Below are 288,358 nucleotides of genomic sequence, written 5' to 3' on the forward strand. Positions count from 1 at the left end.
ATGTAAATACATCTAGTAATAGCAGATAGACTTAAACTGCTTTTTAAATTCTTTCATGAGACCTAGTCGCTGTCACAGGGCTTAGATCAGTGCTGTCTTCTGTAGAAGCTTGATATACTGCATATATATTGTATAGATATATATATGCACGCGTATACACTTCATGTCCCCATGCTCCTTTTGCCTTTACCTAAGAGAATTTGGAACACAGAGTCCAGATCTTTGGTGAGTTTTGGCTTAGACGCTCTGATAATTGGTAGATCAGTGGGACCACGCGCTCTCTAGTGTCTCATGTATGTTTATTATAATCTTAATGTTGTGTTGTTGTTGCTTTTTTTTCCTTTTTGTTTTTTTGCGCTCATTTTTTGTTGTCAGTTTTATTTCTCTGGCATCTGCACAATTCAGGAATGTTTCAAAGGATGTATCTCAATATCATACTGCAAAGCTTATATCTAACTGATATAGATAGGATAGATATTGTTTGAATGTAACTGAACATAATATTTTGTCAATATTTTGGTCCGATCTCTCCTGGTTTGTTTCCCATCTTATACGGACATTTGCATGTGCCAAACCTGGAAAACACCGGAATTTGAAAATTGCAGCGTCGCACTAGCTGCGGTCACCAAAACAACTTTGTTTGGCAGCTTCTAAAGGCATACGCTGCTTGCTATACAGTCAGTTGGCCACATTACAGTAGCATGCTAACACGAGTATACCAGTGCACATTGTGTCAGTACACTTGACAATGCCAGTCGGTTTGATAATCAACTTATCCTGCACGTTGTTCCCTTTGGGCAGAACATTTCATTTGGTAGAGCGTTTGATATTCACAGTGAATTACAGAGAAATGAGAGAAAATATTCCTTGTACATACTCAGAGTTTGCTCAGCAGCAGTCTTGCCCTTGTCTAAACCTAACTTGCACCTCTGTATGTGACAAGTGCTGACTTAATAGCCTAGCTTCATCCCTTTAATAGAATCTCTGTTGACTTGCTGTGTTTTCAAAATGTCAAGTCACAGTCGGTGTGGGCATAAAGATTATTCCTCCCTTGTGTGCCTTTCCCAGCTTGTACACCTATACTGTACATATTCTTTTTACTCTTTGTCTACCACGCCCTAACCTGAAGTCTCTTTTCCATTTTTACTTCATATCACAACTCAGCGTCTCAGATCTTAATGTTAAATGTGTTTTCAAACTAGGTAATTAATAAAAATAATAATAATAATTCACATGAATGTAATTTTAAAGTTTTTTTGTCACTGTCACAATAACCTTTAAAACTGGATTCATCCTTGCGTGTCTCCTACATTTACCTCCCTGTGCCTATTTATGACTGTACAACATGGCGAATTAATTAATATTCTGTATCAAAAATATCAAAAGATGACTCTTGTTGATGGATGAGTGAAGAAAGAATGAACAGGTGATGAATTGGGTTAAGCGAAATGAATGACAGGAGAGATGATAATTGCTCGTTTTGAAGAACAACTCCCGTGCCTCATCATATTGAACCATCCCTCCTTTGTCCTCTCTTTGAATCAATCTGTAGTTCCTTCCTCAGTGCCTGGGCCATGTAAATCCATTTCCTCATTGATAGTATCCCCCACCTTTTAAATCCTAGGGTAGTGGTTATTGTATCACTTTGTGAGTCTGCGTGTGTCATCAAGACTAAATGTGGTCCTGGAGACACCTACTGTAGTGGGAACTACCACAACAGCAGGTCAACACAGTAACATCACAACTTTACAGGTGTGTAGTTGGGATCAAACGCAGTTGTGGTCTAAACCATGAGTTCTCAAAAAAAGATTGGGAGTAGGGGTGCAAGAGGCCCATGGACCCCGTCTGTTATCACGGCCCTATCAAACAGTCTTTTGTATTGTATATGTATTTGTTAATCACCATATGAAGCGTCATATTTGGTGTATAAACACAATATTTTCCTCTATGGGGCTAATCCTACAACTCCTTGGTGCTGCAGCTGGTTTGATCCCATCACAAGTTGGTCTCTAGTTTCTAGTTCACGCAATTGACTCAACAGAGACGGCATCAGCCCAAGACCTTTCAGGTTTCTCTGGGTTTGACTAATGCACCACAGGAAAGAAATTAGCCAAAATTATTTGTTCTTTTACATTTTTTACATGTCCTCAACTTTTTGAATTTAGTTAGGGTTAGGTTTAAAGATATGGTCATACAGCTGTGGTTTCAAGATTTTATTTAAATTTATAGATTTTAATTAGTCCTTCTGTCTGTCCTTTTCTGTGGATGAATCTGGTATGACGTCTTCTTTGTAGTTAGTCATCACTCTGCTGTTTCCTGCTCGCTGTGAATTAAGAGAGTTTAAAGTAAACTGTCCTCTTGGCCAAACAGAGCATAAGATCAGTGATGTGCAAGAATGCCTTATATCTTAATCCACAGTGTAACCAGTTCTCCCACTTTCCTCTGTTCAGTTATAAACTCTGAACCCCCCTGTCCTGTACATAAATGACTTAAATTAGATATCTACATAGACTGTAAAAGAAAGAACATATTGTATTTTGCAAATGGTGTATGTTTGTTATTTTTTCCCTTGTCAGCCTGAAACCTTTAAAATGAGTCTGAGCTACTTACCTTGTAATTGATTGTGTCATTTGTACCTAATGTATGATAATGCAAATAAAAAAAGCAAAATGAGGTCCATACTTACACAAGTGAATGTTTTTGTTACTGGCTTCTTTCAAACTTTGCATGAACTGTGTATTATTTCAAAATACAATGTATTGCTGGGGTTTAGTTTATGTTTCTCCTCAGCTGGAACACAAGCATGTTAGTCTATTTTGAGCAATGTGTCATTGGTGTCACATGACGTGTCACACACACATGCACACACACACACACATAAAATTGATACTGACCAATTGATACTGAGTGTTGGTGGTGAGTCTGTGGTTTAATTTTACTTTTAGATTTGTATCTTCTTTGTGTGTGTGTGTGTGTGTGTGTGTGTGTGTGTCCTGCAATGAAAGGCTGTGATTAATTTAATTATTTCTATGTGTTTTATTTGGCCATTAAGTTGGCAAAAAATTAATATAATAAGTCCGACATCTAATGTGCTGCAATACATATTTCTGAATTTTTACCTGCATTCATCCATTTAGCTTGAAATGTATTAGGATGATTATATTCTGCACAGATGGAGGACATGTGACTTTATTGAGCTGAAGTCCGGATGAAGGAAGAGGGTTGTTATTGATGGAAGACATAGTGTGGTAGTCACTGCTGTCATGGGTAATCAGGAGTGACTTAGACTGAAGAGCATTACAGGCATGTGCCACAGCTGAGGGACACCGCACGATCTTTAGATGTGGTGCAGATTAGGTTTTTGTTGCACCTGGGGCTTTACTTTTCAACCAGAAAGGGATTTATGTAGAGTCCATTAGCATGTTTGAGGACTACCCTGACATTTCAGAAGCATAGCATGATTGCCACCTAATCAAATACCTGTCAGAATATCAGATTTTTGTTTTCATGAAACACGCCAGCATCCATAGTGCTTACTGTTATAGAGTGTGATGTCATATTTGTTGTTTCTCACACACTAGCATATTTTCTCTAGTTTGACGTGACAAAGTAAGCTTGACATGCCTCTTTAGTGTAGTCTAAACAAAATGTAACATTTGACATGCACCTTGTGCCAATTTAAAGAAAGCAGCAAAACAAAAGAGAGTAACCATCTCAGTGGTCATTGTGAGCTAATCTAATTAGTCTTAGAAAGAAACAAAGACAAGTGAAAACAGGTTGCAAGCATTTCTTACTGCTGCCTCCATTATAGTATTGATCCCTGAACAGTTTTCCACTAATTTCTTTCAACCTTGACCAAGACAGAGGAGAATCCTTTGTCTTGTTAGTCGCAAAACTTGAGCTCATATTATTCTCAACCCACTTGATAGCTTTCATCCATCTTACTGAAATTTTTCTTAATCAGAGCCCATAATTACTATAGCTCGTTGCTGGCAGGCAGCCAGTGTCCTAAGTGGTGGCTTAGAGTAATAAGAAGAGGCTTGCCAGGATTTTACAACAAACTGAGGCTGGTTTTATTCAGTTTTCAATCCTTGCTCTACAGCTCTTGAATCTCATTGTTGAGCCCATCACACTGCAAATTTGACCTAAATATGACAACGTAAGTCTGAAAGGGAATCATTTCATTTTCTTTTCTTTAATATGACTTAAAGTCTATTAAATGAATCAAAATTGTATTTATTTATTCTGTCCTGGGTTGTAATAGAGAAAAGGACAATATTGTTTGGGCATGCAGGGTTTTGAGACAATGCCTAGCTGCCATCTGATTAGAAAAAGTCCTGCAGTATGTTTAGCGTTGGACCCAGCTGGTGTGTGAACTTTTGTTATGTTTCAGTCTATTGGTTTCTCTCATTCTCTATTTTACACACACACACACACACACACACACACACACACACATCAGAATAACTTAACCTGTTATGAAAGTTCTAGAGCTACTGTAAATGATATACTGTCATAGTTTTTATGAGAATTGCTCTAGCCTTAAGTAAAGCAGATACATTACTATTACTGCCTGATTAATGACTAAGAAAGAGTGCATTACAGAAGCTGGCTGATTTATGTTTGCTTTACATACATAAAAAATGAAGAATGAATGAAAAAGGGCGATGCTGAGCATTTCTGAATTCGGATTCTGTTTAAAAGCAGAAGAAAAAAAAAGAAATTATGCACTGTAATGATGAGACAAGTGAGATAGCCTTATTGAACAAGAAGAAATGGAAAATAGAAAGAGAAGGGGCCTGTCTGGCTTCCGGTAGAGCCAGAGAGTGGTTATGTACAAGGCCGAGTCAGAGCGCAGCTGATGACAGCTCATTGTTCACTCCTGTGATCAGTTGTGGTTGTTAGTCATCTGGCAGTGATTAGCATGCTTGTATATGACTGTATGCATATCCATGTATAGAGGCATTTTAGTGCTAAATTCAGTCTTAAAAGAACCCAACAGATTAGTGCTTCGCTACACTATCACATTAAAAATTATTACTGAATAAGCTTCATGAGTACATTGAATAAGTTTCATACTTTTTGAATTATTTTTAATCGATTGAAGCAATCACACAAAGCTCCTAATCTCATGTGGAAACACGTGCACAGACTATACAGTGCATCTGTTTTCAAGTACAAGTAGAAACAGATGTTACATAGATGAATGGAAATGAAAAAGAATTAAAGCCTGTTGAAGGCTCTTTTTTAAGACGCAACATGCAAAATTTTAAAAAATGTTTGCGTCTTAATGGAAATGTTAAGGTCAGATATGGGAAAACAACGAGGACACACAAATGTTCCCACTCACTCTCACTCAGTCATTTAGTTCTGAGTACAGCTATTAAAAGCTGGTAGCAAGCTATGCTGAAGGAATATAATTTTGAATTTTGCCTGGTGGTTTGATGAACATGATGGCCATTACAAGCATTGGATATAAACTCAGTTACCCATATGGATGATGTTGTACAGATGTTTTAGTATTCTTCATCAAAATCAAACAAACAAATAAACCGAAATGTAAATTCCAGTAATATCTTTTGGAAGAATGATGCTAACTCAGCTTATACATTCAATATACATACATTCAGCTTATACTTATAACTTATACATTTAATAAAAAAGGCTGATGGTGTTGTTCTGGCAGCATCTGCAAGCCCAACCTCTAACTGGAATATGTTTGGAAGGGTTGCTCATTTAATTAATTTAATTCAACTCAGTTTTATTAGTTGGTAAGTTAATATTGCATTGTAAAGACCCTACAGAGAAGTCCCAACAATCCTATGAGACCCCCTATGAGCAAGCACTTTGGCGACAGTGGGAAGGAAAAACTCCTGTTTAACAGAAAAACCTCGAGTGGGACCAGGCTCATCTGCCGGCGCTGGTTTGGGTTGGCAGGAGGACAAAAGAGGTGCTGTGGATGAGGGTCAGAGATTAATAATAACTCATAATTTAATAATTAAATACAGAGTGGTGGCACCCTTGATCTTTGGCCCTTCCCTGAGCCTGGTTCTGTCGGAGGTTTCTTCCCATTAAAAGGGAGTTTTTCCTTCCCACTGACGCCAAAATGCTTGCTCATAGGGGATTATATGATTGTTGGGTTTTTCTCTGTATGTATTATTGTAGGGTCTACCTTTTGTGATTTGGCGCTGTATATAAATAAAATTGAATTGAACTGAACTAAATTGAACTGAACCCTTAACATTGTTGTAAGTGACTTGCTGGCCTATAATCTGTCAAGATACCTTAAACATATCTCTCATGAAAGTCATTGTGATCCAGAGAGAGCATTCTTTACACAAGGTACAAGCTGTTTTGGGCGTATCCAGGTAAACAAAATGTCATATTAAACATGTATTTTTCAAGAAATGGCAAAGACGGCAGCAGAATTTGCAACAAATATAACTCAACAGGCTTATAAAGATATTTTCAGTGTGCAAAAAGGATTAGATTGATCATACGGTAGACCACAGAGTCACAAAGATACTTGCAAAACAGGTCGTTTCTTTATTTTATGCATAACATTGTGGTAAATCCTACAGCAGTGTTTGATTTTTGTGCTGCTGCTTCATATTAAAACAATATCCGCTGAAATTTTATCGCTGCATCTAGTTTGAACTACAAATTCACTGATCCATATCACGTCACCTCACCTCCCTCCCTCCCTTTCACCTGAAGAGAGGTGGAGTGAGGAGTTGGGGTGCCACGTGCCTCGCTCCACGCGGGCAGAAGGTATTGCTGTTTTGGATAGTAGTGGTGCGCGAGCTACGCAGCTGCGGGTCAGGTTCAGTTAACGGGCTTATTTCCAGCCAAAGCCGAGATAACGCGGAGCGACTGAACAGGAAGAAAAGAGAGACGATAACAGAACACCGGGAGAAAGGCGTTTCATCGACGAGTCTTCTTCGCGAAGGTAAATTGTTTTTAGCCAACTTTTCCTTGAGTGTCCACTGTAAGCAAGACGTTACAGAGAATATTTCGAGGAGGAGAAAGCAAAAAACCAAAAAACCAAAAAAACCAAAAAAAAACCACGGAGTACTTTTCCTGTTGTTGTTTTCTTCCCCCATGCTACTAATGTTTTTGATTAGCTCCAATTAGACTGAGACTTGTTTGAAATATTAACATGTAAAACACATATTTTCTCTTTGCCTCCATAATTACTGTTGAAGCCTTTACTAAGCTTTGTATGTGACTATCCTTTACTCACATCTGCATGTGAAGAGTGGAGTTGCTTTTCTCTGACACGTTAGCGATATTCAAACCCGATAAGGATTTGTTGCACGTTGATTAAAACAAAAACTTAGAAGATAAATGTACGCCTTAAGTGGCTTTTGAAGAGAAGCCGATACCTCCCTTATGCCGAGTCAAAGTCTATTCGGTTATTACACCGTTTAATTGTGTCACAATGCCGCTAATCGACACGTGAAGTGCTGTAACTTGCAGAAAAACTAAAGTATCACATGTGTGACAAAGAATATCACTCTTAGATTTTTTAGGATAGAGGGATGGAAACGAATTAAAAATAGAGTCGTTGAGACTTTTAAGCAAAACCCACGGCTTTAAAACGGAAAACAAGACACATGCCAATAACACAGAAGATGCAGTATTAACTGTGCGCATTCCTAGGGCGTGTATTAAAAGGACAGATGAGGTATTCTTGTTTAGCATCAGGTTTGGTTAAGTTTATCACTGATTCAATACGAGAACGTGTGTGAGTGGTTCAGTACCGCGGACAGCGGTTTAAGCCGGCGCCAAAGATTAACTGGTATCAGTAGCCTAACAAACAGCTGGCTGATTGCACTATAAACAACAGAGATTCTCTGGCTAAATGATATAATGATTTGTTGAAAACTCCGATAGAGATTTAATATAAGCCTAATGTATTTGTTTTATGTCATCTGACATCTAATAATTACTTCTTTTGTTGCTTCTATTAATGTGATGGTGGCCAGAATGATTCTGAGGATTAAAATAGTTGATAGTTTTGTGGTGTTGTGATGGAAAATACTTCTGATTCTGTAAGATCTGATACATGTGTACAATATAATCTGACCAAATACAAATCATCATTTTTCTATAGTAAAGTAATACTAAAATAATCCTTGGCATTAGTACAATTTAAGATTTAAATAGGCAGCTCATGCCATTGGGTCAGTGTGTCAACCAAACAAACATTGTTAAAACACACGTTCAGTATTGGGATTATTTCTCAACAGTTTCAGACGCATACAGGCTGCATTTTGTGCACTCGCCAGGTGAGAAACTACTTGTTGCATTGAGGTACATGTAGGTAGTTTACAGTCTATTATTATCTGGACATAATGGTTCAGGCTGTGACTCAAAGACAGAAAATGTGACTTCATGCACTTTAAATTGAATCTGTTAGATTTGCACAATTAGCCCCTCACATTTTGTAGAGCTTTTAATTTTTCTCCGCTGTAAAAGCCTCTTTAGCCACATAGCTCTTAAAGAAGCTCAAAGATGTATCTAGAGGTTTGGTATTTAATTGAAAGTCAGTCGACCTAAATCATGTGGTTTTTGTTATGCACTGATTTTTACTGATTAAACATTAAACTTCTGCAGGCACTGTTTTCTTTCTCTGTCCATGTTCTCAAATGCCATAAATGCCATAAATTAAATACATGTTTAAACTCTGGCTGGCAGTTTTTATGTTTATCAAGGCAGCCTTGTAAAAACATTATTATAGGCCACGTTTCAAACATGATAGGATCAGAGACTGTGACACATGGTTATACAGCCCTGTCTCTGTGTCTTGCCATTAAAATAATCAATTATTTTCTTTTCCCCATCCTTATTTCTTTGTTGTCTACACATAACCAATGCTCACAGTTGTCACTCATGACAAAAGCAAAATGTAGCTCCTTTTTGAGAAATATGAACAATTTCCATGTTCCTCTGTTATCTCTGTGGCAGAAAACATTGCAATCACCTAACAGTGACAAAAAATATAAATAACATATCATTAGTAAATAGATCGGTGTAGGTTTAATACATGATTTAATGAGCATATCTATTCATAAAGAAACCCACGTACAATATGTCTTTTGTCAGAATTGCAGGATTTATTAAATTAATTCTCTATTCCCAGTGTGGGCACAAAGCACGAGCAATTAAACAAAGTGCATTAAATAAGTGTTCCCCATTGCATCAGTTACTGTCCTGGTAGCAAATCACTTGGTTCAGCGATCAGCCACCCTGTAAAAAGCACCCCAATGGGAATATTCCCAAAATGTAAACACAGTGCTCTCTGCTGATCACAGCTGCCATGTGCCCAGTTTTTAAACACCTATGCTGAGTAAGACTCTCAAAGTTGCTGTTAAAGTTTTACTGGAGTTTTAAGCATTTATTTCTGGGTCTGTGGAAAAATAAAGTAAATGTATTGTAGAGTGTAGACAGGATGTAGCTTTAGGATGCCTGTTCTAGCTATATTTTATCTCCAGTGAAATTTTGAGATCATTCTGTGCCTATGTGGCTACATGTAATATGTCTTTTTAATGTTTCCCTCTGTAAACCTTTAAAATGTATTTGCCTCCCCGTGTCTTTCTCCTGTTTCCTTTGTATCCCCTCCCCAGCATGTAAAAGTGCACAGCCAAATAGGAAGCCTTGTTTTGGGACTCACTCATCAGCTCATTCATGCTTAACTAATTTGTGGGCCTCTCTGTATAGCGTTGCCTGGCAACGAGGCCAAGTCAGGCACTTATAAATAAATGGGAGACTTGTTCTTACAACAAACATGAGAAAATGGATGTTAGTGGTATTGCTGTGGGTCACTATTTTATTTTATGCCAGAGTCAATGAAGTGTCTACCCTTTTAGAGATCACAAAAGTGCCATTCACTCGTTTTATTAAATTAAGTGAACCTGTCTGCAGTCTTTGTTATGAATATGTCTAAATGAAAAAACGCAGTTCAGATAATTGTCCCTGCTTTACACAAGTCATGGCAAAGGAAATGGGGTCTTTAAATGGTCTTATATATTTAAGGGTGTAAGCTATAGCCTTTGTTCAGCCTTTTGCTACTATTTTATATTCTGTTTGTTTATGATTCTTAGAAGATATAGAGATCAAGTGGAGAGACAAGAAATCATGATATTATATGATGGCATGCTCAAGGGTTGATAGTTCAAAGCCAAAATGCTTTGCTAAAAGTCATAAGGGAAGCACATTTGGAACAGAATTAAAGGCTTGAGCTATATCCAGCTCTGTATCCAGAGCTGCCCTGTCAAATTAAGATGATCTGACATTACAGAAGAGAGATGGACTGCATTTTGATACAGACTGCTTTAGAGTCCCGAGAGTGGGAGGGAGACACATTAGGTCAGCTGGTTAAACTGCCATAGCAACATAGTAGCACAAATTGGCGTATTTTTTTCACCAAACTTTTTGATTTTAAAAATACTAAAACTATCTTCTGTCTTGACAACTTGAACTTGCACCACCATCACCACCTTTCTCTGCTTCGTGCCAGATGAGGCATTGTAAGCTGTCTGGCCTACAGCAGAGATTTGGCTCGGACTACAGTATGAATTTTGTCATTTTAAGTAGGCATGCCTTCAAGCAAGAGTGGAGGCATGTCCAAAATTAGACCACTGAGAAATTATTCCTGCTTGTTAGCTATGTGCTTGAGGCTGGCTTGGATCAAAAATGCTCGTTTATACACAGGAGTATATGTAAAGAAATTGTTACAACCTTAACTGTTGTTTATGGTACCTTGCTTGGGTAACATAACAGCCAAGACTATATGCTGATTTGATGTAGTCTTTAAAATAAGGAAACTAAACTCAGTGACTTATCTAAATGAATCAATTTAATCGAGATAGTAAAGGTAAAATAATTGTGTCATTTATTTGGGTTTGTGTTATTCTATTGTATTTGTATTTCTTAACTCCAACACTCAATTCAGATTGAGGAAACATAGAAAAATAGCACTGCTTGAAACCCCTTTATGGTCCATGACATGTTCCCTCTGTAAGATTTATTATGTGTGAAGTGAGGCTAACAGAAACTGGCTGTAGACAACTGGCTCTGCAATGATGTGTTCATTCACAAGTATAATTTGTGAGATATACCGTATGACCCACTTCATGGATATTTGTGGATCTGATGCGTGGATGAGCTTGTGGATATATACTGTTGACATGTGTTTCCCCTTTAGTATGCCTGCTGAAAATATATAAGCAGTTCCCAGCCACACAGTGATGGGCCTGCCAGTTTCACCCAGCTGTGACTGTGGCTTGATGACATGGCATATCTCCTCTCTGTTGCTTTGGACTGCTATTGTCCTCAGGCTCCCCCAGCCAGCCCTGGCAACATCAGCCAACAGGAACTAACTCACACAGTATTAGTTGCCTGTCTACATCAGAAGCAACAGAGGGACATGCACTCAGCCACGCTCTTACAGCCACAGTAACTGGGTCAATAAGCATGCCAAAAGAGATCCGTGCTACGACACTGACGAACCCTTGACGCAGAAGAACAAATACACAAATTCAAATGAGGGTGTTCATTGTGAGATTTCATAGGTTTCACCACCATTTTGAGGCATTTTGAATTAAATTCCAAATACAACTTCAAACTCAGTTCTGGTGGACACCATCTATTCTTCATGTTAACATTGTAACTATTTTAATTTCTGACTGCATATTTTATTTAACAAAGATATCGGTCAAAAATCGTGATTTTTTTTATAGCAATGCTATTTCATGCACCACAAAAGAACTACTGATGTGTCATAATTATACAGAGATATGTTGTTATAAATCATATTGATTTAATTTGTTAACTTACTACAATTTGTCTTCAAGATACAATGTATTTTTTATTTATTACCAAAAAAATATAGATCAAAATGTATTTTCTTGCTTTGCCATCTTTTGATGAAAAGCCTCTGGATTTTCAGTTTAGGAAAAATGCTGTATTTCTGGCAGTGAGCCATTTAGATTAGGGTTGACAGGAGGGTCGGTGCATATTAAGGAAGTAGGCAGAAAAGGAATTGCCCTACTTTTGGTGATGATGTGCCCTTTACTCTAGCAGTTGTGTACATTTCCCTTACTTCGCCTCTGGGCCCCTAGTGGCCTTGTATCGCATTAGTGGCAGAAAATGTGAACATTATTTACTTTCATTCAAATTAATTAGCAAATGTTTTTGCATTTTGAGCATTCTGACTTCCATTAACTACATAAACATCCCCAATAAAACTCATTACTGACATTTTAACTTGCTTAATTTTTTTAATGCTATTCCTATGTTTTTGCACAAGCGCACAACTTCTGAGAAGACGGCAACAATTACAAACCTCGCATTTATTGATGGATGGTTTCTAGTCACAGGTTCAGACATTTTCCTCCAAAGGCAGCTCTGATAAGTATGCAGGAGAAGAGTGTTTTGTGTACTCCTTTGATCCCACAACAAGAGCCAAAGCTTTGGTCCCTGTAGCTTTGAACATTTAAAGAGAAAGCTTTCAAAATGAAAACACATTTTCTCATCTAAGATCAGTCACCACTTACTGTCCTTTCAAGAACAGAACAATGAACACAATTATTAGTATTCATGAATGACTGGTTATGGTAATTGTGTGTGTGTTGACAAGTGTGTTGGATCTCACTGATTATGATGGACTAAGAACGTTTTTTTTGGTCCCTGCTTTTCATAATAGTAAGAAACACAAGCTGGGACAAACCTACATGTAGTTTATTTTAACAGATTATAGATGATAGATGAAATTGAGTGTTTAAGTCTAAAGATCACATCTAAAACTAGAAGACTTGTTATTTAGGTTTTTTTTTTGGTTTTTTTTAAAGGAAGAATGTAAAAGAAAAGAAACAAACATGAAAAATAATACCAGGTCTGTTAGTATAGGACCCCTGAATGAGGGAATTATTATTATTGGTTGCACATTCTATTAACTGGTATATGTTTGCAAATAATTTTGTAAAATACTCTTTGGGAGTAAAATGTAACACATTTTACAAACTCTAAACTCCAAACGTTTTTAACACTTGATTGAAAACAGGAATAAAAATTCACAAACATTTCTCAAAATAGTGAAGCATAATTCAGCCAGACACTACAGGGACAGTGATGCAAAAGTTCCCCCATTTGCCAGTGCAACAGTTTCCTCATAATAACCATAAACTGTGACAATAGAGACCGGATCATATTATACTTTTATGCAATGCAATTTTCACTTCTTGCCTAGTGTAGGGAGAACTGGTTAAAACTGTTTGGAGAGCAGTGGTATTAATTTATGAACTCATCCATAAAAACACTGTTAGATTAATACTTAAAACTAGTCTTGTATTCAGTCCCTATGGCGTGCTAAAATGCATGCTTAAGCAGCTTCTAAAAATCCCAATTTGTAATTTATGCATCTGTGACGTCACTTAATGTAAACTGACAACAAATGACTTGTGATTTCCCCTTTCACAAATGCACAAATGAAGGCTTTGTTGAGGTTAATTAAGTCAGGTAAAACATTATTGAGTATTTGGTGGACTAGACCAAACATGGAAATCAGCAGTGCTCATTGGTTTTCATTGTTTTTACTTTGTCAGGTAACACAAAGTCAACCATGGTTATTTCTAGTCCGAGACACTGATTTTAATTGAAAACAGCTTGTGATTTTATATTTATTTTTTCCAGTAAAAAGGCCCCAGAGCTGTGCCTGGTGAGGGAAATGGCTGGCTGATGGAAGTTTAATGGACAGAGCTAGAAGTGAGACAGGTATACTTTACGAAGGCAGAGTGAAGGTGGTGAACAGGGCAAGGCAATTGGCACAGTGGAAATTGGAGAAACTGATCCTGAGGGACAGGAGATAAAGATTACCAGGACTTAAAGCACACACACACACACACACACGCACGCACACACACACACACACACACACACACACGCATGTGTGTGTGTGCACACAAAAATAGATCCAACTTGTAGTGTTAGCACCACGCAGAGGTGACTAAAGGTCTTGCAGCAATTGATGTAAAGACCAGAACCTTAAATACTGCTGGAATTTGATGACTGGCTGATTATCAGGTGTGCAGCTTGAGTCACCAGAGAGATGGTAAACACACAGAAAGGCAAGACAAGTTTTGGACATCGATGCAATTGTATTTAGTCAGATATTAGCTGAACTATTTTGTTTGAAGCAGCTTTAGCTGTTTATTAATAGAGACTTTTTCTACCAAACACTATTAAAATTTGATGCCATGCACACCGTGCTGAAAAGTTGACTGCCATATTGGATGTGATACAAGCACGAATTTCTACGGACAAATATCTATACCCACACCATGTGCACACCATGTTTGTCTTGAAATGCTCACTAATTATTAGCCAAACAGTAGTAAAACTTGGAAAAAGTACAATGCAAACTAGTTTTCTTATTACATCTTGGAGTGTAGCTGGGCAGTTGTTGCAGACAAGTCCATCATTTCCAATTTAAACCATGACTGTAACAATATGCTACTGACCAAAGCAATGAGTCTTTTGCCAACCAGTTGTGGAATACACATTTTTCTCTAACGATAGGTGGTTTTCAGGGGGTCACTGACTTGCCTATGGGCCAGCATAACTGGGACTTTAACAGTCATTTCCCAACAACTACCATCAGCCTCCAGCATCCAGTCACATTGCGACTGGTTACCAGATGGTCACAAACTATTCTCTTGGCCTGTGTGACTGGGGTCTTAGTTATTTGATTCTACAGTGTCACCATGACTGTCACACCCTTATATACTGATGGACGGGGGGTAGGGGTGGCTCCAGAATTTTTTCATAGGGGCAATATTGGGGGCCACTAAAAATATTGGGGTGGCACACCAAAAACAGATTTTCCTATTTTGTTATGCTGTTGTCAAATATAGGTTACTTGAAAAATATGGCGAAAAAGAGAGAAAGAAAAAATAATTTGCCTAGCTAATTTCCTGCTATTAGAGTTGATATCTCTGATAATAGGTACATATGAAAACCAAATAAGATTTTAAAATCCATAATAATCTGTTTTAACTGATTGACTGATTGATTGACTGGAAATTCTGGGTGGTGGCCAGTGCTCCCCCTGGCAGCCAATGTCCCAAGAAAAGGTTTGAAAGATCATCAGAAAGCCTGGAGAACTGTTGATAAAAAAAATATTTTAAAAAATGAAGGGTTGCTCAAGACTGTATATTTAAGCACAGTCACTACTCCAGTGTGTGGGTTTTGTGCTGTACAGCTAAAACAGCCCTTCTGGGTAAGTGAAGTATACAAAAAGGGTTACTGAGTGGAATGCATCCATCTACTTACAGCTCAGTAGCAATTGCCTGAATATACAGCCTTTATGGTCATTGTAAATGAATAGCTACTGATTGCAACAGAGCCAAGAATAGCTTAGGTTTAGTAATAGTCCTTTCCCATTAATGCTGCTCCTGTGCTTGGTGAATTCTGATTACTTACAGTATGTGCATCTCAATTGCTTACAACTGGCGTCACTGTATGAGCTGTGTGGTTTTGATCTAAAGTTACTATTCCCATCAGACTCTGTTTTTTCTCTCACTGTTCGCTTTAACTGGTTGAGATGCCCACCCTCAGATGACTGATACTTCAAAGGTTAACTTCTGTTAAAAGGGAGATTTTCCTTCACATTGTTACCAAAAGCTTGCTTAAAGGGAAATGATTGGCTTTCTCTCTACTATATTACATGGACTTTGCCTCACTATGCAAACTTGCGCCTCACTACATGCTGACAGTCGCATGGAGATCTCACTCTTTTCTTCTAACTGGGGCTTTGTATCAAGTCTTCATATAAGAAATTGTTGGAGGAAAGCGATTTCCAAATGCGATGAATTTTCTGAAAAGTTCAAAATCCTTTCACAAATTCTCTCTCCGTCTTCCCAAGCTCACAGTGGGTGCTCAAATAGCAGCATGCTGAGATCTCATTATGTGAAATCAATTCCTTTCAACATGTATCTCAGCCTCCCAGCGCTTTAGCTTCCGGCAAAAGTGGGCTTCAGCTAAGAACAGAGCCATCGTTTTGTTTGGCAAGCATTCACATTCATATGCCGTGACATACTGTATGCCAGCTGTAGTATGTCACTAAATTTAACATAAAGTAGTAGATACATAACAGACAGTAGGAATAGTCTATGATTATTAAAGCAGAAACAAATCAAAACAAACTCAGTTTTGTAATTCTCCTTTGGGTGCAATCAGTGCTGTTAGGCACATTGCAGGAGTGTTCTTTCTGCCTGGAAGCAGTCAAGGGTAGTCAAATGAAAAACTTTCCTCAAACATGCTCTACTAAATCTTCCGTCCTACACAGTGTGGTTATTTAAAGATTAATGAGAGATTTGAAAGAAAGAGAGACTCATTCCCAGATTTAAACTTCAGCAGAGAGGTAAAACTGTCCTATCTGCAGACGCGTTTGTTACTTTCTGTTCCTACCTGATCTCCATTTTCAGTCATTGGCCTTAATTCGAGTGAAATTAAATATTGCAGAACTCCAGAGTGTCACACATGACAACACCCAAAGGCACAACCACCACCTCTGAGCACCGAATAAAGTGGATTTTACAAAAAAAAAGGAAAAAATAAAAGTAAAAATCTTTATCTCTCTCTCCCTGTCATAGCTCCCTTTTCTGCCACCGGTGCCCCTCTGCTCTTGAGGCTGTGGTATGAGCCTATGTGGCAGGAAGGCGCTGACGTTGCTGAGCAGCGTGTTCGCCGTCTGCGGCCTCGGCCTGTTGGGGATCGCCGTGAGCACCGACTACTGGCTCTACCTGGAGGAGGGCGTCATCCTTCCTCTCAACCAGAGCACCGAGATGCGCATGTCGCTCCACTCTGGTCTGTGGAGGGTTTGCTTTTTGGCTGGTGAGTTAGTCTAAAGTCAGAACACGGTGTTACGTTTGAACACAGTAGAGCAGCTTTCCCGTTACTCTCAAAAACAGTAACAAAGTCGAATGGATATGAAATCTTAATGCCATCTTTCAGAATTATGTTTATTATACACAGCTAGGTTTGAAGCACAGATTCACCAAAATTTTGTGCATTGTCTCGTTTGCAGTATTTTGTACGTTGCATTTTCCCCCCTCATTTCTTTCCTTTTTTTTTTTACTTCTCTTTAACCACTAGACTGCTGCAAGTATAGAAGATGTCTTTTTGTTTTTGCTTTGCACTTGAATATTTGAGCATGAACTTTGAAACTTTGCCTTCACCTCTGCATAGCTTTATGATCCATCACCTTACCTGTATACTATCTCCAAACTGTTTTCCAGTCCTATGCTGTATCCTTCAAAATCACTTTTCCTGTTGATAGAGAGCTATCCAAGACTGCTTCTCTCATGATTTAACCGATTGCTGATTTACATTCAGTGGCACCAGATGAAGCTTTGATTGGTGCAGATAGTCCTCTCTGCTCCTTAACTGGACTTTCCTTTTCCTTCTTTTTGACCTGCATTTTTTCACTTTACCATTCCACATTAAAAGCAACTGCAGAAGCACAGCACATTGCATGGATAAACACCTTCTTAACGTGTTCCTCCACAGTTCTTGATTGGAAAATACTGGAAATACTAACCGTTTTAAATCTTTTCTTTAGAGAAGCAACCGTCCAGACAAGTGTTGTCCCAGAGTAAACCAGGTATCCATTCTTGCTCTTACCCTCTCGATTTCTCCAGTAATCACAACAATTTACTGTACTTGCAGTACTATGCTCTGTTATTTTGTTGGATATCTAGATACCAAAGAAAAAAATAAGCTCCTTTATGTTTTGTATTGCATCCAATGATATTTGTGCTTAGGTCTTTAAAAGTTCTCAGCTACATGTACCTGCACTATAGATGCTTTTATTATTTATGCTACAGAAGCCAGATGTATATTAACCAATTAAAATTACATGTTTTTTTCCTCTTTTACTTGGTCATTAAATTGATTTTGTCTGATTTTACTCACAAGTACAGATCAACACAATGTATTTAACCCACCGTAGTAGACATACCAACAGTTATAATCATATTGACTCTTCTTTTTTATTATTGATTTAACTTTCTTTGATCAACTGTTTATGCATCAGTCAAGACAAGAAGGACATGCGTCTTTCATGAGTGTTTGAGCTTAGTCATACTCTAAGTCAGACGAGCTGTCTTTGGATTGTTTCAGAGTTCACTTTACTTGGTTAAGTTCTGGGCACTGCCTGGGACAACCTTAAAGCAAGTTTTTCCCAGTATTTCTGTAGATCCAGTCTGTTCCGGTTTGCCAGCTGCTGGAGTGTTGAAACAGCTGGAGAACACCAGCTTCTTCCTGTCTAGAGTATGAGATAATGCTCACCACCAACCAGTATTTCTTGTTTTTAGTTGAGTGTCCACATCTAGGGAGATTAGCCACAGTTCCATTTTTCTTTGTCTAGCTTTGCATTAAATTATAGTTATTTCCAAAATACAAATACTAATTTGTAAGCCTTTCCAGTTTCTTTTTTAAGAACACCAAGCATTTCAGTGTTTCAGCAAACCTGATTGTATTGATTAAATTCCATCTTTACAAACGTGTACTGTTTAGCCTAACATTTCACTTTAGCCAGCCCACAATCTAAATGTTTCAATTATTTTGATCAGTATGGACAAGAAGAATATTTGTGTTTTTCTTAAATGGTAACATAACCTTCAACATCAGTCCACTTACTGTTGATTTAATCTATACGACAATTGAGCTGCTTCATCCTTTTTCAGGGTTAATGGTTAAGTCTTGGTAAATATGTTGGGATTCCAGTTGTGATTATGTAAGAGGTGTTCTGCTGCCATGAAGCAGGCCTTTGGTTTAAATGAACTAATGGTTTAGTGTGTCTTTTAGGGGCCATTGAGTGGCCTTATTGCCCACTTAATTTGACCCAGAAACAACCAATGCTCACCATCACAGTGTGTAGTTACACCAGTGAATGTGAATGAGGTTGCACGGTGTTATGACAGGTGAAGTATATCACGTTTTACAGTTAGTATTTTATTCCAGGATCAGTTAATATAGAGCATAATAAAAAATATGAGAAAAATAGAAATAATAAAATAAGTCTTCATTATGAAAGTTCCGTAATAATTTCATATGCTGAACCCCTGAATATCACCTAATCTAACACCTCATAGTGTGTGGAGTTAATGAAGTGATGAAAAAAATCAGTTGGTGTGTTTTGCTGCCACATTTTGTACTGTATGTGTCAGCGCGATAAGGAGAAAGGTGTTAAAGTCTAATGTTGGGTGTTCCTCAAACAAATACTGACAGCAGAAACTGTGCGTTACATGGAGGAAGCTGTAAACTCCCCATTCTCTTTCTAAGTTGACTGATTTTAAGTGACATTTAAATTTAAGCACCTCAGAGAAAAAATAAACTGAGCTTGGTCCTCAGATACCACTTGCAACTCGTCGTTCCAACAACTTGTCTGAAAACATGACATTTGTGACATTTATTCATTTTTGCCATTATAGGTATTCATCATGTCAAGACATCCATGTATTCTGCATGTACTGTATGACCTTCAGGGTTGGATTTAATTAATCACTTGTGTAAAACACTAAACATGTAATGAAATTTCACTTAATATCATTTTTCCCTGTGTTTTATTCCAGGAGAAGAGAATGGACGGTGTTTTACCATTGAGTATGTGATGCCCACTAATGTGCAGATGACATCTGAGTCTACTGTTAGTGTACTCAGTAAGTAACTGTTCACATGTCATGAGTATTTTTCAGTATTTCTCGGTCTGTTGAAACTGAAAAGATGCCCTTTAGTTTGAAATGCTTCACCATAATAGCATCTAGGGGCACAGCGGTCTGAATAAAATGAGTTTTAGTCATAGAAAAATGTACCATACCAAAGCTACTGCACAGAAATGCAGAAACAAGATGATAAAAACATAAAAGTTTTATATAGAAGTGTGTGAAAGAGCTGTGTTAACTGAAGCCACATACATTTGTCAGCAGTCTTTTTTTTTTTTACCAGACAATGATAAGATTATTCTTAACAAACACTCAATTCATATGTAAATCCTTTTTTTGATATTGTAAAGTCTTACCTGTTTTGAAAGTTTTACCTGAGTACAACTCACGTGAATTAGGTCCACACCTCTTCGCTGTCCTGTCATCTCGTACAGTATGTGTATCTTTTTAGGATGGAGTGATATTGCAATTTGTGGAATAATCCCTAAGGCAAATGCATGCAAGACAAATACTGAGTGTTAATGAAAAATTCAGTGATGCTATTTAAATTTTTAAAAACTCCCTACAGGGTGAAAATGCATGGGCATACATATACACGTTAGCATTTGGCACTTCAGGTTTAAAGCTGTGGAGTCTCACCAAGTCAAGCAAGCAAATTGTATGAAAATAACATTGCCAAGCTATATAAAAGTCAGTTTTTCCAGAGCCTGCAATTATATAGTTATGCTGAGTAGGTGCAGTAACTCAAAGATTAGCACACTCTTTTATAATGTTATGTGGGGGTTGAAAAAATTGACACAAATGCAGAAAAGTTGAAAAATAAAATGTAAGGGTTTGCATTTTCTGGAAGTAGCAAATAATTAAATGAGAAGCAGAGGATGAGTTAAACAAAATTCCAACAAAGTACAAACTAACAACAATAATACCTAAAGACATGAGGAGGCAAGCAGGAAGCTGTGAAGAGGGACAAATGGCCAAAAGACAAGGGAAACAACAGGACAGCATACACTGACCAGCCATTTAATTAATTAGGACTAGAACTAGGTTGGACCTCCTCTTGTTTACACAACTGGCTGAATTCTTTGTGCCATAAATTCATCAAGATGCTGTGAACAGTCCTCAATGATTTGGGTCCAGATCTGGTGACAGTGGATGTTTAAAAAAGCAGTTTAAGATGAACCACTGTCCAATGTATCTGCTAGCCAAATGTTTATGTTTTCATTCTGAAAAGGTTTTTGAATATTTCTTATAGATTTCAACTGGCAAGACTGCCACTGAATCCAAAGTTTTACCAACTAATGAACGTTAAAGCCGAATTCCATTAAGGTTATGGCCTTAGACATCTGGCCCACTTAGTTAGCAGGCTATGTTTTGGGGTAATGAAGAACCCAATGGGGGTTCGGGAAAAAGTAACAGAGACTCTAAGAGGTCTTTTTCCATTTTCTCACAGCAAGCAGGCCCTGCTCCATCTTAACATAAAAGAATCAAAAGTTAGTCAAGGTAATGAAATACTAAATCCATGAGAGTGAGGCATAAGATAGACCGACTGAATATTTCATGCTGCTTCTACAGCAAATTTTAATAAGAAAAATAAATAAATACAGATAATGAAAATTTATATTAGATAAGATAAGGACCCATAAAGCACACTCAAACTCATCAGTTCCTTTTCTTTTTGCTTCTCTTCTCTCCTTTTAGAGATGATTCGCTCTTCTACACCCTTTCCTCTGGTCAGCCTCTTCTTCATGTTCATTGGTTTTGTACTCAGTAATATTGGCCACATTCGACCACATCGCACCATCTTGGCCTTTGTTTCTGGAATCTTCTTCATCTTGTCAGGTACTTGATTTATACTTACTGTATCTGCACTAGATGGACAAAGTGGCGCTGTGTGTGCATGCACGTGTGCTTGCTTGATGGGAGGTTGGGGGGCAAGGTTCAACTGTGCTACCATCTGGTGCACGTCATTCATCTTGTCACATTATAATCTGTAAAATGAATTACAGTATGCCAGTTTTGCAACTACCAGACCCCTGCTGCACACAGCAGAAAGTAAACAAAACTTAGCTGAACATGACTGAGAAAAGAATTTAATGGATTACGCACCATATTTTGACACATTCATTAAAACTTTTGTGCTGTCCAGTTTTTTCACAAAATTTGCAAACCGTGGTGTTTGATTTCATACATCTGTGGCAATGGACTGAAAACACGTGAATTCACAGATTAAGAGAGACTGTGGCCACATATTTTTGTGCATGTCCATCACTGTCATATGAAAGAATTATTGTTTTCATTAACTTTGTCTTTGGAAAATATGATGCAAAATGATGCAGCTATCAGTGATGTGTACCTTTGCTATATAAAATGAGTTTTAATCATTTCATCTCTCTGCCTTCCACAGGTCTGTCTCTGGTTGTTGGTCTGGTGTTGTACATCTCCAATATTAATGATGAAATGTTGAACAGGACCAAAACTAATGAGGCTTACTTCAGCTACAAGTATGGATGGTCATTTGCATTTGCTGCCATCTCCTTCTTGCTCACTGAGGTAACTTCAGAAAGTCAAATAGTGTCTTTCACAAGAATGTTTCGAAGCCACAGTAATATGTATTTTTTCTGTCTAACTAATGCTTTTATGCACCTAACTTAGCACTGGTCTCAATTTTGTTTGTATAGATTTAATCTCATCATTTGCCTTGTTCTTTAGGCATTTAGCAAATCTAGTCCTTAAATTGTCAGCTGAAGATGTACTGTGTCCCAGCCTTAATCCGTTTATTCGCTCCCCAGACGGCAGGTGTGATGTCAGTGTACCTGTTCATGAAGCGTTACACAGCAGAGGAAATGTACAGGCCCCATCAGGGCTTCTACAGACCTCGTCTCAGCAACTGCTCAGATTACTCCGGACAGTTTCTCCATCCAGACGCTTGGGCCGGACGTGGTCGCAGTCCTTCCTCCATCTCCTCCGAGGCCTCACTGCAGATGAACTCCTCTAACTACCCCGCCCTTCTCAAGTGTCCAGAGTATGAACAAATGTCCTCCTCACCCTGCTGAGGCAGATGAGGCGCGGTTGTTTAACTGATGGGGTCTTTTTGAGCTGCCTGAATTTTGGCATAAAATTATTGAATAATTTAATATTATCCAGCTTGATCTTTCTGCTTCAGCTGTTTGAACTATCTTTACCCTCTCTACTGTTATTTTTTTTAAGCAGTTTTTGATTTTGTAGAGAGCAACAGTAAACTGAAGGTCGCAGGTTCACTTTGTTCCCAGGCTGTACAACAAGTGACAGAGGAAATAGTTTTACCTGGTTTTACTTTTATTAGCCTTTTCTCAAGTGTTTTTGTGAAAGCTGGCTGCCACCCTGCTAGCTTTAGACTTTAGGTAAGAACTGGATCAGTAGGCTCACTGTATGTAATTATTGTAGAATCTGCAGGTTTTTCCTCAAATGCACATTTTACATCGACGTAGTTTCACGTAGAAACCAGCAGCTAATCAGAGGAATCACATAGCGTAGCTGGATGTGCATCGAACATCCCGGGTTCTTGTTCTGAGAAAATGTTTCCTCACTCTGATACAAATAGCGCACACTTGCCATTCATAAGGGTTAACAGGGTTCAGAAAATCGGCTAATTTATTCTATAAATGGTGCATGTGCAACAGCGGTGTTAGTGTACACAAGCATTACATGCTCACATGCTCAGTTGTTTCTAATTAAAGCAGCCTCAACTGCAAAGCATTGCACATTTTGTTGCCATGTACGTGTTTGCATGCGCATCACAGTTGTTTCAGACGTGTTCACGTGAAGGATCTAAAATTCAGCTTTGAACATTTTCATGTTCAAGTGCAGGTTATGAAACATCTGTGAATCACAACTGCTCAGATAATTTTACTGATGTTCCATTTTATAAATAAACAGCTAAAAGATGTATTTGTTGGGTCCAATACAGCTGGTATGTGACATTTTTATATGACTTTTCGTTGACTTTCTCCATGTCTGTACACCGAATAAGAACCGTTTGTTGTTGTGAAGCCATGAGAGTTTTGTAAACTTTTTAAGCACTATCAGGAACATGTCATTATTTTGTATTCACACATAATATTACTCATTTTCAAGCTTGTTCGCATTGGTCCATCCAAGAAATTTAAATGTTGACACCAAAGGAAGGGTTTGCATTATAAGTTACTTGTTCACACATATGAGATATTTAAAGGCCTAAATATGAAAACGCTAATGACTATAGAAACTGAGTGTTTTATTGTACATAGGAAACAAACTAATGCTTTATATGCACTCATATCTCGTCATGAATTACAACACAGGACTGCGTCACACCGGCGAACTGAACTATCCATATATAAACAACCCTTTTACTCAAAGAGGAACTATAATTAATTTGTGCACTTATTAGTTTTAAAACAAATAAAACAAAATATCAGAAAGGCAACAGTGTTTGAGTGTTGCTGCCAACTTAGAGTTATAAACTATTAGTTTATAAGAGAATGCCAAAGGGGAGACGTTGAAGTTTGAAGTTTCTACTTGGATGTAGAACGAGTCAGTCAGGTTGAATGAAATACCATTTTCTGATGGGTTTATTGTGAATGTAAGATGTGCAAAGGAGATGCTGCTAAGTGGGATGTTTCTGCATGTAGTGAAATACCTCTCCTATAGAGACACTTCAACCAAGTTCTGTAAACATATTTTTATTTCTCCCTCAAAAAGAAAGAATATTCTTATATTCTAACAAATGCACCGCAGTCCTGAGTGTGCCAAGGAACACACTGTATCCAGGTTAAGCACCAGTGTATTGAATATACACATTTCATGCAGTATAAGTGTAAAAAAAAAACATATTGCATAGCTGCATTTTGTCTTGTGTGATAATTTTATGTTAGTTTGACATATAAATAAAATTTTACTTATTGTCAGTATATGGTGTGAGCTCCACGTGATATTAATGCATGCAACATTTCATCACTGGATCACATTGTTCCACCTGCACAAGTACATAAAACTAACAAACACAAACTGTGCCAAGTTAAACTTTCACTCTTTGAAACTACAGTATACACACCCATTCTATTTGGTTTATTTTAAACACTGTAAGTATAAAATCATCTGTGTGTGTATAGATTTTTTTTGTATAGACATCTATTCATGTAAAAACTGGTTGTTTTATTGTTGGGTAGACTTACTTGCAGTATATTTGACAGCTGCTTTGCCTCCTGCTTCACATTGACAGTGTGAGCTTTTGCATATTGTTAAGCTTACATTAATGTAAAGTATCCCAAATGGTGTCATGAAATGTTAATATGTGTATTTTTACAATCGGTCATATTCATGATGTTAGATGTGCAATTGACGGTGTGTTCTCTCAAATAAAATTATTATTTGATAAATACTCACTGCATGTTTCTACAAAAGTCTGAGTTTATTGTGCATGCATATCACTAAAAGGTCCTTGAAAATTCAAAAACTCTGAACCTGAAATCTCTAAAATCCATGAGTATTACAGCTAAAAATGAAAATAAATCTTAAAAACAGCAAGGCATCCTTAAATTCAATCATGAGTACCATATTCAAGAGGAAACTGTTATTTACATCTGTAATAGCTAATATAATATTTAGCTGTGGATCTGTTCTAGGATCGCATCAGAGTCTTGTTGCTAAGTATCAGTAGCAACAGACATAATGCTGATTAGGTTCAGTGGGCTGGATGTGGGTCACAAAGCAGCTTGCAGATGCTCAGCAGCTGTGGGCAGGCTATATGAGATTTGCCAGCTGGATGTGGAAAATCCATAAGCTGATGTAGGCTGGCACTGAGAACAGCTGCAGCGGGGCTGTGGAGCTTGCCTAAACTAATACTCAGTTAACTGCACAAAAATGAGTCAGGGAAGGAGACTGTGGCTCGATCAATAACACAAAACAACAAACTAATACAAGGAGATTAACACTTGTTACTCTCAGGCAGGTAAAGCCATTTGCTGTGGATGTTTGTTGTCGTTAAAGAAAATGATCTGCTGGTAAACTAAAAGTAGAGTAAATGTGTAGTCAAATACCACCTTCTGTTGGCACAGAGTGGAAATGCATAACAAATAGAAACTGGTTACACACCCGCTGGCCACTTTATTAGCCACACCTGTCCAGCCGCTAATGCAAATATTTAATCAGCCAATTGCCTGGCAGCATTTCTTTAGGCACGTTCGAGATGACCTGCTGAAGTTCAAACTGAGCAACAGAATAGAGAAGAAAAGTGATTTCACTGATGCTGAACGTGGAATGATTGTTGGTGCCAGACGAGAGTATTTCAGAGGCTGCATTTCTGCTGGGAGTTTCCTGCACAACAATCTCTAAGGTTTACAGAGAACGAGAAAATATTCAATGAGCTATCAGGGTGAAAATGCTTTGTTGATCCCAGAGGTCAGAGGAGAATGGCTTCAACCTGATAGGAAGGCAAGAGTAACCCAAATAATCATTCGTTGCAATAAACTTATTGATAAGAGCATCTCTGAATGTACAAAAGTGAACTTTGAAGCGGCAGAAGGACACACTGGGTACCCCTCCTATCAGCAACGACCTCCATAATCACCAGATCTCTTCCAATTAGAGCTCCTTTGTGATTTGGTGGAAAAGGACATTCACATCATGGATGTGAACAGCTAAGAAAGGAACTGTGTGATGCTGTCATGTCAACAAGAACTAAAACCTCTGAGTAATGTCTGCAGTAGCTTGTTGAATCTATGCTAGGGAGAATTAAGGAAGTTCTGAGGACCAAAGATGGATAAGCAGCTACATGTACCTAATAAACAGAAGAATATCAACCACTGATCGTTCAATGTCAAATTTGTTTCCCACTATGTGGCATCTAAATAAATCTGTAAATCAGCAGCTAAACCAAGAGAAAATACATTGCAATCAGTAATGTCTTTTATGAACTATTCGACCACAGTGAGTCACTCTCTGTGAACCAGCTCTCCCTGTGCGAGCTGGCTCTCATCCATCTAGGTGGATGAGATTTAATGGGGTTATCAGCAGGATGGAAACAGGCTAATCTGCACCGTGCACTGATGTGGCCACAAACTGAATGAACCGTTTTATATATTGACCTGATGAGATGGCACATTCCCAGACTGATTGCCTCTATAACAATGAAACCATTCGTTGCAAATTTAATTACTGTAATAAGTAATTAACACACATTTTGGGACACACGCTCATTTGAACTCGTCAAAGTTCCCTTCCTAGTTTCTGTATAATTAAAGAAAAACATTTCCAGATGAATCAAGTGACCACGTGTCTGCACTTCTTCAAAATTCTTCTGTCTTGGCTAGAAGGGGACCCAGTGCCTTTTGACAACACCTCCATCTAGTGTTACTTTTGTGAAGATACAACACTACCAGATCTTTTCTTTTCTTTCTCATTCACTTGCAACCACATAATGTACACTGACCATGCAAAGATCTTAAGATTAATAAAAAATGTTACAAACAGAACAGCTTTTTGTTTCATTCCCAACAACACTGGAATCTGGTTTGTTCATTATGCAATGACATTTGTAAGTAACCCAAAACCTGTTCTCTCAATTTTTATCTGTGTGAAAATTTACACAAAACAAACAAACAAACAAGCAAACAAAACAACATAGAGGTGGGAAACAACACAGTTTTTTGTTTCAGGTAAGAAATGCATTTGCAGCTTCACACTGAATCACTAATTCAAGGTGTAAATAGGATGACTAAAGTGCAAGCTGCATATGTGTCTCAAGGAACTGGAGCAAACTGAGATTATGGTTCATCATTGGTTCATGAAGAGGAAATAGCTAAAACACCAAAACTACCACAAGGGAAAAAACAAAAACAAAAAACTTTAAAATTCTCTTTAATCTAATGATAATGAAATTTTTTAAGTTGAAGTTAAATACGCTCTTATCTTGTTTACTGTAGGAATAGTAATCTGTATAATTTAAGTAGATAGTCTAAGGTAGATTACTGTGCTTGAGCAACTGATCTTTTCTGTATATTGTCCATAAAATAGTATCGTTGCACCAGTATTGTGATTCCCTTAAAGAGCTATTAGTTTGGCATAACTTGCCATATCTTGGCATGGTGTGGTGTGTGTTTGAAAACTTTGAGGAAACTAAGCAAGGTGGGGACAAATGAAGAAGCACATAAACAGGTCTCTGAAAGGCATGTCCTTAAAAACTAGGGGGAAATGCAGCAAAGATCTGATGCAGAACCAAAGAGATGCATCTGACCTTTCAGCTGATCCCTGCTGTTCCCTGAAGCCCCATCAGAAATGGTCTCAGTGGAAGGGTGGCTGTCAAGAAGGAAGGGAAACAAGGAGAAAGGAAGAAACGCCTCAGGCATGCCAAATCACACAAGAAATAGACATAAAGTTTCTGGAGTGATGACTCCAGATTTAAAATTCTGTGGTTCAAATCATCATCAATATCTACAGAAGTGGTCACCAGAGATGTGCAACAGTGAGTGCATACAGTGAGGTTCTGCCATGGGCTGCATTTCAGCCAGGGGGTTTGGGGATCCAAAATTGATGCAGTTATGAACACAAAAATGGGCCATCAGATTTTGATCCACCATTATATACCATCTGGAAAGCAGTTGAATGGCAGCAGCAGTAAAAGTATAGCTGGACGGAAAAACACACAATATTTTGGGAGTAACGAAATCACATTCATATTGAAATCATATCAGTGAAATTAAAATCACATATTATTCTAAAGGGATGGGAAACTAGACTCAATACGTTTTTTAGAAGAAGAATAGAGAACAATCGAGTCTCACAGTTTGAGTCTTGTACTTTAATGTGTACAATATCTATATTACATCTGTGTTTGGCAGATGTAATGTAGACCTGAATCAGGCAAAACATAAATAAATAAAAATAATGGGGCATTGCCCTGCATTTTAATATCTGAAATGTTTTACTAAACATGTAGGGTACTCAGGACAATTTGGTGTAGCATTGACATCTATGCAAATCAATGCATGCATCATCTGTTTCCATTAATGTCATGCAATTATTTTATTTTTTTTAAATTTTGAACATCAGGATCTGGGTGTAGGAAATAATGCTGAACCCCATGTTAATGCTAATGCACAAACTATTAAGGAAACCTGAAGTACTGAAGAAAGTCAAATCAAAATCAACCTGAGACTTTCATAGGCTCTTCCTTTAGCCACATGCCACCAGATGGATTTTAAAAAAAAGCTGCACAGATAATATATCCAACCAACTTTTTAAATGAATTACACCATACGCTTCTCAATATTTTCTTTTCAAGTCATTTTTCAAACTACTAAAGTAGATAAAATATGAAAGCATGAGAAGGAAAACCTGATTTAAAGGTTAGAGTTAGTTGTTAAAGGTCACGGGCAGGCGTGGTTGGGCTAAATGTTGAGGAAAAGAATGTAAGTCGATGTAATGTCCTCTGACTTGATGAAAACACGGCTGTGACTGTGTGTGTTTTGCATAAAACTAAAGGAACTGATTAGCTCTTTTTCACTCAGTGGTCGTACAATTAGTTTCACTCCAACTGTGAACCCCCTGCTCTTTAAAAAAAATAGAGTGAAGTTCTTCTCAGATCTAGCAAAGACAAAAAAGAAAGAGAGTAAGAAAGTTGTTGTATAAAAGAATAAAACAAACTATTAAGCAAGATTTTTCTTTGAGCTGAAACAACAGCAGATCCAACAGAGATTAATTCCTCGAGGGATGTCGCTAACAAGCACCAAACACTTGGACCTCTGCACTGCTTCCATTTTTTCAAAAGCTGATTGGAAGTTAAAACACTGGTCCTGAGAATAGGTCAGAATGTGCACGCTGTGGGATAAATCACTGAGGTATGTTTACTCATTAAAACTGGAGACAGAAAAAAAGAGAAAAAATAAAAAAGAGAGGCCTCAGAAACTTCAAATAGAATCACAAAGCTGTTTCTTCTGTGGCTGTGATGAAGGTGTTAGACGATGAGGTGGGGTTTCTTTGCATATTACCATACTTTTGTCTATGTGTAGGCCTGTGTGTACTGTGGGTGCATGTAAAAATAGTTTGCAAGCAAATGATAACAATTATGCTGCGTTACTGGTTTAAATATTTAGGGTGATGGATTCAAAACTAGAGAATCTCAATCAAAACATTTTCTTTTTATAGATTTTGATCTATTTATTTTAAACTGCTGGAAACAAAAACAAGATATATGAAATGCAACTAAGGTCGCCAGTCAGTATCAATCAGTGGATGTTGTGGTTCATGGTCGCAGATGTGTCTCACTGTTGCGCTTTAGGCGGTCTAGCCACACAGAAGTGTGTAAAACAGACTGCTAATAGGAGAGGTAAACCCTTCTGGGTGTTCTTTTTAACAAACAAAACAAAAATACAACAAAAATAAACTCTGACTCATCACTTATTAATTAAATGACTCCTTTTAGTCGCTCGTTTTAATACCAAATAACTGTCAAATCAATTAAAGACAAAGCAACTGTTTTTGAAGATGCAACAGCTTTGGCTTCCTGAAATATTCAGAGAGAATCTCATGCCTTTAATCACATGTGTCGAAGCCAGATTCAAAGTCTTATTGGAGTCAAGGGAACTGAAAATTAGTCTTTGAAGATCAGACCTCCAGTATGCACCCTCTTCAAAATCCCTAGACCACCCACTGCTTGCAGTCTCCAGCCTAAAACATGTAGAGTTTTGAAAAGTCAGCAAGCACAGCGAACACATGTCCACACTGAGGGCCCTTAAACCTTGGTGCATTGGTGCTGATACAGCAGTTTACTGAGTGGCTAGCAAAAATAGAGAATGGGGGAAACAATGTCCATTTATAGCTTGTTTTATTTGATGTGACAGTTGAATTCATATCCATCTATTATATGAAAAAGTCCCCACTGAAGCACAATTCTCTCTAATTTTGTGTGATTCTAAAAAAATTGCTTTAATTAGATCTGGGTCTTATTTTCATCCTAACATATATTATAATAAAAATTTCCAACTGGTCAATTCAGAGGATGAGATTGGGTGGAGGTGTGGTTGGAATACAAAGTAAGAACAGTACAACTTGGACAAGCTCACAGTCAGCACAGGACTTGATTTTTGCCATAAATGGCTTAGCTGTAGCATGCCTTACATACATAGCAAATGTGTCTAAAACCATTAAGATACAACTTATGGTGAAATAATCTGTTTTCCTCTTAAGCAAAAGGTAAAAATAGGAAAAAGAGAAAAAAATTCCTGGTGTAAAGTACAGCTTGTCAGGGCGCAGCTAGCCTCTGGCAGCCTGACGGATAAGTCTGTGTTTGCTTTCTTTTAGCCCAATCTCATATGCTCTTTATCTCTCTCTTCTGCTTCAGGCGCTGTCTGCACACACACACAGCTCCTCGTGTGACTGCAGCAGGCAGACTCTATGTGTTTGCTTTGCTTAATGCTAACCCTGAACCTAAAGACACAGAGCAGGATCATAGCTGGGCACACTGGTCAGTATCTTTTAACCCTTTTTTTGGTGCAGGCTGTTTCAGGATAACAGATACTCAGGTCCTTCATTTAAGTCACTAGAAATTATAATGTACAGAGATTCATATATTTAAGACTGTTGGTGTCCTTTGGCAGTTTTTGACAACTATCAACAACTTGTTATATTTACTGCTGCCTTTTGGAGATTAACATTAACATAATGTAGCTATTTATTAAGCACACTTCTCCACTGGTTTAAAGTAGTTATAGTCTACAATAAATGGGCTTGACAAAATAATAGAAAAAATTGATTTAATTTTGATAACAATTTCTGTTAGCTTTCTGATAGAAGAGAATATACGACCAAATTTATGTGGAGGTCATCCCTGTGCTGTGCTGATTGCTACAGTCTCAGTCTGAGATATAAAATAACTCACTTTAAAACACACAGGCTGCTCTGTTTGGTCCCAGACGCCTAAGAAAATGTTTCTTTGGATTAAAGCTGATCTTTTACCACATTTCACAGCTGGTACATTTCTTCTTTGCATATATAATTTTCTTTTCTTGCCTCTGACCTTTTTCCTATCTTACTCGGGCCAACTTTCTCTCATGTGCTTCTAAAAATTAAAAAAAAATAAATAAATCTGAAGGCTTCTGCCTTCGCACTACAGTTTAGCAGAAATCAGTCTAACATAATTTCTAAGAAAATAACAATTGACTTCCTTGATAAGCCTCCACACTCTCTAATTCTGTCCATCAGGCAGCTTCACTGGATCCTCTAATGAAAAGGCCAGCTACTCAACACTACTTGAAAAACAGTCCAATAAAAGCAGTTTAAACACATGCTACCCATACTTCAAAACCTAAATATAGAAGGCAATCTCAGAAAGGTCATAGATAGGTCATAGATGGCAAAGGCCACAATCTGGATTGAAAAATATGAAAAGAAAAAAAGAAAATGAAGGAAGCTGGAAAATAAAACATCAGTAAACTGAATAAAATGAAGAGCTGTCCCAGCATCCTCTCAACTAAAGAAAGGAACAAACTGTCGAATGGAGAGAGGAAAAAGTGAAAGAGAAAAAAAGCTCGAGACAGATTTAATAAAATGGTTAAATTCATTGTCACTTGCCTTCATCTACTCTTTACTTTAGCCAGGCTAGGCTGAAAAGCTCAAATGTCACTTGTACTCAGACATCTCTTGTCAGGATGCAAAAATAGCCTGAGGACAATACACTTGGAATCCAAACCACAACAAGCATATGCAGGGAAGACTCACACACACACCTTCTACAGTACATTGAAACAGTCTGGCTAGGAAACCAGTCTGCCCACTCCCCCATGTCAAAGTGAAGAAGGTCGCTTCACTGAAAAAGATCTCCGCTGGAAACTGCCGAGGGTTTGATCATAAACACTCCTAGTTACAGGAAATTTGAGTTGTTTGGTTGTGACAAAGATTTATGTCTTACTTTTTTATTTTTATGATCTGGGTAATCTTGCAAGCACTCTACTCCAACTTGTACAAGACCTCTAATATAAATTTGACTCATTACACGACTATTTTAAGAGACATGCAGTATTTTACCAGCCTCGTCTCAGCTTACGGTTAATTGGACCAATTTCTCTGACTTGCTTTGAAAGCCACGGCAGACAAGGAAGCATTTGAAACAGTCCAAAATAGATGAAAGGATAGATAGTTGATGATTTTCTATTACATGACAGTACAGAAGATTTCAGAGTCTAAGTTTTCTGTTTAATGATGCAATGTGAAGCATCACATCTCATCTTCTGAACACTCACCTGCTGTGATCTTCTCGTGTTCACCTTTCAGTTCAGTTTCATTTATATAGTTCCAAATCACAACGTAAGTCTTTGCCAGGCTACTTTACATGGTGAGGTCAAGACCTTACAATATTATACAATATTACATTCATAATTTTGCATTCTGCTGTTATTTACACAGCAACCTGTGTTTTTGGAAACGAGGCTGTGGGGAGATAGCCAGTCACTGAGCATGCACTTAGGAACTTGGGAAAGGAAAAGCTCCCCTTTAACAAGAAAAAGCCTCAGGCAGAACCAGACTCACGGAGGAAGGCCATCTGCCCTGACCGGTGAAAGTAACGGCAGATTGGAGAGAAAAAATGTGCATTCAAAACCAACTGAAAAAACCCCACTAATCAGTTTGCTTAGCCCAGAAATGTGCAAGTCATGAGCCAGAGATACTTGCCAAAGGTACATCCAAAGTGAAGACACAATAGTATCTTGCAATAGTAGCATAAATGAATTGAAGGTTAAGGAAATGTAAGTATTTCAGAGGTGCTTTGTACATCTCAGGACCTTCCATCTTGGACGTAAGGTCATGGTCACCCAAGTCCACATAAACTTTATTAAAAAGAAACATTTTAAGGATAAAGCCTGACTGAGTAAAGACCAGTGGATGCACTCTAGTCCTATCAACCATCTGAGTGAGAGCTTAGCCTGTGCTGTGGCATAACACCCCAAAATGTGGAACAAATACTTCTAACTTGCTTCCCAGTAAATGTATTTATGCAAAATTGTCTTCACATTCTCCGTGTGCTCATTTTTTTGTCCACCCTCTTTGTTCTCATTTTGCTCCATCTTTCATTCCTGTGTTCATGCTTTTATCTTTTGTCCTCTAATCCTCGTTTTTCTGTCCTACTTCATATTTCCAGGCTTTCCTACACACACACACACACACACACACACACACACACACACACACACACACACAGAGAGAGAGAGAGAGAGAGAGAGCGAGCGAGCAAGAGAGAGAAACTATGAATCCTTTTTACTCACTCTGCAGGGACCAGGAAGTGACTCGGAGTCCGGGATCTTAGAGCTGAATCTATACTAAAGGATGGACCCCTCTCTCTTGTTTAGTGTGAAAAAGACCACGACAGGGGGGCATGGACCACGCTGACCTTTATTTTAATACATTTATCGGATCCTTTTTATTAATTGATTTAAATACATAAAATAACTGGCTTAATAAACCAATTGTTAACTGTCAATATGCAGAATACACTGGATGTATTTGTATCGTTTATGTTTTGATGAAAATGTGCATCACACTGTATCGCATTATGTGTGATGGGAGGGGTCCAGTGGCATTTTTCTAGATAAAATACGAGAGAAAAAAAAGTCTAAAACTGGCAGAATTCTATGGATGATTTTATACGATTTTTATCAGTTAGCAGAAATCTGAATTTGTCGTTGTGAAAAGATCTGCGTCTTACTTTTCTACTTTTACGAGCTCAGCGATGTTGCACGCTGACTGCTCCGACTTCAAAGTTGTTTTGATGGATGTTTTCAGAAATATTTCATCACTTGTGATCCTTTCAACTCTAAAGTTACTGCACAGCCACAAAGCAAATCTCTCTCATCTCCACTCTCTCTCCTAGCAGTGGCGGTGTGTTTTTTAAGACTTTTCCTTGTTTTTAAATATGCATTTAAACACTTGAAGCCCAGTTTTCAGTGCGTGTTTACACTGCGTGTGATCGTTATTACCGTATTTCGTTTCTGTACACTTGTTGATCATTTCTTCATTTTATGTGCACTCGGTAAAAGCTAGAACCTTTTTCCACCCGCACACGACGACCGCCAGTAGAGTGATGTTTTCTTCATTTAACAGCTGTTATCATCACCGTTTCCAATTGGCTAGATCCGTTATAGGTGTGGTCTGGATGAGCGATGCTCCGTCCATTGTTAAACCGAGCAGTTTTATTTTGAACACTGAGCTGTAAAGAAGCTTGAGCCGTGTGTGATCCGTATGTATGCTGCGGTTATAAACGTCATTTACAAAATGTTGGGGTAAAAAAAAAGTGCACTTGTTCGAGGAATTTTTCTCTTCTTCTTTTGTGTGTGTTTTGTGTTAAATTTCCACCTGTGGCAGGATTGAAGACATCACCAGCTCACTGTAAGGAATTAAACGAAAGCTGTGGTCGATCAATCTCTGCAACTTGGTTTGAAGTCCGATTGAAGTTTGGGAGAAAGTGGAGCATTAATTAAGCAAAACGAGGATCGACACGCGAGTCCTTTCCCCCCCAAGCCATGATCACTGGTACCGTGCGCTCCTCGCGGTGTGCGTAAGCTGCTGTGGAGAATCTTCACATTATGAGACGCCATGGCATGGTGTGACCGAGGGGTTCAGACTTTGCTGGCTATTGTGGGGGCCTTCGCCGCCTTTAGCCTCATGACCATCGCCATCGGCACCGACTACTGGCTTTATTCCCGAGCCTATATTTGCAATGCAACTAATGCCACAACCGACGAAACCCAGATGCAAACCAAGAAAGTCAAAGGGGACCTGACGCACTCCGGGCTGTGGAGGATTTGCTGCATCGAAGGTAAACAAAGTCTGGTACCTTACGCAGTGACTGTGTAAGTTTCTAAACTTTTTTTGTTATATTTCGACTGCTTATGAATGATTTTCGCATTGTTGCGCCACCTGATGTTTCCGAATGTTTGCTTTAACGTGGGGGAGGTGACAGTGCGCACATAGAGGTTAATTAAATAGTCATCGAGTCTGAACACCTGAGCAAAAGACCAGAAACGTCGCTAACTTCTAAAAAAGTTCCCATTTGTTTGGAACCTGCGACAGTTTGTGTGATATTATAACAAAGCATTTAACATAATTTCCTTACGGATTAATAAAGTATGCTGATTCTGAACTTTATTATCAGAGTTAATTCTCCCTTCTTTGACAGAATGACATAAAACATAATTTAATAATTTACACAAGTATGATATTTTCTGCGGGAATCTGAGTGAAAGAGCTTCGTGTTGCGCGCAAAGGTGGAGTTGGGTGTGCGTAGCGAATCTAAAGGGAAACAGTGGAGAGATGATGGCCTGAATACGAATACGATTTAATGCTGTGAGTTTGCTTCTATGTCAGAGCAAGGAAGAATGATCCCAGTTTTCTCATTCAGAGGGGGTGCAGCGCTTTCAGGTGTATCAGACTTTGTTTTAGTCTGTTCCGAGGAGCGTCTGACTTGTTGTTTCGGGGAATTTTGTTGTTTCCCTCAGCTGCTCTGCATCTTGCTCATGATCCCCCCGGGGGAAAAAACGCCTTTCCATGTTGTGAGACGTTGTGAGAACAGGTCGCTAATGTTTAGACACAGCTATCCACCGTCCATCGGACCGCTTCCTTGAAAAGACTTATAATAAACGCAAACAATCAGCTGATCCGCGGAAGTAGTCACCAATGACGTCTTCGATTGTGGCGCTGTCCATTACCATTGGTTCTGAAATTCTCAGTCTTAATGATTTTTTTTTTCTTTTAGCTGAAGAACAACTAAATTAGAAGTATAAAATCGCTTCACAACAATAGAAGAATGCTCCGTCAAACAAAGCGCCAATTTTATCGCCAATGACGAAGTGCGTCATAATTCATATGTATTTACAAAGCTGCAAAGCAGCTACCACCAGTAACTTGGGGAACAAATTGGGGTACAGTGCCTTTTCCAAAGAGTTGGGGTGAGGGATCTAAGTGACAAGGCACTTTCCCAGAACCCAGAAGTCTGTCTTGTGTGGAGATGAATACAGCCATTATTGAACTCACACTCCAAGCACCAACCATATACCATTACTACTTTTACTGGAATTTCATGTTTAAAAAAAGCCTGGCTATTTATGGATTTCTTGTAATCCTGTTACTCAAAAGACATGTTCCCTCTCTCGTTCTTCCTAAGAGATTCAAGCAGACGTGCACGCTGTTTTCAGACATCTCCTCTCTGCACCATCCTCTCATTTCCTGCTTAAAATGTTAGAACGGTGTTACAATCTGCATGGAGCTGGAACTGAAAGTAACACAACCTCTCTTGCTCTTTTCCTTGTTCTCTCTCATGCATAGAGAACATCAGCACTTTTGCTGCAACATTGTGTAAGTCTATCTAGTGGCACACCTTTGCATACAAACCCAGGCTAAGTCAACATGTCCAGTCAGTTGGGATACAGGTTCTTGAAAACGTTAGTACTAAATACATTCCTGATATGTTAAAAAAATGTCTCTCAGTTTCTACAACTTAGTATATAATTCTAAGGAATCTGTCCTGTTTTATTAAGTAAATTCAACAGCATAGATGCTGGGTGAGCCTCAGGAGATGTTGGCTAATGTTGCAAAAAGTAGCAAACAGACATCTATGAGTGCCTTGTCTTGTAGAACAAGCTGGCAGTAAGATGAAGGTGAGCACTGGTGGATGATGAACTTTAAATGAATACAAGTGGAGTCTTGGTGAAATAAGTAAAAAACTCACACTTGGGGACTCACCGCTAGATTCAAGCAAACACTTGGTCTGACTTTTAATTTTTAGTTCCTGCAGGTCATGAAAGGTTAGTTAACTGTTATGTGGCTTTGTATGTGGTGATGAGGGTGTTTTTCTTGTTTTGTGTGTGTGTGTGTGTGTGTGTGTGTGTGTGTGTGTTGGCTGATGAATGCATTAGTAAGATGTCAAAGGCGTCCTCTGAGAAGAGCTAGAAATGTGATTCTGGGTTGCTGGGGGGAGGTTGCTATGGTGAAGCTATGCTGAGCAATAAAAGATGGGCCCTGCTCTCTCAGACACAGATACCTCCCCCAGTGAGCTTCCTTTTTTTTTTTTTTTCTTTTTTTTCTTTTCTCCTGACATTCCCTTGATCATTTTGTTACTGCTGTTGCATGAAATATTGATATGGTTATTTCACATATGGTATGGCATAGTTGATTGTGTATGCACACAATCAACTATGCCATACCAGTGAATGTACAGTTCTGAACTTGTTAAATGATTTAAGGTTATATCACTTCTTAATATTTTTTTAAGTTGACAAGAAGAGTGCTTCCACCTATGAATAGCCAAAAACATACTTTAGAAATAATGCACTAAAATAACAACATAAACCAAATACAGCAAAACTGAATCCACCTGTGACTGCTGACAAGTTAAATTCTGTAATCACTGGGGAAAAAAGAGTACACTTGTGATTTACTATTAGCCTGTGAAAGTGTATGAACATACATAAAATGGACAAAGAATGGACCAGAGAAAGCAAAAAGTCAGACTGAGACAGAAGGAAAGGACAGCACAAGATCTTTAACCAGCTAATAATTTGTTGATTCACAGTGTCAGCAGTAATCTGGACCCACGTAAAAATGCCAAAAATCACACCCACAGCAGCTGTCCTCCTAACATGACATCAAAGACAGCGTGATACTTGCACAGTCTCGCTGTGAAAGACAAATGGGCAAATGTGTCAATGTCAAGAAAAAAAACCTTAATTGGTGTTCAGCGCAAACTGCAAGATTAATGATTTAACTTTGCTAAAGAACATAGAAAGAAGCTGCTGGGAGCACTTTGAAACCAAGATAAATTTACTCTGTTGCGATGGGGTCTAGCATATTTGGAGTAAATCTAACCTAACTGCCACAGTGAATGCATTGTCCCCACAGTGAACATAGAGGGTGGAGCTCAGGTTGGATATTGGTAAGATTTTATTGAAGAAAATGTCATTATTGATTGTGTCTGTAGGTCCATTTCCCTTATTGATTCCAGATCAATGTTCTGTCTGGGGAAAAAAGTTAGCGTACACATTTTTGTCAGCTTTAATGCAAGTGTTTTATATCTGACTCTGAACAGCTTAAAAAACAGGCAGAAATTTATGCTATCGATTTGGAACTCACAACTCTCCTAAAAACATGCCAGGATTGATCACAGGATGGATCAAAGCTCTGAATAAGCTTGGATGCATAACGTGCAAAAACTGGACACCTTGGAATTAGCTCTAAACTGCACCTGATTCTTGATTTTTGATTTTATTAATGATGCCATGACTGTCTGTGGATAAACCAAAATATCAGGTGAATAGATGACTTTCAGTCTCCCAGATGTTTGAGTGAGGAAAAATATGATCAAATATGAATATTACACAAAGCACACTGACAAAATAAATAAACCATTTCTAATGAAGTTAAAACTATGGCCTGAGGCACACAGCCCCTGTGGCTGGACAAAAAAATCCCAAAGTGGCTGAACATTTAATAATAATAATGTATACTTTATTGATCCCCGTGGGGAAATTCCTCTCTGCATTTAACCCATTCACTCTGTGAAGCAGTGGGCAGCCATTGGGCGCCCGGGTAGCAGTGTATAGGGACGGTACCTTGCTCAGGGGTACCTCAGGGCAGTCGTTCACCCCCGACTTTCCGATCATGGGGGTCATCACGCTACCTACTGAGTTATCCCTACCCCATTTCTCCAGAAATGTGTGTTACACAGATATTCCTAGGGTATTTAAAAGTAGAATGGGAGGCAGAGCCTTTGGTTGAGACCCATTTTCTGTGGAACCAGCTCCCAGTTTGGATTCGGGAGACACACATCTCAACTTTTAAGAATAGGCTTAAAACTTTCCTTTTTGATAAAGCATATAGTTAGGGTTGGATTAGGTGACCCTGAATCCTCTCTGCAATAGGTCTAGGCTTTTTTTTCCTGTCTCCCTCCCCTCACCCCCAACTGCTCATGGCAAATGACCACCCCTCTCTGAGCTTGGTTCTTCTTGTTAAAAATGAGTTTTTCCTTCCCACTGTTGCCAAAGCACTTGCTCAAAGGTGGTCATCTGACTGTTGCAGTCTTGACCTTACAGTGTAAAGTGCCTTGAGGAAACTGTTTTGGGGCTATATAAATAAAATAGAATGGAAAATTCCCCATGCAATGGAGGATAGGGTAAGTAATCAATTCTTAATGATTCCTAATGGATTAAGCAACACAGTGGGGTAGATTATTTTATTTTTATTATAATAAATTTAAACTGTCAGCTGTTTTATTCGTTTTTTTTACTCTTATGTTCAATCTAGAAGCCATGTAATTACAGTAATGTTATTGATTTTTGAACTTTCTGCCACTGATATAACATTCCCAGGCTATACATCCAACTGTAACCCTACATATGTGTACTTTATATAAGAAATTTTAATATTCTACACCTGTTGCTCCTTAGACCTTTTGGATTACACACTCAAAAACTGCTCCAGTTTCCCTAAAATAGTATGTTTACAAATATAATAAATATACATTGGACTACACAATAACCTTATTCAACAAGTTTTCTTGGTGCTAAAAAACTGAAAAGGAAAACAGAGTAGTTAAAGAGGATTTTAGAAAATGGAAGTGAAGTGGCTCATTCAGACATGATTGTGGCGAGAGAGAAAAAGACAGAATGGGTGTTCAAAGAGACTGAAAGAGTGAATTTAAGAGTGCGGAGCCGACAGACTGAATCTGGGCTGTTAGGGATGTTTCATCACTTTATCTCAGCCTGTCTTTAATTTTCTTTCCCAGCTGTCTCAGAAATTAACTGTAAGAATCATAAATTTTGCAGACAAGTGGCACATCAAAACCGTGCACTGGTGGCAACACTGGCATAAGCACTAAATGTGAAACGTAGAAGCTTTGTTTGCACTCATTGTGTCACGTTGTGTAAGTGCATGTCCTGCCTCATACAACATTTCCACCCCAAAAATGTATAAACCATCTGAATGAGCTGTCGGTCACAGGAACATGATCTAGCTTGAGGATGCGTAAAGCCACTCGAGCATAGAAGAAGCAGCCAGTGATTGCAGCTAATCAGCCAGTGTTCGTGCTGATTTTGATTTTTAACCCTCAACTCACTGCTGACCACACTAATAACAAATGCTCAAACATCAGTGGAAATCCTGTTCCCAGTATTTGCAACAGTGCATTTGAATGCACTGAATAACAGATTGTAGATGCAGAAAACCGGCTTCAAAGCTACCTGGTGGAGATTTCCATTTGCTGGTCTATGATGTTGTAAGGTTCAGTAACAATTAATGAGTGCCTGCAAATCGAAAGCACCTCATTCCAGATTCAAGATTCAAGATTTTTTATTGTCATCATGCAAGCGTAATGAAATTGAGACAATACTCCCTCATATGGTGCAAGAAAAAAGACTTAAATAATCTAAATCCAATACAATATAATGACAGGATATGAATACAAAGTACAATATTTAAACACAATTACCTGATGTTTTTACATGTATTATAGTAAATTATAGTGAGTTTGGCACTTAATAGTGCATTTATTTACAGGCTATGTGTATGTCTATGTAATGTAAAGAAAAGTGCACCTCACATGAGATATTTGACATATTATAAAATGTACATAAGGATTGCACACAAGGTTGAACTGTTACAGTTAGAGGTGGATGCAACTTTCTATGATTATTAGTTATTTAGTTGTTAGTGGCGATACAAATACAAAAACAGATGAGGAAATTCATAAGTATTTGAAGAGGTTTAAAGAGTTAAGACTAATTTAAAAAAGCACCTGAAATGCAAAGAGTTGTCAAAGACATTGATGCTCACCAATGAGGAAAAAAAAAAACAGTGATGAAGCTGATGAAAACTAATGACAAGCTCACAGCGAATTACTTCCTGGTGATTCTAGTCTGTCAGTGGATGTCACTGGGTGTATTCTTGAAAGCTTGTTGTCCCTTTCACCTGATGTGATCAACAGATCTGGCTCCTGAAGCCATGCCAACTTCTTTGCCTTCAGTATTTTGACTCGAACTTGGCCATTGTTCAAGGCAGAAAAGAGTTCGTTGCTGAATTCTTAACTACACTCCACGGGCCCAGTGGAAGCCCCTATGCCTACTTTCAGTGACTACAGTTCACATTGAATTGTTGTCAAAAGATGAGACATTCTTGCCTGTAAAACTGAAAAACATCTCATTAAACAATTCTGCCATGGATGCTGGAATAAGACTGTCATAACAAATTTGCAACTTGAAGGGAAGAAAGACAATCCTCCATCCTTTACAGAGCTCTTGGGGATGACGCCATTGCGATCAGATTCATTGGCTATGACAGCAGGCAACTGGCATGGCTGAAGTTTGGAAAAGTCAATAAGATGTGAGTTAACTATCTCCCCGCCAGGCAAAGCGAAGGAGGATTGATGTTGAATAGTGACAGACTTTTTGGATTATAAATAGTGATTAGAAACATCTCCCTCTAAAACAGCTGCTCTTCCTTATGGACTGTTTACATGCACATGTTCTGCCAAGATAGATGTCACTTGATTGCTTATGCCTGAGTTCAAGAACCTACTGCATGTGGACTTGGATAAAATATCAGTACTTCATCTCTTCCCCTTAATTGTAGTGTAATATTGGCATGTTGGACGACTCTTCCACATTTATTCACATTAGCAATTTGAAATCTGCAGAATTAAACGGGACAGGGCTGACAATCGACAGGCATGGTTTGATTTCTTGGATTAAGATACTGTGTGTATTTGATTTAAATTCTAATAAATTCTAATATATAAGTTCAGGCAGGAAATTCAAGAGCCAGACTTTAAATTCAAAGTCTAACCTTTCAATATTCATAATGCTCCAATGTTTTATTCTCTTAAAAGTGGAGGGAAGATTTTCTCAGTGAAGAGCTTGGGTGAATAGAAGGTGCCCGAGGGCTTGAGAACTTCAGAATCTCAGATCCACAGCGGTCTGCCCTCAAATGGTTTTTGACATGGTTATGGGTGAAAACAGGACATGTCTGCTCCCGGTTAGAGATACTTTGCCGAGAATAGACTTTAGCTTTCTGCAACATATTTGTCTCAGGTTCATAAAAGTTGCATGCTGATTGAGTGAATGGTCGATGTGTGGTTGCTTTTATCTCTCAGCTTCTCGTGTTAACTTTCGACATGAAGACCCAAATTGCTGTTTTAATTTTTGTAGTTTTGAACCTGCGCAGACTCTTTCTGCCGCAAGTCACATTCACACTCAGTGTGTTATTGGCTTTTGCACAGGTATCAACAAAGGAAGCTGTTTTCGGATCAATCATTTTCCAGAGGATAACGACTACGATACAGACAGCTCAGAGTACATCTTACGTAAGTCACTGCAACCTCTTCATCTTCAAACACTCCAACACTTAATCCCTCTCTCCCTGCTCTTTCCTTCTTCTTTTTTTCTTGAATGTGATAGAATTATTACAAGGCTACTTAATGTGTTATGGCATGGCTATGCTTTTCCCATGAAAAGCCTGATGTCATGACAGCAATTGGAGCAATGGAGATAATGAAGTGTGTTATGTGCTGAGTAATAAGGCCCGTCTAAAACAGGCCAGACTTTGGCCACATGAGAGCAGATTTCATATTTGGCCTTGGCCTTTTGCTTAATACCCTTGTTAAAGATAAATAAATAAATAGATGCACTGAAAATTACAGAGCATTTAATCATTTTACTGAATATTTATTTATGTTTCAGGTTTCAGATCAGCTCTGTGCCTCAAGGCAACTGTTACCATTTCGTGTGTTGTCCACAATATGAATTTCAATAAGCTCAAGAAAAATTTATTCTGGAATCACTTGGTTATGTTTTTTTTAAAGGGAGCTGAATATGCTAGCTGGACCTGTGTATCTGTAAAAACCTTTGTGCGCTGAACCACCGGACATTATTTCACTTCATTTGGTTCACTCGTGGAAAAGTAATGATGCTTGTTTGGCAGGGCGTGTCACGTACTGATGTTTCTTCAGCTTTTAGGCTGCTCACAAATTCCCTCTAGTGGAATTTAAGTGTTGGAGATCAATTCAAGTATTAAACAGTTTTTTATTATAAACATACCCGTCACAACTTTTGCCTATATGCTAACTGAAACCATTTAGAAAGAGAAATGACTATATTTCTATATTTTGCAGGAAAAAGATAAATTGTATCTGTTTAAATTCTGACAAGGCGAATAAATGAATCCAGTTATTTTACTAATGTGTGGTGCTGTACTGCAACAACTGTAAAAATAAAAACTTAAAGTATAGCTGCCTAGCCTGTGGGTTAGACTTGGATTTGTAGTTTTGGACTAGAAACTGTGTTAAAGGCTTGGGCTTGGGTTGGCAAGTGGGACTGGGGTCAACCAGAGGAATGCTGAAGCACAGACGATGTTCTGGTGTTAAGCAGTGAGCATTTAAAGGTAACTTCAGCAGCTACAGTCAGTGGGGCTTTGTTCAGACTCTAGGGCACCTGTAAGTAATCTTGCACTCACTCAAAGCAGAGGGAGAGAGAGAGAGCCTGCAGACTGAAGAAGACAAGGCAAAACAGAGGCCTTGGCAACAACCACTGTTACTGTTAGCAGTTCCGCTAAGTCCTCATGTGATGCTCACTAAAGCAATAATGAAATGGTGAAATGTAAAAAATTAAAAAATGATTATAACTGATGAGATGGTGATGGATTAGCTGAACTGTTTTAGTAAGGACCTTGGAAATATCATTCAGTGAGTTATTTTTCAGTGGAAAACTAAACTTGTCAGCACTCCTTGGTAGCTGCACACTGTAGATTTTAGCCATGACTCCACATAAGGTCATTGTCAGTCAGTCATTCTTTCCATCACTTTTAGCCTACACATAAGTTGTATGGCCCCTAGAAGATTATTGAACATTTGTTGGAAAGCGGAGTTTATTTTCACTAGCCATCGCAGGTGTTTAATCAAAAAATCCCTTTCTCAGTTGGAACCTGTCTGACAAAGTGAGGGACACTAAAAGTTAAAGAAGTTCAACGAAGGATGAGAAACATAGTGACTGACATCTGTTAAACAGGAAGTTGTACAATAGGAGGCAGAACCTTTGGCCTGCAGACCCATGTTCTGTGCAGCCAGCTTCCTGTTTGGATTCGGGAGACGGATACTCTCTCTACTTTCAAGATTAGGCTTAAAACTTTCCTTTTTCACGAAGTTTATAGTGAGCGCTGGATAAAGTGACCCTTAGTTATGCTGCAATAGGTCTGGGCTGCTGGTGGCTTCCCATGATGCACTGTTTCTTTTCCACTCACCTTTTTACTCCCTATGTCTTTATGCAACACTCGGCATTTAATCCTTAGTTATTATTCATCTCTGACACTCTTCCACAAAGTGTTTTTTGTCCTGTCTCCCTCCCCCCACTCCTGACTGATCTTTACAAATGGCCGCCCCTCCCTGAGCCTGGTTCTGCCAGAGGTTTCTTCCTGTTAAAAGGGAGTTTTTCTTTACCACTGTCGCCAAAGCATTTACTCAAAGGGGGTCATCTGATTGTTTGGGTTTTCTCTGTTTTCTCTGTATTATTGTTGGGTCTGTGGTATCTGTAGTATGGGATCAAACACCTGTAAAGCTGATGGTATTTCTTTCAGTAGTAGTTGTCCTTTTTTAGTTAGTTCTCTTACCCATTAGACATAATGTCTGTGTGACAGTATGTAATATAATCTAATATTGAGGGGTATATATTTTTCACCTGTGCTCCACTTTACAGTGGTTATCTTCTCTTTTTAATAATAATGGATTGCATTTATATAGCGCTTTTCAAGACCCTCAAAGCACTTTACAATTCCACTATTCATTCACTCTCACATTCACACACAGGTGGAGGCAAGCTATAGTTGTAGCCACAGCTGCCCTGGGGCAGACTGACAGAAGCGAGGCTGCCATATCGCGCCATCGGCCCCTCTGGCCATCGCCAGTAGGTGAAGTGTCTTGCCCAAGGACACAACGACCGAGACTGTCTGAGCCGGGGCTCGAACCGGCAACCTTACAATTACAAGACGAACTGCCAACTCTTGAGCCACGATCGCCAATTTTTAAGTAGTTTACATTATATTCTCAATTGTGCTGACAAGACATTTTCACACTCTCTGTCTCTCTCGTCTAAACAGGTATAGTTCGTGCATCAAGCCTGTTTCCAATTCTCAGCACCATCCTTCTGATGTTGGGTGGCCTGTGTGTTGGAATTGGACGCATCTACAGCAGCAAGAACAACATCCTGCTCAGTGCAGGCATCCTGTTTGTAGCTGCAGGTAGGACGAGTCAGACAGCGCACCACAGATAAAGAATCAAAACCAGGGTGACAACAAATAGATTGTGTGTAGTGCAAGAGAGTGAAAGAAGGAAAAGGTCAGGTTTTATTCAGAGATACAGTGCACTTCAAAAATGTCTGAAGTCATTAGAGTGCACCTTTCTCACACTCACAAAAGGACAATGGCAAAAACACTGCTTTTCTTTACATGTAGAGTCTCAGTTTTGACCTTTCCCACAACAACATTCCTTCTCTCATTTATCCTCTCTTCAGGCCTGAGCAACATCATTGGCATCATCGTCTACATCTCCAGCAATGCCGGCGACCCGAGCGACAAGAAAGATGAGGACAAGAAGAACCAGTACAGCTATGGTTGGTCTTTCTACTTCGGTGCCCTCTCCTTCATTGTAGCAGAGTCAGTGGGCGTTCTTGCAGTCAACATTTATATTGAGAAAAACAAAGAGACGCGCTTCCGATCCAAACGTGACTTCATCAAAACCACCTCATCCTCTTCGCCGTACTCTCGCATACCAAGTTACCGCTACAGGCGGAGGCGATCGCGTTCCAGTTCCAGGTCAAGTGACCCATCTCGTGAGCCCTCCCCAGTGGGAATGAAGATTGGCGGAGGAATTGGAGGGGGACCAGGGCTGGGGCTGAATTTGCCAGTAGGCGGTATATCCCTTTATTCCCTGAGCAGGGACCCTTTGAAGGGTGGAAGTGGTACTGCAGGGCCCTACAGCCCAGAGCGGGATTCCAGGTTTTTACAAGTTCACAACTGCTTCCAGAAAGATGTGAAGGATGGAGGAAACAGGAGAACCACTCCAGTATGAGGTCAGGAGTGTATCCAACATTAAACTTGATGGTACACATTAGATGTTTACAGTTGATGAGAAAGGGTATTTTCTCCCCAGGACTGTTTTTGGCAGCGGCAGCAATGAAAGGTCCAAGTTTAGAGTTGCTTTTCTCACATCCCTCTGTGACAGAAAAACACCAGTATTTCATTTGGTGAGAGAGAAAAATGACTTTTAATGATTGTGGTTGCCACAATTTTGTAGCAATATTTGAAGAGTTTGGTTTTTGAAAAATATAATGCTTAAAATCTGGAAGGAATATTCTGCTCTTACAGAAAGAAATGTGCCCGTCCTAGTATTCTGTAAAGGTAGTCATTTATGACAACGCCTTGAACCTTTAGTCATGTTTTTCTTCTAGGAACTCAGAAAAGGAATTCCTTTGATTAAGATGAAAATAACCCGCCAAACTTGTTTGCTAAAGTGATCTATGTAACCGTTTGCTATCAGAATATAATCGTATTGTATTTGTTTGTACCTTAACACAAATGGTGCTAACTCAATCTGTACACTTTTTATAGTTTTAAGCCTTTCAAAGCCCATTTGAATACTTTTACTGTATCTTAATAACCTTTATCATGTACATGAGTCATGTCATAAATATGTGTTGCCGTATGTGTGTGTGTGTGTGTGTGTGTGTGTGTGTGTGTGTTATGGATCTCAAACACTACCACACCACGGCATAATTGTGCTATGAATATGGATCTCTGTATATATACTGTATATTAAAAGTGACAAAGCACATATTAATGTCAGTACATTCCAGTATGCTGCGTAATGTGTCAGTGTTTATAGGTACAGACTGCCTGTGTAGTTTGTTCTCCATTCGCTCAGGGACGATGTACAGAACAAATGAGTTCCTTACCTAAGCCAGACAGACTGTTACAGCTGGCGTGTTTAAAGGCATAGGTTAGATCATGCTCTTTGTGTTGCTGTTCTCTAACAGGACTCCTGCTTCTGCCTTTACTTTCTTTGTGTTGGGGAAGGTTTTATGGGAGGGCTGTCTGGTACAGAGTTTTGATCATGCTCCAGAAAATACACTTGTAGACACCTGTAATCTCATATTTAAGTATTTCTGTATTATTACTGATCCATATCAAAATCAGCTGTTGGGGAAGTTATGATTTTCAAAAAAAAAAAAAAAAAACAATAAAGATTTTTGTGTGAGGATGTAGTAATGTGACTTTTTTTGTATAGTCTAACTGTATAGATTTGGCATTATTATAGCAATATATCCATTCATGCTCTTAAATGTTTTGGATTAAAGTTATTAATTATGCTCAAAGCAATTTCCCAAAAAAGATTTCTCTTCAAACTAATACCACAATAGAAGTTGGAGCTAGTGGACTAGCTAGCTAGCTTCTCTCAGCGACTTCCTTATAGTTACATGCATTGTGTCACTGCATGTCTGATTTGGCAGATTTTTATACCTGATGCAACCAATCCCAGTCTCAATCTGGTGATCTTTCATGTGTTAGGTGAGTGTCTAAACCACTAACAGATAGAGTGAATTACTTTAAAACCCACCAGGACCCTAAAGTTTGGGTGTTCTTTGAACCTCTTTCATTGATAGCTGTTCCTACAAAAGCAGCTACAACAATTGTTGTCTGCTAGATTTCACTAGAGTCATTAAAATGTCTGTTTCCACCCAGTTTTTGCTGCTTTGTTGGGTGAAATTCTTTTTTTTATTAGCCATTTAATTACCACTAATAAGCAAGAATTTGACTACTATATATGAGCACATTTTGTGTGTGCGTGTGTGTCAACGGGATATAATTAACTTAGTAAGCATGGCCACCCCCATGCAAAATTGTCAGGCTCATCCACCATGGAGACAAATTCCAAAACTCAACTTTCAGCTGTCTTCACATTTGGTTTAATGCAAAATATGAGCTGCGACTCAGTCCGAGAGACAGCATGCTGTTATTTTTCACAGCCTTTGCTTTTCCTCGTAGAAGTATTTAGGTAATGACGCAGGGCTGATAGGCCTGTTATGTTCTACTATGAAGCTGCATGAAAGACAGGCGGGCAACCACAGGGTGTTAAAGGAAATCGGCATCAGCCAACTTAATGCTTGACTGAACTAACAGGCTCATAAATGCTCATCCAGACTTTGAAAAGCTTGTCTCCCTGTCTCCAAACAAGAGCTGGAGTAAAGTGGGTGTTTTGCATGTGTGTGTGTGTGTGTGTGCGTGAAGGGCTAGTATAAGTTCAAATTACTCATTCTCGGTATAGTACATCATGCTTGTCTGGCTTCCATGTCATGGTTTGGTTCCCTGTTGGGTATTTTTAGCAGAAGCTGGAATCGGTTTAATTTGGTTGTTGGTTTTCGTAAATCGGTGTCACAGTGGTTGCACTGTGTGTTTAAGGCTACCGATCCATGAGAGGAGAGCCTGTAAAGTCCCTGCTCTCCCCGCTATCGTTGTCATTCAAGTCACTGAAGTGGACAAGGGTATGCCTTGAATTACAATAGACTTATTTTTCCATCCTGCTTGTGTGTGATGTATCTTTATTATGCTGAACTGGTCTGATGACCCGGTTTCCATCCCAGCCCTGAATTTGAGCAATTCATCTTTCACCCCTCTCTCCAACCATCACCCAAGCTGTTAAGCCCTATGAATGCCATGGGCCCTCACTGATATATTCATCCATAAAAAAGCCATGCCCCCCACTCCCTACCCCACTCCTTCCTGTTGGCTCCATCAAATTCTTCTCCAGTAATTGAGAGGAAAATGGCAGGGTCACCTCTCCGTGCAGTCACAGGACTAGCCAACATGCTTGTTAGCAGTAGTACCTTGCTGTTCAGGGTGGATAGAATAAGATTTCAGGATTTAAAGTCTGGTCCTTTCTTTGGACAGCAGGGGACAACAGCTCATACTTTATCTATCTTTATATGAAAAAACACACACACAAATGCCATAGCAAAGGTTTTACCACAGCAACACTTTATTTTACCAGGTAAACCAGTGTGTGAGCTATAATTGTCCTAATTCCAAATCTAAACTGGATATATAAAGTTAATCAACCAACAATATTTATTGCTTTGACTTAAGGGACTGCACAAAGAAAAAATCATTTTTGTGTGATGTAAAATGGTACTGCTACAAGGTCAACCTCATACACCATGTTGTTGGCTTGAAGATATAAATAGAAATCCAGGATCAGGCAGGTTGGGCAAACAAAATTTAATGGCAATAAAATTAAAAAGTCCATAGCTACAAGGAGCACAGGGAACGTTCATCCATTTGGAGAATAGCCCAGCTGTCATCGGACAAGAGATGTGCTAACTCTCTGCGGGTTGCCAGTCTTCCACAGGGGGAACAAACACAGAAACAGATGATCTGACAGAGCAAAGGGAAACACAAGGCTACACTGAGGGCTGATTGGAAATGAGGCACAGGTGGAAACAGTTAGGAAAGTGGAGAGGCAGACTTACAGGAACTCAAATTCAGAGGTGGCCTCCACAAGGAAAACACATTGAAAAAGCATAGAATGTGACTAGTTTTGTAATATGCCATCTTCCTACTGTTCTGTAGCCTCACAACACATTCTGTTGTGAGGCTACAGAACGAATGTGAAACTCAGATGTGATTTCCTCTGCTTGTTCCCATCTCTCCGGTCCCTCCCAAGTTCTTTTTGAAAATGTAAAATGGCTGATATTACTCCTAGCAGGGTGCATGATTCCTCACTCCCTGTGCCACACTGTCAATCCAGGAGCCACAGGCAGCCATTAGGACGACATCTGTCACTGCACTAAGACTGGATTTAGCTAGCAGCAGTTGGAGTTTAACCCCTTTAAGCAGCTATGACACATCAAAAACCAGATCATAATGGTGTAGCGTAACATATCCAATTATATTACAGTCTGCAGAAAAGCAGCTGACAATAAGCAAGCATTAATGCAACGCTGTTGCTAATACCAAAGTAACCTTTATGATTAAGTCAGACTCTGTGGGAAAGCTATTCACAGGGGAACTGGTATTCAGGCACCAGTTTTAGCGCTGAGTTTAAAGTTAGAGCACCAAGGGACCATCAGTCATCACAGAGGTGAGACTGAAGCAGGCTGAGGTGGCAACTATTTTCTTTTACATTATTGTCACAGTTAAGTATCTGTTGTCTAGATACAACTTTTATGTGGTTCCATTTGATGCCTTTGAATTTCACTAAAATAAAAATAATGATCTATAACGTATGCTACTGCAAAGCATACACATAAAGAGTCTGTTTTATTAAACCCATGGCAGAAGAGAAAATAAAGTAAAATGCATATAATATTTGCGTCTTTGCTTTACATCATTTTCTCAGCTGGATCAAGTTCATTACTGATGACAAAGCCTTTCAGTGTGCTTACCCTTTCTTGATTCCATATCAAGTCGAGCGGGTCTTGGTTGTTTCGGATGCCTTATATCACATGCAACAAGGTAGTCCAGCTCAAGACTGGTGCAGAAGCCGGCAGTGATGGAGCTTCAGGCCTGATTTCATTAACAAAAGAAGATGAGGTTTGATGCATGCAGAGAGGAAAATAAATGGTTTATTGATCCAACAGTCGCCATAGCGGTAAACCACAAAACAGACAGCCCTAACTGCTCCCTAACTGTGTCCCTTCCAGTAAAGCGCCTATCTCAGCCTCCACCATCAGTGGGAGTTCAGATAGATGATCAGTTATTCCCCAGCAGTTTCCCTCTAAATTGCAAGATCACTTTGTCAAAGTTTATCAGAAGATTTCAAACACAGGACAACATCAAAAAGTTCAGATTTAATGAACAGTCCTTCAAATGACAACAAGCAAATAACTGCAGGTAAGTATTGCAGCAGTGGTTTGGATCAGGTAGTCTTTCAGGCAAGTCAGCTAACAGCATTGCAGGAATTTTCCTCTCTTTCCTCAGTGCTGTTTCCAGCACACTTCTAGAGTTTCTGGAGCAGGCGCATAATTCAGTAAGCGGGGTGAGAGTGGGTCAGGCAGGTTTGCAGGTAAAATGATGCAGGCTTTCCGAAGGTTTCCTTGAGAGGAAGAAGGAGACAGGAGGAGGTAAGCACAAGGTTTAGAAAGTAACAAGAGACCAGACGGGTGAACTAAGAAGTGAGATTAATAACTGAGCAAGCTGTGTCAGGCTTAAAGTCAGAATCTTTACACAGCTGAAATCGCAGCTCTAGAACACATAACAGATCTGTTCAATCACTAAGATTAATTTTGCTCAGATCTGCCAACAAATTAAAGTGATTTCCACCTCCTCTATTAGTTCAAATCCATCAGTTTTTAAGTTTCAGAACTCTAATTTGGAGCCATCACCTTAAAAATAAACAACAGCACTGGAATGATTTTAACCATTGTCTGCAGAGTTAATTTCAAGTCTTATTTGCAACCGCTCTGTGTTTTAGAGTGATATTTTTAGATATTGTTATAATTATTTTATCATTATCACTTAATAATGTATCTGATTGGTGTAGGCAGTAGTCCTGAGGATCATTTTCTGTGGAAAAAGAGTCACACGATGAGTGAAATATCCGTTTTTATGTGATTCTGAAAGCAGCGATCCAGGCTTAACACAAAAAATTAATAACTGCTATCGTTATCTTCCACTGGGGTTTTAGGTTTTGTTGAGCCAGCTAAAGCAAAGAAAGTCTGGTTTTGCTGAATTTTCTTTGGTGTATACACAACCACATCAGCGGATTTACAATCTGGCAACAAGTTGAGGAGACAGCTAGGTTTCAATACAAACTGAAAGGCATCTGGTAACTGCAGTTTCTGACTAAATGAGTCTTAGATTTTGGTCTTACAAAATCTTGGCCAGTATAATTTGCAATGGGTGAAGGAGGGCATTACTAATTATAACAAATTATAACAATAGCCCTCTCACATACAATAATGATTGATAATCATCTTAACCTTTACTCATGATTACACACTCTGTTCTTTTAATTATGAGATCATAATTTATGCAGTGTTGTTTTTGGTATTATGCCACCAGCTACCCCATATCGAATAGTTTAAGCATTTACTTCTTTTTAGACTGGTGGTTGGTCAAAATTAAGAATGAAGAAAACCTCCTCAGAAATAAGGTAAGTATGAGTTTGTTTAAAATGTGAAAGGCTTTTATTTTCTGTTGTCGCTGTTCATATTGAGTCAGTCTGTTATCATTCATAGGGAAGATTCTCAGCTGCACGCAACAGGTGAGACTGATCACATGTATGCTAAATAAGGAACTTTATTTTAAAGCCAAGTGAGTGTCCAGTTGACCAAATATAACAAAAGCCCAAACAGGTGAACTACAACAGGAGAAACCAACAAACGGTACATTATCAGAGACATAACTTTGTTGTCATTTCTCCGATGTGCATCCTTGATTAATTTTCTCCTCTCCCTATAGACATGTGAGGACAGGAGAGGAACAAAATAGTTAAGGGGAGAGGATCTGAGGTAGCAGGCATTCAGCAAAATGAAGCATCAAAGCCCTCATTTTAAAATAATGCGAATCAAATATGAATAGCGGTACAGAGATCATATTTTCTGTTCTTTTTCATTCAACTGGCACAAAAATGGTGGGAGAAAGGTTTGATCATCTGAAACAACTAAAACAACTGAAACAACCAAATCCAAAGGAACACTTATCTGTAGAGTACTTTGCTTGCTATATTCCAGCTGTGTGTCTCGCCTTTGAGTCACAGGGAAAGCACTTCTACAAAAGATATGCCCTTACATCCTTGATTCCAGCTCCTCTGGTGAGCCTCCTTCTCTCTCCTCACTCCTCTCTCCTCCAGATGTGTTTTAGAAATTGATGCATCCTGCAAGATGGTGATTTAAGAAGGATTTCCAGGTTTTGTGCAGGACGGTAAAAAATGCACAAAACAGAGAAATAAAAAGCTCTCTGTTGCACGTGGATCCTCTTCCTCTGAGAATCATTACAGTGCTTCTCAATTACGACACCACCAGATTATGAATTCCTTGTGGTTTTACACTTGGCTTCACACATTTGCAGTGTTCACAAATAAGATCCCACTGGTATTGAAATCTAAACATAGACTGGCTCTATCCAGATATCTCTAACTTGTAAAGACAAACGTGACTGATTTTGGTCAGATGAGAGCAAAGATGACCACAGAATCATTGAGCTTTTCCTGAAAATGATCAATGTCTCCTCTGTCCATGACATCGGGGGTTTATCCCTGCAAATGAGAAGCAGTCACAATAAGCCACAATCAATGTAACCTTGTGTCCTCTGTGATTACAATCAGTGGGATTTAATGGTTCAAGCTCTGTCCAATTAGTCCACAAAATGAGATGGTTTCCCTTGGAAGATATTTGAAGAGCCAGAAAAGTTCCCCTCAGGAATTGGATGTACACCTACAACTCTAGTGTGGCTCCCTGAGTTCCAGTCAGGTCAAAGGGTGAAGCAACTAATGTCTTTGAGGTCAGCTGTTGTTCCTCTATAAAGAGTCATTATGTCAGTGCCATCAATCAAAACTATATTGAGGTGTGGGAAAGACTGGACTGGACTGGTTAAAGGGTCATTCTGGTTTCCTTATATGGTAAGGCATCCAGACATACATACGTAGATGTGTTACACAAGCAAATTTTATATATCCATCCATCCATCCATCCATCCATCCATCCATCCATCCATCCATCCATCCATCCATCCATCCACAGTTCAGGGTCACGCAGTGTGCTGAAGCCTAACCCAGCTGCCACAGAACAAGAGGCAGGGCACACCCTGGACAAGTCACCAGTCTGCTGCAGGGCTAACACATGAAGATAGACAACCATTCATGTTCACATTCACACCTACAGTGAATTTTTAAATCACCAATTAACCTAATCCCATGCATGTTTGTTAATGGAAATGGAGAGTCGTCTTCACACACTATGGTTAATTATGGAGCTCTACAGGGTTCTGTGCTAGAACCAATTTTGTTTGCAATATACTTGCTTCTCTTAAGATGTATCATTAGAAGGCCTAGTATACATTTTCACTGCTATGCTGATGACACCCAGCTCTATCTATGTATGAAGCCAGATAACACACACCAATTAGTTAAACTGCAGGAATGTCTTAAAGACATAAAGAACTGGATGGCCGCTAACTTTCTGCTTCTTAATTCAGCTAAAACTGAGGTTATTGTACTTGGCTCTAAAAATCTTAGAAATATGGTACTGGTACGGTACTGGTACGGTACCAGATACTTACTCTGGATGGTATTACCTTGACCTCCAGTAATGCTGTGAGGAATATTGGAGTTGTTTTTCACCAGGATGTCCTTGAATGCACATATTAAACAAATATGTAGGGCGGCTTTCTTCCATTTGCACAATACCTCTAAAATTAGAAACATCCTGTCTCAACGTGACACTGAAAAACTAGTTAATGCACTTGCTGCTTCTAGGCTGGACTACTGTAATTCATTATAATCAGGATGCCCTAAAAACTCCCTGAAAAGCCTACAGTTGATCCAAAATGTTGCAGCAAGATTATTGACAGGGAATAGAAAGAGAGAGCATATTTCTCCTATACTATAGTATTTTAAAGTCCTGTCTTCCTCCCCTCACCCTAAACAGTTGTGGTCACCCCTCCCTAAAACTGGTTCTGCTGGAGGTTTCTTCCTGTTAAAAGGGAGTTTTTCTTTCCCACTGTCACCAAAGTGCTTGCTCATCTGATTGTTGGGTTTTCTCTGCTACATTTACCTTACAATATAAAGCGCCTTGAGGAAACTGTTGCTGTGATTTGGTACTATAAACATAAAACTGAACTGAATTGAATGTCTTTGAAAGCCTGGATTCCTCTTTCTGTGACGCAATGGTGGTGCCCCAATATATTTCTATTTGTTGTATAATACAAGAATGGAAGTTGGAGTTTATTGAGTTTATTTTAATTCAATTCAGTTCAATTCAGTTTTATTCATACAGCGCCAAATCACAGCAACAGTCGCATCAAGGCGCTTTATATTGTAAGGTAGAGCCTACAATAATACATTACAATCTGTTTAGGTAGGTACTGAATACTCACTTTTGCTATTTTTACCTTCCTTGCCTTCTTTTGTCCCGCCAAATTATATAATGCCAGGATGTTTGATTAAAAATAGGAGAAAGTTAAACACCTTTTGTGGTGGACAGGAAACCATGAATGTTTAATTCATCAATGATAAATGTCAATTATTTACATGAAAAATTATGACTTATCATGCAGTCATTTTAGCTAAAAAAAAATAAAAAAAAATAAAAATTAAATTGGTTATTTGAGCTGAAGTAACATTATGCTTTGCTGCCTAACCCTGTATGAACTTTAGTTTATGACAGATTATGAAATGCAACTGATATGAATCAGGCTTGCTGGGCATTTCCAACTCATAAAACTAAAATAGCTAAGCATGGTGTAGTAAAAATACTTTTATTCAAACTTAAGTACAAAGATAAAGCTTTGACAAAGGCAGTGCCCTGTATTAAACAGCCTAGCTTATATATCCAGATATAGCACATAAAGAAATATTTTTAATATAGAATCACAGGTTCATAAAAGCTGCATCCTTGTGTGCAGAGTTTCTTTTCTCTTCGTGGATTCCTGAACCAATCAACCATTGATGATAATGTTAGAAGCTAGAGTTCTTGTAAAGATCCAAAAAGAGACATCTGTTTTCTAATTAACCCGTTACTTCACACTACGACGTTTCTATAGATAGACAAAACATATTGCAGGTTAAAGTATAAAAATCATTGTCTCTACTAACATTCAGTCATAGAAGTATTAATATAATAGTCAACCCAAAGAAAGCCCAGATTTGTTCACATATACTGGTATCAAATATTGGTTCACTTTACAAGTGAATCAGTAAATCATTGCTAACAGTAACAATGAATTATCTATAAAAATAAATGATGAAATTTCCACTAGCTTCGGAGTGATATCAGTACTGATAGGAATACTGGCCAAATGGGGAAAAAACAGAAACAATGTGAGAGGCAGATTTAAATACAGTAATGTCATTTTATTGAAAGTCTTTGGGAAACATGTAAGGGTGTAGCTGGTCACTGATCCCTCAGCTGGAGGCTTCACTCATATTTGTGTGTGTGTGTGTGTGTGTGTGTGTGTGTGTGTGTGTGTGTGTGTGTGTGTGTGTGTGTGTGTGTGTGTGCGCACGCTAGCTTGCAGTGATCTCTTGCGGTTCTAGTTTGTTGCTGTGACGACTTTTTGACTTTCACTGGTGTCTCTGCTCACGCCAGGGAAAAAGTGGGCCACAAGTCTTTTAAAGACACTTGAAGTGGGCCAACTCTTAAAAACCATGCCAACATGATTTACAGTCGGAGAGGAATCAACGGGGTTAGCACACCTTTTGTCTTTTTTTCTCTCCTCAAGTGTGTCCCTTGTCTCTATTCTTTTTTGCTTTTCTTTTTCTGGTTTTGTTTGTTTTGGTTTGTTTTGATTTTTTTTTATCTATATCTGGTATGCTGCTAATACTGTATTGATAGAAAAGAAGTACATTTTCAGGTATTAAAAGAAAATGAAAAATTATGACAAATTTTATATGAAGTACATAAGACACATTAAGTATCCCTCCTGACAGGAAGACTAAAAGTGTTATTGTTCCAGAGGGAAAATGCTTTTCTTGTCAGCTGAAACACAGTTGCTGCTCTTTGTAAACACTTCCACTTTTTCCTTATAAATAGTTTACAGAGACAAATCCACACAGACGCAGTGTTAAGGTGAGGTAGAGTTAAGATACAAACAGTGTGATGAATGAAACTGAGAAGCAGGGGAAACTATATTTCCAAGGCTGAGACGTTTACTTTAATAGTTCTCATGTGAATGTGAAGACAAGAGACAAATGTTAGTCCACGTTACACATCTCCGCCCACTGGCAGTGTAACCAGATAAGAAGTCAGCCTGACAACTTGACTCACCGATCACATTTATAGCATCCCCCCACCCCGCCCCTGAAAAACACTGACCAGCACATGCTGCAACCCCCTCTACGCCCATTACCCACCATGGTAGACACTTTGGTCATCAACTTCCCTGATCTACCTCAACAGCTGTTTATCTAAACTTGCAGCCCCTGAGTTGTGCAGCACCTCACAGTGAGTAGGGGAAAGGAGACTTGAAAGTAGGACAGAGCAGTCTGGCCCCTTTCCTTTCCAACCAGAAGCACAGATTTGTGACTGGAGGAGAGAAGATACTGGTCTTGGGTGGCGAGAGAAAAGGAGAAGAGATTTTTGTGCTGCAGTCACTGAGGAAAGAAGCCCCAAGGACACAGACCAGTGTGTCTACATTGCAGAACATCCAGTTTTATTAAGGTTTCCTATTTTATCAGGGGGAAAATATTCACTGAACAGAAATCTCACCACCTACGAACATGCACAAGCGTACAAAGATTAAGATTGCCATCTTTGTGCTGCTGGTGGGTATGGCATGCATGTTCACGGCAGTGGTAACGGACCACTGGGCAGTTCTTAGCCCAAAGGTGGAGAAAGTCAATGAGACCTGCGAGGCGGCCCACTTCGGCCTCTGGAGGCTGTGCAAGAAGTACATCTACATCAGCTCAGAATACTACGACGAAGGGCACGGCTGCGGACCCATCAGCCTGCCTGGAGGTAAGAGAAAATCTGAGAGAAAACTTCTTGCAACTGGAGCATGAAAGTGAAACTGAGAGACAGTTTTTAGTTTTCCGTCTCTGTGGCCGTGCTCTCTCTCCAAAGGTTCAGTCCTATTTGGAAAAATATTGCATGCGAGTAAGATGCTACTTTAAGGTATGAAACTACTAAGAATAGAGATCCTGATGCAGCATCACTAGACATGTCATATGACTTTCTAAACTTCCCTTTGCAACACAAACACATCCTGTTGTATGCCTCATGTTTTAGGCCTTTCATGCGTTCAGCTTTTTTTTCCTTTGTTTTGCTTTCCTGTGGATACATATTGTTATGTGCTAACACCATTTCAGGGCCTGTTTGATTAGACTTCTGAAACATCTTTGAAATGTGTTGTAAAGAAGTAGCCGGTAGTGTAATATAAATATTAGTCAAAGAGTTTAGCCTGTGTTTAAACTATCTTGGTGGTCTTGGAATAAACAGCACCCAGAATGACCAACCACTATGACCAACCATAGATGTAAAGTGTTGACATGAGATAACAGTAGATAGATGTGACATCAGCCAGAGAAATCTAAGCATAAGAGTCTCAAGAGACTGGAGACTAACAGATGATCCTGATGGTTGGCTCCTCTTTTCTGGCAGATAATCTTATTAGTAAAGTCAGCTGCCACAGAACCTGCAGACAGCTGATAATAATACCCATATGGATATGGACACTGCATGGGAGCTCCCTGACATACAGAAAAACTGGAGCCTCCATGAAAAGTGATGAAAAGACTTTCCTCAAACATCTTACTTGAGGACACTTTTGAGATAGATTTTACATCTTTTTTTAACATATTAAGGATCATTTAGTCTGTACAGGGCAGGTAAGGTGAAAACAACACAAAAATGATCCAATTTAAATGCTGCTTGTGCATCGATTAGAAATAGAAAAGTCGGTACATTTAATATAACACAGAGACATCAAATGGAGCCTGTTGTGCTTCTGGATTGTGTTTGCAGTGGTGTATGCTTACACCAGCCTACTCAACATGTCACTTTACACTGGCATTAATATTTTTACTTAACTAAATGGTCTGAATACTTTGCCCACCACAGTTTATAGGTGATGCATTTTCATGCCCTACAAAGGGCTCACCTTGGTGTGCATGTCTCCAAATAAACATGATGTGATACCACGTGCTGTTAAAGGTGCCTGAATAAAATGCAGACTGTAATAAAATTAAAAAAGAAGTGCTGAGCCGTTGTTGGCAAGCAAAGACTCGTGGTGCCAATGATCTGGAGTGAGAGTTACGCTACTGTTGGGAGCAAATGGGTAATTGAACATTATCTGAAAAACTATTATCTGACTGTTAAGTGTTATCTGAGCCCAAGTTATATGAGATTTTGGAAGCGTGCCCAGACATCACACCAAATTTATACTACTTACAAATAGAACCTGATTGTGGCAGCCTGCAACTTTTAGGAATCCCAGACGCTGTCTGCACTGCAGGGCCATCCCAGGAGCAAGTGAGAGGGGGTTTGATACTGCAGGCATGTGCTGAATATTCCAAATAAGCGTGACCCGCCCAGGCACACAGGGAATTCTTAAGACAGCAACTCCAAGAGACAAATGTTTTTTGGGTTGGGTTCTTCATGTGCAGTTTTTGACTTTTAAACAACTACACAGTGAAAGCAGTGATCTGGAATATTTTTGGACAATGTAATATATTGCAGTCATTGAAATGAAACAGATTCGTTTCACTTGGCAAATAGCTTTAGAAGAAGTCAATAAAAACAGGCTGAGGTCTCTTGCGTCCAGGGGCTTCCCCAGGCCCACTGTATTTGGACAGGAACATTATTGTTTATCATAACCACTTGTCCTCAGAGAGGTGTCAAACTCTGATCCAACACAGGACTTAAACAGTGTATGAGATGGTGTTCACTGAGAGAGACTCAACTGGAAAATATGGGTTGACTTGTTATTTATATCAGCTGTTGATAAAGCATAGACTGTGATATCAAATCAAGTTAAGTGTACAATACAGATTTACATGACATGTAGTACCAGCTTTAAGAAAAAAGTAACAAATTAACCTAATGAATATTTTAGTTTTTGGTGTTATCCTGCTTTATATTTAACTGCACATGTCTTTTGAGTATCGGAGCTGTTAAGTCTTAATGTGCAACATCACATATTCTGGCAGGCAGTCAACCTGCAAGGCTCTTCCAAGTTTTTCACCCTATGTTTAATTTTCAATAGTATTGAAAACAACAACAATTTTGTGACGACATATTTAATTTTATTGGCCAAAAGTGTAAGCAATTTCAAAACTGTTCCCCAAAAACACGAGATTTTAAAATATACATATTACTGCGTAAACTGCTCAGCAAACACCCGCTGTAGTTATAAATATAGGCCACGTAAATACTCAGCTGTGCCGGGTGAGGGTCAAGTGTTCACGCCAAGTCCTCTGAGTGACGGGGCCGCCTGAAAGAGTCAGGCATAGCTCTAAGGCCTGCTCTCCCACCAGCCTGTTCCCTCAAGACCTTCCTGCAGCTACGCATCTCCGTGCAGCCCACCACTCAAATTACTTCACACTCCCCGAGGATGGGATTCACAGCCCAAAAAAGCAATGGAATCAATGGTATTTTGCCTATATAGGCATGCAACATACCAACCAAGGGATGGGCATTGTATATGGGGAAAGGGTGCTAGTGATGCCTTTCTGACCTAAACAGGCATGCATTCAAGTGGTATTTGAGGTTTGTAGTGGGATCAAAGCTTTATGCATTTGCAAAGAGAGTGCTTAGATTAGCAGAGTATTACAGAGAAGGGAAAAGTGCACCTTTCATCTTTAGGACACATTTCCATGGAAAAGCAGCAAAGTATTAACAAAAGTTTGAAAGAAGCCACTGATCGACCTTTATTGAAAGTAATTTTGTTGACATGTACATTTTTCTTGACCCTGCAACAACACTCCACTTGTCATAGCTGATAAAGCAAAGAATGAGGAAGGCTTTGACAGCCAAATGTAGCCAAAAATGAACTGACACCACAAATCAATGCTAGGAAAGACACTGCTCTGACATGACAATGTGCAGAGACGCTGCTAATCCTGCGTCCTCGCCTTGTCAGTCGAAAGATGGCGGACAGCCCTATTTGGAAAAAGGGAGGCTTTATAGAGCTCGTCAAAACAGCCTGGCAGGACGAGGACTAACAACAAGTAGCCCAAAATTAGTTTAGTGTGTGTCTCTGTGTTTGTGGTAGTGCGCTTTCACAGATGATAACAGATACATTTTTATCCAACAGTTCTTCCTCATATTTCTACAAAAACTTGCACTCTGAGGTAAGTTTAATTACGCAGCACACACAGTCACATGTGGGAATAAACCTGCTAAGCTTTAACCATTCACTACAAAGTCTCATAAACACTAAATGATTCCATTCAAATAAAAAAGATAATGAACATAATCATGAAACACTTTCTAACATCGAAAGTGTTTTTATTTTTTTATTTTTACGTTGTGGTGGATGACTGACGTGGATCAGCATTATGTATTTAGGCTTGTGGGGGGGGGGGGGGGGGGGGGGGGGGAGGTGAAGTTCAAAGGCCAGCATCTGTTTTGAATGCAAGGTTTGACTCAATAAATACAAGTAGGTGACAAACCTCTATCACATCCTCATATGAGCCTTCTCCAGTGAAAAACAGCAGCGCTTGTTGCTTAGTAACAACCTCTGGGTTTTTTTCTTCCTTTCTTTGATGGCCAGTCCCTGTCCTCATTCATAAAAAATAAAAATTTATTTTTATTTTTTTGCATGTAGGCCCACACAGTATGACACATTGCTTTAAAAGCTTGCCATTTCAAAGGAGCTTTTTGTGAACATTGCACTGTTGACTTGACTTGGAAAAATATGATTCATAAATATTATTTGCGCCTGTTATGCCAAATTACCCTGTTATTTCCTTTTAGGGGCACCTGACATCCCATTTAGCTCAGTTACTTGAGAAATAGGAGAATTTCAATGCTATCCCAGCGTGAGCTATCAAGCTCTTACCATAAAATCATACCATGCAGTACTTCATATTTCCACATGAAAGCATTTCACTTCCCATGATGAGCGCGTGTGGAAACTGGGATTAGGAATGTGCCTGTGTGTTAAGCCCTCATACCGCCAAGATCACGGACATGCACCTGACTGTGCATGAGAGAACTGACGATCTGGTGCTGCATACATAAATGTCCTCACTATTTGAGCAAATATGATCATTCAAATGTTTGAATGATCATATTTCCCGATGTTTTGGCAAAATGTGGTATGAGATCATCAAATGTAATCAAGTTTTGTATGTAAACCAAGCCTGTTTCTAAAAGGGATAACATTTCTACCTGGCACAGCATCAAAGACTTCTTCTTCTTTCAAACAACTGTGTGATCACATAATGCATAACGCCTGGCTTTATATCTGCAAATCCCTAAGGCATAACACCTCGTCTGCATGACAGAAACTGAACTCGATGTCTGCAACCACAGTCAAACCACACAAAGGAGAAAGTTCTGCAGGGAAGCCACTTTTAATTATAACATTATCTTGGCATGTAAAACCCCTTTTGGACAAAAAATGGAAGCTATAGCTGAGACCAAGTGAAGTGTTTAATACAAGTACCATATTCCAAAGGCGTGTGGCAAAAGGTGAATGCAGCTAATGGGGCAAACAAATGTGGAGCAAGCATGAGAAAGAAAAAAACAAACTGTGTTATTAGAAATAGAAATTTTGTCAAATAAAAATGAATCATAAAACATAAATTAGGCATTGACAAATATGACCTTGATCTGAGAGGAATTTAAAATCAACCAAACAAACCAGTCAGCGACAAGCAAACACAAGGTAAAAGCACTTTTATGACAATCTGGTTCATTTGCTGGCAGATTATATGGTCAAAACTGAGCATTTAGGTTCAAGTCGGGAAAAGTTTTTGCTCATACATATCAACATATTAAATACCACACTGACTCATCATAGCTGTGTGCAATTAAAGGCTCCCATCAGAGTCCCAACTGAATTAACTAATTATTAATTAAAGTCATGTCTGTGCTTCACAACCCTCTTGATGGCTCTCTCGCCTTTTATCAGTAGAGCTTTAAGTTTAAGTTTATTGTAATAACATTTTGCAAGACAAGGCCAACTTTTAAAAAAATCTGTAAAAACAAAAGTTTCCCGATAAGAGCATTAGAACTCCAAAAGAACTAAAAATAATCATTTATAAAACTTACCTTCAACATGTGGATGTAATATCTGTATTTTAATGCTGTTTTTATCTTCATCTGCTGGTACAAAGTGGAGTACAAATATTCTGTGCAGATTTGAAGAGAAAATTAAACTAAATATGGTTTTGCTTTGTTCTTTTTCTTTTCACAGAAGAAAATTGCACTTACTTCAGGCACTTCACTCCAGGACAGGATGCTGAGATATTTGAATATAAAACACAAAAAGGTATGTTTTTTTGTTTGTTTTCGCTCCCTTTGGCGATTGCTTTGGGCTATTCTGTCTTAAAACATTGAAATAACAGGTTGCTTTCATCTCTGAATTCATTTAGTAAAAATGTTCCTTCCTCTGTGTGAAGCGGAACATCAGACGTGTCGAGCTGTAGCAGTTGCTTCGCGTTTTTCCAAATGATCTCACTTGCTGCTGCTTTTCTCCGTCTGGGTTCAGGTTTTCAGTTATGTTTCACATCTGACCACAGCACAGTCGGCAGTGTCACAGCAGGCAGACTCGACCGTCTATCAATGTCAGAACATCTCACGGGACTTGGAGAAATCCTATCTGAAATCTGACTTGTTTCTTTTTTTCCTTTCTCCAGCTGACCAATATCTATTTTCAATTTCTCTGTATAACATCTGCCTCGGTAGTTTTTCAAGTTCTTGTTGTTTCCCCTGATGGTCAGAAGCTGTGAATCATAAGTCCCGAAATTTTGTACTTTAGCAAAATACATCCTGTACATGCAATTGTTCAGCTGTGTATGTTTTCTCCTCCTTGTACAACAGCCCTCCCATGGAGAGCCTGTTAGTGGTCAGAAGTTTATATAACCAAAAACTGTGTGCATGCATGTATTTGAACCTGTATATATACTTTAGATTAGATTAGATTAGACAAAAATCTCAGAAAAATCAAATCTGTTCACACAATTCTTGTTACTCTTTGAAATCATTAAAAAAGTATGCTGTACAGTCACTCCACCCTGAGAAAAGAACAGGTCAAAGAAGGTCAGACATTTGGAGTTTCTTTCTAAACTGTCTCTTTCAGCAGGGTGGTTATATTGATGCATTCGATACTCTATGTATTAATATCTACTCATACCTAATCTGCTAAATTTGGAGAGTGACATAAAGTGTACGCTCGGTAGCAAAAAATAAAAATAAATCCTATTCCAGTAAACATTAAAAGAAAGGAACCTTGCCAAAGAGATCAATCTCACAGCAATCACTGTAATGTGTAGCAACACTGTGAATTTAAACGTGGCTTGAACAATTCCTCATAATACTGCCCCTTCCTGTGGTAGAGGGTTGAATTTTTTTCACGTGTGAAGTTCATGTTTCTGCAGGCTGAAAAATTTCTGAGCAGTGCAGTGAAGCAAGTGCTGTATGAATAAAATGCAGAAAGCTTTTTGATGTCTATGTTGCTCACGCTATGTGAGAATCCATGGTTTTGCAGACTTGAGTTAGACACCAACCTCTAACACACATGCTTTATGTTAAAGAGGTGTTCAGGGTGCAGCCCATCCTCCCCTGCCAGTAGAAGATGAAGGCTCTTTCCCCCCAAAGGGGTGCCTTTCTCTCCCCAGGGTATGGTTCACAGGCAAACAGGCTACAGATCAAAGGCCTTGGGTCCTATCTACCTGTCTGCTCAGAAACCTAGCCAGCTGCTGTTGTACACTCTAAATGAAAGACCAGAATCCATTTATATTAGTGCACCCAATTTCAAGGACCTTGTATTTATAATAAAAGCAATGGAGGAGAAGTTAGCAGGTGTTTTTCTTTGGGGAACTAATCTAAAGACCCAAAGCATCCATTCATCCATCCACCCCAGGTTGTTAGTCTAGTCACAGGCCCAGATAGCCAAAACCTGACATAGCCTATTTTGCATAGACTTCTATTAGTGCTCAAATACAAATGGTGAGTTACACTGTATCACCAGACAATAATATCACCCTGTTATCATGACCCTGGGCACCTTAGTGTACTTTAAATCTGCCCTGCTACTCCTAAAAATTAACCAGAGTACCGAATACCACAAAATAACAATACTTTCAGCTACTAAAGTGTTAATTTGGTTGGCTAAGTAATTTCACTACAGTTTTCATCCACAAACTTCTTTTTCTAACGAAAACGAGACGATAACTAAATAAAAAAAACAACCCACGAGGACAAAAAATATGATGAAATGTGCTCAGACTTACGTGGACGAATTAAAACGAGACGAAAAGGTTCTGGTTACATGAGGTCCAATTACAATGAATTAAAGTATGTAGAGAGGCGGGACAAATTTGGAAGCGATCCAATCAGAAATAATCACCTTGTGCAGCAAGGTTATACACGCAATGTTTGATCTGTCGCCAATAAACAAGGTGGGAAGCACGCACGCTCTCTGCTTCTCATGAAAATGCTACAAAATGCGACGACAAGAGTACACGCATGGACAAATTTCGCATTTGATGTCAAGGGAAAAAAGACGCTTTGTAAACCCGTGGAGAAACCTTCAGCGGAAAAAACACGACAAACTTTTACACAGTCAACTGAATCAACCTCAAAATTAGTGTACGATAATCTCGTGATATTTAGTCAACTAAAACTAAAAGACTTAAGATGTAAAAACTAATCAAAGTTTCGAAAAAAAATGATTATTTTGTCTTTTAATTTTAAAAAAAGTTTATTTAATTTTTAAGTAAAGTTGAACGTTCTAGTTGCTTTATAATTATAAATAGAAATTAAAGTATATAGTTTGGTCCTTTAAAAAATATTATTGTCTTCTGCTGGAGCCCAAAAACCTTCATGGACAACAGAGAGACAAGAAAAGCCAGAAAACCTGAAGAGGCGAAGGCATGGATGACAGGTTAATAAAAATTTGTCACAGCAGATTTGGAGCTCTGTTGCCTAGGAGTAGAAGAAAAAAACACTTCAGTATTAAAGTATCTACATTTGTTGCCTCTCAGGTCATGTCTTTGTCATTCAGCATTAATGAGACTTTCACAGATGCTTTTTGTCCATTTCCACATGCACTAACCTGCCAGTGGCAGATCTAGAAAGTTTTACAACATGACTGTAAAATTGACTGACATTTTTCATGGGAACCATTTTTTGACCCTTTTTCTGTCTTTCCAGAGTACAACATCTCTGCTGCAGCCATCTCCATCTTCAGTCTGGCCTTCATGATCCTTGGCTCTCTTTGTGTGGTGGGCTCATGTACTGGTACAGGCAAAAAAAGAGACTACCTCCTTAAACCTGCTGGCATGTTTTTTGGATTCGCAGGTGTGTTCAGTTTCTGTTTCACAGCCGTTTTGCTTTTATGATCAGTGTGTGTTTCATATTTGGTGACCATGGGAATCTGCGGGTGCCACAGGTGTTACTATAAGCTGTGTCTAATGTTTAAGCATCACTCTCTCTCTCAGGTCTCTGTGCTTTCATCTCACTGGAGGTGATGCGTCAGTCAGTGAAGCGCATGATCGAGAGCGAGGAGACAATTTGGATCGAATACTACTACGGCTGGTCCTTTGCTTGTGCCTGCACTGGCTTTGTCCTCCTCTTTCTCTGTGGCATTGCACTCTTGTTCCTCTCCATGCCTCAGATGCCCAGGAATCCATGGGAAACCTGCATGGACGCCGAGCCGGAACAAGTTGAGTGATAGCAAGACATACGGACAAATGCAGGAAAAGAGTGACTTGTCTTTTATTTTGAATACAGATGTTAGATTCAACGACATCAGCTTGTCATCAGAGAAGAAACCACAGTGTAAAGAGCGGTCCTTTGCGATGCCTGCAATTTCGTGGTGTAGGCCACAGTTGCTTAACACCTGCTCTACTCATCACTAAGAGCTTACATTTTATGACATGGGATTTGGTAGTATTTTTTAAGATATTCCTTTTCCCCTGCAACTCATGATTTAGTGCTGGCATGTTTTTATTGGTGAAAAGTTACTGTATTATGACCGTGGTCTTACTAGTTCCCCTATGTGTCACTCCTTAGTTTAAAAGACAAACATTTTGAGCACTAATGGCCTGACATCCAGGTCAGTTGATTTTATGTACTGCATTATGTATGATATCTTGTACATAGCTAATGTGCTTCTGTATTTTTTATGGCATCACTCCAAGAAGCCCTCTTATACTGTCAATGAAGTCATTTTTTAGCCTATAGCTTAAACTGTAAATCTTTAATGATAAATAAAAGCAAAAAAACATCCTTTAAAGTTAAATAATGGCACATTAAGTCCAGAACTTGATGAGTAAAGGAAAGCTTTGAGCAAACTACTTGCCCAGAGTCTGGGTGTATGTGCGTCTGTAGCAAGCTGAATGCTAAACACCCAAAGTCTGCAGCACCAGTCATGTTGGAAAAGGTTCAGTTCTAGCAGGTGCACATACAAGGCCTTGACAGCTTCCATGCCAAACTGATACAAAACATGTCTCTGTTCATTTTCATGTGTTGTTATGACCCGTTTGACCCATGTGGCGAATGTCCATTTGCATCTATACACGCTGTTAGCATAGATAACAGAAAAAAAGCCACAGATTCATGATCTTTTACTGAATTGTATCCCTACATGCAGAGTTTCAGAGAGATGAGCGCCAATTGAATTTTATTTCAGTTGTAAACGATGTCACGCTGTGCAATCACATAATGTGCAAGCGGCAAACGAACCGAGTGAAGGAGCTGCACTATATTTTCAGATTATGAGCACTGACTTTAGCTGATGTTTACTTGCAGTTTAGAATTCAGTTGTAACAGCGTAACAGTCCACATTAAGGAGTGAACGTTGGTCAGTGACCATCCTATTTGGTGGGGGATTTGAACTAAATTAGGTCACCTGGGTTTAAAAAGCAAAAATGTACAGGCCATTATTAGAATAAACCTTTTCTGTGTAGCCTGTACTGTGCGACTCAACCAAGGGGATATAAAAGAGAACAAGAAGCATGAAGTTTGCAGACAGGCACTTGCAGAACTTCTCCTCTAATGGGCTTTTTAAAAAAAAATTTTTTAAATACAACATTATAAAAAGTCAGGTTATATAGCTGCTGACGTTATGTAACACACTGAAGGGCTCTTAAATATTTGTTTTTACTTTTCTCAAAGTCACTCACGAAATGGCTGCTATCCTGTGCAAATAGACTCGAGCATCAAGGAGTTCATATTTTAGACCATTTTGTGCTGACGTGTGGTGTATCTGAAGATCCACACTGTCATTGTTCTGTCAGCCTTGCATCCATCTTTGCACAGAGGAGGAAAGAATCCAGTTGTTTATTTACTTTTAAAATAAGTTTTCTTTGACTTGACTTTAAAGTTGTATTGTCACTCAAAAAAAAAAAAAAAAGTTCCAGTGGTTTAAAATAGAGGCAGCTGTTGACGTGAACCTCCTGTACTTGTAGTGTTTTTTTCACTGAATGTGGCATGCAGTAACAACTTTTGGAATGCGTTAGATTTTGAGTGTGTTTGTTATATACTGCTTTATAGGTTTGTAATAAAAATTCAATCTTGAAATGCTGTGGAAAACTTATCTGGGACCGCATTATTTAATGCAGTAAAGATCCATCTGGACCCAGGTGGTACAACTACAGAACAATTCACAAGACAGAGAAACAGAACTCAAACGGTTTCAATAAAAACACTTTAATAGAGAAACAAATAAAAAAAAAGAAAGAAAAGAAAATAAACCTTTAAAACACAGTCAAAAATCCTTGAATCATAACCACCACCAACTGAAATGAAGAAGAGTAAAACAGATCTATCCATTGTTTTGTACCCACAAGTAAGGAACCAATGGGACTGGGAAGCTGGGAGGACAGGTGAGCCATTGATTCACTGCAGCGAGGGAAGAACAGAGGAGAGCCAACAGATAACGGGAAAAGATGGCGCTTATAGAAAGCTGAACACAGTGCTCTCTGCTGGCTGGGCAAAAGGTTGCTCCCATTCAGTGTGCCACACACAAGATGGTTTCACTTTGCCCCCCCCCACTTAAATACACACCTTAGACTGTGATTTCTGGAAGGTGAAATCAAACTGTTACACACACAAAAAAGTGCTTTTATTGTCTACTTTCAAAAGAAAGACTCCTGACAGGGAGCTGTGAAAAAAAAAGAAATGAGCGTTTCTTTAAAAAACAAAAAAAAGGCTCGATCTCCTCTGCTTCAAGACCAAAACTGTATCTAAAGAAGTGGTGAAATATTAGTATTGCACAACTTCAGAGACCAGCCAGCGACTGTTGTGTGGAAAACAGATCACCTAAACAAAGTATTTTAAATTCAATACACACGAGGGAGCAACCTCAGCTTCACATCTGCCAACTAACTGCAGAAAGAAAAAACAAAAAAAAACAAAAAACCTAACATGACCATTACATATTTGATTCACACATTAGTAAAATAGTATAATAGATTTGTTGATAATGTCACAAGTTATTGTACACATCAAATAATATACCAAAATCTGACTCTGTAGGTTAAACAAAAAGCTTTTTTTTTTTTCTTCTTTTTTTTTTCCTCCATCAATAAATCAATACAAACTGGTAAAAACAGGGATAAAAACCAGCCAGATCATCTCAACATGCAAGAAAAGAAAAAGACTTCACATTTAAAAACAAATCCATTTTGATTGTTGTACAGCTTGGGAAGTGGTGAGAAAACAGGAAAGGACTACTCCAGCAACATGTACTTAAAAATACACATTGTACAGTGAAAGAAGTTGTCTTGTAACAGCTGCAACATAATGTCTCCTCTGCCTAATAAGCCAGACACCATCTTTAAGAGAAAAACAAAAACAAACAAAAAAACAAAACAAAAACAAAAAAAATCTAAAAAGTTCCAAGATGTTGCAACTACCAACCGGGTTGTTGTCCATTTCTAGAATTCTTTTTTTTTGTGAATTTGCATAATTAAAAAGGGCATACCTCTTCTTTGAACAGCTTCTACAAAATTGAGGCGTTCCCAAAGTTCTTGTTTGTAAATACCTAGAAAATGCATATTTACAAGTATGTGTTCTCTGCAAAGTCAAAAAATCTGGACCTTTGAGCTAGAATGTGACAAAAATGAAACCATACCGTGTATGAAGCTCTCTGCTGACTGCTGAAAACAAAGTTATTAGCTGTGGGGTTCTGAGGAAGTGACCTTTAGAGAGATTAACTGCCATGTGGAAGCCAAGAAACAGCAGGACGATTTATTCTTTTTAGCAAATTGCAGATGGGGCAGTGATGTGTTAACAATTCATGAATTACATGACAGGACTGAGCACTGGACTACTGTTGTCACTATTGCTTTATCGCTTTTTTTTCTGAAATAAAATAGGCAGATACAGTGTGCGAGCATCTTTTTATGCTTCATTTCCACATGACTTAAATCAGCTGGGTTTCAAGTAAAATTCACGTGCACGTACGTGTCTTCTTCTTGTGTGTCAACTCCTTTTGAGTAACTCAGCGGCGTGATTCATCCTGTGTTTTATTAGGATGTTACATATATAGAAAAATGTTGTCGTAGTGAAATGCAAAGCATGATCAGAGCTATTTCAGTTAGATTAAAGAGAATGAAATGTGTCTACTGCAGTAGCGTTAATATATCTAATCTGAATAAAAAGGTTCTGTGAACCACGAGGAGCAAACCCAACATTTCCAATTCATTTCTTCCTATTCACACCCTAAAAGCAAAACAGTCAAAGGTTTCTGAACAGCGAGTTCTATGTTACTCTTCATTTTTCTTTTCAGCAGTTTTAAAAAGGTTGATATTACATACTCTGAATTTCCAAAATACCCAGCTCATGGAAAAGCTGCTGACTTTGAGCAGGACAGGAAATGATCAATGACCAATGTTTGCGACAAAACAACAAAAGAAGTAAGTAATATTTATTCCTAAGGACTTAAAAACCTTTGGACATTCTGGCCTAAAACTAAGTGGCAAGAAACTGGCAAATCATCTGAAATCAGGTTAACATAACGGGTCTATCATCAACTTTGGGCAATTTTCTATTCATTGTTATTATAAAGAAAGTAAAGAAGCATATAAAAGAAAAAAGTCTCACACCTACGACATTTCAGGGTGTTTACTCTTAAGTTCCAACATACGAAAGACCAATAATTTAGTGTGTTCAAAAACATCTGACTGCAATTATAGATCTTCTCAGTTTGGCTGTTAGACACACTACTCTGACCTCACTGCCCTTTCTTCACTTACACAAACCTTCAGAGTACTGCAACCTTTTCAAACAAAACAACACAATAAAAACAGAAAGAACTCTGTCCAATAGCAAAACACAAACAAACAAACAAACCATTTCACTCCAGTAATTATACTGAAACAATGTCATACTGTTGGACATGAGTTGCAAAATAAGTCCACGATGTAATGGCGGTCTTAAACAAAGAATAAAATAAAATAAAATAAAACCAACAACAACAACAAAGAATTCATGTAACTGCGTGTCAGCCACAAGCAAAGCAGTCTAGGATAATCTTATCACTGAAAAGGATGGTGTTCTCTGATCTTTAACCCAAAGAGAGGAGGAATGAAACGGTTGTTGCTGCTTTGATGTTAAAGCTAGTAAAAGCTAAAATATGCAATCGATATTTGTCATTTTTTCCCCATAAATAATCACATTTTCTAAAATGACTGAAGGCGATTCCCAGGTAAGGATGTCTAAGAATTAAAGATCAGAAGCTAAAAACAGGGAAAAAAACCCTTTAAAACTCATATTGCAAATGCTAGCATGATGCAGGAATTTAAGGACATGTCTGTGGCATACGATTCAGTCTTTTATTTTTTCTTTATATGTACATATTAGAGCAAAATTTATCTACTTCTATACACTGTTCCATGTAGTTTCTGTGTCAGTTGACCACTTAGCTTATGTCCATTACATCTACAGTAGTATGAAAATCAATAAGAATGTCCACTCGAAACTGAGGAATAAAAAATAATAAAAACATACTTATTTCGCAAAACAACTTCAATAAGGAAAAACACAAGCGGGTAGCTAAGTGGTCAACCAACAGACACCATTGTTTTTGGGCTTTTTTTGTTTTTTTATGTTTGTTTTTTTGCTTTTTTTTTAGCATTACGTACATATACAAGTGTAGATAATATAAGTATATATTCATATATACATAATGAGTATGTATATATACCAGTAATGCATTCATTATATATACTTATTTTCTTCACAGATATGTGAAATAGGAGGAAAAAAAAATGACTGTTAAAAATAAAAAGTTTAAATGAAACAAAATGCATAAAACCAACCTACTGATAGAAACAATTTGTAAATGCATTTTGCACTATTTTTGTGTGTTTTTAGAAATGATTTTGCCTTTTTTATAATTTTCTTTTCTTTTTTTTTTCTTTTTTTTTTTTTTTTTTTAAATTATTACTTAATCACTTATGTGGGAGAAGTGACACTCATTTAAAATAGGAATAGTACCCATTGCTACCATTTGAACTTCCTATACTCAGCTCTTGTAGGAGGGAGAGGGGGTCGCTATTCTTCTTGACCTGTTCAGGCCGAACTGCCCGGGGCTTAGGTGGAGCGCGAAGGGCGCTCGCGTACGACATGGTAGGCTGTTTGCCTAAATTTGGAGCCCCCTCGCTGGGCTCGGTGGGAGGCTGAGGCTGAGGCTGAGGCTGCTGCTTGTTGTTGGGCATGAGAGGAGGAAACTGATGCTGAAGGGAGTTGAGGGAGTGTGGATGCGTCTGCTGTGTTCCTGCGGCTTCTGCCTTTGCCTGCTCCTCTGCCTGACGAAGGGCCTTGGAAGCTGTCATATGGGAAAGTAGCCAAAGATGATGAGAGGTGAATGAGACACGGACATAGAATTTAGCATATAGAATAAACAACTATCTCAAAACAATCCAAATAATCAAGTGAAGAGGAAATTGTGCTTGAAAACAGAAAGCTTTACCTAGAAGGTCCCGATGCTGAGCGAGTGTGCCGGCTCCGTTACATGGAATGTTCTGAAACGGACCCGGACCACCTCCATTACTTGGCCAGAGGTGGTCATGTGAAGGATAGCTGTAGGGGGCGTGTGGGTGCTGATGATGCTGTATGTGAGGATGAGGGTGGTCCTGGGTATCTGATGCACAAGGCTGGGATTGCTGTGACAGGGTATTGTGGGTGTTGGCTGGAGATGATTCATCTGGGTAGGTGGACGAGATGCGGCGCTGATAAAGAGGCCGCCCTGGACCTCTGGGTTCATACTGTAAACACAGATACAAAAACAAGATCAGAAGGTGATATGTGGTAACTACAAAGAGTATTCAATTGGTTAAAATAATTTTTTTTAAGTTAAAATTTGGGTGATTTAAAAACAAAACAAAACAGTGATTTGAGCCCACAATTATCCACCGTTGTCTGTTGGTGTATTATAACCCAGGGCTGTTTGAAATCCCTATTTTAAGAAAGCAGCGAGCAGTAAGAGTGAGACGGCGTTTCAGTTAATAACTTGATTTGGCTGAATTCTGGCTTACCATTAATATGATCATATGGTTAATTAGCACCATTACGTAATGTTCTTAATAATTCATTTCCCAAATAGTATTATTTATGATATTTACACCAAGCAACAACCTCTGGTACTTCAAGTTTGAGTGTATCCTTACAGACTCCCACATTAAAATGTTTAGAGACTGACGCAATACAATTTTTTCTTCTCTATGCATTAATTTCCAACATTAAAACAACTGCACAGATTTTCGTTTAATAAGTCATCTATCTGGATACTAGAAATTGGAGTAGGACTGATCTGATGACAAGTGATCTGACACAAGCAGCTGTAGCCCCACAGCTGTCTGCTGGGCATCATCACCCATAATTGGAGTAACTGGATGAACTGGATCTTTGTGCCTTTACTTTAAACTGTGCCCCCTTAACTTTGTTGCTTTGGACAAATAACCTTAGCATACAGATGCTACTTCAGGCAGTTCAGACTCATTGCTAATTTCACTGAAATATTATTGAATCCCACATTAATGAAGAGCCCTTACCTCATCTACATTGTGATGTGCTGTGGCTGCTGATGTTCTGGGGGATAATGGGTGGTAGGACTCCTGATCTGGACCTTGATTTTGTTGTTGTTGTTGTTGTTGTTGTTGCTGCTGCTGCTGCTGCTGCTGCTGTTGTTGTTGCTGCTGCTGCTGGTGCTGATGGTGAAGCTGCATCAGGTGAACCTGCTCCTGCCTGCTCGGGTGAGCCATGATGGGCAGTCCATAAGGAAGGCCGTGGCCCTGATTCCCCATCAGAGGGTTCTGCTGTGGTGGGCTCACTGTAGCTCCACCATGGGGCCACTGGGCCTCTTGCAGAAGGTATTTGACCTGGGCGGGAGGGGGGCTGGCAGATTGAGCTGGTGGCTGATGTGGAAAGCTACCAGTATTGTACAGGGGATTCCCCGGGTGCTGCTGCAGACCTTGGTTGTTAAGAAGGTTTTCGTTCAGTAGATCCCGACCTGTGTCATGAGGGTAGAGTCCTGATGGAAAAGGGCCAGCTTGGTTGGAAATGGCACCTAAAGAGGACGAAGGGTCACCCGAGCCACGGGGCTGGGACTGGCGATACTGGAGGAGGCGAGACTGAGGTGGGGGCTGCATCTCAACTGCTTCCCTGGGCTCAGGCTGTTCCTGTGGAGCCATCTCTCTCAAGAGACCTGGGTACCTAGAAATGAAAATTGTTTACTTTTTTATTTTTTTGAACTATGCATTTTGTTTTAAAACAAAAGAAAAAGAACAAAAATTAATACCTAAATTGTGCTTAACATATGATATAAAAAAGTACACATTGTGTTAAACTTCAATATTTAACCTGTAATATTTCTATAAGATCAAGTTAGCAGACCATTACAAATGACTATAAAACATACTAGTGCCCAGTCTAACCTGCTGAAAGTTGGCCCGGTCGAGGCAGAAGGAACAGCTTCATCATCCAGATTGGAACTAAGGCCCCAGTTACCTGCCCGAAGCAGCTGATGGGGGAAGCGAGCCATGTTGGATTGAGCAAGGTGGGCAAGCTGTTGGGGCAGAGGAAAGGCAACACTGGCCTGGATGAAAGGGCTTGCTGCCTCCCCCCACTGGCCCAGCCTAGCTGCCTGCTGCTGCTGCTGGCTAAGGGCCTCTAGAGCCAAGGGTCCCTGAAGATCTGAAAGGGCAATGGTCTGATTAGTTTTTCGAGTCATTCATGTATTCTGCATAATTATATGAGCTGCAGGGTTAGTATACACAGCATGGTTAAGAATACCTTTAAGTAGATTCTCTATGAATAAATATCCAATAAGCGATTCAATATATTAAATGTACTGCAAAATCAAATATTTACCCTTTCATATTTTTAAACATATGAAAGATGCACATTCTAATCCAAAAACGGAATGTGAAATTTGAATATTTGACAAACAATCTCTTCACCTCTCAACCATGGAGATTGTCGTTTTAAAATTTCAGAGAAAGTTTTCTTTAAGGAGAACGGAACCACGTGATCGATTGAACGTGCAAGCACCTTTCAATCCTGAGCAAGATACTATAGACCTTGACAAACTTCAACATCTGCATAAGCAGAACCATCTCTGAATACATGACTACTAAGTTCAGAATCTCTTGAAAACATGTCTATGTGAAAAAAAGAGATGAATTAAATCCCTCAGACTCAAATTAAATGAAAATTCTAAGTAGAAATAATAAGATGCTAATTTTCCATCATCATCAGAATCAGCTCCTCCTTTGTAACACAATGCATCAGCATTGTGTTAATTGATTAGCTAACTAAAATTAAATTACTAGTAAATATGGTGTTTTACTCACCCAAACCATCTCCTGGGTTTCCATCCTGTCCCTCTTCCCCAAAGCTGCTGACCCTGTTATGCTGTGATAGGCCTGAGTGGTGGCCTACTGGGTGGCCCATTGGAGTCCTAACAGAGCTACTCATTTCCTCTACTCCTCCAGAGTCTGGCCCATTCAAAGTCGGCGACTGGACAGGTCTGTGAGTGGGTATAGGGCCACTGAAAAAAGAAGCATTATGGCTTCCACCAGTGTAGGCAGGACTGAGCTGCTGTTGCTGCTGCTGATTTTGCTGGGCCATCCCTGGGTGTTGAGGCTGGCTAACCCGATAAGGAAGCCTAGTGACTGGATACTGCTGGGGGAAGGTTCTTCCACTGATCGGATTTGAAGGAAAGGGTGTAGTAGGTGGCGCAAGTTGGAAGTTAAGAGGTCTTTGGGCAGCTGAGGGGTCTTTTCGGTGGAGCAGAGGGTTGGGAAATCCAACTAGGCTTTCTGTCTGTGAATCTAGACTTCGACTTTGGCCTGTGTCTAAATCTCCCTAGACAAAAAAAAAAAAGAAGAAAAAAAAAAGAGGATAAACACTAGTATAAAAACACCATAAATTGTACAAGGAATTTATCACTGCTTTTGCAAAATGTGTTTTGGCTGTGGATACAACTAAAATGGACAAATTACTTCTACCCCAAAAAAGAAACATTTAAATGTCAACAACTTGCCTGTTTTTCCTTCATGTCTGTGGTTTTTCTTTCTGGTGTCTGAAGATGGTTCTGCTCCGACTTTGAACATCCTTCTAATTTACCTAAGACGTCAAAAACAAAACAAATTAAAAAGACTTACCCTGCCATTTCCACATTGCTAGATGAAGGCATACAATTGGATTAGAGATTTTAACTGATCTCTTAATTTAGAAATAGAAAGTCAAGGCAAACCATTTCTGATGGGGTCAGAAGGCTCTTTGTCTGGGCTCGGCTGGGTTAGTCCTAGAGGAGAGGGGTGTGCTACCCCACTATAAGGAATGGGGGAGCCTCGATTTGGTGGCTGCAGCAGATTAAAGTTGTAAGCCATGGCTGCTGGATGACCCATGATGCGAGGGTCCACAGCAAAGCGATTCTGGTAACCTGGCCAGGGCAACTTAGGGAGAAGAAGAAGAAAAAAAAAAATACATTTCAAAAACATTTTTTCCTGTGGTACACAGAAATCAGGCAGGGGAGCTATTGTTATTTTTAATACTATCACTGTGATCATGATAACTGATTAACTTATTTGAAAAAAGTTATTTTTATAGTAAGGACATACATTTACAGATATCAGCAGTGCGGTTTTACACTTTTCTAAAAGAAGCAAACAGTTTTATGGATTCTTTTTTAAAATACAATATTACACAGACACCACACGTGTAAACTTACATGCAGGGGCATGGGCATGACCATGTTTCCCCCATATACAGCTGGAACGTAGAGGATACTGGCACCTGTATGCGGATCTATCCTCTGCACAGGACTAGGTGACTTGCCCATACCAGCTGGTGTGCCACCCAAGGGTGGTGTGAATGCCCGAATAGGGTTCCCCATCAACACTGCTGGGTTTGGTTGGACTGCAAAGAGGAAAAAAAAAAGGGGGGGGGGGGGGGGGGCACAGGTGTATTACTTTACTGTTATGACATCATTGTCGTCAGATTCAAAACAACTATAATAAGTAAATCTGTGGGAGCATTTCTTAAATAATATTCATTTTCAGGATTCCATAAGAGTACGTTATAAGTAAGTGATGGGGAGTTCATATTAATCTTGAGACAGGGCAGAGAGTCAGCTTTCGCATGCTTCCAAGCAGAAAATCCAAAATCCTACGTCGACTTGTTCTTAAGTTATCGAATTCATGCGATTTTCAGAAAACTTGATCTTGCCCCTTGAGATCAAAGTCACTTAGAATTTGTCCATGATTTTTAGCAGATACACACCTATGGTATCAATTTTAAGCTCCTATGTCACTTCGTTCTTGAGTTATCACATTCACAAACTTGGATGCCTGTGTTGCCCACCTGCCCAGCAAGGTGAGAACAATACCCCATCAGCCTTTTATGGCTGAGACACGCAAGTCTGTAACACAGTCCTAAACTGTGTAACAGACTGGTTCTATGTACTTTTTTCCCTATAAACCAGTACATTTGAAAATAACAGGTATTATATTTTAACATCAAAAATTTAATTTCGATTAAAGTGCTTAGTGGTAGATTAACTACTACTACAGAAAACTAAACATTTTGGTGATTACCAATACAGATAATTTAGGCCAGCTGTGTTGTCCTTTCATCTTTTGCTGTCCTTTGGCTCTTCACTAACCACAACTGACAATTAGTTTTGTGTTACTTCTTTCTGTTTCCTTACTGTTCTGGTAAGAAATATTTAGAAAATGAAGAGCAGAAAGGCTATACTCACCATATCCTTCAGGTGGGAGATGCTCTGTGTGGTTTGCATGTTTACCCTGCAAGACAATCAGTAACAAAGGTTAAGAGTCTGAATGTGCCAAAAGAAAATTATTCTCATATCACGTTGCTATTATTATTTATTCTATTAAAAAGCATGAAGTATTTTCTTATTAAAAGCAAGAAAATACAACAACCCGCATTGAGCTTTTTCCACTGACTGGTTTTGTAGCGTGGGGTCTTTCACTGTTCACTGTGATATAATCAGTAATGCAATAGAAAAAGTAGATGACTTTGGGTTAGCTTACTTAAAGCAGGAAGATGCTAACATCAATTCAGTGGGATTTACTATGATGGTCTTAGATAGAGATGATATACAAGGAAAATGACTAGTCATCATAATACAAGGAAAACACTAAAGAAAAACATAAGCAATTTTGACAGATATAATAAAAATAACTGTATCATTCAGAACATTACAGAAGCTATGCTGAAATAACATTGTGAGAAGAGCAAAAGTGCCAACTGAAATATGGAGTTTAGCGCACACACAATCTGCCAAAGCCTTTTTCATTCAGTCTTGCTGTGTTAACCATAGAAAAGCCAATGTTTATGGATATTTATGGATCTCTAAAATATGTCCACACTTGTGTTGTAGCTAGGCTGCCAGCTTGCGCAGAGAAGCAGCTAAAGCAAACCATAATAAAACTACAGGAGAGATATCTAATATATTTATTCCACTCAAATGGTTTAACATGGCAATGGAATGTAAAATGCAGACTTGGCAGAACTGAGTCATATTACAACAGCACAGCAAATGTGAAAATTCTGCATAGAGTAGGCAGGATCCCTTTCTTAAAACCGACTAGAGTCTGACATGTGATAGCAAAGCAGCTTCTCCTGTCACGGCTTCATTGTGCATTATCAACTGAGCAATGCCAGACACTGGATTGAAACTGGTGCCTATAGTCTAGCAGGGCAGTTATTTGATCCAATCACAGATTCACTGCTGCAAAATGTTCTCTGAAACTAAGTGTTAAACATGATATCTCGTACAATAATTTTCCCAGACTGCAGGAGTCTGCTGAGAATGAAAAGTGACCACTGATGAACATTTACTGGCTTCATCCAGAAGACTGAAATTAGATCATGTAACCTAATGTTCTCTTAGTTCTGACAAAAAGGCAAACAAAAAGTTTGTTAGCGTAAAGCTTCATTAGTGACAATAGCACAATCCATCTGTCAGTAAAGTGGCAGTGTGCTGTACCGTGAAATCCTAGGTATACAGAGAAAAAAAAAAGGGTATAAAAGACAGACTGAAAAGGAGGAATTTTCCTAGAAATGTTCAACTTAAACATATTTTTGGTAAGGGAATTAACATGGGGCAAATTTTAGCACAACTATCATCAGTCTTGCACACTTGCAGAAAAACACCATCTGCATCAGAAAACAGCAATCTGAAGTCCAGCGAAGCATACAGTACGTATCTGGCGAAATGGATGCCCAACAATGCTTCAGTTTTAAATGATTGCAACCACAAACTTTACAGTCTTCTCTGCTCATTGATGCATGCTGATAAACATTAACCAAGAGTTTTTTTGTTTTTTTTCCAGACAATAATCAGACTGAGGAAATGTGGTCTGTAGCTTTTAGACTTGAATCCTAACACCAGAAATGCACAACAGTCAGGAAGTTAAGTTTTAGAAAAATACTGATCATCAGCAACGGATGTTAAAACGATGCAGTGAAGCAGTCAAATACAAGCCAACATCAGAGTCCACTGCAGGGCATACTCTCATTATGAAATAAATTAGAACGATATGTAGTGTGACACTGTGTACAAAGACACCAGAAAACAAGATTTGAACTTTTAATAAGCATCAAACTGTGCATGTAAACATATAGAATATTTAGCACATTCTGCATAATGGTGTAATTGTAAATGTTTATCTGCATATTTAGCATAGTTGTAAGTTACATAGTATGACTGTGCAAATAGAAGAAAAGTGTGTGAGTCTGTAAAGCTGGCTGCTACTGCGGAGCTCCAGCTCATTAGGCCCAGTGGGTGATGGCAGCAGGTTGTCAGCAGTGGTGATTTCGTTAACCTTTACCTCAGTGCAGACACAGAGGCGAGGCAGACATTTCATCCTGACCTAAACAATTAACAGATCTTCTGCCAAACAGGTAATGCTAATATTCTGTTGGTTTTTTTCCCTCCTTTGAAATGAAATGACTGATCATAAAATTATTTCCTGTGGCGAAAATTAAACTGAGTCATTTGTTCAGATATTTGATTTGCGCCCACATATGGAAAGCTTTTATAAGTTTTATTCTATAAAAGTAGGTAGCACTCAATTTATTTCTGATAATTTGCTTTCTATTTTGATAAACCAGTGCGTTCTTACCTAACGTGAATATTGGATTAGCATAAAAAATAAATAAATATTCTACACCATTTAAGGTTCTTCTTACGTAAATGGGTCCTAAAAACCTGTCAACACTCTGGGCCCTCTGAGACAAACAATAACACATATATAGTATAAACAATTAGCTTTAAAATATTACTATATACTGTATTATTAATATGACAATATATAACATAATATAAAAAAATATAATAAATAAACAATAAACATGATAAAATAATTAATTTTGCATCTATATTAGGTTGAAAATATTGAGAATATTCATTCTCAGTCAGTGGAAGAAAAATCCAACTGAGCCAACTTTTCATTTTTGTAATTTAGTGTAAATATGAGTGTTTAACTGTCTTTATTGCTTTCTTTTGTTTAGTTTTTTTGGGAAACACCATCTTGCAGCCTACTTATGTTAAAGGTAGAGAGCCATAAATATGATACACAGCAATATGCAGAAGGTGATGGATGTCAATTTTCCACAAGCAAGGAAAAAACAAACAACCCCAAAAAAAACAAACAAATTATGCTTCTCAGCTCAAATTCAGTCCTCTTAGACTTTGCTCTGTTTACCATGTCAAATTTCTCCAATGCTTGATGAGGGTCACTGTGTTTCCAATGGCTGAGTTCAAAATCACTTCCAAGCAGGGAAGCGGGTTGTGTTACTATGACAATCAGCAGCTGCAGCATAAAAGTTTCATATTTCACCTCTCATCCGATGAGAGGATGACAGGGGAAACATCTTCAAGAAACTTCACAGACTACCACAGGTTTAGTTAATGTGAATTCTGAATATTTCTTTATTGATAAAGTAACTCAATTATGAACTTATTTAACGGACATGACACATTGGTGAAATTTGATAGGTGTCTGCATTTTCCTAAAGTGTTACCATTTCAGCTGTGGGCATAATAACCATCAGCATTATCATTATTATTCAAAATACTTATGAAAAAAGGGAAATACAATATTTTTTTCTTTCCATTTTCCCCTCCACACTGAAAAACACCTTACCTTAGGAGGTGACTGCTGCTGCTGCTGGGGGCCCTGCTTGTTGGAGGCTGGCTGTGCATGCTGAGAATGTGGATGATGGTGGGGATGGAGGGCCTGTGAAGACGAATGGTGTCCTTGCAGGGGCCTAAGGGCACGAGGGATGAACTCTGGGGCCAATGGGTTGAGGACATAGGTCTTTTTGAGCTCCAGGGCCTCCAGCTGAGCCTTAATCTGCTCGAAGGTGATGCCATGAAGGCTCGAGTTTTCATGGCAAATGGAAATAAAGTGCTCCCAGAATTTTCTGGAAGTGGGCAAAAACAAAAACAAAAACAAAAAATGTTGAAAATTTTCTTCCAGTCTCTGGTATTGTTTCTTATTTGGATTGGGTGTTTAATGGATTATCATTTGAATTGTTTTGCCTGCCGGTGTTACAAATTATTCCTTGGGGGCTAAACATAAAAGATCACAACTATTTATAGCAAAGAGGCATGTGCACAGTGCAGAAAATCTAGAGGGAAGAAGGAAAACGAGGGAAAGGAAAAATCTTTCTAAAGCATTGTGCACTTTATTTAGAACACAATGCTTTCCATTGGTATGATTAAAACAAACAAACAAACAAACAAACAAACAAACAAACAAACAACAGCTGTCTATAAAAGATGGCTAACAAACTAATAGAAAAACCCTAAACCTAAACCCTTGAACTGTGAGGAACCTGGTGGCGCTGTTATACTGTCGTTGGCATTTTGCTGGCATGGCTTGAGGCAACTTGTCACTTAATGTTAAGAGTCATTGTAAACCCCCCAAAAACTTACTAAAAGCATTTTAAGCTGTTTTTTTCCTTTAATTTGTCACCTGACTTTAGTTCTCTTCTGTCCTGAAATGTGCAGTCAAAAGAATGTGGAGATATAAGACATTCACATTTCAAAAACAAACTTTTGCGCTGTAGTAGTAGCATTAGCAGTCAAGTAGGTGTCAACATTAGGATAAAATGGGACTGCTATGAGGGAAATGTTGGGCAGGCTATCGATTGTGTTCCAATCTGATTAAATGATGAGTAAATGACCCTTTAAAAGAAAAAATAGAAAAGGAAAATGGTACTTATGCTGCTGACTGTGCTTGGCAGACTGTATTTTTCCAACTCTCATTAGGAAGAAAGAAGTGCAGAGTTTTTGTTGCCGCTTGTGAACTGAGTGGCAATCAGAAAATATTTTTAAAACTATAACACCTTGCAGGTAGAGGCAATTATTTAACCTGTTCAGTTAATTAAAGGTATTTAATATTGAATAACAGCTTGCCCAGCTACTACACTGATTGAGACATTTTGTTTGCATAATAGCATAAACAGAACATAGACAAAGACAAACTACAGCTGCTATGAAGACAGCTGCAGAGGTGGGTTAAAAAGATTCAAATAGTACAGAGAGGATCTGGCAGCTAGTAGTGACCCAATTATGGTTTATCAGAGTACGCCATTGCTCTCTATGTGGTGAAAAATAAGCAGATATTCACACGTGAACAAACCCGACACTTGATAACTTCTATGCACTTAATTTTTTAGACTATCAAACTATCTACCAAACGATCAACTCCTAAACCATTAATATAGTAGTTTTAATTAAACCTGAAACTTTGCATTTCAATCAAACCTCGGCAGTCTGATTTAAAATGCACTGTGCTGGTGTATAAAGACAAAATTATTAGTAACCAACAATATGAAAATATGAATTAGGCTGGTGAATTTACCTGCAACGCCCAACAGAACATAGCGCAATGGGATCTCCCACAACTGCAACCAAGGACTGGGCTCTGGTGATGGCTGTATTCAACAGCTTGTAGTTGGACAGGAAACCATAGTCAAGGTCCTCTGTCGAGTCCTCAACCAGCTGCTCTTTGCGCTTGATGGCCGTTTGCTTGTGCTTGCAGGTATGCCGTGTACGCACCGTGCTAAGGAACAGCACCCGGAACTGTTTACCTGCAAACATTTTTTTAAAATAAAACATTTTTAAGCCCTCTAAAAAAGTGCCAAACTCAGAAATCTTAAGAACAGAGATCTTTGGAAAATTCTAAAAAGATTTATTTAAAAAGATGTGGTTAGCAATGTCAGACATAACAGTATGACAACAGAAAATATTACAAACAAAAAGTAACCCATTTGAAATCAAAATAATTATTAGAAGAAGATCTTAGGAACTTGCTATTCTCCATTTCAATTAAACTTTTCTCGGTAAGGTTTACAAGACCTTACCGAGAACAACCAACTACCAACAAAAAACTAAAGTTGTGGCCAAATGAATTTCTCCAGTAGCTGTGACATTTATTATATTACTGGAACCTGAATGAATGGTAATTGCCTTGTTTATAAATAAATGTTTACTAGTAAGTATTACTGTATTGCCTGTTGAAAGAAACTGTAGAAAAACATTACATATGTCTGTCAAGTTCAACTACTAACCACTAACTAGAGTTTTTTTTCCCGTGTCCATGTGTTTCATGTATGATTAATGAGGGAGCTAATGAGCTGTAGAAACCAGCTGAATGTGATACAAATGAAAGCTGCATGAGACTGACACAGAAGAGAGACTTGAGGAAAAAAAGACTTCTTGTATAATTCTGAATCTTCTTGATTTCATAATATAAAACAATATGAATACATTTGAGCTACACCCAAGATTGAAAGCATGTGTTTATTTTGTCTCCTCCTTTTTAAGCAACATCTCAAAGAGAAAAAAAAAAGGAGACAACCTTCACAGAATTAAGCATTTTGGGATTTATGCTCTGAACTTGTTTATATTGTTTGTCTTTTCGAATGCCTTACCATAGATATCTTTAATTACTATCATGTTTTGCACCTTGGTAACGTAGAATACTACCAAAGCCATCCTAAAATATCAGCTCATTAATTTAAGATATTTTCTTTTTACTCATAGAGATGTATCACCTTAACACATGAGACATATTCGTTCCTCACCTTGGACATTGAGCACTCTTTCCACGCTGACCTCAGGCATTCTCTTCTTCCGTAGCTCAGCGCGAATGCGGAACACCTGGTCAGCATATGGTGACACCACCCCAATGCTGCCTTCATCCAGCTTCCCCCAGGCCACTGGCCACTTTTTGCGCAACTCCTCCACCCGTTCCACGATCTCAAATACCTTTGGAGAGGGAATCAAGACATTTGGATTTAGGGTCTTCTTTAAACAACTTTTTAAATAAAAATGTATTCCACTAACAAAATAAACATGCATAACTGTTATAACATAACTAACTGTAAAAAATTAAACAGAAGCTTGCAAAACAATTAATATTCATTTAAAAATACCATTTTAACATGAAGCATCAGTCCTGACAAATAAATAAATAATAAAAAGTAAAATGTAAAATAACTGGACTGAGCTATATTCTCCAACAGCATTTGTTCAGTTAGTTCAATATGAAATCAATTCAAGAAAATTTTCCTAGGTATGCCACATCTCTCTGCTGAGTGTTCATCTAAAAGATTTACCTTCACGACTGATCTTTTCTACAACCACTCTAAGATGATGCTACCTGACAATACTGATCTGGACTCATGCCTAATGAAATGCTTAAAAATCTCCTTTTTAAAGGGAGCCCAACTACCATGGCTGAGGTGTGCCTTCTTGGTAAAACTATGATTATATACAATCCAAACTTTAATTTTAAGAAAACGAGACTCCAAAGCAACAGAAAAGAAACCAAGCATTCACGATAAAACCATAACTGTGACAGTTTGCTGTGTCTGCAGCATTTTGAAGACCCCATGAAATGTGTATTTAAAAATTTTGTTTAAAAAAATAAAAAATAAAAATAAACTATTGGATAGATATTGCCACATCTTTAAGTTTAAGAATTCCTATAACTGGCAAGCTTTGATGGAAATAATTTTTGAGTTACAAATTTAGAATTAAGAATTCTGTTATTAAAGTTGAAGTGGTTGATTTTCAATTTCTGTTGAGTTTAGCCCTAAAGGTAGAGGCTTTGAACAGACTCTTGCACAACAGACATAAGATGTATGAGCGTATTCAATGCATACTATTTCACCATGGGTGCTGTATCAAACAAACAGGAGGTAATTAATGTAGCACTGATAACAAGAACAATCATTGCTTTAATTGCTTGGAGCATGACAATAAAGGCTTAGGGTCCACTGAAAACCTAAATAAGAACCCATCCAAAATTCGGACTCAGTAATTTGTGCTTCATGTGTTTTAATGTAGGTCTAAGTTGGTATCACATTTGAGTTTATGGGTTTAATCTTTAATCAGGAATAAAAGGCAATGTGCGCGACAGATTGCAATGATTTGCCAAAGCAAAGACTGGTAACAAATTTAATTTCTATGTAATTCAAATACAGAATGTTGAGTGTATAGGTCCACATCTAACAATCATGCATAATTATGTGTCTGTAAAAATCAGACACCAGGCTAAAGTGCGGTTTTCATTGCCAGAGACTACTCAACCTTTAGTTAATTTTGTATTGTATTATATTACTCTAACCAGCTAATGTTGGCAACTATACTGGTAAGAAACCATTGTTAAATACTGTTCCCCCACCCCAATTTCTTGATCTTTTATTTAAACTAATTTTTATCTGTGAATCTTAAGCGTCCTTTTGTTGTAAACATGCTTTTGCACAAAGCTCAGTTATGGCGCTCTGAGTTTAAATAGGTGGAGTTCAGGGGCCATAGTGAGTAGCAGTTTATATGTTTTAGAAGTGCTTAGAGTCCAATACACAGCGAGTATGATTATGCACATAAAACACAGGAAACTGGTTTGAATATGCTTTGGGTTGCATTTAGTACCAGGCCAGAGGGGGTCATTATGCCACTTATTTAAACACCTGGAGTTATTTAAACTGAACCACCTTATTTCCATAAGATGTTTATAAGACCAAAAATATGTCTTGAAGGCTTTATATGTACATGTGCCCCAGCCATACCTCAGCATTGTTGTAGTAGGCAGTGCTATTCTTCTCCTGGACATCTTCTCCTCTTGCTGTGAAGAAGGTCAGAGGGTAGAAGTCCTTATGGGAGGGCTGCTTCCCACTTGCCATTAGCTTCCCATCATAGAACAATTCTGACGTGTAGCTTTAGGAAGGGAAGAAGAAAAGGAAAAATAAAAAACTGACATGAATATGGAGGACAATTGCTTGATCTTGGTAAAAAAAAAATTTAATTTTTCATATATATGTTCACAAAAACTGATATTAACGGGAACCACATGTCCCGCATATTTGATTTACGCATTCCTTGAAATTAAGCTTTACTATAAGGATGGGTACTTGTTCACAAAGCTCACTTTTGTCATGATAGTCAAAATGTGTTTGGATGAAAATGGAGCAATATTGAAACTGTACTGTGCCCAATGACAATACAAAGATGTGCAATGAAGATAACTTTGCACTTGCTTTCTAATTGTCTGCCACTAGTATTAATTTCTAAAGTGATCCAGGAGCATGAAGTTGGCATGAGGCTGTTTGTGATTTTATAGAAGCAACAGAGTTAAGCCCAATAGAGAAGATGCCACTGCAGTGGAAACCTAAACTCTCTATGATCAAAGCAGGATCACTGGCAGGCAAACCATGTTTAAACCAAGATTACATTTACCTAAATGTGATCATCTACACATGTAGCTGTTTATGAGGTCCAATTTGAACAGTGAAGGAAAGCCATAATGGATGAAGACTGCTAAACCAAAGATCTGTAACTGAAAAAGGGTGGTAAAATGGACCAAGCCCAGAACATGGGAACATGTAACTACGCTGCCCAAAATTGAGTCTCAAAAAGTGCGGGTGCAGTCTCTGTCAGTGGTTATGACTGTGTTGTAGAGCAGAAACTGACCAGTAGATCAGCTAACATAAATCTTAAGTTAAACTATTATGGGATAATAAACAAGTACAACAAGAAGAAGTAAAGAGTTAAGTGGTCTGAATCCCAGATACACACATGTGGGCACAAGTTGGTCCTAGAATTCTTTCTACTGAATTGCTTTCAGATAAATGACGCCACCCCACCGTGCACCTGTGGAGTGATGTGTCTGTGTATAGACACAGCCAAAAAGTGTGGCTTAGACAGTTATTCCTTTTTTCCTTTAAGCTATAATATCATGGATATCATGATGTATTATGCTTAATAAGATGAATGAGGCACTATTCTGGCAACATACAACACTAAGCAGCAGACCTACCAATGGTAACAAATGGTAGCAGAGCAGGTTTATTTGCTGTAATGACGTCAGGCAGCAAGCCAAAAATAAATAAATAACTGTGTGCCTGTGTTGAGATGGGGGTAGCAGTTCATTTTTAAGGTGTTACAGTATCACAACAGCAAGAAAAGATTGCAAGAATTTTGGTTATGGAGTTCCAGAAATGAGTTATTTTTCCATTTTGATGGCAGCCAAGAGAGTAATTACGGTTGCAAAGGACAAATCATTTTTACTGCAAGATGCAGCCACAGCAGGAGGACATGGCAATGGAGACAGATCACCAGCATGGCTTTGGAGAGCTTAAGACTGAGCCAGCTAGCAGGTGAGTTGGTTCCCTGAGCAGCAACACAGCTAACTGTCTAGTTATCTACCTGATGTCTAACATAGTCCCTTTGGATTGAGGCACAAACTTTTCGACTGGCCAAAGCCATAATGTCTCAGTAATTAGCAAAAAATCATCAGGTCCGTTTAACTGAGAAATTGCAGCATAAGTCAGCTTGTGTCTGACATATATTCACTCAGTACAGCTTAGGACCCCATCCCTCTCAACCTCTTCAGACAGTACTCCAGACAAGGCAGCAAGGGAAAGCAGGTACTTACTTGATGATAGCTTCATGGGAGCGGTAGTTCTCACACAGGAGAATACGACAGGGGAATTCAGGGGGGTAGTGCTCATACAGTCGATCCAGCAGGGACACGTGTAGGTTGCGCTCCCGTGCAAACTCGCTGTACACAAATGGACTGAGCTGGAAATCAAGGAGAGGACGAAACGAAAAAAAAAAAAAGATGATGTAGTAGTGAAGGAAAGCTATGTTAGTTTTAAAATTACACCCAAGATACTTCACGTTTCCCCGTCATTATTTTTCCTCTTTAATAAAGTCCACCAAAGCTTTTCCATGCTGACCAAATATCTAAATAAATCATTGGTTATTGCCAAGTGACATTTTACTGTTGACAGTCAGTAAAATTGTATACAGTGTTTGACTGTAATGTAAAATAATAATGATGATAACTTTCTGTAGTGATCAATACAGGACAGAAAAGTCGACAGAAGAAAGCTGAGAGTGACTGTGAAAGAAACATATGGATGCATTGGTGGACACTGCGCCTTAATATTGTTTTTCTTTCCTGCAAGAAATAGAGAGATCAAGTAATTTAAGCACAACTCATGCTGCATCTTCATCCACTTCACTACCGGTAATCCTGTGCACCGTCTTAAAACCAGCAGACGAGGAAATTAGGTTTTAATTCCTTGTGTTGGCTTAGAAAGCTTGACTGAGATGAGTTTATATTTTGTTGTTTGTGGTTGAAGTGGTCTCTAAAACCGCAGAGCCACAGTAGCTGCTGTCTGTTCCTTTGTATTCTGAAGTAGGTCAGATAAGAACCTAATAATAAGCAAAGTACAAAATGGTATTACTATTCCTTGATGTCCCAACTACCATCTGTAGTTTGTTCCATCTCCCTAAGTGTTTTGACTTTGGGCTAAAGAAAAACTTCTTCAAGCATTTGAGACCCCAAGACACTATAATGTACATGTTGTTATTGTATAGCAATTCACAAAGCAGTGGAGATACAGTTAGTCTTTAAAAAGGGCCACTTTTGAAGCTTCTACAAGTTCAAAGTTGAATTCTATCTGACATTTCGTTACTGCCTTTGTTTACCTGCATGTGGTCTCCGGCCAGCACGATGCGGGTTGTCTTGCTAGCTAGAGCAAAAGGCATGATGGTTTCACACTCCATGGCCTGGGCTGCTTCATCCAATAGGATATGAGTGAACAAACCTATCAAAACAGACAAGACACAAATATCTATTCACCTGTACACATATTACAATTTCACTGTTTTAAAATTGCTCTTTATTCCCACTTTTATTACGATACACTTTTCTAATAAGAGCATAAAGGTGAAGAACTTGCAGCATTGACTTGCAGTAACCTTTCTCGTTGAGTGGAAAAGTGGACACACATCAAGTCAGCAAAAAGCCCCAAAGCAAAACTGAGCAATTGTAGCTTTTCCTTCGTTTATCATGTCTGTGAAGCAGCTAATTTTGATATGCTAATTAATCAAATAAATAGTTTAGAGTTTTCACTGTCAACAGTTCTAGGCTAATGATGATCCTAAATAAAACGTTTATCTTTAGTTTTCTGTTTGTAATGTTGACTCCATTAATTATTAATTTAAAAAAATCTTACATCAATAAAATGGTGCAAATGAAATGTTTAAGCCTTTCCAAGTAACATTTGTCATACAGAAACAACTGAAACATTCATGCTCTACTACCAAACAGTTTTTAAAAAAAAAAAAAAAATCTCTCATACACTCTTCATTGGTGTCCTTTTTTATTTATTTATTTATTTATATATATATATATATATATATATATATATATATATATATATATATATATATATATATATATATATATATATATATATATATTTATATATATATATATATATATATATATATATATATATATATATATATATATATATATATATATATATATATATATATATATATATATATATATATATATGTTTCTCCCATTGTTTTAACCAGTCTTACAACTTAAAGGCAGGGTTCTGTGCACATAAAAATGACTGAACAGTAGTCTAACCCTGCCTTAAAAAGCTCTAACAGAGGTCGGCAGAATGAGGGGAGGGGGATAAAACAGCATGGCAAATGAGTGCTGGAACAAGGAGCAAGGAAGAGAGGCTGAAAAACAACCAGCAAACATCCTCTAAAGCTACACTATTTCCACAGAAAAGGACATGCAGATATGAAATTTGACAGTTGGAAATAAAAAATAAACTGACAAAAAAGTAAACAAACAACAACAAAGGAAAAGGGCCTGGCAAGAAAAGAGGTGGAGCAGTTTAATTTGAAGCAACATTCAATCCTTAGTATCAGCCTTTGAAAATGCAAAAAGCCTGCAAAATATGTTTTGCAGGCTTTCTTTCCCACTAACTACAAAGCCTGAAACCAGTGTTATCGCCTTTAACTCTGTATGCACTTCAATGAAGCATAGGCTGGCACTGTTCCCCTGCAGTGATCCTGATAAAATGGTAAACATTTTGATACAGCCCATGCACTGCACACAGAATATGAATAAGTAGGTTTATACAAAGTATAACTGAGAAATGGCCCATCAGAAATATTAATTCTATATCTTGTAACGTAAAAGAGTTATTTTCAGTTAATAAGGGAAAAAATGCTTGTTGCAGAAGTCACAAATATTCTAAATATCTACATGTAACTGTGCATTAAACAATACGCATAAATAGTCTCTGGCTTGGCTTTTCAATATTTAAATTTTAATTTAAAATATGAATTTGGATGAATCATAGCAAACTTTCAGTGTTTCACTATACAGAGAGCAAAGAAATGTTAGTGAAAACAACTTTAGAAAGTGTTGTTTCATTTTCATTTTCCTTGAAATTTTCCTCTTCTTTGCTATAAACTGACTGTGCGCAGGAGTCCTACAACATCATGTGCACATGCACTTAAGAGTTTATCAAGCAATGGAGGGAAATTTAATTATGATAGCGTGCTGATTACCATAACAGGTGAAATTAAAAGCATGTATAAGACAAAAACATTGGCTGTTTGTCCAGTTATAAAACCAAAAAAGGGACAAAAAAGCCTTAAGATTAATAATGTCCTTATTATACACTCAATATTTTGCTATGCAAAGAGCAAACATATTAGAATAATAAATATAAAGTTATGTGTTAAAAGCATGTCAATCCACGTGGACACACAATAGCCTTAATACTCAAAAATGAGAACATTTTCTCAGGCAGAAAAGTAGAGATTGGTTGCAGTGTGAGAGGAAAGAAAAGATAGTCTTTATGAGCATCAGATGGTCAGAAGCACAAATGAATTTATATGGTGCTTACCACTGTACTTTGGAAATGCCTCGGAGAAATTATTCACAAATTCATTTGTTGCCGCCATCCGTCTCTGGGCTAATAATTGAAGTTTTTGAATTTGCACAAAACAGTAGTAAGGGAAAGGAGGAGAGTAGGGTAATAAGGAGAGGTGAAAGAGATCAGAGGCACAGTGCTGCAGAAATGATTTGGTAGAGAGATTACTCTTCAATAATAAATGACAATTTCTTCTACTCACACGCCCAGTCTTGCACATTCTCCCTTTTAGTCTTTTTTGGCTCTTTTCACACTGAAAAAGTGATTTGAAAAGTGTGCAAGTGTGAAAGGGTCTTGGGAGTGCATAACTAAACCTACAACACAAGCTTTGTAACGAAGCTCTGAAAGCTGTGTGGAACTCTCCCATCAGATGAACAGTTTCTGATCATCTACTTGAATGTGTTGTGGCATGGTGTGATCTCAAGGAAGGGGAAACAGCATTTCTTGACATCCATAAACTGTAGACTTCAGTCAGTCATTAAATGCAAAGGTTTTTTCAACCAATTACTCAAATGACCCCTATATTTAAAATTATGCTAGATTGTCCGATCGTTTTTTTGCATCTGAAACTTGAGGAATGTGTATAAATAATAGTTGTAATTGCTGAATGGTTAATGCAATACTTTTGTTAAATGTCTGCCCTTAAGCACATCAGTGGTTTGATTTAAAATCCACTTGGGTTGTGGATTTTAATTCACAGAAGGAAAGTTGCAAGAAAAAGAAATACAAATCCAACTTCACAGTTAGTTATGGGCCTAACTGTATAGAGAAGTTTGCACAGTAGAGAAAGGTAATGCATCCAGGCAAAAACATGCTGTGAGAGCTGCACAAATTAGTAGAAGCAAAGAATGTCTGTTTTTGCTGGGAAATGGATTTTTGCATATCATAATAACAAGAATTTATCAAGATATATAAAGGCCTACTAAACAATACATGCACAATGTCTACATGCCAGATCCCATATCTAGACCATGAAAAAAAAGAGCAAAGTCATCAAGTCAAACATAAAAGCCTAAACATCATCTTTTGGGGGACCTGTGTTTTGGGTGGGAGATTTGTTATCGCTACTTAGAAGACTTGCTGGCTCCCAAGTGTCTCGTTTCCTGGAGATTTTCATCACCATCAACCAACAGGAGAACAGGACAGATGAAACGTGGGGAGGAGGGCTAATGATGTAAAGTACATTAGAAACAGGCAGATGGTGTTTCCAAGCAACCGACAAAGCCCCCTCCGCTGACACATTAGTGTCGGTTATTAGCCTGCACTGACAAATTGGTTTGTTTTCCATGTCTTTTACATAACTTAAATGAATTCCAACCCTCTATAAATGGTGGGCCCCTGCCAGCACCGGTTGTCAGAGTCAGTGGGGATGACCAAAGAACAGGAAATGAGAGCGACTGTGTTCTGTTTGAATACATTTATAAGCCTTTAAAAATTTGTGAACACAGATGCTCACGTGCTGTAAGACATTTTAGAACATACTAGAAAACTCATTTATTAAATTGCTGAAATTATGGTTTAACCATTCTGGGAATATGGTGCAATTTTTTGTTGTTGTTGTTCTTCTACTGTTTCTCAGCCTCAATTATTTAATCAGCAATGCAAAAAACAAGAACAATCCTGAGTTAAATTAAGTCCCATCTCACACACAAATGACACTTCAGCATCCATTCAGCATGTATGCCTGATATATAATGTGCCAGCTACTCTGGCTGGCAAGTTTAATCCAAGTGCAAATACTGGTATGCCAAATAAAAGCTGCTGAGATCAATGGCTGCCTGCATCAACCAATAGGTCAGCGTGACTTAATGGTTTTGGGTTTTTTTTGTTTTGTTTTCATCCGACTTACCAGGCTCCAAGTCAAGCTGGCAGAGGTACTGGGAGGTGCTGAGGGTGACCACCACCACGCGGTGCCTGAGGATGTCCTCCCTTGTGGGCATCTGGAAAGTGACCTGTGTGTTGGAGATGAGACAGTACTGCTGGACCACTGGGTGGACCGTCTTCACCCAGCGGTTCCTGAAGTATACCCTGGAGTGAGCAAAGAAAGCAGAAAGATCAAGAGTTACAACCACAAAAAGCAAATACTCAAGTCTCAGTGTGAATGAAACATTGTTAATTTTCGTTTAATTTTATATGTTTTGTCTCACTTAAAAGCAGATGCAAATGCTTGTAAAAATGCATGACTGCACATGATATCTGATGTGCACCTCAAACTGAGCGCAATCTTATCCACACAGAAGGCCGCCAAGACCAGACCTTTTGGACATACTTCTTGCAGTGGTGCACTTTCAGCTCTGCCCCTAAATATTCAAACAACTTCTGTATTGACTGAGTTCACTTAAAGCAGACAAGTGGACCCGAGAGGAGTAGATTCCAATGATTATGGAGGAATTACACTGGAAGCTCTAGAAATCAGACCGACTGCTCATGTGAAACAAGTCATTTGATTGCCCATATGGTCTCCAGGCTTGTGTGTGAAAACACAAACACACAGCTGTCACATTAACCCCAGCCTGGTCAAGGAACACATTGATTCCCTGTCCTTAGTGACTTCTGGCACTGCTGAAATGTGATTAGAAGTCAATGATGCAGTATAAGGAAGCTGTCAGTATCTTCGAGTGTATATCTGTTGCCTTAAGGAGTAGTTCTAAAAGCCGGAATGTTCATGAGATCACATCCCTCAAGTCAACAAATGTCTGCTTGTTACCACTGCAGGGCAACAAAAAAAACAAACAAACAAAAAAACCAACCCACGTACATGGATGTATAACTCTGACTCGTTGTGCCCAATAACATTCATTTAGTTAATGTCTAGTTGAGTTTTAGATTGATGCTATCCAGCTTGAATGGTCTTTGCTGACATATAGGGCAAAATCTGAGCAAAAGGTAGAAATACCAGACATTTTAGAAACAAATATCACTTCTTAAAACCCCCCAAAACAAAACAAAACAAAAAACAAAAACACCCAACCCAAAGTATGTAAACTACAGAGATGTGTAATACATTACTAAAACTGGTTTTATTAATTTACTAAGAAGATGAACACCTGAACCTGACAGGTTTTTCTCAGCATCTACAAACACTAGCTTATGTGGTATTATTTTACAACATAAAAATGCAAAGAGACTTCAAACACTTTAAAATCCAATATATAATGCTTCCCCCGGGGCACTACAGCACATTTTATCTACTGTACATACTACATGCTACGAAACAAAACGAGAAGCCTGTTTTGCCCCTCAGCCATCTCTTGTTCCGTAGGAGAGTGCGTTTCTTTACCTGAGAGGTCTGGCATGCTGATTGCCTGCTTCAAAATAAGGATGAAGGTAGTCCTTAATGTAAAGGTCAGCCGCACTGTTGGAGTGGGTGCAGATCAGGACCCTGTAGAGACAAAAGACAAACAACTGTAGGCATGAATCATCATACGCAGTTGCTAAAACACTGTATCGGTATCTGCCAAAACCAGCAGCAAGAATAAATCGTCACCAGGGTACAGTGGCACATAAACTACCTTAAGAAATGGTTTCACTTCATAAGTTTTTAAATAAAAAGTTTATAATGAAGTTGCATGGGGGTTTTTTTGTAACAAAACAGTGGTTGTGAATCCTATCAGTTCATTTTGATTAATAGCACTTGGCTTGACTGGATTGATCGATATACATTTCCCAAAAACATAGTATAACATTATTTTTGTATATCTATACCTTATCTATAATATTTCATGATTACACTGCATTCACTAATGCTATACAAATACAGAAATATAAGGAATAAAGAAAAAGGATTTATTTAATCTCTATACCATGCCAGTTTTCTGTAGAAACATTAAAAAGTAAACTGATATTAGTATCCAGGACAGCAAACCCAGAGCTGTTCACCCTGACAGCAGTAACAACTCCTGTTCATAATTATACTTTTAAACATTCATGTAGCATCACAGCTAAAGATGTACAGAGAAAGCTTCTGATATTAAATACAGTAATTCACATCTTGAGCACACCTGACCAGGGTCTATATACGGTCTTGTTAACAATTTTAAAAATATGGTGAGCCAGAAGCACTAATCCGGGTGCTCACCTCCCCTTGTCATGGCTTTTAAAATATCTATAATTCATCTTAACCATAGAATATTAAATGTATTCAGAGTGAATTGAGAAATGAATATTACATTGCTACACATTTTCCAAGGCTGTTTTCTCTCTTACATTACACATACACATCCTGGTCTTCCTTATTAAAAACCAAAATGGTAACTTTTGTTAGGGGACACTGTCCGAGATATTACATTCATTTTTCATAAAGACCAGGGAACCATTTATGTGCTTGTGCTACATCGGTTTGCTTCTAACACGGGAAATTGCAAAATTTCCTGTGGGTATCTACACAGTGAGGGAGCTTACTAATGATGAAAAATGCCAATGGAAGAAAATCATACACTGTTTTGTTGTTATACAACACTGTGTGGGCCACTGAAGTGACATAGCTTGATTGATCACATTATAGTTGGCACGGACTTCCATTCTGGCCCTGAAAATGTGTTGCAATCAGACTAACCATGTGCATCAACCACACATTGACACAAATTCATCCAAATGACCAGCAGAGTTTGCCTTCGAGTGATATGGCCAAGACAATACAAACCATAGACAACTACACAGCACAACACAGGCTCCAACACACGCACAGACACACACCACAGCTTGACACTTTATAGCACTGTGATTTCTCAACTTTAAAAAGGTCAAACCCAAGGCAGTGACTGCCACTGAAACGAAAACGGAGACCACTGCACAGCCCAGCCCCAGGATACATCTGTCATTTCTTTTGACTGAGCTCCCCTACTATTTAATGCATTTATAAGTGATATTAACTTGATTCACATCCGCATTTCCCTTTTAAATTTCCCTATAAATACCTCATTGACACTTTATGATACATAGCAGGGAGTATCAGTAATCTGCAAAAACGACTGCTTGTGAGATCAAGGTTGCTAATTATATTTCTATGATGGTGATTGAAACCATTTATTTGTAGTATTTCAATAATGTTTATCAAGTTTGTCTTTTATCCAGTGATGAAGCAGAGGAAACTTACTCAATGACAAATGTTAAACAAAGATTAAACGTAAGATGTAGGGAAAAAAGATCTCATCTCATATTTCATTGTTAAAACATCATTTAGTTTGGACATTTTGTAAATGACACCAGTGCCTGCTTTTATAAATAGCTCTGCTGTACTGAACACAAAAAAGATATTTTATTCATTTGTATATTCATTTAGCTGTGCCTTTAATTATGCACCATTCATCTTAGGTTAATTTTACCCACAGATGTGATAGCATTTCTATAATTTCACAGTGAAAGTGGAGTAAAAATACAGTCCTGTTGTGTTATTCAAATTATAGCCTGCTTATCTTAGCTTTCCATCATCTGGTGGTTACTGCTGGTATGGCAACCAATGTAATACCTGTTATTAGTCATGAATTATTTAGCTAATGTAACTCAAATGTTATTGAAAACTAGCGACTATCTACTTGGCACTTCACAACTACAGGTTGAAACAAAAAAAGTGCTCCATCTATCATTGTAAACATTACATTTAGAAGATTTCATAAACATTCATTCACAATTACAAAAGAAGCTGATATTATATCAGTGATCTGGGGTGGGCGGAATCCTATCTGTTAAAAATGATTCAATGTATCTTGAAAAATCAACATGTAAACAAACAGAAAAGAAGATAAAACAATCACAAACCTGCTGTGGTCTTGGCGGAGGATGTGCTTTACAGCCTGTGCCAGGGTGAAGGTCTTGCCGGTACCATAGGGCCCAATGATAAGAATGGGGGGCAAAGGGATAGAGATGGGTGTGGTGATGGCCAGGATGGCCTCTTTCTGTTTGGCATTCAGACGAGGATCCAACTGCTCATCCCACTGCCTGAGGGCGGAAAGAGGATGGAGGCATTGTTTGATGACTAAATCAACTGTTATAAAAATTTCAAACTCAAGCATTCAAGTAAAATACAGCATTATAAACAAAGATTTCTTGTGAATATAAAAAGGCAGTACGCCTGTGTAATTATTTTGTCTATGTCCCACTAAAAATAAGATAAAAAGATGACATGTAGAATGAAACAATCTTGTTGTTATGGAAATAACTATATAAATATGAGTGGATCGTAAAGGGGAGTATGGAAGATGAGGGGCAGATGAGAAAGGGAAAGAAATGGGTGAGAAAGGGGGTAAGAAATGTACATTTGAATGTTGTTTTTTTTTGTTTTGTTTTTTTCAATCCGACTGCTACAGGTGTGTAAAAGCAAAAAATGAAACACTTAGCCATATAGCCTGCCTTTACAAACATTTGGGAAAGAATGGGTCATTCCAAAGAGCACAATGAATTTGAGTGTGGTATTGTAATAGGATACCAGAAGCTTCATGATATGGATTTTCATGGACAAGCAGCTGCATTTAAGTCTTGCATCACCAAGAACAATACCAAGCACAGAAAAGTGTAAAGCACTCTGTCACGACTTCATCTAGCAGTCTGCCGGACAAGTCTGGGACTGATCTCCACGTCACCTTCACCAAACTATCAAGTTTGGCAGAGGGGGAATAATCCTATGTGGTTATTTTTTGGAGGAGATTGCCTGGGCCCATCAGCTCCAGTGAAGGGAATTGATATTGATTCCGCTTATTAAGACATACTGGACAATTCAATACTTTCAACTTTGAAATCATTTTATTGAAGGGTCTTTTCTGTTTCAGCATGACTGTGCCCTAGTGCACAAATTAAGGTCCATAAGGCACAGCTAGACTAGTTTGGTGTGAAAGCACTTGACTGACTTGCAAAAAGTGCAGACCTCAACCCTACCAAACACTGTTAGGGTAAGCTAGAAACAAGATAGTGAGCCAGGGCTTCTTGTCAAGCATTAGTGTCTGACTTCACTAAGGGGTTTCTGGATAAATGGTCAATAATTCACACAGACAAATTCCAAAATTTTGAGAGCCAACTCAGAAGAGTCGAAGCCGTTATTGCTGCAAACGGAGATAAATTCCATGCTAATATCTATGGATTTAGCATGGGATATCATAAAACCTCATGTAGTTGTTATGTGCAGGTGACCCAAAGTTTGCCCATATCCTCCTGAGAATGGAGGGAGAAAAAAAGTAGCATCTTTCAGTTTAACTGTTTTTGTCCACTACAGAGGACATAATGAATAGGCTGGGTCTCAGGACGACAGTTAAAACTTTAAAAAGGAAAAACTAAACACCCTGCACATTTCTCTTTTTGATCATTTTGTGTTGTGTTATGAAGTTGACCCATTGGACATTTACAGTATTAGACAAACTAAGACATGCTAATGTGTCTGATGGCCAGGTCAAATTAAGTCATATTTCATGCAAATTTCACAACTGCATGAAACTAGCTCTCCAGAGGAAACATGGTACAGAACGTGTCTGAATGCATTTCTATAAATGTGCAACAAACATAACTTTTCAAATTCCATGTAATTTTAGGATGACCAGTAAATATTCACAACTAAGCAGTTGTGATTTGTGTGTTAAACAAGACAAAGGTAGGAGAAAATGATTCACATATGTGATTTGATACTCGTGAATTACTGTAAATGTAGCATGCGTGCATGTCTCCAAGCATCACTGTCATCATTATGGTGACTGCTTCGTCTAAAGCTGTGAATCCCCCAGAGTCAATTGATTGAACTCCAGCTGAGAGATGCTGTAATTGGGGGAATGAGAGCAATCTCAGCATTTGCACAAGTGTGTGTGAGTAACAAAAGGGGATGCATAAAATTAAGGAATATTCCACGAGTTACGAACAGCTTCAACTCTTGAATCCCAACAAGACTTTCTATACAAGCATTTTGTTTTGTTTCCTTCATACCTTACCTTGATATAAATAATTAGGACATGTCAATCGCTGACAGTCAAAGTAGACCATTTATTATAAATCAAAACATCTGACTTATTAAAGGTAAGCAATTTGTAATGGAAGAAGCATTTGATCAAATAAATGTGTCAACACATTGGACTAGGGTACAACTGAAAAAGCCATTTGATGTTTATCTTGCATTGCTTCTTTTTGTGCAAAGGCAAAAGTAAAACTTTATTCATAGTGCAAACAGTCATTGCATATCCTTAGGGTTTTGAAAATGTTGGTTCTTGTTGTCCCAAACTAGACCTTTCCCCTTGTTAGTGTGGTAAAAATTTAGGGTGAACTCTAAAATTCGTACTTGATACTTTCTTTCCTCACACATGCACTATTTTGCCAAAAGTATCCACTCACTCATCTAAATCATTGAATTCAGGTGTTCCAATCATTCCATATCTACAGTGTATATAACCAAGCAGCTATACGCAGACTGCTTCTACAAACATTTGAAAGAATCAGCTGCTCTTGGGAGCTCAGTGAATTCCAGCGTGGTACCATGATAGGATGCTTACTGTGCAACATGTAGAGTAGCAAAATTTCCTCGTTACCAAATATTCCTCAGTCAACTGTTAGTGGTTCTACAACAAAGTGGTAGGCTTCGTAAAAACACAGCAGGGCGCACAGCTGAGGCTCAGTGCATGGAGGTCACTAAGGTCAATTGCTAAGGACCTCTAAACTTTATGTGACCACCAAATTAGCTCAAGTGTGCAGAGAGCTTCATGGAATGGGTTTCTATGGCTGATCAGCAGCAACCCTAAAATAATCAAGCACAAAGCAAAGCTTTGATGTGGTGGTATAAAGCACAGCGCCACTGGACTCTAGAGAAGTGAAGAATCACACTCGACGTCTGGTAATCTAATAAACGGGTCTGGGTTTGGCGGTTGCCAGAAGAACAGCACTTTGTCAAGTGTAAAATTTGGTGGAGGGCGGTTTATGGTGTGGAGTTGTTATCAGGAATCGGGTTTAACCCCAATAGTTCCAGTAAAAGAAACTCCTTATGCTTCAAGCATACGAAGACATTTTGGACAATTTCATGCTTCCAACTTTGTGGGAATAGTTCTGGGGATGGCCCTTTCCTATTCCAACAGGACTGCATACCAGCGAAAACAAGGTCCACAAAGACATGGATGAGCAAGTTTTATGTGGAAGAACTTGACTGGCCTGCACAAAGTCCTGACCTCAAGCCAACAGAACACCTTTGGGATGAATCAGAGTGGAGAGTGCTGTCAGGCCTCACAAATGCACTTCTGGAAGAATGGTCAAAATTTCCCATAAACACACTCCTAACATTGTGGAAAACCTTTGCAGCTATACCAGCTTCAATTCTTCTGTAAAGGGTGGGCCGATAATATATAAAAATCCGTGGATTAAAAGGGAGACGAGCAAATACTTTCGGCAAAATAGTGTATATACACGAGTTAGGCAAGCTACCAAATACATCTCATGAATCAATTTTCCGTATTTCACAAATGACAAAAGAAAAAAATAAATCTGTGATTTTTAACTCCTATAAACTTCTTAGTGGACATCGCACTTCCTCTTATTTTAAAAGTCAAGTTGCTGCTAAACAGGTAGTCCCAACGCTTCCCTTCACATATCTACAATGTCAATAGGATGCTTACAAGTGGGTTTCTTGTTCAGCTTTTGGACATGTTCCAACTCCATCATCTTGGACTACAGCTGGCAGAATAGCAAGGGTCAGAGTTCATATGTCACTAAGCAAAATTTACCAAGCCTGCAGAGCGGAACAAGTACTGTCCTTGGCAGCTCCAATCAGAGAAGGTGGGAGGTGGAGTTCATCTGCAGGATTGCAGAGCCACTGAAGAATCAGCTGCTTTAACTGCTTAGTTATTTTTCAGTATTTGGCAAATAAAATATCTGTCCCGCATGTATGCATCCTCCTCTGATACAAACAGAATCTAAATCTGTGGGAAACACTGCAGTACCAACACTGCATCATTAAACTCCTGACTACTTAGTGCTAAACATCATCATCTTGAGTATCGGAGTGGAGAGGATTACACAACATGGTTGTTCACTGATGTTTAACAGTTACATTCACTCCTCTGTGTTTGAGCAGTCTGATCTGACCAGTGTGTACAGATTTCACTTCAGCAATCTTGCTTACATCCATGAATATGATGATCATGGATAAAATGAAAACCGTGATTTTATACTTCAAACCACAAAGCATTCATCCATCGTTATTCAATTCAAGGTTACAATGGAGTATGCTTTATCCCAGTTGTTACAGGGCGGAAGGCAGGGTACACCCTATACTGGTTGCCCATCTGTTGCAAGGCCTAACACGTAGATGGACAACCATTTATGCTAACATTCAAACCTACAGTACATTTAGAATCACCAATTAATCTAACTCCATGCATGTTTTTGGACTGTGGGAGGAAGTCAGAGTACCTGGCAAACAACACACTAAAGTTGGACAACTGGACGAATTTATCGACCATCGATCATAGACTGAGCCTTTCACCGATTGTTTTTACAAGAGCGATTTATTCATTTTCCCATTAGTAAGTCTGCTAATAATGTTGGTTGAAGCTAAGAGAAGCAGTCCACACACACACACACACACACACACACACACACACACACACACACACACACACACACACACACACACACACACACACACACACACACACACACACACACACACACAAAAAACGGCACCCTTTTCCAGCTGTGAGCAAATGCATGCTCTTCAGAGTGCGACAAATGACTCCTTTTCCATGGTATGAAACAACATCATTTCCTTGACAGATATTTAGATATAGCCAGAGTGCACAGTGTCCACCTGGGGCTGTCTTTTTCATATTTAACCATTTTAGTCAAATCACTTTGGATATTCTGCTGGTGAAAAGCTTTTCCGGAGCTTGTCAATCAAAAAGTCACCAAAAGTCACCTGCACGAATATATTGCCTATCGTCATTTATTGGACTGATGAATGTCGGTTGGAAAAATTTTAGTTATCACCCAACCTTACTACGCACCAAAGTCTGTATTTAGTATTATAAACTCTTACCAAGACTAACTAAAGTTAGCAAGAGGTTTAGTAAGAGACACAAAAAAAAAAAGAAGAAAAAAAATCAGGTTTAAATGCACCACTAATACACTAATATGGGTTTATCCACACTTTGAGTTAAAAGATAAGAATCTGAACCACTTTACTTGAATGAATTTCTGAAAAGATTATGCATAAAATGTCTAAGTTTCAATGAAATTTAAAAAAAAAAAAAAAACAAACCCCAATTTGTCTAAACTAATAATACACAGTTGTATGTATCAAAAGCTAAATTGAATACACCAAGTAATCCCTGTAAGTAACTGACTGAGTGAAGCCTTAAACTATCCGACTTGCAGAACCTCCTCTAGCACCTCCATTAGATTTCTCTAATAACTGCTCAACAATAAACTGTTATAGTTTCATCTTGATTGAACAGTTTGATCATGCCATAGCATCCTGTTAAGGTTCCTTGAAAGTTGTTTTTCTTGAAGGCATAGTTCACACCAATAAATCTTTTTGAATATAGTAGACATCACCAAAATTCATATGATGACTTCCTTAATAAGGAAAGAGCTGCCACATCAACACATCAACATCTAATATGAGCTCGTTAACTTAAATGCCTGGCTGCAAGTAGTGTTTAATGAACTCATTAGTACAGAGACTTCTAAATTCTAAATTACTGTTAAGCCAGATTGTGACTCTCTATAATGGGACTCACATAAACGTCAGGCCATACTTTTGAGTAATCAATGCAAAAATCCTGGTATTTCCAAAGGTTTCACAAATGTTTGCACCATGGAGCTGATGTTAAAACACAAAAACCTACCATAAAGAAAGTGTGCTTTTAAACTAAAGCCAAATTCACCTCTTGGTCCTTCTTTAATCAAAAACCCACGTTCATCCAAATTCCAATTAAAACAAAAATCCACACGAATCCTATTATGGAGCTCAGATAAAGCAGCAGCTATGACAACCACAGGGATTATATTTGACTTTTGCTCTTGTCAATAAAGATTACTGTCTGACTTCCCTCACCTGTCACCAGAGAAATTCAAAGCTTAGGCAGCTGTGAGCATTTCCAAATGGCTAAAAGTAGGAGAAGTCTTCATTTAACTTTTGATTTGGTGTGGTGACCCCTCTGTAAGAGTATCTGTCAAACTATAGGGATGTGGACGTATTAAAAGAGTTATAATAAATGTGTTTAGGATTAGCTGCATCTGAATGCAAAAGCTGCATGCAAATATCTTCCCTCCTTTTAAACAACATTAAAGTAGATGTAGCCTTTACTACATCAAATATCTGCCAGTCATATCTCCAGTATAAAAGCAACATAAAGCAGCCTGCCATGTGTACAAAGTAAAATTTCCTTTGATGCCAATTATTTATTTATATGTAACTTTTGTGTCTCCGAGTTCCTGCTGATTTAATTTTAGTGCACTAACAATCAGTGCATTATCATAAAAATGAATGCATCAAGCGTGTTCTTATGTGTGTGACATTGTGTAGATGGTGGAGTACACACCTGTTGGGACTCCAGGGGATAGTAGGGACAAGGCTAACATCAGGGAAAAGGATGGTATTATCTTTGATGCGATCCAGGGCATAATGCATCTCACAGAGTGGCAGTCTGTTCAGCTGGAACTGGAGCTCCACCTGGCAGACACAACACAGAGAGCTTGTTTATCAACACAATTGTCTCCATCCATCCATGCCAAGAAATCATACAAAATTTAAAAAACAAATAAAATAACGATAATTCCATTAAATTTGTTCAGTAAGGTATTTGTGTGCATCTTTTTGTTTAAAGCTTCTGCACATGATTCTCTTTCATGATGTGAATTTACTTTTTTTTTCTTTTTTTTAAATAAAATAATTTATTTTATGGATGCAATGAATTGCATCACATTGCAAAAGTCTGCATCTGTGAGGACATTTTAAATATTAATATACACAAGTGCTCAGATAAAATGACCATCTAAACCAACAAATCAAGTCCACAGTCTGTGCAGTTGCTATGGAGCTGGACATTCTTGTCCATTCAAAACTAAGATTTAACTAAAATTCACTGCATCCCATTCTCTTAATCCTCTCAAAAATTGCTAGAGCTTGGAAGAAAGCCACCTGCAACACTTATGACAGAGCAAGTCTAATTAACAGTCTGAAAAGACATGCTTGCACTGCACTATATATCCACTTTTTATTAGTCAAATGAAAACATCTAAAACCATTTACAAAAAAAAGCATGAAAGCTTAAGCATGAAACAAACAAAGAGTACAAGAGTACAGAAAGCCTGAGACATTCAAGAGCTCAAAGGCTGTGTGGAATAAGAACCCAGAGAGGAGACAGGGTAATGGAATTGTAGCACATAAGCAGGCAGGAGAAGCATATGCAGAAGAAAAAGAAGATTATGCTCCCACAGTGATAGAATGAGGGGTTGTTTTGATAACCATTAACACAGTGTCTTGTTTCCCCTGACGACATTCAGGCTTGGGGGGAACAAGCAAAATAACAAGCTGAGGCTGGTGAAGGTAGTATTATTGCAAAAATAAATTTCCTATGCGCAAAACAATTCCATCAGTGTTGACATGGATGCACAACACAGACACATTTTCCTTGAAACCTCTGCAACCATTTGCCAAAACGATAATTAAGCAGTGAACCTTTCATTCAAATTTTCAAGGTTAGAAAATCCACATAAGAATGATGTTCTCAGGCTGCACATGGGAAAAAGTATGCTTTATAAAGAGAGCATTTACCAGCCCTCACCAAACCTTATTTAATGTAGGTGATGCCACCTGTCTAAGCACATGAAGTGTGGTTCACCATACCTGTAGTTCTCTGTCAGGCTGCAGCCCGAGTTCCTCGCAGCAGTCCTTGCAGATCCTTAGAAAGATGTAATCCTTAGTCTTCTCCTCAATCACAGCCTCATAAACACGCTCTTTAACTCCAGGAGGCGGCTGGCTGTTGACCGCTTCACGGCCCAAAGGTAGCAGCAGAACTGAATTTACCTTGGTCATCACTAGCCGCCCAGCCAGTGTGTCCTGGTGTTCAAAACAGAAATCACCGTTCAAGATAGCTAGCTTACAGACGTTCCTGGTATACAGTGCCACTAAGTAGTACTAAGAGTGAAACGGCAAAAAAACAAGGTGGAAAGCAGTATGGTAGCTGAAATTAGAGTTAGACAACTTACCTCAGAAAGTGTTTCATTGAGTTTGAAGCGTGCAAAAAGCTGTCCATTCTGAGCATACTTTGCTCCAACAGAAATGCCAGTCAGCATAAAGCTAGTGACCAGCTGCAGGTTCACCTTGATGTTAAACCTGTGGGACAAACACAGACATGGGTTGCACACTTTTATCCTGAATAGTCCATTTAAAAAGCAAAAAAAATAAACCCCCCAAAATGACAAAAGCCATTATACTGAAATATATTAATCAAACATGTCATTGCCATAATGAATGCTGTGGTGAATTTAACTTTTAGAGAAAACAAAACGAACTGTTTTGTTTCGCCTGTTTTGTTTTGTGAATACAGAGCATTTTGCAATATATTCACATAATTATGTGATGTTTAAAACCATCTAAACATCAGAGTACAAGGCCAACTAAATACATCAGCAAAAACATTCAAGAAGGTTCTTGAAAGAAAAACAACCATTGGCACAAAATGTATCCATGTACATGTTTATTGAAATTCAAGGTCTTTTGGGAAAAGGGGAAAAATAAAGTTCAGTCCTGGATTGTTTATGAGTGACTCTCTCACGTGATGAAACAAGAACTAATATTATGTGATGAACTTGTGACAGATGACTGACACATAGTGTATTAGCAAACCAGTGATGTTACACAACCAAAGGGAGTCTTAGAAGGTTATTTTTATGGTTTTGAATCAGCGATTTTGCCAGATAATCAAACAGGACAAAAACTCTGCACTGGTTCTACTTGCTCAATTTTTATTTTTAGATAATCAGCTGATGCCTTTTTTCCTCCCAGGTACAAGGAATGTGCCTCTCTCAAAACGGAAGAAATATAGACAGTTTGGAAATGTTAAATTACTGTAACAGAAAGACTTAAGTAAATTACTCCAGATAAAAATGAATGACCCAAGCATGTGAATCTGGCAAAAAACAGATTATTCATAAGCAGTTTGAAAATACTGGAGATTAAAAGCCCTTTGAATATGAGCCATAACAATAGAAAGGCACCCATTATTCAAACGACACAGTCTTGAAACTCAGTGTTTTAAATGGCCATTATGTCCTGTGAGCTATGGATGCTCTACTGTACTTGTTTCACTGAATGAGGGTTTACACTGTGTTTCAACTTATCAGCAGCATGCTTATTTCAACTGGCAAACAAAGGGTAAACCAGTTTCTTTTCAGCTACCTCAAAGCCATTATTAAATGGCACTAGCACTTTTAGTAAAGCTGTCTGTGAGAAACACACCCTCCCTCTCACACATGCATAGAGCAAGCATATAGTAAAGGTTAAGTCTGACACCTTGTGGTGGTTCGCCATTTAATAGCAAAAGACTTGATAGTGCTCAGAATTGAGAAAAAAGAAGAAAAAAAAATCTATATTGGTATATACATTTCTTTTTAATATATTTTGTACGTTTAGGCAGTGCACATGTAATATATATGGGAACATTAGTGCATAATATGGTATAAAACTCACTGTTCTGTACTTTTAGATACTGTGTCGCATTTGATTTTATCCATTTGTAAAATAAACTTTCCAATCAAAGTTTTATGTTCAAATTTCATATAAATGTTTTTTATTTGCACTGTACAGCAGAATTAAGAAACCTTCAATATGTATGTACTCACTTGCTAACTTCTTTGTACTGTGCAATCTCTTCTATGTAGAGCAGATCGTGCAGTCGGGCCTGGTAGTTGTCTTTGGTCAGAGTCTTGTCAAGGACTGACTGGGTGAAGAGCTGGTCAGCTGATAGAGGTATCTGATAGCGGGAAAGGAGGCTGCGCTCCAGTTCAGCCATCGTCTCATTGGGACTGAATTCAACAATGGTTTTACAGGATGAGTCCCAGCGTTTCGCAGTCATCAAGAGTTGCTGTCTGGCTGCCAACAGGTGCTCCAAGTCTAGAGAACAAAGAACAGCAAAATGGGTCAAAGCATTAATTGCTACTTTTTTGCGACTTTTTACAAAATCTGGAAATTTTTATCCAAGTATCATCTTGAAACACTAATAAGAGGCAACAGACTTTTCTATGCATTGATGCTTGTTTTAAAGCATACCTTCAATAGAGGCAGCATCCACCATGATCCGCTGCATTAGCACAGGTTCTGAACCAAAGTCAAAAACAATGGTCTGTCGGAAGGTACCAAAGATCTCTGTGCTGAAACCCACTGCGACCTTGTAGACACAGTGGTCCAGGCCATTGTCTGCTGCCACTGTGAGAAGAGCAAACTTTTAAGTACATTTGAACTAGCACTCCACTGTGCTGTATAAAGAAAGAGCTAACCACATAAATTTAATACATACAATAGAATATAGATTTAATACAAGGAATACATATTTATGCACCACTGATATACAGTCTCTACCCACGTTTTAAAATATAGATATTTTTGGAGGTCAAAACCCCCACAACAACTATATAAGCAGCACAGCATGGTAAAAGCTGCCTAAGGTGGCAGACTGAGAATCCAAGGAGTACACAAACACAGCATAGAGATCACGCTAACAAGAACAACCAGACTTTTAGAATAATTTGAATATTTGAATCTTCACTGTCAGAGATATCTCCCACACAATACACACAATTTTACCCGAGCTTGTCAGCTAGCAAGCCTCTGGCCTATATAAAAAACCCCAAACAAAACAAACAAACAAACAAACAAAAACAAAAAACAACAACACAACTCATAGGAGCCATACAGATCTAGGGGTGCAACCTGGCTAGTCAGCTAATGGAATTTTCCCCCTTAGCACTGCTGGCAACTTTGTTTACAATTTCTTGTAAACGTACTCTTCTGATTAAGAACTGCACTATTTGTCCATTTGCACTGTTACTAAACCACAATAATTAAAAGAACAGACAGTTTGGCATATTCGAGTTTATAAGTCAATGAAAATAAACAAAGATAAATGAAATTATTTTTGCTTGTTAACTTAGAAGTTTTGAAATATTAGAAAATATAAATTAAACTTTTTGGACTTCTCCATGTTTAAGCTTGTCAATACCTATAAAAGGACTAATAAGTTTATATAATGTGAAACACTTGTGGTAGCTCTGTCACACAAGGCATTGACTAATGTATGTACAGTGCTAGTATTTGCCCCTTTCCTTATCATTTTGCATATTTGTCAGAGGTTTCAGATTAAAAAAAATTTGTATTGCATCAAAAAAAAAAAAAATGCAATTAATGATTATGTGATCTAAAGCTAATAACTGGCTGTTGGCAATCAAGCGCTTGCGGTAACTGGAAATGAGTCTTTTACGTCACACTGGAGGAATTCTGGCCCACTCAAAGATCCTTCGTTAATCCTTTACAAGAAATTACATTGCCATGGCAGCTTCGACACAGCCATAAGACCACAAATCACAAACAGCAAAACAATAGTAATTCCTAGAAGTTGATAATATACAAATAAATAAAACAGCCAATAAGTAATGTGCAAATATGATTTTATCCACGTTTGGATATCATCATTATGCATCAAACAGCTTCATAGCAGCTGGTATAAAGGACCTCCTGAGGTGCTCAGACTTGCACTTTGGTGCAGTCAGTTTTTGAAGGTTCTACTATTGATAACCTCCGGGGCATGGAGTAAGTGTACAGGCTTGATCATAACCGATTCCAACTTCAAGTCTTTTTCTCTCCACCACCTGCTGGACTCCCTAAAGTTTACACCCAACCATAGAGTCACTCTTCTTTATAAGTTTGTTAACTGTGCTCCCCAGCAGGCCGCATCAAAAAACAGAGCACTGGCCACCACTATAGAGTAGACACTGCACAGGAAGGGCTGGCAGATGTTAAATGCCCTTAACATCTTAAGGGAATAAAGTTATCTTTGTCCCTTATTACTGTACATTGCCTCCATATAGCTCTTCCAGTCCAACTTACTGTTGAGCTGCACACCACTGGAGACACTGTTCTGCAGCTGCATAAACTATAGTCTGCAAGACCGATACTCTAATCACCATAAGACCACTGAGGGATCCCCCTGCACACTTTTCTCCTTCTCACTTAATAGCCAAGGTTGGATTGGGGCTCCAAAGTTATCCAAGACGATCCAAAAATGTTATGTCAAAACACTGCATGCCACTGATTGACTGGTCAGTGGTGTCACTCTGCGATTCATTAGACTGTGTCATTCACGAAAATTAAAAGCAGCATTTTTGAAACACGGCAATGAGGGAAGTGGCAAAGAAATAAAAATATAAAATAAACCCAACACAGTTTTTTGGGCCTTTTCACTGGATTCAGTCGACATGACCCGAGACTGTTGGAAAGTCATAGATGGAGCAACTGGTAATAGAGGAGGGGGAAGAGGCGACTGAGGAAATTATATGGGTGGTTTGGTGAGAGGAGGGGGTGGGAAAAAAGAAACCGAAACAGGGTCAGCAGTGATTTTTGCCTAGAAAATTTTCCACACAGGACCAGGTGACTTTGGTTGGCCATTTTTACCTTAATAATTGAAATCATCATTTTTATAAAAAAAAAAAAAAAAAAAAAAAAAAAAATCAGCATTTTGTATTTACTTGGGCTATTCTTGTCTAACATTAACATTTTTTGATTATATGAAACATGCAAATGTGACACATACAATTTATACAGACAAAATGGAATCAGAAACCTTATGAAGCTGGAAAAATACATTTGAAAATAAAAATCTCCTGATATCTCATGTTTGACCATAACATGCAGAAAGATTTATGACCCACCTGCTGTCTCCTCCCCCGGAGTCCACTCTTGGCAGCCTTTGGGAACACCTTGAAGCCGCTCTCCAGCTGACACGCCTGTGATGAAGAAGTGTGGTCGGTGGGCATCATAGAGGAGAGCAATCCGGTACAGCTTTCTAGGCGGCTGTACAGAGCAATGGGAAGATAATCAGGACCTTCACAAAATTAACAGATGGTTAATATACCAAGTATCCAAGGAGCACAGACTATGGGTTTTGGGATAACAGCAACAACACAATGTGATTCTTTTGTCCTTTTAAACACACACAGAGTGAAAAAGAGCAGAGAGTAACCAGTGCAACTGTTAATGACATCAAAAGGTGGAAAAACTATCACACTCAACTGTAAGTGAATTAATGTTGATAAACAAACAAAATGTAATTTAACATTGTGCTGTTTAGCCACCCAAATCACCACATATGGCCCTCATGTTCCTCCTCCACAATGACAAACGATCAGGTCAGACAACACTCAATGCTTCATCCTACCTTGCACAACAAGGAGAAGACCCAGGAGTGGGAGGATTTTTTGGTGGTGACGGTGACAGAGAGGCTAGAGGTGGTCTCTACATTCACTCCTTCTAAACAGTCACTTAGCTAGAAGAAATAAAATACCATGGTTAGTTACATACCATCACTGACACCCCTAAAGAAAACAATCTTTGCCACCATTTTCCATTCCACCGTGTAGACAACAGAGCTGTGAAACTTTCAAGAATATGCATTGTCCTTGTTAGACATCTTAAATGTGGTGGAGGCAATTCATGGTTTTCAGTAATAAATCATAATTAAGAAGTGAAATAGATGGTCATATATCTGTTAATAGCTGTGTTAATACCCACTGGGGGAGGGGTGTCCATTAGGACATTCAAAGCTTTTGTATCGATGCATCTGTAAATAAGGTACTATCCTGGTAACGTGTAGTAAATTTGAGAGATTTATATAGTAGATACATATATAGAAACTGCAGAGCCTTTTAATCAGAATACATGTTAGAATGGTTCCGAATAGCAGTGAACACATTCACGTTCGCACAGCATTTTCACTTTTATCTCACTGTGCCACTTTTGAGCTTGCATGAACTACAATGTCACTTACCACTTTCTCTGGAGAAAGGGAGTTCATCCACTTCTCTATTAAGGTCTCCATGTAGTTTTCGGTGAAGTGTTTACTCTCCTGCTGCTGTTTGAGGCGGATGAGGCGTGAAGCATAGCGCTTCTGCCACTCCATAAGCTCCTCTTGCGAATGAGCGGATGTACACTGGGCCCCATACCGACACAGGCCCTGCTCCAAGTACCTAAAGGGAAATAAAAAGTATGCTCAGGTGGTTCCAAGTTAGTTCAAGTAACTTTTACTTCACAAAATGTTTCAGAATACTCAGCGGTTCTTGTTCCTAATGTATAATATGCTTCCTCATCATGTTTTGTGATGCTGGTTGGTACATCGACTGTGACACAATGTAGTTGAAAATTTCATGTGCCCATCTCCTCTACCTTTTAAGACGTGCAGACTGAAAAATGCACATCCCATCTCATCCCACCCCTCATGTACTTCAAAGACTTCTAACCTGGGAAATGTTCATAGTTTTAAGGTTTAAATTTTGCATGTCTTTATTAAGTATATTATTGGTACTGCCCACCAAATAACAGCTACTTCTGAATGGAAGAAATATTTCAAATTTGGTTAATTTTATACAAAACATTATCAACCACAAAACTCTGAAATATATAATTTTTTGTGAAAGAGACCCCTTTGGTGTAAACAGATCAAAAGTGAAAATACAATTTCACAGAACTAACTACCATTACAAATTCTGAAGTCTCAGTGTGATGAGATCAAATGCCTGTTAGTCACATAAACATAACCATAAGTCATGGCATACTTTTCCTTGCAACATTTAGTGTGAGATACATGACAAAATAGTATAACAGAGAAAAAAAGACAAACAAAGCAAAACAAAAGTAAAGCAAAAGTAAAGCAAAAGTAAAACAAAACAGTAATAATTATAAATAACTTACGTGTTCAAAAAGCAGTAGGAAGAAGCATAAACTTATTTAATCCCACCCTGTTTCCACTATTTAGTAACTAATAGTCAACACTTTTTCGTCTTCTTTACGCGTTATCCATCATAAATTCTTCCTTACAATTTATTACATGTATTTGCTTTTATAACCCCAGTAACACACCAAAAGAAATACAAATTTATAAGAAGTAAGGAATATTTGTAAATAATTACACAATTTGTATTACCTTTTACAAAGGGTGTACTCCTCACTGCTCGTGACTCCTCTCGGAGGTGGTCGGAACCGCCAGCCATCTTGGACCTCTGTCAATGTATAAGAAGGGTGGTCAATGTAAGACTGACAAAAAGTGTAACCATTAATGCTAACTAGATTATACAATTTCTAGAGAAACTATGCTGGGATTGTTGCTACTGCTGGGCATCGCCTTAATGACTGTTGCAACTCAGCTTTTAAAATTTTCCATTTTTAAAAACAAGCTGGTCTTCTATTAAGAGACATTTAAGTTTAAATTTATACACTGTCAGTTCTTATTTTTAAGTTTGTCTGTTGTCCTTCAGTGTGTCTGAGAGAGACAGCTACAAATCACAGCCTAAATACTTAAAACTGTTTAAAAGATCTGCCTTTAAACTCAAATATAATTGGAGCAGGAATTTCATAATCTAAATGAAAAATGTGCATTCATATTTTCATCCTTAAAAAACACACTCAGCCATTTATAGTGACACACAGGTCCATTTCAGAGGGGAAAAAAACAAAACAACATTAATGTCATTTTTTTTTTTTTGTCATGGTACACATTTGCTTACCTTCGTCCTGGTCATCTGTGTATTCTGGTGCCATCTCCCCTTTTACAGCCTGACAGAGACGGGGGCAGAATGAGGAGCTTGGAGGTGGTGCATAGATTTTTACTAATATGTCAACTAGTAACTTGAGATACATGCATGCCCTGAACCTTTCCAGGCATTACCCAATGGAGGTGCACATTTGCATGAAAATGTCACACATAGTTGGATCCAACATTAAATGTGAGAAAGGGCAACTTTGGACAATGTTCCAGTCTGACTTTCCTGAGGTTAACCTCTGTTCATGTGTAAAAACAGCTCCAGATACTTTGGAACAGATACTTTGGCTAGAACCAAATCTTAATTATTTCGATCTACAAGCATTAAAGAATTCCCTGTAAAACCAAACACCACATGACATGAACAAAGGAGGATGACAAACAATAGGCACGTACCTCTATTTCAGATAACAGCATTTTTAATCTGCTCAGGTCTTTTGCAACAATACCATTCTGTTGAGAAAGAAAACAACTACTTTAGTCCTTTTTAGTCCGCAAAAAAGCCTTTGGCTCATGCATTTATGGCTTCCTTACAGCTAGGGTACTTAGCAATTCAATTTCTTAGTGAATTATTTGCTAAATAAAACTCTTGTTTGATTGTACATTAATCATACCATTGGCTCTCCATACAAGGCTTTAGACAGGATGCTGGCCACCTCCCGCAGGCTGCCATCCAACAGCATGGAGCGCAAGTTCGCCTGTAGTGAACCATCTCCCCTGGCAATTTCTTCTGCCAGGACTATCAGAAGATGAAGAGGAAAGAGGAGTGGGTATGGAAAGAATAAATTCAGTTCAGTCAGTTAGATATTTTTCAATGTTCTGTATGTGATAAGTCTCGATGCCTGCTCTCTAGAAAAAGAAAACATGACATTTTAGGATTATCGGGGCTTGTATTTTTATACAGGCTGAAAAAGGTTACATTGTACCATATACTTTTCTATGATGCAAGCTTCAGCAGTCCCCTGCTATGCCAGGTTTACTGCAGTAAACGACTCACTGGACAACACTGGGACACTATCTTTGACCCCAGGCATCACCTGAGTGCTGACCTAAACATTTGTTTTCTTCTGTTTTTCAGCTATAACACTTAAAGTAGATGCAAAATTAGCATGTCAGACTCTCCAAAGTAAATGAGCCCAAAGTCAAGATTTCTTCTATTGCCCAGACCAGGACATGGTGAAACTTCTACCACAGGTACAAAATTACCTACTACATTACACTAACTTACAGTATCAGCACTGCTCACAATTTGAGTTGCCACTCACCATGTTTGCAGTCTTCATCTGCTTCATCATAATTTTTCTGTTGGCAGAAATGGGGGAGAAAATTTATGACCTTTACAAATGAGAATACTTGGTGATACTTCCTCACATTATCAGACTTATAAGACTTAAGTAGTTTCCATAATCTTCAGCCTCAAGCAACAGGTCTAATTTTAGTCTTCAGCAAAGATGACCTAACAGTACCCTGGAAAAAACAAGCAGACTTCTGTTTTCTCATTTTTAATCTTCTCTTCATTTTACAAAGGTTGATTCAAAGCACAATGGTCAGTTATTTCAATGTAATGTAATAATTTCGAGATGAGTATTAGATGATAATTTTATATTTCACATTATTACTGTTAATGAGTTCTGGCTCTATATTGTGATTTGGGGGGATTTTAAATAGTTGTAAAAATCAGTCGTGTCCTCACCAGCTGCAAGAAGGCAGCAATTCGGTAGAGCAGGGCACGGCTGCGGAGGGGTCCGGCGGCGGCGACAAGAGATGGAGGGCTCAGCGGGATGGGGGTGCTGGAGGATGGGGGTTGGGGTGCAAGGACCACCAGGGCATCCGTGCTATGGCTGACTGCCGCCTCGTACTCCCGCCTGGCTAACGATCTACTGGCTTCTTCACATGACTTCTCCGCTCTCCTGTCCGCCATGACTTAGGGACAAACCGTCTACAAATAAAACACAAACAGCACAAAAATAAGAACACTTAAAAAAAAACCCACAGGGCTAGAGAAAAGATAACAATTTCCTTTTTCTCCAACCCCTCTGAAATTGTCATCCTGATTATTGTCAAACAAAATGTAAAACGCAGCCAACATCAGCTGCCTAACTTTCCACTGAAAACTGAATTCAGCTATTTGGGTAATATATAGTTTGTTGCTTCCTATGAACTCCCTATTTGATAGGTCATTTTTATTTGCTTTTACTTGTACAGAACACACAGAACATCATTATTTTTAACTAAAGTAAATGTTTTTTTTCCACTCCACATAACGTCACAGTCATAAATTATTAACTTATGTTCACTTTAATAATAAATTATATATTGTGGGTTTTGATTTGGAACAAGTTTGTTTTTGTTTTGTTTTTTTTTTTTAAAAAAAAAGGGGGTTTCTACAGTAAAATGTCATTTTACAGTGGCAACAAGCAAGAGTCAAGGTCTCATGTGACTGATGTTTGCCATAAATCAACAAGAACAGAGGATAAGACTCCTTTGAGTGTTTCTAACATACCTCAACCTCCGCCTGTGCTTACACAGTGTAAACTGAAATACATTTGCAAAGAGCAGAGAAAGATGTAGTCATGTGAGATGTCTTAAGCAATATAAGAGACATTCTTCTTTATGATCAAGCTCTGAAGTCAGTAGTGGAGTCAGCTGTCTGGTGTCAACTGACTCATAATGGGCATAACTGATCATCCAGAATAAAGGGGCACTGCTGAGACAAGATAGTGGACATGCTGGACAGTATGCAGAGGAAATGTCAATATAACCTTTATGTTGAATTTCTAGTAGGCGGTATTTTTATTTTTACAATGTTTCAGATAAAACCTCATCATAATCTATCCTGATGAGACTTGCGTATTTTGGCACTAGGAGTGTAATGGTACTTGCCCTCAGCCCATCGGTACACAGTGTTCAGTTCAATATTGCCCCGTGACGAAAACCACTACTGTGAGAAGTTTGCACTTATGTCTACACACTTAGATTCCCAGAACAAAAATTCCAGGCTGAGAGCCACTGGGAAAAGCACAGCAGTGCACCTTGAAAGCAGGTAAGGCATTATACGTGTACTTTATCTGACAACTCACACAACCCGCTGAGTTTTTAATTTAACTTATTGTACCGCTGGAATCTGCAACTTCCCTGCTCACATTGTGGGACTCCCCAAGGATGGATCTTGATAAAATGAAATTATCAATGCCAATACAGTTTCTGGTTAGGGATACGATCATTTCACTTTGTATATTCCTAATCAACTTTTGGAGAAAAAAAAAAAAAAATAGGAATAGGAAGTTTTCTACATTTTAAATCAATGTAGATTTATTATCAATAAATATAAACATAGTATAGAATGAACAGTTCAAAAAGCCTCACATGTGACTCCGAAGCACAAAGGGCCCTGTGTTAACTGTGGGAAAACATAATAGCACAGATAAAGGGAATTCATAGGTTCAGAGACACATGATTCAAATGATCTAGACAATTTGGTAACCATTCAAAACCAATTATCAGTTCCAAATCCTAAAGGTCACACTAAATGTAAAGACCAACGTTGCTTTTATCTAGTGACAATCACTGTTTCCTCAGTGTGGGCAAAAAGACCAACTGTGCTTTGTACAAATATTCAAACTCAAGTGGCACCACTAGCGTTTAATTGTTAACACGAGATTTTTACAAATATACATACAAATATGTTGCAATCATATTAGTTTCACTTACTAAACCTTCTTGACAGTATGCAAAACTTGAACAAAAGGTTAAAGTTTCAAAGTATATTTTTTGTTTAGTTTTTCCTGCTGTAATGAAAATGTACTGAGCCATGAACGTATTAATGTTCTAGGTGTTGTGTTTTTTGTTTTTTGGAGTGGGGGGGGGCTGTTACCAGTAGTTTTTCTAGCAACTTCTAATTAATATTTGGTACAAGAACATGTAAGAAACAGCCTCAATCTGCAATTACAAGAAAGTGGCTTTTTTTTTTCCAGGATAGGGAGGGTACACCGTGAACTCCTGTCAAACGCCAAAGCCTCAAATGCTTAGCCTTGGATAACAGCCTAGCAACTTCTGGCCCAGTTTCCAACCACGCTGGTTTCAACACCAGAACTGCAACTTATCTCAGGAAGGCAGATAAAGAGCTTTTGTCACAAAAATACTACACTAAAAGCCCCTATTATAGCTACGTGCAAAGCAAACTGAGTTTCAACAGTTAGCTGATGCTCAATTTCAATCCAAGCACTCACCACAGTATGGAATTTAGATTTTGACTACCTCAGAGGAACAGGGAAGCTGTCACCTACAGCACAGTAATTTTAGGCATATTTGGAACAGGGCGTCCTTGAAAGAGAGTGAGGAGACACCAAACTACTATATGCTAACTGTGAAGTTGCAATTTACACCTGCATCGCATGATGAAGAAATTAAACAAAAGATCATTTGACATTTCACACATTGTTAAAAAAAATGTTTTCAACATCAAAATCAACCATGCAAGAGGGGGTGGGTGGGGTAGTCTGTTAACCCTGTAACAGTGTTTGAGACACTTCTTCAACATCCACTAACATACAGCTATGTTAGTAATAGCTGCTCTGGCTCAACATGTCTCTTAGAACCATAGAGAGACAAGTTTTTCAGCTTATGTGCAGTACATGGTAATACGCATGACACACAATACTGTATTTGAAGGTTTTTTTCACTGTCACAAAAAGCATATGTGAAGCAAATAATGCAGTCATTGCACTTATATTAATTTTAACGCTAACAATACCACAACCATAACCATTGGCCTGGACAGATATTCCATGAGTCAGAAAAAACATAAGCTAACCAAGCAGGGAGGGGACCATAAGCAGCTAATTCTTTGCAGTTTCATTTAGGAATATGACACATTATAGGTCTGCTGATCTTCAAAGAGTGAACTCCTGATGTGAACGCTTCCTTTCAAAAAAAATTAGAAAAAAAAAAAATACAGATGAGGAACAATGCTGCATTTTTGATTAGTATAACTAGTTTTTCGTCATCATGCAGACATGAAACTAACCAATTTTGCCACACCTCGTCATCACACATTGTCTGGAGCATTTTGCATAAAAATGGTTCATCCACAGTTTCAGAAAAACTTAAAATAACTTCTGGGATTTAAGTTTAACGTAGCTGTGTGTATTTGTAAAACAACTTTCTGCAAATATAATAATTAAAATAGTCTTAAGACTAAGGAGAAAACATGTAATCATCCAAACCTAGCTGAGAGTTAAAAGTTGCTTGACCAGAGAATGATGACTTATGGGAAGATGAACAACAAGATTGGAGAACAAAAAAAACGAAAACAAAAGAGATGCATGACTGATATTAACACAGTGCTTGCTACGATCAAGTAGGATTAGTTTAAAACCAATGTAGCGATTCACAGCCCTATTTGTTACTGTGGGGATATCCGTTACCTAATATTAGTGCTTGCAAGCCAGCCACTTCACTGGTGCAACGAAAAATAGTTTGGCGGGATGCAGCGGGTGGGCAGCTGTCTTATTTTTGGTGTCCAGTCGTGGGACTCCACGATTACAATATACAGTGGAAGAAAACGCTGATATTTATAACGGAAAATAGTTGTAGAGCAAAGGCGACTGTCTCCGTTGTCCTCAGATAACGTTATTTGGCTTGACAGTATCGTCAGCAGCAACGTGTGCAAAATACGGCTGTAAAAACTTATTTCCCTGAGCTTAACTGGCAGGAGGCAGCAAGAGTGCATACATTAAATAGCAAATAGACTGGAGTGGACATGATTCGCCTTTCAGTAGTTAGTTATAGCTATTGTTTGTCTGGCAAACTTGTCATGACTGCTGCAAGTGAGAGCGATGACGGCAGCGTCACAAAGCCTTACAAAAAAACAAAAAAACAAAAAAAACCGTCCCCACTCAAAGTGTTGGTCAACTTATCGCTCGCCTTTGCACAGGGCACACAGTGTTGCCACTAAATAGAGTATGCGTAGCTAGCAGTTAGCCTGCTAGCCAAAACACGGCCTTTCTTGGAACCAAACTGGGAAGCTCACAACAAGAATGGCTGTCTGGTTTGTTAATGTTAGCGGGCTAGCTAGCTAGGTTCGCCGAAACAAAACGGGTTCGGGCCTGTGATTTTGCCACGGTGTTTGGACGCATATAACTGGTATGACATCGTGTTGTTATTCGTGCATAAACTCAAAGCATTCGCCATTATCCTAATGATTTATGGTGGGGTTTCACGGCAGTGCCTTTGAGATGAAAAAGACAACTGAAAGGGCTGAAAATGGGAAGTCAACACTTACCTAGCTTTACTTTCTACGCCATCTTGGATCCACTTGTCAGACCGTCATCGCAAAGCATAGTGGGATGTACAGATCTGAAGGTTGAGGGGACCGAAACGTGTGTTTGCGTGCGCGTCTATATATGACAAGCATCCTTTTTGTCATAGTTGTTAGTTTTATTCCCTGCAAGCACACAGATATGGGACTCAAATTCAAGTAAAGTGTGTCTACGGGTCATTCTGCAATTGGAGCACAATTTAGGCATCGTTTTTTAAAATTGGTCTTTTATTTTATAATTCTCTGTTATGTTTTTAAGAAAAACAAGTTTTTTAAAAAAAACATCAAAAACATAGATTTGTCCATCTCAGGTATCAAAAGTACACTTTTATATGACATTTAAGTTGCTGTGTGCTTGGTACAGCTTGGTACATCTCACACCAATACTCTGGAATATGAAACAGCATATTTTATAGCATATAATATAAATTCTTAAGACTTAATTTATATGCATTTTTGAAATCTACTTTCCCTAACTTTTCATTTAACTTCAGTATTTATCTTTCCTCAAATACACTGTCCACATATATAAACCCTTGTGAGCTCATTTTATAATAATAATGATAATATTTTATATACTTTTAATATGTTTAGAACGTTTATTTTATATATATATAGTAACAGGGTTTCAACTTAGTGCTAGTTTTGGTGTTTTCTCAGAATAAAGGTGCCAGTTGAGTAACATAATGGACTCCAACAGTCATGAATAATTGTAGTTATATATTTTTTTTTTTTAAAAAAGGAAGGAAACACCGAAATTAATTTCTCTTCTTTTTGTAATACAGGTAACAGTGTTGCATTGGTTAGAGTGGCACAGTCTAGTCAAAAAAGATTGGAAAAATACAAAATATGCCAAAGAGAACAGACCTTTGGACTATCTATAGTGTAATCACAGGACTCGTTCATATTACTTCTTTTTTGTCGCCTTCTAACTACTTTATCTTTCCCTTTTCCCGGCTAAATAGGCTTCACTGACATAGTTGAACAAATAATCTGGGATACAACCACTCTTCTTTAAAGTATGCTGATGTTTTTAAAAGTTGTTTTAACACACGTGCCAACAAAATGAAAAGAAAAAATTTGTTTATAACATTTTAATTGTTGTATTTGATATGCAATTTGGTTTTAAAGAAGTTGGGATAAGAGAAAAATGCCATTTTCTTTTGGGAGAGGGGCTTCTCAAGAGTTCTTCCATATTTTAAATAATAATTTTGGAACCACTTTATCAACAACTAGGTTTACATTTTGTCTTGTTTCATGAGTGGGACAGACAATGTCCTACAACTGTAGATTATCTTATATCTCTGAATATATAAAATCTGAAATGTAGCATTACGTTTAAAAAAAAACTGAATCAAATTATGTTTATTAAACTAAAAAAAATTTGTATAAAACTAAAAAGCATTTTGAGTTTATCTCTTCTAGCTTTTATATATGGAACAACTAAAAGGAATGACAGAAGTTAACTTTGCTTAACCTAAAGGGTTTTTCCTTCATCCATCCAGTCAAGCCTTTTAAAACTCTCGGGGATGTACAATGATATGAGCTGATTTCGTGACACAGATGAGGTGTTTCTAGTAAATCCAATCAAGTCCTCAAGGTGACCAAAATTAAAAAATTAATCTATGTTTCATAGAGTGCATTAAAAAAAAAAAAAGACCACACACACAACAATAAGTTGCATGTGTAAGATTAACCTGTGATGCATTTAAATTATATCCACAATAACATTTGAATCTTTATGTTGACTTGCCACATTACATTGTGGACATAAAAAAAAAGAGGGAAAATGTAACTGAGCTTGTTAAAATTGTATTTTCCGCACTCATGAGCCAAGAAATGAGGGCACATACACATAGTAAAAAAAGCACAGAGGTAATTGCTATGATTAAAAGCAGTTTTCCATTCAAATAAGAAGTTCCAGTATTCTGCTATTGGGCATGCTAGCTCATTGTTATGGTTACCCCTGACATTTTATTATCCCAAGCCACATTTAATGTCATTAGTTCTACCTGTGCTTTTGTGCTATTACCACTCAAAACGCCTACCGCGGTGTATATTGGTGCACAACTGGATGCCAACAATTTGTTAATTGTCAATATATCTGCTGGTGGAAAAAAAAACTTTTTAATGTGGTGTATGAATGTCTCAAACATTTCATTTTGGGCCCCGTGGAGAATAAAATCAAAGTGAAGAGGGGGAGCTGCAATCTGGATAACCCATTCTAATTAACGCATCGGCACATATAATTCATGGAGTTTGTGCGCCGTACGCCCTTGGTGTTTTTCACATTAATCCTTTTATCACCTACTATACACTCATGTTTTCAGGGTTTGTCATAATAGAATCAATGTAAGTCAGGTTACAATAACACCTACATATATAACTGTTAACCAAATGTCAGAAGTTTATTGTTTACATTGCTAGATGTACATTGAAAACCAGGTTTTTATAAAGAAACAGAGACTAAACTACTGTATATATTACATCAAATGGCAATGTGTAACACTTTGAATATCCAGTCCAGAGTGAGATGCAAAGGATAGGTGTTTGCATGTTTATGTGTTGGAGACTTTTTTTGCTAATTCTATCACATCGGAATTAGATTGCTTTCACAGGCTGCCATTATACTGTGTATTCAAAAACATTTCCACAGAAGGGAAAACAAAACATGGATCAAAACATAAAATAAAGCACTTTGTTCTTGTTTCACTGCAGGTTATGAATCATTTCCTCCTTGGCAATGAGATGTGTGGTCTTGTTGACCAGAGACATAAGTGAGTTGAGTTTGTGTGACCAGTCGTTGAGCAGGTCATTGGGGTCTTTGGGCCTCTGAAAGTTGATGATGCCAGCCAGCCGGTCAACCTTGGCGTAGATGGTCTTGTTTACAACTAGGCTGGAGAGGAACTCCTCCGATTCCTGATGAAGTATTTAATGAGAGACAGAGCTGGTTAGTGTCTCTTATTTGTTTCTTCCATAAACCCAAATTATCAAATGTAGTTTTCAGTCTTATCTGAACACAAGTTTCTCAAGCAAAAAAAACAAACAAAAAAAAGACACCACCTACAAATGTTCATTCACTTTCATTTCGTATACAGTTCACTTTTGGCAGTGCCGAGTTACACTCAAAAACTACATTTAAATTAGTTATTTCACTAATAAAAACACAGATTGACAGAGCACATGATCTGGCATAAAAATGAGATTCAGATTACAAGAAATTACTTTTTTTTTTTTTTACTTACATCAACAGAGAGGTCAAGGAGGTTAGCCATCCTTTTCATTGTGATTCTCGTGTAATATTTGGCCATTATTCGGATGTTCTGGGGACAGCAGAAAACATTATCATCACATATATATATCTGCATATGTCTGAAGTTAGAACAAAAGAAAGTCGCATAAACACATGAAAATCATGTCACTGTTACCAGTGCACGTACAATGTACCTAAATATAAGAGCCACCCTGTTTATCCACTGAATCTGCATAAAGTTTCAGAGTCATCTTTATCCCAGATGCCTCCAGTGTATTTCTATTGTATGTCCAATTGTGTTCCATTTATTCCTATTGCATATTAATGATCATGTTCATTCAGTGGGCTAAATTCAGTCATTGTGCAAATATACTGTTTATAAGGCTGGGGAAACCTGCAGTTAGCTGAGACTGAAGAAGTCACCTGGATGAGTGACAAAACGTTTCTCCCACTGAAAACGCTACGTCCAGATGAAGGGAATCAACCTTTTGGGTTTAGTCCTATAAGATTGTATCCATTTAAACTGAACTCAGTCTCTTGATCATTATAAGAAAAAAAAAAAAAAAAGGCTGGGGATGGTCCTGGCAACTACTTTACTTTAGTAAAAAACAAGGGGGAAAAATGTCACCCACCGACTAGTTTAAAACTAAGAAAGCACTCAGAAAACTGTCAAAACTGAAACGAGTCTAACAAAGTGTCATAGTTGTGTGTTCAAACTTCAGGTGAGGAGCCCCTGCTCTCGACAATAGGACTTACATGCTCCACCACTCTATTCTTCAGGTCCTTCCATCTTTTCTCCCCTTCCTCTGTATAAGAGAAGACATCTGTTGCAGGGCTGTTGGGTGAACCCTCTCTCAGCTCTTTCCCATAATCCTCCACCAAGGAAGCCCAGCGCATTAACTCCATGGTAGTGAACTGTTTCAGAAGGTCCCTGGGACAAGAAGAATATTTATTAACAAACCTCCCCCCAAAAAAACTTGTATCTACGCCTTGCTACAGAGAGGACACCCAGTGTCAACATATGTGAACATTGCTGCGGTTAGCTCTCCCGAGTAGCTTAGCTTAGAAGGAAGTACTGCCCTGAACTGTTTTGTTGATTTATTTGGATTGTTTGATTACGTAATTATGTAGGAAAACAACGGCAAAAGATTAAAAAAAATGAAGCAAAACACAGTATAATACTGCTCCACCTTTTTTGACTCAGTTTACTTATCTGAAAAGAGGTGGGAAGAAGGGCACACTTATTTCATCACATCCTTCCTTCATAAGTCATCAGATACTATTTACCCAGCTTAATTATTGTTTTAGACCTCAACAACAACATTATAAATACTTCTAATAACAGAGAATATAAACAAAATGAAATACACAAAATAATAATCATATCATCTTATTTTTACAACTCCATATCTGCACATCAAAGCCAAGTAACTCCAGTTTTGGAATGTTAATTACAAAATCCAAATAAGCACGAAGTAACAACCAGAGACACATTCACTGAAATTCAACCTGGGCCCCTTCTTTATATCTTGAGGACCTTATCCATACCACATCTCACTTTTTGACCTGCTTTATGTTTGGACATTGATTCAACCTTTAACTGTTTAACTCCACACACTGAAACTAGAAGTTTTCCTGGTAGTATACACCTTCAGTGTTGAAGTTGCAAAAGCCCCTTAAATTATAACTTCCTTCTCTCAGAAAAAAAGCTTTGAATATTTCCTGATAGTTCATTATTTTTTGCTCTGAAAAAAAAAAAAAAAAAAAAAAAAAGAGCCGTCCAGAATTTCACAAGATCTACAAATTTTAATAATTTAACCTGTAAAAATAGTCAATTTATAAAGTCATTATAACCTGCATTGTAAATTAAATTATAACTGCCTTTAAAAAAAAAAAAAATGACAGTGAATGTGATGTACTTTACTTTTGTAGTTATTGCCCCAGACCTCTGCACAATAGCTAAAATAAGGTGAAGCCAGCAAACCATCACCTGAGCAGAAAATATTACCATCATCAGCAAACAGCACCATTTTTAAATACAGTTTTTACCATTTTCTTAAGATAAAAAGCATTTATCAACTTTGCTAAAATAGCAAATACCCACTGTGCGTGGGACTGTTCACAAAGATTCATATAGTAATTGAGAAAAGGTAGCAAGCTACATTATACTGTAGCATATATTGCATTTTCTTTGTAATTTCCTATTATCTAGCCACGTCACATCCATAGCTTACTTTTTAGAGTACAGCAGCACCAAAAGCAAAGAAGCAAAAATTATTTCTCACTTGTATTTCGGGATTTCTTCCAGTTTCTTGTCTCCACTGATTCTGTGCACAAGGTCTGACTGCTCGTTGTCATAGGGTGAAAGAATCACATAGAGCACCACACTCTTCAGGGCCTGAAAGACATAAGTAGTTGCAGCATTGAACAAGCAAAGTAAAGCTAAGATGTAGACATACAGATTTGATGGTGCTTAAATCTATGACATTGTTTCTCTTATTCCAAAAGATGTTCACATGGTTTGCAGGTGCTTCTTGTACTGTTTAAAAAAAAAAAAAAAAAAAAGGACCTAATTAACTGTTTTTAATTAACGTCTCCCTCCAATACTTAAGGACACATTTAGTCAGGTTAATCAAATACACTTGATTAACTGATCTCCCTCTTTCATTTCTAAGTTTTATGTGTAAAAAAAAAAAAAAGAAAAAGTATCTGGTCCTTATCAGGTCTTAAACTTAGGTAAATACAACCTCAACTGAACACCACCACAGGAAATATTACACCATCTCATTATTTATTCAACAAGTTAAAATGCAGAAGCAGTGAGTGAAAAATTAAGTACATTCCTATTGTTTGCATAGGAATTAAGAGTTAAGTAGCAGCCAGGTACTTAACTCTTAATGTAATCAAATACACTTGATTAACTGATCATCAGCACGCATGATCACCTCTATAATGGTGGATGGTTTGCTGGACAATGATCCCAAGGACACCAGCAAATCTATAACAGATTGATTCTTTTCTTTTTCAGCCAAAGTGTTGCAATGGCCCAAGTCAAAGTCCAGTCCAGATTAAAATGCTGCAGGGTAACCTTAAGAGAGCTGTGCATAAACAAATGCCCACAAAGCTTAGTGATCTGAAGCAGTTTTGGGAGCTGAGATTCCTCCACAACACTGTGAGGGTCTGAGTTATACAATAACTATTACTTCAAGTTATTCCTGTCAAAAGTAGCTCTACTACCCATTGAATCGTAGGGCGTACTGGGGTGCGTGTACAGGGGTTTGTGCCCTCTCCCCCGGACACACACACACACACACACACACACACATACATACACACAAGCTTTTGTCAAATAATTACATGATGCAATATGTGTTGTTGCTCATCTGAGGTTGTATTTATCTTACTTTAAGACCTGCAAATATTAAAATACAGCATAGTCTCTAGCATAATTAAGTCAAATTTGAAAAACTAGTAATAACAAAAGACAACTAATAAATGACCACAAAAAAACAAAACAGTATTATTTTCTACAGGAAAACCCTGTCATTATTTTTACACACACATACATACATATACACACACATACACACACCTGTTGCCACTTGCTGCTGTCCTCCAAGATGCAAGGGGTATCATAAATGGCCCTGTAGTGTTTGCAGATGGACAGGTAGGAGCCCTCATGCTGGTCCACCTGAATCATCAGGTTGTAGTACTTCAACTTCAGCTCCTGAGTTGTTCATGAGACAAAAGTTTGATTAGGTCAGCCCTTGAAGCTAAAACTTACCAAAACTGATACAACAGGGTACACAGAGGCCATCCATGAAAATACATTCAAATATATTTCATTGCCATTTTTAATTAATTCATGCCCAGTTCTGGTCTGTTTCATACCTCTGTGCCCTCCTCTTGAAAGAACTTGGTGTTTATCTTCTTGCTGATGATCTGGGTCCGAATGTAATCCTTGACAGCAATGCAAAGCCTCATCTGTTCTAATATAAATTCCACCTTCTCCTTTTTCTCCATAGAGCCATATGTCTCCACCTGATCAGAATATATGTGAGTAATGAAAGAGAATATTTATTTAATGTTAATCTATGTATATCTAAACCATATTTATACACATTATTAAATATCTCCCATACATCCAACATGAACAAGAAAACAACAACTACTGTACAGACTTCGTCATCTTGGAGGTATCAAACTGAAACCATCTGTTCCTTACCTGTAATTCTTGAAGAATGGCAGCTGCCTCTTTGACCTCTCCATTTTGCTCCTTGATATTAGCTAAGGTCTTCGTTAGCCTGGCACGCTCGATCTCCACATAGATCTGTGATGTGGACACATTTAGAGTATTAGTTAAGCAAATAGTTACTATGACCTGCCTTTAACAGACATGACCACATTCGCAAAATAGTTATTGTGTAAACCAGTACACATCAATTTGTGACTGGAAGTTGAGGCATTACACATGTAAAAACAGAAAGAATTTTTCATTCTGTTTTTCAGCGAATTGAATTTTTCAAGATTTTCGTTGATTACAAATAAATGCACCTTTCAAATATTAAGTTACTGTGACCGTATTCAACCTGCAATGCTTAAGCTACCCCAATCTCTCATTATTTAGCTTTAACTTCTTTGATAGCTTTCCAAATCTATACAAATTTTATCTCCATTAGATCCCATATATTCCAGACCTTCCCAGCAGTCACAGTGCGAAGTGTGTCGATTAGCCTCAGCTTGATGGTGAGATCAGTCACAGCATCCACATACTTGTAGCATTCTTGGACCATTTTGGCAACAGCCTAATAGCGGAAAAACAAACAAATAAACAAAAACAACAAACAGATTCAGGTTGTATTAACTTTCAAAGAATGGTTGTTGGTTATTAAGTTAAGCTTATTAAAAGAGCTCTGAATTTAGGGGCTTGTCTTGAATACATTTTTGTCTGAGTGGTATTTTCCAAAAAAAGTGTATTTAGCATTTTACCACCCAGGGGAAGTCATTTCAAAACAGCTCCTGATCTTACACTATAGATAACATTGCAGCATGTTTCATTAAAACAGTTACAAGAGCAATAATTATGATTGTAATACAATTTGAAAAAGGGCTTTAGATGCACGATAAAATGTATCTGTATTCAGACTGTAGATTCAAAACTATGTTGTAGGAAAGAACTGATATAAAATAGGAATCAAGACAAAAGAGGTATGTAACCTGTTTGAGCTGACTCCTCCGTTTGGTGAGTAGCATGATGTTTTCATTCAGTGCATCCCAGTCCTTGGCTTCATAACACATCTGAACCACAGCGACAAGGATTCTGGAGGTTGATACCATGTCCGATGCCTGCACAAAGGTTAAAGGCGGATTAAAAAACAAACAAATAAACCAAAAACAACAACAATAAAAAATACATGTTAACCAATATACATTGCAATCATGAAAATTTCTTATTTCATCAACACATCTTTCAATTTTACTGTTTTACAAAAAAGACTTTGCAAAGAGAATTATGTGACACTGTTCTCTGGTTAACCGCGTCCATTCATTTACACTCCTATGATCAGCTGCACCTATTAAAGACTGGGTCTGAATCTGACATCTACAAATAGTTTGAGAATGGAAAAACAACTTTACCTTAAGAATGTGTTTTAATCTCAATTTATATTATCTATGTTATTGTCACATCGGACCCAAGTTCTTAGATGTATTTCTGCAGCTAAATGGTGAAGAACACAAATTGCAACAGTGTACATCGACTTACTGTTCTGGTTTGCTTCTCCAATGATAACAAGCTCTCGATGGCTTCTTGCAACTTGCCCTCCTGCGACAGAAGAATGCACAAACACGGTGTCAGATATATTTATTGCTGTAAGCTGACAACAGGTAAGTCCTGCTTTTGTACCAGCAAAATGTTTAAGTCACTTTTCCAGGTTAGCAAACTAGCTAAAGGTTTAGCTAACGCTAAGACTACTAGCATGCTAGCGAGTATATTAACAAATAAATATCTGCGTGTGTGTAAACAGAGTACATTGGAAGTTTTTGAAAGTTAAAAAAATCCTTAAAATACAAAGTAAAGTATATTTAGAGTATATCTGGTCATAAGAACTATCCAGACAAAGCCAGTAACGCTAGATGCTAGCCTGAATGCTAACACTGATCTCGCTGCACCATGACTCAGCCGGCGCTGGCCTCTTTTACAACCCGCTTACTTTAGCCATTTTTTCACATTCCGGGAGACGCTGGTCTACAGTTGAACTGTAGTCGATCTCCATCTTGACAATCCTCCCATCGGATCTTTCAGATCGCTCCTCAGACATCTTTGCGGTGTACAAATGAAGATAGCGCACGGAGCTTTCTTTTCCTGCGGACCACTGTTTTACTTGTCAAACGAACGATGCTGCGAAAGCGACCAATCAAAGTCGAGAACTAAACTTCTGTCCGAGGCGCCTGAAGGACCGACTATGGACCCCCGGTATTTGTCAGGCAGACCTGATAAAATCCTGATTTTCCCTGATCGCTGGTCAGTAAATTTATAGTTAAATAATTTAAAGATTCTGACGTTGAGTGGAATCAAATCGCTTTACTATCTTTGACTAAAATTCAGAGGAATGCATACGAATCTTTTTTATCTTAGTTATAGAGACAGAATACAATAAATAAATGAATTAAAGTTTCTCTAATAATAGATTTTAGGGACTCGTGGACAGGTGACCAGTCTGTCCCAGTGTTAATAATATATAGAAAGCCAGACATTAACACCTATGGTCAAATTAGAGTCGACAATTAGCTTAAACCCATGCATGAAGGAGGAGAGCAGAGTACCCAGAAAGAACATGCAAACTCTACACAGAAAGACACCGGATTAGATTTAGATCAACGACCTTCTTGCTGTGCGGAATAATAATATTATTATTAATAATACAATTTAAATTCAAATACTTTTACTCAGGCGGTCATTTTAATCTGTCTAAGCTGTTCTTTTGACATTAAAAAAGACGATATAACCATGCATCACCAGCAGGATGTGCTGAGTCACCATTTTATAGCACAATTCATTACTCAAAGCAAACCGCAAAATAACTTCTTGAGTGAGTTCGAGTTCATTACATTAATGATGAACCCAAGTGTGCTTTTGTAGGGACACAAGTGTTTGTATGGTGTAGTTGGGTGTAGGCGACCTGTGGCTGCACTCTAATTACTTCTTCCGGGCACTCCATTAAAACCTTATTGTTACCGTTTAAATATCTGGCTTCATGTGATTGCATAGTTTCTTATGATGAGCCGCTTGCTTCTGCTTTAACTGAAGAACCTACTCACATATTGGCATACATACTGGTGATACTTATCAGTCTTTATTTCATAGATATTTGCAACAAGCCTGCTCATATATGTTTGACATGCTCCGTATATTTGTTATGTGGCCGACTGAAAGAGACTGCCATATCAGTCCGCCGCTGGCATCATGTGAAAAAAAATTATAGTGGATATAAACTGCCTGGTATGGCTTTCCCTCCATAATAAAAACAAACAAACAAAACAAAACACTCCTTTGGTAGTAAGGCTATGCTGTTTACATTGCTGTTCATATTTTACTTTCCTTTTAATTTGCTCTTAGACACGAGGGTTTTGGTGGAATCACCACTGACCACATACATATAGCTTAGAGGAAATAAGAAGCCATACTTTAAAGAATAATAGTGGAAATCATGTCGGTGGTGAAGACTGAAATGGAACAGACACATTATTTTACTATTCACAGAATAAACGTGCCTCACGTGCTTAGCAATCATCAATCAAATGGTCAGGGTGAGTAAAGAACTTTGTGAATGGACAGGATTTGATTAAATAAACACATCGTGTAATTACAGCAGTCCACCAGGAGGTGTCCTTTTAATGTGTGCGTTGATGTGTGCTTTGAAAGGCTCCCAGTAAATAGAGCCAATGTGGGTCAGTGATTTTCTTCCTCGTGGCAGAGAAAGCCCCTAAGCCCTGAACTAGAATCAGTTTGATCCCAGGGCAGGCTCAGCATAGACCTCAGAGTCCTGGTAAACTGAACATGACTCGGCTCTGTTGAGAGAAAGATCAAACAGGAGCAAGAACTCTGATTGAGAAGGCATAAAAATAATCTTAGCATACTTTTCAGACTTCAAAACCATCAGGAAGAGCTCAGCATGAGATGGAGCTTCAGATGGCCTCACCATTATTGTGATCATCATGACAGTCAGCAACAAAAATATCATAAATGTCATTATTTTAGCCAGACATTTGACAACTTTTCCTGAAGTGACCCAAACTACAGAAAAATTAATGTATTTTAACATTTCATACTGTTGTACAGGTGCTAAAGAGTTTTGTGGATCAGTGTTCATCTTTATCTACTGAGAAGGATTTTAGATCCAGCAGTGTGGGACAAATCAAGGAAAATTGTATTTTTAAGGAATCTTGAAACTATGAAACTCGAGACCGTATGCCTGTGTGTAATTTTTATAGGACAGTGATTAGAGAGTTCAGTGGGTACCTTGACACTGTAATGAGAACTGTATTCCCACCATACTTGCCCAGGATCCCACAGAGACAGGCATCTGCTGGTCTTTAAAGGATCATGGGAGATTCTCTAAACACTGTATCAGTAAAACAGCATAAGTGATCGTATGTGGTGCACATGAAGAACAGAGCCCATACAGAGGCCAGAGGGTCCATTGACAAAGGTACTGAAAGGCTCTGAAATGGGGTGGCATGCTCCAGAGTACTTCAAGTGGGTGTCCTGTGGTTACTCTGGCTTCCTACTAAAGACCAAAGACATACATGTAAGGCTAATTTGTGATTCTAAACTGGCTGTGGATGTGAGGTTGTTGAACTGTATAGTTAAAGTGTAACTTGCAGTTGGAAGCTTTTTAACCGGTCAGTAAAACTACTCTGTTGTTGTGAACCTGCAGGCACAAATACCCACAATATAAGAAAACCTGTAAAAGTAAGCAAATTCAAAACACCCTGAACTGAGATTAAAACAGAGCTCAAAAGAGGGTTTTAGAGGGGTCATAAGATTATAAAAGCACCTGTGCTGCCATTTCAGTGTTTGGGAAATGTCCAAATCCCACACATGCAAGTTTTCCTGTCACTGCTTTGAATGCACAGACTAGTTTGCAATGAGTAAAATTTGTGCTCTAACTGTTAATTCTTATTATTACCTAATTATAAATAGACATTATGATGATTTTTTTTCTAACACAGAAGTGAGGACAACTTTTAATAATTGCAGTGGTTATACACTTCTAGAATTTTCTTGCTATTTTCACTTCCAATGAAACATAATTAAAACCTTATGGCTTTTGTGCTATCTATACATTCTAAACAGATCTGTAGTTCAAAATGTAAGTGGTGGTGGTGGTGATTTTCTGCTAAAAAGTTCAAAGAAGGTTAGCTGTTTTTCCAAGCTCACATTTTTATTTATTTATTTCTGTGTTAATAATGCAGCGCTGTAGTTCAGATGACATCAGGCGCTAATCTCTTTTCTAATCAACACAGACGTTATTGAAATTTTTGGGCCGTCTTTAGGTCATGGCAAGTAGTTACGCGAAAGACGATCACTGTTCGACAGCCGGGGGGGTTTAAGATAAACACAGACTGTCAGAAATTAAATACAGACTTTAGATTTTAAGAAGCTCTTCCTTGTTTTATGTGTCACTGACTAATGAATTAAACCTTTGTGTGACTGTGCTTCATGCAATGAATGAGTTTTGTGATATCTTAGGACCTGTCTTAAGACATGTCTTAAGACATATGGTTTTGAGGCATTTAAAAGAATGTCATATTTACCCAGGACATGGCTATAAAACAGTTACACAGTTGTATCTTAGGCTTCTTTTTAATGAAGGCATGAAGCACATTTTTGGTATTCCCCTTTGAAATCCATAAAAAAAACCCCAATACCTCCCATGCATCTCTGGAGTGGTAACAGTATTCGAATACAGCAATGATTAAATTCAATGTAGTGTACTGTAGTACTGTGGAATACTATAGCAGCCGTGAATGTGTTTCTGTGCTTTGGGTTTAATAATCCTTCACCTTACTGGGCTGTTTTAAAGCCAAATATGTGAACACAGTTACATTGAATCACGGTGTATTTTATAAGACGTTCTTTTCAGTGCAAGCTCAGGTAAATTTAGCACTTAAATTAATATTTGGAGCTTCCCGAGGTTCACAAAGAAGCGCCACATGCTTTATTGCTGTGCCAGCGGGGTTAATTTTCTCGAGTGCTGTATTATGCAAGTTCTTTCTTTGAAAATGTGACTCAGTTCATTCATAAGGTCCAAGTAAAATGGTGCTACTTAATGTTAGACCATTAACTAGAACGCAAGAAGGAAAACTGTAAACATTTCCCTCAGAAAAAGTGTTTTGAATCAATTTTAAATGTCTTGAATCTTCATTCAGTTAAGTTCATTAAGAAAGATAACTTGAGCTGATGAGGAGCTGATATAGACTCAAGCTTTGTGTTAAAGTTATCTTTTGTTATTCCCAATACATGGTGTAAAAACCTACATTGCTGTGAGGAAACTCACATTACATGATGCTTGTTTTCATATAGCTCTTCTGTAGCAACTGTGCCACCAGATATTTTGAGTTAATGTTAACTGAGCACTTATTAATGTATCCCTGTAAGCAATGCCTTTAAGAGCATTAAATGTTTTAGCTATTAGGTGTGTGATCTGTACTTTAACATTAATGATGCCACAGTCATGCACAAACTGGTCACATTTGCGATTTTTTTATGTACTTACCATGCTTTTATTAATTTAAACATTTTTTTTTTTAAAATAATGTCACACATTAATTAGAGCATTAAGAAGATATTTGGGATAGTTTAAATTTAAGTGCTGATTCAGGGGATTTGCTACACTGGCATGAATATGTTTCTTGGGAAAGATACTGATAATCAGCAATTTTAGTGCTGAAATATGAACACGGGGTTTGCTGAGTAGATTTGGAAATGCATTAATGAATCCAGCAGTACGACATCTATTTGAATTTATTCTCTGTGTTAAAGTATGACAGATTCTAGCAGGTGTAGCTGACACTAATGGACAGCAGCATTACTGTCACTGACAAAATTTCTTGTTTTCAAAAGGAACTCACAAACTACAGAAATCCAATTACAAATACAGAGTGTTATACAAGTACCAGAAGGTACTTACTGAACTCTACTGGAGTCAGAAATATCAAACCAATATTCTGAAAGTCCTGCAAGGTTTTTCCCTTCAACACTTAGTTAGGATGAGACAAAGGTCTGTGCTTGTGTTAAAAGAGGACACTGGCTGTCAATGTTAAAATAATAAATGAGGGTTATGGAACAGTATAATAATAGTTCCTGGATCCTTTAGGCCAAATGTTTGGTCAAGTGAGCTAACAATCCCGACTTCCTCTCGTCAGATATGTTGTGAAACCTGTGTGTGTGTGTTTTTAATGGGTGAATTGTGCAAACTGTACAGGTCGTTTACATCCCACTGAAAGGCCAACATTAGTAGTTTATGAGGCATGTGTTTGCTGTCTTGGCTCCCACATATGCATCAAAACCCGTGTATTTAGCTTCTCCTTAGTTCTTCTCCAGCTATCTGAAGCCATCTGGACTAAGAACGCAGTCCACAGCATAACCCCTAACTCATTTTGCTGTAGTGTCTGATCCTCTCAAAATGTTCCCATCATACTCACCCTGCTGTAACTATCTAAAACTCTTTATAGCTCACTCTCAGTGGTCTGTGCATATGTGGTAAACGCGTCTGTGATCGAGAAGCAAAAGGGGTGATAGCACTATGTAGACGTGTGAGAGGAGGTTGGGGGGAGTGCAGCAGTGAGCTGATGTTTCCTGTGCTGTGGTTGAGCAGACCGATGTTTCCAGCAAGCCGCTTCGTATTTCAACCGGCCAAGCAGAGGAAGGAAGGGGGGCCTAGACTGCTGTTAAGTGCTTACATTTTCCGATTCCCCTGCGAGCTGTTTTTACAAGTATGTGTGAGTGTTTGTGTCCGGGGGGCGGAGGGGGTTGCAGAGGGCCTCATTCTCATCTGACTGAAGGACTCGTTTAAACCGCAACTCTGCACAATAAGTTCAAAATGCGAATTTCCTACAAGCTGAAGGCTGCTTAACAAACGCTGCTCACATTTTACCCGTCAGCAATTTAGCTTTTTACTTCTTGTGGTATCCCCGACAGAAAGCTGTGCAGCCAGCATGCAAAAGGCAAAGCCACATCCGGTGAATTAGACATTTCAAAATAATAGCTTAAGGAAACGCACCTTAAAACTTTAGAACACTTTTATTTATCAGAAATATTAACCTACTAAATCTTGAATAATCACTTTTTTCCTTTTCTTTTAAAAAAATATACATTAAAGATCTTTTGTTTTTAGTGCAAATAAATTTGCTTTTGCATCTTTGTACTTAGTCATTTACAAATTAACTGAAAGGCGAGTTCGACCAGTGTTTGATACCCACAGATATAATTAGTTTTGGCAGTTTGATGATAATCAGAAATATTAAACAACTTGCATAATATAAACAAATTCAGACTAAAAATTAAAGGCATTATTGTATTCTGACAGAAATATGGAGAAGGTCAGAAGCAGTTGCACTATGTCTTTCTGGATCTAGAGAAAAAACACATGATAGGGTGCAAGGAGAGGAACTGTGGTAGTGAATGAGGAAACCAGGAGTGGCAGAGAAAGATGTAAGGGTTGGTGCAGCATACATATGATGACGGTGAGACAGTGGTGAGTGTACGGTAGGAGTGACAGTGGGAGTGGGATTACATCAGGCATTGGCTCTGCGCCACTTTGTTTGTGATGGTGATGAACAGGTTGACAGATGAGCTTATAGAGGAGTCTCCCTGGACTGTGATGTTGGCAGAAAACACTAATCTGGAGTGAAAGTAGGGAGCAGGTGGATGAGAACCTGGAGAGGTGGAGGTATGCACTGGAGAGAAGAGAAATCAAAGTCAGAAGAAGTGAGACAGAATACATGTGTGTGATTGAGAGGAAGACGGGTGAAACAGTGAAGATGCAAGGAGCAGAGGTAGTGAAGGTAGATGCTAGTGATAGGGTGAGATGGAGGCAGATGGTCTACTGTGGTGACCCATAAAAGGAGAAGCCTGAAGAAGAAGAAGCCTCACACGTGGCAACATATTCATGTAACACCATACTGATGCAAGTTCTTAAAAAAAGTGGTCTTCTTAATAAAATATCCTCCTCTGTGAAACCAACATCCACTCCCCACTACTTTCATCTTCTTTGTGAACTTCTTTTCCCCCCCTCCTGCCTGACATTCCCATGTTTAACATCCGTGATCCAATATATCCACTATCCCTCTGCTGCACATGTCCAAACCATCTCAGTCTTTCCTAATGTTGTTCTCAAACTCACTTCCAATTAAAACTAAAAAAAAGTAACCTGTGCCTTTTGACCCTTTGGAATATGGCGTTCCACTTTCTGGTAATACAAAATAGAAGTATATATAGTTAAGTGAAAAAAATGTCGCCAAACAACAACAATAATGTGTATATGTAGAAAACGGGATCAATTCAAATTGCAGTCGCACACTTCTGCTCTTATTTTAATGGTTCATATGCTCACTTCCGGTTGTGGCCAGCGTCATTTGCTTCGAATTGACGCGTCATCAGTGTGTTGGGAGGGAACAACCCAGAACCGAGTTCACTTCTCCCCTCACGTTCAGCGCCGAAGACTGCGTCCTCTGGTTCTGATGAAAGAAGTGAGCTGGAACTCCGGGAGCGTTTTATAACTCGGGCTAAGCGTCCCCTCACATGCTCTGACACGTCTCCAGACTGTACACACATCCCGTCGGTCGGCGGAGGGAACCTTTACTCAGCTGGTTTGACACATTGTGAATAAACAGAAAAGAGGGGGGAAGATGCTGATGAAGGAGTACAGGATATGCATGCCCCTCACAGTAGAGGAGGTAAGTTCTCCACCACTTGTTTCTGTTGTTATTTTTTAAATCACGAGCGGGGTTCAGTGCTGTTCGGACGACCTTAGTGGCTAACGCCGTGGGTTTGCTTGTCCCAGACATGTGGCAGGAGGTCATATGAAGTGAGAAATGCGTTCAGGTTAACTTCACTGGAGACTAATCCGTTATCTGCGCTTTATGCACACTTCTCCGCCTTTATCGGCACTTTTCTACTCGCACTTTAAATCACTACTTTTTGTCTGATAACGCATTGCAACACAAAGAACTCCCAATACAAGCAGGAGCCTTTACACAGCTCGTAAAACGCTTCCATCAAATATAAAACCAATTATAGATCCGATTGTTTGATCAGCTGGTGGTAGAATTGCGAATAGTGGCAGTGTGATCTCACTGTTCCTCTTACGGCCGCACACTCTGACTTGCTCACATGCAGGCAGTTACATGCATATTACATTGCATTGATGTAACGCTGCACATGATGACACTAACACAATGCAGAGCAGGGGTCGGCACACTGATACCTGCATGCACTTGTACCGCACGCAGCGATGTCAGAAAGAATTGTCCTTTGTCTGTATTCAACCTATTTGTCTGTTTGGTCCCGTGACACAGTCTAAAATTAGAAGGTGAAGACGATTGCTGCTCTCTTGTCCTGGCATGCTTGCTGTGCAGCACAGCAGCATCTTTTTCAATTGTCACCCAGGCCTTTGTTTTTCTTATTCATCTCCATCCCTCTTGTCGTTGCGATGTGTGGGTGTAGGGGGTGGTTTTCTTATAGCTGGGGGCTGGTATAGTCACATGGAACAATGCTTTCCAGTGGCATCTCCTCAACCCCAGACTTTAAGAGTAAAATCCACATGAGACTTGGTCACCTCTGAGGAAAGAAACACGTATTTTAAAGTTGAGCAGATAATGAGACCACTCTTTTTCAGGTCTTTTACGGGGAACTTATTCATTCATATTTTCCTAATTTTTGCTCTTTGATTATACATGGATGTGGTGATTGAGTTCTCCAACAGCAAACTTGTGTAACCTTCATTATATTCTTGTTTTCTGACACCTTTAGGATTTGAGGAAATCATGATTAGAGTTGAGGGAAAAGAAGATTTTGCACTGAAGTGCAATTACACGCATCCCCCGTTTACATGTACGGCCTTACACAGTAGTTTTACATTCACCGGGAAAATCTTGACAGATAAGTTCACTTTTCTTCCCATGGTCAGCAGCAGTTTTCTCAACACACACACTACGCAAGGTTTCACACCAACAATTCATGTAGGGACCAGCGGTTAAAAGAGAGAAGTTATTTTCTTGCACACGGGTGTTACAGGGACAGTGTGCTCATGCCTGTGTTCTTGAATACCTTTGTGGTGTGTGTGTGCGGTGATATAGCATCGTTCACACGTTTGTTTTTTTTCCATTCAGTAAAGCAGCCTTTCCTGTGAACATTTTATAAGCTTAGAGGAATAGCGAGCGCTTTCTTGTCACGTCGGTTTAACTTGTGAACAGATGGTAGTTATGAGAAGCAAGAACAGTGTAATCAAAGGCTCAATCTGCGATCGCGTTTTCAACAAGAGGGTCACCCTAGCACGAAAAATTCAAAGCACCACATAGGATGCTGCTGTTTTTTCCTTTATTTACAAGTCTGCTGATACGTGGGAGCACCTGACAACCGCTAAACCTAAGTTGTTATGTCTATATTTATGAGAATATGCTGAGCCAATGACACTTTAATTTACCAGTTCTTACTTTTAAAAATGCTGTTATAGTGAGGCTTGACTTTTTGGCACCTGCTGTTGTAACTTCCTGTTGCTATTTTTTTCCTTCCTCTGCAGTCGGGCTAGACCCAAACTATGAAAAGCACATGTAAACCCAGGGTGAACTTAAAAAAACCCCAACCCCTGCTATTTATGGTTATTGTCAAGCTTTAAAAACCTTATTGAGGTTTGTATGATGATGTGCAATGAAGCTAAACAAAATACTTAAATATACTCTTAGAAATACAGTAAAATTGGAAGTATAAGAAGTATAATGTGTATGTAGTTAAAGGTGAAGAAAAAAATAGTATGGACCAAAACGCTCAAAAACACTGATGCTTTTGTACTGTACTCAGAATGTGATAGTTAAAAAGAAAAGGGGGATGGAGACATTACTCTTACTTTTCAGCAAACAAGGAGGAGAGTGGTCATCCATTACTGATCACACAGGCCCCGCGCTTTGCTTCTTTTTTATTTGTGAAGATAAATCCCTGTTTGGATGAAACACAGGAAGCAGGGTACCATTGTTTGCTGACAGTCCTGTTACAGAAAGGAACCTCCTTAATGATCTGGGGGAAAAACATATTAGGCTGTAGTTTGGCCTGTTTGTTCTTACTATTCTTATCAAGCCTGCACACATTGAGCTGAGTGTCGTCCCCTCGCTCCTGAAAATCCAGTTTCCTGCCAGTCCAAAGGGATAGGAAGGATGGATTAAGATAATGAAAGACGGAAGGGTAGAGTAGACAGATGATGCATAAGGACAAACTGCGTTGTGCTGCCGGTTGATGCGCTGAAAGAAGGGAAAGGATGGCAGAGAGGACAAGAGGACAGGAGTGGAGTGGGGGTAATGGGGGAAGTTCTGGGAGATTTTTTTCCCCTTATAAGCGCCCCTGTGTCATAAACCGATACTGCGTACGTACGTGCACTTAGATTCTTAGAGTCGTGGGGACATGTAAGGTCACATCTCTCTGTGTATTGTCTCTGGGAAGAGATCACTGTCTGCTGCTTGCTGTGTTGCGTCATTCGAGCCCTACTACTGAGGTTGGACTGGCTGTCCGTGCTGTGTTTATACAAGTTTAACAAACATCATGCGCACTGAAGGAATCATTTAGCAATACCAGAGCGTATGAGCTGTTCCGTGAGGCTCAGTTCTCTTTCCTCTTAATCATCTCTGGGTGATGATTAAGACGCCTGTCTGGGTGCTGCAGCATTTTTCCATCCATACTCTGCCTTTCTCATTCTTCTTTCCAACTTTAAAAAGAGGAAAGTGGTCTTCCCAATTTCTTTGGAGATGAAACTAGAAAAAAAGAAATCACACAGAGAACACATTATTATGTTCACGCGAACATTTTCCTATGCTTAGCGTAAAGATTAGAGTGAAAGGAAAGAAATCCAGTTTGCACAGAACCTTTAAAGCTCACTAATTTCCAATCTTTACCCCTTTTTTTAATCTCAAATATGAAGTGTAAACACAGCACATCATGGTCTTATTGGAGATTATTTTCTCTGTTCAAATCTAATCTTTTAACCACACATTTGAGTGGCAGGCAGCAGATGATGTCACAACTCTCAGCCAAGAAAGAGTCGTAGACGTTACCAGACGGCTGGTTTGCTATACTAGCTGAACTTTAACTAGACATTTCAGTATTTATGATCAGCCAAACTAGCTCCTGCTTCTCATCTACATGTTAACACCCGAGGCCTGTACTATGAAGCTTTGTTAGTGGAAGGTTTTTGCATGGGGTTTTCAGTGTTGGTGAGGTAACTTAGTTTATTTGGTTACATGGCCATAGTAACTTCTTTGGTGCAGGTTATTTTCGAGGTAAGAAAATGACACATAAAAATACATGGTGACCAGTCAGTTCTCTTGAAAACATCTCCTCATTTCCTGAAAAATCTCACTGTGTGGATATAAAGAGAATCTGAAGATTCTCAGTAGTTGAGACTGTAAACGACACAAAATACATAAGGTAAGACGTGGCACTCCAAGAATCTCGACTTTGAAAAGCAGAATTTTTCCACAGAAATAATGGTGGTAGAAGTTTTTTAGTTTTAAAACAAAAATCAGATATCACTGGTGACTTATTGCTTTTTATTTGTTGACAATATATAAAATTTGTGTTAATACAGCCAGGTTTTTAGGTGAACTGACAAGGCTAGAGCCGTGTTACACAGACAGCTTTTTTCCCCTGGCTTTACACTGACAGCACATATGTGGCACTTTCCTGATAGTTACTGTCCAGTCAAAGTACTTTGTACTAGAAGCAACATTCACACATTAACATATGGGACTTTACCTCTAAGAAAGTCTTACATGCTTTGCTTGCAAAACTGTATTCAGTGCACCATGTATGATTATTGCAATATTCTCTGTAGTTTTTTCTTTTCTCATAGCTAGAATGGAAGAGCCTGGTTCGACTTATCGTCTTGATATCCAGGTTCTTGTTACTGCTTCGTGTGATGTAGCTAAGTAAAGTCATACAACGTACATTTATAGTACAGACCAATCCCTTGTATAATGTTATGATAAATTATGGTTTTTGTCAGCAATAGCTGTAGACAGAAAGAGGGTCTTTTCGGAAGATAAGAGCGTCATGATGTTAGAGGAGATTAAAGTCAGGCACCATGTATTAGTCAGTAGACTGAATAGCCGATGGACAAACAAAGTGAAACATGTGGCGTGGACAAGTCGGGGCAGAAAGAGAGAACTGTGTTTATCACGGGCTTGGACTTATATGCATTCCAAGTGGTAATATTGTTAGATTTGCCTCAGAGATGAGCTCATTTCAGCCTCAAACTTAGATTTTATTAGTAAGTATTCATAATTCTTGAAATTGCAGTTGCAAAAGTTTCCACCTAAAGGCTCGCAAGCCTTGTTGTAGATTGGACTCACCTAGCAAATGAAAAGATTTGCTCCTATTAACTTTAATTTTGTCAGTGTAATAATAACGGCCAGGATGACTCGGTGTAACTCAAGCCTTTGAAGCAGTTCACTCACAGTGTAGCTTCTCTGTTTGAGTTTTGGTTTAAAGTTCCATCTCAGAAGATTTACATGTAATACTAACCAGAACCACTTAGCCAAGAAATAATCATTTTCCCTTTTAAGTGCCTTGGGAATAAATCTGCCCTCTTCTCCTACGAGCTGAGCCATTCATCAGCCACCGTGGCGCTGAACCATTCATCAGCCACCTCTCTATCCTTTCCAGTAAAGGATAGGACACAGATGGATGTATTCCTCCTTCTCCTCTTTCTGTCTGTCTGCCATTATATCTTTTTCCTTCTGCAGCAGCTCTCACTTGCACCTCACTGTCTTTGTCTGATATGTATTTTTGGTCAACCTTTGGCTAACCCGAGTCTCTATGTGGCACCATCAGCACAGTTGTTTGAGATCGTAGCCCTGGTGGATGAATTTAAAGTTTTCATTGCGAGTACAATTTCACACTGTAATAGCTTTATCTGTGTCATGAAAAGGGCACCGGAGAATCTCTTTGAATTGTGCTCAGATGTAGACCTAGACCGTATCATTTGAATAAGGTTGTCACAACAGCGCATGATGTTTTCAGGGGAAAAGAAAAAATGATGCAGGGCCTCATTGCAGAAGGTCAGCCTCTTTTTTCCTTATTAACTGTAGTGACTCAGAGGATAATGACATTCAGCAGAGGATAGTGAAAAACACACCCTCTCAAAACTGAATAAACTGAATATCCATGAGTTTTTAGTCTGTTTGGTGTAGTCGACAGACAGTAGTACCCTTTGGCTGAATGCCTGTTTGATGGGGTGTTAGCGCTGGCAGTAACTGAAGGATTATGACAGCATCTGATTGCGAAATGCTGTAATCTCCTCAAAGACTTGAGCTGGGATAACATCTTTTTTGGGAAAAGAATGACATATTTAGAGGAAACCCGGAGGTATATCCATTATTGACCGCCATGTTTATCATTTGGAGGGAGTAGTAAAGCTAGATTTTGCAGAAACTGCTTGTTTTAGGGGCTAGAGAGAATGGATGTCTTGATGTATAGAAGGGTGACTTAATAAATGGGAAGACTGCTTGAAGGGATGTCTGGATGGTAGGTTCAAAGGACACCTAGGTGGCTTTCTAACTCGCCATTTTTTTGTGGTATTCATATGTTTGCAATTACCAGTTTTGTATAAATTCGTTACAGAATGCATATCATGATGTAGCATGCCCACATACTTGCCAAAAGAAACCTGCATACCTTACTGTAGTGTAATTTATGTTTGCACAGCTTAATTTCAGCTGAACACCTGCTCTGCTTCGACACAGCTGAGATTATCATTGATGTTGCTGACTAAAAGCAACGTGGACACAGAAGTGCAGTTAGCATCTGTTAGCTGTAGTGTAGCGGATATTTACAAAGCGCCATAATAGTCATTTTGTGATTTCTGCCATGAGGGAATATCATTCGTAAATGCACATGAAAGCGTTCATATTGTTCTGACATTGTATGAGCCCTCGAGCTTGGCAGTTTGAACAATTTCACGCAACACTGGCTTCCATCGCTTGATGTACTTAGTGAATTTTATCTCAGTAAAACTGTTCAATAGACAGTAGAGGGTTACATGTGTTGGAAATATTGTCTATTTCCCCAGGATATCTAATTTGTGTTGGAGGAAAAAAAAAGATCACTCTCTTTAACTTGATTGGCTGCCATTGTCAAGTGACACTTTGGCCCAGAGCAAATTTTTATGACACTAGCAGTTATTTTCCATGTGTCCACAGGATGAAAGGCAGAAAATATGTAAGAACAAATCTGTTATGGCTGAATGAAGACAGCAATGCTTCTTTGCACATTAAATTTTTTTTAGGCAATGTAACTCAAGAAGACTGTCCTTGGATGACTTGGTGTTCCTGTGGTTAGAATGGATAATGTAATAAAGTATAATAATGAAGTTGCAAAGTGAGGTATTGGTGATTGCTGTAGGGAACTTCTCTTTTTGGTCTTGTTAGATGAGTGAGGCGGAAGTTTGAGTTTTCGATTCATTACCTGCCTTCCGTAGTATATTAACATAACCTCAAGATGACCCCAAAGCTCCATGATATCCCTGTATCAAAATACCAGTATGTAATTCAAAAGCAGAGCTGCACATTTACTCAGTATATTGTTTTCACACTTCATTGTTAGATCCCTCCTACCCACTCCAGAGTTTGTTTGGGAAACAGGGCCCGTTACATGCTGTTTATTTCGTTGGTTTCGTGGTAAGGTGCAAGACCTTTTTGCCATCTGGTATACATGACAATGCTATGATTCAATCAGCGTCTCATTTACTGCCATTTACTCTTCTAGAGGAAACCATCATGGGTTGTGACGGACCATTATCCTCGGATGAAGACTATTCTCATTTCCTAAATGGCTGTGTGTGTGTGTTTGTGTGCCGGTGTGCTAGTGTATCTGGATTGTATTGGGACAAAGGCCTTTTCATAACATAAGAGCTCCATGATGTCGTCATGCAACACTGACAGCCTCGCCTGGACCGATCCTCTCCTTTATGTTCCATACTTTTAGTTGGAATGAGTGTATTTGTGCCTCTTTTTTGTTTTCAACAGTAAAGCACATGATCATTGCAAGCTCTTCAGTGATCTGTGCTCTATAGCAGCATCAAGCACTCGAGCCCTGAGACGCTCATGCGAGACTGATAATGAGCTCAAAATGATGGACAGCAGTTCCCAACATTTTGCGAGAGAGTGAAAACCCAGTGATCACTTACTGGAAATTTGCATGACACACAAAAAACCCCACTCGGATATCATTAGGAGTATTGCCTAATCATTTTCTGTTTTCCCATAAAGTCACATAAAAATAAGTAATGGAGTTAAATGAGTGCAGCGCAGGCTCTTTTTGATCAAGCTTTGGCATAAAACAACCTCGTGTCACCATGGAGAAAAAAAGGATTTCTTCCACCGCCCTAGCAAATCACACAGGAGGGATAAGAGACGTTTTCTACTGGCAGCCACAGTTAGAAGGCGGCTGCTAAATCTGTAAAATGTGGCTATAAATAGAGACAAAGCAGCTGATTCTTTACACCAAAGCAACTTTTCTTGCTGTGTTCAATTTGGGAAATGTCACTGAAAATGCTTACTGTTTGCTACTTTGGGTGCATATGCCAATACCGTGTCTCGGAGATGCTTTATAAAAAGAAAAAAAAACATGCTGAGATTAGAATAAAATGTAAACGTCCTTTTTACTGTTTGCTCTACATCCTGCTACAAGAGTTTGAAGGGTTGCTCTTCTCTTTGGCCCTCAGTGTAATTGCGAATGCTCCCTTGTATAAAATCACCAAAATATGCACAAATGTGATATGAGGATGAGAGGCTAGATAGAAGATGAGTGTAAATTAATATACACAGCCTCTTTACAGCACTTGACATTACAGGCATTCATTTGCTGCTCTCAAGTGGATTTGTGCAAATTTTCTTTGTTGTTTATCGAGAGAGCTTTCACAGGGGTGTGGTTGAAGAAATTTTGCAGGAAAGATGACAGGAATTACATGAAATGGTCTGCGTGAATGGGATTAATCAGTGCCAGTAGCAGACAGCAAGGGCATCAGAGAAGTAATGCATGACAAATTAAGGATGAGAGGCGAGCTGATGATGATGTAGTGTTGATATGCATGATGTGTACTACTAATAACGCATGGAGACATGGGGAACGCAAATCTAGTCACGTGGAGTGTGTGCATTCATCATTGTGAAGTGATATGCATACACATAGGTCAGCTGCTGCTATAGTGCTTCTATGTGAAGATCTCCTTTTTAGTTTCTTTTTATTAGGAGTGGCCAAGGTAGCCTCAAAACTATATCACAACAGAAAGAATTTGTGATAGCGATATTTAATGTAGTACAGAAACCCCCCCAAAACTGAACAGTATTTTGTTGATGCTTGCAGCTTGCACATAGCAGCATCGATTTGTAAATAAAGGGCATTTAAATTCTCCTTTCCAATAAGCTGCCATCAGTGTCACTTCCTAATTTGAAGTTTAACTTCAATGGAAAATTACAGTGACACAGCACAAGTCAAATGTAAGAGCAAAAGTAGCCCTGGTAGTGTTCTGGCTGGAAAGTAAAAGTATGACATCATTGCCTAACACAGCTTATTTAACAATAGCTTAAGCAACTTAACTTTGTAACTCTTGAGGAGCTGCATGTCACAAACTGAAAACTGAAAAAACTGAAGAATCTTTTTGGGATGTTGCATTTTGGGTCGAGTTTTTAAACAGCTGCTTAGAATCCTGTTTTTCCAACATGTCAGTAATTTCCATCCACCGTTTGCTCTTCCTGTCATATGGGATGAAGCTAGCGATGCTTGGTTGGGCCATTTATTTGCACATCACCAGCTGCTAATATCTTCTTCTTCGTAGCCTGGTTTTACTCGAAGGTTGTTGCCCCAGTGGTTAAACTAATTTGAAATTGAAACCTTTAAGGGGAACAGTTTATGGTCGCCCGCTCACCCCAAGAGCTAAACTGGTGCCCAGATTAGCTCCCTTCTTTGGTAGTAAATCGTCGGAGGAGGACGATACTCGGCTCTTGCTCCCAGACGTGCCTGGGCTTATCTCATTATTGCGTGCACTGCAGGAAGTAAATGCATCACATTGCTATAGCAACAATATCACAGTATGACATTTTTTATGTCACGTAAAAATTTATACCTACGTTATTAAAGACGATATGATATGGCTCAGCTCTGTTTTGTTTTTGTTATACCTTAGGTGTAGCATAGAACTCTGTGGAGCCTCAAGAGCGTCCTGATAGACTACTCAAAACACTTTTTACAATATGTGGTATTTATTAATAATAGATTTTAGGGTAGACACTCAATATTATTTCATTAGTAAATCTGTCCATTTTCCCAAATCATTTGTGAAAACAGTGGAAAATTCCCATTAATTTTTTTCCTGCACTTGAGTTGGCGCCATTTAATGTCCCCTCCTGTCTTACCATCGGTGCCAAAACATCCCCATTCATTCAAAAGCGAGACATCGACTCGCTCTCGCTGCGATGTTAAGGCGATATGAGTGAATGGGTGATTAAAATTGATTGATTGTACGAGCAGTGTCAGAGTCATATCGCCCACAACGCACTTATGTCTGCAGCTGTCAGTGGGGTTCTGCTCTCCACAGCAACCCCTGCATTTCCCAATGATCACTTTAACCAAGCTCGTGCACACTCTATTATTTATCTTGCCACAACCGAATTTCCACAGCCCCTTTTTGTGTTTTATGAATTATTGAGTAGATTCCTGCCAAAAGCAGAGGGGTGTGTGTGGGTGTGCAGGGTGGGGGATGGAGGGGGTTGAGTGGTTGGGGGGGTTAACGCGATAAACAGAGTAAACACATCACTTCTGTCTGAGTAAAGTGTTGGAAATTATGGTCCTACAAACGCACACAGGAAACAAGATTCTGGCCGTGACGCTGAAAGTGATTCTGAGAGGACAACTATTAGCACTGTTAAAATTTCAAGGGTGATTTGATTTCACTTTTAGGAAGTTCCTTAATGTATTTTGTAGTGCTACATGGTGCTAAATCCAGTTGTGATGCTGATCTAACATTACACTATTAACAGACTTGCTGTCCCATCTTTTGAGAGTAAAATTATCCGAGTGAACAATCTGTTGTGAATTTCAAGATCACGCAGTGTCTTCAAATCAGTTATATTCCACAAGTGTTTATTTATACAAGAATTATAACATGCCAGCATTAACTTTATACAAATGTAACTGACTGTTTACATGAAGTAAACTGCTATCTGGGAAGATTACCTCTATTGACTTGTGGCCTCTGCTTTTGGGGATTTGAATTTGTTCACGGTCTCCTGAATATGTACAAACACACTTTAGCAACTCAAATATAGACTTTGCACTTGTACTGTGATATTGTGGATAATGGGTCTAAGTTCACACAAGACTATAGACTAGAGTCGGTTGCTGTCGACAGTCAAGACCTGTTACAGCAAAGACTGGCGTTTGGCTGCAGAAGAGCACAAAATAAAAATGATGGTATCACGTAACATGTTAAACGATGTTTTTAGTCACTTCCTTTTGAACTGTAGTGCTCTGGTTTTGAGAGGCAAGAGGGAAGGTTCCAAATAAATACAACAAGGTGCTTAAAGCTTGATTTAGGCTTATATCTTCAATACTTAGCGTTATCAGTTTGGCATTTGCCTATCACCTTTAGTATGAAAGTGGCTTTAAAGTGGCCTCGTGCTTGGCTACACTGTCTGTGGTTGGCTATTTACTGTGTTCTGTGTGTTCTGCCCTGATTAGGTCTTTGGCCTTTCTTTCTTGACTAGCCTTTAGCTCTATAATCTATGAAGAGTGAGTTGCCATCTGATTCAATTTAATGTTCCGGTGGTCCTCTTTCACCGTCTGTAGTTTCACATGTTGTGCGTGTGTATTTTGTATTTGTGTACGTGTATACAGGCATAGAGCCGATGTCCTTTTCGCAACCTGTATTTGTACAGTAGCTGCTGGTCCCTGCTGTCTCTCCACAGAGAGAGAAAGTGCAACACAGGATTGCAGAGAAATGGAAAATTAAAATCCGCAACCCCTTCCCCCCCGCTCCCTCTTTTTTTTCTGCCTTTTTTTTCTCCATTAGTGCGTGAAGAGGCGAGAAGGAAAGATTTACCAAGATGGGGTTAGGGTATTAAGATGGAGATGGAAAGTGGAGGTTCACCAGAGGCTTTCATTCAGTAAAATACATGCAAATAAGAGGAAGAAGGGGGAGAACAAAGATAGACTCAGATGGTGTACTCGCATGAAATATGGAGAAGGAAGGATACGTTTAAAAAGTCATCTTTGGTTTAGTGCTGCTTACTGCTACATTAGCATGATTTCACTGCCTGACACTGAAATTATAGCAGCTTTAAGAGTGTTTTACGAATATAATGTGCTTTAGTTTTTTGTTTTTTTGGACTTTGCAAACTTCCGTCAGTTACTTTGCCGTCTTCTGAAATAAGTAAGGCTTAATTCCTCAGGTGCGTCAGTGCCCGTGTGTGCAAAAATGCATTTGGCATTAATGTAGCTATGATTCACGAGTGAATCTATTTTGTACTCGCTTTTAGAAAAGTTTCAGTTTGCTCCCGCCATGTGTAACTGAGCTGCTTTTACACTCGGGATAAGAATACACTTGCGCACACTGGTCATCATGCTGTGCTGCTATGCCTGCAGCCCACACACAGGTGCAACGCATCTTTGGAAGAACTATCATCTCAGCCTACACACGCACATACATACACACACACACACACACAAATTAGACAGGCTATAGATAGCTATATGCTGACACGCTTCATTATCGTCTCTGGTTTCTATGGTAACCAGCACCATCCTTCCCTACCATTACCCTGATCGCGGACTGGATTATAGTGATTATGGTGTAAGGCTATCCCTAGGATAACTGTCAAATAATGAGGCAGTTGAATGAGTCTTACTTTACCCCAAACCTGGGATTTAGCACCAATCACTTGCTTGCAGTGTGGATAATTTCAGCTTAGACATATTGATGCCAAGGTTAACAGGCTCTGCTATTTTTTTTTTAAGCATTTGTTTATGTTATGTTTCAGCGGGGTGTATATTCAATCCAGCACATACCTCTAAACGCAGCAAAATTTAAATGAACCATGAAATGTCATAAGCTTCTTTCTCTTTTCTGACAACAAAAAGACAACACATGATGACGGAGCCCCAGTGAGGAAAGAAATGAGACGTTCAAGTGGTTTTTAATGTGCATAAAAACTGTTAATGAGAACAGTGCGCTAATAAGATACATGAACTAACCTAATATTTTTGTGCTAAAAAGCTTTTGGGCTTGCTGGGGGTCCTCCCGCTTGTGATTAAACTGGTAGAAATCCTAGATGCATCCAAAGTGTTGGACTGATTGAATGACCTTGCAATACTCAGACACTAGATTTTACTTGCAAGAGGTGATTCTTTATTTAACCGGCTGACAGGAAATGCCACGGGAGTAAAACAAGCTTTCAGATGGTAAGAGCTTTAATCTGGATGTGAATTAAAAGCTTACATAGCCTTTAAGTGATTATAATGAGAGACTTGATATTTACCATTTTTTACCACCATTTTATAATTGATTGAATATTTACAGCACAATAACTGCTATTCAGGTGCACATTTTGAACTTCTCAACTTGAAAATGAGCCTTGTCCAAGTACGCTGAGCTCTCCTTGGGTATAAGATTTTTAAGGGAGTGCTGTCTTGCACTAACCTGGGCTAGATGTAAGGCCAGTATTTCCCCTGCCACCTCTGCATGAAGGAATTCTGATGAAGGAACACAGAGATCACTCGCTGAATGAAGCTAATAAACTTCATGTCTTATCTTAATGGGCTCACAATGACGCTCAGGCAATCTCTGCAAGGGACTGCCTGAGCGTGAGAGAGAGGGCAAATTATTTTCCACACCGAGTTACAATTCCCCACGTGATTGTAAAGGTAGGTCATGTTTTGAACTCCTCCTTTGAAAAAGAAGAGTTGGTATTGATTTCTTCCCTCACTGGTGCAGGTGCGTGTGGCGTGTGTGTGTGTAAATTTTCCCCTATTTTAGTGTCCTCTTCCACCGAGTCAGCCCTGACCACGGTTGATTTGCTGTGTGATTTGCAGGATTAAGCAGCGAAAATGCCAGCTAAGATGCATTGACCGGAGAAAGTGTGTGTGTGTGTGTGCATGCATGGAAGCTACATGGTTCAGAGTAGGGGGATGGAGGGGATAATGTTTAGAGGAGCAAGTAGAGAGATGTGCTTGTCTAATCATTTAGATAACAGAATGGTTGATCACATTGATAGTTGGCAGTCAGCTTGTAGGAAAGTACAAAAGGAAATCGATGTTTTTAATTAGACACTGAGCACATTGCTTCTCTGTGCAGTTTTATAAAAAGAAGCGGGTAAAGAACAGATAATAAGAATAATGATTTTTATTTTTTGTATATATGCATTTAATATTTGAAGGTATGGCTATTGTTGGTTTAAGAAGTTGTTTTCTCATTTTTGTCATTCTGATTGTGTTTTAAACACTTAGTATTCATTTTGTTTTGTTTTTTTATGTGTGAAGGTCACGCTCCTGGTTAAATAAATATTTCTATTTTTTTCTCCTTTCTGACAACAAACAGATAAAAAATGATGATGGAATCCCAGTAAGGAAAGAAATTAGACTTTTGACCTGTTTTTTGTTTTGTGTTTTTTTTTTTAATTATATGTGTAAAAACAGTTAATGGCAACGGTGGGCTAATAAGATACATTAGCTAATTTAACAGTTGTAGCTTTTATCCTAAAAAGGGGTCATCTTGCCTGTTGGAAACCCTATAAGTGGCTTGTTTTGTAACATTTTAAAGAGATTGTAGTCTGTAGCAAATCAGAACCATGTTAGTGGTTCTGTGAAACTGTACATGGGTATAGCAGTGGTTTGGAGCTACTTGCTAACATTAGCCTGCTAATGCTCGCTAACTGGCGCTAACCAGCTGAGCTTGTTGAAGTAGTGCAATTTCCCCAGGTGGGTCCTTTAAGGTCATACCAGTTTTTGTGCCAACTCATCCAGTATGTTTTATAATTGGCAGGATTAGGAATTTAATATTTTACCTGCTGGTGGCCCCCGTGGAGGTCCTGCGTGGATGAAAGCGCTACGACAGGATTGTAAAGTTCTGCAATGGTAAAATCACCAGACTCGGCCCAGCTAGGATAATCAGTGATGAGGACTGTACATGGCAGCTGAAGCTAAATGACCCAAAGAGACCCTACCCCACCCCTAGGAATGCAATTATAGCAATACTCTGTAACATTTCACAAGGGATTACTAAGGAACGCGGACAAGATTTATTTTTATATATGTAGGAAAGTTAAGCAGGGTTCAAGAAGACTGTTGTCTGTTTGTTTCAAGCTTTAAAAAACGTGTTATTTGTTATTGTTGTTTAGTTTGAATCATTTCTACATTACACTACAAATAGACGTAGCCACAGAGTAATTCTCACAGACTTTTATGTTCCCTTTTAGACTTTTCTGTTTGCCACAACATTGATATATGGTTGAATCATGTTTTAAAAACCCATATTTTTGAGCATTCTCATAGACAATGATTCTAAGGATTTTTTTGTCTCTGCTAAACTTCAGATTTAAAAAAATAAGAAAAATCCTAGGAGTAGCTGTTCAACAATTACATGGCATGATAGATGGCAACAAGAATTTTAATTGCCCATGCAAAGAGAAATTCTTATGGTGGAATTATGAAGCTGTGTCCACACTGGAAGAGATTTGCAGTAATGTGGTGACCAGAGACGTTTGACCTCAAGGGGCGGGACCTGAAATAACCTTTTCTCAACTTCCAGGCGAGCGTTTGCAATGATCACCAGTGAGAGCACAGTGTCCTGTTAATTGACACATGACCTGGTAGTAAATGCATTAGTTGGTTAGGCAACCCAATCCTCGAATGTTGACAAGTAACCAGCTGTCAGCTTCAAAGCAATGCACAATAAATAAACTGCTTTCAGTGTGGACGAAGCAGAAGTTTCTGCCTGTCCCTCATTATAGTTGCAAGAAGTGAATGGAAATGGAAAAACCTTTTTAAAGTTGCGTCCACACTGGAAGTGATTCAGAGCAATGTGGCGACCAAAGACCAAGACAAGTGACAGACGTACGGTAACTAAAAGTGATTCCAGGGAAAATAACTGCTGGCATGGACATGTGGGCACAACTTGAAATGAACTTTTCTCACCTTGAAGGTGAGCAATCGAAGCAGCTACCAGCACAGGATACCGCTGATTGACATATGACCTGGTAGTATATACACGACAGGGTTACCTAGGAAACTAAAGCCTGTAACGTCTGCAAACGACTGGGAATCAGCTTCAAAGCTTTCAGTCTGGATGCAGCTTGATAGAACCTAAACCAAACACCACCACCCTAGACACAGAGAACATCTGTACGTCAAGATTTTAATTTGAAATCGGAATTTTTACTGAAAAATATAGCAAACATCATGACCAGCAATGTTACCATACACCTATACACAGAATCAGAATTACTGATAAGAAACGGAAGTGATACAGTAAACACCACTGTACAGTGTACATGTTGGTGGTTTCGGTTCATTTTGGAGACTGGTATAGGTCGCTATGAACATCCACTGGAGGGGAAGCTGTTCAGTATAAAGAAAAAAACCCCAAACAAACCAAAACAAAAACCAGAACAAAAAAGTCTCAACATTAAATATCATTTTCTTAAATAAATTTAAGAAAATGATGGAATCTTTAAATTGCTATAGCAATCTTTAAATAAAGATTCCATAATGGTTTAAAAAGGGGTAACTACCAGCTTTGTTTGCAGAGATGTCCTCATGTTTCAAACAGCTGCTGTTTGGGATCACTAGCATATAAAAATTACATAATGCTGCTTTAAGTTGTCTCCCGTGTGCTCTTCATTTTCATTCTTATTTGAATTTCCATAACAACAGTGCAGTTTTTCTGTTCAGCCTCCCTCAGTGTAGCAGCTGGTGAAAATGGAAAAAAAAAAAAAATACTGGGGAAGTTAGATTTGTATGCCCAAGTCACTCTCTGTTCATTTGATGCTATTGGTTCAAGCCATCCAAGTGTGCATCTAATAAAGACTATCTCCCTTCTCTTCTATCACCATTCACTCTCCTTTCTCTTTCCAGGCTTTACAGCCCCAGAAAGGCAAACAGGGGGCAGATGTGCAGGCTCTTTAAATAGACCTAAAGAGGCCTTAAAAAGCAGGCTACTTAGCTCTGGCTCTTGTTAAAGTCTGGTTGCCCCTTATGGCCCCTCAGAAATTCCACAAAGCCCTCAGTTGCTGTCATTTATTCTCTGTTTACTTTATTTTCCCTTTTTAATACCATAACTTCTAGTACACCTGTTATTTGTCTGCTGTAGAACAGCTGGCACCATTTCTAAGGAAATATAATTGTTGCTGCAAGCAGAGAAGCGATTGATTTACTTTACTTTGTGTAAATACAAAAACCAACATGTACGTAATGCCCACAAAGTCCAAACACTCAAGTGCAAGTGTGAACTTCTAATACTGATTGAACATCAAGCCAGCTGTGTGGGAAGGGCAGGGTTCTACTACAAAGTAGATTCAGCCTGCTAGGTAAAGGTTTATATGGCATATGTCACATCCTTGATCTATTTTTACACAGCCGTTTCCAGTTCTTGGTGCTTTAAGTCTCTGTGGTTTCAGTCCTGAGCCTTTTTAAAGAACTTATAGAGGTTACATGGACTCACCGGCTCCTGGGATGATTCATCTCATATCGATCAACCTGTGCTAATTTTTTACTCTCTCGTTTGTTGCTTTCTGGCCCCCAGAGTGTAGCGTTTGTTTGGTGCTAACACATCTGCTGATCACTTCCCACACATTTCTTTTCTCGGTGTGCACGCTCGTATGTGTTTGTATGTGCATGACTCACTCTCATCCCACATCCTTCTCCTCAAAGGACAACCCCTTTTCAAAGTCCAGTACCACAATCCCAGAATTCAACAGGGAAGGGAAAGAAAGGCAAGTTTAGATTTTTTTTTCTGGTGTTTGAAAGTATAGAAAACATAAAATACTATATGGAGAAACCCACACGGTAGTGTGCATGAATACTGGTATATTTAAATCTCTATACTGACAGGTGTGTAAATTCCATATATACAAACACAGAGAAGATGTGCAGCAGGTTATAAACAGGTCATAAGGATGTGCATTAAGAGTGATTGAAGACAGAATATGGAAATGTGCTAACCAGTGAAGAGAGTGTGCTGAGAAGATGTAAGGATTACTTTAAGGAGCTGATGAATGCAGAAAATGAGAGAGAAAAAGAGGATGGATGGAGGATAGTTAGTGAATCAGGAAATGCAGAGGATTAGTAAGGAGGAAGTGAGGGCAGCTGTGAAGAGGACGAATAGTGGGAAGGCAGTTCATCCAGATGACTAGGAGGGAGGGCAGTGGACAGGTTAACATGATTTTGAAGAGTGAAGGGATGAAGGGGAATGGAGAAGAAGTGTACTGGTACTGGTGATGTGCAGAGCTGCAGTATCCACACAGGGATAAAGCTGATGAGCCATACCATGAAGATATGGGAAGGAGTTGCAGAAACTAGGGTAGGAAGAGAGGTGACAATCAGTGAGCAGCAGTAAGACTTTATCCTGAGGAAGCACACTCCTGATATGATGTTTATCTTAAGAGTGTTGAGGGTGAAGTTTAGAAAAGGTCAGAGGCTTCACTATCTTTGTGGATCTAGAGACAGCATATGGTAGGGTGGCAAGAGAGGAACTCTTGTACTGTAGGTGGGAGTCAGGAGTGGCAAAGGAGTATGCGACAGTGGTGCAGGACATGTAAAGGACAGAGAGACAGTGATGAGGTGTGTGGTAGGAGTGACAGATGGGTTCAATGCGGGGGTGGGATTACATTAAGGATCTACTTTGAGCCCTGTCTTGTTTGCCATGGTGATGGACAGGTTGACAGATGAGTCAGGCAGGAGGCTCTTATTTGCAGATGACATTGTGATCTGTTGTGAGAGTAGGGAGCAGGTGGAAGAGAGCCTGGAGAGGTGGAGGTATGCACTGGAGTGGAAAAGAATGAAAGTCAGTGGGAGTGAGACAGAGTATATGTGTGAATGATAGGGAGACTTGAGAAATGGTGAACTTGAGAGGAGAGACCGTAAAGGTAGGTGAGATTAAATGCCCGGGGTCAGCCATTCAAGACAGTAAAGGAGAGAGTGCAGACAGGGTGAGGTGGCTGGAGACAAGTGTCAGGGGTCAGCAAGAGTTAAAGGGAGGTTTACAAGGTTGTAGTCAAATCTTGCTATGATCTATGGTTTGGAGACGGTGACACTAGCAAAACTACAGGATTTAGAGCCAGAAGTGGCAAAGTTGAAGATATTAAGATTTCATTGGGAGTAACTGGGAGGAGCTGGATTCAAAAGGAGTAGATTAGAGGGGCAGCTCAGCTTGAGCGGTTTGGAGACAAAGTTAGAGGCAAGGCTGAGATGATTTGGACATGTGCAGAGGAGGGATAGTGGATATATTGGACAAAGGATGTTGAATATCGAGCTGCCAGTTCATCTTCTACATGCTTAATAATGATCACAAAGGCTTTCCTCTGTGTGTTTCTGTGGGAATGTGTGTGGGCATTCTTTCTAATCATACAAATAAAGGATTACATCTAAGAGATACCAGTGAGCCTAACTCAGAATGGTCTTCATTTCTTCAGTTTGTATCGAGCTAAATCTCTAAAAACACAAAATAACAGCAAATGTCCTTTGTCTTTTGCTGCACAGTGTTCACACAGTGTTTGGGCTCTGTTTTAAACTGTCAGGTTAGAAAGGTAGCTGAAAACAGAGGTGATACACATGCAGAAACTGTTAGGCACTAATCAAATGTTGTTTTAGTTACATGAGAAGATAAGTTGGTGTGTTGCTTCTTTTGGAAATGTGGGAGTTCTGTTGAAAAGCAGGATCAGTGTTACAAATATTGATCATAAATTAACTGCTACTGTTGCAATTAGTCAGAAGAAGTTGCTGAAGAAAAATAAGACTGTGGCATTGTGATCTTTCTTATCAGCCTGTTTTTTTAAAACTTTATCCCAGAAGAAATAACAGCAGCACTAACAAAATAACAGTAACCTATTACTGAGGTCATGTTCCTGACAATGCTACCCATGCATTATTCATGGAGAATCCAGAATTGGTTTCTATTTGTGGTCCTTTCTTAAAAGGGTGAATAAATAATACAGGTGGGCCCATGTTGTTAAAACTAAACAACAGAGCAATAATGAGCTGCCTCTCCATGAGGACGGCAACTGAACAGTCTTGGAGAGCAGTTAACGACGGCAGTCTTTGTTATGCCCTGCAGCCTCGGTGAGCTCAGTGTAGCAGCATATGAGCCAGTTCTCTGCTTCCTGCAGATTCTGGGTAAAGTGAACCTTTAAATTTGAGAACAAATACTGTTCTTGCCAGCTGTAGTCCTACATGATGGACGTCAAGTCTGCTCCGTTTTGGGAGGAGAGACACAACAGTGACCTTATCAGCTTGAAAGTAGGGGAAAAAAGAGGGGAAAGTCTGAGACTAACTGATGAGGATTTGTTTTTGCTCGAAAAATCATTTTAAATCATGCTTTTTTGGAGTTTACTTTGTGGTGTGGTAATACAGTCACATTCCTGCTGAACCTGATCTTCTTAACATAAATTGTAGTATGATGTATTGCATAACACAGTAATGTCTTCCAAAATATTAGTACTAATAATTCGGTACTGGCTCTAGCACCAGTTTGAGATATGCAGAGGCAATAAAACTGAGTCAAGCCATCATTTAAGCTCACTCTGAGACTCTTGCGTTGTGATTACAAAGATCGGCTCTGTCTTTTCTCCAACTCCAAACATTTTCTAACTTCCTTCCCCTTTGCACCCCCATTGATGTCACTGCAAAGAGCCACACGCAGCTAAACACACACATCCAAACTCACATGCTCACACATGCTGGCCAAGAATCAACAGTGCAGATACTTTGGAAAAAGCTGAGTAATTTCCTCGAAATACAGAAGGGAAGAGAAGCATTGCTGCCGGGCTGTTTTGGCCTTAGCAGGGACTTGACGTCAGTGGGAGGTGAAACTGGACTCTGATACGCATTTCTGAAAACTGGACCCAGGAGGCCTCAGTGGATGATCCATTGGATTCTCTTTTTTTTTCCTGTTACTGTTGCCAGTGGTTGACATTTTTGTCAACCACTTGATAAGCATTGTTATGAGTGGATTGTACAGAATTCCAAAAGTGTAAAAATAGCACTTGGAATTAAGCACTTGAACTGCAAACATAAAGTTCATGATGTGAGGTAACAGTTTCATTATAACTTAATAAACCTGTAGTTAAAGTGACATTTGTTTATCTTTTGAACACATTGCAGTAGCCGTCAAGTTTAATTTAGTCAGTTATTAACTTCACACTGATATGAACTTTTAACTGATAAAAGTAGGTTTTTTTTGAGGATCTCGCATCCAGAATTTTTTCTGAGTATCTTGTGTACCTAAATAACATTACATGCAAAAGTAGATGGATTTATATGAACTTTGAGGCCATCATTTCACAGACTGTGTTGTGGTACAAAGCACAGTTGCAGTGCATTTGCGGAGGATGACGCAAGCAGTTGGTTATGGAAGTGTGCCAGAGTGCTGACTCTGAATGTCAAGCTCCTTTCTTTGTTTTTTTAAGGTTTTTTTTGGTTTGTTTTCTTGCTGGTCAGTGTGAAGATATGTGGACGGGGGGACACAACAAAAGGAATTTGTGAAGAGAAAGAAAGTAAAAAAGGGAACTGTTTTTTGAAGGATTTTGTAGGAGGTTGTTAGTGTTTCACTTAAATGATAACCCCAAGTTTCTACTTTGGGCTTGATTACTTGGAACATGATCAGCCCCACTTTGAGGTCTTAAAGCATGCTTTCAGATGGCCAAACACAACCTGGTGGCATTAATTATACTGACAGTTCTCTTCTTGTGACATGATTTGTTTTTTGCATTTGCCCATGATTTCCTCATGTTTGGGGTTAGTTTAAGTTTGTGGGCTCTGGGTTTTGAGAAGAAGGAAGTGATGCTTGGATTTGTGACTGCCAGAAGATTCGTCACCGGTCGCTCCTGTTTATGACGCCAATATTTAATGGAGAGATGAGATACATGCATTGAGCAATAATTGTTTATGTGTGTGGCTTGTGGTTATTGGCCTGTGGTCACTCAGCGAAAGCTGAAGCAATGGCCACAAGGCCTCGATGATCTGTGTGAAATAACAATCCAATTTATGAAGCCACAGATTCAGCATCATGGAAAATCATTTAGGGGAGCACTCGAGGGTGGGCATATTCATGAATTGCCTTTAGGGATGTAAAGCTGTCATGTAACTTTGAGAGAGTGAGCTGGTGATTCTCACGTTATCAACTATTAATGTGGCTTGGATAAACGAGATGTGATTAATGGTGAGGAACTTTTGTAAACCTGTTTAAACACGACAATGTTTAAACACATTGTTGACCTGTAGCTGTTTCACAGTCACATAAGAATGAACTCTCTGTCTCAGAATTATTAATGTGGTCTAAGATTGAAGACCTCTCCGCTTGTTCTAAATGTTATATAAACATCATTCTTGCATAGCCTGCTGTAAACACATTTCCTCAAACCACAAGAAACACACTGTAGACACTGGAATCTTGGTCTCTATTATCGTCCTACTGGTAGGGAAATTAATGTTGGTTTGTGGTAAAAATGATTTTCTTAGGAGTGCCTTTTATTTCGAGCAAACAAAGATGACAGTCTAAGCCTGTGTTTTGCTGAAACGCAGTTTGTTGCTTTGAACGATGATGGCTTTTAGTTCACGTTTAATCGCTTGATATTTTGACAAACTATATATTACCACAAAATTCAAAGTGTGCAGGCCCCAGGGGGTACACATTGCACATGGTCAACCTGCTCTGTTTCTTTTCTAAAAATATTTTTTGACTTCTTAACTGCCTGTTTCTTACGCTCGTCCTCCTGTGTGTTTTTGACCTTGGAACAATGGCTCCGGTTAGCAACATTGTTATGGAAACATGGTTAGCTTGACAGATAAAAAATCAGCAGACAGAAGATCAAGGCCAGTGGACAGAAAGCTTTTAAGTCAGTCACCACGCTTTACCAGCAGCTGTTTGTCAGACATTTTTGCTGCTGAAGAATCAAATAGCTTCATGAGGCAGCTTCTTTCTGCTTGCTGACCAAACAAAGCAACGAGTCTTATAAAAATTCCAAAAATAATCACTGATGCTGGTTACTAGTTCTTGCTATAATAGATACAGTAGTGCTGGAGATATATTGATTTCTGTACAAGGCTTCCTGCTTATGTAGTAGAATCAGTAGCCAAAGTTTCTGCAATTAGCTTTGTGTGTGTGTGTGTGTGTGTGTGTGTGTGTGTGTGCGAACCCCCCCAAAAAACAAATGTGTTGCGTTTCACTTTCGAGGGGAAACATGAGGCTCCATTGCGTTTGCTTTTATGCTATATTGACTCTCTGAAAGCATCTGTATGCTGCAACTGAAGTACCTTTCCGTGGTCTAGTGCTGTCAACGTCTTCCAAACATTTCTTTGGTGTTACTATACTGTACATTCACCTACATCCAGAAGTAAAAGTGGACTTGAATAAGCTTAGTTTTTTTCGTGCTTGCATCACATTTTGTACGTTCAACCAAATGTACAGTGAGTTTGTGACAGCTAACATGTTTTCCTGGTTGCTTATCATCTCATATGTCATATGTTGTAATGACCACCCCCACTTTGAATGCTTTCCTGCTGTTTGCCACCAGTGTTGTTGCTATAAAAAAGTTTCTAATGCTGGGAGTAGTTATGTAATGCAAATGAAAGGACCTAATTACTCCCCGTATATAGTAATTTGTTTAACTACTCTTCAGATTACTTTTGCATCCCTCTGCAAAATGGCTTGATATTCATTTCTTATAATTACCAGTTGTGGCCCAGTGAGGATGCACAGGCTCTTTTGTTTCGTACTTAAGTCTTAACATTAAACTGACAGCGAAGTTGAAAGCCAGACGAAAGAGCAGTTCACAAAAAAAAAAATGTTGTGGCCATAGAGATAAAACTCTAGAAACAGAAATGGGTGCTACACTGCTGCAAGTCTGGCTGCTTTTGTTTCGTGTTAAAAATGTTGGCAGCTTTGTCTGCTTGGCTTGAGTCAACATTTGGGATTCTTTCCTACGAGCTCTGAGTTATCACTGTGTCTTTCCAGATGCTTGCAATGAGTTGTCACGTTAGCAGTAACGCGCACTTGTTTCTGGCTTGGGTGCAGTTTGCACTTAACCGTCACATTCTTGTGCTTTGTGTAAAAAGACAAATTAAAAGTAACGTCTGCCACTCTGCTATTTTTTTCCTCCTCCACACAAACTGAAATCATCTGACTGTAGTGCTAGTGTACACGGGAAAAATCAACTATTTTTTTTCTGTGTACCCAGTTTACAGATGATTAAGGAACTTATGTAACCCAAGTAACAAGATAACTTTGTGATTAAGAATTGTAATGTGATTACTGAATTTAGTTGCATTATGACATTACAGAAAAATGTAATGTGATTATAGTAAAGCGTAACACTCAGCACTGTTCCCCATGTAACTGGCTACAGACGTGGTAATGGGGAACTGGGCCTGTCACTTCCTGTTTAAAACATTAACAATAAACCCTTTTGTTTAGGATTTCTCTTCTCACCCAAGATTACTGAAGTCTTTATTCCTTTTGTGATTCCAGGCTATTACTGTCTTTGATCACACAATCAGCAATTTACAGCTGATGGCCTTTCTGATCACATGACCTCATGCCTTTCATGCCACTGTAACTTTCTATTTTGCCCTCTCAGACAGACATGCATGCACACAAACACACACACATGTATATTTCCTATTTTAATTATTAATTGATGCATTTAATTCATTTTGGTCCATAGATAGAGTCCATTACACTCGGAATTCTTTGATTCCAACAGTCTGCTTATGCCCGCGTCACACGTCTCTCCCTCTCCAGCTCTCACTGTTTCCTTTTGCTCCATATATAGACTAAATCACAGCAGGGCTGTTAGTAATGTGATTGTATGAAATGTCACTCTTTGTGGAAGGTTAACCTGGAGAAGCCCTCTGCTTTTCGGAAGGCAGCAAAGTTGTCGGCAGTAATGATTTTTTGGTCAGTACCTGTAGTGGGCAGCAGAACCTCAATACAAGTTGATAGATGTTCATTTTATGGAAAATGCTGATAGCAAACATTTGTCCATATTCGCAAACAGCAGATATAGAGACTTACATTATTTGTCCTGTTTTTGGTTTCAGTTCTGATCTGATGTGCATATTCAAACTTCTTCTAAAATTTCATGTAATAACGATCGCATGAGTTTGAAGCAGTTATTTAAATGCGCGCAAGTATTGCTGTGGACCTTAAATGGTTAAATTCCATTCATAAAAACCTAACGGGTGTCTCGTGAGTGGAAAACGGCAGTGTCGAATGATAAAAATGCAGCATCAGTGGCTTACCCACTGTGAGTCACTGGGGAATCACTGGTCAGCTTGGAATGAAGACAGATTTGCAAATTGTATTTTTCTGTTACTCAGCATAATGTCAGAGGCACTTTATACTCTTTCTATTCCATCACAGAAATATCTGTTGCTCTTGTTGAGACTCTAAAACAAAGAAATATGTGGACTCGTATCCCAGACACGCACAAAGATTCTGCCTTAATTATCCTTCCTCACACGTGACCCCGCCCCTCAGGGAGCCACTACAGTGGACACTCAATGAGGAGAGCTCTATTGATCTACCTGCTGGTGTGGAGGTAAAAGAGACCCCATTACTGCTTTAATAACAAAGTCTCACTTTGTGTCGGCCTGTCATACACACTCTGTGGCACTTAGCCGGTCCTGTCACTCAGCCTGAGCCGTGTACAGCATCGTCTAGTGACTGACACTGAGGCTGTTGTCATGGTGCACTGACTGACTGAAATCATGTGCTGCTACTATTCATCACATTCTGCTATGTTCCAGACAGTCTCCAGCCAATTGTAAATTTGTTTTTCTTTTAATTAAAGTTTCATTTAAGAAAAACATGTCCTGATTTAAATTGAGAAATCTTTAAAACAGGGAAGGGAGAGGAGGCGTGCATGTCTCAAAATGATCTTGTTTTCCAAGATTCCCGGCATACCTTAACCCTGCTGACTGGCATTACTGAATGGGCTTTGTGCCTATACAGGCTTTGATTAGCGTGCATACTTTAGTTTTTTGCTGTTATTCTCATATAGAGTTATATACTGTAAAGCTGCTGTCCCATTTTTCTGTATCCTCACTTTGATTTCACTCATACATTGTGGCACCTTTCCTCACCTCTGACCTTCACCCATTACCATTACCATGGCAATCGGCATAAACCTCCAATTAGCAGTTCTGGGAAAATCAGGTCATTCATTGCTTCCCAGAAAGCTCTGTAGTGCTCCAAGGGAAAGAAAGAAGGGCGATTTGGAAACGCTCTGGTTCCCATGTTGATACACCGCCAGCTGAGCTCATTTCTGTGCTTTCACTGTTCTTCGGTTTTCAGGGCTTGTTATTCGTCATTCATTGGCGGAGATTTTTGTGCTCTCTGTTTGTAGCTCGGTTACCCAGGCAGTGGGTCCTGTGAAGCTAAAAAAGTTTGGAGTTTAGTTGGTTGTCAGCGGAAATGTAGGCGTTAAAAGAAGTATTTCTGAAAAGACACTTTGGCTGGCTTGGTCTCTGCTTCCTTTTCCTGCTGCATTATGCGTGGTCTGCCTGTTGGATAGTCAGAAGAAATACAAAACAGCTGGTACAACTTATATAGGAAAACGTAAACCTAATTCTGAAAAAGTTAGGAAACAGTGTGAAATATACATTAAAATAAAATGATTTGCAAAGAACATAGAATGTTTGAACTATTTTAAGAAAAATATTAGCTTATTTTCAAGTTCATGGCAGCAACACGTCTGAGAAAAGTTGGTAAGGGGGAAAGAAAAGACTGGAAAAGTAAGTGGTGCTAAAAAAGACCATTTTTACAACTAATTAGGATAATTAGCAGCAGGTCAGTGACATGATTAGGTATTAAAAGAGCATCTTAGAGAGGCAGATTTTCTTAGAATTAAAGATAAGCAGAAGTTCGCCAAAGCTGTCTGCAAATAGTGGAACAATTCAGAATAATGTTCTTCAACTTAAAATTACAAAGACTTTGAATGTTCCATCTAAAAGTGTGAAAACTGTTCTGTGGTCTGGTGAATTGAAATTTAAAATTCTTTTTATAAAACAATGAACATTGTAGTCTCTGAGCTAAAGAGGAGCGAGACCAATTAGCTTGTTATCAGCACTCAGTTCAAAAGCCTACATCTCTGATGGTATGGAGGAGCATGGAGGAGCCTATGGAAGTGGCACCTATCACATCTGGAAAATATCATCCATGCAGAAAGGTGTATACAGGATTTAAAGCAACATATGATTCCATCCAGATGACATTTTTTTAGTGAAGGACTTGCATATTTCTGCAAGAAAACGATAAGCTGCATACTGAATCTGTTCCATAGTAAAGGAGTCTAGATGCTGAACTCGCCTGCCTGCAGTCCAGATCTTTCACTCACTGAAAACCATGCGGTGCGTCATGAAAGGAAAATGCCACAAGAAGACAGCTAGAATGGACAACATCCATCTCCCAAAAGTCCAGTGCTGTGAATTTCATGAGTGTGATCAGACAGTACCTTAAAGAAAATATATTTTTTCTATCCCTCAGGTAAAGTTTACAGACGTATTAAAAATCAAAGGAAATTGAAGCTGCTCTGGCACCACATGGCTGCTCCGTATCATTAGTTGTGCATACATTCACCTAAATACAAATCCTTTAACTTCCAATCAAAGCTAATGGTCCAAATTACAGATCTCTGCAAAACTGGTGTCACTTTGATGCTTTAAGCAGACACTGGTACGCTCACCACTTTCTTCATCCACCATGCATTTGTATGAGGACAATTCACAGTGACACTGCAGGGAAAAAAGTAAACTAGTGCAGCTCTAAATGACATCAGTATGCAGTAGCCTAATGACTGTCACTCTCAGCTAAAATGACCTTCAATAATAATTATGTTTGTTGTGTAAAATACCTTTTCACTTAATGTATACATTAAGGTTGATTTATTTGCTACTTTAAAAAGAAGCTTGAGTCATTTGTTTGCGTTACACATTAAAGAATGATTCACGCTTTCTTATTATTTCTTTTTATTTTAATATTGGCACTGGATCAGTTCGTGGTATTTTTTGCTAGGGCTGTGCCATATCCTACTGTCCACAGTAATTTTGATGTGATGTAAAAGTGTAATATTGCATTATCAGTGATATAGTGTCATCCATTCCCTATGGTGCTCTACAATAACACAAGCCCAGACATGTCTGAGACCAAGAGCAGCGTTGCAACGTCTCAGCCTCCGATGATGATTTAGTACCTTAAAGGCGAGCTACTTCCACAGTAACCTCCAACTAAGCACACGGCTTTCCAAAGATGCAAGAAACTGCTCCTGCTTAAGGTGGAAATATAGTGGCTGAAAGTAACTGATGCAGTTACACGGTGGTAAAAGAGGGCTTTAAGTAGCTTGTTTAAAAGCCCAGCTCAAAACAACAGATGGAAAATATTTTTCAATTACAATTTTATTATATGATGATATTGTGCAGCAAGTTACTTCTCACTAAAGAGATACTTCAGTGATTGTTATTGTTAAAATAGGGTGTTAAGCAGTAATCTTATACTTCTACTCATAATTGAAAAACACTGCCTAGGTTACTTTTGCATTGACATTTGACCCAAACTGTGTCACCACGCTGTATCACCGTATGCTGTGTCACTATAGTATTTCTGCTGCTTCTCCCTTGTGGCAGTAGATTCTCACTTTGAATTAGGTTAATTCAAAGTGTGAATTAGATGTAATCAATGACATTGGGTTATTGGAAAAGAACGGAAAATGACATTCATTTTGTTTGTGCTAATAAAAGCTGCTGCCAGCAAACTACAACCTCCAATGAAACCTCGTTAATGAAAAAAAAATATTGTTATAAATGTGGTTATTACAAATGTCCTTGTAATCTAATTTTGAAGATATAATGGCACACCCCGACTCTAGAAGGTACAGCTTTTTATTTATTTGATAAGGTCAGCACCAGACCCATGAAAACCATAATGCCAAATAGACGATCATCATCAATTTGTAGTTTTGGTTGCTCCTTTTCCTTTTGTTTTGCTTTGTTTCTTTGTCTCTGTTTAATTCTATGTTGTTGTACTTTTTCAACTTGTTCAAAATAAAGAATCAATCAATCATATTAACTATCCAGGTTTGAACATATCTTCATTTGACCTACTGCCTACCTGAGACTCTAACAGTCTCATGCACATTTAAGAAAATACTGCTTTTAATGTCAGCAGTCACTGGTTAAGATTGCTGACATTAAAAGTAGGCATACATGCAGACCTACAAACCTTTAGTGTAGCGCCTACATTCACATGGATACACACCAGGATGGAAGCTTATTTATACTACAGTGTACTCTGGGTTTACAGAGTAACTCCAGTATGATTGCACAGATGTCCTGCACTTTTAATTTCAGCAGTCTGTGCTGTTCAGTGCATGCTGGGACTGTTTGCGATGAAGCATTTTAAGGTTTTAGGTCCCAGCGAATGTTTTCTTTTATTACTTTTACTTCATTAATTAGTCATTAGCTTATTATTATTATTTTTGTTGAAATGTAAAACATAAAACTGAGAAGAGCAGTGAATTTTCATACTTGAGAGGCTAAAGCTGAATTTTTTACCAACCCAACTGAAACAGGTAACAGATTGTTAATTAAGTTTCCTGAGAAATGAATGAACTCTCTCAGTACTGTTTTATTAATACCTTTGTTACGAGGGTTAAATATCTGCTGTTTTGTCAAACCCATTGGCATCCCACAGCATACTGAACGTGTCCTTAACTGTTCACTCTGTGATACACTGAGTTAATAGTGAGACAGATCTCACACTTGCGCTTTTAAACACAGGGTAACCTAAATTATAGAGACTGATTAATGTTCTGAGGGTTGTTTTTAACCTAAACTATGATCTTTTCTTAGTCCAAACAAGTAGTTTTTCATTCCTTAATCTAAACAAGTACCTTGTGATACATAAACTTGACCAGTGAGTAAAGTACTTGAAAACTAAGCTAATAACATAGCGAATGCAAAGCTAAACAAAGTAGCGGGAGCATTCCTCTTAGGGCTACATTACACTGAGTAGTGTAGCCCTAAGAGGAATGACAGATTATGAACGTCAATAAATGAAATGGAGAATATAACATAACCATTTATTTCTTGTGTTCAGACTCTATATATGGCCTTATCAAAGTGCTGTTTGGCTGCACTTCCATGAGGAGACGCTCATCCGTGAGTCCAATTTAAACAGGGTTAGATTCACCATAGTGGGCTCAGTAATTTTAATTATTATTAATCCAGCCACAGCTGTAATCCACTAGGCATCTGTCATATCAAATCTAAACAAATTACCTAATGGTTTTCGGTCACTTAGAATTTTTATAATTCCCGTAATAGCAGTGCGCTCAAATAGACACTGCTGCAGTGCAGAAGTGTGCCGTTTTAAGGCTGAGCAACATATTGTGCCATCACTGTGTGTATACGTGTAAATGCATCCGTGTACCATTTTGAGCTTTAAGCAGTGGCTGGAATACTGAAACTCTGGCTCCCCTAAGTACTAGATCACACTTTGCATCTGTATCTGGCAAAGCAATGGATTTATTTAACAGTTAAAAAACAAGTTTGAATAATTCTGCACAGATGCCGGTTTATATAAAGCAAAGAGGTTATTGTTGAAGATGGCTATGGATGACTGCACCCACTTTTCCACCAGAAGATAATGGTAGCTGTCCAAGGTACTGAACTGTGTTTACAGCCCAAGGGGTTGGTACACACACACACACACACACACACACACACACACACACACAAAGACACACAAACACAGGCACACTCAGATCCTTGTAGGATAAACTGTGAACCTCCAGCCAATCAACAGTGTTTTGTGATGATCGTTGTTATGTTTTTATTTTGTTGTAGTTTTAAATTTAAAAAAAATTGTATTTTTTTGACTGCACCAAGAGTATAATGTAAATATATATATATATAGATATATATAGGAAAAAAGGTAAATTTTTGTGTGTGTGTATGTGTATCTATCTCTGCATGGACTAGCCTTTCACATTCCTTCCCGCAGTCCTTATTTTCTATTTAGTGAAAAGCATACCTCAGCCTCAGGCTAGAAAAGGTTTCAAGGAAGAGGGCTTGTCAAGATAAATGACAAGTGTGGGGTTGCATATGAGACCAACTGAGACATAGGACAAACAGCATACACTCTGCCTTAGGGCCAAGAAGTTGCACACTGGGTATGTAATGAAATGTGAAAAGGGGTTGTTTTGTGGCATAATGTAGCTCTTTCAGAAAACAAAGAATTAAAAAGAGGAAAAGCACAAGAAGAAGCAATGAAAATAAATTGAAAAGTAAAAAAAAAAAAATTATTAAAAATTTAGACTTTTGAAATGTTCACCAGATGCTCAACTTTAAGAATTCAAGCTTTAAAATCTATCAAAAGAACCCAGATCAAACTATTTCACTGTTCCAGTTTCCATGCTGACAGAACACACTCATGCTCTGCTCTTATGCAGCAAGGTGGGAAAGTGTTTACTAGATGTGCAATTTTCAGAGATAAAATGTTGGCCATGTGGTTTGTCTTGAGCTACTGCTGATTACATTCTTCAAGATGCAAATTGAGGAAAAGCACCACAGAGATTGGATAACAGTGAGCAGAAATAGGCTGGTCAGAGGAAATAGCCTTATTTCCTGCCTTGGGTCCAAACTGATTTAGCGTAACTCTTATGCCAGCTCTCTTTTTCTCTTTGTGGGTTGATCGCACCTCTTACAGTGTTAAGTCCAGCTGCTCTGGCTGGTTGGAGGATATTAAAGGCAGAAAGGGTCTGAAGGTCTGCTGTGCTTAATCCAATCCCTGCACTTCCTTTTTCAACATTGATTAGTGTATTTCTGTCAGCAGTAACCACGGTTAATGTGTGCTTCAGCAGAAAATGAGAAGTAGAGAAATTTTAGAAAGCTTCCAGCTGCTTTATTTATTTTAATACTTGCTTTGTAGATTTAATATTTACTTTTTTCTCGGGGTGCCAGTGTGGTTCACTGGGTTAAACAGGCGACCCATGTGCCATAAGGCGATTGCAGAGGCCCATTGCAGTAAAGACTAAAAATGTGATATTTAAATGTAATAAATGTATTATGTATGTTGAGCACCCAAAAGAATATTTCCTGAAATTTACAAGCAGAAGTTGGATGATTGGAATATTTTTGTTGCTGCTGTGAAATGCTGATTTGATGCTGATGCTGTTTATGTAGTTCAGGGTTAGGCAACTCCAGGCCTCGAGGGCCAGTGTCCTGCAGGTTTTAGATGTATCCTTGATCCAACACAGCTGATTCAAATGGCTAAATGACCTCCTCAACATGTCTTGAAGTTCTCCAGAGGCCTGGTAACGAACTAATCATGTGATTCAGGTGTGTTGACCCAGAGTGATATCTATAACCTGCAGGACACTGGCCGTCGAGTATCTTGAAAGGGCATTAAAAAACTCAGTTACACACTCTGATTCAGCAGAGTCACTTATTGTGAAATTATTTGGTTATATACTTGGGATGGGATTGATATTGTTGCCACATTCTAGTACTGAGTATGCAGTATATATAAATAAAGTCCACAGTTATATATCCATATGGAAGTGTTTTTTTTTCATCCAGCTCTAAAATCCTTCTGGACCGCGTCTTACATGTCTTTGTATTTTGATGGTGTTTATATCTATTTCCATCTATGAAATGCCTTCAGTACATCTCAGTGAGCATATGTGACTGATTTTCAGTGACTTGTTCCTTAAGCCGTTCATGTAGAAGAAATATAGGCTGCTCATTAGCATATTATCAGAGAACAGTTACATGTGCTTGCATTGCCACAGATAGCTCCTAATTACCAAAAATACCACATTACCCAGTACAGGTCATTTATTAGCATATACAAAAGGAATATTCAGATTTGTGATTTTATTCTAGGAGGAACTTCTGCAAGTAAAATAAAATACTTTCAGAATATATTGAAAGTATTATACATGTTTTGTGACTGAAGCCCATGTGTTTAAATGAGAGTTGTTACTGGGAAAAACAAAAACACGTGGTATTGCCTTTGTGTATGTGCAATCCTTAAAATCGTCTGTACACACGTATACGTGACTCTTTATAGTAGGAGGTTGAGCAGCTGTGTTCATTTTCACATAAGCACTATGCCCGTTGACTTAAAACCTGTAAGGACTGGGATGTATTGACAGCTGCTTTGTGTGCTTGTCCTTGTAAGTGTGCCTGAGTTTCATCCTGGAGTCCATAGCTGTAACTATAATTAGCTCTTGTGTTTTGGTTGCCTTGGTAACGCCACAAAGTCCTTGTGACTGTGGCTGTGTGTGAATGTGTGAGCGGATTTGCCTTAACAAGTGCGCTGTGGCATTTTCCCCTTATTGTTCAGCAGCATGCTTACATAGATATGGGGCATAAGGGACTAAGCCAAGCAAGCTTGTAATGCACAGAGGGCTGCTCTCGGAGTAGCACGTGATGCTCATGTTAAGAACAGAGGAAAGATGAAACTGGACTAATTAAGGAAATGGTTTTTCTGGGAGTTGTTTGAGCTATTTCAGCAATTGTAGTAGATAGAGAGTGAATTCACATCAGTAATATTTGTAGCAGTTTATTTGCACTTTCACAACCTCCCAAGGTTATTGGGAGTAGTGCCATTTAAACTCTGGTGTCACTTTACTCAAATAAAGCACCTGAAAGGATCTGGTCCTCATCCAAGAGAGCCACAGTGCATTCATTAAGAAAAAAAACTCTTATCCAATCTGACATGCAGGGTTTTGTAGGTGTCACAAGACTAGTATTAAAGCATGCTAGAGCTTCTTAGGCTTGGAAAGATGAGCACAATACAAAAAAAGGCAAACTGCACAGAGCCTCTGCTATGTCTTGCAGGTCCTCTGCTATGTTCCTTCCTGGGATTAACACTGACACAATATTAATGACAGAGTACAGGCGAGACAAGTCAGTGTGTTTAGTTTAAGTTACAGTAACTGGAGTCAGATTTGTTTTGAAGTTCCCTTCTGATGCCAGGACGACTGGTTGCCAGATTTCTCTCCTATAATTTTGCTACTTGTGGGAATGGAAACTATTTATAAATGCTGGTTTGCATTAACACACCAGTGTGACTGGAGACTAGAGATGGCACGATACCACTTTTTTATGTCCGATACCGATATCATAAATTTGGATATCTGCCGATACCGATATGAATCCGATAGTGTATTTTGTAATCAATAAAAGTGTTTTTTTAATATCTTGCTGCATTTTGTATAAGTTCATACTCAAGTTTAAATAAACAACAACACTAAAGCTATTCTGTTATACCTGTATGTAAAAAATACACTGCACCCAAAATATTTCATAGTTCAGCAACACTGATCAATCTAATAAACTTAAACCTACTCCATCCTCCCTATTCTGGTATTTTAAAGTGTACTTAGCAGAAATATTAAGCAACCTAACTAATAGGGTTGCAAACTCCCAGCAAAAAAAAAATAGGGAACCACCCCCCACCCTCCACCTCATGATGCTTAATCGATGAAATCAACTTTAATTTGATGCAGTGTGGAAAAAAAAAAGTGCACAGAAATAAATTATTTTTCAAGAATAATTAAATAGATTCAACATCTTTCTTCAACAGAATTGCAGACTGCACAGATGGTATCTTCCCAAAGGAAAAAGTAGTATAGCTTACTAGGGTATATTAGACTTAACTGTTACTATATACGGTAATGGACTTCTATACATTTTACATCAGAGTAAAACTTTGGGTGTAAGATTCAGATAATTATTTATTAAAAGCTAGACATTTTAAATGAGAATAAGAAAGAAAAGTATGTCTTTGTGCCCCCCTTTTCCCTGTTCATGCCCTATCGGCCCCCCTGGCTACACTTTGCTAGATCCGCCCCTGCACAGTTACCAGCCGTCAGCTACGTAGAAAAGGATCCTGGTGTAGAAAGTAATATTAAATACATTCTAACAACAGCTTATCAAGCTTAAACGTGCTGCTGTTGTTCAGCCGCTGGTTTCCTCTTTCTAGCGCAAAGTGGGCCAAAAACAAAGAAGAGAGACTGACTCGCGACAGAAAAGCCGATCAGCTGATCATTAAGCAGTTTCACGATTGAAGTAGCAGCAGGAAGGTGAGGGAGAGAGAGAGAGAAGAGGCAGTCGCTCCATATATTGGTTGTCAAGCTTAACATGGGAATGCTTTATAAACATTCAGAGATGAACTTACACACTTGCTTTACTTCTCTCTGGCATAACTTCCTCGGAGATGAAATGCCGGTTTGGTAGCGAGGCTAAATACACACAGCCGCTCTATCACGTGACGCATACTGCTCCCACGTGCTACGGTTATGAGCCGAGTTACGCCATGTCGCAAGTTTTGTGAGGTGCTTTTTTGATATTTAATGGATCGATTACATTTTTTATTTCTCTCCGATATCCGATCCAGTAATTTACGTCAGTATCAGACCGATACCGATACGTAATATCGGATAGGTCCACCTCTACTGGAGACTGAACCATGTACAGAATGTTTTATGTAAGCACAGAATTATATCCATCAATAGATTTGGATCTAATTTGGAATGGTGTAGTTATTAATACTCATTCTCTCACCTGGTCACATTGCTGGTTTAAAGTGGTTAGGTCAGATAGAAAAGTGCACAATTAAAAATGGAGACCAAAGTCCCTACTGGCCTCTCAGAGTTAAAAGATCTTATTGTGTGGTAGATTTGGCATGGCATCAAAACAGATATGAGGCATTATGAACTCTTCTATTAAAGGTGAGTTAATATTTTGAGGTGGTGAGAATTAAAACCACAACCACAACCTTCTACATTTGCACTGAAAATAAAATACAGGTAGTTAATAAGGTTTAATTAATAAAGCATTGGTAGAAAGTACATTTGTGAAAGGCAATTTCTTTTCCCTTCCTCTTTTTGAAAACAATGTCTTTGATAACCGAGGAGTAAGTGAACATGGGTGGTGAGAAATCCACCTCGGCTTACTTGCCATGCCGTCATGCTGCATGGGGAATCATTAACGCGTGTAGAATTACACCACCATGGACAGTAATGCTATCTGAACTGTCATTATGCAATAGCCCAGCAGGCCACTCACAAGTACACTGAATCAGTAATGCGCGGGTCACGTGAGGTGCCCTGTGCATTAATGCATGATGAAAGTATGAGGCATGGAGATGGTAGGGGGTGGAATATAGCAATATAAAAGGGGGAAAAACATTTCAGCGGTTATTGTTATTGCAACATCACATTAAACAGATAAGAGGTGACGTTAAAGTCAGGAGAGAGGTTGGTAAAAGTGTTTTCACATGGCTGTATCTGCACTATATGGAAGCAGGGTTTATCATTTCCTAAATTCTATTCTGTGGTAAAATGCCAAAAGCTATGTGCTAAATGCTAAAAGTCTTAAATGCTTAAGTCTTAAAGACTTAAATGTTACCATTAATAGTTTTGTTTCATCCTGTTTTAACCACACCCTGCAAAATCTGTCATAAGCTCATCAGCAAAGTCAGTGTGTAAAATGAATAATAAATATTGAGCAACATTTGAGAGTCATCAGTGTTGAGTAGTCTGTTGGCATGAATGAGGCAGTGAATGTGAGTCTTTACTATTGAAAAGGATTTGAATGCAGCAGTTTGTTTCCAAAGACATGGACTGTCTGTTTTTCATTAGATTGGACCTGAAAGCCTCCATCAGCCAGTGCAGTGGTCTCTTAAGTAAATCTGTCTCTCCAGTGTAATTTGTCTGCTTACTGTAGAAACGAAAGACCAGGATTTTTATTTGATGGCCATACTTTGATTTGATTTTTGGTGAACAAACATCGGCAACAGAAATAAGATTTGTAGCAAAGTTTCACTGCGTGACTCTCCCTGAACTGGTGGATAATGCAGTGCAGCACAGTTTGTGAACTAGTGTAAACTTTCAGGATGTTACAAAGCAACTGGAAAGATCAGTTTCATGATGAATGAGAGTGACACAGATGAGAATCAGTTCACAGAAGCTTTACACAGTTTTCTTCTTTCAGAATAAACCCGTTCGTTCACTCATTTATACAGCAGCCACTACAGTTGGATGATGTGTCAGAAATTTCAGTTGCAATCAATCCCAACTAAAAAGCTTATCTTCTGATCATGAATAAATTTGACTCGATCTTATTTGTAGCAGATGGCTTGGTTGTTTTCGATGGATCAGAATGGTAAGGTTAGACATATCTGCAGTTTGTCAAGACCACATCTCTGCTATTGTTCTTGCCCTCAGTGATATAGGTTATTTGGGCTTCTAATGCTAAAGCCAAACTAATAAAAACAAAACAAAATTATTGCAGCCATGTGTAATGAACTTGTACTCTTGTTACCTTTTTAAAGCAGTTGCTTCAAAGGCAAGGGCGAGGTCTACAACCACTTCTTCAAAGCAGCTTTGGTGTGTCAAGACGGCAATAATATGGCAGTAAAACGGAATTAGTCTGCTATCAGTTTGTGATTGATGAGGTCAAGATAGCAATTGCATGCAATCTGTTTGTGATTATAAAGCCATTGACTGTAATAAATTGGTGACAATCACAGATCTGTTACTGTCTACTTACACAGAGCTTTAGTTTCATAATCCACCCTGAAAACCTCACAGATCTGAAATAAATAACGCTGCACAGTTCACAGTGGTGATTTACCTGCAAAATGACAGAGGCACTTAGCAGCAGAATACAGCCAACTGGGTCACAAATACATGTATCAGCGAGTTATTGGTGCAGACTGAATGAGATTGATTGCAATGTGATGGAGACGGGTTCCCTTGCACCTTGCAATCGAAAATGGTTGTCCAGAGTATGTGGGTGTTGCATGTGCAACCTCTGGATGGCAAGTTGCTTGCGACTGGTTGCCAAATGCTAAAGAAATTCTTTGCAATCATTGGGCAACCACCAAATGTAGTGGGAAGGAGGTTGCTGCCCTATTTTTGCTCTGTGACTAACCCACAAGTGTAAAGAAACAATATCAATAAAGGCCTATTCTTACCTTTAGAGGGATAAATGCTTTTGCTAAAGTGCCAATAAATTTCCTGATTTCATTCATAGAAATCAATAAGCTCATCCTGGCAAAGGACTGTTATTTAGATTTTATTCGCTGTCAGATTTTCACAGCATCTCATTCAGACCTAATCAGACATTTAACAGCTTAATTAATCTAATCAGCTGTGAGTTGAGATGTTATCAGCTTAATAGTCATTTTTTGTTTTCCTTCCTTAAGCTAGAGAAACTGGCTCTAATGTTAAGACTTCTTTTTTTTTTACATATACTTTACAGCTTTTTAACAGGATTAAGATTACGTTTTTTTTAAGTCTTAGAGATGGAGGTAAATATGGAGAAAAACTGTGAGATGGAGAAGGGATAAAGACGAAGGAAAGGGAAAGTGGAGGAGGCACTGAAATTGATTGTCTTTAGTCCCCAATGATGAAGTAAAACCTCAACAAGCAAGGCTAAAAATAGTACAGTGAGTGGCCCTGCTGATATCACGCACGCACGCACACGCACACACACACACACACACACACACACACACACACACACACATACACCCCAGTGGGGATTCCCATCAAAGCTGCTATCAGCCATCCTGACCTTTTCATTTAAGTTATGTTTGTTCACTCTCTCAATCCACCATTCATATTTACAACCTCCCAGTGCAATACAAACCATTCACCTGCACTCCTACACCCAGCCACTACATTCATAAACACTAACGGATTCAGACACAAAAGCAGTCGCACACAGGCTTCTTGCTATTCTTTTATTCATACCCTGCCTATATGCTGGAGGCCTGTGATTTACTGTGTTTTCCACAGCAGACTTGTTCTTTGAAAATTCTGTTGAATTGCTTTCATATTAGTTCCCTCAACATGTAGTACACTGCAATGATAATGCTTAAATAAAGAGAAAGCAAAGTGGCAAATTATCTTAAATGAGCACACAGCCCACTCTGCAATGTATAGCCAAGGAAATACGAGAGAACAGTGAAGCCTCAGGGGATTCTTTGTTGCCTCAAGTTGACAATTCATTTTGAAAAATGTAACGTTTCAGCCATCGCCATCACTTTAGGGCTATTATAGAAACTGTGCGTGTGTGTGTGTGTATATGTATATGTGTCTATATCTAGGCTCAGTTTTAGACAGTGTTTCTACTCTGCATGACTTCTGCTAGAACAGTCGAGTCCCAGCGTAGGACATAGAAAAAAAAACATCTCTCAATTGAACTGTGACTCATGCAAAGATGCAAGTCCAAGAATACAAGTATGGAGTTGAAAATAAACATAATATGGGCCCTTTTGGACATCTGCAAAACATAGAAATATAATGCTGATTTCGTAAGCTGTTGAACTTCTCGTCTTGTCTGGCAGTAAAAATATTACTTCACAGCGACTTTAATTTATATACACACATTTTGCACTCCGGAGGAAAAAGTCTCTCTTTAAAGAGGTTTTATGGCACTTGGGGAAATAATAAAATACACATATTATCTTTGTTGGAGGGAGATAGATGTTAGTTAGAGATAGATGCACTGTCAGCAATGAATGACTGTCATTAGTATGATGTTTCTGGATTTACAGGTGCTGATTGGCAGAAATTATTCCCTTTGAAAAGAGCCCTGGCAGATTTTCTCTGCTTACTGTCTTTACATTTTAAATTCAGTTTCAGTTTTATCTATATAGTGCCAAATCACATCAACAGTCGCCTTAAGGCACTTAATATTTTAAGTTAAAGACCCCTACAATAATACAGAGAAACATTAACAATCAGACTGGAAACAGCGGGAAGAAAAAACTCCCTTTTAACAGGAAGAAACCTCCAACAGAACCAGGGACTACCAGGCTACATCAGTATGTGATGACACTTTCAATCTCAGCTTCTTACTCTGCTGGGTGCTCGCGCTCACTCTCGGTCTCACACTATTTATGTTCGGTGTACCGCTTCAAAACCTGTTTTTGATTATTACAGTGACAATATTACAGTAATAACTCAGTTATTATTTTTCACTTGTCAGTACTAATTCTAAGGTGTACTTAGTGAGAATTAGCATAGAGGGTTGAAACAACAGCGGTAAATTGTAAAGACTAGAGAAAAGAAAGTTAGGTACTCAGAAGAAAACCATGGCATTTTACAAGGTTAGTTACATAAAGATAATTATATGTCACAAGTATTGTTATAAGTGGAAAAAAGACATTACCAGCAGGTAAACCTCTAAACCTTTGTTCTGCAGTGTCTGTTCATTGTCACTTTGTAGCTTTGTCTAGCTTCTGTAGTCAGTCTGGAGTAGTACCTCTTTGGCTACTGTGTGCAGTGTCTCTGAGCAGGAAGTACTTTCACATATGCATACAGTTATGTGTTTTTGCAGCTCATACATTACGTTTAGCTCTTTTAGTCTGGAGAGTAAAAATAAACATGTCAAGATGAACTATTATTCTCCATGTTCAGGAAATTCTCACAACTCCAAGAAATCTGACCATCTGCACAGTGACAGTGTGAAGAGCAAAGCACCGATGTGTGAAAATGAAAAACAGATTCAGAGTTTCACTGACATGGAAGTAAATCGAATTAGATTGTAGGGCAGTGGTGAAAAGACATATTAGTGGAGTGAATGAAGTGACAGAAGACAGATGACATGATTATAGTAAGTTATAGAGAACGGAACTATATAGATAGAGATAACCCCCTTTTTTGGAAGCAATATAGAAGCTTATAGTTACTGACAAGCTCAGATGACACCAAGGGTGTCCTGGTCAGCACCTCATCTACTCCCACACAGGCTTCATGCCCCCTAAAATTGGATTCAATGCCCTCTCATGGCAACCGCCCATGACGTCGTTAGAATCACAGCTTTTTGTTCTTGTACAAGAAATGCGGGAAGTATTTGTATACATTACTCCTAATATATTTAACCCTAAAAATTTGTATTTCACCAGAAGTGCTGTACTGGTTAAAGCCAAGTTCAGTATTGAAGCCAATCCACATTTTTTTGCTATTCTCATGGTATGAAGTCCTCTGGTGCTGTTGGTAATCTTACTTACAAGTGGTATATGTGTATCAGGAGCTGTGAATACACTGCTTTATTTAAAACTATGGGATGGATTGCTACTAAACTTGAGATATTTATGGTTAAAACAACATCAATCCTAGTAACTCTGATGAATGGTGTAGATTCTACAAAGCTCTTTTGCAAGATTCTGGACATATACAATCGAGAATTTGATTTGGTTGATAATCATCCATCTGTCCATTTTACCACTTATCCAGTGGGGAGGGGTCTAGAGAGCTTTGCACAGTTCGCAAGTCTGTCACATGGCTAACACCGAGAGGCAGACACATTTACACCTACAACCAATTTGGACTCACCAATTAACCTAACATAAACTTGTTGTGAGGTGACAGTGTCTCCCAGCAAAAGCTCAGGTTTGAAACAGAGCTAAGGGTTTGTTTACATCCTCTCAAGTTTCGGGGGGGATTTACAGTCCCTATGTTGGCTAGAAAGGACAAGGAGGGAGGATCCATTGAATCAAGAACAGTTTTCCTTATCTGCATCCTCTTCCTCCATCGTGATTTATGCTTCTCCTCAGTTCCCCTCTCTCTTTCCACATGAGATGAGGCTTTTTCCTGCCTTTTTTGAAGAAGCCGTTATTAAGACTCTGATTAAATATCTCGACAGAGTTGAAAGCCGGGCAAAGGGGTAAGGTCCTCCTTTTTTCATATTATTTTTTGGCTTATTGCCTTTATTAGACAGTAAGTGAAGATAGACAGGATAGCGGGGAAAGAGAGAGTCCGTCGGACTTGAATCTGCAGCCCTTTGCTGCGTGTCGTCCCATCTCCCTCCCTGCTTTCCTGCCATGCAGCAGGTGGTGGTCTCCTTACCCACTGAACTAAACCGGCGCCCAGTGTAACCTTTAACATCAATTTAATCTACTTATTTTTGTCATTCTAATCCGTTATTAGCTAAGACACAAAACATTATGCTCCAAAGAGTTAGCCAATCAGCAACCACAATACAATATTGACATTGTGTTGCTCCAGTGATAATCTTCAATTCTCTACCCCAGTATTTACAGGAGTGTGATTAACATGCAGTAAAGGGATAGAGTACCGTATTATGACATGCAAATTGCAAGCTAATATTAAATGTATTTTATTTAGGCCAGTTCAGAATAGTAATTACATTTTTGCAATTAAGAATCACAAATGTCTCTGTGGGACTGAACACAGCACAGAAGAAGTTTATTTTGATGTTTTGCTGATGTCTTCTGGTCTTAGAACAGGCAAAGACAACGGCCAACCTTTTTCTGGTATAAATCACCCATAGACAGAATGACTAACAACGCATTTAATTTAGAATTTCTGCTAATAATTTTAGGTAATATACACTCTCGCTTAACTTACTAGGTTCTGCTGCTGTATCATCCCTTATTAAACTGATAGACTGTAGTGACACATTACATGTACACGAGACTGATTCCCTTTCTAATCATTGGGTCAGGAAGTAGCCATTGCAGCACCTGCTCTAGTTGCCAAGTAGTTTTTAGTAACTAAAGTTATCAAGTAATGGTCGACATTTTTGTTATGTTACCCACAGGCAGGTCACGGATATAAATTTGCAATGTTGCTAAATATCTCTATCGTATTTTTATATTGATATTTAGCAACATGCACTGTCCTAGTTTTTTAAAAAAAAGAATTAAATCCCCAAGAAAATGAATCTCTTATGCATGTGGTAATGGTTTGTAAGGGTGAATTTTTAACTAAAACCTAAAAAAGTAGTTTTGAAGTTTTGCCTTAACCCAACCGAACAGCGAGTCGAGTACACTTAAATATAGTAAACACAGTGAAATTTTTTTTGCCCTAATCTGCCAAAATATGACGTTACTACCACACATACACACACAGATACAGACACACAGTCAAATGAACAGCAGTGTTCAAACTAGTGACATTAGAGACTGCAGTGCACTATTTTCATGTGACAGGAACTGCAATTCATGGCACACTACCATGACCTTCACCCAGCCCACCTCGGGATTCGACTCAACTTTCCTTATTATATTGAACTTTTTTCTGTCCAGATAGCTGTAATATTATCTAGGAAATCCACCATTTGAATTAGGGACATTTTAATGTGGAAATATCAGCCAAAATATCTGGCGTCTCTTTAATGCTTCAGCCTCTGTTACTGGAAAAAACAATTATCTAAAAATACTAGTCGAGGGCGAAACATTTCCTGGTCCAGCACTTTCCATGACTCTTCATTTTCTTTATTGTGCCAGAGCAAAGCAGCCATCTAACTGTCTCTGGCATTGGATTTGTGTGTATAAATGTTACAGTGCATCATCTGGGTGCTAAGGCCTGTCTGCTTAGGTGATGATATGATGAATAATAATAGTTTGGGTGATTAATCGTACTGTCTGCAGCAAGATGTGCATCCTGGTCCTATGCCTCAGCTGGACAGCACTTTATCCCACATTAGTGGGAACTTGGAGCTGACAGGTATCAGGTTAAGTCACAGGTGGACACCTCAGCTCAGTTTGTTTTACTTAAAGGTCAAGGCAGTAGCTTTCGAAAGCAATGCACAACAACTGAAGCATTTTTAAATAATTACCTTTTAAATGCAGTAATTCAGGAGGGTTTAATGGAATTGACATTTGTTCCATTCTTCCTGTTTTCTATAGTTTAATATTCCATCCGTGCACTTCAGCCAATGTGAAAAATGTCAACATTTTCACATAGATGGATGCTGCGCCTTGTTTATGGCATTAAATTGATTGTGAATCATTCTGTTTTGACTGATGACTGAGGTTGTCAGGCGAACAGCGTATAGTCTGAAAATGAAATAAGAGCACCGCTGTTCTAACTTCGGCACACATCGAGAACATTTACCGACTGCCCCCAAATAACAGGAAACTTTGAACTCAAAACATTGAATCGAAACGGATTCGAAAATTCATTTCATAATTTTGATCCATTTTGCGAGTTAACCCCTTTGTTAACCCCCTTTTGTAAACAAGTGCAAGTGCAGAAAATAAATTACTTCTTACCAACAAAGACACACAGTACACATTCTCCGTGTGCCCACTTAACAGGGAGCAGAGAAGGTAGGAGAAGCAGAAGCATAGATGGCACTGCAGATGTGTTTGCATCCTTCACATTGATTTCTCATGTTTATAGTGCTCTGCTGGGCAACACTGATAACTTGTCTTTGTGCTTTTCTCTCTTATTCACTCAATTTCTATCTTTACCATCTTTATCTGTGTTGTTCATTTACCCTTTCTCCCTTGGCCTAATACACATACACACACACACAAACACTAATTATGCCCCTTGTCTAACCTATTGACTGTCAGGCCTACAGCTAAAGGATAATCTTATCTGGAGAGTGCAGCTCAGAGCAGTGCACACTGCCACCCAGTTGATTAAATGCGCACAGAACAGGGCAAGAAGGGCTGCATGTGTCTGCAGCTCAATGTGAGTTTGTTAGTTTGTTTGTAATGAAACGGCAACATGATGGCCCCGTGGGTGTGGCAGCAGTATAGGATTGTGGATGTATGCATTTCTGTGTGTGTGTACCGGATGTATGTGTCGTCTTACTGATTTTTCTGTACAATGACATTTTCTCTTACGGGTTAAGAGAACTGGAAAACTAAATTAAACTATTTTAAAGCCCAGAGCAGAATTATCTAAATGTGCTGAATTGCAAAGCTGAAAAACAGAAGGACGAAAAAAACACTTTTTTTGTTTATTGTGTAAAAATGGAGCAATGAAATACCGGACAACTGTGAATGACTTCTGTGGATTCCAGCATATTTCAAAAAAATGTTGGGATGATGAGCAATTGAATAATAGTTGATTTTTGTTTGCACGTACTTTTGAAAATTAGAATCTGGAAAAATAAATATCTGCACCTCATGCTTATGAAAAAAATTGGAAAACAGCCAAGAAAACTGCAGCCGGTGCATCACTAACTACGGGACTTACACTAAACTCTTAGTTTTGTCGAGATCCCAATAGTATTCACAAAGTGAGTAACCCACATTGAAGCCTACATAATCACAGGTCTTTAATATGCAGTCACTATTTACACTTACACTTCCCCTCACAGGCTCTTTCACCCTGCAGCTAAGAGAAACACACTGAGCAAATTAGCTCACAACCCTGCTTTCCAAGTTGCTCTTACAAGTTGTCAGTGTTGTAGTACCTGCCAAGCACAAAATGGTCTCTCAGTTTTGGCTGCCACAGTACTCCCAGAGGGCATTAACGTGGCCCTGTGCAAGTGGAGCACAGTGATTATCAGAGCTTTTAGTGTAGACTGTTACCTCACATTGACATTCAAATTGAGAGGTGTGCTGACAAGGCTGCCGAGGAGCAGCCTTGTTAAACTGCAGGTTAATTATGTGCTCACTGATTCCATACTCATTTAGAAGAGTATTTGGCTAATGTCAGAAGCTCTATGTGGAAGGTCATTTTACTTGCTCTGGGAAAAAAACATCTAAAAGATTTATAGATTTCTGAATGTAACAAAAAGTCGTCTCACTTTAACGAGTGTGACCTTGTGTTATTAATGCGAAGTTTCTCGAGTTATTGTTGTCTCAATCTGATGGGAGTCTGGTGTTTGGCAAGGCTACATATTTCCATCTTACACCTTTCTATCTTACTCAGCTAATGATAAATCACCGTGTGTCTCATTAGTGAAGGCAAATTTCATTTTCTCTGCAAAACATAATTTGCACTCCATCAGATTAACCAGTAATCTGTGCTTGGAAAGCAAAGCATAATTTAAACTAGCGTATTATGTGGTTCAATTGAACAATGGGATTCATCTTAATTACACAACGATGGTAAAGTGTGCTGTAGATTTAAACTCGTCTCATTTGTCAGGCTCTTTAAGCCAACTCAATAGAGCAAGCTTGATACTGAGCTTGATACTGTAGCGTGTGCCTAGTTTTATTGCAGTTAAACGAATCATGGAATAAATGAAATCCTGTCTGGGTAAGTAAACTGCTTGATAATAGCATTTTTTAAACTCCATCATATAAAATCAGGTTTGCAAAGGTGGACTGAGTATTTATTACATAGTAAGAGATATAGATACTTTAATTACGTTTATTGAAATGAATTTTCAGCTTTATTAATCAAAAATTTGGAAATTTAACTAATATGTGTGGTATGAATGAGTCAGGGTTTATATTGTAACATTATTTTGTGCCAATGATGATGTTGACTGGACATCAACATCATAATATCAAGCTATTTATTTATGTCTGCTGTATCTGCAAGAGCTTTGCAGACACTCAAAATCCAACTGTTGACCTTTTGCTGAACATTTGTTTTCAAAAGGCCAAAGAAATGACATGCCTCTTACAATGACAAAATAATTTTCTGTGATGTTTCTGTTGCTCTTACACTTAGTCTTTTTAAGCACAATTAAACTCATTCTTAACAGCAACATTAGACTTAGCTTTCATGCTAAATTGATTCAGTAGGTCTTTTGTTTAAGTGCTGCAGCCTAAGTCTTATCTTTAATTAAAAGCTAAGTTCAAGATCTTTCATCACTGTGTTGTTCTGAGGGTGCAGGCGGAGCCAAAGTACTCAAGACCTCCACATCTTTGATGAGAGATGTTGTCACACAGGAGGGAGATAATCTCTCAGACAGTTAATAATTCTCTGTTTTCCCCAATCCATTCTTGTCTGTCTTGATTTATTGCTCTCATTCATTTCAGTTCCCTCTACTGTGTATGCAGAGGCCTGGAAACAGAGTGACATACACTGCTAATCACACCCCCTCTCTCCTTTTCTGCTAACTCCCTATCCCTTCCCTGTCCCTTTCTTCAATAATCCCTCCCCTTTTTTTCCCCCTTCTTCTCTTTTATCTTTCTCCCTCATTATCCGATGTCCACTCCCAATCGCTCCCAGCAACAGACGATACAAGGATCAACTGTTTTATCAGTATTGCCACTGCAGAAGCATGTCTGAGTCTAGACACTTTAAGCCTTTAGAACTGGTAGCAGAAGTACTCCTTTTTTGGTTAATGACTCATTTCTGTTTATGGTGTCTTTAGGTATTACAAATTACAGTTTGGACAAAGCTTATGTTATTTCTTTAAGGCAGTAAGTGGGCAGAAGAAAAGTGAAGTATAAGTGAGATGGGGAAAAAGGGAGGAAAAAAAGAAGAATCCATATTTGAAATTATGTGATAATCAAGTGATAATAGTTTTCTGAGGGTGAGCTCAGACATGCTGAATGCAAATTAGTGTTAGATGTTTTAGCGCTAAATGACTCCTCATATTTTATGATTAAGAACTTCATATCAATGACAGTGATTTTATTATTTCACAGCAATGATTCCCCTCTAGATATTTTTGTTATTATTCTTTTACATTAGATGAAAGAACCACCAAAATAACATCTGCCACTCCATTCTTTGTACCTTATGGATGTAAATAAAACTCATGGCAAAGTATTCTATGGCTGTGTATACTTCTATAGGTCTCCTACTATGTTCAGTGCAGATATCACTACTTTTCAAAAGTTATAATATATCCATGAAAGCCATAACATAACTTTTCCCCATTGTGTTGACTATTTTATCTTCATTAGTCACCATATGGAATGCATTGGTGACTTCAGTGCGTCTTTGTGGGCTTGATGGATATGCCGACGTGCTCTACAGGCTTGCTTTTATGGACACCTGAGCTGATGTTGGATTGATTCATGTTAGCAGCCTTTGTATTGTTTGTTTTGGCCTTCATTATAGTGCCATTTTGTGGTCTGTTTACAGGTGGTTCAATAAGTTAGTTCTGTTGCTTTGTGGTGCACTCACAACTAACTTTCCATTAATGTTGATCAAGTTCAAGGGACAAAGTTTCCGCTATCTGCTATGCCAGACATTTGATTTTCGTGTCAATGGTACGTTATTCAATTTCAGTTCAATTCAGTTTTATTTATATAGCGCCAAATCACAACTACAGTTACCCTGAGGCCCTTAATATTGTAAGGTAATAACCCTACAATAATACAGGAAAACCCAACAATCAGACAACCACTTTGAGTGAGCACTTTGGCAACAGTGGGAAGGAAAAACTCCCTTTTAACAGGACGAAATATGCTACAACTGGTTGGGTTGATTGGAGGGAGAAGGGACAAAAGACATTAATTAATAATGACTCATAATTAAGTGGTATTATTTGTTTTTGTGATGTAGTGTTCAGATGACATTCAGGAAACTTCAAGGGGACAATTGTGAATGGCACATGCAGGAACTTCTTCAGGTAGTGACTTTTTTATTGGCAGATTTCCAATATTGGTCAATCATGTTCATTTAATTGTAGAAATCCAAATAATTGAGATTAAATTGGATTAATTCTGCAACCCTAAACATCAATGCCATCAACACTTTTCCTTACATGGAAATTTAGGGATGATTATGCAGTTTGCACATGCAGGCACTCAAGCAAGATACCGTAGTTGGTTCGTCTCACATCTGTAAGAATGTAGTCATCTTAGTTTGTGAATTTGGGTTTCAGTGAACTTGCCCAGGACCTCGTAATTGGGGGCGATGATGACAACACACTCTAGTTTATTAGTATTGATTAATGAGCAACAACAAACCAGAGTGCCTTGTTATCGGACAAATCAAATAAAGGCAAGGCAAGCACTGGCCAGCTGTGTCATAAAGCTAAATGATTGATCACGCTGCGAAGATTTCCAGAAAAGGGACAGAGTGCGTGTACCTCAACAGAACAGCTTTCACAGAAGTGATTACTTCAAAGGGAGAAAATAACAGGTTATTGAACTAATCAGTACAAGACTTTTTTATTCTTTTTTGTTGTTGTTGCCGTTCAAAGCTTTCTTTGTACTGGGCAGCCTCTTTTTGGCTTCTTCATGATTGAGGATATTAATGGTGGGGTGTTTTTTTTAATATTTTAAAATCATCACACTGACCCACAAAAGAGGGCAAGATGACGTATGCTAGTCCTTGATAGTTTTTAGAAGAACTACAACTCATCAATGACAAAACGAGTGGACGAGGACATGTCTTGTCTAAATGAATAGTGAATTAAGATGATGTCACACTTGTATAACCCGTTCAAAGCTTTTATTTCAAGGTGACAGTACCTCACTTGCATTTACTTTAACTTGTCATTACTCACAAAACTCCGGATATCTTCATGACGCTCCCCTTAGTTTGTCCTCTGCCACTGCAGTGTCTTTCAGTTGACACTACTCACCTCACTGGGTTTTTGTGTGGCGCACAGAAAAGCAATGGAGTGCATATGCATTATTTACAGCAGCTCTTAACTTATCAGGCTCGATCTCTCCCACAGCCCAGAGCTGTTTTTAGAAATGCAGCTTTTGAGGCTTCATTGAAGAGGTGAGCTTTTATTAATGAAGCAGCCCATGGCTCAGATTAGGAGAGACAAAACTGACATGATGCAAAAATAACATGCATTTTGCCCTGGATGTTACTGTAATGGCTTCTTGACAGTGATGTAAGAACTTGATGTAATAACTTCAGATCATTCAGCTTTGGGTATATGCTGTAATAATAAGTTAATACAAAACTTTTTATTTTTTAAAAAAATATCCTATAGCCCAAAAATTCATATAGTGTCCATTGTCACTGCTGATCTCATGGACATTCCATCCAGACAGCTGTTTTCTCATTGCTTAACCAATTCAGGGTTGCGGTGGCGCTGGAGTCTATCCCAGATGTGATAGAGTAAGAGCCAGGGTACAGCCTGGACAGGTAGCCCGTCTATCACGGCGTATACACATTCTCCATGACAGATTTATTGTCTGTGACTGAGCTATCTGAAAGTCAACATATTACAAGCAGAGTGAATGAAACCATTGACTTGTTTAAGTGTTATAACCAAGGAAATAAATGCTAAGTGCTGTTTACATAAGATTGAATAGGCCTGCCCTTGCATAACACTTGAAGATTGGTTATGCTTTTCAGGACTTCAGTCGAGGTTGTGAAGTACAGAGCACTACACTGTACACGGGTTATTTCAGGACTGAGCCTGATGTCAAAATGTCCTGAAGGTATGCTGTGAGTGCAGAAAATGTCCTATGCCTGATGAATTTCATAATCTTGCAACATGACAGCCCTGTGCTAGACTGAACTCACTGAACTTCATTGAACTTCACTGAACTTTTTAGTGGGTTCTGCACCGCTGCTGCTAAAGTTGGCTTAGCAGCAGTGGTGCTTTTTAGATGTAAGTGGCTGTTAAAATGGCTACGTGCTGTGATTATTATCAGCTTCGTTTTTGTTGGCTATATTACATTACATTCACTATATTATTACTGTTGTCAGTTGAAAGCAACTTTGGCTATTTGATGGACATCGAGCAGCTATTAGTGCTGAGCTGCATGAACAGTTAGAATCATATATTTCCAGAGCTAAAAAGAGATTTAATATTGGCTGTAACTTTCAGTAGGTAACCAGAAACCCAACTCCAAATGAGTGACAGCGATTCAGGAGGTAAGAGCAGATAGCCTACTAATCAGAATGTTGGAATGTTGGCAGTTCAATCCCACCAACCTCAACATATCTGCCGTTCTTCTGCAAGAATTGAACCAGTGTTTTATGACTCAAAAATGTCATAAAATGCAATCCTGTGTTGATGTGTATGAAAATGACTTGTAGTATAAAAGAGTTCTGAGTGGTCAGCAAGACTAGAAATGTGCTATCTAAATGCCAGTCCATTTAACACTAATTACGTGAGCTGTATGTGAGGCATTGACCATAGTATGTTATGTAATGAATTAAATGTCATATGGTGTTTGGTTCACTGCTTGGCCTGTCTCTCCTCATGGCTCACTGAAATTCAAAAACTGTGCAGTACCAGTACTTTGAAAGCTAACTAAATGAAATGTGGAAGTATTGTAAATTGAGACGTTGGAGAGAAAGTTTTTTGTGAAACTATGATTTATACACAATTATTACTGTTTTGGCTTTAATGTGAGAGCAACGCAGTACAAGGCACTTCTGAATCTCTGTAGAGTTGTAGTATTTTTTTTCTTACTGTTTATCGGTGCTGCAGCAGTAGTGGTTGGAATACTTTTTTTAAACTTAGCTTCATCTCGTTTCAAGTTTTTATGAGGAATCTTAAACTGTAGTCTAGGTTAGAGTGTTTAACCAAAACCATTCGTCTGAGCCAGTGTTTGTTATGTTGAATACAGAGGGGTTTTTGTTTTGTTTTGTTTTTTCTAAAATAAAATTCACTTCGTTTTGGCTTTTATTTGACCAGTGGAAGGAGGGAGAATGCCTGTGCGTCTTAATCTTTGACTGTAGCCTGCTTCTGTATCCAGATCTGCACTGATAGTGATGTGCTTAGACAACTATCTTTATGGTTAGTTGGTATGTGTGCATAGTGTGTGTGTGTTCACGGATGTAATGTACGTGCATGCATGCACATGCATGCATATGTTTCTATCTGTGTGAAACAACAAATACATATCATTGACCAGAGCAGTGTGTGGACCAAACAGCCTCAAAGGATGTGAGTCATTGTGTTACTTTCACATTGAAACGAGTCCACCACAGAGGCTGCAGAGCCAAGGTGATGCAGCTGTGCCTGTGACCTTTAATGCATAGATTGCATGAATGCATGGGGGGAAAAAAGTGATATAGCTAAGGAATGTAAGCACGGGAAACACATTATGCCAGGTTTAGAGGGGGATTTCATTCAACAAAAGCACTCTATTTAATTGTTGCTTTGGTGTCATGACAGAAAATGTATGTAAAATAGGCTTATTGTGTACTTTACCTATGTGCCTACATGCTGTAGTTTCGCATATATTTATGTGGCTTTCTGCCCCTGTTGACGACATCATGTATCATGACCTTAGACAGAGTCTTCTTTTCATTAAATCGATAGCATTACGTGAGGGTATGAAGTGTTTAAAATTCAAAAGGGATGATTTTTTCTTTCCTCGTGGCCCACACTTAATCAGAACTAATCAAAAGCTATACTAATTCATCATCTGTGTCCTACTCTGTGTATGTGTCCTGCTCTGGTGGGAGTGTCTGTTTTTCAAATGATTACACTCTTGTCCCTGAGGCTCTGTTGGCCACTGAAAGCTCTGTTAAGCATAACAATGACCATCACCTCTCCTCAGCAGGACACTTAGACTTATTAGTTTCAGGGAATTAACATGTTTGTTAAGCCATAATAACACAGTGTTGTATTTTATGTTTTCAGCAGACTATTAGTTAATTGGGCTAATTAAGTCATAAATATACACTCACACTAACATACTATGTTGTGTGTATATTATTTGACCCCCATGCAGCTACTTTGAGGTGTTGTGTGCAAGTACATGTGTACTGTATTTGACTAAATATGGCGGCCTGGAAATAACTGTTTGAAAATCTTCCGTGTTAAACATTCATCACGCGAGTGATAAAGTTAACCTTCTCATAACCACACACGCAAAGCCTCCATGATGAAATCTCTTGTGACTGCTTGGTTTCGCATTCTTCAGAAAGGTATACACTAATAACTTTAGGGGTTTAACATAACTGTTTCATTTTGTTTTATTTTATGCCTGTTTATTAAAAAAAAAAAAGAAAAGAAGATTTAGAGCCCTGCTGGGAGCTTGTTTGGGCGACTATCTGAGCACCTCTCATTTTCCCTCGACAGCACATCACAGCTTAGCTAACAGCTGAGGCTGGAAAAGGTCAGGCGAATCCACAGAAATATGGTTAATTTGATTTACCAGGACAAACTTTCCTTTTGTGAAGCTAGTATCTGTTAACGAAGAGCTCAGACAGAACAGAAAGCACATGCAAGTGAGACTGTTTATGCCTCACCTTTATGTTTCCTTATTCACTTAATTATAATCACTCTAGAATTTACAGTTGTCTGTATCCTCAGTATCTCTTTGATTTGCCATCCTTTGATCGTCTTCAGTCTTTCACTCACACTCAGCTCCTGACCTCCTCTTTAAAAATCAGTCTTTCTCCTTTTTGGGTCTTTTTAAACAGAACAATGCTTTGGATTTATGCATAGCTACACTTATTTGATTAATTGAAAATGTTCCAGTGTGCTGCAGAGTCATGTTCTATAGAACAGGAGTTGCTTTGCCATACAACAGCAATTTTTACCTTTGTACAGAGATCCATTATTGCAGAAGAAGCATCTGAGACTTCACTTTGTTTTCTATGTTTGCTTTCAGTCAAATCAGGAGTAACATTAAATGCAGTAAATACACAAAGATTGTTGACTGCAAGATAAGCAGGTGGAATTCATTGTTGCATAAACATATAATTTTTACTTTGTGATTGTCTAAAGTGTCTCTTCAGTTAGAGTTTAATTACTCTTTTATAATTTTAGCTTTGTAGAGATTCTTGAAGTCATCTTACTAGAACACAGTCCCTGTCTGGTTGTTTGCCTACAAACTCCCACATGAGCAGGAGTTGAGCAACCCAAATTGGTACGTAGCTACATCTAAGGCCCTGAAGGTTCTTATCTATATCAGATATTAGGATGTCCTCATGTTGCCTATCAGCCACCTGGCAATGGACTGAAATCACAGACCACACAATACTATAGCATGTGCTATTAATTAGTTATAAAATTTAAAATTCAAATGTTAAGGCTAATGGATTAAGAGAGTGTATTTATCTGCTTTACTTCATCTTGTAACATTTCTCTGAGGTGATCCACAGTGCTAAAATCCACAGAACAAAAAGAGTCCTGATTCTTGCTCCAAACTACCATGCACGTATTCCTGAGGTAACTTGTGCATCAAAAGGTGTAAAAGTGTATAAACCAAGTCTGCTGTTAGCATGGGTGCTTTGATGCCCTGCTGAGTTCCCTTTGAATCTAGTTCTCTTAAGCTCTACATGTGTAATCACTGACTAAAAGGAAGGTGACCATAACTGCTTTTGGCATATGCTTCTCTGTGGCTGCAGGGATAACTTCTAACAACAAACATTTTAGACTGAGTCAAGGGTGCAGTTAGTGAAGCACAGTTCGAGGCTCTTTTTTAGGTGTCATTGATGAATCATAAACTGTGGATTTTTTTTCTTGTACTTTTTGTTAGTGTTATTAGATTCTGGTAATGGTGTTATGATATTATCAACTGAATATTTGCTTTTAGAAATAATAAAAAAAATATTACTGGCACACCTTTTCATTTGTAATTTAACTGTGGATGAATTTTTTCGGTGAAATCTTTTGATATCAGTGTTTCTTTCTGATTCTATCACAGTTTTGGTTGCTTCACAGTGTGAACTCACCCTGTCTGTACGTTTTGTCTTTTAGTACCGGATTGGGCAGCTGTACATGATCAGTAAACACAGCCATGAGCAGAGCGATCGAGGGGAAGGGGTGGAGGTTGTCCAGAACGAACCGTATGAAGACCCGGCACATGGCCAAGGACAGTACACAGAGAAACGAGTCTACCTCAACAGGTCAGTGGAATATTTTCCTGCTAGTTGAATGCCCGACATGTGATTAATTAGTAGTGTGTGGGCTACTTTTACATGCTGGCCACCGTTAATCTAATCTAATTGTCATTTGGTCTGCAACCAGTTCCTGAACATTTCTTGAACATTTCTGTTTGCTATCTTTCTTTGGCAGAATCTTCTTGTCCACAGAACATATTTTGTTTGCTTGTTTCAAAACAAGTGGAAAGAACAAATTCAATCCCTATGGTTGAATATTTACAGAAAAGACTAATCAGTGAATGCAATGAATCAAAATGAATCAAAAACTTCCCACACTGACTGGCAGAACTAAACTTTGTAGAAGTTTACCAGAAAGCCAATGCTTGAGGGATTGTTGTTTTGAAGGCTATTCTCGCCACCTGGGACCTAATTCCCTGTTCCTAAATGCAGTCAATCAAATAAAAGCAATGCAGGGGTTAAAATCGTGATATAGTTTAACAAGAAATCCTTCAAATTGCCTAAACACCGCTTGCACTGTTTCCTGGTGACGAACTACTTGCTACATTATATTTACAGCATTTCTTCCCGATGACGCGAGCGCTTGCAGGATGTGGTAATTTCAGGTAATTCAGTAAAAAATGATTAGACCTAAAATTGTGCTTGTTTGTCTGAGGCAAAGATGTACAATCTAATCACAATGGCCTCTGCATCAAGAAGCATTGAGAAGCATCAAGTCCATTCGTTGTATCTTTGGCTGTTTAATGACAGTACTGGCAGTATTTTATGTTCTCTTTTTATTTTAATGAATGATTAATTACTTATTTGTTATAATGAATTATTATTTAAATATATATAATTATTATTACAAATTAAAATGAAAGTTAGCAAGAAATACATTATTAAAAAATGAAAAGGTGGAAATTTTTTTGTGGGAAAAAATATGACGGAGCCTAAACAAGGTCAAGAGAGAGAAAATGGAAGAAGGCAGAGATGCTGTAGGCCATTTGTCTGAGCACAAATACCCGTGTCAGCATTCGCTATGCCAGGGAACTAATTATGTTGAGTCAGCACACCTCTGCTCTGCAGAGGAAATGAAGAAGGCAAAGGCAGCATACAGAGATCGTCTGGATCTCCATTCAGGTATTTTCGGTCGGTTTGCTTTGTATTGAACTAGAAATTTAAATAGATAAATTGAGTATTTTGAGCAAGAGTGTTCAGGAAGGCACTTGCTTGGAGCTTTGTTTAAACAGAAATGAAAGGCAACAGTTGCTTTGTACAAAAAAAGACCTTAGGCTATAATCTTCATCCACACTTTAAGGTGGAGCAGTTCTTTAACTTACTGTTATTGGGAAAATTTTTCTGAAATTTTGCCAATATCTAAGGAGCGATATTTACTCATTTCAGAGCAGTTCATTCATGCGCACAAACAAAATTGTCATTCAGGCAAGGAGAAAAAAGAGGGAAAGAAATGTATTCTAAACATTTAAACTCTCAGCTTTGATGAATGTTTGCATTTGCAGTTAGATGGAGCTCTAGAAAACACTAACCTTTCCACAGCAGCTGACATTTTGATGGAGTGAAATGTATGAGTGCGTAAATGTGTGTCTGCGTTTGGCAGAATTCAAAAGCTATAATCCTGATGAACATCCCTGTGGTTTAATTCGAAACCCTCACTTCTCAGTGGAAATAACAGCTGCGTTCCTCTGTCAGCCACTCAAGCTGCCTTTTATATTTCTCTGTCTTATAAAATATGTAGTGAAAAAATTATCAAGGAATTCTTACTAGATAGTAAATGGTGCATAATCATGGAAAACAACTGATGTGCTTTCACATAAAACAAACAAACACACAAACCCGGGTAATCTCAGCAGAACCCAACAGTGTAAACATGTAAATAAATAAGTAAACAAAACCATTGTTAGGAAAGTCTGTTTGTGTTTTGGGTTGACTCTACTGCCAAATGCAATAAAATTCCCTTCAGGCGTTCTTGAGATATCAAATTGACAAGAAGATGTAAAAAAAAATAATCTATAAGTAATATTGTTATATTTTAATGATGTTCTTTGTATAAACTTGGCAAGTGTAGCAGAAGAAACTGTATGGATGGAAGTTAGGCTTGTATAGAATCAACAACATAACTTTACTATAGTTAGCTACTGTTCTGTTTACCTTAACTGGTCGTCCTTCTGGAGCTGCAACAAGTAAACATTAACTTTAAGTCACCAGCAGGGAATCAATCTGCCAATCTGTCACACTTTAACCGCCTCATTAGCCCTCACAATCTGCTCTGCACAGTACTTTACTATTTGGCCTGATTTCATCGAACCTGAATACTGTTTTCCTTTTTTATTATCATTGTTTTTATTATTATTATTACTATTATTAAGGTTGGTTGATTATGTTGCCATTCCTCAGATGTGTTGAGATAAACCGAGATGCTTTTTTTTTTTTTTTTTAAATATAAAGCAGGCATCGATTACGCTTGCACGTTTGGCAACATGGGCTGGCAAAGATCTTTACAAGAAGAAGAAGGAGGGACTAGGAGAAATCAACAGATGGAGGTGTAGGAGGGGTGTCAGTCTCTTTGTTGGAAGAGAGAGAGAATATCTGGCAGCATTCACAAATTTTTTATTCACAGCAGTCACGTATTTCACGGAGTGCCATTTTTGTCCTGTTTTGGAGAATATGTCAGTCAAAGTAGGTGGCGGCTTTCCAAAGTACATAATCGAAGATAAGTGAATGTCAAGCACAGACATGCATTAATAAGTCTCCCGAATACACATATTGGTAGAGTACTGAAACAGTGACCTCATGGTGGATGATACAGAGATTAAAAGTTTCAACAAAGTGCTTTCAGGCACAGAAAACTCAAATATCTGCGGCTACAACTAATAAATAGTGTGATATTTAAGGAATACTACTTTGCTTTATTTTTGAGAGTTTATGTTACTATTTTGTTTGTGAGATAAGTATGACACTACCTTGACATAACTTAACCTGCTTCCTGCTGATTCCTTGTGAAAAAGGGGGAAAAGCCAGAAGCTTTATTAACTTAGATTAATATGTTAGTGAAACAAAGCTGCGAGATGTTTCAACTCGGAATGAGTTATCGGTCAGTGTCGAGGATTTGAATTGTTGAAATGTCATGAAATAAAATTATTATCAATTATGTTGCTGCACAGCTGAGGGGAAAAAGGGAAAGCACCACTTGTTCCTTCCTCATTGCTGCCATTAATGTGTCTTTTGGTCCCTTTAGGTCCTTAAAGCCCAACTGCTTCAGCCATCGTTGGAATGAATGTGTTTAACTGTGTATATATAAAAAAAGAGAGCGCTCCTTTCAGTTAACTGTCCTGGATAGACCACATTTATATCAGCAGAATAAATTGTTATAACATTTTTTTTGTCCGTATGTTCTTTTGTTGGTCTTTTGGTTTCATTTATTACATTAGAGTGGCTGAAAATCCTAAGCTGCCATTTGTATTCCCCTTAATCAAAGCTTTACAGAAGCACTCTTTTTTTTCATATGGACTCTTTTATTCAACTGTTTTATTCTGTGAGTCCATTTTCCTTTCACACGTAAAACAAGTTTTTGATGATTGCTGTGCCAAAGGAAGCAGTTTCAACCTCCTTCCCTCCTTCACTAACACAAGCTCCACATCTGTCTTTGTCTCTTTCAATGCCTCTCTGCAGTAAATTACCCAGCTGGGCTCGAGCAGTGGTTCCTAAAATCTTCTATGTAACAGAGAAGGCATGGAACTACTACCCTTACACCATAACCGGTAAGTATACCGTCTAAAAGTATTTCTCAGGATGTCATGCTGTTCACAGCTCATGCTATATCAAGAATTGAGTTAGCTGTTGTAACTGAAGGAGGCCTAGTTTTGCCTTCTCAATACTTGGTGTTTAAAGCTACAGTCAGATTGTAAGCACAATATTTTTTAAAGGTCAGCTTCTCAGGACTCGCCAGCTACTATAAACACTTGGCTGCATGTTTTAAGTGAACTGGAGGAGTGTGAAAAGAAGATATAAAGGTTTAAGAAGCTTGGAGATAAAATCTGGTCCAAGATTGTGAATCTTTAATGGACAGTTTTAATAGATTGTGCAAAAGCATATATCCTTTTTTTAATCTAGGTAAAAGTCACTGAGAGCCCAAAGAAAGCTGAAATTACAGCAAAATAACACATATCAATTCAACAAGTAAAGAAACAAATACAGCCGACATTCAGTGCAGGTGAACACAAACATCCAAATCATTTGCTTTAACACATTATTTAAATAATTTCTTGCATCAAATTTTTATTGGACTCAAACTTATCCATCATAACCAGCTCTAACAGTTTCAGGTCCGTCTGTGGATTATTCCAGAAAAAAGGAGCAGCATATTTAAAAGCCTTCTTTTTCCATTCCGACTGATACAATTTCCAGAAAGACCAATAAAGAAATGTTCATGCAGCGTATAAGTTTAAAGCAGCAATTTTTCTGAGTATTCGAGATTTGGATGACTTGATCTGTTAATTAGTTGTGAAAGATTATATGAACCCCTGTAGATGTAACACCGTCTGAGGCAGCAGCGCCAGTTAAAATCTGCAGCCGGGAGACTTTCATTAAAATCGCAGGTTAGTGGTTTGTTACAGATTCATAAAAAGGCTCCTGAAAAGTTGAAGTTTGAGGCAAAGAAATTAGCCTGCACTTCAACATTATTGAAGCAGTGTGGGATCAGCTTAGCAGAGAACAGAACTAAAGGCAGAAACAGCCAAATGAGAGATTTGAATGGCTGTCGAGAAGCCAGGAGGACTTTTTTTTAAGACTACTTAAAGAAATTACAAGAAAACCTACCTAAGAGAGTTCAGGCTGTGCTGAAGAATACAGGTGGTTATACCAAATATTGAATTTCAAGCTAATTAGAATTGTAGAAACTCTCTTTTTACCTTCCATTCATCAGGTGCTGGCCTATCCCAGCTATCCCAGCTGCCATATGGTGAGAGGTGGGGCACACTGTGGCTCTATCGCAGGGCAATCATTCACACTCATTGCCAATTTAGAATACCTACCTAACCTAATCCCATTCATGTGTGGCTGTGTGGATTTTCTCTTTGAACTCTGGCATCTGCACGTATTTCCCGTTTTCCTTACAATATATAAAGAAATGAGAGGTGGATCAAGACTTTTGCACAGCACTGTAAGAAAAAGTGAATAAGTGGTCAGAGCCATCAAAGTTACTATGCAACCTAAGTCATAATTTACGGTCAGATTCCAGCAGCTCCATGTGTAATCTCTGAAGGACATTTGGAGGTTTCACCACATTAAGCCTTCTAGCAAATTTGGGCACAGTGATCATGAGCTGGATGCAGTGACTTTGGAAATAAGAGCTTTTATAGCAACTTAAGCAAAATGCTAATTCAGTGTTAAAGGTCGGTGACTGCCATAGATGAAAGATGAGGGAGGATTTTCAATGTTGATCAATAAAGTGCAATCTTAAACTCTACAAGGTGATGCATTTACATGGGACAGCATCTTCAGTCAAAAAGAAAACTGCAGACATTGTAAGTTCCTGAGTGCCCTTAATGCTCGCATGCAACATTCAAGGTCAACCAGAATGGGATGTTACATCAGCTTTCTGGTTGCCAGTGTTTCGGTTTGGTAGCAAAACACAAAACTATGTAAAAAGTATGAACATGTCACTCATTCACGTGTGACCGCGTTTAAATCTGCAAATGGTTACATGCTTACAGCCGCCAGTGCTTTTTATCCGCATTGAGCACAGCGGTGGAATAAGCTGTGCTGCGTGAATCACCAATATTACAAGCAAGCAGTAATCAGGAGTCCAAAGATCAGAGGCACAGTGGCCAGAACAGAACATTTATGTGATGCTTTAATGATTCTGATCATTAAGAAGAGGTGTTACAAGATGATGAGCACAGATTAAAGGGAATGAAAACACACACTCTAGTGAGGAGGGATGATCTGGGTTTTCAGATATTTGACAGACATTTTTTGTATGTTGTAGCCTTCACTTATATTCTTTAATGATGTGTAGCTAACTTGCTTTCTTTTGTGTTCTCCCATGGCTTTGACCCGATGTCACCTCATGCATTGTTCTGAAGAATACACTGTAAGTATCCTCAATCATTGTGGAATATTATTGTGGAACTATTAGGAGCTAATTGAGTATGATAGAAGGGGCAAACATGTTTACCTCACCGGTAGATTTCAAACAAACGAAGGGAACCAATCTTTTTACCCCATTTCTTTTAATTAATAGCACATAGAAAAATTGATTATTAAGTATTGTGTACTTAATAATAGGCCCAGCAGAGACTCCACTCCGGCCCACTGGACAGGTTTGGAGAACGTGAAAGAGTGCATTTAGACCCCTCCCTGCCACTGAAATTCATACTAGACCAAAGTAAACAAGTAATAAATAAACAATGACAACAATTTGTTTGTTTGTATTTTACAGTGAGTTCACAGGGGGAAACATTTTTCTGGAGTTAACAAAAATTTCAGCACTTTTAGTAGCAATTTATTACATAGTTTCACTCGTGCAGTCTGGTCCACTCGAGATCAAAGTGAGCTGTATGCGGCCCACAGTGTAAAATGACTTTGACATCTCTGCTGTAAATTGTGTCCGCTCGTCTTTCGTTTCAAACATCTGACTGCTTGTTACATGTCAAATGGTACAAAAATGCCAAAATTTACATATTAAAGAATTTTCCATTTACTGATTATGCAGTCTTCTGCTGTATGCAGCGTAGCCGCAGTACGGTGGTGGCAGCTCTGTCAGAAGGGTTTGTTAGTCTCTGCAATGATCAAAACAACTTACATAGCAACCACACACACAAACACACACACACACGCTTAAGTTTTCTCCAATAATCAGAGCTGCCTGTGTGACCCATGATTAACCCTGATACATCATTTAAAACATATGAATGTGATTGGGCTTAGCTATAGGGCTTCTGTTATGCAGAGGGAGAAATGTCAGTAGCGTGAGTCACGACGTTTTTGGGTGTGGGGATAAGCGGGGAAAGAGGACAGTGTTGTGACAGCGAAGGAATGCTCGATATTGTCTATGTTCATGTGTGGGAGCATACTGTGCTTATGTATGAGTCAGTGCAAATACACCCATGCAAAATTAGTTTTTAAGCAGGCTTGCAAAATTGTCTTGGTTTTTGTCACTTTTGACAAGGAGATTTAAGTACTGCGCTGTCACAGCTCATTTTAAACTATACAGTGATAAACATACAGATGGAGAAAAAAACCTTTGCAACTCAGACACTGTGCTCATAAAAGCACTTTGAGAGGTGTTACAGCAAGGCATGTATGAATAAGTTAGCCTTATGAAGAACAGACTTCATAAGCTCGTTGCTTCTATTTTTGCTCAGCTTTGGAATGCAGAAGAATAATAAAAGCAACACCGCTTCTGTTACGGACATTAGTTGATTAATTTGTCTTTACAAGTGGTTAAGCATCTTTTTTCTTTCTTAATCCACAGTGCTCGTTCCTGCCCAAGTTTTCCATCCACATAGAGACAAAATATGAGGACAACAAAGGATGCAATGACAATGTAAGTATACGGTGTGCACGTGTGATAGGCGCTTTGAACTGTGGTTTGGGTGTTTCCTCTTAGTCACATGCTGAGTGGAACACTGTATAGTATGACTGCTCTGTACATCTGCAGTCTGTTGCGTGAATGTCTCTGCAGGCAGATGGACGCCTCCTGTGTTCCTCCTCCAGATGGTCTAAAGGCAAATAGTTTTCCATGCTGCAGAGATTTTAAAGTGTTTTTGAGGCAAACTTGTGAGTTTGGGCTATACAAGTTATATTGATTTGACCTCATGATGTGTTATTAGTAATGGCCTTGTGTTCCATTAGTTCTGGGCTTTCTGTTCTAATATAAAACCGTAGCATATGCACTTCGGTGACCCATAAGCAGCGCAATGGAACAAAGTAGAAAATGAAGCTTTTAGTTTGATCTTTATCGTGAAATGCACTGTTTGTGGTTTCCCAGCGAACACCCATACAGCTAATGTCAGCCCATATGCCCAGTCAGTTAATCAGGCAGGCTCTCACTCCCACGCAAATCTCTCAGCTTAATGTAACACTGCTGACTGTTTGCTCTCTTTCTCATAGAGAAATATGTAAAGCAAGATAACCCTGTCTAAGATAAAATAGCACATAATGTAGGTATGGTAAAAAAAAAACAAGATCTCTACAAAGGCTACATGAGTAAAATTATCCAGGCAGAACTGGCAGCAAAAAATCTTTCTGTGCAATCCCATCATGTAATAATGCCAACAATGCATGAGCCTTAAGAGTCTGCCAAAAAACGGCTCCACTTGTTGGACACCTAATTTCATTTGGGTTGTTGGAATTGCTAACTCTCTGTATTCCCATTTATACGGGTATTAGTCATCAAATGAAAGGCTGCCAACGCTCAGACATTAGGAAAAAGGAATCGTGGAGTGGTGTGCCACATACAGATAGTTTTAAATGCATTGTGGTTACTGGTAAACAGGTTAAGATCACTGAGTTTTAAAATGATGTGTGATTTTTGTGATGTATAGGTAGAAAATGGTTCCTAGTGCTTCAAGTGCTTTGTTTGTGTCTGAAACACACCACACTTGTACCCTTAAAGCAGGAAGACGAAAATGACCAGACTGTCAGTGCTCATTGAACATGCATGAAACGTTAGACTGATGCTTGCTTCATCTGACAAGACAAAGCGATAGACCAAAGAGTTTTTAAATGAAATTTAAAGAGCAGAAATCGCCTTCAGCAAATGCACTTTGTGGATGAAAACAAAGAGAAATCACAGTTGTGTCGGATAAATATCTGGTTTCAATTTGAAATGCCTGTGGACACACACACAGACACACACAGAGATTTAGCACAGATTTAGTAATGGAATAATACAGCTTTGCTACTTTGTATAACATCTTTAAGGCAAGTAAACAAGAGGCTTTGCATTTTTTATGACAAACAGTAACCAGTCTGAGTTATGTATGTTTTTATAAAGGATGCTGTGAAATGATAAGAATGCAGCTGTGTGTGTGTGGGTTTTTTTTAAGACTTCAACAAACTTTCTGAAGAGTTGTCCCCCATAGTCCAGGGGTGGGGGAACTCCAGCAGGTTTTAGATGTGTCCTTGATCCAACACAGCTGATTTAAATGGCTAAATGACTTCCTCAACATGTCTTGTAGTTCTCCAGAGGTCTGGTAATGAACTAATCATTTGATTCAGGTGTGTTGACCCAGGGTGAGATTTAAAACCTGCAGGACACCGGCCGTCGAGGCCTGGAGTTCCCCACCTCCGCCATTCTTACGACATAACTTGCATTTGTCCACTCGGCTTGTTGTTGATAAACTAAGCTGTAAAACATAGTGAAAGAGAGAAAGGCCAACTGCATGAATATGAAGGAAGCATGAATGGAAACAAAAAAGGAAAAGCAAGGAATCTTGAAAGTTAGGAGGACAGGAAATGAGTAGGTGTGCCTGGACAGAATGGACTCTTTGAATTGAGGGTGTGGTAAAAGAAAATGCATGAGAAGTGTATTCACACAGGGAAGCTGTAACCATAATAAGATCATGGAAAAAAAAAAGATACAGATATGATTAAATTAGAGCTGAGCTTAAGGAATGTAGACTTTGGGATTGCCCAAGTTACAACACATCTTATAACAAATGAAACATGCTCATGTCTCATAAAGTCTCATGAAAAATAGAATACAGCTGTGGTTAATGTTAGGCAGAAAGTAGCAGTGTCTTTGCCATTGGACAGGATGACAGAGAAAGTGTAAGGCCATAAGTAGAGCTATGGCTTTATTACTGTTTATATTTACTGTTTGTCGTCATCTCTTACGTAGCCCCTCTTTCTGTACTACATATACATTCAGCAATTGTGCTAATAATTTTTTAGCCACTGAAAATGGGAGACTATACATTTAAAAAGGTTTTACTTCCTAAACCGTTAATGTAATGTGTTTGTAAAATCCAGGGAATTAAACCTGAGAGCCTGCGCTTCAATCACATCTTAATGATTTGAAAATCCACCCTTGTACTTGATGGATAAGGCTTGTGCTATTACCATTATTAATATTATCAAAACAATCCAATAAAAATAGGTCTGTAGGTTGTCAGTCATTCAGGTCACAGGAGTCTTGAGTCCTTGAGCTGAATGCGTTTGGACTTTTTATGTTCGTGAAGTTGTTTCTCTCATCCAAGTCATTGATGACTCTCAGGACCACGCCCGAGTTGATACATGAGAGTCTTCATCAGCTTATAGAACTAAGTGAAGAGGTGAAAAGTCTTCATTTAATACCATTTGTTAGTCTATCTAGAAATGTTATTATCTCATAGCTAAATACATAGACCAAGTCTATTAGAGTATGTTTGATTATTTCTTATCTTATCTTTATATTGAAATGGTCTCTTAAGAGTTTTAGGTGCTGGTGCTGCATCAGTATCGTTAAAAAAATATTCAGCATCAAGTGAAAAAAGCAAAAACATTCCATTCATTCATTACTGCAGATGTTTGTTTATATTTTGCAGAGTGACAAAGTGCAGATATTTTTCCTTTTTCTCATCTGTTGACCCAAATCAATTTCCTGTCACTTCTTTTATCACTTTTCCTCTCAGTCATTATCAGAACAGCTTGAGAGCGTAATTGTAACCTTAGAATTATTTAAGTGCCACAGTGTCTAGTTTGTGATGTATCACGGTGTTGCTGCTGTAGTAGAAAGGACTATTTCTAGAGGTCTGGTCTGTAAAATCAAATCAAACAACTTATTATTTATCAAGCTTTTGATTTTTTTTACACATTTTAATCTTGCAGCAAGATGCTCACAAGCTCTGACTGTAGAAGAACTGATAAATCGACAAGTAGACGCATGCATAAATTGCACTGTATTATGAAATTGTAACACTAACTGCAACATAACCGTCCCTTTATTCAACATGAGAAATAATGACCGATAGCAATAAGAAAGCAACACAGAGAATGAAGGAGGGCCGATGACTTCTCAACATTTGATACAGTTATTTGAGTCAGCACTGGCAGTGCTGCAATAAAAACATGGGAGAGAGCGCCCTCTACTGGTTATTTAGACAATAACATGTGGTTCGAGTGATGAGGCTTTAGAGTGATAAGGTACAAGTCAAGCAGTGTTAAGAGGAAGATTGTATTCCAACTCTTGCACTGACCAGTAAGTACATTTCTGAGATGTATTTATGTGACGACGGCAAATCTACCTCGTCTGTTTTCAGATCTTTGACACTGAGCTGAAGGACCAGGAGAGGGAAGTTTGCTTCATCGACATCGCCTACGATGAGATCCCGGAGCGCTACTATAAAGAGTCTGAGGTGAGCTTGTGTAGGTGTGTGTGTGTGTGTGAAGGCTGTTAGCTAATAGGAGTTAACGCCACTGGAGAGGTCTAAACACACTGGTGGAAACAGTAGTAAAAACAGTGTAATTTAGATGACAGTACAGTACTATTAAATCACTTCTAATGGAAAGGTTCTTCTGTTTCTAGATGGAAAATAGGAATACATTTTATTTTATTTTTATCTGTTCAGTTGTATAAATTATGTGGACTGGAGAGCTGCACTTACCCTCAAATGACTCTTCCATCTCACACATTTTTATCTGGCATTTAAAAGCCTTCAGTATCAGAATTTACAGTGAAATGAAGGTTTTCATAGCTGTTTAATCAAAGCCTGAGATTTTTCAAGGACAAGGGTTAATGTGAAAAGGTGTTATATACTGGCATTCAGTTCGAAGTTTTGATTATTTCCCAAGTCCGTTGCAGACACAGTGTCAGTTTGGGTTACAGTGTCACATGTGTGATCACTCTACAATTGCAGGACTTACGATATTTCAAGTCTGAGAAGACGTCACGAGGGATTCTTCAGGAGGGCTGGAGGGACACGCAGGATCCCATCATGTGCTCATACAAACTCGTCACAGTAAAGTTTGAGGTGTGGGGTCTGCAGACACGAGTTGAGCAGTTTGTACACAAGGTGAGACGTCAGCCGTGAGATCAGTGTAGTTTAACTTTCTCAAACCTTTTAATGGTTTTAAACTTGTAGTACTTCGACTGTATGTTTAATGCTGTCCTGCTTTCCTTTTTATTACAAAAAATGCCATTAAAAAAATCCAACTCCCACTGTTGCTGTTATTCCCAATACCATTCACTCTTAAAATAGTTTGCTAAAATAAACATAAAAAAGGATTATTAATAATGTTTTTGTATATACGTTTGAAAAAATGAAGATGGACATACAAGTCTTAACAAAATGCATATTTCAAAGAAGACCACTTGTTTCTGTTCTACTTTATTGGATGAAGTAAATTGCCATAGTAATAACTGAAACATACATGAATGTTTGCAACTTATCACAGCACATGTTTATCTTATGGTTGGTAAATGGATTGAATATTAACAAACTGTAAGCGTGGCTATTTATATTATTTATGTGTTAGTTTATAAGGTTTTTCTGGACTTCAGACCATCTTTGGATTTTCTTACAGGTGGTTAGGGATGTGCTGCTGCTGGGACACAGGCAGGCTTTTGCCTGGGTGGATGAGTGGATAGGTAGGTCACTGCTGAACTTATGTCATTGAAATATTTAGTTTACTTGTCTAAGTAATAGTGCACAGTGCTACATGCAGTGGTAGCACAGCCATAGTTTAACAAATGTTTGCATTTGACACGTTCTTGTACTTTGCATTGTAGATCACTGTAGTTTACTTACTGCCTCATTCATTGCCATGCATGAACAGTCATTCGGCCTTCAGCTAACCCGGCCACTGCTAGTCCTGTTTATTCTCTTACAGCATGGAGCCTCTTCTCACCACTAACCCACTAATAATAAGCACTTTTTGAGCATGGTCAAAGTTTGTTTCAACTGAGACCTGCACAATAGAAATATATTTAAACCGCATTATTTCATGTTTCATAATGGAGACATTCATATGTACCAGTTGATGCAACAAAAAAAAGTAAAGAGTAGAAACAGTATTCGCAAACGTATTCTAAAACTGAAACAAAGTATCAGCAAAATAAAATGCGTGCAATGCATCTGACTGGCTGGTTGTAATTAAGTAAAGGAATAGGTGGTAATTTATTCCTTGGTGACGAGTGTGGTCCTTACTGAAACATGAAAGCTACCTTTGTCTGTTTCTGTCAGTTTTGTGGTTGTGCAAGAAGCAGCTCTGTTTGCTCGTATAAGTGGCTGCAGCACATTAACTGTAGGGCGTATAGATGAGCCCATTGTCTTTGCCCTGAAACATTCCCCTTCTCTATAACCACTAACCTTAAAACCATAGCAGCCTGCACTTTTTTAATACTCCTAAAACCTGTTCACTGTGGAATGACTTCTTTTTTTTGTGCCTGTGGAATTGGTTTTGCAGGTGTTTCTTTTATGCTTGCAATGATCCAGCCTCTTCATGCTTTTCCTTTGTCTTGAAACATCCTTGACCTTATCAGTCCTTTCCTCTTTGTGTGCCTCGGATTTGTTTGGTTTTATCTCGCAAACTCTTTGGGTCTTGGGAAGCTGGCAGCTTAACCTCTAAAGCTTTCACTTCGAAAAAAGCCTGCCTTTGCCACCTAACGCTCTCGCTCCCCCACCTGTCTCTCAATTGGAGCACGTTGTAGAAGAGTTACCAACATTTCGACCCTCGTTCCACCCCTCCCCCCTTCTTCCAGATATGACTTTGGATGATGTGCGGGATTACGAGAGAAAAATGCATGAGAAAACCAACATTAAAGTTTGCCATGAACAGCAAGAGCATTCCACAACAAACGCATCTTCACTGGATGACATAGAGATCCATGACAAAGCAAGCGTATGTGTCTTTTTCATTGTTTTTTTTACTCCATTGCTCCTCTTTTCTTATATTTAAACTGATGATGACTTTCCTCTGAAGGGTTCACAGCTGACTTTACATGTTCTCATGGATCTACTTATTCTGAGTCAAACTATTCACTCACAAAGCCAAAAAACGAAATTTAATTTGAACTAACAGTTATGATTCCAAAAAAATGGTTCCTAAAAAATTCATGTTATCCATGTTTTTTTTGTAAATATGTGGTTTGTTTTGTGTTTTAGTCTTTTACTGACCATTTACCATTTTCTAGGTATGCCTGTGGCTGTGTTAACACATTCCAGCTTAATGTTTCTACATTTTATACAAAGGCTTAAAAATTGTATCCACCTTTCTGTCACTGGTCTTAATAAAAAAAAATTTCTGATCCAGACATGACGATGGATGAGGTGAGAGAGTTTGAGCGCGCCATCCAGGAGGCCACGAACCAGAAGATTGGGATGTTTCCCCCATCGATCTCTATCAGCGAGACACCCCTGTCCTCCTGTGCCCTCACTGGCCCTGCCAGCGCCCCCTCCACACCCATGTGCACCGATGCGCCTGAGTCACTCTCTGTCCCCAAGGACCGACCCCGCAAAAAGTCTGCCCCAGAAACCCTGACCCTTCCTGACCCAGCTCCGAGCGACGTCCCCCAGGGCTCAACCTTAAGTCCATTACCCACTTCAAACCACCTCCAACCATCCACACCGCCCTCTAATTCTGAGCTTGCTGAAGTGGAGGACCAGTAGAAGAACTTGGAATCTCTTTCCCTACCCCTTATTTTACTTATTCCCAGTACCTGTTGTCTTATGTGCCCAAATGAGACTAGCCTAACCTCCAAACACCAGTGCCCAAGACAGTCAAGTTCCTTAGCCATATCCAATGAATTGCCATAATCCTGGAAAAAACAACAATCACTCTAGAAGCCTCATCAGTGTCATTGATACGATCCAGGGCAGCTGTAGGCTAAGCCACTGTGACGTGGCAGGCTTCTTCTTCCTGTGACTCTAACCAGCCACATTTAATCTTAACAACCTCCAACGGTCTTTAATTAAAGCAAAGATCATCAGATTTTTTTTAATTTTTTTTTTTACCTCTTCTGAATAAATTCCCGGCATTGTTTCCTTAGTATTTATCGTCAACCAGAAAGGCTGGCTATGAACTGTCGAACTTTGAATAGTTGCCTTAACACCACAGAGCCATTGGTGTTTAATAGTTTTGACAACATGTGCAAATGAATGAATTTTCAGTCTGTAAAATGGCCGTCGTGTATACAATTAGAAATGTAATCACTGACATGCACTAGAGTAGCACAGTAGATGTAATTTGTTAGAAAAACATACATTGAAATGAAAAGACAGCCGAGAACCCTCATAAAAGATGCTCCCGTTTCTTGAGCCGTCCAAATTAGTCGTTGGATCAGACTCTGCCCATTCCTTTGTTTTCCAAACTCCATTAATATAAGTGATGCAATAGCAGTACAATCATAGAGTATACACCTCAGGTCTCCCCAACTCTATCTGGCACGCACTCCAAATGCAGGGATTGTACTGTGTGTTTCTCTCCCTGGTTATTGCCAAACACGTGTATTTTGTACCTCCGCAGACATAATACAGTAACTATTGTACTATACTAGTCTACCTAACCCTTGGAAATGTTTACACATCAGAAACCTTGGAGCATTTGCATCTTAGCAGTCATGTTCAGAATAAGCTGTTGTTATTACTGCATTTGTCATTTTAACGTGACAGTTGCAGTGTTGAAAGGTATTACTGCATATATCTTACTGAAGTTGACTGAGAGCTCAGTACAACAAAAGTACTTCATTACAACCAAGTCAAGTGTTGCCTGAAACTAATGCTGGACATCACATGTGACATAAATGTGATCCTTTTTGATCAAATCAGCGAATCACTTTTACGTCACATGCAGGAACAAGGCCATTTTTGAGGAGGTTTTTCTTTTTGTTTTGTGCATAGTGGAGGTAGTAGTAACTCAGTGTTTGATTGGAGGAGAAGGGCACGTGCGTCAAGCTGACTTGAGTATGTGCCTCATTCGGTGCAAAGTATTTGCAGAAGTGCTTACTTTTTTGTCTCACCAGTGTTGGCAGAAAACAGTTTTAAAACACAAGTGTCATTTGTAGTGAGCCATTATCTGTGACTTGTACCACTTAGTCACCATCCAAAACTGACAGGACAACAATTTGTCCTGTGAAGGAAAAAAAATAATGGTATTAATCAAAGACAGGTTTTTATAAATGCTGCATGGATTGTTCACACCATATATTATATGAAGTAGATGGATATAATGTAAATGGATTGATTTGATATATTTGGTGATTGAACCACGTAGGAATAACGAATGCTTACATTTGAAGTCTGTACTAATTTTGTAAAATATAACATCCAAATTTGAAGTGAAATGTAAGCATGTCCAGAGAATATACTCTGTAGGCCTATAAACTCTTTGAACTCAGTGCCTCTGCATGCAGAATTAAATCATTACCTACATGTGTGTAAACCAAACTCTTATATTTAAGCAACAGACACACAAAATGCCGTTGCATTCTTCTTTCCCGGCTTTTCTGGCTCAAATGCTGCATTTAAGACTAAAAATGGGATAAAACATCACATAAAGTAGCTGAATTACAACATATTCAGATCAAATTCATCATATCAAATGACACCACCAGATATTCAAGTAACAGGGCTAACTTGTTATGTTTTAGTAAACAAAATTATTTGTTCTTTCCTCCCTCCTTAAGCGATGACTAACCTACAGCGCAATGCATTTTGCACTTTCCAGTCTTTGACACCTTATTTGACAATGAAGGAATGTGTTACATTACTGTCTTGCTGGGTTTGTTGGACCAAAGTCCCATAATACAGCATATTAACTTCAGAGAGAGAAGGTCAAAGAGAAGATCCTCGATGGTCTTGTCATACAATATTGTTAATATTTTGTACAGTTTCTCACTTGCTTTTGTTAAAAAACAGAAAAAAAACTGTAGCCATTTATCTGTAACTGTAGCTTTTGTCTTTGCCTTCTGAGGATACAAATGCTATATTCTGGTTATTGGCCCTTTGTTGATCTGTTATGTATAGCTTATACATACTTACAACTCTGGTATTGACCACCTCTCTTGTCAGGAACAAAGAGATCCAGGGACATGTTCGATCTACCATGGGCTATTAATAAAATGCAAAACATCCAACTGTGTAACATTAAGCTCTGCTCTGTTTAAAAGAGTAACACATTAGGTATTGTAAATACTGTTGTTAATGAGTAATATAGTAGATTTCTTATATTGAACCTGTTCAAAGTTTCATTACTGATGTGACATGAATGTGCTTACAGATTTAAAGCAGACAAAGAGGGTTACTCTTTTGTGTTTGTGTGATTAGGATGGCATTTTCACAGACATGGATTCAAATGTCTGTTTTATTCTAGATCTAGGCTTAATATGTGTCTAATCAATGAAGCTGTCATCTATTGAGCATACTGAATTTGGTTATGTTTACTTTTCTCAGTTAAGTATCAAAGTTCCTCATCGTAGTGGTGCACGTTTGACTCCGGTTGCTTTTGATGACCCTGCGGGGCAATATTATTTTCCAAGTTGTACAACAAAATGAAGCGTTTCTTTTTAGTGGTGTGGCTGCTTTGATGTTTACTCGCCATGTTTATTGAGGGTTGATTGGCTCTTCTGTTTTCTTTTATCTAGTAAACCTGCTGTACTTTGATTTAGTGATGATGTATTGTTCAGAGAAAAATGTTTTTAAAAATGAGTTTATCACCATTTCTTTTGTCGAGAGGACCAAGCATTTCCTCCTCCCCTCTTCCTGATGCAGTTTGCATTCGGCCAGGCTGTCGTGCTGTCTCCTGATATTTGGGACCTGTGTCACAAAGCAGAGTCATGGAGTTGTTTGGGATCTGTCACTGAGTAAAAGCACAGCTCAGTGTACTGCAGTATGTGTCGATACGTTTCTGGCTCATCAAACTTTCTTCGTTAATCGTGCTTTGCGACACAGGCCCCAGGAGTGCCATTCTTGTTTAGCTGCTGGAAGTTGCTCTTAGTTCTTCCACTTATACTGTTATTGCATTTGTTATATTTTTATTGCAGTTCAAGGTTAATTTGGTTGGTTGTTGTAATTATGACTTTACTTTTTTCTGAAATAAACTTTATTAGCTATTACAAATGTGTATCCATTCTTTTTTTAGTAGGCCCAAATAATCACCCCTACACCACTGTGCTTGACATTTTGTCTGAAGTGTTTGTCCTGACATGTTGTTGTTAGTTTCTGACAAATCTTGTGGTGTGCATGATGAGTAGTGACAAGACAAGTGGCAGTTAACACACACCTGTATGCTCCAGATGGGTAAACTACTAAAACCTCTGCTCTTCATTTAGGTGCTCACACTCGCTGATGAGCAGTTAATCAGATGCATTTGACTGACATTACAGTTGAAAGTTGAACACTTTCTTTTTCACATGACTCCATTTATGTATATTTATACATTACTTATGATGTTCATTTTAAGTAGATGTAAAAAAACCCCACACTTGTACTTTTAAAAATCATCAATAAAAGCAGCAATTACTCAGCAGTATGTTAGCGTAAGATTGTTGTTAGTGTAATAGTGTAATCATACTGTTCAACTTTATTGGTGCATTGTTGAATAACCAAAATATTGCAGAGTACTTTCAAAAGAAAAAAACTGTAATTGTAAAATGACCTCCAGCTGAGTAATAATAACTACATTATTAATATGCTTTGGAATCCAAATATAGAGGCAAAGTTAAACCACTCAAAAATAATTTAGCACACTTCTAACATATTAAATCATGGTGTCTTTTTTTCTTGGTGCTACAGTGAGAATCCAGATGCTTTCCCTGGTTTGTCACTGGAACTTTTTCCTGTGCTTTAGTCCAGTTGCCAGGTAGTTCCTAGAAAAACTAACCTCTACAAGAAAGATTTCTATTTTAAGGAATTAACTGTTTCTGGAAAACTGCAAAAAGGTTTATCCAGTCAATATGGTACACTGAAGCTGTGAGAAATAATGAGTTCACATCTGTTCGTGTTTTCAATGTAAGTAAAATATAAAATAATTCTCCAGTAATGACTGCAGTAACACCATTATAATCTGTAACCTCTTTAATAATGAGACAATTAACTGATACTTGTAAATTGATTAAAATCACATTTATTTACATTTTAATTACAGTGAATATTTTTTTATATGTATGTGTTCTTATATATATAATGTTTTATTTCAGTAGGTTGTTACAAATCTTCAGTGGTAACACACAAAGAAAGGGATGTCTGGATTGGTGACTTCTCAGAGATAAGAAAGAGATACCAGTAGCAGGTATGAAAAGGAAGTAATGGCTGTTTACATGATACTGTGGAATGAAAAAGCAGCTTTCAAAACTAAGAAATTGCTCCGTTAAGTGGACAGGTTGAAAAGAATTTGATACTGTATTTCCACCTATGCAAAGACTGTCTGTAGAAATATAAGAGAGAACATTAAGGCTGATTTTATGTAGTGGAATCACTTTATAATCTTGTTTACTACATAATAATTTATTCTGGAAAATTAACAGGCCAAAAAGTTGATGTATTTAAAGTGTTTACAATTTGAACACAAAAATATGCCTGGGTAATAGAAGTTCTTAGTATTAAAAGATACTTTTCTCAGTGTGTTGCTTCACAGCCAGTTCAGCTCAACAATCAAAGATGGGTCACTTGGCTCATATGTCACAGATTACAAATACACTGCAATTTCCATTTGTTCTCTTTTACTTCAAAAGTACAGAGAACACAACAGTGAGCCAAATAATGGCTGATATGTTCAAAGTTTGCCCTCCAGTGGACGTTGTGTGAACTGCAGATGTAGTTGAGGCAGTTGTTGTAGTCCCAACAGTCGTTGTAGTTGCAGGGGTAGTTGTAGTTGCAGGGGTAGTTGTAGTTACGGGGGTAGGTGTCGTAGGAGGAGGTGTGGTAAACACTCTAGCCTGTCCCACACATGTCCCCACATTTCCTACACTATCTACAGCAGTCAGCTCTACGATCGGTGAGCAGCAGGAGGCAGTGTAGGTAACCAGCGTAATATTCTCACCCCCTGCTTCAACCACTGTGCTCATATTCAGAGTACCATTCCCTTGGCGGATGGTTACACTCTCAATGCCAGTTCCATTGATGCCATCAGTGAAATTGGCGATGAACTCCCACTGGGAGGAAGCACAAAGCAATGAAGTAGAATCACAGGTTGATGTGTTGACTACCTGGCAAACTGGATGGATTACATCTGTCACCTGGAGACAGAAATATAGAAAGGATGAAAAGCACTAGATTAGGTATGGGTCACAACAGTTTTTAAAGATAAAAAGAAAAGAACAATAATTCAATTTGTATGTCAGTGTCAGTTCTTGTTAAGTCTCTGTCTTGCAATCGTGCTGAAAACGCTCACATTTCGGCATTTAGTTCTTCATCTCACTCTTGATTGTTTGCAATTGTTTGTTTATCCACCGGTTCCACATTCACCTAATCATTCTTTGATTGTTAATATCCTCAGTTCTTCCTTTGTCATTTTTGTGATGTGTTTCTCATGTGTCTTTCTTATAAATAAGAAAGACTCATGAGTCTGCATTTGGGTCCTTGTCTAGCAACCCGTGACAAACAATTTTAACATCAATAATACAGAAGAGAAGTATGATACATAAAGCCTTACTGTAACTGCCAAAGAACAATATCAAATCTAATAGCATCTTTAAACTCATGGACTGAACATACACACACCCACAACCACTAGCACTTTATCACTATCACAATTATCCTAACTGCACTACTGTATAGTTCTGTGTGAATATCATTCTGTACATATGATAATTTTTCAATCCTACAACTGTTTATAACTTGCATAGTTCACATTTCTGTATAACTGTATATCTCAGATTTCTGTATAGTTTTTATTTCATATTTATATCCTGTTCATAGCCTGTACATAGCTTGTACTCACTACAGCCTGTACATACTTATAGTTATAGAATATTCATAACATACTTCACACCGTGTACATTATAACATACCATAATAGACCCATTTCTGTAATATACTTACACATCTATACTATTGCTAATATATATTGTAATATATCTATATCGCGGCTAAAGCACTTCTGGATGGATGCAAACTGCATTTCGTTGCCCTGTACCTGTGCATGTGCAATGACAATAAAGTTGAATTCTATTCTATTCTATCTTTAATTTGAAATAAAAATTACAAAAATATGTATTTCTTTTTGATATATTATGTATGTGAGCATTAATTATTACAAAATTAAGAATAATGTTGAAAAATATTATAACCATTGCCACTTACCTTAGCAGTCACAGAAAACCTGAGAACTACATAGTTGATGTCGGTGGCAGCGGCGTTTTCTGCCTCAATAGTGAGGGTCACGTCTGTTCCTGATGCAGCACTGGATGGCGCCGTTAGGGTCACGGTGCCATTGGCTTTACCTCCACTGCCTGCTACAGTAGTAACACTGCTGGGTGAAGTGGACGTGTAACTGCGGTCATTGCTGACTCGCACTGTAAATGTCTCAGTTGCAGAGTCAGTTATAACTCCATCAGTAGTTGCAGCGACTGTGAAGGGGATGGAGATAGTGGTGCCCGGCTCGATGTTGGTATTATTGGCTTGGGCCTGGACAAGAAGAGAGAGAGAGAGAGAGAGGAGCAGGGGAATGATTTTTTTTCTTTTTAAAGGTTGTTGACAATAATATGTTGATGCATAATGACATGACTTCACACTGAAAGAAGCACAGTAGGAATGTATGCTGTTTATGATTATAGACTTATTTAAGTATGTGGCTATTAAAAAGCTTTAAAAAAAATCTTTCAGTTTACTTATGGTGAGGTTAAGGATTCTTCGGAAAGCACACATTAACAGTTCTCACAGTGACAGAGATGCTGGAGGTCTTGATCTGTGTGGATGCTTGTCTCTGGAAGCTGCTTGAAGTGGACCTGGAAGTGGAGCTGCTGTCCTCTCCTTTCAGGATAAGCACAAATTCACCTGCTGGGATTCCACTAAAGGTCACCAGGAAATCGCTGCTTCCTAATGACTGCATGGGACAAGAAGGAGCAACGTGCATTGTTACCAGATCAACAGTAACTAAACAATAAAAACATCTTTACTGCAGGGAAGGGCAGGTGCGAGGGCTATTTGTGGATGTTGCAGCAGGACATTCATGTATTTAAGGTTTGAAAATTAGCTGCCATGAAATAGTGTGGCAAAAATAGCTGCCTTCATTTAATTAAAATTTAAACTTCTGCTGTATAAATTCACACAATGTTAATTAAGCTCTGAAATGCCAAGAATATCTCTGTACTATGTAGTAATATTATAATTTAAAATAAATGCTTCTTCAGTTCACTGAGGTTTATGCACAGCTCGTGATTTCTATTGGACCAATGCAACACTATCGTTTTTTCTTTTTCAGTCATTGTGTTGTAGATTTGCTGGTGACACTTGGGATTAATGCATGACCCCAACTTTCACTAAGCCTTATCTGTCAGATAGATAGCCTCACACCTGCAATGATCCTTTGACCTCTGTTGGACCTGAGTTGTCAAAAAGTGTGACTTCAGTGACCTTTACTGTTTCACTTCCTGTCACAGTGACCAAGATGCTGGCATTACCACCTAAAAGAGAGGTGAAGAGAGAAAGGTAACTAAATGAGTATCAGTATTACATGGCCTTAAAGCGAAACACAATCTGCACAAATAAAAAAGGTAAGCTGTAGGACAGAATAGTTAAGGTTGAACTTTACTGACTATAACATGATGTAACATAAACTTTTGGGACACAGAGTAACACATTTTTCAAGACAAATGATTGTTGATTGAAAGATGACTCTGTGGACAATGTAGAAAATTTGTCTACCACAAAAAGAACTTTTCAACTATAAAAATGAACAAACAGTCACCATAAAAGTAGCCTGACCTGAGATAAGACGTCCTTCTTTTACACTAAAGTCCCCATGGGCTCCCTCATGCTCTTCGACAAGGTTATAAATGAAGTTCACGGAACTTTGACCTGATACACAAAATAGATCAGAAGGTCTGGAATATGTAAGTCCAATAGTAGAAACAGACCTAGTAAATACATTATTTTCTAAAACATTCCATGTAACTCAGAGCCTAAAAATCAGCTTTCATAATACTGACCTGTAACCTTAACTAAGTAGGGGTTGTTTGAGCTAACACTGAGTTGCCATAGGCCCGTTTCATTATCAGTGTTGAGGCTTAAACGACGCAAGTTTCCTGTTGTGGTGAAGGATGCCAAAGGACCACTGGACTGACTGGAAGTCTGAGATACACCTGGAGAAGAGGGACAAACAGTTATAAAGGCGTTTTCAACATGACTGTGTAAGAAGTAAAAGTTTAATAAAACAAATGCATCAAATAGAGCCTTAGAATTAAAAGCCTGAACCATGAAATAATTGTCAGAAAACGTGTTTCGTGAACCTTCTCATTAAATTAAAAATAAATAAATAATATGTATATTTATATAGATATAATATAATAATATACTATATATATTCAATTTGCATATATGAATTTACATTTCTATCATATTTGCTACAGAGTAAACAGACGTTTTTGATGACAAAACCTGTGGAGCTGGTGAGGTTGAAGGTGAGAGGTGAGTCTCCTGTGATGTAAGCTGTTATATTCTGTAATGAGCCATCAACAGTAAAATTAAAATTGTCAGGCCTTCCAGGATTTCTTGATGCCTGAAAAACTGTCACCTAAGAGAAGAAGGAGAAACGCATCACATTTACTCACACCGTGTGATCTTCAGTCAGATATGATTCTCTTGGTCGATGTCTTACCACAGCGCTGGCTGATGAGTCTACTATAACACTGGTAGCCAGAGAGAGTTCTGACTTGGTGACCTGAATGGCCTGACCTCCAGAAGCTTCAGCTAGGTCTTGGTATAACTGCACAGCAGATCGACTCATTACACGTGGAGCCACATTTTGAGATGTTCTGCGGCGTCGTCGACCTGCTGCACTGCCTGTGAGCATGAAAGTAACCTGCAAGCATGAGGAAAAAAATCGTAAACGTTCTATTGACTATCAAAGACCACAAGCCTAAGTGTGAATGGAAAACATTTATTGATAATGAAGATGAAAAACGAATGATAATCAATGAGCCAGGCCAGAGGCAGCAGCTTTCAGGCCTGACAGCCTTGACAGACGATGAAAGACATGAAAAGGAAAGGAGGGTGGAGCACAGAAAAAAACACACATACAGGTGTGTGGGGCACATAGTCATTTATAAAGAGAGAGATAAGAGCAAGGATGGTACAAAGTTAACTCTTACCTGAGATTTTGTGCTCTCTATAAGAGCAATAATGGTGTTTTTCAGATAGGTGTCTTTAGCTGGAGCATCAGTGAAGAGAAAAATCTCAGAGAAGGGTGGAGCTGCCGTCAGTGCAAGCTTCAGTATTATATGTATGAAAGACAGGACAAAGTATCAACAATTAATAATTAATAATAAAAATAAAAAATACACTCTGTGTGAAAAGTGGGATTTCTGGCCACCTCAACAACACGTGTTTAATAATAAAAGGTCATTTTGATAATACTGTGTCTATACTTTACAATTTTTTTTCTCCCAAATAAAATACGATGTTTTTAAACTTTTGTGTAAAGTAGAAAACAGTCCATTGTGTTGTCACCTGCAGTCCAGACAAGGCCATTTCTGGGATATCTCCTCCTCCTTCCGCAGTCAAACTGTTCATCTGTCCTTTGAAGACGTCTGCATTAGATGTCATAACTATCGGTCCAAAATCTGCACATAGAATACATAACATTAAAAAAAAGTTCAAAGTGATGCATTTGCTCTGTTAAAGATTTGCTACAAACACAGCTGCTATTATATTCTCATTCATATGGAAGACTAAAAAACAAAGAAAATTAACTCCCAATTTAAGTCTATAATAATGTGATAATTATTATACAAGATTATTTTCAAACAACATCTTTTCTACGTAATAAAGCACAAATTCAGCCTGTAAATGATCTACCTGGGTCATTGAAAGGTACCAATATATAACCAGAGGGTTCCTGTCCTGTTCCCCTTTTTCTGTCAATGATCTCAAAAGAAACCCTCTTTGCTTCATCAATGTCATCACTCATACTTCCTGTTGTGTCTATGACAAAACACAACACAGGAGACTGGGAGAGGCCCATCAGTCTGTAGAAACAAACATGAGAAAAAAAAAACAAATTACATATTTTCATATTAAAAAAGGGATTTCTTTGAAACTATGAGTTCGTTGATGCCTAATTCATTGGCAGGAAAAAAAATACACTCATCAGCCACTTTATTAGGAACAACTGTTGTTAACACAACTATCTAACTATCAGGTCACATTGCATGAACCCCATGTATTTAGGCATGTGAACGTGTCCAAGATGATCTTAAGTTTTAACCAAGCATCAGAAAAGGAGAGGAAGGTGATTTAAGTGAGTTAGAACGTGGCTCGGTTGTTGATGCCAGACAAGTTGGTCTGAGTGCATCAGAAAACTGCTGATCGACTTTGATTTTGCCACATAACCATCTCCAGTGTTTACGGAGATGGTAATATCCAGTGAGCTGCAGTTCTCTGGGTAAAAATGTCTTGTTGATGTCAGAGGTTACAAGAGACCAGTGACCAGAGTGCTTTAGGTGAATAAGAAGGAAATAAACACTCATCATGTAGAAGACCATCTCTGAATGCACAACACCTCTAATCTTGAAGTAGGCTATCTACAGCAACAGAGGACCACAGCGTCTGACACTCCTCTGTCAGCTAAGATTGAAGCTAATATAGAGGCCACTAGAAACTGGTCAGAAACTGTGGCAGTCTACAACATCTGTATTTGATCTGTATCAGAAAAATATAGCTCCATGCACAGAAATACCTCCGCCTGATCAATTCAATAAAAAGCAGGAGGCACAGGCTTTAGTGGGGTTTTTTTATCCTGTGCTTTAGCTCCATTTTCCCCACATTTGTTTCCTCTTGTGTGACACTTGAGAGCTAGCTTTACCTCATGAAGTTTGTGTCTCCAGCCGCTAATCTGACATCCTCCAGAAGCTCCATGGTGGCATGAATAGCCAGATTAGCTGCTTCATTGTGACGGAAGCCATGACTAGAATCAAGTGTATCCTTATTGATCCCGCCCACTGGATCCCTCCTGCTTGTGCGATCAGCAGATCCACCGTGACTGCATTTACCTTCGAACAGGGATAACATTTTATCATATTATCAAGAGATATTGAAAACATACAAAGACTTTATCATAATACATCAAAAGACATGATTTCTTCAAGTTACCTGTGGGTTTTGATGAGAAGATTAGGTTAAAGTATCCTGTAGTCAGAAGTCCCTGGTCCAGCACATCAGGCAGAATGTTGTTAGTACAGTTCTCTCCTACACAACTTCTGCAAGTTGGAGTATTTCGTCCTGCAGAAATATCAAATAACAAAGAAAAAAAATATTGACTTATATTTTAAACATAAACATTACAAATACTACTGCAAGTTTAATCTAGATCATATTTAAACTGCAATTCTCATCTCTAAACACAGACAGTGGGTGGAGGGCGCCTACCTGCCAGGTTCTTAAGAGGTTGGTCAGGTCTGATCAGAGCACTGTATGGAGTTTTATTTCCCAGCTCTACCCAGTTACTGTGGCTGTAGAAGTCCTTGATATACAGAAAATGAAACAAATTAAGAATATCACATTTGCATTTTGATTTAATTATACTGTGCTGTCATATAACATTCTTAACAAATTACTAGTAAATTAAGTATCAGTACCTGTAGAGTGTGACAGATTTGCCCTAGAGTCAACCTCCCTCTGAAATAGTTTTCTATCTTAGCATGGGCCTTCACCGCAGATGCACCTTATTATTAAAATACAACAGATTAGATACAAGCTGCAATAGTGTAGCCTGCACTGCAAAACCTGAACTACAACATTACATCACCAGTCTTTATCCACTCAAAGCAGAGTGTTACAGTGTGTGTGTGAATGTTGAAGCTGTTATTCTGCAAGATTTCTGTTTGAATTTGGCAGTTCCAACTGACAAACAAGTCTTGTTTGTTGAGTGCTGAAGTAATCTGTTACATCACTTTCCTTCCCTAGATATAGAACTTTCAAGTATGTAAGACTTTTGTGGGAATTGCTACAAACCTTGTTGAAATTAATGAGAAATGTTACAAAAATTCTTTCTAGATTTCTGTTTTTGTTCTTTTGATTTTCTGTTATTTACCAAACCCTAATTTTAAACACTTTTTTCATTAGGCTGTTGAATTCTATAGATCTGTATTCACAAGAGTTAGGTAAACATAGTATAACATTATTATGTTAATTGTTAAATTATTATTGACAAGCTTTGAGGTACCTTCAGTGATGATATCCCTTCCTCCCTGGAAGGTCTCATCGTCAAAATGGCGCGCTGCACTCAGCAGAAAAATCACATCCACCGCTGCATTGCTGAGGTACATAGAAGCAATGGCAGTTTCAAACTTGATGGTGGATGCATCTGTAGACAAACAGGCCTTTTGCACCTTGCCAGCTGACAAGTTGTTATCAATCTGGAGACAACAAATTTGTATATTACAACTCCTTAAATATGTTACTCTCATGTTAACCAAAATTGGTACTAACTATTGCACTAAAGGTAAGAGTAGTCTTATCTCATCATCAGCAATTATGACCAGCAAAGTAGTTTGTGCGTAATAGTAGTAATAAAGTGCAGGTCCCACTGGTGACACCACTAATTTGGGTCAGAGGCCACTGGCAGCAGTGTGGCCTCTGTTGATTGGACATACTTGAGCACAATCCAACAGGATCTTTCTTATTATGTATGCAGATGGATGTATCAAAGTGACACCAACATGAATAGTAGGACATGAGGTTTTATAGCACAACACTGAACTGTAAGAAGAAGAACGTAATTCATGTTGTGGCTGACTGATATATTTCTCCACTCAACAACATTAGAATGAGAATAACGTACATTCTTTAAGTAGTGTTAAACACTAAGCAAAGCACAGATGGATCACTGTTCTTGCTGTGTTTCTAACTCACAATCAGATTGAAGTCCAGTCCTTTAGAAGCAGCAATATCTCGGCAGACCTCTGCTGTCTTTCGAAGGACTGCTATACGTGTGATTTCACGGTGGGTGAAAGAATTTGAGTTGAAGAGTGGTTTAAAGCTATGAATCAGACCTGGGAGGGAGAGGACCAGCACCACCAGAAGCATGACTGACTGCTTGGTAGTCATAGTTGAGCAGGAGGGCAGGATGGTAATGCTGAAAGAAAAAGAAATCCTGATGGAAACTGCCCGTGAATGTTTACACCATTCTCATCAATGGTCATGACAATTTGAAAAGAATCAACCATTTGGGACAAAAAGAATATGATCAAGCACAGAAACTGTATTTGCAGTTAATGTAAAGCAGTGCAACTATTACACAGTAAAAGTAAGTGGAAATAATCATGTTTGATATTTTATTAAACAGATTAACGCTATTAACAACAGCACTACATCATATGATAATTTGATAGTGGACGTCATATTTTACTTAGATTTGAAAAGGATTGATACAAATGCATTGGTCATTTACTTCCATTCCTTAATATTGAAAATAATATAGAAAAAACAAATTAGATACTAGGAAAAAAAACAGATGGTACAACATATGTTTAACATGCCAAAATAATTCTATGATACACTATAGAAAGCTTTGACTGTTCATCTTACCTGTGTGAACTGTTCTTAGGTCGTACTTAGGTAGTTTTGTCGGATTCAGTCTTTAGCACTTCTTCAGTGTGAGACTTTGTTTACTCAAGTAGATTATAGTCTAGACAGATGTGTTTTCTGTTTCAACTCTAGGCTGTATCTGAGTGTGCTTTGTGTGTGTGTGTGTGTGTGTTCTCAATGATTCCTCTTATATTTGTGCCTCCCTTAAGCTGATGAATTCCAAAGAACACACACACAAACTCGTTTTCTTTGTCATCTGTGCATCTTTGTGTGACATCAAGGGTATGAGTATGTGTGTAACAAAATGACACATACGGGCTGCTAATCTGTCACTTATCTAAAACCTAGATAAGGAATCTAAGAATCCCATGAATCTATGAATACTATTTTCAGTTAAAGCAGAGGTTCCCAAAGTGTGGGGCCCGCCCCCTAGGAGGGGCGCAGAGCCATTGCAGGGGGGGCGCGGTATGAAAAGAAAAAAAAAAAGAAGAGCGCTTGGACACTGTGGACAGGTTTTTGACGGGGCTCCCACACAAACGCAAAGCAGGAGATGAAGCATCGCCAAATATGTTTCCAAACCAACTTCCTTCCAAGCCAAAGACTAGAAAATATGGTGAAGCATATCTTCCCTTTGGCTTCACCTGCACAAGTGCCAAGGTAGGTCTCCCCTGCAAATAGTTTTCCCTGCATCGGGAGCACGCGCTGGGCTCTCCAAATCATGGACAAACAGTATCCAACAATGTTCATTTTTAGTTGACAAACACTTCTTGTAATAAGTGCTCCTGACATTTTGGACATGTTAGCTCTTTATGCAGTAAAGTTACAGTGGGATACAAATAATATCAGGCTGATCCTGCCGTAATTTGTTCCCCCCGGTTCAAATCACGGACGAACAGTATCCCACAGCTGTTTTTGTTTTTGAACCCATTTTGCACAGAGAGGCATTTTTTAAAAATGTATTGACAGCAATGTTGAATATTATTACACAGGAAAAAAACAACTACACGTAAAATAATTACACCGTGATGCCTCTGCCTTTCTAAATGGAGGGACAGTAACTGCGTGCGTATTTGTAAGCGTGTAAAACCTGAAGATAGATTAACAGTAACAGTATTTTGTCTCTATCTGCCATTCTGCAATTCATCTCATGTAAACAATAACGTGGCGCACAGCGTGACGTGAAAAGAGGCACATACCTTTGTCGTTGCGTGACGAACTCTGTATTCCTCGTTCACACATAAACTTAAAAAAGGAGTTTTAAGTTAGACGCATAGAAACAGCTGCGTTTTCAAAAATACCCATGTAGGTGTGGACGTAGCGTAAAGGAGTTAGTAGTATATTTTATTACTACCTGTAATTTATTGCCGTTTACTTGTATTTGGTTAATTGTTTACTAAATGTTTGAGGTGTGAAATAAACCGCAATGGAGTTTGTAAACAAAATATGGGTGTGTGTGTGTTTGGAGGATGCGTTTGTGCGGGGGGCGCGAACATTTTTCTTGTAAAACAAAGGGGGGGGGGCTGGCAAAAAAAGTTTGGGAACCACTGAGTTAAAGGAACATTCGAGCGTACAGACGTGGACAAAATTGTTGGTACCCTTCGGTCAATGAAAGAAAAACTCACAATGTTCACAGAAATAACTTTCATCTAAAGACAAAAGTAATAATAAATAAAAAGTCAGACATTGCTTTTCAACCATGCTTCAACTGAATTATTTAGAAAATAAATGCATGGAACAGGCCTGGACAAAAATTATGGTACTGTTGAGCAGGGGCGATTTTAGCCCATTTTGGGGGTGCTTCAGGTTTGTTCCAGCTCCCCTCTCCCCTACTCTGAGATGCAGCGGAGCGGCTGAAAACAGGACATATTAGTTGCATTTTACCTGCAGTTACTCTTTATATAGTTAGGTAGGAGTCAGACCATGTTTCTTTTTAGCTGAAAAACATTACACCCAGGTAACCTGCAGTGTTGAAAACTTGTTTTCTGACGATGTTTGCTACCCTACAATCCGTCCTGCTCTGTAGTAAAATCAGCGACATTTGACCGTCCTGTTGCTCCCTTTGAAATGTATACAGCCTATTTAAAATCTAAAACTTAAAATTGTCCGTAGCCTGCTGTTGTTACCACTGTCCTGTTTTTGTAAATGGATACTAACTAGCTAACTGACTGAATGCCCATTAACCTTATAACTCCTGTTGTGTGTGTGTGTGTGTGTGTGTGTGTGTGTGTGTGTGTGTTTGTGTACAGAGAGACAGCCAGGTTCATAATGGATATTAGGAAGTTTTTTTTCAAAAAAAAGGTGCAACATTCAGGTAAAAGTGTAAGATCAAATGATCCGTCAATAAAGGATAATGTTGGATCAGTGTTTCAATATTTAGATCTTTTATTAGATGTTCATGTTGTTTGGTTATTTGCCTTTTGGTTGAAAGTACACTGAGAGAGGACTTTTCATTAGTGATCTTAATAGTATTTTTTTCATATTAATGTAATTTTTTCATCTAATTGAATCCAATCTATTTGTGTATGATTGACAGTCCAAAGAAGGAGAGAGGAAAGAGGGAACGTGAGGAGAAAGTACAAGGTCAGGAAGAACCAGGTAAGAAAACAGACAGGGAACAGTGACAGGCAAAACAGGAACTGTTAAACTGACAAAGAGAAAAAACCTGATTTTACTCACACAATCAGGAAGTTGCGTTCTCCCTATATTAAAGCTGCTATACAGAATCTGCAAAACAAACTGGGTTGAAACATTTTTGACCCTCTTTAACAACATTCCAACATAACATTATCATTGATTGGGGAGAGGTAGGCCAACTTTTGGACCGCCCAGTTGTCTGTATGACTGCCGCAGTACATGCACCACATTTGCGCACTATCAGAAAGTGCCAAACAGCCCTGGTGGAGTGAGGAGCTGTAAAGAGAAGCAGATGCTCTGTTTATATTCTAAAAATGTTTTAAGCTAGCTTGTTTCAAAGATTCTGTACTGCAGCTTTAAATGTTTTCCAAAAGCACACATACACTTATCAGTGTTTCTCAAACTTTTTACAGTGTGTACCATTGGGAAAATGTCAAGCTTTCCCAAGTACCACTACGAAAGCATGAAACTCATAAATCTTACAACACAAAATTAGTATTATTAAATTAGTCAAATTAGTATCTGCAGTAAAGATTTTTACATACATTGTATACACTGTACCACAGACAAAGTTTCCTCCATTTTTATATTTTTTAATTAATATTTTGTAATAATTTATTCGTAATAACTTATTCTGTTTTGGGAGTATTTTTTATGTATCTGTATTATATTATACATACACATTAAAAGTGAATCTCTGTCCAAAACAATGCACTCAGTTTACTTTTTACTCACTATGAGCATCATTCATTATTCTCCCCCAGTAATTAAGGTTAGGATATGTATTTTTTTATATTCCAATCCATTCTTCTTTTGCAGCATTTAAATAAACTTTATCAGATTTGATGGTTTTGTTACAGCCTTTTAAAAAAGTGTTTTGCTTTTCTTTCACAAATGCGGGGATTAAATTGTGTTAAAATGTACAAAACAGTGATGTCATGTTTTGTGACGAGGAACAGGCACAGAGAGACTTGATGAATTTAAGAATCTTATGATTTAATAAAGAAATTTGCAGACTTGCACAGAGATGGTAAAATTATGATGACTGATAATGGAGATGAAGACAACAGACAACGAGGACAGGGAGGAACAGGGGTTTAAATGCACCAAGGAGACAGTCAGAGAGAACTCGGGACAACTGGAGACATTTAAGGATGCAGGGACTGACAGAGACAGGGAAGAAGTCTCGTCGTGACGTGTAAAGTTTATTTTGCCTGGCTGGGCAGCTCTCTGGGTGCTCAGCACCCCCAAAGCTCTGATCCTAGAATCGCCCCTGCTGTTGAGTATTGCAGCATCGACAGCGATCAACTCGAAGGAAAAATGACGACGGAGGCAAAAATGTTCTTAATAGTTTGGGAACTTTATTCCGTATGAACACGCGGCAAAACCTTCCTCATGGGTGCCATTTTGTTGGGGTATACTCCTTCTTCTTAGAGGCGTGATGATGCAGCATACGTGCCCTTACAATGAACAGTGCCTCCTTGTGGTGACAACTAAAATACTGTCTCTGTTAAACATATTGTACAACATGAGTACACACAGTGAATATCTTAACACCCCCTCTTGTACTCAGGTTGCTGGAATCTAAAGAAAATTTGTACAATAAACAATAAACAGTTGTACACTCTACCACACTTCCTTTTTCTGTTTTTTTCTCTCTTTTTCCCTTTTAAGCACCAAACATAACGTCAGCAAACTTAGCAAGTTTTAGCTTAGAAACAGGTTTGGTCATAACATCTGCAACCATTTCTTCAGTGGTGCAATATAACAGACACATTTTCTCTTCATTTACAATGGACCTTACAAAATGATATTTAATGTCCACATGTTTGCATCTCTGTCGGCTCACAGGGTTTTTAGCCAGGGCAATTGTTCCCTGGTTGTCTTCTACACTATTGTTTGAGTGTATCTGTAGTCATCTATACCTTTCAAAAGCTGTTCTAAATATATACACTCTTGCATTGTGGAAGCCAGAGCTAAATACTCTGCTTCACAGGTAGAGAGCGCCACAGTGGGCTGTTTCTTGGTCTTCCATGAAACTAAAGAACTGTTGTTACATAGATGTACACAGTAACCAGTAGTGCTGCGTCTGTCGGCAGTGTCACCTGCCCAGTCAGCATCACTGTAGGCCACTAGACCCAAATTTTCATCTGTGTTTCTCCTAAAACACAACTTCTTATCTTTGGACCCTTTTAGATATCTCAACACATGTTTCACAGTTCCCCACTGTTCTTCTGTAGGCTCATGAAAATGTTGTGATAACTTGCTTACCACAATACTCAGGTCAGGATGGGTACCTGATGCGAGGTATATAAGACTGCCCACAGCCTCTCTATACATCCTCACATCTCTCATCGTAGTAGCACCTTCTGTGTAACACAGCTTCTGATCACAGGGAGTTTCTCTGGGTTTACAGTTCTGCATGTTAAACCTCATCAGTATCTTATTGACATATGTTTCTTGTGACATTGTTACACATCCATCAGACTGAGTGAAATCAATACCCAGATAATGCTTAAGTCTGCCCAAGTCTTTCATCTTAAATCTGACTGAAAGCATTTCTTTCACATCCTTCACTACCTTTTCATTGCCAGCTGCAATTATCAGGTCGTCCACCCAGATGATCATAATCACCATGCCATGTTTTGTCTCTTTGGTATAAACACAGTGGTGTGCTGGGTTTTGCCTGAAACTGTTCGCTGTTAGGTATTCATGCAAGATCCTATTCCAGTTACGACCAGATTGTTTTAACCCATACAAGGATTTTTGTAATCTACACACTAACCCTTCTCCCTCTTCATAACCTTCTGGCTGATCAATGTAGATTTCATAATCAATGGGAGCGTGTAAATATGCTGTCTTCACATCCATTTGATGGAGTAACAGGTTCTCCTGCGCTGCTTTCTGTAACAAAACTCTTATGCTGGTTAAGTTGGCTGTTGGTGAGAATGTCTCTCCATAATCTATCCCCAACTGTTGGCTGTAACCCTTGGCTACGAACCTTGCCTTGTATTTGTCGTTTCCCTCAATGTCACGCTTAACAGAATAAACCCACTTCACCCCCACTGTTTTCTTTCCCTTTGGCAAAGTGGTTAGGGTGAAAGTGTCATTTTCCCGTAACGAGTGAATTTCTTCATCCATGGCTTTGATCCAGTTCTTTGAGTTAGCTGATTCTATGGCTTCCTCAAATGTGTTTGGGACACCACACACTGCCCTGTAGCAGTAGTCTATGGTAGTGTGGATCTCATCGCTGCCACTGCTGGTAGCTACAAAGTCATTTAAATGTCCCGGTTTTCTTCTCTCCCTAATAGGATACCTTTTGTTGACAGATCCATCACTTGCCACAGTTGAGCTTTTTCGTTCACGCTCATCAGGTATACCACTTTGTGGACTTTTGTCCCTCACAATAGGTTCTGAAACCTCCTCATTGTCCTTGTCACCTTTCTCTGAAGGTCTGTTAGCCATAGGCTGTCTTACTCTGCTACAGTCATCATTTAGTTCTCCCTCATCTGTCTGTGTTTGTCTTTCTACATTTACTTTGCTCACAAACTTAACAAGTCTATGTTTCTGAACTTTCTCAGTTTCGGGGTGGTAAACTAAGTAGGCAGGACTGTTCTTTTCATAACCTACAAAGAAACCTTGGTCACATTTTGAATCAAGTTTCCCCTTGTCCTGTTTGTATGCATAGCACACAGACCCAAATTTCTGCATCTTTGACAAGTCTGGCTTTTTACCTGTCAGCATTTGGTAGGGTGTTTTCCCAGTTCGCTTATTAAAGCATCTGTTCCGTGTTACAGCAGCAGTTTGAATGGCATAGTTCCATAGGCATTTCGGTAGCTGACTCTCAATTAGCATGCACTTGCCCATCTCGAAAAGAGTACGCCACCCCCTCTCAGCTGTACCGTTCTGATGGGGTGAGTACGGGGCTGATGTCTCATGCTTAATGCCATTTTTTCTTAACAGGGTTTGGAAATCTCTGCATGTGAACTCTGTGCCATTGTCTGATCTAATGCATTTTACATTGCCATATGGTGCAACATCCGCTAGAAATTTCTCTGTTGCCTGCACTGTATCAGTTTTCGTCTTCAGGAAATATACAAACACTGAGTTTGAATAATCATCAGTGAATGACTGTACTTATTTGTACCCATCAATAGATTCAGTGGCTATCGGACCTGCTAAATCTGTGTGTACCATTTGTAAAGGAGCCTTTGCTCTTGTATCAGGATCTCTGTTTCGGGTTTGTGCAAACTTTCCCTAGATACACACTTCACATTCCTGGTCAGGTCTATCAGTTCTCCCCTTAATTTGCATACCGTTAACCACACCTTGCAATCTTACTACATCTTCATAGTTGCAATGACCTAATATCTCATGCCATGCCTGTATGTCATGACAGGTGTTACACTTATCATTACCCTTAACTTCAGTCTGCAAATAGTACAACTTGCCATACACATGAATGTTAAAGTTAGTACCGTCTTTGTGGGTCAACATGTCCTGCCCTTGTTTAAAGGTGACTGTTGCTCCTAATGCAGTGGCTTACTTTAGGGAGAATATGTTCTGGGGTATGATGGAATAAACAGCGCATCTTTCAGCGTTGCTTTGCGTCGCTGGCCTGTATTGTCAATCAGGAACACCTCTGCGTCCCCCCTCTGTTGGGCGATGCCTCTGCACTGGGTACCGTCTGCCAGTTCCACGCTGTGTGACTCCGGTCTGAACGCGTCGTCGAAGCTGTTGAACTTGGCGATGTCGTTAATGATGTGTGAGGTAGCCCCAGTGTCGACCAACAGGCCTTTCTCCTCAATGCTGTATGCTGACTGCTGGACTTTGATGTCTGCGCCCTTAATCCTGAAGGCATAATCCGGCGTTTCTGCTTTGGATCCGTTGCCGCTCTCATCTGCGACCTTCCGCGCGCCATCTTGTTTGTCTTTATGTCTACATGTGGTATCACTGTGTGTGTTGCTTTTGCAATGACTGCACCACGTCCTCCGTCTGCACACTTTTGCTCGGTGGCCTTTTAGTCCACACTTGAAACACACAATGTCCACATCGCTCTTGTATCTGCATTGTGCGCTGGATCTCGTGTGCTCACGCCCGGTTCTTACTCCTGTTTTTCATTATGTTGTCACTACACTCCGATGCGCTTGACTTTTCAGTGTCTTCGAAACTCCGTAGCTTTGTTTTGAACTCAGCAAATGTCATATCGTCTTTATTAGGGATGCACCGATCCCGATACTGGTATCGGGTATCGGGGCCGATACTGTAAAATGTGTGCGTACTCGTACTCGTAAAAGTCAACCGATACCATGAACCGATACTAATGTAGCCCGGATGGGAATTTGGGAGTAGATACTCATAATTCCCATGGACTTGAACGCCACATAAGGTGTTCACAGTTCACAGAAGAGAACGGCATGGAGAGATGCACGAGGTTAGCTGAACCAAAGTGAGAGACTCGGCTAGTTTTACTGAGGTTAACTAGCACAAAAGAGTGTGTGACTACAAAGCTAACCGTGTGAGAGCTTCGCAACAGAGTGTGGGTGAAGTGACTTTTTGTTTCAACGGTCTCACCACCGTGGAAAACTGTGTTTCCAGCCATGACCGCCGAGGCTAAAGGCTAGCCCGGACTGCTTGGTTGCGCCACGGAGGCAGGACTGTCGGAGAGCTGGACAGTGACTGGCTAACGCGCTGTAGCAGAGACAGCATCGGGTCCGCAGGGAGTGGATTTAGTGTGGGACTGGTGAGTGGCGACCTACCGAGCAACGGAACTGTAAGTCAGACTTTTGTGCTCTTACTGGGGAGAAGAGGATTTTTCTCCATCGTCCGGCGTGAGCCGCAAACAGGCCTGCAACAAGTGTGAATGTGAATGTGTGTGGCGCCCATGTGTGAATATTGTATGTTTAGTGGATTTATATAACGTGTTTTGGAGTGTATATTAGTGAGTCACTTACCAAAAGGTGATAACATAAGTTGGGTTGTTGAATATAATTTGAAAGGGAATTATTTCATTTATACAGTGTATTTCATTTGGTTAAGGAATTGGAATATCATTTGAGTTTAAAAAAGGGATGTGTCGTACAGTATTTGTCTCTGCCCTTACGTTCAGTAAACGTTTCGTTTGTGTTAAAGAGTTGTCTGGGGTCGTTTCTTTACTACTGGTTAAGTTTAACTTGTGTGTGGTAGAAGTATCGGTTTTTGTACTCGGTATCGGCAAGTGCTCAGATCCAAGTATCGGTATCGGATCGGTTTGAAAAAATTGGTATCGTTGCATCCCTAGTCTTTATCGTGGGTAACATGTATTGCAAATGGTTTAAAACTTTCAGGTAGTCCTTTTAAAACCATAGCAATCAGTAATCCATCACCTAAAGTCTCACCCGCATTGCGCAGTGCTGTAATGACGGCCTCTGCTCTGATGACATAAGCTGTGTCCAAATTCATGGGCTGCATCCTCCTGAGGACGCATTTGTAGACCGATTACGTCACAGCGATGCGCCGAAGGCTGTCCAAATTCGTAGACTCCTCCGAATGCAGCCTACAAATGCGTCCTCCTTTTCCCTGAATTTGAAGGACGGGTCGGGTGTGTCCTTTGTGGCCCACCATATCCCAGAATTCATAGCGCGGCCCAGCCAAACTCCAGTTTCCGGCAATGGCGGCCGCTACTAAGTTTTAAAATTACTCTTATTAATCTTTCTGGATCACAAAATAAACTTTTAACATATTTTCAGGCGAGAATGTGGGTGTGTAAACTTCGAATATCTGCTCGGTTTATCAAGATATCGCATATTTCTAAAAGTGCTTCGACGTTTTCCGAGACTTCTGTTACCCACCAGCTCGATAGCTAGCCGAGAGCTCGAGGGTCACTGAAGCCGCCGAGAACGGCACAACTCCCGGCACAACTCCCGGCACATCATTTTCAGATCACCGTGGACTTTTGCTACTCAGGTTAAATGTAATATATAAGTCACTTAGATAACCTAAAAATGTTATTGTTTGTCTTTTTTTCAGTGTTTTATTTGTTCATGAGTAAATCGGTTTGGCTGAGATTAAAGTTATTAGATTAGATTAGATTAAAATAAAATAAAACTTTATTAATCCCCCGGGTGAGTTCCTCCTTGGTTTTTACACAGCTGAATAAACGTAAAACAGAAAACTGATTAAACAGAAGTGTGAGATGGTTGAGAATTTATGCCAGAGTCCTGTTATATTTTAGATAGCAAGGAGCAGACGGCCGAGTTTATTAAACTCCACCAAGACAGCGGTAACGCAAATCTGAAGGCTAGACCGTCCAATTTCCCCAGCCATTTACTTCCGGCCTACCCGACCTTCTGAGGACCCGGCCCACGTAGACCGCGAAGGCTGGGTCCTCAGGAGGATGCAGCCCATGAATTTGGACACAGCTACTGTCTGTGACAGTCTCTTCCCTCTTTTTCTGAAGCGATGTTAGCGTGGTGTACAGGTTGATGATTCGGGACTTTCCCTTTCCAGCGTAGTAGTCCCTCAATATTTCTAATGCTCTTCTCCCATTATCAGGGGCATCTCTCATAATCAGCAAGAGGCTTTTATCATCCAATTGGATTAACTCGGCGTAAGCGTCAGCGTTCTTCTTACCGTCTGCCGCTACTTCAGCCTCACTGTTCGGTTCCTTCAGAACAGTGTCTTTTAATCCCAACAAGTGCAAATATCCTAGCACCTTAGTTTCCCAAAGTTCATATTTGGTCTCATCTCCGTCAAACATGAGTCGAGGCAGCCTGCTTGCTCCTCGTTGACCCATGTTGCTATTTAGCCGTTAGCCCGCTATCTGTTGCGGCTCCGGATCTTCATAAGAAAAAATCTCCTCTTCGAGTCAGCCCTGGGCCCATAACCTGTTGAGTATTGCAGCATCGACAGCGATCAACTTGAAGGAAAAATGACGATGGAGGCAAAAATGTCCTTAATAGTTTGGGAACTTTATTCCGCATGAACACGCGGCAAAACCTTCCTCATGGGTGCCATTTTGTTGGGGTATACGTGCCCTTACAATGAACAGTGCCTCCTTGTGGTGACAACTAAAATACTGTCTCTGTTAAACATATTGTACAACATGAGTACACACAATGAATATCTTAACAGGTACCCACAACTTAATATTTTGTTGCACAACCTTTTGAGGCAATTACTGCAATCAAACGATTCCTGTAACTGTCAATGAGACTTCTGCACCTCTCAGCAGGTAATTTGGCCCACTCCTCATGAGCAAACTGCTCCAGTTGTTTCCGTTTTGAAGGGAGCCTTTTCCAGACTGCATGTTTCAGCTCCTTCCAAAGATGCTCAATAGGATTGAGGTCAGGACTCATAGAAGGCCACTTTAAAATAGTCCAATGTTTCCCTCTTAGCCATTGTTGGATGTTTTTAGCTGTGTGTTTTGGGTCATTGTCCTGTTGTAATACCCATGACCTGCGACTGAGACCAAGCTTTCTGACACTGGCCAGCACATTTCTCTCTAGAATCCCTTGATAGTCTTGAGATTTCATTGTACCCTGCACAGATTCAAGACACCCTGTGCCAGATGCAGCAAAGCAGCCCCAGAACATAACCGAGCCAGTGGCGTGTCTAGAAAATTTTTGTTGGGGGGGCCAGGTAGGGGCACAGATTTGGAGAAGGGTGGCAGATGTAATTTGCAGATAATGTTAAAAAAAAATTCTACCAACTGTTAACCATCATTCAATAACCCTGTAAACCTAATAACCGAATGCGCTTTTGACTCTTATTAGAATGAGGTTTTAACCACTACGGTGCAAAGTTTTTAGATACTGCGCTGATGAAGTAGAAAAGATACAATCAGTGCTTTGTCAGTGTTTATTCAGCATTCAAGGACAGCAATATTTGCATAGTATTTTTACTGACATATAGGGCACATATGTTTTGGGCAAAAACATTTTTGAATATTAAAATACAAACATTTTTAACATACAATTGCCAAATTAGCCAATGCAAAACTCAAGGGCTATTCTATTCTATTCTATTCTATATCTGATCAACACAATACTTAGACTTCATTACATTACAAAACAGCTGCACCATCACAGACGTAGCCACGCCAAAAAGAAAAACAGTGAAAGTACACACATCAGGGACAAGAGGAGAAAAAAAGAACTCTACTCGAACTGAACTCCTAGCTGGGAGACCAGTTTGAGGACAGTAAAAAAAAAACTTCACCACAAAAAAAATCACATGAATATTCACATTTACACCATGTAAAGCACGTGACATGCATCGGAGGCATTTGGGATGGGTGAGGGTGGGTGAGAGCATATCTGTGTCAGTGTACACGAAATAAAGCTTCATAGTAATAGTCTTTACTCTCCCCACTGTCTATGGCCAGTCCAGCTATGTTAACCTGTTAATCTTTCGCCGAAAAACTGTTTTCTGCAACTGTGGCGTGTCCAGCGGGGTGGCCTGGGGGGGCACAGGCCACCCCCCCCAACCAGACTGGCCACCCCAGGTGCCACCCCGAAGCGAAAACAATAAAAGTCAATGAAATATCAAATATACGATTATGTTTTCACAGTGCAGCTCAGATATCCGAGTGTAAGTGAATGCAGCATCGGCTTCTGCGCTATGAGCGTCATGTTAGCAAAGGTAGGAGAGCCAAGCATGAAAGACAGCATTGCAGAAAACAGTTTTTCGGCGAAAGATTAACAGGTTAACATAGCTGGACTGGCCATCGGGCATACCGGGCATTTGCCCGGTGGGCTGATGATTTTTTTTTTTTTTTTTGTAACGGCATGAACAATGAGAGGTGGTGGATTGGAGGTGGAGCTGGCCGATGTGTAAAAATAACTCAGTTGTTTGGTGGTGGCTATGGTGTAGCTTCCACAGATTCGGAAACGGAGGCAGGAGGAGAGACCCGAGGCAGCCGCCAGTCCAAGTGTCAGGTGAACTGAACTTCAGGTAAGAAGTTATGACCTGCAGTCTATCTGGGTCAGATATAAACCAAGTTTAGGTGGAGTTTATTTTTGTTGTGCTGACTGTTTTACAGTCAGTTACAATAACTCGTACTGCGTACTAGCTAGCATGACGGAGTTTCTATACAGCTGGGTGGGTGCTATGATGTAACTGATGTTGAACTTTATTTTATTCATAAGGTTAGTTTGTAGAGTTGCCAACGGCTCCTTAAAAAATGGAATGGTCCCTCATTCAGAGAAAATATTACACATTTCATATTGAGCTAGAGAGACGCAGTTTGTCCCGTACTTTAGCTAGAATGAAAAAAAGACACAAAGCTGGAGTTATTCTGTGTCTTTGCTGCACAGCTGCCTCTTCTCCTCTCATTCTCTCCCCTCTCTCTCCTGTTGCTACTTCAATCATGAAACTGATCAATGATCAGCTGATCGGCTTTTCTCTCTTGTTTGTTTATCGCCCACTTTGCGCCAGAAAGAGGAAACCGGCGGATGTTGCGCTAAACAACAGCAGCACCTTTAAGCTTGATCAGCTGTTGTTAGAATTTATTTAATATTAATTTCTAGTATCAGCTGATGTTTGCTGGAGCCACAGCTGTAAAAGCTGCTGGTCATGATGTCGGTTTGGATACGTGGTGAGAGGGAACAGGTGATGGAGAAACAGGTTTACCTTTCAGGTCACATGAATGAGTTGAAGGGAAGTTATGAACTGTTTCTGAGAGACAAATAACACCAGGATCCTTTTCTAGCAAAGTTATGCCAGGGGGCCAGGTAGGGCATTAACAGGGAGAAGGGGGGCACAAAGAAATACTTTTCTTTCTTATTCTCATTTAAAATGTCTAGCTGTTATTAAATAACTATCTGAATCTTGCGAACAAAGTTTTTATCTGACGTAAAATTTATAGAAATTTGTTTTCATTCAAAGGCTTTATGGCTTTAATACCTGGTATTGTAGTCAAAATGCCTGATTTTTTTTGTCCCAGTCCAGCCCTGCAGGTTAATACTGGCAGTGTCACCATGCCAGCTGACTGTATTTCATCATCAGCCAGTGTTGTTCTTTATACATCAATATTACCAAAGTTTACCATAAGGCAGCATAGAAAGTATTTACTTGCTTTCAGGTTTTATTCAAATGTTAGTCTTTTTATTTGTTTCCCCACTTTTTCCCTGTTTCAAAATCAAACACCAGTTTGTGAGAAGATTATCTTCTTTTTTTAATAGGCAGATAAAGTTTTGCATTGGCTAATTTGGCAATTGTATGTTAAAAATGTTTGTATTTTAATATTCAAAAATGTTTTTGCCCAAAACATATGTGCCCTATATGTCAGTAAAAATACTATGCAAATATTGCTGTCCTTGAATGCTGAATAAACACTGACAAAGCACTGATTGTATCTTTTCTACTTCATCAGCGCAGTATCTAAAAACTTTGCACCGTAGTGGTTAAAACCTCATTCTAATAAGAGTCAAAAGCGCATTCGGTTATTAGGTTTACAGGGTTATTGAATGATGGTTAACAGTTGGTAGAATTTTTTTTTAACATTATCTGCAAATTACATCTGCCACCCTTCTCCAAATCTGTGCCCCTACCTGGCCCCCCCAACAAAAATTTTCTAGACACGCCACTGTTCTGCAATGCTGTCTTTCATGCTTGGCTCTCCTACCTTTGCTAACATGACGCTCATAGCGCAGAAGCCGATGCTGCATTCACTTACACTCGGATATCTGAGCTGCACTGTGAAAACATAATCGTATATTTGATATTTCATTGACTTTTATTGTTTTCGCTTCGGGGTGGCACCTGGGGTGGCCAGTCTGGTTGGGGGGGGTGGCCTGTGCCCCCCCAGGCCACCCCGCTGGACACGCCACAGAACCGAGCCGCCCCCATGTTTCACAGTTGGGACAGTGTTCTTTTCTTGATATGCTTCACTTTTCCATCTGTGAACATAGAGCTGATGTGTCTTGGCAAAAAGTTCAATTTTTGTTTCATCTGTGCACAGGGCATTCTCCCAGAGACTTTGTGGCTTGTCAACATGTAGTTTGCCATATTCCACTCTGGCTTTTTTATGATTTGTTTTCAACAATTGTGTCCTCCTTAGTCGTCTCCTATGTAGCCCACTTTGGCTCAAACAACGATGGATGGTGCAATATGACACTGATGTTCCTTGAGCATGAAGTTCAGCTTGGATTTCTTTCTGGGCTCTTTTGTGACCATTCAGATTATCCGTCTCTTTGATCTGTCATCAATTTTCCTCCTGTGGCCACGTCCAGGGAGGTTGGCTACAGTCCCATGGATCTTAAATTTCTGAAAAACATGTGCAACTGTAGTCACAGGAACATCTAGCTGCTTGGAGATGGTCTTATAGCCTTTAGCTTTAACATGCTTGTCTATGATTTTCTTTCTAATCTCCTGAGATAACTCTTTCCTTTGCTTCCTCTGGTCCATGTTGAGTGTGGTACACACCATGTGACCAAACAACACAGTGACTGCCTGCAGTCCTATATATTGGCCCACTGACTGATTACAAGATTGTCGACACCTGTGATGCTGATTAGTGGACACACCTGGGATTAATGTGTCCCTTTGGTCACAGTATTTCATTCTTTTCTAGGGGTACCATCATTTTTGTCCAGGTCTGTTTCATGCATTTATTTTTTAAATAATTCAGTTGAAGCATGGTTGAAAAGCAATGTCTGACTTTCATTGGTTAAGATTTATAGAATTTTTTTTATTATTACTTTTGTCAGATTAAAGTTATTTCTGTGACCATTGTGAGTTTTTCTTTCATTGACTGAAGGGTACCAACAATTTTGCCCACGTTTGTATAACCTGCTTGAGTATGGAGTTGAATGTAGTCTTGATTAAAAGTGGGAAGTAGGTTAAACAGAAATGGTAATGCTGAAAGGTTTGTGATTATCCAATTAAAAGATATGTCATCCAGTTACCTGAGATATAATTAAGATACTGCAAAGGTTAAAAGTAGGGTGACCATATTTCGATTTCCAAAAAAAGAGGACACTTGGCTCAGTCATGAAGAACTTGCTTAAAGAGACATACTTAACATATTTAAACGATACCTTCTCTGTGCGGTTAATGAATTGTGAAATAAAATATGTCATATAGGCTTTTACAAGTCAACAAGTGCAAAAAAAATAACGTAAAAGCCTCTGGAATAATAAATAATGGTACATAAATAATGCCTCACCTGCATAAGAAAAAATACCAGTACCGGGACGGTATGAGGAACATTTCTTTTGCAGTTCGTCTGAAAAGATGCACGCTTTGGGATCTTTTAAACATCATTAGGCGGATTGCTGCGCGCTGTCTGTCCGGTCTGTGAGCGCAGAACAAGCTCTCACAAAACAGCAGGATGACGTCACACATATGGGTCCTCTGTCGGACTATAGAAAAACCCGGACATTTTTATCAATCTCGAAAATCCCCCCGGACGCTCCGGACGGAACGTGAAAAGTGGACATGTCTGGGGAAAAGAGGACGGTTGGTCACCCTATTAAAAAGCACTTATATATGCGTGCAGATATTTGACATTCTGCGTGTTCATTTATGGATATAATCTGTCTCATTTGATTAATTTAATGAGCTTTTCTTACAGACGGCCAAGCTGTAGAAGTCACTTCTTTATTTATTTATGTTGGAAATTTCATAATGCTTCTAGCCGAGGACCTATGAGTGCTGGCTCACAAAAGGACGTGAATGTTAATATTTGATAATTCAATTCAATTCAATTCAATTTTATTTATATAGCGCCAAATCACAACAAAAGTCGCCTCAAGGCGCTTTATATTGTACAGTAGATAGCACAATAATAAATACAGAGAAAAACCCAACAATCATATGACCCCCTATGAGCAAGCACTTTGGCGACAGTGGGAAGGAAAAACTCCCTTTTAACAGGAAGAAACCTCCGGCAGAACCAGGCTCAGGGAAGGGCGGCCATCTGCTGCGACCGGTTGGGGTGAAAGAAGGAAAACAGGATGAAAGACATGCTGTGGAAGAGAGACAGAGATTAATAACAGATATGATTCGATGCAGAGAGGTCTATTAGCACATAGTGAGTGAGAAAGGTGACTGGAAGGGAAAAACTTAATGCATCATGGGAATCCCCGGCAGCCTACGTCTATTGCAGCATAACTAAGGGAGGATTCAGGGTCACCTGGTCCAGCCCTAACTATATGCTTTAGCAAAAAGGAAAGTTTTAAGCCTAATCTTGAAAGTAGAGATAGTGTCTGTCTCCCGAATCCAAACTGGAAGTTGGTTCCACAGAAGAGGGGCCTGAAAACTGAAGGCTCTGCCTCCCATTCTACTTTTAAATACTCTAGGAACAACAAGTAGGCCTGCAGTGCAAGAGCGAAGTGGTCTAAGAGGGCAAATAAGATTATTTGACATAATAAAATAACCCATCATGGTCATTGATGAGGCCTCCCACCTGCAGGTGACAAAGCAGCAAAGCAGCTGCCTGCTGTGCTAAGAAGAAAGCTGTGCCTTTAATCATGATAAATAAATTTATCCAAATAAATATGACAACAACAAGCATGTGAATACGCTCCTGCAGAAGTAGGTCCTTTTGCTTTATTCAGTTTAGTGTAAAAGTACACATACTGCATTTCTTTGTCCTTTAGCAGCTTTTATATGAATAAAATTAAAACATTACAAATAATACTTGGAATTTCAATCTGGTTCACTGTAATTCTCATTTCTGAACATAGACAGTGGGGAGAGTAAAGACTATTACTATGAAGCTTTATTTCGTGTACACTGACACAGATATGCTCTCACCCACCCTCACCCATCCCAAATGCCTCCGATGCATGTCACGTGCTTTACATGGTGTAAATGTGAATATTCATGTGATTTTTTTGTGGTGAAGTTTTTTTTTACTGTCCTCAAACTGGTCTCCCAGCTAGGAGTTCAGTTCGAGTAGAGTTCTTTTTTTCTCCTCTTGTCCCTGATGTGTGTACTTTCACTGTTTTTCTTTTTGGCGTGGCTACGTCTGTGATGGTGCAGCTGTTTTGTAATGTAATGAAGTCTAAGTATTGTGTTGATCAGATATAGAATAGAATAGAATAGAATAGCCCTTGATTGTCATTGTACATGCACAACGAAACTATGATGAATCTCACAGAGAAAAAACTGTAACCTGATGTACTTGGAATCTTAACTTTTAGTCATTTGCAAATAATTGCACAAGAACCCTTCTGACAGGTTTTCAGTAAGAATTTTATCTGCACTGTGCAATCTCAGCCTCACATTGTTGCACAATGTTATATTTTGTCTGGAATCTTGGCTTAATGTATTAACTGTGTCTGAACAAACTAGGTAACGAGATAACAAGATAGCCAAGATAATCTCTCTTTTTTTGCAACAGTCTAGTGTACTGGCTGACCTGTTTTTACTTCTCTGGTCTGACAGAAGGGCCTAATACTCAAAGAATGCTCTACAACTTTATCAATAGAAAATCACAAAAAGAGCAACATGTGAATAATTGTGACAATTTATAGGGTAACATTTCTCAGCTGAACAGGCACATTTGTTGTAGTCTTATTTCTGCACACTGCCACAGTGGCTTTTAAACCAAACAATTAGCATTGAAGTGCAGCCTTTTAGCTATGATTTTACGTACGTTCAGCTTTTATTCAGTACAGTTTTACAACGATTTTTACATCGACATTAACATTTGGTGATGGTTATTAGAAAATATCAGTTTAGGAGCAGACACTGTCTGAATCCAAATGTAAAATAGGATTTAGTCCTAATGGTTTCTTTACAGGTACTGTTCACTTTCTCAGGTTGTATTAAACCACACACTAACAGCAGAACGTGTAGAATGTTAACTTTAAGTGCAAGTTTTAGACAACATCTTCTTTACTTTGGACCATAAAACCTAATGGAAAAACCCCAAAACAAAACAAAGAATACTGTGTGAGAGTTAAAACCTGTTATGAATCGAGGTATAAAAGGTTCTTAAGCAGAGGCGAAAAAACAGAAGGACAAAGAGACATAAAATACTTCCCAAATGCTAAAAGACAGTGAGCTACATTGTGCAGAGATTTCTTGCTAATGACCACACGGCTCCTGCCAAACACAAACACATAGTAATACCACTTTTCACTTTCAAGACAAATATATTTATCAGCACTTCAACTGGTATTACTTGGGTGTGTCACAACAGTTCACATGATGGAAGCTTTCACAGTCTCACTAGTTTAATTATTAACAAAAGGCTTGCTTGCCAGACACAAGGGCATTCATAAACTTCCCCTTTATTGATTATTTTTGATCTGCCCTTGATATTAACGGTGCAAACAAGATTATTTGACCTGTTAAAACTGTCCAATACACAGCGAATCTGTCTTAAACACTATATTTTGTTTTGTGATGTTAATGTCTAAGTCTAAGTATGGTGTTAATCAGATACTGAATGAGCAATCTCACGTTAAAAAAAATCAACCTTTTAATCATATATATAAACACACGTCCAAGCACCTTTGTCAGGCTTTCAATAGTAATTTTCTCTCTGTAATCACAGCCTCACAGAATTGAGCAAAGTCATATTTTGTCTTGAATATCTTTAATCTCAATAACCTTAGTATATAGTGACAGCAGTGCACTGCTTATTTTTGCTTTTGCTTTCACTTCTTTGCTCTGACTGTTGGGTCTGTGTTTCCACATGTCCTGCTAGTTTAGAGACTTATTCTCATGAAGGAAAAACAAAACAACAGCGGTCGATCGATTTACTTGCGCAAGGGAGGCTTCGTATATCTCAGGAACGCATTTCGAATCCTACCACAAATGACCCCGACTCCGGCCTCCTCTCGCTGCCTTTTATTGGAAAAAACAGTTACAAGTTTGCACAAGCACCTCCCCTCGTAAAACCCCCCTTGGTTACAAAGACAAGGCACTGTGTGTGTGGGTGTGTGTGTCATGGGGGTGCGTTTGTGTGACCTCCTGCTGACCAAAAGGGTCATAAAAGCAGGAAGCTTACAACACAAGTAACAGATCTGTCAGATAGGATGTATCTACAATAAAACCTCCCCCAGCACAGAGTGGCTGGAGAGTTGGTCAGGGTCAAAGGAATGGCTTTGATCCTACTGCTTGAACTAAGACTTTACAAATTTAAGAAACACAATGACAACATTCAACAATTAGACTTAACACTGACAATAGATGCTGACGCTCAAAGTATGCTATCAACAAAAACTGGCAAAAGAACAATGCATGTTTGATAGTGACAACTTGTAGAGTAACATTTCTCAGATGGACAGGAATCTTTCTTGTAGTTTTGTTTCTGCACACAACCACAGTGCCTTTTAAAACAAACAATCAGTCACGCCTCTCGGCCTTCATTCTCCATACTTTAATTCAGTGGGTTTTTACAAAGATTTTTACATTAACCCATGGACATCAACATTTGGTGATGTTCATACCACTTTTTCTTTTTCTTGGAAATCTGTGCTAACTCTTTTCTGTGATCGTCTTCAGTTCCTGCTTGTTTGTTTGAATGCTTTCCTGCCTGTAGTTTTGTATTTAATAGCTAAAAAACATGCTCTGTTGTGTTGAGATTGGGTAACTGACTTGGCCATTGAAGTATATGACATTACTTTGCTTTGAGAAACTCTTGGATTGCTTTTGCAGTATGCTTTAAGCCATTATTTATTTGCACAGTGAAAGGCTGTATGATCAGTTTTGCCGTATTTGGCTTAATCTAAATCGAGAGAATAGCCCTGTGTACTCATCATGCTACTACTATCAGCAGTCATTGCCTCAATAAAAACTAATGACCTGATTCCACTGACAAACAGTCAAGCTTTACCATAACATAACCTCAACCATTTTTGACAGATAATGAAGTATTCTTTTACTTGTTATCTTTATATTTTCATAGAGGTTGAAAACCCCAAGGCCTCATCCACCTAGCACTGTCTAAATGAGGGACTTAATATCTAGCCCCAAGATTGTTGATAAAGTACAGCATTCCAAAATATATACACATGAAATTACAGTACCAGTGATTTTTTTAAATGCAGTATTTAGAATTAACAGATGTAATAAAATGATTAAAAATAATGATTCTGTAATTGGTCTAAATGAGAGAAATGCAGCAATTCTGTGAACAGGACGTCAGCAGGGTCATCATATATGGCCCAACAGGATGATCTCAGCAGGAAGGGAAATAGGGGGAGTAGAGATTTTAAATAACTATAAAAATGGATGATTCTGTATTAATGGACTGTTGGTGTTACAGACCTTGCTGTGAGCAGACAAATCATCTTGAAGAAATTAGTATACCAAAGGTTTGCAGTCGGATAATAAAATAAGGAGTACCAAGGAACTAAACAACAAACCCTTTCTTCTCTGCTCACTCTACTGAGTTACATTACGGACTTTGGGAGAACTATGGAAGTTTTGGAAGGTATCACTATTTCCTCATGTGATCCACATCCATTGAGGCAGAGGAAGGACTCTTGTGGCAAGTCAATGATCCTCACTTTTTCTCCTTCGAAGCAGCAGCAGTAGATATACAGCCTCAGCTCTTATGATTAGTTTTAGTGATGTACACTGGTCAAAAAATGAAAAGAACACTTGGAAAACATATCAGATCTCAATGGGATCTAATGGACTGACTCTCCTTTCCAGCACCCTGACATACAGACGTGGACAAAATTGTTGGTACCCTTCGGTCAATGAAAGAAAAACTCACAATGGTCACAGAAATAACTTTAATCTGACAAAAGTAATAATAAAAAAAATTCTATAAATCCTAACCAATGAAAGTCAGACATTGCTTTTCAACCATGCTTCAACTGAATTATTTAAAAAATAAATGCATGAAACAGGCCTGGACAAAAATGATGGTACCCCTAGAAGAGAATGAAAATAATGTGACCAAAGGGACACATTATTCCAAGGTGTGTCCACTAATCAGCATCGCAGGTGTCTAAAATCTTGTAATCAGGGCCTATATATAGGACTGCAGGTAGTCTGAGGAGTGTGAGGCTGAGGAGTGTGATCTCCCTATAGTTGGAGCACACCCCTTTATTAAAGATGTGAGCAACCACCCCAGTCTGCTTGTCCAGAGGTACTGCCCCAGATCTCCACCTGACATTGTAGAGGTGACAAACCTACAACATCCAGTGCCTTGAGGAACACAGAGTGAGCCTCATCCACCATAGGGGCCGTGCCACTAAGGAATTGTTTATTTGCCTTAATGACCTGATCTCCAGTGATGCATGAGTCATCTCCCTCGTCCCCAGATTCTGCTTCCTCTACAGAAGATGTGTCAGTGGGATTAAGGAGATCCTTAAAGTATACCTTCCACTACCCTACAATATCCTCACCTAATATCCCTTCAGCTGCCTTCAAAGTCTGACATGCTGACCAACCTTGTAGGACTTACGGTGTGTTCACACCGAACATGATAGACGTGACCAAAAAGTGCCAGATGCCCCTAGCTGGTCGCGTGCATATTCGCACCTCGAAGTGCGTCCAACGCGAACTGGTTGCGCTCCAAAATATGCAATTTTCACACGCGTGAAGCGGAAATGTGGGAGGAAGTAGTGCCAGATGGTATGTCTGCAAGATGGCAGCTGTCGATCTAGCATTTGAAGAGAGAGTCTCCCTTCTCTATTTACTGTGGAGAGCAGAGCAGCAGCATAAAGGATGTCCTCACCGTACTTGGGTCCATCAGGTCCTCTAGAAGCGTGAGCAGTTTGGTGAGTTTCACCACTTGCTCCAGGAGCTGCGTCTGGATGACGGCCGCTTTCAGCGGTACCATCGTCTTTCCCTCGCCCAGTTTGAGGAGCTGCTGTCCCGCGTCGGTCCAAGCATCGCTCGCCTAAACACCAACTACAGGCGCTCAATCCCACCTGCAGAGCACCTATCTGTCTGACTGAGGTTAGTAAAAGTGTGACGTCTATTCCTACGCTGGAATAGACGTCAGCGCAAACTTTCGCATGTCCGCCATTACCTGCCCGAAACCGGAAGTGATGTCATTTTCGCGGAAATGTAATTTCTTTTACTATCAGGGCCTCATGAGACTATACTGGTGTTTTTAAAACTTATCTTTGACTTTATGACTTTCTGGGTCGTTTCTGGGATGCTTAGAACTCAAATTGCACTGCTGGAAATAGTTTATTTTGATGCATATGCTGCTTTTTTGCAAATTTGCATTATAATATTTATTTTCGTTTTTCCTGCAGTATATGAAAATTGGTGTATTTCAAAAATAAAACTAAGACACTCAAAATAAATTTCCTGTGGTGGGAAACTATTTTGTGCAGCTTTTTTGTATTTACAGTTTTGAGGGATAAGCCTCTTAAATTTCTCTAACTAGAAATATATGTTAAAAAAACAAAAACGATTTTCAATTTTTTTGTAGTTTATTGCACTTTTTTGCAATTTATGTAATTACTATGCACTTAATGCATACATATTATTAAAATGTGGGCTATAATGGTTGTATTGATGTATATCAACTTGAAATGCTCCCAAAATTGGCACTACAGCAGGTAAAAATATAATATAAGCTCTGGCGGACTTGGTTCTATGGTAGGTCTCCATTGAGACTGTGTCCGCTCCCAAACAGACAAAAAACAAACCAAAGACCAGCAATAAACAACTTAAACATAAAAAATCACAAAGAAAGAACAATACAGTATCCACATCTGAACCAAAGAGTAAAACAGTGAAATGTGGATTATTAAATATTAGGTCTCTCTCCTCCAAGTCTCTGTTAGTACATGACTTAATAATTGATCAACAAATCAATTTACTCTGCCTTACAGAAACCTGGTTGCAGCAGGATGAGTATGTTAGTTTATATGAATCAACACCCCCGAGTCATTCTAACTAACAGAAATCTCGAAGCACAGGCCGAGGGGGCGGTGTGGCAGCAATTTTTCACACCAGCCTATTAATTAATGAAAGACCAAGACAGACTTTTAATTCATTTGAAAGCCTGATGCTTAGCCTTGTCCAACCCAGCTGTAAAACTCAGAAACCAGTCTTACTTGTTATTATCTATCGTCCACCTGGGCCTTACACAGAGTTTCTCTCTGATTTCTCAGACTTTTTATCTGATTTAGTGCTCAGCTCAGATAAAATAATTATTGTGGGTGATTTTAACATCCATGTAGATGCTAAAAATGACAGCCTCAACATGGCATTTAATCTGTTATTAGACTCAATTGGCTTCTCTCAAAATGTAAAAGAACCCACCCACCACTTTAATCACACTCTAGATCTTGTTTTAACATATGGCATAGAAACTGAACATTTAACAGTGTTTCCTGAAAACCCTCTGCTGTCTGATCATTTCCTGATAACATTTACATTTACAATAACTGATTACACAGCAGTGGAGAGTAGACTTCATCACAGTAGATGTCTTTCTGAAAGTGCTGTAACTAAGTTTAAGACTATAATCCACCCACTGTTATCATCTTCAATGCCCTGTACCAACATAGAGCAGAGCAGCTATCTGAACGCTACTCCAACAGAGGTCGATTATCTTGTTAATAATTTTACCTCCTCACTACGTACGACTCTGGATACTGTAGCTTCTGTGAAAACTAAGGCCTCAAATCCGAAGTACCTGACTCCGTGGTATAATTCTCAAACACATAGCCTAAAGCAGATAACTTGTAAGCTGGAGAGGAAATGGCGTGTCACAAATTTAGAGGATCATCATTTAGCCTGGAGAAATAGTTTGCTGCTTTATAAGAAAGCCCTCCCCAAAGCCAGAACATCTTACTATTCGTCACTGATTGAAGAAAATAAGAACAACCCCAGGTTTCTCTTCAGCACTGTAGCCAGGCTGACAAAAAGTCAGAGCTCTACTGAGCCAACCATCCCTTTAACGTTAACTAGTAATGACTTCATGAACTTCTTCACAAATAAAATTTTTATCATTAGAGAAAAAATTACCAATAATCATCCCACAGATGTAATATTATCTACAGCTACTTTTAGTACCATCGATGTTAAGTTAGACTCTTTTTCTCCAATTGATCTTTCTGAGTTATCTTCAATAATTAATTCCTCCAAACCATCAACGTGTCTTTTAGACCCCATTCCTACAAAACTGCTCAAAGAAGTCCTGCCATTAATTAATTCTTCGATCTTAAATATGATCAACCTGTCTCTAATAATCGGCTATGTACCACAGGCCTTCAAGGTGGCTGTAGTTAAACATTTACTCAAAAAGCCATCTCTAGACCCAGCTGTCTTAGCTAATTATAGGCCAATCTCCAACCTTCCTTTCATATCAAAAATCCTTGAAAGAGTAGTTGTCAAACAGCTAACAGATCATCTGCAGAGGAATGGCTTATTTGAAGCGTTTCAGTCAGGTTTCAGAGCTCATCACAGCACAGAAACAGCTTTAGTGAAGGTTACAAATGATCTTCTTATGGCCTCTGACAGTGGACTCATCTCTGTGCTTGTCCTGCTAGACCTCAGTGCTGCGTTCGATACTGTTGACCATAATATCCTATTAGAGCGATTAGAACATGCTGTAGGCATTACAGGTACTGCACTGCAGTGGTTTGTATCATATCTATCTAATAGACTCCAATTTGTACATGTAAATGGTGAGTCCTCTTCACACACTAAGGTCAATTATGGTGTTCCACAGGGTTCAGTGCTAGGACCAATTCTATTTACATTATACATGCTTCCCTTAGGCAGCATCATTAGAAGACATAGCATAAATTTTCACTGCTATGCAGATGACACGCAGCTCTATCTATCCATGAAGCCAGGTATCACAGACCAATTAGTTAAACTGCAGGGATGTCTTAAAGACATAAAGACCTGGATGGCCGCTAACTTTCTGCTTCTTAATTCAGATAAAACTGAGGTTATTGTACTCGGCCCTGAAAATCTTAGAAATATGGTATCTAACCAGATTCTTACTCTGGATGGCATTACCTTGGCCTCCAGTAATGCTGTGAGGAACCTTGGAGTCATTTTTGACCAGGACATGTCCTTCAATGCACATATTAAACAAATATGTAAGACTGCTTTCTTCCATTTGCGCAACATCTCTAAAATGAGAAATATCCTGTCTCAGAGTGACGCTGAAAAACTAGTTCATGCATTTATTACTTCCAGGCTGGACTACTGCAATTCATTATTATGAGGATGTCCTAAAAACTCACTGAAAGGCCTTCAGCTAATCCAAAATGCTGCAGCAAGAGTCCTGACATGGACTAGAAAGAGAGAGCATATTTCTCCTGTTTTGGCTTCCCTTCGTTGGCTTCCTGTTAAATCCAGAATTCAAAATCCTGCTCCTCACATACAAGGTCTTAAATAATCAGGCCCCATCTTATCTTAATGACCTTGTAGTACCATATCACCCTATTAGAACACTTCGCTCTCGCACTGCAGGCTTACTTGTTGTTCCTAGAGTATTTAAAAATAGAATGGGAGGCAGAGCCTTCAGTTTTCAGGCCCCTCTTCTGTGGAACCAGCTTCCAGTTTGGATTCGGGAGACAGACACTATCTCTACTTTAAAGATTAGGCTTAAAACACTCCTTTTTGCTAAAGCATATAGTTAGGGCTGGACCAGGTGACCCTGAATCCTCCCTTAGTTATGCTGCAATAGACGTAGGCTGCCGGGGATTCCCATGATGCATTGAGTTTTTCCTTTCCAGTTACCTTTCTCACTCACTATGTGTTAATAGACCTCTCTGCATCGAATCATATCTGTTATTAACCTCTGTCTCTCTTCCACAGCATGTCTTTATCCTGTTTTCCTTCTTTCACCCCAACCGGTCGCAGCAGATGGCCGCCCCTCCCTGAGCCTGGTTCTGCCGGAGGTTTCTTCCTGTTAAAAGGGAGTTTTTCCTTCCCACTGTCGCCAAAGTGCTTGCTCATAGGGGGTCATATGATTGTTGGGTTTTTCTCTGTATTTATTATTTTGCTATCTACTGTACAATATAAAGCGCCTTGAGGCGACTTTTGTTGTGATTTGGCGCTATATAAATAAAATTGAATTGAATTGAATAGGTCTTAAAGGGTTAATACAGTAGTCCTTTATTGATACCTGTGCTAATATATGCTAAACTATCCGTTTATACACTGATAACATGGATGTGGTATGCTATCAGTGAATGCCGTCGGTGTTTACTGATAGCAAACTGTGGTATGGAGATGACTGTTTATAATATTTTTAGTGATACTCAAAAGGTCTCATTAAGTCCTGAGTTAATTCGATTTATGCTATGTTATCAGTGTTTGCAATGATAACAATTTTCTGCGCTGTTTGGACGAGAGAGGGGCACCTGCTGTGAGGGGTGTGGCACTTGCTGTGGTTGAGCCGTTGCAAGGCCTGGGTCGTGCCAACAACCCACATTTCCACTTCACGCTCGTGAAAATTGCATATTTTGAAGCGTGACGAGTTCGCGTTGGACTTGCTTCGAGGTGTGAATGTGCACGCAACCAGTTAGGGGTGTCTGGCGTTTTTTGGTCGCGTGAACGCACCGTTAGTAGCTTGCAGAACTACTTTTAACAAAAAGAATGTGACACAAGCGTTTTCTTATCAGTCCCTCTTATCGCTGTGGAGGAATTTTCCCTCACACTTCCTTAAAAAGTTGTTTCAGTTCATTGCGGTTCATACCATGGACATTGCAACACTGAGATTCTGTCACGGCTGCCGAGGCGAGCCGTGTGGTGTTGGACGGGGAAAGGACCCAAAATGCAGGCAGTAGATGATAATGCTAGTGATGTTTATTTACAAAGTGGTGTAGTGGCAAAACAGGCAATGAGGGATGACAAATAACTAAAGAAACCTAAACTGCACCTAAACAGACCTGAGATGATACCAAACGGGGTGGGAGGCAGAGAGACGCAGACAAGGAACAGGACACCGTGGAACACAGACAAACCGGCAACAAGCAGGAGAACACACAGGGCTTAAATACACACAGCAGTAATCTGGGGATGAGAGACAGGAGGGCAACACACCTGGGAGAAATCAGAGCCGACGGGACGGGGGAAACGTAAAATGAACACACTCACATGAGACGGGGACCTTCAGAATAAAACAGGAAACTCAGACACAGAGAACCAGACAAGACACTGAACTAAACAAACAGATTCACAAACAGACAGTGTGACACCATAGACAGACAGAACACAGAAGTGGGACCAGGGCAGGCACAGAACAGAAACCTAACAAATGGCAAATCATAACAGAATACGTACTCAGAATACACAAAAGCATAAAGAAATACAAAACACTGAGTCGGCAGACTCAGGACCATGACAGATTCAACAGTTCATTCTGTTGTATATTTCCTTGTGAGCTTGGGATCATTTCCCTACTACGTGACCCCATTTTAGCCAAGACTTATTGTAGCTGCTGAACATGAAACTGTGCACTATTGCTTAACATCTTAACTTTGGTCTCATCTGTCTAAAGGACATTGTTCCAGAAGTCCTATGCTTTCTTCAGATGCAACTTTGCAAATCTAAGCTGTGCTGACCTTTAAGTTATTCAGTCAGCCTTTTTCTAATCTTGTGTCTTAAACTTTAACATTTAACATACTTTAAATTTAACATCGATTTGAATCGGGGAAATTTTGCCTCAGACAGCCAGAAATATTATAAATCTGATCACGTATCAGTACATATCTAAATTTTTATATCTATAAAAAGAAAGCTGACACCTGCCAGACTTTATCAAAGGTGTAAGCATCACAGCAGATTCCTTTGTGTCAAAGTAACTGAGGATAAAACACAGAAAAACATGAAGGCGATTTTCCTGGACTGGGATTTTGTAGCAGATTACCTTAAAAAATATTCTGCTGTAGATCAAAAACCAAAGAAAACCATTAATCAACATATGAACATTACCTGATGCTGCTGAAGGGAAGCAGAGCAAAGTTACAGGAGATTTAGCTAAGCATTTTGCAATTTTGCATAATTTTAAAACATTTAAATTTGTTCAGTAGCCTATTAAACAGCAGAAAGGAAAAAAAAAGTTAGGTTTGTTAGAGGAAGGGCTACCTTGCTGAAATCCCTGATAAAGCAGCGGTAGAAATTGGCGGAGCCCAAGAACCTCTGCAACTCCCTGCGGGTCTTGGGAATGGGCCATTCCACTACGGCTTTGACTTTGGCCGGGTCAGCTCGCAAACGCCCCTGTTCCACAATGAAACCCAGATAAGAACTGGAACTCACATTTTTCCGCTTTCACAAAAAGGCGATTCTCCAACAGACGCCGTAGAACCAGACGTACATGGTTGATGTGCTCAGTCTACATCCTGGAAAAAATCAGAATGTCATCCAGATACACGAAGACAAAATGGTTAATAAAGTCTCTGAGCACATCAGGGCCTGGAAGACAGCAGGGGCGTTAGTTAGACCGAAAGGCATCACTAAGTATTCGAAGTGCCCCAGGTGGGTGTTGAAAGCCGTCTTCCACTCGTCACCCTTGTGGATGATAGGCGTTCCGGAGATCCAGTTTGGTGAAAATGACCGCCCCCTGTAACAGTTCAAATGCTGAGGCCAGCAGGGGGAGTGGATATTTATTTTTTACTGTAATCTTATTCAACCCTCGAAAGTCAATGCAGGGACGCAGGCTCTTATCTTTCTTTTCCACAAAAAAGAATCCTGCTGCTAAAGGTGAAGTAGATGGGCGAATAATACCTGCGGCCAGAGACTCCGTTATGTAGCGTTCCATGGTCTCGCGTTCCAGTTTGGAAAGGCTGTAGAGCCGGCTTGTTGGCAGGGGAGCGCGAACACCGCGTGCTCCAGCCTGTTACACACCCCTTGGCCCAGTCGATTTGGGGGTTGTGACGTTGGAGCCAAGGAAATCCCAGGACCAGAGGTGTGTGGGGGGCTTTGAATACCAATAAACTGATTTTCTCAGAGTGATTTCCCGAAATAATGAGTGTAACCTCCTGAGTGCGGTGTGTGACGGAGGCTAGATGGCCGCCATTTAAGGCTGAGACCTTCAGGACCTCCGGAAGGGGAAGTAGGGGCAGGCCTAATTTTTGGGCTAACTCCTCGTCTAGGAAATTTTGTTCAGAACCAGAGTCAATGAGTGCGCAGCAGGAGTGAGTGAGTGAGACATTAGTTTAGCAGGGCAGCTGAGGTGAGGGAACACCTTGGTTGTGGCGCCCGCCAGTATCCCCACAATTACTGACGGGCCAACTCTTTTACTCAGTCTGGGCAGGAGTCAACAAAATGTCCTCTTTTTCCACAAAGAAAGCACTCACCGGTCCGTTGTTTGCGCCCCAGTTTAGAGGAGGAAAGTTTGGCTCGGCCGAGCTCCATGGGTTGCTCTTCAGCCCCTTGTTGCTCCTCTTCCTCACCTTTCCACATCAGAGTAGGGAGGTCCCTAGATGTACCCGTGCCCCCAACAGACCGCCGACCATCCCCGGCTCTTTTGCCGAACTCCCGCATGTGGTCGTCTAAGTTAATACACATATTGATTAGAGCAGAAAAAGCTTTAGGCAGTTCCTTGGTTGCCAACTCACGCTTAATGTTTTCGTTAAGGCTGTTGAGGAAGGCCCCACGCAGTGCTTTCTCCTCCCAGCCCGACTCCTCCGCCAGGATCCAGAACTCCACGGAAAAGTCAGCAACACTCCTCCTACCTTGCTTCAGAGAAAACATGCGATGACCTGTGGCGTCAGAGCTAGTGCCTTTATATCTAAACACTTCCTGTTCCTGCTCAAACACAGTGGTGTTTCTGAGTAGCTTATCTGCTTAGCAATTTAATTAAAAACTTTTAAATACATTCTTTTTTCATAGTATAATCTTCACGTGCTTCATCCCAAGCACACAATTTATAGCCAAAGTATTCACTCACTGTCTCTGTACTGTTTCGCTAGCTTAGGTTAGCTCGTAGCCGACTCGTTAGCACCATGGCTACTTCACCTGTCCCTCCTGCACTTTCCTGCTCATTGTGTCAGATGTTTAGCTACTCCTCGACCTCCTTTAGCAGTAATGATACCTGTAACAAATGTAGCATATTTGCAGCTCTGGAAGCCAGGATTACTGAATTGGAGACTCGGCTTTGCACCCTTCATTCACCCGTAGCTAGCCAGGCCCCTGTAGCTGGTGCAGCCGAAGATAGCGTAGGCCCCACTAGCTGTTCCCCGGCAGACCCCAAGCAGCTGGGGAAAGAGGGCGTACACCACCAACCTGTTCATGTGTCTAACCGTTTTTCCCCACTCGGCGATACACCCGCCGGGGTCAAACTCTGGTAATTTCTGATTCTGTTCTCAGACATGTGAAGCTAGAGACACCGGCAACCATAGTCAGTTGTCTTCCAGGGGCCAGAGCAGGCGACATTGAAGGAAATTTAAAACTGCATGTTCTCCTTAAATTGCTGGCTGTCTGAGTGGTCCCAGAAACGATGTGGGCTTCATAGATAATTGGCAAATTATCTAATCGCCCCCCAATATATTTCTGGCAGTTAGAATGACTCGGGGGTGCTGATTCATTCAAACTAACATAATCATCCTGTTGTAACCAGGTTTCTGTAAGGCAGAGTAAATTGATTTGTTGATCAATTATTAAGTCATGTACTAACAGAGACTTGGAGGAGAGAGACCTAATATTTAATAATCCACATTTCACTGTTTTACTCTTTGGTTCAGATGTGGATACTGTATTGTTCTTTCTTTTTGATTTTTTATGTTTAAGTTGTTTATTGCTGGTTTTTAGTTTGTTTTTTGTCTGTTTGGGAGCTGACACAGTCTCAATGGAAATGGGGTTTTGGGGAGGTAACAGGAGGAGAGAAGCTGCAGAGAGGCGTGTAAGGCTGCAACTCTGCTTCCTGGTCCCAACTCTGGATAGTCATATTTTGGGGGGTTTAATAAATTTGTCCATATTTCTAGAAATGAGAGCTGCTCCATCCAAAGTGGGATGGCCGTCTCTCCTAACAAGACCAGGTTTCCTCCAGAAGGTTTGCCAATTATCTATGAAGCCCACATCGTTTTGTGTATACAATGTGAAAATATATTATGTTAAAACCAGTTTCACAATTCCTTTTTCACAGCATCAGATTGTTAACCATATGATTTAAAGGAAGACTGCAACACCTGTCGAATCTGTCCATACAGGCCTGACCTAGAGGACTCAACTGGCTAAGTTTTTTTTTTTCTAACACAGGGCTGCAGAGGTGAATTTCTGATTGATTTGAGAACTAATGTCACTAATCCTTTTCTTTCCTCGTGGCTCCAGTGAGTCCCCAAAATTGACACATGGGGAAACCATGTGTCAAAAGGGGGAATCCGGGATTAATATGAAATAATGTTTTCAAGGATGGGAATCCAGGAGTAATATGAAACAGTTTTTTCCAAGACGATTTGTCTATTACTTTACTATGATTTGTGTGATGTACAGGTAAAACTTCTACAGGGGGTACATCCATGCCCAGATACGGTTATGATGACCCATAAGTAAAGCTCGCTAAATAGAAAGTAAAGTGTGCTTTGATGATGGTTGATATGATTTCAGTTGGTTAGAAGTTGTTCAGAGAAGTCTTTTGGAGAGAACTAGTGGGATGCAGAGACTATTCCAGTTGCATCAAACAGTGAAAAACACAGCTTGCTCATGGAAGCCTGTGGCCAGAAGCCCAGTGGGTACATCTGAAGGGGAGCAAAGATGGACAGGACCACTCGAGCTGGTGGAGAAAACATCTCATGCGGTCTAGCTGAAAGGAAAGAGAGTCTAGCAGGTCCGAAAGGCTCTGGCCAAAAAAAGGGGGACACAGCTGTGACACCAAAAGAAACATGGATCCCGGCCAAGGGGCAAAATAAATCCCCTGATCTATGCAACGAACCAAAGGGTAGTCGACCCCTGAGGTTTGAAGAAAGAAGAGAAGCAGAGAATCACCCAACTGGAAGAAACTGGTAGCTGCAGAAATAAAGGTCAAAGCTCCTCGGACAGAGGTTCTAGTCAGGGTATGTTGGAAAGGTATAAGGTAGCACGAAGATGGGGTTGGGGGAAAACTGGAACGCCAAAACAAAGCTGTGGAAGAACTGGAGAGTGATGGGAGTGTTATCTGTAATTATTGTTGTTGTTGTAACTATTATTTTTCTCGTGTGTGAATCACCCAACACCAAAGCTCATCCAACTGCCGCTGCTTTAGTGGACCCGAAGTTGAATATAACTTCGGGTCCACTTCGAGTTTGTTTTGGACCACTTCGAGTCCAAAACAAACCAAAAACCCCGATGGTCAAGGAAAACAGATACAGTAACAGTTCAGGGGACCGACCCGGAGGCCGACAGTGCAGGAGGCCAAAACAGTTCAGTTCCGGAGGCCGGCTGCGTGAACGGCAATGGCGGCGACGGACAAACAGTTCCGGGGGGCGGCCGTGCGGACGGCAACGGCAGGCAAACAGTTCTGGGGGCCAACCGCGCGCATGGCGGTGGCGGCGGCAGAGCAAGTCCGGAGGCCGGCCACGCGGAAGGCAGTGGCGGCGTTCAGGTGGTCGTCCACGCGGAAGGCGGGGGCGGCTACGGAAGTCCGGAGGCCGGCATGACATGAATAACATGTTTGTGGCTGAGGATAGGATTTCTGCTTACAACTTAGAATCTCAGTTCTAAATGAAATTCAAATGTTTTTTGTTTTTTAAGTGTGGCTAATGTATTATTTGACTTCTAAGACACACACACACACACACACACACACACACACACACACACACAAGAACAACAACAACACAGAGAAGAAGAAGAGGGGCCAGTTTTACTACGCTTCATAAAAACGCAATCATGCCTCTTCCAACTGTATCTTTCTGTTCTGGCTTTAGAATCATTGGTTGTTTACTGATCCGTACTTTGGGAGTCATACTCTTGTGATACTGGGGAGAATAGGTTAAGGTTTGATAGACTAAACCATTACACACAAAACTTCAAAAACCTAAAGAGTGAGTGAGACTGCTAGCTGTGTGGTTCAGCAATAAACTTATCTACAAATGTGTTAGTAAAGAGTGACGTGTACTTCTGTCACATTAAGCAGCGGTTTAAGAAATTTCACTGCAAACTATAAAAGGAATCTGAATTTAAATAGAACATAGTAGTGATGGATTAAGTGCAGGAAACACTAGTATAAGGTGTCTATGGAGCAAATCTCCTTCAGCGTTCAAAATGACCAAAGTGAGGACTACGAGCGTTTCTCTCAGTTGGTTGTGTTTAGGGAAAAAGCAGCTAAATACACTGAGACTGCTCCACATTGTTAGCGAGTTAACTCTGGATGTCTGTGGGTTTTGTCAAACTTGGTGAGAACAAAAGCAGAAAAACAGTAAAAGATGCAGACGGTGAAAGTCTGGTTTATTTCATGAACACAATGAAACATTTTACAGTCCACAGAGCAAAGTAGCATACATGATAAATAGATACACATAACACGACCTCTGAGAAGTAAAACTCATCGTCTTACCACATGTTATATTCTGTAAACTTAAAATAAACCCCAGAAATTAGAGTTTAGTGTTTTAAAGTCATCTATTAAAAACATTACTGAAGTGACACTTTAACGATGCTTCATATCACAGTGTTTATGATAATAAAACATGTTCTCTCATTAGGCAAGGCAAGGCAAGGCAAGTTTATTTATATAGCACAATTCAACAACAAGGTGATTCAAAGTGCTTTACAGAGACATTAAAAACAAAATAGATAAAAAGCATGATTTAAAATTAAGACAAGCAAACAAACAAACAAACAAACAAAGCAGTATATAAAATCAAAGATCAAAACAGTAGATAAAATCAGAACAGTAGATAGAATCAGTAGTTAAAATGTAAGTTTTGGAATTTAAGCTTAAAAGTGTGGATTTGGTGCTTTATTCAAAAGCAGCTGAGAACAGGTGAGTCTTCAACCTGGATTTAAATAAACTGAGTGTTTCAGCTGATCTGAGATGTCTGCGCTGTCACTTGTCATGAAGATGTCCAGAGCCTGGGTTCAAGCTTCCTCTTCAATCACCATTGATCATTAATAGGGCCCACAAAAGATTTGTTACATTATGCCCATAAACAACATGTTTTTATAGAAATCATTGTGACACAAAATATTTAGATTCTTGTTTCACAATTTGCATGAACTCAAAATCTTTAGAGTTTCATATTTATAAAGTATCGCTAATAATACATTTATACCATTGTATGAGCTACACTTCTTGTAAAAAATGATTGGAAACGCGTTTGAAAAAGCTCCTACTGTGAGGGCGCACACACTCACTCTCACAGACGCACACACACACACACACGCAGAGAGAGAGAGAGAGGGGGAGATCATTAATACAAAGGATTGGAGTCGGTTTTGGATTTTCACTTGTTGATGGCTTTAATATGAACAGTCACATAAAATTCATTCCAATTTTTTGCCTTTGCTTCAATTAGGATGTTTCTTTAAATCTACAACACCTTCCTTTTCAAAAAGTTTACTGACATAGTAAAGAAGTAGCTAGGGACCTCAGTGAGTATGAGCAACAATAGCTTAAGGACACTATGTCCAATAAAGAGGAATTCATCATCTGCAGTTCGTGAAAAAGCGCAATATTAAAAACAATTCAGCAGACCCTCAGAGTGCGGATACAAACTGTTTTCAGCTGTAGAGGTAGAGGTACACTTTATGCACTTATCAACATATAGTTTAGAGGCTTGCATTAGAGTGTTTTGGTGCTTGAGCCTCTTTTATTTAGCATGGCTGTACCATTGTGAATGTAGCTATATAAATAAATACGCTCAAGAGTCTATCGTATGTTTGTCATGCAACTAAAAATTCGAAAATATATTTTTAAATCAGTAACTTTGCAAATTTAGAGGATTTGTTTTCGGACAACATATGTGTCACATTTTAAACAGGGTTTGTATAATCAGCACTGACATACAGACATTTATGCGCTGGGTATAACAGACATGCTTACCGTGTGAAAGGCCCCACCGATGTCTTGGAGCAGAGAAACACACTGTATTGTTGCTTTTCTCTATTGTATAAGCAAAGTCGACCGCGAATGACTAAGATGTCGGTGTTGACATGTCTTTTTATTTCATTCACACAGACAATGAATACTGAACAACATACATTAAACCAGGTGTCTCCCAGCCCAGTAGTTACCAATCATGCGAAGCATGGCTGGTTTAACACGACAGGCATAACGACTTGCTTCTAGCAGCTGTGCAATATTGTCGTTAATTGCGCATACTATATGTTGTGATGATCTCAGTTCAGTCATGGTGTGTTCTGCAATCCTGCTGAATTGTGTTTTAGTCCCATCGACTGTGTACGAGCGTACAAACAGGCGAATGGCAGGGATGAATCGGAATGTCTTGAGCCTCAGCATCACATCGTCGTAGTAGGTGTCAAAGTAATACTCGGGCAGTTCGAGCAAACAGCTGTGTTGCACCTGACTGGGTTGAGCTGTTCGACATCCGTAGCATGTTTCCTGTAGAAAGGCGTTTAATGCCAACATCACCAGGTGATGGGTTGCAAGCTTGATGTCGATAATGGTTTCCTCACACAGACCTGATCCTGTAGGATCCTGCAGCAGCTGAGGAGAGGGGGGAGGAGGTGGTGGGGTCTGGAATAGCAGCGCAGGCGGTGGGGAGTCTGGCGAGTCTGAGAGGTCCCACGCTTGCATGTCTCGCTCTGAAAATGGGAACAATAAAAAAGATTTTATATTTTGTTGCATAGATACACACACACACACACTCTCACACACACACACACACACACTCTCACACACACACACACACACACACACTCTCTCACACACACACACACACACACTCTCTCACACACACACACACACACACACACATATATTTATGCCACTGTATAAAACCATATCCTTAAACCATGTAGTGCGGCTCTTCTATGCTCAGAGAGTAAGGATTTAACCTCCAGTTTTCAACCCCTCTGGCACCAACAAGACTTTCCCTGTCATCACATACCCTGAGAATAATAAAGTCATCGGGTCTACGGTTAAAACGATCAGCCTCGCACTGTAAAGCTCAGGGCCTGTTGGACTGTTCCACTGGGAAACATGACTTGTGACTCCCCCCAAACACTCCCTCACCACAATCTACGCGAAGTATAACTGCTCCGCTGTTATATTTAACGGTATACACATACCTATTACTGCCTTGCTATTCTAACTTAAATTTAGACCCATCTACGACGTTTTTACAGCGTTGCTTTTTACGATGAGGGCATCGGGTACATACACCTGTACACGTACCTAGAGCTTCTGTGGCTTGGACGATGTTCTGACTGTTCATCATGGTTGATCCCGACGTCATCCTGCACTCCTTAGTTAGAGGTGTTGTTTGCCCTATATAGCTTTGTGATCCTGTAGAAAGAATGAGAAATACGCATTTTAATGTTATTATGTGTGAAACAGGTAAGATTGCTTCTAAACAATGAGGCACAAGCTGTTTTGTGTGAGAAGAAGAAGCACAAACCTTGTGTAAGTGGCCCGTGGGGTGTCCCAGTGTGCCAAGTTCCTAAAAATCAGGCTTTTGTTTAGAAGAGAAAACAGTTTGAATATTTTTTGATATACAGTCGTATAAATTTAAGAATCCGTTAATAGTCTTGTTTTACCTACCATATATGTTGTCCATGTTAAAAAGAAGGCTCTTAGGTTTGTTGTCCGTGCTGATGAACGAAGTGTTATGCTCTCAAGGGTCGTTGTAAAGGGTTAGTGTGGCTTATTAGGGCATTTTTATATAGGTGGGGCTTGTTTCAGGTGACCTCTGAGATGCAGAGATAAAGGTGAAACCTGTTTGGAGGATCGGATGGTCAGTAGAAAGGTGGCTCCGCTGGACCTCTGACATAAGATAAAGGAGACTGTTTGTATTGAAAACTATGGATGTACAGTTGAGATGCTCTTGATAAGGATGACCTCTTCTGCTGCCTATAGGGGGTCTAACTGTTGCAGAGTTAAGAATCTGAAGTATCAGAGCAGGAATGCCTGCTGTTTGTGGTATTCTGTTTGAAACTATTAGCCTGTGTGTGTTTCAGAGCACTAAAGAAAAAAGCAAAATACCCCTAAACTAGTTAAATTAAATCATCTATGTCTAAATAACAGAGCTCTGAGACCTATACAATCCTTTAAAACAGAGTTTAATTAAAACACATAATGGTTTCATTAAATAAAACGCTATTAAACACATGCAAACACATATGACCTCTGAACTCACAAGCATGTACAAAGTCCGTTCACGCGCACACATGAACGCGGAGGGGGATAGGGGAGGGGGGATGCGGGTGGGGGTGGGTGGGTGGGTGGGGCAAAAAAGCTGCAGGTATAATACTACTAATTATTATTACTCTCTGTCTCTTCCATACCTTGTCTTTGGCCTGTCTTCCTTGCCTTACCCCTAACCAGTTGCAGCAGATAGCTACCCTTTGCTGAGCCTGGTTCTGAAGTTTCCACCGCTTAAAAGAATTTTTTTCCTTCCCACTGTCCCCAAAGTGCTACTTCATATGGGGTTATTGTGACTGTTGTTATACTTTTCTCTGATTTCCGTATATTATTGTAGGGTCTTTACCTTAAAGCACCTTGAGGCAACTGTTGTTCTGAATTGGAGCTTTAAAAATAACATTGATGTGACTGAATGTAATTATTGATTGTATTTCCTCTTTGCACTGCAAGTAATTACACAAATAAACCTATGTGTATAAACAATGACCCCCACCCCCAAAAAATTAGAATGACCCCAATTTTTGTATCTGTTTCTCTTGCTCCAGACTACATCCAATTATAAAGCTAAACTACTTACAGACTGATCTATTTCTTTAATTGAAAAGAGTCTTCATAGATTCATAGGATTCTTGAATTCCTGGATTCATATGACAGCTGCGTGACAGATTGGCAACCTCTTAAAAAATTGTTGCTTTGATATAAACAACTATCCACACACTCTCATGGAAGAAGGTTCTTATGACTATAGATTGATGAGACACAGCACAAATACTAGCCAGAGGGGAAAAATCATCATCATGCTAATTGCCACCTGAGATTGGGTACAAAGCTCCAAGTAAGATGGAAGAAGGAGTGTTGATTGCAAGAGATACTGACTTGAAAGACTGGATCATGGTGAAGATTGAAACCAGGACCCTCGGTAGTATTTTACCGGGATTACGGAAAGTACCCTGTCTACTAGATGATGTGAATGCAGCACTGTGGACAATTCCTACTGCGACCATTACAGAGTAATCAGTTGATCTCCACTGACAGGAACATCAGGAAGAAGGAACACGAGAAGCTCAAGAAGTACCCAGGACTCAGAGAAGAACTCGAGAAAATGTGGAGAGTGAAGGTAACAGTGGTCCCAGTGGTAATCGGAGCACTAGGTCCAGTGACCCTCAAACTAGGCAAGGGGCTCCAGCAGGTCCCAGGAACAACAGCTGAGATCTCTGTCCAGAAGAGCGCAGTCTTAGGAACAGGTAAGATACTGCTAGGACCTTCAAGCTCCCAGGACTCTGGTAGAGGATCTGAGCTTGAAGGATAAAGACCGTTTCAAGCTTTTAATTATAAGGCTGTTTTTGATGCATTTGTTTCATTTACCTTTTACTTCTTACACAGTCAGGTTGTGCCCTTCTCCCATATGCTGTTCCAGTATTGCTCCATATATCTTTCATTTTATTTATTGATCTATTTTTCAATTTATTAAGAAGGTTCACAAAACATTATTTTCTGCCAGTTATTTCATGCTTATGGCTTTAAAACCCTTTATAATTATTTTTTCCTCTCCTCCAGGTGTATCTCAGACTTCCAGTCAGTCCAGTGGTCCTTTGGCATCTGTCATCACAACAGGAAACTTGCGTTGTTTAAGCCTCAACACTGATAATGAAACGGGCCTATGGCAACTCAGTGTTAGCTCAAGTAACCCTTACTTAGTTAAAGTCTCAGGTCAGTATTGTGAAAGCTCATTTTTAGGCTCTGAGTTACATGAGATGTTTTTTTAAATTGTAGTTTTAAATAAATAGTTAAATTATTATTATAAATATTAAATTGTTTAAAACTAGTTATGTACTAGGTCTGTTTCTGCTGTTGAACTTACATACCTTCTGAACTATTTTGTGTGTCAGGTCAAAGTTATGTGAACTTCATTTATAACTTTGTCGAAGAGCATGAGGGAGCCCATGGGGACTTCAGTCTAAAAGAAAGACGCGCTCTCTCGGGTCAGGCTACTTTTATGGTGACTGTTTGTTCATTTTCATAGTTGGTGAAGTTCTCTTGTGGAAGAAAATGTTTCTACATTGTCCACAGAATAATCTCTGTCTTGAAAATGTTATTACTCTGTCTCCCAAAAGCGTATACTCCATCATGTTATAGTCAGTAAAGTTCAACCTAAACTATTCTGTCCTGTTTACTTTTTTTATTTGAAAGCTGACTTTAATTATAGTTAAATGAGATGTTTTTAAAAGATTTTATTTACTAGGTCTGTGCCTATTACTGAACTTGAATACTCCATACTTGCATATTCGGCTTCTGATCTGTTTTGTGCTTGTCAGGTCAAAGTTCAGTGAACTTCATTTATAACCTTTTGTCTCCCCAGAGTCAGCATCGGAAGTCCTCACATCACCGCTGAGCATAGCACAGACACTGCATGTCTCTACCAATCGCGAACGCACCCTTACACACAATTCACACCAATTCATTCCTAGAATCAAGGGGTGCGTCAGGTGAGCACTAACCGCAGCCCTCAGTCTATGTGTTTTGCCCATTTATTAACTTTCCACCATGCACACACCTAACCTCCACACACTCTGCTTCAGACAGTGCCTCCTGCTGAACCAGAGTTTGGTGGACAAGGGTCTGAATGCAGCCCCAGTCTACCAAGGCCTAGCAGGTGCAGAAACTTCTCCTTGGGGCTGGGAATGGCAAATTTCCTGCCACTGACCCTGGCTGTGGCGCAAGGTGATCTTTAGTCAGGGTAACGGCAGTTTCAGGGCTTGTCTGCTGATGACAGCAGACCCACTCTTTCTGGCCGGTGGCTTTTCCAAAAATTGTTGCTGCACAATCATGTTTAGCAGTTCCACCTCTTGTTCAGCAGGCCCATTCCTCAGCTATCCAATGGCGCATCTCCACTGTGGCTTGGAAAACCTACAGAAAAGACTGGGGGTCGACCCAGGACATCCATGATCAAAAAACAGGAATTTTCTGGCACTTATTATGTTTCTGGCTTTAAAATGTTAATCTTTGCCTAAGTCCACTTCCAACTACTAAGAAATGTTACAGTGTGACCATTAGGAAATGTAGTCTTCAATATTTGCACACACAACTGTCATGAACCGGCTGTGTGGAGGCAGATGAGGACCCAAACGCAAAACTCACAGAAACCGAAGATGAACTCAAAAACGCTGCTTTATTGCAGGTCTTACAAAGTAACAGAACTAAACTGGGTAAACTAAACTGAGGACCGAGGGAACACAGAGAGACACACAGGTTCGGGGAGGAGACATTGACGACGCGACACTGAACAGAGAAAGACATGCACATAAATACACAGAGGGTTAACGAGGGAAGTGGGAGCACACGGGGAACACAGCTGACACAGATAATCATAACGAGACATGGCAGGGGTAAACAACACTGACGGGAGACTATCAAAGTAAAACAGGAAGTACGCAGAGGTGCAGACAGGAGGAGAGAGAGGACGGGGAGAACACAGGCATAGCGGGCTGGGGAAACATGGAATAAAACACAAGGAGGGGACACGGGGTTCACAGATACAGAGGGGCACACAGAGGGTAACCAAATACGGAACATTTTAACTGAACGACCCAGGAACTAATGCCTAAATAAAGAGAAAAATACAAAATGCACAAAAACTAAGAATACTGGGCCAACATGGCCCAGGACCATGACACCACCCCCCCCTCAAGGGCTGGCTCCCGACAGCCGAAACACGAGAACCAAAAGACAAGAAAAACAGAAAACAACCCACCCAGGGCGGGAGGCGGGGGACCAGGACGGAGGGATTGAAACCAAACGAAACACAAAGAGCATGATACCAAACTAGGTCCATAAGTACACAAAAATAGTTCAAAACAGGGAAGCAATGTCCATAAAGAACAGAAGGTCAACCCAGGGGGGCGACAGCAGAAAAGTTCAGCGTGGCTGTTCCGGGGGCCGGCCACATGAAAAGTGGCAGTGGCGGCAGAACAGGTCCGGAGGCCGACCGCGTGGAAGACGGCGACGGCTACAGAGTGGGTCCGGAGGCCGACTGCGTGGAAGACGGCGGCTCTCAAGCGTCGGGCGTACCGGTCGAGGCTTGGTGGGCACAGGACCAGACGAGGTGGGACCAGGCGCCGGACCAGGCGGAGCAGAAGCAGAAGCGGAAGCTGGAGCCGGACCAGGCGGAGCAGAAGCAGATGCGGAAGCTGGAGCCGGACCAGGCGAAGCTGATGCAGAGGCCGGACCAGGCGACGGTGAAGCTGATGCAGAGGCCGGACCAGGCGACGGTGAAGCTGATGCAGAGGCCGGACCAGGCGACGGTGAAGCTGATGCAGAGGCCGGACCAGGCGACGGTGAAGCTGATGCAGAGGCCGGACCAGGCGACGGTGAAGTGGACCCTCCAGCGGAAACTAGGAGCGGCTGGAGAGGTTCTCCTGAACCCCCAGCGGAGACGAGGAGCGGCTGGAGAGGTTCTCCTGAACCCCCAGCGGAGACGAGGAGCGGCTGGAGAGGTTCGCCTGAACCCCCAGCGGAGACGAGGAGGTGCTGGCCGGGCTGACCTGAGCCGCCAGCGGAGACGAGGGATGGCTGGAGAGGTTCTCCTGAACCCCCAGCGGAGACGAGGAGGTGCTGGCCGGGCTGACCAGAGCCGCCAGCGGAGACGAGGAGCGGCTGGAGAGGTTCTCCTGAACCCCCAGCGGAGACGAGGAGCGGCTGGAGAGGTTCACCTGAACCCCCAGCGGAGACGAGGAGGTGCTGGCCGGGCTGACCAGAGCCGCCAGCGGAGACGAGGAGCGGCTGGAGCGGTTCTCCTGAACCCCAGCGGAGACCAGGGATGGCTGGAGCGGTTCTCCTGAACCGCCAGCGAGAAGAGGTGCAGAGCCAGCAGGTGCGGAGACCTCTGGCTCAGTGGACGCTAACTGCAGCTGCACAGGGCACGCAGTCGGCTTGGGATGCAACGGCTGGGGCTGTGCAGTGCAAACAGTCTGTCCAAGCTTTGTCAGCACCACGCAGTCCTCAGCTGGCTGAGTGGGCTCACAAGAGCTTTCAGCAGAGGATGGCAGTGACTGAGCGGGTTGCAGAGCTACTAACTGAGCTGGTGACAGAGTTAATGACTGAGCTGATAACTGTGCAAGAGACTGAGCTGGTGACAAAACAGGAAACTGTGCTAATAACTGAGCTAATGACTGCGCTATGGACAAAAGTGCCAGTTGTAGTGGTGGTTGTAACAATGGCTGTAATGTTGGTGGATCAGCAGGTAGTTGAACTGGTGACTGAGCAGGTGTCTGACTCCTGGCTGCTCTCTGGGGAACAGGAACGGGTACAGGGCCTGGCCGAACACCAGCCATCCCCACCCGAGGAACAGATACGGGTGCAGGGACGAACTGGGCTCTTGCAGCCTTAACCCTGGGAGCCGGCGTAGGTGCAGGACCTAGCTGGACCTCTGCTGCTCTCACCCGAGGAACTGAGACGGGTGCAGGAGTCGGCAGGGTCACAGCTGACCTCACCCGGGGAGCCGGAACAGGTGCTGGCAATGGCTGGGTGTCCATCAACCCCACCCGAGGAGCAGGTACGGGTGCCGGGATGAATGGAGCCTCTGCCAGGCTGGAGACAGAAGCAGGGACCAGCTGGACCTCAGCCACCCTCACCCGAGGAACTGATACGGGTGCAAGGGGAAGCTGGGCCCGAGCTGCCCTGGGTATAGGAACTGGAGGTGGAGAGCGAAGCACAGAAACAGTAACTGGGTAAACTAGGTTAATGGTGCCAAACACAGTTTCAGCAAACCACGACTTATGGTGGGCTGGTTCAAGCAACTCTGCTGTACTTAAGTTGTCCATGTCATAATTAGCAGTCTTAGGAAGAGTGAGTTTAGGAGCAGTCACAGGCACTGGGGAATTCACACAAGTAGTGTCTGGATAACCTGGGTGTGAAGCAACACTACACACAGTTGTACGGGATGTAGCCCGAGACGTAGTACACACAGAGTCCATGAAACTTGGCCGAAAAGCATGGCGCACAGAGTTAAACTGACACGACCGGGGAACAGAAAAGTTAACCTGTGCAACGAGCTCTGCAGTGCTCAAACCAAATTCATTTGCCAGTGTATGTATAGCAGACAAAACCTTACGGCTCTTAACCTTAGCAGGCATGGAATACACAGTTTCAAGGAGTCCACAAGGAAAAACAGAAACAGTCTCATGCTTAGCAGGCACGGGAGAAGGCGAGGTTACCCAGGTAGTGTCCGAGTTAGCACTTTCGAGTTGTGGCACAGGAAAAACCAGAGCCTGAGAAACTGACGGAGCAACACTGGGAGTCACAGATACAAGAGCTGGTTTAAAGATTAAACTGTTCATAGCAGAGGAATGGCTAATAGTCTCTGTGTCACCTGGCTCAGGCAGAACGCTAGGAGTACACGGTAAATTGGCTTGCTCAGCAACACAGGCCTCATTCACAGTAACTCTTTGAGGAGCTGAGAGAGCAGTGGCTGGTTGAGAAGTTGGCTGAGCAATATCAGAAATGTCTAAAGACAAAACGGGCTGGAACATGAAACAGTCATTTGAAGGAGCATCACCTATAGAACACTCAGTCTCGGATGGTTTGTGCTCCACAGCATGCACTGTTACATCTAGAGCTGATGGTGGTGTGTGGCTGAGCTCAGACTGGGAAACCTCAAAACATACAGGCTGATTAAAACAGTTCTGCGGGGCTACAATGCTGGTAGCAGTATGTAGGTGAGTCTGGTGTAGGATAACAGTCCTTGGTTCAGCTAACTCCACAGGTAAAACATTCATACTGGCTAACTCAGAGGAAACACTGCGAGCAATGCAAGAATCTGATGGCTCAGGAACACAAAGGTCGCTGGTTAGGACAGCCGGTGAATAACTCGGCACGGAGGTGTCACTCGGAATAACGTCTTTAGAGTCCAAACACAGAGTGGCGGAGTTATCCGATTCAGGCAACACAATGGCGGGCAAAACAGAGTTACTCACAGTGGTGGATAAGTCCTGAAGTCTGGGATCAGAAAACTTGGGCTGAGTGAGTGACGCACAGTCACTCTCACCCACAAGTGAAGCCAGCTCAGCTGTACTTGGGCGACGGCGGCGTGAACGCCGTTTTCGTCGAGAAGAGGGAGGAGACGAGCCGGGCCGCGAATCCTCCAGCGGACCGGGCTGAACATCCTCCGACTCTTCATACTGGAGAGGCAGCTCCGGGCGGATACGTACGGTGGAGACGAGGAAGTCCTGGATGTGGGGGTGTAGCGCGCCGAATAGCCATGGGAGTCCGGACACCATCCTCTGTAAACGGATGGCTACGGTCTCCCGATATTCTTCCGCTGGCAGCGCTGCCCACTCCTGGCAGTGATACTCCACCGTGTAGATTAAATCCTCACGGAACTCAGCGGAGGGATTGTGAGCTGCTGGGTCCATGTCGTGGTCGCGTCGTACTGTCATGAACCGGCTGTGTGGAGGCAGATGAGGACCCAAACGCAAAACTCACAGAAACCGAAGATGAACTCAAAAACGCTGCTTTATTGCAGGTCTTACAAAGTAACAGAACTAAACTGGGTAAACTAAACTGAGGACTGAGGACTGAGGACCGAGGGAACACAGAGAGACACACAGGTTCGGGGAGGAGACATTGACGACGCGACACTGAACAGAGAAAGACATGCACATAAATACACAGAGGGTTAACGAGGGAAGTGGGAGCACACGGGGAACACAGCTGACACAGATAATCATAACGAGACATGGCAGGGGTAAACAACACTGACGGGAGACTATCAAAGTAAAACAGGAAGTACGCAGAGGTGCAGACAGGAGGAGAGAGAGGACGGGGAGAACACAGGCATAGCGGGCTGGGGAAACATGGAATAAAACACAAGGAGGGGACACGGGGTTCACAGATACAGAGGGGCACACAGAGGGTAACCAAATACGGAACATTTTAACTGAACGACCCAGGAACTAATGCCTAAATAAAGAGAAAAATACAAAATGCACAAAAACTAAGAATACTGGGCCAACATGGCCCAGGACCATGACACCAACAATTAAATATTTGCACATATAACAAGCTCAGTCGACTTTGAAGGTGTCAGTTTTAGAGCAGGGTACCCTGTCGGTCTTTGGTGGTGTATACTTGGTGTACACTCTAGATGAACTCAACAAATTTCCAGCCAGACTATCCAGAACATCAAAGATCAGACTCCTGTTTAACCTAAGCAGTGTATTCAATTCAATAATTCAATCTTAAGCATAATTTTAAGATTAGATTTAAAACATTACTTTTTTAAAAATAATATAGTTAGGGCTGGATCAGGTCCCTTAGTTACGCTTAGGTCTAGGCTGCTGGGGGCTTCCCATTATCCCACATAGCAAGCAGGTCTGGCCCGAACCTGGTATCAAGCCGGCACTGCTGGTTGTATGCCATCCAGATATGGGCCAGCCCTGGCATAGATGGCACTGTGTATGTGATGGCATGCCATAGCTGGCTCGACTGTGGTTTGGTTTCTGTGGCCCAGGTCCATAGAAAACAGGTCTGGCCCAGATCTGGTATCAAGCTGGCACTTCTGACTGACCAGTGTCATGGCAGAGTGTATATCAACCAGATATGGGCCATGTCTGCCAATGATGCCACTGTTTATGCAATAGCATGCCATATCTGGCCCGATTGTGGTTTGGTGTGTGTTCCCCAGGCCCATAGAAAACAGGTCTTCCCTGGATCCGGCATCAAGCTGGCACTTCTGACTGACTGGTGTGACGGCAGAGTGTATGTCAACCAGATGTGGGCCAGCTCTGGCAATGATGGCACTATTTATGTTCCTATTTTCCTATTTTAGTTAGAAGCTGGGTCTGCTGGGGTGGTAGCATCTCTGCCGGGGACAGGAAGAGACTGAACAGGCTGATCAGAAGGGCCAGCTCTGTTCTAGGATGCCCTCTGGACCCAGTGGAGGTGGTGAGTGACAGGTGGCTAAGCTGTCATCCCTGTTGGACAACATCTCCCACCCCATGCAGGAGACTGTGACAGCACTGAGCAGCTCCTTCAGTGGCAGGCTGCGGCACCCACGGTGTGGGACGGAGAGATTTCGCAGGTCTTTCCTCCCCACTGCTGTCAGACTCCACAACAAAGACTTAAACTGATCAAACACACACATCCACACATGTGCAATAACACTAAGTGCAATAATCTTTCCTGGCATCGTTGTATTTTTACTCAGTTGTATATAGCATTTGTATTCTATTTTTATCCTATTGTATATTTTATTCTATTTTATTCTATTCTGTACAGTTGTGTACTGTATTTATTCTTATTGTATTCTAATTTTTGCTTCATAACTTTTGCACTGTCCACTTCCTGCTGTGACAAAACAAATTTCCCACGTGTGGGACTAATAAAGCTTATCTTATCTTATCTTATCTTATCTTATCTTATCTTATCTTAAGACCCAAATGCCATGTTGCAATACTATACTGCTATGGTAGCCAATGTTACAAATGCAGATTTGACAGGTTTGTGAGTGTACACTTAATCCAAAACCTAGTGCGGGTTTACTCATGTTTATCACTGGGTGGCTGTAGCTCAGGAGGTAGAGCAAGGCACCTACTGATCGGAAAGCTAGTGGTTCAATCCCTGGCTCCTCTGGTCTGCATGTCAAGCGTGTGAATGAGTATGAATGTAATTAGGAAGCATTCAGTTTAGAGAAAGTGGGTGAATGTGGCATGTTGTATAGAGTGCTTTGAGTAATCTGGGAGAGTAGAAAATTCTATAAAAGAATCAGTCCATCCCTGTCTGAACAGAGTTTTGTCATGTTACTTTTGCACTATTATGTTCTGGCACATGTTGTTATCACATGGCTTGATTAAAGTACACATTAGGCTGACATCTGGGCCAGCACAGGACCAGCAGTGTGTCTGCAACTGGCCCGTGGCTGCACACAACTTACACAGAGGTGGCTCACACATGGGAGAGCACAAGGCCAGTTGCAGACACACTGCTGGTCCTGTGCTGGCCCATGTGTGGATTATCTCTGGCAAACCTGATCTGGGCCACCAAAGGGCCATCATTCTTTGCAGTATGTGGGCCACGTGTAAGCGCATTGTGTGGGCCAGATCCGGGCAATACCAATTGCACTGGGTATGAGTGTTTCTTTCTCAGTCACCTTTTTCACTCTCTATGTGTTTAGCAATTAATTATTATTACTCTCTGTCTCTTCCATACCTTGTCTTTGGCCTGTCTTCCTTGCCTTACCCCTAACCAGTTGCAACAGATAGCTACCCTTTGCTGAGCCTGGTTCTGAAGTTTCCACCGCTTAAAAGAATTTTTTTCCTTCCCACTGTCCCCAAAGTGCTTCTTCATATGGGGTTATTGTGACTGTTGTTGTACTTTTCTCTGATTTCCGTATATTATTGTAGGGTCTTTACCTTAAAGCACCTTGAGGCAACTGTTGTTCTGAATTGGAGCTTTAAAAATAAAATTGATGTGACTGAATGTAATTATTGATTGTATTTCCTCTTTGCACTGCAAGTAATTACACAAATAAACCTATGTGTATAAACAATGACCCCCACCCCAAAAAAATTAGAATGACCCCAATTTTTGTATCTGTTTCTCTTGCTCCAGACTACATCCAATTATAAAGCTAAACTACTTACAGACTGATCTATTTCTTTAATTGAAAAGAGTCTTCATAGATTCATAGGATTCTTGAATTCCTGGATTCATATGACAGCTGCGTGACAGATTGGCAACCTCTTAAAAAATTGTTGCTTTGATATAAACAACTATCCACACACTCTCACGGAAGAAGGTTTGTGGGCAGTGGCGTGTCTAGAAAATTTTTGTTGGGGGGGCCAGGTAGGGGCACAGATTTGGAGAAGGGTGGCAGATGTAATTTGCAGATAATGTTAAAAAAAAATTCTACCAACTGTTAACCATCATTCAATAACCCTGTAAACCTAATAACCGAATGCGCTTTTGACTCTTATTAGAATGAGGTTTTAACCACTACGGTGCAAAGTTTTTAGATACTGCGCTGATGAAGTAGAAAAGATACAATCAGTGCTTTGTCAGTGTTTATTCAGCATTCAAGGACAGCAATATTTGCATAGTATTTTTACTGACATATAGGGCACATATGTTTTGGGCAAAAACATTTTTGAATATTAAAATACAAACATTTTTAACATACAATTGCCAAATTAGCCAATGCAAAACTTTATCTGCCTATTAAAAAAAGAAGATAATCTTCTCACAAACTGGTGTTTGATTTTGAAACAGGGAAAAAGTGGGGAAACAAATAAAAAGACTAACATTTGAATAAAACCTGAAAGCAAGTAAATACTTTCTATGCTGCCTTATGGTAAACTTTGGTAATATTGATGTATAAAGAACAACACTGGCTGATGATGAAATACAGTCAGCTGGCATGGTGACACTGCCAGTATTAACCTGCAGGGCTGGACTGGGACAAAAAAAATCAGGCATTTTGACTACAATACCAGGTATTAAAGCCATAAAGCCTTTGAATGAAAACAAATTTCTATAAATTTTACGTCAGATAAAAACTTTGTTCGCAAGATTCAGATAGTTATTTAATAACAGCTAGACATTTTAAATGAGAATAAGAAAGAAAAGTATTTCTTTGTGCCCCCCTTCTCCCTGTTAATGCCCTACCTGGCCCCCTGGCATAACTTTGCTAGAAAAGGATCCTGGTGTTATTTGTCTCTCAGAAACAGTTCATAACTTCCCTTCAACTCATTCATGTGACCTGAAAGGTAAACCTGTTTCTCCATCACCTGTTCCCTCTCACCACGTATCCAAACCGACATCATGACCAGCAGCTTTTACAGCTGTGGCTCCAGCAAACATCAGCTGATACTAGAAATTAATATTAAATAAATTCTAACAACAGCTGATCAAGCTTAAAGGTGCTGCTGTTGTTTAGCGCAACATCCGCCGGTTTCCTCTTTCTGGCGCAAAGTGGGCGATAAACAAACAAGAGAGAAAAGCCGATCAGCTGATCATTGATCAGTTTCATGATTGAAGTAGCAACAGGAGAGAGAGGGGAGAGAATGAGAGGAGAAGAGGCAGCTGTGCAGCAAAGACACAGAATAACTCCAGCTTTGTGTCTTTTTTTCATTCTAGCTAAAGTACGGGACAAACTGCGTCTCTCTAGCTCAATATGAAATGTGTAATATTTTCTCTGAATGAGGGACCATTCCATTTTTTAAGGAGCCGTTGGCAACTCTACAAACTAACCTTATGAATAAAATAAAGTTCAACATCAGTTACATCATAGCACCCACCCAGCTGTATAGAAACTCCGTCATGCTAGCTAGTACGCAGTACGAGTTATTGTAACTGACTGTAAAACAGTCAGCACAACAAAAATAAACTCCACCTAAACTTGGTTTATATCTGACCCAGATAGACTGCAGGTCATAACTTCTTACCTGAAGTTCAGTTCACCTGACACTTGGACTGGCGGCTGCCTCGGGTCTCTCCTCCTGCCTCCGTTTCCGAATCTGTGGAAGCTACACCATAGCCACCACCAAACAACTGAGTTATTTTTACACATCGGCCAGCTCCACCTCCAATCCACCACCTCTCATTGTTCATGCCGTTACAAAAAAAAAAAAAAAATCATCAGCCCACCGGGCAAATGCCCGGTATGCCCGATGGCCAGTCCAGCTATGTTAACCTGTTAATCTTTCGCCGAAAAACTGTTTTCTGCAATGCTGTCTTTCATGCTTGGCTCTCCTACCTTTGCTAACATGACGCTCATAGCGCAGAAGCCGATGCTGCATTCACTTACACTCGGATATCTGAGCTGCACTGTGAAAACATAATCGTATATTTGATATTTCATTGACTTTTATTGTTTTCGCTTCGGGGTGGCACCTAGGGTGGCCAGTCTGGTTGGGGGGGGTGGCCTGTGCCCCCCCAGGCCACCCCGCTGGACACGCCACAGTTTGTGGGAGTTCTTCCATGAAATGTATCTACTTAACAGAGACAGAAATATGAGGAAAGAATAAGGGCAGACACCATGCAGTCTCAGATTCAGACACGGGCCTAGAGTTTAAACAGAAAACACTTGTGTATATATACAATATAATTAATATAAAAGTCTAATACTGAAGAAGTTCTAAAACTGCATACAACAAGAGAAGTTAACACAGGTAAGTAAAACTTATAGTTTATTGTATTATGTTGTTGGTAATGTTAAAAATATATTGCAATACATCTTAATTGTTTTCTACTATAAATATTTTTATATATTTTTAGTCTCTATTTCCCATGTATTTTATTATTTAATTTAATTATTTAATATACTAAAGAGCAAAATTCAATAAAAAAGCATTTATGCCAACACTTTTGAAAATATTCCATTGTGACATTCCTCTGTTTGCTAAAAATGTTTTTCTGTTTACTAGGCTGCTTTTTTGCATCTGTTTCTTTCTCTGGTGTTTTTACTGGCTAGATGTTTGGCTGTTTCTCATTCAATGCAAACTTCTCTGTGCTTGATCATATTTTCTGTTTCTGATAGCCCACTATAGAATATATGTTTAAACATCCATAAGAAGAAGTTAGCACAGTAAAGGTGTAGAGCCAGTATCTGTTTTACTTTTTTTTTTTTACTTTTTTTTCCAGCATTACCCTCCTACCCTGTTGCTTTTTGACCATGACTACCAGGCAGTCAGTCATGCTTCTGGTGGTGCTGGTCCTCTCCCTCCCAGGTCTTATTCATAGCTTTAAACCACTCTTCAAGTCGAATTCTTTCACCCACCGTGACATTACACGAATAGCAGTACTTCGAAAGACAGCAGAGGTCTGCCGAGATATCGCTGCTTCTAAAGGACTGGACTTCAATCTGATTGTGAGTTAGAAACAAAGCAAGAACAGTGATCCATCTGTGAATATGCATAATTCAAATTCTAATGTTCTTGAGTGGAGAAGTATATCAGTCAGCCGCAACATGAATTACATTCTTCTTCTTACAGTTCAATGTTGTGCTATAAAACCTTGTGTCCTACTATTCATTTTGATGTCACTTTCCATCTGCATACATAATAAAAAAGATCCTGGTGGATTTGGCCCAAGCAAGCCCAATCAACAGAGACCACATTGCTGACAGTAGGTTAGGGTTAGTTGCTTGGTCAATGCATCAGTGGGTCAGAGCTGCTTTGGTGCTGCTATTTACCATATTAGGCACACATTTTGCTGATCATCATTGCTGATGATGAGATAAGACAAGACTACTCTTACCTTTAGTGCAATAGTTAGTACAAATTTTGGTTAACATGAGAGTAACATCTTTAAGTAGTTGTAATATACAACTTTCTTGTCTCCAGATTGATAACAATTTGTCAGCTGGCAAGGTGCAAAAGGCCTGTTTGTCTACAGATACATCCACCATCAAGTTTGAAACGGCCATTGCTGCTATGTACCTCAGCAATGCAGCAGTGGACCAGATTTTTTTTGCTGAGTGCAGCGCGCCATTTTGACGATGAGACCTTCCACAGAGGACGGGATATCATCACTGAAGGTACCTCAAAGCTTGTCAATAATAGTTTAATAATTAACATAACAATATTATACTATGTATAACTAACTCGTGAAAATAGATCTATAGTATTCAACTGCCCAATGAAAAAAAGTGTTTCGATTTTTTTTAAATGGTTTGGTAAATAACAGAAAATTAAAATACAAAATGCTACACTATTGCAGCTTCTATCTAATAATCTGTTGTATTTTAATAATAAGGTGTTTCTGCGGTGAAGGCCCATGCTAAGCTAGAAAACTATTTCAGAGGGAGGTTGTCTCTAGGGCAAATCTGTCACACCCTGCAGGTACTGATACTTTATTTACTGCTAATTTGTTAAGAATGTTATATGACAGCATAGCATAAGTAAAACGAAATGCAAAAGTGATATTCTAAATTTGTTTCATTTTCTGTATGTCAAGGACTTCTACAGCCACAGTAACTGGGTGGAGCTGGGAAATAAAGCTCCATACAGTGCTCTGATCAGACCTGACCAACCTCTTAAGAACCTGGCAGGTAGGCGCCCTCCACCCACTGTCTGTGTTTAGAGATGAGAATTGCAGTTTAAATATGATCTAGATTAAACTTGCAGTAGTATTTGTAATGTTTATTTTTAAAATATAAATCAATATTTTTTACTGTGTCATTTGATATTGCTACAGGACAAAATACGCCAACTTGCAGAAGTTGTGTAGGAGAGAACTGTACCAACAACATTCTGCCTGATGTGCTGAACCAGGGACTTCTGACTTCAGGCTACTTCGGCATTTTCTTCTCATCAAAACCCACAGGTAACTTGGAGAAATCATCTGTTTTGGTGTTCTATGATAAGGACTTTGTATTTTTTCAATATCTCTTGATAATATGATAAAATGTTATCCCTATTCAAAGGTAAATGCAGTCACGGTGGATCTGCTGACCGCACAAGCCAAAAGGATCCAGTAGGAGGGATCAATAAGGATACAATTGATTCCAGTCATGGCTTCCGTCACAATGAAGCAGCTAATCTGGCTATTCATGCCACTATGGAGCTTCTGGAGGATGTCAGATTAGCTGCTGGAGACACAAACTTCATGAGGTAAAGCTAGCTCTCAAGTGTCACACAAGAGGAAACAAATGTGGGGAAAATGGAGCTAAAGCACAGGATAAAAAACACCCACTAAAGCCTGTGCCTCCTGCTTTTTATGGAATTGATAATTATTTTTAGATTAGATTCAGATGGGGGGGGGGGGGTGTAAGAATATTTTTAGTTTGTCTGAGGTATTTCTGTGCATGCTTTTCTGCATCTCAAATACAGATGTTGTAGACTGCCACCGTTTCTGTCCAGTTTCTAGTGGCCCTTTTCTTAGCTTCAATCTTAGCTGACAGAGGAGTGTCAGACGCTGTGGTCCTCTGTTGCTGTAGACAGTCTACTTCAAGGTTTGAGGTGTTGTGCGTTCAAAGATGGTCTCCTACATTATGAGTGTTTATTTCCTTCTTATTCGCCTAAAGCACTCTGGCCTCTGGTCTCTTGTATCCTCTGACATCAACAAGACATTTCTACCCACTGGATATTACCATCTCAGTAAACACTGGAGATGGTTATGTGACACAATCAAAGTCGATCAGCAGTTTTCTGAAGCACTCAGACCAACTTGTCTGGCATCAACAACCGAGCCACGTTCTAACTCACTTAAATCACCTTTCTCTCCTTTTCTGATGCTCGGTTAAAACTTCAGACCATCTTGGACATGTCTACATGCCTAAATACATGGGGTTCATGCAATGTGACCTGATAGTTAGATAGTTGTTTTAATAAAGATAAAAAATACAGTCTGAGTGAAAAGTGGCATTTCTGGCCACCTCAACAGCACGTGTTTAATAATAAAAGGTCATTTTGATAATACTGTCTCTATACTTTACCATTTTTTTCTCCCAAATCAAATAAGTAGAAAACAGTCCATTGTGTTGTCACCTGCAGTCCAGACAAGGCCATTTCTGGGGTATCTCCTCCTCCTTCCGCAGTCAAACTGTTCATCTGTCCTTTGAAGACGTCTGCATTAGATGTCATAACTATCGGTCCAAAATCTGCACATAGAATACATAACATTAAAAAAAAGTTCAAAGTGATGCATTTGCTCTGTTAAAGATTTGCTACAAACACAACTGCTATTATATTCTCATTCATATGGAAGACTAAAAAACAAAGAAAATTAACTCCCAATTTAAGTCTATAATAATGTGATAATTATTATACAAGATTATTTTCAAACAACATCTTTTCTATGCAATAAAGCACAAATTCAGCCTGTAAATGATCTACCTGGGTCATTGAAAGGTACCAATATATAACCAGAGGGTTCCTGTCCTGTTCCCCTTTTTCTGTCAATGATCTCAAAAGAAACCCTCTTTGCTTCATCAATGTCATCACTCATACTTCCTGTTGTGTCTATGACAAAACACAACACAGGAGACTGGGAGAGGCCCATCAGTCTGTAGAAACAAACATGAGAAAAAACCCCTGAATATTTAATATTTTACCCATTTTCATATTATTGATGAAATTTCTTTGAAACTATCATTTCATTGATGCTTAATTCATCTGCTGGAAAAAATCCACTTATCAGCCACTTTATTAGGACCACTTGTTTAACTTCTTGTTAACACAGCTGTCTAACTATCAGGTCACATTGCATCAACCCCATGCATTTAGGCATGTAGACATGTCCAAGATGATCTGAAGTTTAAATCGAGCATCAGAATAGAGGAGAGAAAGGTGATTTAAGTGGCAAGGTTGTTGATGCCAGACAAGTTGGTCTGAGTGCTTCAGAAACTATTGCCACTATTTGGATTTTCCCAAATACATCTGCAGTGTTTTCAGAGATGGCAATTTTCACTGAGCTTCAGCTCCATTTCCCCCACATTTGTTTCCTCTTGTGTGACACTTGAGAGCTAGCTTTACCTCATGAAGTTTGTGTCTCCAGCAGCTAATCTGACATCCTCCAGAAGCTCCATAGTGGCACGAATAGCCAGATTAGCTGCTTCATTGTGACGGAAGCCATGACTGGAATCAAGTGTATCCTTATTGATCTCTCCCACTGGATCTTTCCTGCTTGTGCGGTCAAAGAATCCACCGTGACTGCATTTACCTTGAAATAACGTTTTTATCATGTCATCAAAAAATATTCACAAAATACAAAGGCTTTAACACAACACACCTGAACAGACAATTTCTTCATGTTACCTGTGGGTTTTGATGAGAATATAATGCTGAAGTAGCCTGAAGTCAGAAGTCCCTGGTTCTGCACGTCAGGCAGAATGTTGTTGGTACAGTTCTCTCCTACACAATTTCTGCATGTTGGAGTATTTCGTCCTGTAGCAATATCAAATAACAGAAATTAAAATGTGATAGGTGTATTAAAAAGTCAAACTTCTAACTAATAATTCTGCTGAGAATACTACTTAACAGTTTTAAAATCAATTTTAAAACATTGCAACTATTACTTGAAATCGTGCATAGTAATCATTAAGTAGCATGAAAAAAATGCCATACCTGCCAAGTTCTCAAGAGGTTGGTCAGGTCTGATCAGAGCACTGTATGGAGCTTTATTTCCCAGCTCTACCCAGTTACTGTGGCTGTAGAAGTCCTTGACATACAGAAAATGAAACAAATTTAGAATATCACTTTTACATTTTGTTTTAATTATACAATGCTATCATCTAACATTCTTAACAAATTAGCAGTAAATAAAGTATCAGTACCTGTAGAGTGTGACAGATTTGCCCTAGAGACAACCTCCCTCTGAAATAGTTTTCTAACTTAGCATGGGCCTTCACTGCAGAAACACCTTGTTATCAAAATACAAAAGATTATTAGATACAAGCTGCAATAGTTTAGCTGGCACTGCAAAATCTGAATTACATCACCCATCTTTACCCACTCAAAGCAGTGTTACAGTGTAGGTGTGTGAATGTTTGAATTTGGGACTTCTAACTGACAGACAAGTCTTGTTTGTTGAGTACTAAAGTAATCTGTTACATCACTTTCCTTCCCTAGATATAGAACTTTCAAGTATGTAAGACTTTTGTGGGAATTGCTACAAACCTTGTTGAAATTAATGAGAAATGTTACAAAAATTCTTTCTAGATTTCTGTTTTTTTCTGTTATTTACCAAACCCTAATTCTAAACACTTTTCTTTATTAGGCTGTTGAATTCTATAGATCTGTATTCACATGAGTTAGTTATACATAGTATAACATTATTATTTTCATTATTAAAGTATTATTGACAAGCTTTGAGGTACCTTCAGTGATGATATCCCGTCCTCCCTGGAAGGTCTCATCGTCAAAATGGCGCGCTGCACTCAGCGGGAAAATCTGGTCCACTGCTGCATTGCTGAGGTACATAGAAGCAATGGCAGTTTCAAACTTGATGGTGGAAACGAAAGATGTGAAGGCATCCATAGACGAACAGGCCCTTTGCACCTTGCCAGCTGGCAAGTTGTTATCAATCTGGAAACAAGAAATTTATATTACAACTGCTTAAACATATTAATTTTATGTCAACCAAAATTTGTAGTAACTATTGCACTAAAGGTGAGAGTAGTCTTGACTCATCATCAGCAAAATTTGTGCCTAATATGGTACATAGCACTAAAGTGCAGGTGCCACTGGTGACACCAAAGCTGCTGACCTACTTATGCATTGACCAAGCAACTAACCCTAACCTTCTGTCACCTACTGTGGCCTCTGTTGATTGGGCTTGCTTGAGCACAATCCAACAGGATCTTTGTTATTATGCATGTGGGTGGATGTGTCAATGTGACACCAACATGAATAGTTGGCTTTTATAGCACAACATTAAACTGTAAGAAGAAGGATATGCTTCATGTTGTGTCTGACTGATGTATTTCTCCACTCAACAACATTAGAATGTGAATAATGTATATTCTTTAAGTAGTGTTAAACACGAAGCAAAGCACAGATGCATCACTGTTCTTGCTGTGTTTCTAACTCACAATCAGATTGAAGTCCAGTCCTTTAGAAGCAGCGATATCTCGGCAGACCTCTGCTGTCTTTTGAAGGACTGCTATACGTGTGATTTCACGGTGGGTGAAAGAATTTGAGTTGAAGAGTGGTTTAAAGCTATGAATTAGACCTGGGAGGGAGAGGACCAGCACCACCAGAAGCATGACTGACTGCCTGGTACTCCTAGTCGAGCAGGAGGGCCGGATGGTAATGCTGAAAGAAAAAGAAATCCTGATGGAAACTGCCTGTGAACCTTTAAACCAGTTTTTACGTTGGTTTTAGGATTAATTAAATTTTTTTCTGCCAGAAACCAAAAGACTACGATCAAGCACAGAGACTGTATTTGCAGATAATGTAAAGTGCAACTATTAAACACATGAGAAAGAAAGAGAAGTAAAAGTAAGCGGAAATAAGACAAGTCATGTTTGAGTTTATTAAACAGATTAATGCTATTAACATCAGCACTACATCATAGGATAATTTTTACACTGGACCTCACATTTTACTTGCATGTTAAATTTAAGGATTGACACAAATGCATTGATCATTTACTTCCATTCCGAAATATAGAAATACTAGGATAAAATACGGATGGTACAATATATATTTATCATTGCCAACAAAATAATTCTATGATACACTATAGATAGGTTTCACTGTCCATCTTACCTGTGTGAACTGTTCTTAGGTCGTTCTTAGGTAGTTTTGTCGGATTCAGTCTTTAGCACTTCTTCAGTGTGAGACTTTGTTTACTCAAGTAGATTATAGTCTAGACAGATGTGTGTTTTCGGTTTCAACTCCAGGCTGTATCTGAGTGTGCACAGTGTGTGTGTGTGTTCTCAATCATTCCTCTTATATTCGTGCCTCCCTTAAGCTGATGAATTCCAAAGAACACACACACAAAGTGCTTTTGTTTGTCATCTATGCCTATTTGTATCACATTAAGGGTATGAATAAAACACATATTGTACGGGTTGCAAATCTGTCACTTATGTGAAACTTAGATAAGCTTCTAAGAATCCCATGAATCTATGAATACTAATTTCAGTTGAAGGAATATTCTAGTGTATTAGATGTTTGAGTATGGACTTGAATGTAGTCTAGATTAAAAGTTTGAAGTAGGGGAAACAGAAACGATAATGCTCAAAAGTTTGTGATCATCTAATCAAAAGATATACTCATCTAATTAGTTGAGATATAATTAAGAAACTGTTAAGGTTTAAAGGCACTTATATAGTCTTGCAGATATTTGACATTCTGAGTATTCATTTATGGATATAATCTGTCTCACTTGATTAATTTAATGGGCTTTTCTTACAGATGGCCAAGATGTAAAAGTCACTTCTTTATTTATTTATGTTGGAAATTTTATAATGCTTCTAGCCGAGGACCTATGAGTGCTGACTCACAAAAGGACGTGAATGTTAATATTTGATATTAAGAGGGAAAATAAGATTATTTGACATAATAAAATAACACATCATGGTCATTGATGAGGCCTCCCACATGGGGCCCCAAGCTGCTGCCTGCCTTGCCAAGGAGAAAGCTGTGCCTTAGTAAATAAATTTATCCAGATAAATACGACAACAATAAGCATGTGAATACACTCCTGCAGAAGTAGGTCCTTTTGCTTTAATCGGTTTAGTGTAAAAGTACACATATTGCATTTTGACATTTCTTTGTCCTTTAGCAGCGTTTATAAGAATAAAATAAATCATTATAAATACAGGTACTGCTAGAAATTTTAATCTGGTTCACTGTAACTCTCATTTCTGAACACAGACAGTGGGGAGAGTAAAGACTATTACTATGAAGCTTTATTCCACAGCTCCACCCACTTACTGTGGCTGTAAGAGTCTGTGACGCACAGAATATGAAACTCACTTTTGCATTTTGTTTTAATTATACTCCGCTGTCATCTAACACTCTCAAAAATTATTAGTAAAATGTGTATCGGTCCTACCTGTAGGGTGTGACAGATTTGCTCTAGAGTCAACCTTCCTCTGGTAAAGTGTTCTAGGTTAGTGTGGGCCTTCACCGCAGACACCCATCATAATCAAAATACAATAGATTATTAAACTATTATTAGATTATTATTAGATTAATACTTTGACATTTGACTGGTGAAGACTCACCTACTTGCTAAGTTCTTTTTTAATTGTAAGAAACTGAAACTCATTAGAATTAAAATAAAAATCTCACATGACATTCATATGAATATCTGAAGGCTAAAATCCTTCTGGTTAATTAATGTGCATATACACAGTGAACTTGCTGTAAGGACAATGTCATATACTGGGTTGCCTGTGTTTAGCGGGTGGGCGTTGCGGCTTTACGCCACCCTGACATGCTTTGCGGCAGGGCTGTCAATGGGCAGTTCTACTCCTAGCTGCCGCACCCGTAGTTGTGCTGTTATAACCCATGCTGGATATATGTCCAATAAAGCAGCGTCATAAGAAAGCTACCGAGTGGTCATTCTACATGGTGTCAGAAGCGACTCGGACCATCGCCGGAATAACGCCATAAGGGAGGAAACAACAGAATGGCTAAATTTAATCCCCCGACAAGCTTCCCCTTCGATAAGCCGACGGAATGGCCCGACTGGAAACAGCGTTTCCAGCGCTACAGGATCGCAACGAAACTCCACAAAGACGAAGGACAAGTACAGGTGAGCTGCCTAATCTACGCGATGGGCAATGAAGCAGAGAACATTTACAAGTCACTCACCTTCGCCGCCGATGAAAGTCGTGACGACTTCGCCGTCGTAATGAGGAAGTTCGACAAGTATTTTTTCCCGCAGAGGAACATTATACATGAGAGAGCATGTTTTCACCAGCGTGTCCAGCGGCCAGGCGAAACGGCGGAGAGTTTTATCCGAGCCCTGTATGACCTCTCAGAGCACTGTGAGTTTGGTGCATGTAAAGAGGAAAATATCCGTGACCGTATTGTGGTCGGGATACGAGACAAGGACCTCTCCCGCAGGCTACAGCTGATGAAGGACCTCACGTTGGCGCAAACGACTCAGATCGTCAGACAGTCAGAGGAGGTCGCAGCGCAGGTCAGCTTGCAGGGAGATGTGGGAGGCTCAGTACAGGAGGTACGGGATAAACGGAAAAGCATGGACTGGAAATCACAACAGCAACAGCGAGGCAGGCTGCCCGCGGAAAAAAAATGGGCGGGGCGTGACAAGAAATGCGGTAAATGTGGGAAGACACCGCATGCCCGGGATGAAAGGTGCCCGGCAGCAAAATCTGTTTGCCATGGCTGCCGAAAAATGGGACACTGGGCCAGGGTGTGTGGTAACACCAGATCAGTGAATGAGGTGACTGAGACAGAGAAAAGCGAGCAGGCCTCATACTTTCTAGGCTCAGTGTGTAATGCAAAAGGAAATAGTGAAGCATGGACTGTGCAGTTACTGCTAGACTCTGCCCCAATAGAATTTAAGATTGACACAGGAGCAGATGTCACTATCATAAACGAAGACACGTTCCACACACTTGCTCATAAGAGAACACTAGAGCCTTCTAATCTCCCTCTAGATAGCCCCGGAGGGGAGCTGTTATGTCTCGGCTACTTAAAGGCCACAATAAGTTATAAAGGCAAAGACTACCTATCCAAGGTGTATGTGCAGGGTTAACAACCTTCTCAGCCGCTCCTTGTCAGTGCAGATGAACCTGGTGGGAAGAATTGATGAAGCAACGTTCACTGCCACCAGGAACCAACCACTTTACGGTGAACACGGAACACTAAAAACTGAGCCAGTCAAAATTCAGTTAAGGGACGATGCTGTGCCATACGCAGTGCATATGGCACGCCGTGTGCCTTTCCCCATGCTGCAGAAAGTGAAGGAGGAACTACAAAGAATGGAGAACCATGGTGTCATTGAGAGGGTGACCCAACCTACCGAATGGTGTGCCCCAATGGTGCCTGTCTTGAAGAAGAACACAGCAAGGGCCAGGATCTGCGTCGATCTGACAAAACTGAATAAGTCTGTCAAAAGAGAGCGCTATATCTTGCCTACCCCTGAGGAAACCATGTCCAGGTTGAGTGGGGCCACAGTCTTCTCCTCGCTGGATGCAGCCAGTGGATTTTGGCAGATCCCATTGCATCACGAGAGTTGCAAACTAACGACATTCATCACGCCATTTGGCAGGTATTGCTTTAAGAGGCTGCCCTTTGGGATAACAAGTGCACCAGAGATCTTTCAGCGAAAGATGTTGGAGACCTTAGAGGGGCTCGAAGGTGTGGAGGTCTTTATGGATGACATCTTGGTCTATGGGGCCACCGTGGAACAACACGACACCCGACTTGAGAAGGTGCTGCAGCGCATTGAGTTAGCCGGATTGAAGCTCAACCGAGAGAAGTGCTCCTTCAGACAGAGCCAGCTTCGCTTCCTAGGGCACCTGATCGACTGTTCTGGGGTCAGGCCAGACCCTGAGAAAGTGAACACCATTCTTCAGCTGCCGTCACCAGAAAACGTGCAAGAGCTTAAACGGATCCTAGGAATGGTTAATTACCTAGGCAGATATATTCTGGCTCTTGCCACAGTATGCCAGCCGTTGTACGAGTTGCTTAAAAGCAAAAACAGTTGGATCTGGGGCCACCCACAGCAGGCAGCCTTCGAGAACATTAAGAGAGCGCTTACATCAGCACCTGTTCTTGCCTTCTATGACGTCAACAGACTCACAGCCGTATCTGCAGACGCCAGTAGCTACGGGCTTGGGGCTGTGCTGCTTCAGCTTCATGGCGCAGAATGGAAACCTGTTGCCTACTGCTCTAGACGCCTCACGGAGGCTGAAACACGCTACGCACAAATCGAAAAGGAGTGTTTGGCGAGTGTTTGGGCCTGCGAGAAGTTTGATAAGTATCTCTGTGGCTTAGATTGCTTCAGGCTTGAGACCGACCATAGACCTTTGGTGCCCCTGGTCAACAGCCGGGACCTTGACAATGTTCCATTGAGGTGTCAACGCCTCCTGATGCGGCTCATGAGGTACAAGCCGGAGGCCGTCTATGTCCCTGGCAAAACGCTTGTCATCGCCGATACGTTGTCACGGAGTCCACAGACTCGGGCTGAGGATGACACTAGCACTCACAGTGAAGTGGACTGCTACATAGCCACCGTGTTACAGGGCATCCCAGCGTCCCCAAGCCGAATGGAAAGCATTAAAGCAGCCACTGCAACTGATGTTGAACTACAGACTGTCATCACGTACATACACAGGGGTTGGCCTGCATATGGAGCTAGTGTGCCACTGAACATCAAAGCGTACATGAAAGTGAAGAACGAGCTATCAGAGGCTGAAGGCTTGGTCATACGAGGCTGCAGGATTGTCATTCCAAAGTCACAGAGAACAACCATTCTACACAAACTACATGAAGGGCACCAAGGCCTCACCAAGTGCAGGGATAGGGCTAATTCATCTGTGTGGTGGCCGGGGCTCTCCACTGAGCTAAAGAATGCAGTGCTGCAGTGCCACACCTGTCTGGCACAGAGGCCAACGCAGACAAGGGAGCCGCTCATCTCCACACCCTTGCCGGATCGTCCATGGCAAAGGATAGCCCTGGATCTCTGTGAACACAACCGGAATAATTACCTTGTTGTGTCGGACTACTACTCACGTTTTCTGGAAATACTGCACCTACCATCCACAACCAGTGGCCAGGTTGTTCAGAAACTGAAGTCGACCTTTGCTAGGTTTGGAATCCCTGACGAGGTGGTGAGTGACAGTTCTCCAGCTCTGAGTTCCAGGCCTTCGCGAGGGAGATGGATTTCGCCCACATAACGTCTAGTCCCCACCACCCACAGGGAAATGGTCACGCGGAGAGGGCAGTACAGACTGCAAAGAAAATCCTCCGGCATGATGACCCACTAATAGCACTAATGTGCTATAGGTCTACTCCCTGTGCCACTACAGGCTTCAGCCCAGCGGAACTTATTATGGGGAGGAAGATCAGGACAACCCTGCCCACCTTGGAGAAGAATCTTCAACCTAAATGGCCCACCAAAAGAGAGGTTAAACGAAGGGACGCTAGTCAGAAGGCCAAGCAGGCGTTCTACTACGACCACCGCCATGGTACCAAGCCCCTACCTCCACTCCATCCAGGGGATGCTGTCCTAACTAAGCTGAACGAAGAGAAGGCCTGGGCAACAGCGGCCATTGTCTCCAAGGAGAGCGTCACCCCAAGGTCCTACCTCATCGCCACACCCCAAGGTGCGGTACTGCGACGGAACCGCCGCCATCTCCGCCTCGAACCATCTCCACGGGCTACGACACGACCCCTTCCACCACCCACTGTGGACACTGAGGAGCTGCCATCTCTGTGTGCTGGTGTCTCCACTCCAGAGACCCCATCTTTGGCCCCTAGTCTGACCCCAACGCTTGCACCCACTCACGCCGACGTACCGGATCAGGTACGCACGAGGTGCGGCCGGATACGCAAGCCAGTCAAGAGGCTGGATCTGTAGACACTGGGGTAATGGGAGGGAAAGAAGGACTGGGGAGTGGGAATGTTGTATTGTTGCTGTTTTGCACTTGTGTTTTGAGCTGCAACCAATGCTGCTGTTACCTGGTTGAGTTAATTACCTTAAAGGTTTAACATGTTTAATAAGTGCTGTTTGTAGACACTGCCCTTCAGGCCGACAGTAAGCCAACTGTGCCCGGTCCTTAAGAGAACCGCCCAGAGGCTATTATAGTGTCACATGTTATCATTGTGTCGTTGCTGCTCTATTTGGGGTTTGTTATTGGAAATAACATGAAAAGGGGGGGAGATGTCATATACTGGGTTGCCTGTGTTGAGCGGGTGGGCGTTGTGGCTTTACGCCACCCTGACATGCTTTGCGGCAGGGCTGTCTATGGGCAGTTCTACTCCTAGCTGCCGCACCCGTAGTTGTGCTGTTATAACCCATGCTGGATATATGTCCAATAAAGCAGCGTCATAAGAAAGCTACCGAGTGGTCATTCTACAGACAATATGTTGTTTTGTGATGGTCTAAGCATTGCGTCGATCAGATACAGAATATAATATAATATAATAGCCCTTTATTGTCATTGTACATGTACAATGAAACTATGACAAAATTCACAGTAAAAAACTGTAATCTGATGTACTTGGGAACTCAACTTTTAGTCATTTACAAATAATTGCCCAAGAACCCATCAGACAGGTTTCCGGAAAGAATTGTATCTGCACTGTGCAATCTCAGTCTCACATTGTTGCACTATGTCATATTTTGTCTTGAATCTTTGTTTCATGTATTAACTGTGTCTGAATCATTGAGTACAAACTAAAACGAGATAGCCAAGATAATCTCTCTTTATTTGCAACAGTCTAGTGTACTGGCTGACCTGTTTTTACTTCTCTGGTCTGACAGAAGGGCCTAATACTCAAAGAATGCTCTACAACTTTATCAAGAGAAAATCTCAAAAAGAGCAACATGTGAATAATTGTAACAACTTATAGAGTAACATTTCTCAGGCATGTTTGTTATAGTCTTATTCTGCACACTTCCACAGTGGCTTTTAAACCAAACAATTAGCACTTAAGTGCAGCCTTTTAGCTATGATTTTGCATCAGCTTTCATTCAGTGCGTTTTTACAATGATTTTTACATCGACATCAGCATTTGGTGATGTCCTCTCTTCCTGTTAGAACTAGAATTATATTCTTTGAAAGGAGACAAACACATGGTTTTATGATTTGCTTTGCTTTTCTTTCTTTCTTTTTTTTATGTTGTTGTCAATCAGAGAAGATTTTAAAATAACTTTTAGTTTAAGCTAATTCACATAAAACAATAACCGATATTACCTAAAGTTATTAGAAAATATCAGTTAAGGAGTAGACACTGTCTGAATCCGAATGTAAAATAGAATTTAGTCCTAACAGTTTCTTTACAGTTACTGTTAACTTTCTCAGGTTGTATTAAACCACAAACTAACAGCAGAATGTGCAGAATGTTAACTTTAAGTCCAAGTTTTAGACAACATGTTCTTTACTTTGGTCCATAAAACCTAATAAAAACAACAACAACAACAAAGACAAAAACAAAGAATACTGTGTGAGAGTGAAAACCTGTTTGCAGAGGGGAAAAAACAGAAAGTCAAAGACAAAAACTTCGCAAATGCTAAAAGACAGTGAGCTACATTGTGCAGAGATTTCTTGTTAATGACCAAACAGCTCCTCCACACACAAACCCGTCACTGTCTACTTTTAAGACAAATATATTTAGCAGCACTTCAAATGGTATTGGGTGTGTCACAACAGTTCACATGATGGAAGCTTTCACAGTCTCACTAGTTTAATTATTAACAAAAGGCTTGCTTGGCCACACAAGGGCATTCATGAGCTTCCTCTCTGTTGATTGTTTTGCCCTGCCCTTGATATTAACAGTGCAAACAAGATTATTTGACCTGTTACAATTGGCCAATACACATTGAACTTGTCTTAAAAGCTATTTTTTTTTATTTTGTGATGATAATGAAGTCTAAATATAGTGTTACTCAGACACTGAATGAGGAATCTCACATTAAAAACTTTAAAAAAAAAAAAGATCGATGTATTTGGGAGCTCAACTTTTAGTCATATATATAAATACATGTCCCAGCACCTTTGACAGGCTTTCACTAGTAATTTTATCTGCACTCTGTAGTCTCAACCTCACAGTATTGAAAAATGTCATATTTTGTCTTGAAGATCTTGAATCTTGACAGCCTGTATTTATTGTGACAGCAATGTACTAGCTAACATACTTTTACTTTTGCTTTTAGTTCTGTGCTCTGATAAAAGGTGCTGACACTCAAAGAATGCTATCAACAGAAAATGGCAAAAGAACAATGCGTGTATGATAGTGACCACCTGTAGAGTAACATTTCAGTTTGACATGCATGTTTCTTGTAGTTTTGTTTCCACACAAAACCACAGTGCCTTTTAAATCAAACAATCAATCACGCTTTCAGCCTTGATTCTACATGCAATTCAGCGGGTTTTAGAAAGATTTTTACATTAATCCATGGACATCGACATTTGGTTGACATCAGAAATTTTTCTTTTTCTGGGAAATCTCTGCTAACCCTTTTCTGTTTCCTGCTTGTTTCTTTGAATACTTTCCTGCCTGCACTTTTGTATTCAAGAAATAAAAAACTGTCTATGCTCTATTGTGTTGAACTTGGTCATTGAAGTATATGACAATCCTTTGCTTTGAGAAACTTTTTCGATTGCTTTTGCAGTATGCGTTATGTCATTATTTATTTGCACAGTGAAAGGCTGCGTGATCAGTCTTGTAGTATTTGCCTTAATCTAAATGGAGAGAATAGCCCTGTATACTTCACAATTCATCCTGCTACTTCTATCAGCAGTCATAGCTTCAATAAATACTAATGACCTGATTCCACTGTCAAATAAAACTGAAGGCTCTGATGAGTGCCTGTTAGAGATGTTCAGATGTAAAAGTATCTCTGTTTGACAGTTTGTACTAAGATATGTCATCTGGCTGTTTTAAAGTCCAGTATCATAGGTCTTAATCTTCATTTCTAATTTGCTAGATAATGGTTTCTGGAATCACTTAAAAAGACTGATTCTTTAGTTCACCATTCAACTAAAAAGCGGCATATACAAATATCCTATATCTCCTATATATATCCCATCCAGTGTATTCAGTGGTAAAGAACACACACACACACACACACACACACACACACACACACACACACACTTACATTCACTTTCTTCTGTATGAGATTAGATCGGAAATATTCCTTTCTCATTATCTTATTGGAAGACAACACAATAATTCACCGTACTAGACTGTTACACAAAGAGGGAGAGAAAACTGACCTACAAACATGATGTAACAAATCTGTTACGTTGTAATGTTCATATCAGACCTTGGATATTTGTAAACTGACCCACAATGCTAGTGTTTTTTTTGTATTGTACTTTTACATTGTTTGAGATAGAATAGAATAGAGTAGAATAGAATAGAATAGAATAGAATAGAATAGAATAGAATAGAATAGAATAAACCTTTATTATCCCACGGATGAAAAATTTGGGTGTTACACAGCTCTTATAGCAGGGGGAAATATAAAATATAAAAGGAAGCCACAAAGCGGTCCTGTCATGGGCCTGGGTCTGTGACCCGGGGATCATGTGTTATTTTTTGAGTTTAATGAATATTACGAGTTTTATTCGTCTTTCTTAATCATTTATGGTTGTGGTGTGATCTGCTCCTGGTTCCTCGTTTCCCTGTGTGTTGTTGTGTCAGTTTTGCTGCCCCACCAGGCCTGGAGAGTCCCTGCCTTGGAGCCAGCCTCACCTGTGATAATCACTCACCTGTTGCTGATCTGCCTAATCAAGGGGCTCTACTTAAGAGAGCAGTGGAGCACCAGTCGGCGCGGGATTGTTAAACTAGAAATACAGTTAGTGTGGAGCTCGTGTTTTCAATACTCTCTTGTTGGAATGGTTAACGTGTTTAGTCGGCCGGTGGATGGGACAGTACTCATTGTGGCATCTCTTGTTTCCAGGGTGATTACGGAAATGTGTGGAGGGAGCAGTACACAGTTGAACACAGGCACCGAGGAGGACGAAGCACAACCACGCATCACGGAGAGGAATCACGGCACGGGGAATTGGGAAAGCACACACTGTGGACTGTTGGCACTGTTTTCTGTGTAAATAAACACACTTTCTCCATTCTAAAAGTCCAGCATTTGGGTTCTCC

The 288,358-nt window shown here is 39.4% G+C and overlaps 12 protein-coding genes across 19 annotated transcripts in view; 6 read left to right on the forward strand and 6 right to left on the reverse strand.

Annotated features, from left to right (window-relative positions):
* The window catches only part of prkcaa (protein kinase C, alpha, a), a 130,455-nt gene extending 127,781 nt beyond the window's left edge, over positions 1 to 2,674 (forward strand). For all 3 annotated transcript variants that reach the window (XM_025907858.1, XM_019359705.2, XM_019359706.2), the window contains one exon: positions 1 to 2,674. This exon is cut by the window's left edge and continues 2,942 nt beyond it. The gene's annotated coding sequence lies outside the window, so the exon portion shown is untranslated.
* Positions 2,675 to 6,695: 4,021 nt separating this feature from the next.
* LOC100696764 (voltage-dependent calcium channel gamma-5 subunit) lies at positions 6,696 to 25,124 on the forward strand. Of its 2 annotated transcripts, XM_005463280.3 has the most exons (7): positions 6,696 to 6,949; positions 16,656 to 16,896; positions 17,624 to 17,665; positions 19,638 to 19,724; positions 21,426 to 21,566; positions 22,132 to 22,277; positions 22,517 to 25,124. In XM_005463280.3, exons 2-7 carry the CDS (start codon positions 16,701 to 16,703, stop codon positions 22,778 to 22,780), a joined length of 876 nt encoding a protein of 291 aa, XP_005463337.1. In that variant the 5' UTR covers positions 6,696 to 6,949; positions 16,656 to 16,700; the 3' UTR covers positions 22,781 to 25,124. The 2 variants fall into 2 exon arrangements, with proteins under 2 accessions (XP_005463337.1, XP_005463339.1); XM_005463282.3 differs by lacking the exon at positions 17,624 to 17,665 and having other exon boundaries at positions 6,697 to 6,949.
* Positions 25,125 to 34,594: 9,470 nt separating this feature from the next.
* Positions 34,595 to 47,158, forward strand: LOC100697032 (voltage-dependent calcium channel gamma-4 subunit). The gene is made up of 4 exons (XM_003458308.4): positions 34,595 to 35,547; positions 42,994 to 43,077; positions 45,861 to 46,001; positions 46,274 to 47,158. The coding sequence occupies exons 1-4, from the start codon at positions 35,325 to 35,327 to the stop codon at positions 46,828 to 46,830; spliced, it is 1,005 nt and encodes a 334-aa protein (XP_003458356.1). The 5' UTR covers positions 34,595 to 35,324; the 3' UTR covers positions 46,831 to 47,158.
* A 10,648-nt stretch (positions 47,159 to 57,806) lies between these two features.
* Positions 57,807 to 69,845, forward strand: cacng1a (calcium channel, voltage-dependent, gamma subunit 1a). Its single transcript, XM_003458319.5, has 4 exons — positions 57,807 to 58,429; positions 63,834 to 63,908; positions 66,794 to 66,940; positions 67,081 to 69,845. Exons 1-4 carry the CDS (start codon positions 58,192 to 58,194, stop codon positions 67,311 to 67,313), a joined length of 693 nt encoding a protein of 230 aa, XP_003458367.1. The 5' UTR covers positions 57,807 to 58,191; the 3' UTR covers positions 67,314 to 69,845.
* On the reverse strand, positions 69,277 to 120,587 carry helz (helicase with zinc finger). Its single transcript, XM_003458320.5, has 33 exons — positions 120,449 to 120,587; positions 115,859 to 116,104; positions 115,431 to 115,467; positions 114,780 to 114,904; positions 114,562 to 114,618; positions 114,131 to 114,179; positions 113,551 to 113,626; positions 112,399 to 112,597; positions 111,790 to 111,897; positions 111,284 to 111,425; positions 108,630 to 108,785; positions 108,203 to 108,473; positions 106,568 to 106,694; positions 106,206 to 106,418; positions 104,899 to 105,029; positions 98,156 to 98,335; positions 95,679 to 95,780; positions 94,248 to 94,426; positions 90,132 to 90,250; positions 89,071 to 89,216; positions 87,206 to 87,353; positions 85,217 to 85,400; positions 83,992 to 84,220; positions 82,267 to 82,546; positions 78,852 to 78,897; positions 77,823 to 78,010; positions 77,346 to 77,547; positions 77,133 to 77,215; positions 76,441 to 76,954; positions 75,523 to 75,781; positions 74,641 to 75,301; positions 73,560 to 73,854; positions 69,277 to 73,415 (listed from the first exon to the last, which is right to left on the reverse strand). Exons 2-33 carry the CDS (start codon positions 116,084 to 116,086, stop codon positions 73,063 to 73,065), a joined length of 6,087 nt encoding a protein of 2,028 aa, XP_003458368.1. The 5' UTR covers positions 116,087 to 116,104; positions 120,449 to 120,587; the 3' UTR covers positions 69,277 to 73,062.
* A 2,280-nt stretch (positions 120,588 to 122,867) lies between these two features.
* Positions 122,868 to 130,174, reverse strand: psmd12 (proteasome 26S subunit, non-ATPase 12). Its single transcript, XM_003458309.4, has 11 exons — positions 129,950 to 130,174; positions 129,502 to 129,561; positions 128,955 to 129,083; positions 128,435 to 128,542; positions 127,963 to 128,067; positions 127,629 to 127,778; positions 127,330 to 127,464; positions 126,023 to 126,135; positions 124,494 to 124,668; positions 123,730 to 123,807; positions 122,868 to 123,403 (listed from the first exon to the last, which is right to left on the reverse strand). Exons 1-11 carry the CDS (start codon positions 130,055 to 130,057, stop codon positions 123,194 to 123,196), a joined length of 1,371 nt encoding a protein of 456 aa, XP_003458357.1. The 5' UTR covers positions 130,058 to 130,174; the 3' UTR covers positions 122,868 to 123,193.
* Positions 130,175 to 137,403: 7,229 nt separating this feature from the next.
* LOC100700691 (phosphatidylinositol transfer protein cytoplasmic 1) lies at positions 137,404 to 209,216 on the forward strand. 3 transcript variants are annotated; one of them, XM_019359709.2, is made up of 10 exons: positions 137,405 to 137,699; positions 191,542 to 191,690; positions 195,357 to 195,445; positions 197,771 to 197,778; positions 199,162 to 199,233; positions 202,931 to 203,026; positions 203,528 to 203,683; positions 204,195 to 204,258; positions 205,372 to 205,511; positions 205,923 to 205,977. In XM_019359709.2, the coding sequence occupies exons 1-10, from the start codon at positions 137,652 to 137,654 to the stop codon at positions 205,926 to 205,928; spliced, it is 828 nt and encodes a 275-aa protein (XP_019215254.1). In that variant the 5' UTR covers positions 137,405 to 137,651; the 3' UTR covers positions 205,929 to 205,977. The 3 variants fall into 3 exon arrangements, with proteins under 3 accessions (XP_019215253.1, XP_019215254.1, XP_019215252.1); XM_019359707.2 differs by lacking the exon at positions 205,372 to 205,511 and having other exon boundaries at positions 205,923 to 209,216; XM_019359708.2 differs by lacking the exons at positions 199,162 to 199,233; positions 205,372 to 205,511 and having other exon boundaries at positions 137,404 to 137,699; positions 205,923 to 209,216.
* A 1,539-nt stretch (positions 209,217 to 210,755) lies between these two features.
* On the reverse strand, positions 210,756 to 220,731 carry LOC100700958 (von Willebrand factor A domain-containing protein 7). Its single transcript, XM_003458322.5, has 18 exons — positions 220,352 to 220,731; positions 219,677 to 219,899; positions 218,988 to 219,180; positions 218,401 to 218,486; positions 218,192 to 218,285; positions 217,916 to 218,044; positions 217,629 to 217,815; positions 216,623 to 216,792; positions 216,275 to 216,387; positions 215,917 to 216,033; positions 215,424 to 215,627; positions 215,204 to 215,339; positions 214,756 to 214,908; positions 214,532 to 214,624; positions 214,121 to 214,230; positions 213,486 to 213,650; positions 212,909 to 213,232; positions 210,756 to 211,842 (listed from the first exon to the last, which is right to left on the reverse strand). Exons 2-18 carry the CDS (start codon positions 219,869 to 219,871, stop codon positions 211,327 to 211,329), a joined length of 2,985 nt encoding a protein of 994 aa, XP_003458370.2. The 5' UTR covers positions 219,872 to 219,899; positions 220,352 to 220,731; the 3' UTR covers positions 210,756 to 211,326.
* A 35,125-nt stretch (positions 220,732 to 255,856) lies between these two features.
* LOC109202411 (uncharacterized) lies at positions 255,857 to 257,769 on the reverse strand. 3 transcript variants are annotated; one of them, XM_025908228.1, is made up of 4 exons: positions 257,508 to 257,769; positions 257,365 to 257,418; positions 257,142 to 257,252; positions 255,857 to 256,549 (listed from the first exon to the last, which is right to left on the reverse strand). In XM_025908228.1, the coding sequence occupies exons 3-4, from the start codon at positions 257,200 to 257,202 to the stop codon at positions 255,987 to 255,989; spliced, it is 624 nt and encodes a 207-aa protein (XP_025764013.1). In that variant the 5' UTR covers positions 257,203 to 257,252; positions 257,365 to 257,418; positions 257,508 to 257,769; the 3' UTR covers positions 255,857 to 255,986. The 3 variants fall into 3 exon arrangements, with proteins under 3 accessions (XP_025764013.1, XP_025764014.1, XP_019215259.1); XM_025908229.1 differs by lacking the exon at positions 257,508 to 257,769 and having other exon boundaries at positions 255,857 to 256,346; positions 256,427 to 256,549; positions 257,365 to 257,485; XM_019359714.2 differs by lacking the exon at positions 257,508 to 257,769 and having other exon boundaries at positions 257,365 to 257,485.
* Positions 257,770 to 260,682: 2,913 nt separating this feature from the next.
* LOC109202502 (flocculation protein FLO11-like) lies at positions 260,683 to 265,653 on the reverse strand. The gene is made up of 3 exons (XM_019360168.1): positions 262,907 to 265,653; positions 261,999 to 262,447; positions 260,683 to 260,833 (listed from the first exon to the last, which is right to left on the reverse strand). Exons 1-3 carry the CDS (start codon positions 265,538 to 265,540, stop codon positions 260,683 to 260,685), a joined length of 3,234 nt encoding a protein of 1,077 aa, XP_019215713.1. The 5' UTR covers positions 265,541 to 265,653.
* A 6,893-nt stretch (positions 265,654 to 272,546) lies between these two features.
* On the forward strand, positions 272,547 to 273,716 carry LOC109202503 (von Willebrand factor A domain-containing protein 7-like). Its single transcript, XM_019360169.1, has 5 exons — positions 272,547 to 272,637; positions 272,856 to 272,941; positions 273,057 to 273,150; positions 273,297 to 273,425; positions 273,526 to 273,716. Exons 1-5 carry the CDS (start codon positions 272,547 to 272,549, stop codon positions 273,714 to 273,716), a joined length of 591 nt encoding a protein of 196 aa, XP_019215714.1.
* Positions 273,717 to 274,449: 733 nt separating this feature from the next.
* On the reverse strand, positions 274,450 to 277,078 carry LOC102081770 (von Willebrand factor A domain-containing protein 7). Its single transcript, XM_025908220.1, has 7 exons — positions 276,919 to 277,078; positions 276,376 to 276,461; positions 276,167 to 276,260; positions 275,858 to 275,986; positions 275,576 to 275,762; positions 274,937 to 275,106; positions 274,450 to 274,701 (listed from the first exon to the last, which is right to left on the reverse strand). The coding sequence occupies exons 1-7, from the start codon at positions 277,076 to 277,078 to the stop codon at positions 274,526 to 274,528; spliced, it is 1,002 nt and encodes a 333-aa protein (XP_025764005.1). The 3' UTR covers positions 274,450 to 274,525.
* Positions 277,079 to 288,358: the final 11,280 nt, after the last annotated feature.

Source organism: Oreochromis niloticus, linkage group LG6 (genome assembly GCF_001858045.2).
Source record: "Oreochromis niloticus isolate F11D_XX linkage group LG6, O_niloticus_UMD_NMBU, whole genome shotgun sequence".
NCBI classification, from domain to species: Eukaryota; Metazoa; Chordata; class Actinopteri; order Cichliformes; family Cichlidae; genus Oreochromis; species Oreochromis niloticus.

Excerpts from the sequence above, each read along its gene's own strand:
- LOC100696764 (XM_005463280.3), top strand. The coding sequence starts at position 16,701 with ATGAGCCTATGTGGCAGGAAGGCGCTGACGTTGCTGAGCAGCGTGTTC. Across the intron at positions 17,666-19,637 it reads GTTGTCCCAGAGTAAACCAG|GAGAAGAGAATGGACGGTGT; the intron begins GTATCCATTCTT and ends GTTTTATTCCAG. Across the intron at positions 21,567-22,131 it reads AATCTTCTTCATCTTGTCAG|GTCTGTCTCTGGTTGTTGGT; the intron begins GTACTTGATTTA and ends TGCCTTCCACAG.
- LOC100697032 (XM_003458308.4), top strand. The coding sequence starts at position 35,325 with ATGGCATGGTGTGACCGAGGGGTTCAGACTTTGCTGGCTATTGTGGGG. Across the intron at positions 35,548-42,993 it reads GAGGATTTGCTGCATCGAAG|GTATCAACAAAGGAAGCTGT; the intron begins GTAAACAAAGTC and ends GCTTTTGCACAG. Across the intron at positions 43,078-45,860 it reads CAGCTCAGAGTACATCTTAC|GTATAGTTCGTGCATCAAGC; the intron begins GTAAGTCACTGC and ends TCGTCTAAACAG.
- cacng1a (XM_003458319.5), top strand. The coding sequence starts at position 58,192 with ATGCACAAGCGTACAAAGATTAAGATTGCCATCTTTGTGCTGCTGGTG. Across the intron at positions 63,909-66,793 it reads TGAATATAAAACACAAAAAG|AGTACAACATCTCTGCTGCA; the intron begins GTATGTTTTTTT and ends CTGTCTTTCCAG. Across the intron at positions 66,941-67,080 it reads CATGTTTTTTGGATTCGCAG|GTCTCTGTGCTTTCATCTCA; the intron begins GTGTGTTCAGTT and ends TCTCTCTCTCAG.
- helz (XM_003458320.5), bottom strand. The coding sequence starts at position 116,086 with ATGGCGGACAGGAGAGCGGAGAAGTCATGTGAAGAAGCCAGTAGATCG. Across the intron at positions 114,180-114,561 it reads TGCTGTTATCTGAAATAGAG|GCTGTAAAAGGGGAGATGGC; the intron begins GTACGTGCCTAT and ends CGTCTCTGTCAG. Across the intron at positions 108,786-111,283 it reads TCCGGGGGAGGAGACAGCAG|TGGCAGCAGACAATGGCCTG; the intron begins GTGGGTCATAAA and ends CTCTTCTCACAG.
- psmd12 (XM_003458309.4), bottom strand. The coding sequence starts at position 130,057 with ATGTCTGAGGAGCGATCTGAAAGATCCGATGGGAGGATTGTCAAGATG. Across the intron at positions 129,562-129,949 it reads AATGTGAAAAAATGGCTAAA|GAGGGCAAGTTGCAAGAAGC; the intron begins GTAAGCGGGTTG and ends CTTCTGTCGCAG. Across the intron at positions 124,669-126,022 it reads GAAGAAATCCCGAAATACAA|GGACCTTCTGAAACAGTTCA; the intron begins GTGAGAAATAAT and ends TTCTTGTCCCAG.
- LOC100700691 (XM_019359707.2), top strand. The coding sequence starts at position 137,652 with ATGCTGATGAAGGAGTACAGGATATGCATGCCCCTCACAGTAGAGGAG. Across the intron at positions 191,691-195,356 it reads AAACGAGTCTACCTCAACAG|TAAATTACCCAGCTGGGCTC; the intron begins GTCAGTGGAATA and ends GCCTCTCTGCAG. Across the intron at positions 199,234-202,930 it reads ACAAAGGATGCAATGACAAT|ATCTTTGACACTGAGCTGAA; the intron begins GTAAGTATACGG and ends GTCTGTTTTCAG.
- LOC100700958 (XM_003458322.5), bottom strand. The coding sequence starts at position 219,871 with ATGACTACCAAGCAGTCAGTCATGCTTCTGGTGGTGCTGGTCCTCTCC. Across the intron at positions 216,388-216,622 it reads GGTACCTTTCAATGACCCAG|ATTTTGGACCGATAGTTATG; the intron begins GTAGATCATTTA and ends TTCTATGTGCAG. Across the intron at positions 214,625-214,755 it reads CTACTTAGTTAAGGTTACAG|GTCAAAGTTCCGTGAACTTC; the intron begins GTCAGTATTATG and ends TTTGTGTATCAG.
- LOC109202411 (XM_025908228.1), bottom strand. The coding sequence starts at position 257,202 with ATGACGTCGGGATCAACCATGATGAACAGTCAGAACATCGTCCAAGCC. Across the intron at positions 256,550-257,141 it reads CCAAGCCACAGAAGCTCTAG|AGCGAGACATGCAAGCGTGG; the intron begins GTACGTGTACAG and ends TCCCATTTTCAG.
- LOC109202502 (XM_019360168.1), bottom strand. The coding sequence starts at position 265,540 with ATGACAGTACGACGCGACCACGACATGGACCCAGCAGCTCACAATCCC. Across the intron at positions 262,448-262,906 it reads CATCCCTGGTCTCCGCTGGG|CTTCACCGTCGCCTGGTCCG; the intron begins GTTCAGGAGAAC and ends CCTCTGCATCAG. Across the intron at positions 260,834-261,998 it reads TTCTGCTGTCGCCCCCCTGG|ATCACCTTGCGCCACAGCCA; the intron begins GTTGACCTTCTG and ends CCCTGACTAAAG.
- LOC109202503 (XM_019360169.1), top strand. The coding sequence starts at position 272,547 with ATGCAGCAGTGGACCAGATTTTTTTTGCTGAGTGCAGCGCGCCATTTT. Across the intron at positions 272,942-273,056 it reads AAATCTGTCACACCCTGCAG|GACTTCTACAGCCACAGTAA; the intron begins GTACTGATACTT and ends CTGTATGTCAAG. Across the intron at positions 273,426-273,525 it reads CTTCTCATCAAAACCCACAG|GTAAATGCAGTCACGGTGGA; the intron begins GTAACTTGGAGA and ends CCCTATTCAAAG.
- LOC102081770 (XM_025908220.1), bottom strand. The coding sequence starts at position 277,078 with ATGGATGCCTTCACATCTTTCGTTTCCACCATCAAGTTTGAAACTGCC. Across the intron at positions 276,261-276,375 it reads AAATCTGTCACACTCTACAG|GACTTCTACAGCCACAGTAA; the intron begins GTACTGATACTT and ends CTGTATGTCAAG. Across the intron at positions 275,107-275,575 it reads GGAGACACAAACTTCATGAG|ACTGATGGGCCTCTCCCAGT; the intron begins GTAAAGCTAGCT and ends TTGTTTCTACAG.